Source organism: Podarcis melisellensis (assembly GCF_964234715.1).
Source record: "Podarcis melisellensis genome assembly, chromosome: 3".
Classification (NCBI taxonomy): Eukaryota; Metazoa; Chordata; class Lepidosauria; order Squamata; family Lacertidae; genus Podarcis; species Podarcis melisellensis.
This window is the reverse complement of record NC_138530.1, coordinates 47,160,292-47,448,649: the sequence shown is the minus strand read 5'-3', so window position 1 is coordinate 47,448,649 and position 288,358 is coordinate 47,160,292. Positions and strand designations below refer to the sequence as shown.

At 42.2% G+C, this 288,358-nt stretch overlaps 6 protein-coding genes and 2 long non-coding RNA genes across 17 annotated transcripts; 4 read left to right on the top strand and 4 right to left on the bottom strand.

Moving 5' to 3' along the window:
• Window positions 1–11,567: 11,567 nt before the first annotated feature.
• On the bottom strand, window positions 11,568–23,309 carry RHOU (ras homolog family member U). The gene is made up of 3 exons (XM_081905688.1): window positions 22,732–23,309; window positions 19,948–20,006; window positions 11,568–15,208 (listed from the first exon to the last, which is right to left on the bottom strand). The coding sequence occupies exons 1-3, from the start codon at window positions 23,045–23,047 to the stop codon at window positions 14,753–14,755; spliced, it is 831 nt and encodes a 276-aa protein (XP_081761814.1). The 5' UTR covers window positions 23,048–23,309; the 3' UTR covers window positions 11,568–14,752.
• A 19,003-nt stretch (window positions 23,310–42,312) lies between these two features.
• EXOC8 (exocyst complex component 8) lies at window positions 42,313–49,122 on the bottom strand. Its single transcript, XM_081906848.1, has 2 exons — window positions 47,478–49,122; window positions 42,313–45,512 (listed from the first exon to the last, which is right to left on the bottom strand). The coding sequence occupies exons 1-2, from the start codon at window positions 49,029–49,031 to the stop codon at window positions 44,904–44,906; spliced, it is 2,163 nt and encodes a 720-aa protein (XP_081762974.1). The 5' UTR covers window positions 49,032–49,122; the 3' UTR covers window positions 42,313–44,903.
• A 154-nt stretch (window positions 49,123–49,276) lies between these two features.
• On the top strand, window positions 49,277–55,947 carry SPRTN (SprT-like N-terminal domain). Its single transcript, XM_081906893.1, has 5 exons — window positions 49,277–49,664; window positions 50,643–50,742; window positions 51,700–51,828; window positions 53,414–53,672; window positions 53,920–55,947. The coding sequence occupies exons 1-5, from the start codon at window positions 49,399–49,401 to the stop codon at window positions 54,633–54,635; spliced, it is 1,470 nt and encodes a 489-aa protein (XP_081763019.1). The 5' UTR covers window positions 49,277–49,398; the 3' UTR covers window positions 54,636–55,947.
• LOC309367574 lies at window positions 49,672–50,645 on the bottom strand. Its single transcript, XR_014167232.1, has 3 exons — window positions 50,520–50,645; window positions 50,177–50,464; window positions 49,672–49,932 (listed from the first exon to the last, which is right to left on the bottom strand). It is a non-coding gene; the product is annotated as an uncharacterized lncRNA (long non-coding RNA).
• A 15,564-nt stretch (window positions 55,948–71,511) lies between the features above and the next one.
• EGLN1 (egl-9 family hypoxia inducible factor 1) lies at window positions 71,512–100,340 on the bottom strand. The gene is made up of 5 exons (XM_081906908.1): window positions 98,904–100,340; window positions 80,987–81,106; window positions 79,637–79,773; window positions 77,140–77,207; window positions 71,512–74,131 (listed from the first exon to the last, which is right to left on the bottom strand). Exons 1-5 carry the CDS (start codon window positions 99,900–99,902, stop codon window positions 74,067–74,069), a joined length of 1,389 nt encoding a protein of 462 aa, XP_081763034.1. The 5' UTR covers window positions 99,903–100,340; the 3' UTR covers window positions 71,512–74,066.
• LOC309367579 lies at window positions 84,532–88,698 on the top strand. The gene is made up of 2 exons (XR_014167238.1): window positions 84,532–86,155; window positions 86,190–88,698. It is a non-coding gene; the product is annotated as an uncharacterized lncRNA (long non-coding RNA).
• Window positions 100,341–108,079: 7,739 nt separating the features above from the next.
• Window positions 108,080–128,504, top strand: TSNAX (translin associated factor X). 4 transcript variants are annotated; one of them, XM_081906961.1, is made up of 6 exons: window positions 108,080–108,568; window positions 110,401–110,508; window positions 111,076–111,190; window positions 112,974–113,104; window positions 124,161–124,285; window positions 127,715–128,504. In XM_081906961.1, exons 1-6 carry the CDS (start codon window positions 108,553–108,555, stop codon window positions 128,090–128,092), a joined length of 873 nt encoding a protein of 290 aa, XP_081763087.1. In that variant the 5' UTR covers window positions 108,080–108,552; the 3' UTR covers window positions 128,093–128,504. The 4 variants fall into 4 exon arrangements, with proteins under 4 accessions (XP_081763087.1, XP_081763090.1, XP_081763089.1 ...); XM_081906964.1 differs by lacking the exon at window positions 108,080–108,568 and adding an exon at window positions 108,651–109,024; XM_081906963.1 differs by lacking the exon at window positions 108,080–108,568 and adding an exon at window positions 108,651–109,027.
• Window positions 128,505–133,477: 4,973 nt separating this feature from the next.
• On the top strand, window positions 133,478–283,643 carry DISC1 (DISC1 scaffold protein). Of its 7 annotated transcripts, none has more exons than XM_081906817.1 (15): window positions 133,479–133,956; window positions 134,714–134,835; window positions 139,126–139,249; window positions 159,680–160,716; window positions 161,764–161,833; window positions 175,673–175,820; window positions 178,301–178,421; window positions 181,390–181,625; window positions 186,823–186,877; window positions 190,687–190,789; window positions 197,736–197,924; window positions 241,917–241,977; window positions 255,442–255,712; window positions 273,312–273,430; window positions 282,040–283,643. In XM_081906817.1, exons 3-15 carry the CDS (start codon window positions 139,183–139,185, stop codon window positions 282,185–282,187), a joined length of 2,625 nt encoding a protein of 874 aa, XP_081762943.1. In that variant the 5' UTR covers window positions 133,479–133,956; window positions 134,714–134,835; window positions 139,126–139,182; the 3' UTR covers window positions 282,188–283,643. The 7 variants fall into 7 exon arrangements, with proteins under 7 accessions (XP_081762947.1, XP_081762943.1, XP_081762942.1 ...); XM_081906816.1 differs by having other exon boundaries at window positions 134,714–134,852; window positions 139,146–139,249; XM_081906818.1 differs by lacking the exon at window positions 133,479–133,956 and adding an exon at window positions 133,981–134,365 and having other exon boundaries at window positions 134,714–134,852; window positions 139,146–139,249.
• The last annotated feature ends 4,715 nt before the right edge of the window (window positions 283,644–288,358 follow it).

Sequence of the window (288,358 nt, the reverse complement as noted above, 5' to 3'; positions counted from 1 at the left end):
CTATCTCAATTAGAGAAAGATGTCCTGCTCCTCTCCAAGATGTCAACAATAGTTCCTTCCTGGTTAGGATTTGGTGCCTTGTTATCAGGCATGCATTGCTGGTAAAAGTACCAGGCTTCACCTCTCTGCGATCTTTCCTGACTTTTAATCCTTTTCAGCAAGAAACACACATTTTTGTTTTAATTTTTCAGTCACTCCACCTGACTGCTGCAGATTGGTACAGGAATGAGTGAGTGTGTGTTTCATTTTGAGGAAGAGGGAAAGGTAGCATGCTGGGACTATCATTATGGAGTAGTTAGGCAAAGTAAGAAATGCATGCAGACAACATGAAAGCCTGGCAATTGGGACAAAATGCCACTTCTAATTACAAATAAATTAAACATAAGCAGGCTTTGAAATTGCAAGATGAGCTGGAGAGACTGAGACCAGGGAGTCCTTCTTATGGAAGTAGTTAGGGGCTCAGATGCTCTAAAAATTCATTGGTACTCTTTAAAAGCACCAGAATCCACCAAAGAGATTTAGGCACTTGTGTAGGAATGCGAAAGCCTTGTTGTCATCTTCTGCATTTTGTGACCTTTAGTTCTCAGACACCTCATGGATCAGATGAAAGCTTCTGCCACAATAAAAATGTTAGTCTTCAAGATGCCACAGAATACTTTGTTATTTTGACTAGGATGCTAGTGTGAGAGACACCAATGTGTTGCTCACTGACATCATTGTACCCACCAGTATCTCCTATGCAGCCTATGCAAGGTCTGTCTAAAAATCCCCTCAGAAATCCGTGAGGGACTCTTTGGTCTTACTGCTCAGTTCCGGCTCTTTGTACCAGTTTGGCCTCTCCTGCATTGAACCCCCACCCTCTAAACATGCTCACATTTCTTTAGATGATAAGATTGGACACCCACCTACCCTCCCTTCTCTTCAGAGCAGAGGAGAGGTAAAAAGAGTCTCTTTGTGAATGAGCATGGCAGTGGCTGGTATTGGTGCACTTTTTTCTTTTTGCATTGATGTGGAGGGGGGTCTGATGTCAGGGAACATGTCTGCACCATTGTGTGGTCCTTTTCTTGCTCTTTTAGACACAGCAACCATTTTGAGTTATGTGACACCCTGCAACAGCCATTTTGTGTTATTTCATGGCCCGTAGGCCGCCATTTTGTCACTACTACCTACGGAAATTTCTCAGCATTCTAAACATGCCCATTGGCTCAAAAGGGTTGCTGACCCCTGCAGAGGCAGATTTAGGGGAGCATGACTGGTTTAGTCACACTGGGTGCAGAGCTTTTGTTTTAACTATGATTTAGAGTGGAGAGGTGGAAGGATCCTGAACTTTGGTGTTGCACACGGTGCCACTGAAATTCGAGACCCCAAGATCCACCACTGATCCCTGCGTTAGCGCATAATTCCCAAATTAGAGAGATGTGGTTGAGTCTGCCTGGAAGCAATGAATCTCTGCTGGAAGCCCTTATCCCTAAATCCAGATCTGAGATCTAAGTACTAATCTATTCAGTAGTAAGGGGAAGCACTGTGTACATGCTCCAAAGCACCCTCTTCTTTCATACTAATTGGCACAAAGCTGTACAAAGCACAGCAAAATGGTGTTAATGGGAGATTGGAACCACCTTATGATAAAAATCATTGGGCCTACCCACCTCCTCCTTCAGCGAGAGCCTTGAGCACATCTTTCTTCAAGAGGATCCAGCAGAATCTCTTATACTTCATGCTTGCAATGTTAGACTTATGCTAAGCAGCCCAGAAGATTCACCTAAACAGCAGTTTAAAGAAAGGAATTATATTAATCATAAGAATGTAGGATAAACAGAAACTATTTTAATCTGATTTTTTCCAACTATCTCGATCTCTTGACAACATTCTTTCACATGCCGACCAAGCACATTTAAATTAATCCATTAAACTACAGGCAGGACACAAAAAGGCTTCGAGGGAGATGTAATAACAGTTTCAGATTCTCATTACCCAGATAGTTCACATATATAGACCAAGAAACAAATAATGGTGTGATATGATAGGATTTGAGGCTTTTTCATCACTTGATGTAGCTGACACTGTTGATGATTTATTGTGCTTATGTGATTTAATAAAAAAATAAATCAGTGCTGCATATTGAAGGGTCACAAAGAAGTAACTCTGATTTTTCTTCGCTGGGTTTCTGAAAGTGGAAAGGGAGATCAGAACAGCCAGTTCCTCCCATTTCTGGAAGGCAGCCTGCGTTCTCCTTAACCTTGCATTCTGCTTTGGAGATGAGCTCCAGATAATGAAAAACGAGTTCTGTTCTGTTGCAATAAGATATTGTTTCTTTTTTCTCCCATACTACCAACCTAAACTAGCAAAACAGCAATCTCAGGTCTCATTCAGATATAATTTTTCTCAAGGGTAAAGCATGTTAACCACAGTAACGTAGCTAAATTAAATCTGGGTTCGAATGGGAAGGTGGGTCTTGCCTTCTCCCTTTCCATGCCCCACAGCCCCATCATTGTTCATAACTCCATAGAAAGGCCTGCCTCCCAGTTTGAGAAGCTTAATATAGGTTTATATATAGACTTGTTATGGGCAGCTGGTCTGAGCATAGGTTATTTGAAGAGGAGCCAACACAAAGCCCTCCCATCCTATGTACATTCATTTTGATTCACCTTTTCATAGTCTGTTTTTCAGAGAATGAGTTTGCACCTATAACATGTTGCTAGCAATAGGTTTTTAAAAAACATTTTTTTGTGTGTTCTCCAAGGCACTCAAAAATTATATGTAGCTACCATGATGGACCCATGGGAACCGCAGCTTGGAAACACCTTAATTAAGACTAACCAAAATGTCATAAAGTCATGAGCAAGCTGGAAAAGTCCGAAACTGGTTTGTGAGATTGTGAGATTTTGGTCAGTATTGCCAAACTGTGACTTGCATTTTGTTGACTGAGTGCTGATATGACAAATGTACCTCTCTTCGTATTCCCCTCTCCTTCTCATTCTGGTTTCCACATACAGGACATTGCATTTATTCTGCCCCTCTCTCAACAAAAGCCATCGACCAAGGTGGCCAATACTGTTTTGGTGTTGTACTGGGACCTGAGTCTGGATTCAGAAGAACCCAGATAGTTAACCTTTTCCAGCTACTTCTTGCCACCACCATCTTGAGCACCTTGCCTAAGATGGAAATAATAGCCAGGGAGGGGGGGACTTCAACACTTCTAGGTCCAGGAAGGTCCTCTTAAGGGCAGGGCACATCACTGCAGCTACTGAAGCTTTGTAACCCCCTTTTCTCATTTCAGCCCACATGTGACATTAAAATAGGCCCAGGTGAGCATGCCAAACATTTTTGAGAGCCTGCACCTTTGATGGACTAATCTACAGAATCTCCATGTTCATTCCCCATCTCATAGTCCTTCCTAGGGTAGGAAGCTCACAGGCTACATGGACCTTTAGTCTCATCCAGAAGGGCTGCTCTTATTTCAACAAGACACCCTCAACGATCTCACCACAATGGCATACTTTTTCCAAGTTCAGAGATTATTCACATAGCTGTTGTTTTCCATTTTGACTTTTGGCAGGCAATTAATGCTGCATCTATCTGACCTTTTGCCATGCCATCAGCACTTAAAATCGGGAACGGGGAACCTGTGGCCCTCCAGATGTTGCTGGGCTCCCAGCCCCCCTCATCGCTGACTGCTGGCTGGGGCTGATAGGAGTTGGAGTCCAACAATATTTGGAGGGTCACAGGTTCCCCCTCTCTGAGTTTGCCAGAAACTCAGGGTGGAACAGGGTGGAGCAGCTCCGTAGGCATTTAATTCTTTCACAAGAACAAGTTCTCAGTGGATCTCCATTTTGAGGTGGCAACCGAAAAGTCACAACGTGTCAAAGACAACACTACTGTGTATCAAAACTTTGACCTGTCTCTTCCTCCTCCCAAGCTAAAACTTTACAAAGCACGTGGCTTTAATATAAAATTCTCCCTCAGGAATGTCCGTTCATCCATCAGAAAATGACAAAGGCTTTGGTGTTCCTGGGAAACCTTATTTACAATGGACTTACATCAATGCATTCTTATCAGCTTCAGCTCCCACTTCACCCAATATTTCAGACACGGCAGCTGAAAAGGCCTTTTGATCACACCACCGTGCACATGGACAAAGTTACCACAGGGCAAAACACAGCCAGACCTCCATAATCCATACATAGTGCTGTCCAGATGTGCGGGTGTGTGCAACAGCAGCTTACACAACACCAAAAAAGACATCTGTTTATATCAGCTTTGTGCAACACTTGTGTTTATTCAAGCAGTGCTTACATTTTGCAAAAGGATTGTTGGCAAAATCATATTCTTAGCCTTTGGGTGAACACAGAATTTGCTGAAAGTTAATAGGCAAACAGGACTATGGGCTTCCTGTCCAGCAAGCCAGCATAACATCTCCAGGGAACAAAGCAAGGGCTGATTGCATTTCAAAGACCTGAAGGTTTCAGATTACGTGCATGGGATAAGCTGAACCGCTGGATCCTCAAAAGATGTGAGCCGTGTTCAATGTAATTCAGCAACAGGTACCTGCCGGAAATTAAAACTGCTGACTCTTCAGACATCCGCCTGTTCATATTTCCACTGGACAAGTTGCCAAGCTAAACAGCGTGCCTTTCAAAGGTCTTCACTTTCCATCATATTCATGGAGAGTGTAGGAAATAGTGATCCTCCCTGAATCAAGCTAAAAAGGTCTTGGATTTTCCCAAATGTAACTTAAGACAAAGGTATGGGATGGGGAATCTGTGGCCCTCCAGATGTTTTTGGATGCCAACTCCCATCACCCCCAGCCAGCATGGCCTATTGTCAGGGATGGATGGCCAGAGGCTGTCATTTCCTAGAACAGAACTTCCCATGGAATAGTAAAACTGTTGAAGAGGAGCAGGATGGATTCTGTCCTTGCTCAAGTTCCTAATTGTAAGAATATGGCAGTGGACCACTTACTCTTCATCCATGCTGCATGTAAATGGTCCACCATGTAGAGTCAGCCATCAATAGGGATCAGTTTAAGTGTGAGCATGGCCTCAGCAGGATGATTGTTTGGTGCCCATCAGCTTTCAAAAAAGAAAGTGGAAATGAGACAGTTTCTTTTAATAGAAAAGCTATTTTTTAAGTTACAGGAAAGAAGTTTTGAATTACACTGACTACTTCTATGGCTTGCATGTTGAGAGCAAAGACTGAAATAGATGTTGCATGTCCAAGCTGATGCATGAACAGCTTTGCCCTCTGGAATATCAAGCATTCCAGGACTCCGGAAGAGCCAGGAGACAGTGCATAGGACAAATGTTGTGTGCTCACCTATCAGCATATATATATATGAATTGTTCCTTCCCCTTGCTTTTTTGGCAGCTGGCATAAAAACAAAATGAAAGCAAAATTCTGGGTAGACATTTGTGTTCTGGCAAGTTGGCAACCCTACTTACATGTCACCATAGAAATAACAAATCAAACTGATGTAGTCCTGGTAAAAGCAGCTTTCCTTCTTTCTTACCATTCCTTTGCCAGATGAAACAAGTACTTACAGGCAAAGTCTCTGTTCATGCAAGATTTTACAAGAAAGTAAAAGTATTTGCAACACATGGAAGATGTGTACAAAAGTGAAGGCAATTTGCACAGCAGCTGTGGCCAGGACATTGAAGTGAGAAGGGAGGGACACTGAGAGGGAAGAAGAGGTGGTTTATAACAATGGCAGACGTTTAAGTAAAGCAAGAGTGGGGAGAAACTGAGAGGGAAATACTGGTTTTAAACAACAGCACAGGTTGTTATGCAAGCAGGTGGGTTGAGGCACAGGAATGGGGTGAAGATGAAAGTAGGGGCACGGAAAGGTCTTTAGACACAAGGGGATGGTGACTTCATAGTTGGACAGAGGATGAAAAGGTTGCTGAGTAGCTGCAACGTGTGGGTGGAATAAGATGCAAGAGGTGGCTTTTTGTGCAAAGAGGGGTACAGTGGTAACTCAGGTTAAGTACTTAATTCGTTCCAGAGGTCTGTACTTAACCTGAAACTGTTCTTAACCTGAAGCACCACTTTAGCATATGGGGCCTCCTGCTGCTGCCGCACCGCTGGAGCACAATTTCTGTTCTCATCCTGAAGCAAAGTTCTTAATCCGAGGTAATATTTCTGGGTTAGTGGAGTCTGTAACCTGAAGCATATGTAACTTGAAGCGTATGTAACTTGAGGTACCACTGTATACTAAAGGAGGGTGACGCATGGACTTGAGGTGAAGATGAAAACAGGGCTGAGAAACAGAAGAGAGAAGTGACTTCAGAAATCAGGATGTGAAGGTGAAAAGTGAGCTTAGTAGTTGCGTGGGGTGGAAAGGGGAAGCAAGGGCGAGGGCAGGGATGGTGCCCTCCAGATGTTTTGGACTAGAGCTCCCATCTGCCCCAGTCAGCCTGGCTGGAGCTGTTGGGAGTTGTAATTCAAAGCATCTGAGCAGCTCCAGAGTGGAGAAGGGCTGATACAGACACATATATATGCACCCACTTGAAAGGGGCCTAAACTGCAACAGCTGAATTCTTTAAAAGCAAACATTTATCAGGATCATTCCAACATGGTCCCTTGACAGAGGGAAACATGGAAAACAGTTTCTGGTTAACATCCGTACTTAACTGTTAATTCCCAGAGACAGTGGACAAAAGGATCTGGCTAGAAGGGCAGCCAAATCTAAACGAGGGGTGAACAACTCCAGCTATGCCAGTCCTATCTCATGGCCCTCTGAAGCCCTAAATTTGGGGTTCAAAAAAATCCTAAGGGAGCTCCTCATGCCATCTATTTCCCATTACTTCCTTTAGAAGCAGCCTGGCTAACTTCAAATCAGATTTTTGCTTTTTAAATATGACATCTTTGGCCAAATCAAATCAGTCCAGAACACTTTGTTCTTGTTAACTTAGATCAGTTTGCAGCCTCATGATATGGTCTTTTCCTCTTGACCATTGCCCATTATTACTTATAAGAGTGGACCAGAGGGAGTTAACTGGGTGGGCCCAGGAAGTGGTGAAAGCCTTGGTGTGGGATGGGAAGGTACTCTTAAAGAGGCGGTGGCGTGCCCTGCCCTTAAGAGGACCTTCCTGGATCCAGAAGTGTTGACGTTCTATCACATGGGTGCTATTAGTCCCTTCTTAGACAAGACGCTCAAGATGGTGGTGGCAATGTGGTTGGAAGATGTTAACCATTTGGACCCTTCCGAGTCCAGACTCAGGCCCCAGTATGACACCAAAACAGTCTTGGCCACCTTGGTCGATGACTTTTGTTGAGAGAGGGACAGAAGAAATGAAATTATATTGATTCTCCTTCACCTCTCAGTGACGTTTGATCATAGTATCCTCCTGGAGCAGCTTTGTGGATTTGGAAATTGGGGGGGGGGGGTGCTCTGCAATGGTTTCACTTCTACGTCTGTGCCATTGTGGGAGGGTAATCAATGTGAAATAATTTGCAGTGTCCTGCAGGGGTCAATCTAGCCCACCCGCCAACACTATTTAACATCTACAGTATATGAAGCTGTTGGGTGGTGTCACAAGTACGCAATGACATGCAGCTCTATCTGTGCCATATGAATCAGCAGAGGCGGGTCAGGTGCTGGACTGTTGCCTGGAGGTGCTGTGCGCCAGATGAACTTGAATCCAGACAAGATGGGAGCATTGTAAATTGCTGGCTCTCAGGTCCAAGAAGGGAGTAGATGACCTGTTATGGACAAGGTTGCTCTCTCCTGAAGAAATGAGGGGGTACTCCTCGATTCAGCCTTGTCACTTGAGGCTCAGGGAGGCTTGGAGTACCTATTTTCTGGCTTGTTCACCAATTATGGACGCCCATGAACAGAGATAGCTTGACTGCGGTGATCCATGTTCTGATAACCTCCAGACTGGACTATTGTATCAAACGGTTGTGGGTCTTCCCTTGATGGTTTGCAAGCTGCAGCCGATGCTGAAAGCAGCAGCCAGGGCAGGGGAGGACACACCACACTGGTTCTTAAAGGTCAGCACCAGCTGCCGGAGTGCTTCCAAGCACAATACAAGATGTTTGCATCGACATATAAAACTCTATCCCCTTCATGGATCACTGCCTTGCCATGGCGAAGGGGCTTGAAGAACTCAGAGAAGCTATGAACTATGCCGTGCAGGGCCACCCAAGATGGACAGGTCATAGTGGAGAGTTTTGACCAGACGTGATCCACCTGGAGCAGGAAGCGGCAAGCCACTCCAGTATCCCTGCCAAGAAAACTCCATGGACAAAGACAACAGGCATATAAAAGTTATGACGCTGGAAGACAGGAGTGCCTGGCGTGCTCTGGTCCATGGGGTCACGAAGAGTCGGACACGACTAAACGACTAAACAACAACAACTAAAATAAAGCTCTATAAACGACTTGGGCCCATCTTAAGAACTGCCTCCACCCACATAGATCTGATCAGATGTTATGCTCAGCAGGGGAGGCCTTGCTGGTGGTCCACCCCGCTGTAAAGTATGTAATATAGTAATGATAATTTATTATTGATACCCTACCCATCTGGCTGGGTTTCCCCAGCCACTCTGGGCGGCTTCCAACAAAATGTTAAAAATACAATAAAACATCAGACATAAAAAACTTCCCTAAAAAGGGCTGCCTTCAGATGTCTTCTAAAAGTCAGATGGTTGTTTATTTCCTTGACATCTGATGGGAGGGTGTTCCACAGGGTGGGCGCCACCACAGAGAAGGCCCTCTGCCGGTTCCCTGTAACCTCACTTCACGCAGTGAGGAAACTGCCAGAAGGCCCTTGGAGCTGGACCTCAGAGTCCATGCTGAACAATGGGGGTGGAGACACTCGCTCCTTCAGGTATAAGGGGTGTAAGGCAGTATACCAATAAATTAAACTCATATGTGGGGTTCCTCTTTAGTGGTCTCCACCTTGTGCAATGCCCTTCCCTCCAAAATATTCTGGTTCCATCATGACATACCGTACCTTTTTGCACTGGCCTTTAAGGGTGCAGTCACGAGTATCACTTCTTCTGCTACATCGCTACTGCATCTGCTTGCTGTTTGATATGGTCTAACTGATGGCTTACTATTGTTAAATACTACATGGCTCACTTGTTTTAAGTAGCGTGTAACCTGCATTGAGACTGCATCGTAAAGGATGGGTATACAGTAAATGTACATGACATCCACACATACATTAAATAAACAATTGGACCTTATCGGCTATGGAATAGGTGGCAGGGGACAGAGGAGGTCTATTTGAAAGCAGACAGCTTCCCAGGACCCCAATTTGGAAGGAAAATATGTCCTTCCTCTATTGCTATGTGCTGGAGTGAGCTGTGTAACAGCACAGACCTATTTTAGGTTGTTAAGAAGAGCAAGCTCAATGTGCCATTTAAGCACCAACAATGAAATTGACAGCAGCCCATGAAATGCACCCCTCAGGACATGCAAGTAGCCTCATGCTGGCTGAGGGTTATGTAAGTAGAAATCATCAGACTTCCTTTGGGGTAGCTGCATAGGGAGAGGAACGCTATCTGTAAAACAGGCAGGCCAAAGAGCCATCAGAATTTATTTTCAGAGGGGAGGGGGAATGATAACGTTCCCACAGAAAGCTTGCTTTTAAGTATAGCCCACACTTTTGAAAACAAAACGTCCTAAGGCACATCAGATTATAGGCTACAGGAGACACTTCCTACTCAAACGGGCAAATTAGGTGTTTTTGTTTGTTGTTTTTAAAGAAACATTTGAGAAGAGCCTGTAGCTTGCAGTATCTACAACAGTATTAAATCATTTAATTCATATGTACCAAGTCGTCACACTGTTTGGAAAAAGAGAGAAGTCAGAATGAGCTGCATTTTTGAAAAGCCATGATTTTTGCGGCCTTATGAAACTTGACTGCTTTATGGAGTGTATGGTTTGGTATGCGGCCTGAGCAGCTCCCATGTGTTAATAGTAGATAGGCAAAGTTTCCACTCCCTTTCCAGCAAGCATTGTACTCCCTTTGAGCTCCCGATAAAAATGTAATCTCCCATCTTTTATTCCCATTGTACAGGGGAGCAATAAAAGAGGCAGTGTGTGTGTGTGTGTGTGTGTGTGTGTGTGTGTGTGTGAGAGAGAGAGAGAGAGAGAGAGAGAGAGAGAGAGAGAGAGAGAGAGAGAGAGACTGGCCCTTACATTCAAGTCAGTATCCACATACCCACAGATAACACCAAAGCCCTGCATATAGAAAGTTCAGAAAACCAGATGTTAACTTCTCACCATTATGAGTTTATTGTTGACCATATGCAAGCAAGTTAACATACAGTTTCTGTGCAATGGAAACTTATTTTCCAAGCTATGGCACTGCAGGAGCAAACATATTTTTATTGAATCAGGCTCATTTGACTCCAGTCAAGATTTCCACTACACTTTGAAGCTTTCAGCAGATGATGTGTATTTTATGCATTGCTCCTCGCACACCAAAGATTCTGGAATGTTGGTTATGTCAAACTAAGTCAGACTCAAGAGTAGACCCAATGGAATTAAGTCCATGGATTTCAGCAAGTTCACCCTGTGATTTAGTTGGGATTTGGCCTTGATCTTACAAGTAGTTCAACTAGGTCAGGAGCAACATTGTAGCCAATTTTTATCAAGGGGTTTTGCAGAACCGAAGCCTATGCCTAATGAGGCCGTTAGGAAAAGACACAGCATGATTTTGTTGTTGTTGTTGTTTAGTCGTTTAGTCGTGTCCGACTCTTCGTGACCCCATGGACCAGAGAACGCCAGGCACCTCTGTCCTCCACTGCCTCCCGCAGTTTGGTCAAACTCATGCTGGTAACCTCGAAAACACTATCCAACCATCTCGTCCTCTGCATGATTACCGTAGCTCTTTAATGAATAAATAAAAGTTCCAGTTATTGGATTTTCTATACCCGATTCAAACTATTTGAAATGGTAAAATGGCTGTATATGCATTGAAGGATATGTACCCAAAGAACTAAAAACAAGCTCTTTTTGTAGTCATGGATCCCAAGAGAAGTTAAGGAACATCATAGAAAGTCTGATGCCTCTTATCTCCAGCAGACGTCCTGCATTCCAGAACAATGTGGAATGGGCTGCAAGATGCCACTGCAGCAAGGAGAATCACCCAGAATCGGCCTTGGATTCCAATACACATGGAGTTTCCAAGCCTTTCCCCAAGCAACCTAAATCCCACCGTATATTGTTCATGGCAGCTCCCACCCTGCAAGAAAGGCTTTTTAGTGACCACAGATCAAACTTCCTTCTACAAACTTCCCTTCCTTTCACTCATCTTACAATCCAGGCCAAACAGTTTTTCTTCTCCTTATGTACGTACACTGTTACATTTTCTCCTGGAGCTGGAGGGAGAATTTAGAATGGAGGAATGGCAGAGAGAGTAATATGTTTAAAATTATTTTTTAAAACCTTCCTGCAAAGCCACTGCCCCGATCCAATTTGGGGAGCCCTGTAGCTATAATTTACTCAGATCTGAAAAGTTAGGCTATCTGATCACGGCCCTCCTGCATCTTGTGTAGCTTGGCCCTCTGTAACATAGATCAGTTTGCTACACTAGAAAAGGAGAACAGTCCCGAAAGGTTGAAGCATCATTTAATGTTATTTAAACATGGCGTCAATGGAGGTAATCACAGATAAGCACGATAAGACACATGTAATGCAGACTTGGAAGAGTTTGTTTTTAAACACATTTTAAGAACAAGAATGAACAAAATAAGCAGTCCATCCAATTGTGAGGAGTTCCCCTGCTTACCCTTGATTTTCCCTTATTACCCTTACTCCATTTTGGTCTCTTTTCCTGGTTACTGTGACCTCCTTTTTTATGAAGAGGGGACACCAAAATGCCTAATAAGAGGAGTTGAAAGGATTCAATATTTAAATCACACTGCAAGTGAAAGGACTCCCCCCTCTTTATTTCCCTCTGAAACTCTATGCACTGCTAGTTATGCTTTTATTACTTACAGTAATAAGTACAGTAACAAAACGACAGACTTATTGTATGCATTGAAAATTAAAAAAACAAACAATGTAGTGTTCTACATTCTGATGGGCCATGCAAGTCTATGGTCCCTGGGGCTATGGGATGAATCAGACCTTGCTCTGAATATAAAAGTCAAACCAGGGGTAGGGGTGTGTGTGTGTTGAGATAGGACCTCCCACTGCAGAAATCTCTGTGGCCCTTGCCTCACCAACATTTGAGGTCCAACATCATCAGAGGCCTAAGGGAAGCATGCTGGGGGTGGGTCAGGGAAAAGCATAGCTTTGATGGATCTCAAAAGTCCCCTTCTCAGTCCCCTGAAACTAAAGGAAACGTATGTAAGCCCTGGAAGTCGTGTCTGTGCATTCTCTCCCATCAGAAACGACAGGAGAGGAATAGTTCCCATTAAAAAAATATATCTGGAAAGGCAGAAACCGTTACTTCTGCCCTCCTGCAACAAGTCCAGCAGGGCTTTGGATAACTCTGAATCTCTGCTACTATCCCCACCATCACCACCCACTGAAAAGATGGTTCTCCCAGCTGGGCAGGAGAGGGCTGAGTCAGTCGAAAGCTATTGCCAACAGTGAAACAGGAAACTTATCCCAACCAGGTTAGGAAAAATGAGAGCCACTGAAAAAAATGTAGGCAGCAACTTCACCTAAGGCTGGAAGAAAAATACTTTAGTGCCCTGTGTGCTAAACAATTGGGCAAGTAGGTGCCTGGGATTTCCGCACTGGTATTTCTCATGTACAAGATGCAGTGAATATAGAGGTTCTGCAGGAGCCCTGTGAGATCTGATGTGGATTCTGTTTGCAGGGCTTGCATGTGTAGACTGCATTCAGATATAATGGGAAACCATGGTTTATTGGTATAGGAACAGGCCCCCACCTTGAACTCATGTGCTTCCACCTGTTTGATCCTAGCTTATTCTAAGCATGGAAGCCTTGGGTTCACGTGTTCCTCCTCCCCTTTCATGTGCCAACATCTGCTTTGGCTTTTGAATTAACCACAGTTCCCGAAGCCTGGACTCACAGAGAACTGTGGTTAGTTTAAAAACTAAAGCAGATGTTGGCACATGAAAAGGGAGGACAGAGAAACATGTAAATCCAAAGTTCATTCATGTAGCAGAAAACCATTGTTCCTCATTATGCCTGAATTAGGCCAGTTTAAATCTAAGATGATAATGGAATGAATAAGAAGCCTACTTTAAAGGCGGTGGGCTGGTGGGAGGAGGAATCTTGACAATACAGAAAAGGAGACAATAACTTAAGGCTTTTGCGCTCATTTTGCGAATAACAGGTTCCTAAACAGCTCAATCTCCAGAATTCGGAACATTGCATTACTTAATTAGAAGAGGAATTTCTATAGGTAAGATATTGGAGCAAATAATATTCCACATTTTAGATCCATCACATTGTAATCTATTGCAAGGGCAGGCCATTTTGTTAAAATTTAAAATATACCTTTGAATTGTCTTGAAAGGGATTTGGGTCACCACCAAAATGTGTTGCATGTCGGCTAATGTTCATTTTGTTCACAGCAATATGGAAGACCATAAGAAATCATGGACAAAGCATGCAGCCCAGGTAGTTACCACCACTGCTAGCCCACATTTGTGATCTTTTTTTTTTTTTAAAAAAAAAATTTAAATCACTACATGAAAATTGACAGGGACAGATTTGGTATATTTTGAATCAGGACCAATTCCTATGGCCATGCATTTACCTGGAAGACTTTTCCATTGGCATCAATGGGTGGATTTCCTACTGCTTATGACTGATAGCTTGCTCTAATCCCACCTCACCTTATATTGATAGGCACTGAATTCCATCATGCAGAAAGATGGCCCTATCTAAGGTACATAAATGTGCGGTACCTGACTATGTGAAAAAGACTATAATGTAATTAGTTGAGATTATCTTGTAGAAAACATCATCACATTGACTTAGACCATCAGATACATACATTTCACAGGTATTTGGTGCATCGTTTAAGGGGAGGATTACATCCTTTATAAATTGATAAAAAACCTGTCATGGGGTCTCTAGAAATAGAAAAGCAACCCAAGGCTATTCAAAATATCATTATTATTATTTTTTATAATTTGGCAAGCATGCACATTTGCACCATGTAAAAGATCTGTAAGTCAGGGGTCTACAAATAAGATGCAGTTATGTAAGCAGCTCATTGTGTTAAGACATCCCTACACTGTGCATGAAGTAGGCATATCGTCTTAAGAAAAATATATAGGATTTACGTGCAGATTCTGCTAAATTTATCAAACTATGGATGTTTCTGGAATGCATGTTATAGTTTCTGAAGATGGCAAGACTGAAAACGGGTGCGTGGGAAGCCAAATGTCATTAAGTAGCACACATTTTCTAACATCCACCTGTCAAACTCTGTCCTCCTATAGTCTTTTCCTGGTTTCTGTGTCGCCTTGGCACCAGAGGCCTCTGTTGCGGCTCCTCCCACTTCTGCATGGAGTCAATTCCTCGGCCCAACTTCTGGTTTGACAGAAGTGTGGGGTAGTTGTCCCTTGGCAACAGGAAACTCTACTTACTCCGGGTGGGAACCTTCCACCTAATGCACATCAAGCAGCTCCCTAGGTCCTCCTCCCAGCACCACCTCCTCCTCCTCCTCCAATGACAACAGATGACTTTTAGCAGCATCTAGAGCTGTGGGATTCAGTCCGCGTGCTCTGGAATAGAGATTTTGAGCTAATATAGCTTTGACCCGCTCCCAGTATCCAACTGCTGTTTTCAAAGCCTTTGCAAAATATACTATACAAAACAGCAATACTTTTTCCACCAGGATTTGGAGAGGTTTTTCATTTTGTCTGGAGTCCGGCTTTTCGATTTCTTTGGCTGCTGCTGAGTATCCGAGTACTGAATGCCAGCAACAATGGCTGCATCAAAGACTTCTTTGAGGTTTTTCTGAGTCAAAGCGGAGCACTCGATGTAAGAGACGGCTTTTATTTCCTCGGCACAGAGCCTCGCGGCCTCCTCCGCCACGGGCTTTTCTTTGCATTTGTCCAGCTCAATGAGGACCTTGACGTCCTCCCGGAGGTCCGATTGTGTCCCAACGAGGATAATGGGTGCTTTGGGGCAGTGGCATCGGATTTCAGGAACCCACTTCTCGTTCACGTTCTGGAAAGAGGAAGGGCTCACCACGCTGAAGCACAGCAGGAAGATGTCTGTGTTGGTGTAGCACAGGGGCCGGAGCTTGTCAAATTCATCCTGGGGGAAAATGGGGAAAAGAAGCGTGAATGTTGAGAGACCGTTTACTCAGCCACAAAAAGCCCTTCAAAGCTCCATGGTTCAAGGTGAGGGAGAGAGTTGTTCCAACTCCCCAACTGCTTAAGAAATCACCCCACATACCTAGGAATTCCTGCACAAACCCTACATCCTCTCTGTTGCCTCTTCCCCTTCTTTGCAACTTCTAAATAGGGCTGCAGCTGAACTTACAGACAGTGGCGTAGCGTGGGGGGTGCAGGGGGGGCCGGTCGCACTGGGCACAACATTTGGGGATTAGGGTTAGGGGGCGCAAATTACTTGCCTTGCCCCGGGTGCTGACAACCCACACTACGCCACTGCTTACGGATCAGAGCTTTCAGGGAAATGCTGGGATATAGCTCTCCTGGGACTGCACCCACTGTATGATACTGAAAGGAATTGCATGTTTGAATGCTACCCCATTTTTAAAAATCCTCATAAACCCAGCAAATCAGGGCAAAGACTAGGCTAGCCTCCATATTCCTCTGACAAGCAAAGGAGTTTTTGACATGGGACATCGTTCCTTTTTATGACCCACCTCCTGCATTAGGAAGTGGCAAAGTCCTATAAGACTGTCCCAGATGATTCTGCTGAATGCATAGCCATACAGGAGGGATGATGAAATAAAAGCAGGCCACGCATCTGGCAAGAACTGACAGGCAAATGGGAAACTGAATTGAACCAAAGGAAAGGCTTTGCTGAAAAGACAGCTTTTACCCTTTTTCTAGTGGAATTCCTCAGAGATTACTATTGGGTTTTGTTTCATATAGCTGTTTTCATTAGTGACCCTGGAAGGGAAGTGGGAGCACGTAGATGAAACTTACAGATGGCACTAACTTAGGAGGCACTGGAAATACCAGAAGGATTGATGAGAACTCATGCAGGATGAATGGGATAGCCACCTGAACTGGTGCAACACAAAGGGAATTAAATGGAATTAACACAACACTAAGCAAAAGGAAATAAAATTGCCACCTGGAGACTTGGCAGCTGGAAAAGAGTCATGCAGAACCTGATCTCCGGATCTTGTCTAATCACAAGATGGCTATGAACTGCCAGTGTGAGAAGTTGTAAAAGGGGAAAGGCAGTTCTCAGATGCATGAAGCAATGCAGAGATCCAATCTGACATACTTGGCCACAATCCAGCAAAGAGTTAGGTAAATTTAAACTAGAAGTGACTTTGCCCCAAAACATGAGACAGTGAGATTTTCTAGGGACCAGAGTGAATAACAGCAGCACTTCTTGAACTGTGCACCTCACCAGGTGTCAGTGGGCAGTTTTGGAGCTCCAAGAGACTGGGTTTTTGTACCTCTGCTTAAGCCCATTGATAAGATTCTCACCAATGGTTAATTAGGACTAGCTCAGAGTTAACCAGCTGCAAGGAACTACTACAGGAAAGAAATGGGGAATTTCTCCTGTAAGCAGAAACTTATTTATTCTAAGATGCTGCAGACGTCCCACAGAAAGTAGCACAGTGATCTGATTTCCAACCTAACTGTTGTACCAATTTTGCAACCACAGTCTTCAAACTGATATTAGAGTAACACTTAATTCAGAGAAGTGTAAAACACTCAGGAATATTCTGGGGAAGTAAGAGTTCAAAGTTCAAAAGAGAGCGGCACAGGTATTTCTAGCTATTTGTCCTGGTCCTTTGGGCTCTGGTGTTAGGAAGGGCTTGCTGCCCCCCCTCCCCCCCCCGAATATGAGAACAGTGTAGATGGGGGGTTTTTTGTTTAGGACTCCCCTGGTCAATCTCTGCATCAGGTTATCTATTAACCCTAAATTTGTAAACAGGCCACTTCCTGCTGCCTCTACGTGGCTTGGAACATTGTCTGAGTAATCCCAGGCTTCCTTGCTGTGTGGGTACCTACTCTGAATGCAGCTTCTAATGGCAGCAGTAAGATAGGACTGCATGCAAAGTGCAGTGGTAATGTGAGTGGTAACGTGAACATACCCTGAATATTGTTTGTTTGTTTGTTTACTTGCTTCTTATTTCAATGTGTTTCTTATTTTGATTTGGTTTATCCGAATGGTTTATTGACTGAGCAGGGGAAAGCAATGGATCTGGACAACTGAGGAATTCAGATGATCAAGACACAGTTGATGAGAGATTTCACACTAAATCCAGGCAAAGCTTGATACAGGAAGGTGCGAGGGATTTAGCACCACACTGTCATATAACGTGATCCTCTGGAAGGATTCATGATTTAATATAGCCCTTCAGAGGCCTGCTGTTCTAGGTTCATATTTATTGTTGTCATCCAATTTTCATGATCTACACTTGACACACTTCTGGTGCCATGAATAAAAAAAGACCCTCACGTTCACATTTCCCAATGTGCTTTCTCCCTCCCCACTCACCTCCATGCTATGTGCCCTTTTGTAGTTCCTTCTATGCAGCAAAACTGTGATTTTGCCATGGGGTATGATTTTCTGATTTGTGGATCCTGTGTGATGATCAGAGTGTTCTGGTTCTTCGCAGTTTATAGTCTGTTGCAGGGAGAGCCTAACAAAGGAAAGACCTTCCAGATCCTGTTTCAGGTCACGGCAGTATGTGTCACTTCTGCACCACTAAAGATTTGACTAACTCTTACATGAAAATCTAATCGTAGGGAGGAAAGTTGCCACATACCACTCATGAAAATCAGTTTAGTTATGTAGCTGTGTCTTTAAGTGTAGGGTTAAAGGTAGGTAGCCGTGTTGGTCTGCCGTAGTCGAAACAAAACAAAAAAATTCCTTCCAGTAGCACCTTAGAGACCAACTAAGTTTGTTATTGGTATGAGCTTTCATGTGAAGAAGTGTGCATGCACACAAAAACTCATACCAATAACAAACTTAGTTAGTCTCTAAGGTGCTACTGGAAGGAATTTTTAAATTTTGTTTAAGTGTATGGTTTTGTGTATGTTTTTAAAAAAATTGCCAGTGGGGCTGTTCTAAATCAGGATCCTAGTGTGGGTTAGATTTTTAAAAATCCTTCATTCCCTGTCCTGATTCAGAGCCCCATAAAAAGGACTCCTGATCTGGATTGAGGCCGCATGCAGACAATGTTTGCAACACACACACACACATGGGGGGAAAACTCCACTACACTTACTGGCAGATATGCAGCTAACCAAATCTTTTGTTAGGCCCAGAGGCTTCAAGGGCTGCAGCTGGGGGAAGCAAACCAACTCCTTGCCTGCACCCAACCTTTCCTTCTTGCTGACAGCAGGACAAAAGCACAACATCACTGGCCTCCCAAAACAATACAATTTGCCTCAGTTGTGGTAGCATCTTAATTAAAATAAAGCATGCTTCCAAGGGTTTCAAATTAAGAAGAACGAAGAGCAAACACAGTCCAAGATGCACCTCCAGTGCCAATGTTTTGTTGCCAAACTGAAACATGCATCTTAACTTGCAAGGGGTCAGAGGTTCTTACTTGGGAAAATTGTGAAGGAACACAGACATGCAGTTCTTCAAAATACATCTAAAGAAATTAGTACAAGCCCCCTTCCACTTGAATACACTTCTTTTCAGGGGTACTTGCAAAAGAAGACTGAGGTTTACAGGGCAAGAGTCAGGGACACTGGGTTCATGAGCTCATTTGTTTCCCAGATTTAAGCCCCTTAGGAAACAAGGCTAGAGCCAAAGACTCCTGTCACTTAGCTTCGGAGGCAGAGTTTGAACTGAAACATGCTGTACCGCACTGAAGCTGTGGGTCGTGGTTACAAATATTTGCACAATTAGAGCTTGTCTGCATGTCCTCATAGTAATTGTCGCATTGATGTCATTGTGTTGCTTAAAACTGGAATGCGTTCCCACAAGGAGTAGAATTGAGGAGCAGATTCAGAGATTGAGATGAATTAGGAGTGTGAAAGAAAGCCCTAGATTATCAAGGCTCTTTTTCCATCTCTTATCTACAGTGAACAGGCCACGGGAACAATGGATCTAGGACAAAGATGTCACGAGCAATCATGGCTCCAAAAGGCCCTCCATAACAAGATGGAGAAGACAGCCACTAGGTGCCCACAGCTCATATGCTGCCAACTGCTGGATTACCCAGTATCAGGCAGCAGGAAACAGGAAGTCCCCGTATGCATTGTGTGTTAGAAGCGACCACTCTATGAAAATGCACTCAGACAGCTTGTAAAGAGAAAACTCCCATGCGTCACAGTGTGGAGCGCAGTATATTTTTGTCTTTTTGAGCCATCCATTGCAAATCAGGTAGTGGGCTGCTTGCAAATTCACATGTAAACATGTGCTTTTGTTTCACACGTGGGTGACTCATCGCCACCCATCTTTGCACAACAGAAGACCGCAAATCAAAGCAGGAAGTCTTTCTCCTCCCACAGTAGCCGGTCCTTCCTGTGTAGTCCTGGTACTCACATTACTCTGGCAACAAGGGAGCTGTTGCAGGGCTGCTCCTTCCCTTGCCCTCAAGGTAACTGAGAAGCCACCTGGGACAAGGCCATGCCGCAGCCCTTCCCCACACAAAGCATCAAGCCTTGGGAAGCTGGGATACTCCTGTTGTGGGGAGGACCTGTATTTGGGCTCCTGCTGCCTCCTCCCAGCCTACTCATGTCACCCAGGAAAGCAGCCGGGGAAGAAGTGACAATGCAGAGCCCACACCACTCCACCCAAAACAGTCTTTCTTCCTCCCCGTTCCTCCCTCTGCCCCAGGTTAGGCCACCCTTCCACCCAAGTAAGTAAGTAGTTTTACTGACCTGGCCAGCTGTGTCACAGAGCTGGAGCCTCACTGGCCGGCCATCAACGGATACAACAGCTGAAATGGAAGGGGAGGGAAGAGTCAGTGAAACTTTCATCCACTCATGAAGAATTAGGTCTTTCCTCGTATTTATTTGAACCGGTTGTGATTTAAGGAGCTCAAAAGCCGCCTCAGTCCCAACTCTGAGGCCTACCCAAGCCCTTCAGGACTTTAAAAATTTGGTACACTCCCAATGGGCTAAGTAGCAAAAATCACTGAATGATGCAAAAGAAAGAAGAGAGCTGTCCCCAAACACTCAGGCAGTTTTGTATCCCTATTCCCTTCAACTTGCTTGAGGATTGATTTTCTTGTCACTCCCCCCCCCCCCCAAAAAAAAAAATCCTGGCACAAAGGAGGCCCCTAACCCAACCCCTCCTTGCTTTAAAGCAGAAAAGACAATGCAAATATTGACACATCCCTTGCGAAGCTGCTGCTCTTTTTGCATCCCTTTCAGCTCTGACTAGAGGATTTATCATTCCACCCTCAGAAAAGAACTAGCTTGATAAAGAACCACGTGTAACCACAGGCCATTGTTACCATTGCTTCCCTGTATAAGCACAATATGCTATTTTTTAATTGAGGGGGTGGGCTTTGCTTGGTTTAATCCCCTCCCCCAAAACGGTTGCAGATTTATTGCTTTTGTCACTACCTTTTGCTGCACCAGTTTTCAATACTGCAGAAAAACTGTGCCCTTCCGATATTTGCTTGCTGCAAAGCAAAACCGCTTACAGTTTAATGTGAGGCAGTAACGTGCTCCAGGAAGGAGTGGCTGGCTGGACTGGGCTCACATAAAGTCTCTAAACTGTACTGCTGTGGAAGCAGCTGAGCACACCTAACTCCCTTTGAACTCTATGGAACTTACTCCCAAGTATACCTGCTGCAGAGGGCTGGGTTGCTCAGGTCTAAGCTGGTGCAAAGGACAGGGAGAGCACCTTTGGTGACATCAGGTTGTAAGAGCCTGTTCTTCAGAATGAGAATGTTTCACCACAAAGGACAAAGGCCACAATACAGCGGCAAACAACGAAGAAGACCCCAGCACTTCCACAGCAGGTCAGCAGAGTGTTTTCTGTTCGAAGGGCATTTGAATATCTGGACAGTGAACATACACAAACCACATATGACTGAAGCTCCGAACAGTAGGTGCGTGTTCATCACATGTTCTCAGACATGAAAATGCCCTTCAGACGTTGTAGAAGAGACACAGTCAGCACAGAAATGCACGGGGACACCTTTTTTCTGTAAAAATGTGAAGCAGCTCCCAGATTTGTATCTATCCCCGAAGGAGTTAAGCCAGGACTGATGACCCAGCAGCTTCCACTCAACACCCAGAAACCTTATTAAAAACTGGGAAGATTGACAGGGGCTATTTAATTACAACAATTCACATGGCAAACAGCAGAAAGCCATCTCTCCACGCTGTTCCCTGCCCCCCCCCCAATCAATGGAGATTTAAACTAATAGAAGATGGGGGAGGGGACTGGACAAGGGCTTACTTTTTCCCCTTCTGAACCTAACTAAAGGGATAAGGATTAAGAGAAAGCCAAGAGGATTTGCAAGATGATAGGAAAGTGTGACGTTTTGGGAAAATAAAGAACAGAATTATCTGTATGGGCACAGCACGCTCAGCATAGCGCCTGAGCCCGGGGTAAATCAGACCCACACAAGCCCTTGGCAGTAAAAGTATTTTGCCCTGAAAGATGAATATCCACCATATAAAGGCATGTTTATATATACACCCACCCACTACAGGTTGCCCCCATAAGAACTAGTTATAATTCAAAGGATCCTGTTTTTAGTTGTTTCTAAGTTCCTAACCCTCACGCCTGGAAATGGCATAGAAAATACTGTTATAAATGGTGGAGGCTTCAAAACTCAGAAGCAAACAAGTACATTAAGGCGTATGCATGTGTCAGCCCCATTTAACACAGTGGAACTTAACTCCAAGTAAAAATCGCTTGTACAGAGTCCGACCATTGGTCCAGCCAGCTGCGGGTCTCCAGAATTTCAAATGTGGGCCTATCTGGGCCTTAGATATTGAATCAGGGACCCTCTGCGTGAAAAGTCAATGTTGCACCGCTGAGTTACAATCACCCTTGACCTCGGTTGTTTCGAAGTCCAGGTCAAGATTTGTAAGAGCCTTTCAACCTTGCAAAAAAAGGGGGGCGTATTCCAGAGGAAGCACAGCACGTCTGCATTTTAAACGGCGCGTGTTATATACAACTAAATAGGAATAATTTGGTTTATGCAGGGCTCTTCTTCAGTTCGGGCCCTCAGTTATGATCTGGAACGGGCATGCGAAAGAAAAGAAAGGAGAGGTTTTTTTCCACGTATCTCTCGGAGCTGCTTTCTCTATTAGACGATCCTCCCGAGAAAAGAGGCTTAATCTAACCCGTTTGGTCCCCTGACCGTAAGACTGATCCTTTCCCAATATATTCAGACGTGGAGGAGGGGGGATCCTCTTTCGGCCCCTCCTTTCTACCTGCATCCACCTGGAGCTCAAAGAGCAACGCAGCTCTTCCTCGCGAACTTCCCAAGGAGGGGAGCCGCCCCTTTTTGACTCTCAAGGCTGGAAATGGACGGCGATTGAAAGAGAAGCCAGAGTCCACGAGGCGCTCCGAGGGCGAAACGCGCCTGCCCAGCCGGATCGCACGCTGGAGGGGGCGCCTCGCCGCGACCCTGCTGCCCGAAGGGAAGTGCTTCCTCGACAGCCTCCGAGGGGAACCCTCTTCCGCCGCCCCCTTACCTGAGAAATTGTCGAAGGCGGTGGGGATGTACTCCGTGGGGTAGCCGTTGGTGGTGTAGCTCACCACCAGGCTGGTCTTGCCCACCGCGCCGTCTCCCACCAGCACGCACTTGATGCTGCGGCGAGGCTCGGCTCCGCCGCCGCCGCCAGTCCCGCCGCCACCGCCCGCCCCGGCCCGACAGCGGCTCCCAAGCGCGGCCCCCAGCGCCGCTGCCCGGCTGCTGCGGACCCTCCGCGGCGGCACCGGGGGCACTTCGCAGCCGCCCGGCAGCGGCTTGCTGATGTAGCCCGTCTCTCCCTCTTGCTGCGGCGGCATCCGCCTGGCTCCCGGGCGGGAGACCCCCTCCGAGGACAGCGGAGCCACCGGGGGACGAGGGGATGCAAGCAAGGCGCGGCGGCGCGGCCGGCCGAGGGGAGCCGTCCTAGGCTGGAGCGCCCAGCCGGCGCAGCTCCGGGTCTCTGCACAGCGCTGCCGCCCGAGAGACGCGCCTCCCGGCTCCTCCGATCACTGCGCGCCGTCTCGGGGAGCCTGGCCGGGCGCTCCGCTTGCAGATGACATAATACACCAGGAGACCCGGGGAGCGAGCGAGTGAGCGAGTCGAGCAGGGCGGAGGGCAGCCGGAGGGGAGGAGCCAGGCGCAGGAGAGGCGGCCGGCAGGCGGCGCTACAGGCAGCCAGGCGGACGCGGGAGGCCAGCCGCCGCAACTTGTGGACGGCGTGGAATCCTGGCAGCGTTCGAGAGCGCTTCTCATTGGACGGCCGCTGTTCCTTTCGAACGCTGACGGCAATTCGGACGACGCCTATTGGCCGGGCATGTTTCGCATAGCTCCCCCTTGCCACTCTTCGCCCAAGGCTAACGCGCCGACCCGCCCCTCCTTTTCCTACCTGCGAGCGGAGCCCCTTCTCCTGACCTCTTTCCCGGGAGCCCCTTCCCCGATCTTCCGGTTCTCTAGAGCTCTGCTTCCTCGCGTGGCCCCCCGCTTCCCAAAGGGCAGCCGCGTTGAAGAGCGAGAAAGAGCCCGGTGGCTCCTTGAAGGCGGCCGCGTTGAGGGTGGCATTGGGTCACTGCGTGGTATTTGCAGAACGATACTCAAATGCTACATTTAACACGCTGGGAAGCCCACCGACTGGGGGTCGGGGACCTCATGGTCTACGGAGCTGAGATAGCCTCAAGGGGCGATAAAGAGAGGCTGCTGCCGGCCCAGGTGTCCTTTCTCCAACGCCGTGCGCTCACTCGTTGTGCATAAGCGAAACGGGTTTCTTCCCTGCGAGCCATTCTCTTCCCTTCTTATCCTTTCCCCACCCCCACCTCTCCAGGCTGAACTGTAAAACTGTCTAATCTTATCAAAGCTCGGCCTGTTTCACAGAGGGAAAGCAAGTTTCTTAGCCAATTTATCAGTATTAATGAGACAACTATGTGAAGCTATGTGATTCGGTGCAGCTAAAGGCACTCTTAAAACTGCTCTAGTTTTTATTCCTTCGTGTAGGCCCCCCCCCCCCAGTTCTGGTTTATGACTGAGAATGCTTCCAGGCAGGTGTTTAGTGTGGACTTGGCTCTCCGTGTTTGAAAACGGCTCCCCCCCCCCCATTGCAGCATCCAGACATCACTGACCCAGCCCAACCCTCTGCCCCACAATTTAATCCTGATATGCCTTTTCTAGGGAAAATATGATAAGTATAGAAGAAGAAGAAAAGAGCCTATTGCCAAAGACCTGTTTATGATATCTCAAAGACCCATTTGCAAACTAAGCCCCTATTTGGAAGAGTCTAAGAGTAGAAGAGGAATGGTGCCACCTATAACAATCATTTTTTCCCCAGAATATGGGAAATATTTGTTCTGGGTGGCTTCAAAGCAGAAGAAGGAAAGTAGCGTTTACTTTGCGTGTGCTGTCTGAAAGCTCAGGAGAACACAGGCATTTCAGGACCAAATGCAAACAATACGTATGATATTTAGCAGCCTCTCTCTGCTGACCCTATTATATCCCCAACCTATGCAACAACTGGTTTTTGTGTGTTTTCAGACCTGCAAATGCCCTTTGGGCATTATAAAAAATGCACCCTCAGCAAAGATGTGGAAATGGGTAACTCTTTGCTGTAAAGTAACATGTAACATCACCTTCAGTAGAGAGAGACCCTGAGGTTTGAGGGACAAGATATTTGAGCAGCACCTGAGGTTTGAGGGACAAGATATTTGAGCTGAGGTGGCTCAGCTCTACTTTAAAGTAGCTCACACCTGTACGACAGAGATGGGGAATTGCTTGCCCTCCAAATGTTGTTGGACTACAGCTCCCATTATGCCTGACCTTTGGCCATGCTGGCTGGGGCTTATGGGAGTTGGAGTCCAACAATGTTGAGAGGGCCACAGATTGTATTTGTTGTTTTGCAATCCTTTCCTGATGTCGCTGCATTCTTGCCATCTGGAGGGGCCCTTGTGCACAACAAAAGCAGGATAAAACAAGCCCAGAACAATTGTTATATAAAAAGTTAGGTTGCTTCCACATTTTCAATATTTTCTGGTGAAATTCAGTCATGTACCAGCAAATCTAGGTTGCACGATCATAGGCTGTATGCCCGCTATACCTTTTAGACACATTTGAAGCACGTTTTCTTCCCCCTTAAAGAATTCTGGGCACCGTGGTTTGTTAAGGGTTGCTGGGAATTATAATTCTGTGAGTGGTAAAATGCAGTACCCATAATTCTTTGAGGGGGGAAACGAGTTTTGAATGGGCTGTAAAGGTATATTGTGTACACAGCCATTGCAAACCCATTCCCCCCAATACAGTGGTACCTTGGGTTACATACGCTTCAGGTTACATATGCTTCAGGTTACATACACTTCAGGTTACAGACTCCACTAACCCAGAAATAGTGCTTCAGGTTAAGAACTTTGCTTCAGGATGAGAACAGAAATCGTGCTCCAGCGGCCCGGTGGCAGCGGGAGGCCCCATTAGCTAAAGTGGTGCTTCAGATTAAGAACAGTTTCAGGTTAAGTACAGACCTCTGGAACGAATTAAGTACTTAACCCAAGGTACCACTGTACTGGACATTCGGCAATAAGAAAAGTGCTCCTTTATTCTGCTCTGTGTCCCCAAGATTATTGCATTATTGCCGCCTGGTGGGCACTCTTGCACCATAGCACAACAAAACAGGACAAACACCCCCAAACACCACAACATAATGTAGTACAAAAAGTTACAGAATTTCAGCAGGACGTTACAGTACAGCACTGAATGAAGTAGTATGCCCCCCCCCTAAAAACACTTGCAGGTGCAAACAGTATTGCAATAATGAGCACAAATAATCATGAATGCACAATAAAAAGAACATCGGAAGGGTCCCACAGGCTGCAGCAAGAGCTTAGAGCTGTTGAAGTAGTGCTGTCCCTCTAGGTCTAGGTGATGATATTCCCCTCACTGGGTTCCTTGCTGCTGCAGAAGCCTTTCAGTGCTGAGAGAGATAGTGCAGCATCCTCTTTTGGGGGGCAATGTCAGTTCCTCACCAGGTCTCTGCTGCAGAAGCGCTTCCTTACAACAATAGCTGATCATTTCTGCTTGTCACGAACAACTATGCTAGGATCTTTGATGCCATTGCTGGGATATTGTACTCCTGGCATGTGCTGTCAGCAGCAAGTGACAGTCTCTCATTAATGTCATTATGATCTATTGTCATCAGAGAAAACAAATCAAAATAGAGGGACATCACTGATGTAGAAAAGGAGCTATGATCCTGGGGGTGAAGAGATTATGACAACACTTCTTTTTTGTGTGGAATAAAAAGCAATTGCAGAGGTAAAAATAATTTAATGGAATTACTGCATTCTCTCGACAAAGGACTTGTGTGCATTTTTAAAAAAGCAAGTTTAGTACTTGGATTTCAGTGCAAGCTCAGTACTTGGATTATGAAGTACAAATGTCTGACTTGTTCCTGCCTTTCCTGGATTGGGTTTTGAGAATTCACCCCTCCACTATGGCTGTGTTGAATTGTAATGTAATGTATCCTACTGAATACACTAGCCTTTTGTTGAACAGTATGATCAAGCTAGTTGTTGTGCAGAAAAGAAAAAGAAAAAAGCCCTAGTGAAACAATTTGTACTGTGATGGCAAATCAAAGAGAGTTTGTTGGTGACAAGACATTCCAGTATTGCTGAATCCTTATTGGTGAATGAGAACAGTAGCATTTACTTTGTGACAATTCTTGAATGTTTTAGCTTCCGGATGAAACATGGAGAGATAGATTTGATTCAAAGACATTGATTAGAGCTAATTATTTAGTCAATATTGCCAGCAAAATGTTTTATGAAACAGATCCAAAGGCTGATTCTTGGAAATTATATGTCTCTAATGTCAATGTTGATTTATAGCACTGCATTTTTGTCTTGTTACTTTTTACTGATTCCTCACACGTCTTACATTAACGAAGCCCTTCATTTATAGGGCAAGTAGCTATTCCTTGCTATTATTGTATCAGATCTTCTACTGTATAAAATAAAAAACCTCACTAAAATTAAAACCACACTTTCAGTCCATTTATCTGGAAAAGCAAATCATTTTCTTGAAAAAGATTATGAAATTAGCTAGTGTAATCAACTTCAAATGAAACCATGGTCATCAAATTGTAGGATTGTTGAGTTAGAAGGGACCCTGAGGATAATTTAGTCCAATCCACTGCAATACAGGATATCCAGCTGTCCTGAACCTGCAACCTTGGTGTTATCAGCACTACTCTAACCAACTAAGCTATCCAGGTATGGTGATCTGAGCTATGATTCCTGCCTTGTCTTTAGTTGGGGACCTTAAACACCACTGAAATAAAACTTATAGGTGGGTCAAGCCTTGGGCAGCGGAATCCCATGGAGGTGGTGCTTCTGGTGAGATCTCGCCACCACTTCTCACTTCTCCTGTGGTGAAGGTGGGGACACCCTCCCCTTCCTCTGCCGCTGCCCACCACCAATAGAGTAGCAAGGAGAAGAGGCCGTGGCTTCTGGGTTCCAGCAAGATTTAGAGACAACTCACAAGATCTCGCTGGAACCTGGAAGCCACAGTCACATGACCTCCAGTAAGCGGCCCCTTCTCATTTTGTCTCAGGCAGCCAAATGGGATGAGTCACCTCTGCTAACAGGTATTTTACCTAAGTCAATTATCCATTTTTTTTCTGTACTAGTGCACAATTAGCTGTTCTTCAGTCATCAGATACTACTTCAAAGGACCTTCTCGGTAGTGGCACCCACCCTGTGGAATGCCCTCCCATCAGATGTTAAGGAGATGAGTAATCATATAATATTTAGGAAATATCTGAAGGCAGCCCTGTATAGGGAAACTTTTTAAGATTTAAGGTTTTATTATGTTTTTATATATACTGGAAGCCACCCAAAGTGGCTGGGGTACCCAGTAAGATGGGTGGGGTACAAATAAATTATTATTAATCTTTGCTTTTAGAACTGCTGTTTTCATAGTTCTTTTAATATTCTCAAGAGATCTGTCCCATAATTTATTTTAAGAGATTTTACTTGTAATCCTCAAAGAACTCTAGCCCAATGGTTGCCATTAATTTGATTTTGAATTGATTTTAGAATGATTTGATTTTAGAATGCATTTCAATTACTAACTGATTGTGATTGTGATTGTAAACTGTGATACTTTTATTGTTGTTAGCCACTCTGAGCCTGGCTTCAGCTGGGGAGGGCAGGATATAAATAATTTATTATTATTATTACCTTATTATTATTCATTACTTTACATCAGTTTTTTTGTCAGCCGTTCTTTGTTCCTGGCGTTGTTTGGTATTCTTAATTAACAACTCAGACAAAACTTTCATCTAGTATATTTATAAACAAAGCGTATGATGTGTTAGAGTAGTATGTGTGGCTCTTGAATCTGGCCTGCTTCCAGATGTTCCATGGAAGCGCATTCACTGCATCTTATTTCCATATTGCCACTGGACAATTGTTGTTTAACACTGGGTGGTCTTCTGAATGATGTGGTGTGCCACCACTTCCTTCAAGGCAGATGGTACTTCCTGCTCCTCCAGTGAGACATTAATAATTCCCTGGACCCACCTTTTCAGCCCCCTATGGTTATCTCTAAGAAGCCAAGGTGGGCAAGGGTCAAGGGTTCAGGTGGTGTGATATAGAGGGTGTCAGTGTATTGAAACAAGGGGCAGACTAAGATCTGTTTGAAATGTGACAAAAGAGAAGGAATAGGAGGCTTCTCATCTGAAATCAATGCCATGTGTTAACTCTGACAAGGAGGTGTGCAAGATGGGCCACAGCAGGTGCTTATGCACTTCCTCGTTAGGTAAGATTAATTTCAGACAAGACAGGAAAATGGGAAGAACTGAAAGCACAAATCAATTGCACACCTTGTTTCCCTTCCTCCTCAACTTTCCATCTAATCCAAAATGGTCCTACGATGCCAGTGGCAGCCCAGGCAGAAGGTGGAAACGAACCTCCTTTCATCAGTAAAAAAAAAATGGTGGCAGCAGTGTTACCCATCACCTGACTGGACATGCACCTAGAATCCTTCATGATTGAAATAATTTAATTTTTTACAATTTTTTTCTGTCTCCTAATGAACCTTTGGGGCTAAAGTTGATCTGGGACTTCTGCTAAACAGAATCCACTCTTTTAAACTGATCTGTGTTATGTCTGAAATTGATCACCTGTTCTGCATCCCATATATACTGCATTCCATATATGCTGATGGAGGTCTGGTGGGTCAGTTTGCCTGGTGGTCTGAGTCCCTTCCAATCCTTGGGATCCTCTACCTAGTACCTAGTACCTCTACCTAGGTAGAGGATCCTTGGGATCCTCTACCTAGGAGGCTCCTGCAGCCAATTGGAAGCCATGGAACTCACGTCGTACGTTCAGGTTCCAAAGAATGTTTGCAAACCGGAACAATCACTTCTGGGGTTGCGGGAGCCAAAACGTTCAGCTCACAAGGCATTCGACTTCCGAGGTACGACTGTACCTTCATTAGTATAACCAAAGTTGTTCCATGCCCAGAGGGCAAACTACCTCCTCACCTGGCTGGTAGTTGGCAGGAAAATGGCCAGGGCGTTTGTGTGTGAGCTGAGCTGAAAGCAGGAGGCAGGCTGAGAAGATGAGAGACAGAGACATGCTTGGTTTGTGCTGACTAAAGCTGTGACTAATGGAGAAACAAGATCTGTTGGTGTTGAATGCTGTGAGCCCCTCCATCTTGGGCTCAGTGTGTATATATGTGTAAACAAACCTTATATCCTAAGGACAACACAGTCTCTGTTGACCTTCATTCCAGGAAAAGCAAACCCTGGGTGATCACCAGGAACCCCTGGAATCTCTCGCTGCTTGGAGATTGGGGTGGCATGTAATACAACATTCAGAGAAACTTCAAGGAGGAGGGTGAACTTTGCGATAAAGCAAGGAAATGCAGTTTAAAGGGTACATTTTATTGGGGGGAATTCATTTTGGCTCCATGTAGTGTGTGGCTGATGAACATGGCAGACCTGCTTAAACACTCATTGTAGACTGGGGGACTCAGGTCTCCAGGGAACATCAGTCAGAGCAAATAATGAGAAAAGCAGATATGCCATATCTCTTACCTATGATGTAATGCATACCAGCCTGATGAATGCCTCATATATGAATTCCAACTCAAGTTCCTGTTAAACTGTTATTCTTCTCTGTTTTTCTGGAAGAATCCTCCTCCTGTAAGAAATAGGACCACTTGTTCCCAATTGTTGCTAACTCCGCTTATAATAACTCTGGCATATAATAGTGAAAGGGGAATAAAGGTTCTAAAACTTTCCCCTCCTAATTGGATTACTAACGACTTCGCATATGGCAAAGCTCCTACAAAGAAGTCACTTACACATAGGAAGTTGCATGAAACCCATATGCACATTGTCACACAGGATGATCTTGTGTATGTGTGTGTTTGCTTTTTAAATCTACTAGAAACATAACAGATGCATACATTTCTGTATGCACAAGTCTTTGTTCATGTAAGAACATGTGGATTTTGGACTTTAAGAATGGGTGCGCAAAGTGTATTTTTCCATGGAACAGCAAATAGATCCCCACATCACTTACCAGTGTGTATCAGGGCACCAAACCACTTCACTCAAAGACATTGTAATACAATGAATAAACAGCTGAGTTAACGCTTTTGACACTTTGATTCAAAGCTACCTCTGCCATGAACATATTGAGCCCAAGGCAGTAACAGTGACTTATTACCATACAGGGCTGGTGTGAAATGAAATATTCCAATTTTATTTTTTCAAATGAAGCGTCCAAAAACATAACGGGGCGTTTATGCTAAGCAAGGACACACAACACCCTTGGCTTCTTTGAAAGGGATTTGACTCAATGCACAGGAAGTGGAGATTTTGCACATCTTATAGCTAACAAGTCTAACTTTGAAGTATAAAATATAGGGGAGGGAATGTTTTTTGTTTCTCTTTCAAAACTATATTTATTCTGCTCTAGTGGAGGGAGTGCTGTGGCAGACATAAGTTTCTCCAATTGCTGTGGTGCAAGGGCAATGCAGGGGACAGGAGAAGAGGGAAGTCTCGCAGATGATGGTCCACATTCATGGGCGTAGCCAGGATTTTTGTTAGAGGGGCAGGTAGTGGCAGAGCATATGCCTGCACTGCCCAGGGTGGGTGTGCTCCCGCGGGGGGCATGGCACAGAGGGTGCCTCCCGGGCACAGGGTAGCCACTCAGGTGCCCAGAGCGGCATGCGTGCCCTGCAGCTGGGGGCAGAGCGAGCCACCCACAGGGGCACAGTGAGCCGCCCATGGTGGAGATTCGGCGTGCCGCCTACCCGCAACCCCCAAGCCTCCTCCAAGCTGTCAAAATGAAGGGGGAAGGGAGGGGTGCCACTGGCAAAGCGGCTTAGCTCCCCCCCCTTACCCCAATCATAGCTGTCAACGTTTCCCTTTTTTTAAGGGAAATTCCCTTATTCCAAATAGGATTCCTCGCAAGAAAAGGGGAAAGTTGACAGCTATGACCCAAATGGCTTGGGGTAGGCTTGGGAGTCTCAGGCAGGCAGCGTGCCGAATGTCAACCCCTCAGTGAGGGCACCTGTGGCGGTATGCCCCCCTTCCTACGCCCCTGGGGGCAGGCCTTTTATTGAGGGGGAACAGAACCTCAGTTAGCTATGCATTTTTATTGATTTTTATTGATTATGGGGTGGCAGCTGTCCCTCCCTGCCCCCCACAGCAGCACCCATGTCCACATATGCTGGCACATCTCTGATGCTTGGACATTCTTAACCAGAATCTGAGACTTTCAACATTTACATCTACGGACATTCACCAAATTCCAGACATTCACTGTAATGCAGCACATACCTGGACCCTGACAACAGTATGAACAAATCATTAACACTAATGTAGATCCAGTCGAAGTGAAAATATTATCTCCAATGTTGTTTGAATTAAATGCGCATTAAATGTGAGCTGCACATTCGTCTTGATTAACGTTTTGTTCATCTTGCCAGGATTCTGTCCTCCACCTGAGCAGCAGTTAACACCCCTCCTCACCCGCCCCCAAAAAGTCCGTGGAAATCTTTCCAAGTCCAGAATCCATTTAATATGAAAAGAGTCATTTTTAAGTCGCACAAAAGAGCCAGTTATGAGGTAGCTGCCTATGTTCAGATGCTTCCTTCCAGGCAAGAATGGATGAAGACGTTTGCTGGGGTGACCGTCTGATCACTATAGCATCCTCCTGGAAAAGGCAGCTAAATAACTGGGAAGAAAAGGCTTAGCACAAGCTTCTGCAAACAGCAATTTAATTGCAGAAGGCATTAAGGAAAATTCAGCAGAGAACCGCAAAAAGAGCACTAATATTTTCACATAAGCTGGCTGCTTAAAGAGCACCATAAAACGGCTTCAAAAAGTCAGAATGACTGTTTATTTTATTTTACTCAGTGGTGCTATGCTTGCACGAATAACCCCTGGTTTATTGCATTCCACTGCCAGCACAGAAAATGTGGGCTATTAAAGTGGTTCAGAATACAGCTGTGATAATTACCCCACCATCTAGCCCGATTTCCTAGGAAATGGGACTCAAGGGAAACATGGAACTCCGCATAAGTATAGTAGGAAGCCTTTGTGATTTCTTGAGCTCTCCATACCCTTGGCCCAGAAAAGCATCTTGTCCCAGTTATATCCATGATCGGCATTTATTTTGTTCAGGTACATTACACTGTCAAAATTCATGACAGTTAACACAGTGAAGAGAGATGGATCCTGCTTTTTTCTGGGACACCTCCCAGATCGAGGGATGGCTTAAATAACCTGCACCAAAGAATGATTGTCCGCAGTGCTCTGTTATTGATGGAGGAAACTCTTGTGCAGATGCATGGACATACAACGGTCCCCAGATAAATAAATTTCAATTACATGCAGTGTGGGAATTTTACATTCGTGGTTACTTGGGTGCCTCCAGATGGAAGCTTCATATTGCAAACAGAGAAATATAACCAGCCGTTAGTTACTGTGTATCCCAATAGCCAAAAAGATGCTTGTGATTTTTGGAGAAGGTGATGCCTACTCTTTCTCTCTCTGTGTGTGTATGAAAATATATATCAATACTGAGGTCTTGCACAAAAGTGATTATGTGCTGTTTAATTCAGCTGGATTTGGGATGGCATAATCCAAAATAAGGAATGCCCCTCCACTGCAATAGGCCCAGCAATTAACATTATGATGAAGAGATATTGTGAAAGACCTGCATATTAAAAATTAAAAGAAAAAGGCCCAAGTGCATACTACAGTTACAGTCTCCAGGGAGCTAAACCATATGGTACCGCTATATACAGGAACTCAGGAATCTGCTTTATACTGAGTCGGAGCACTGGTCCATGAGTATTGTCTACACTGACTGCCAGTGGCTTTCTATGTTTCCATGCAGACGACATTCCTAGCTCATCTGGAGACTGCGCCTGGGACCTTCTGCAGGTAAAGCAGCTGCTCTACCACTTCATCTCAAGGAATATTCTACACCCATCCGTCAGGTGAGGCTAGATGCAGTGCTGCAGTCTCTTTCTTCTATTGTCTCTTCTCTCACCTGACACTTTCACTTGCTCCAGTACTGGCACACAAACGCTGCTGTACACTCTGTTCCCCCAAGTGTGCTCCTATGCTGGAAAGAAAGACTGTGTTGGCACTTGACCGCAGTTTATCTCTGTGCTAAACTAGGTAAACTGCAGGAATGTGAGACCAGCTGAAGATCAAAGCCTATTTAAAGAAGGAAAATTCTATGCACTCATTGATAAGGTTTTTTTGTGATGTTTGTTGCAAGCAACTATCTGCTGACGTACTTAAAATGTCGACAGTGAAACAGGAAAAGAGCACCTGCAAGGATATAACAACATTGCCCTGGCTGATTATCCTTCCCCAATTAATCACCAGGCTTAAGTTTTAATCACCCTTTCCTTCATTATTGCCTATCGCTGCTGCTCACACACTTACCGGGAGCACAGCACAAAGAATGACTGGTTCTTATTGGGCTGATATTTAATGTTGTCTGCTTGCCCAAACAGCTTCAATTTCTATTCTGCCACGCATGGAACTTACTGAAACCTAATTAAGCGTCAGAGATCAAACAGTGAGATATTTCCTGGCTATCTGCTATTAATATACTTCTCAGAGGTGATAAAATTGGCTGTAGCTGCAGCCTGCATTCCAACTTAAATCGCCAGAAATCCACTGGCCATAAGTGAATGTCCTGGACCAGGATCCACAGATATTTTAGATATTAACAGGGGAAAGCTGGTTTGATGTGGATATTCTTAAAGACACCAATCTTACTTAACAAGAAATAAATTCCAGTGAACAGAATGTGACCTGCTTTGCTTCAGAGTCAATACGTTTTAAGATCAGGCTGTAAATGGAGGTTTGGGGAACAAACTCAGTCAATCAAAAGCACATTATTTTTCAAAAAATAATAATGAATGAATGAAAGCTAGCAGCCTTATCCATGTTTCACCCATGTTCCTCTGAAAGCATTTGGTAATGTTGAAACCACATGTTGTCCAATCACAGAACATTTCAGGATTTTGGCCTCTGCCATTGGCCCTTGAGTCGTGATTTGAAGTTTGGGAGTTTAGACAGCCAATCACGCTGGGAGCAGGACCCTTGTTACCTAGTTAGGCACTTGGCAAAACAGCGTTACAGATCAAGGAGAAGTTTCAGCTAATATATAAGTACAGCTCAGAATTCTCTTTTGACATTTGTGTTGGCATTCTCAGTCAACAGAAACAACCAATACATATTTGAATCTGAAAGAGACCACATTAAAGTCCTGCTGCATTTATTTTCTTCCCACAGCAAAGTAAGATCAAACTCTTTCTTTTCTCCTTCCATTTTTAAAATTTATTTGTTTATACACACACACACACCTCACTTGATTGAAAAATCATCATCATCATCATCAAATCACCACTCTCAAAGCAGGTTGCAAAAAGAATATATTTTATTTTACATAGCAAGCATACATAAACCAAACACAGAACATATATTCAAAATCAAAACATATCAAACAGGGTCATAGTGCCCAAAAGTAATACTTTAGATTAGAGCAACTCACCAATACCTATTACTTTTCTCAATGTGGGGCCCATAGTACTGCAAGCACTCACAGACAAAAGATGACCGTGCCCCTATACGTTCACAGCCATCCAAAGACGCCACCTTGTGGCAAAGAGCAGCCATAGTGCTGTGGACTTTTGTGACTCTCACCAGAGGTTTTCGACCAGTGTGCCGTGGGGGGGGGCAGAGGGAGTGCACCACCCCCAGCAGCACGATCCCGGTGGGATGCCATCATGGCTGCTCCCTCCCCCGCACGCTGGGCACCACATGCCCTGGACATGCGTCACGCCCCCTGGGACGCGTGCCAGCCACCGCCCGCCTGCTCTCTGCCCCCGGTGCCGGAGCATGAAGCTCCGCCACTGCCTTGAATGATAGTCAGGAGTGCCGAGGGCAACACTGGCCTCTGTCCCTCTTTTCCTCCCTCCCTCCTCTGATGCCCTCTCATGTCTCTGCCTCTGGGGCTGGCCAGGGGGTGCTGGTTGCCAGGAGCTGAGGCAGACTTGGAGTAAACAAGCAAGCAAGCGAGCGAGCAGGCAGGCAAGCAGGCAAGGGAGCCCAGCCAGCCAGTCCACCAGCCCTTGCTGTTGGGAATGGACAGACAAGTCCCAAACCCCGGTGGGGCAGTGTGAGAAGGCTCTTTGGAGCAGGGAGGGGGCAGCTCAGAGACCAGGGGTGGCAGCAGTGGCTGCCCAGAAGACTCCCAAGGAGAGGGGAGAGGAGAAGAGGTTGAGGGAACACTTCACAAGGGCAGCTGTTTGAAAAAAGTGTGAGAGGCTGCCAGCTCTGCAGGCAAGGGGTGGCATAACTGGGCTCCGGAGCCCTACAGGGGTGCTGCAGAAAGAATGTACAATGGATGCTCGGGTTGCAAACGTGATCCGTGCAGGAGGCACGTTCGCAACTCGCAGCGCCACGGCTGCGCATGCACTGGTCGCAATTTGGCACTTCTGTGCATGTGCAAAGCACGATTTAGTGCTTCTGCGCATGTACAAGCACTGAAACCGAGAAGTAACCTTTTCCGGTACTTCCGGGTTTGGCGTGATGCATAACCTGAAAACACACAACCTAAAGCGTCTGTAACCCGAGGTATGACTGTAGTTGGTCAAGGGAGCCATGGATTCAAAAAGGTTGAAAACCTGTCTTCTAACCTGAAGGCAGCCCCTTCATGGATCACTGCCTTGCCGTGGCGAAGGGGCTTGAATAACTCAGAGAAGCTTTGAACTATGCCGAGCAGTGCGAAGTCAGAAGTGCCTGGCATGCTCTGGTCCATGGAGTCACGAAGAGTCGGACACAACTAAATGACTAAACAACAACAAGGGCTTGATAAATCTTGTGGTTTTTTCTGTGTGCAAATACCTGGTGGGTGGGTTGCATTTGGCTTGGAGAATGCAAAGCTGTGTTGGCTTCATTCAAATGAGCTGCTGCAAATTCTAATGCCTGATTGAAGCAAATTAAAGAATTCCTAGCGGTACCACTCAAAAACAGGAGCCAAAGTGCCTTTTTCGCTTCCTGTGGATAGCGGGTGGGCAGGGCGGCGCTGGCATATTGTTCTTGCAAGGCTGCTCCATTTCCGATGGACAATGCTGCCTCCTGCTGCACAGACTGGACTCTTGCATTTGTTACTGCCAGTCTTGCACCAATGTCTCAAGTCAGGGAGGTGATGATGATGCTGGGGAAATGGGGGACACTTTGCTGTGCAGTCTAAAATAAGGAGCCAAATTCTGTTATTTTAGGGAATGGACTAATCCTTTAAAACAGATGCCCTATAAATAGGACAGCTCATGTCTAGCCAAACCTTATATTCCCAGCTTGCATATATAATTTTATCCTTACCAGGTGGCATATTCTCATGTGATTACACACACACTGTATTTCTCTAGTTGCTTGCAGTCTTCACTTATGTTGGCTTGGGGTTTTTTCAGAAAGGAAAAAGTTACAAAGCTAATCACTTCATGTTTAAACACAAGGAAAGGTAATTTGGAACATTGTTCCAGTTGGAATGGGCTTAAGGCTAAAATCCTAAATTTCTTGGGAGTACCGGTAAGTCTGTTGAATAGCAGTGGGACAGATTTCCAAGTAAACATACAGAATTGTACTATAAGTGCATCAGACTGAAATGTATTCAATTCTATCCACCTCATGCTATTTTTCTGTTGCTGTTGCTTAACAATTACTATATTTTGCAACTTGATAGTCATCATCCTTCCACCAATGGGTTGGCAGCATCTAAATATCTTAAATAATAGTGATTAAGACTCCTCATCATATTTCCCACACTTTGTGTACACATTCATATATTGACCAAATTCTACCCACATTTTCTTATTTAAACACAATACCCATATATACATTGTCTAGTAATACAGCTCTGTTTATTATCATTTCCACCCACCCACCATGTTTAGCAATGTATAAAAGCATAACTACAGAAATGCGTGCAGATTTCACAAATGCACTACTCCTGTGCACAAGTGCTGGTGGTGGGGAATCCAGCTGTTGTTACAGCAGGAATTACAAGGTAGTCTATACCCTGTAGCCAGGAGCAGAACCCCCTAGGCGTTTAGACCTGAGAGTAAGAGTGGCCTGGAAGTTTCATGGAGGTCCAGATGCTTAAATTTACTCCCTCTGGCCTATTGCAGCTAACAAGTTTTCTTCTTTGGCAAGCTGGAAGTGCCGGCCCTATCATTAGGCAGAGCAAAACTGTTGCCTCAGATGGTAGCCACTTAGGGCTGTAGGAAACATCCATTCCCTGGTCATTTCTCTTGAGCACGCACCCCTCCAGCCCCCAATTTCAGGCCTGTGTGTGGACTTGTTGTCTTGCATTGAAGGATGCAGTTTCATTGCCATTGTTGATGCAAGATTCAGTTGTCTTTCAAACCAGCTTCTGTCTGTAGAATTGAGGGAGGTGTCTTGTCCTTCATCCAGTGGCATAGCTAGCCATGTGGGCACCCAGGGCAGTGCAAGGAGAAAGCGGTGCAGTGCGGGGCACACAAGAATCCCAGAATCCCAGTGCCCAATATTCTTCAACTGGTCAGAGAGAATAAAGGAAAGGAACCTGATAAGTGACATGATATCTATGGATCTTTTATGACTTGGGGAATATTGGGGAGGGGAAATGTGAGTGCTATTAATGCCCAGGGCTGAAGATGCTTTTCTTCCACCTCTTCAAGGTAAGATCTTCACCCCTGAGACCATTTTCTCTAACACATCCTTTGTAGAACTTCTGGCAAAAGTGCTTTTTATAGCCCACTGTGACACAGACTATTTACTACCAAGTAGGAAAAATTTAAACCATCTAGTTCATCTCATTTCTAGCAAAAGCTGATCCCTTGAGAATCAAATTATTCCTAACCAGCCCTTGGCTCCAGTAAACCTCCTTCACATCACACCTTCAAAAGCTGCAGGGAACAATGTGCTAGGGATCTTGAACATTGCCTGGTTTTACAGGCATACTAATGTTGCTTTAAATATTTTTCCTTTTAATGCTAGTATACCTTGATGGGATTTGGGTCTGAGGAGGCAACATCATTTAAAGCAGCTTCTGGGGAGCAGAATTGCTGATTTGAGATCAGCTGAATTATTATTTTCTTCATGTATTTATAGAAAGACCTTTCATTTTAAAATCATCCACACAATTAGTCCATCACAAGCTGAACCAAATTAGGGACAGATTATGAAAAAAAAAATAATTGATCATCAATATCAGAGATAGCTGAGTTTCAACGTGTATGGCTTTTGCATGGCGAACATGAAATAAGACCAATTTTGTTAGAAGGCAGGAAAAAACTGGTTAAAAAAACAGCAATATTCCTCTCCATTTATAACTCAGGGATGAAGCTCCCCGTCTTTATTCCAAAGCTGTCAGAAATATTAGAATTAATGCCCTGCAGCAAAACACTCAATAACCATCTCTCCTCAGAAAAGGCAAATACATGGCACTTTCCAATTAACTGCTCCTCTAAGCAATTATACTGATCAAATAAATGAATAAGTGACGGGCATGTAAATGGTAGACACAGCTAATTTCATTCATCTGGAGGTTATAGCACTACTTCTATAAGCACTTAATGTGTTATTTCAAGCTTCAATGAGAAACATAAATAAAATTAATATAGTCCAACAAGAAGAACTTGGGTGCACACAATATGGCCGCCCTCATTATCAAGTGAATATTGCAATAATGAAGGCTTCTGGCCTCCAGCTTGTTGAATCATGTTGGTGCTGGGGCTTTTTTTGCCCTAGTTGTGTATATGCATGTTCAGCATATTGGACATCAGCGTTCCCCAACCCACCTCACACATTATTGACTAGTGCTGCTTATGGGGAGCTTATGACTCCCTGGCTGCCACAGCTCCAATGGCTACCAGTTTGTTTGCAGAAACAATTCAAAGTGCTGGATATGACCTATAAAGCCCTACATGGGTAAGCAAACTATGGCCCGGGGGCCAGATCCGGTCCAATCACCTCCTAAATCCGGCCCGCAGACGGTCCAGGAATCAGTGTGTTTTTACATGAGTAGAATGTGTGTCTTTATTTAAAATGCATCTCTGGGTTGTTTGTGGGGCCTGCCTTGTGTTTTTACATGAGTAGAATGTGTGCTTTATTTAAAATGCTTCTCTGGGTTATTTGTGGGGCATAGGAATTTGTTCATTTCCCACCCACCCCCCACCCCCCCAAAAAATATAGTCCAGCCCCCCACAAGGTCTGAGGAACAGTGAACTGGCCCCCTGCTGAAAAAAAATGCTGACCCCAGGCTTAGATTCAAGCTATCTGAAAGATCATATTCCAGGCTTATACAAACCTGCCCAGGCTTTGAGAACTTCAGGGGAGGCCCTTCTTGTGGTTCTGCCACCTGCACAGGAATGCTTGGTAGGGATGCAAGAGAAGACATTCTTGGTGAACTCCCTCCCTATATAAGCTGGACTGGCTCCCTCCTCGCTGTGTTTCAGACTTTATTGCTCCATCAGGCTTTAGGAAACTGACTGCTTTTAATGAAAGGACTGGTGCCGGGCTGTTTTATTGTACAGTGGTACCTCCGGTTGCAAATGGGATCCGTTCCAGAGCTCCAGTCAGATCCCGAGGTGCCGCTTCTGCGCATGCATGTGGCACGGTTTAGCACTTCTGCACATGCGCACACGGCGCAACCTGGAAAAATACTTCCTGGTTTGCCGCACATGTATCCCAAAGGATACATAACCGGAGGTGAACATAAGTAGAGGTATCACTATATTTGTATTGTCTGTCTGTCTGTCTATAATTTTAATTCTATCAATGTTTAGTTCTTTTAAAATGACTTCTTCACTGTTTCTAGCTGTCCTTATTTTTATCTGTAAGCCGCTTTGACTTCTTGTCAGTGGAAAAGGCGGGTTATAAATAAAGATATACAGTGGTACCTCGGTTTACATACGCTTCAGGTTAGAGACTCCACTAACCCAGAAATAGTACCTTGGGTTAAGAACTTTGCTTCAGGATAAGAACAGAAATCGTGCTCCGGCAGCACGGCAGCAGCAGGAGGCCCGATTAGCTAAAGTGGTGCTTCAGGTTAAGAACAGTTTCAGGTTAAGAACGGCCCTCCGGAACGAATTAAGTACTTACCCCGATGTACCACTGTAATAATAATAATAATTTAAGAACATAAGGATTTGCAAGCTGAGTCACACCAAAGTCTAGACGAGCAGTCTATCTCTAATTCAGTCTTTGGACACTCACATACTATGAGAACGTCTGTGGATGCATTAAGCAAGCAGGTATTTGACAGGAGAGCTTATCTACAGCTGTTGAGTGTGTAAAGATATGAGGAAAGTAAGGGCCTGAAAGGAAGTGTATTATGCTCAGTCGCACACGGTCCTGAAGACCACAATGCCATTCTTAAGTTCATCCCCAGCATCAACTATTCAGGGGTATACTGCTTCTGATCCTGGAGGCTCTATTTAGCCATTATGTCTGATTGCAATTAGTAAACATAGCTTTACAAAAGGAATAGACTTTCATAGGATCATTAGCCTTTATGAACCAAAATTCTATTCATGACATCCCGTGTCTCTGCACAGCAAACATGCATGTGCAATATGCAGAATCCCATGCCATTTCCCCCGCTCCTAATTATAGCATGGAAGTCATAGCACAAACGGTGTTAATGTGGCATACCATTGCCTACTGGAGCAGATCAGGAACGAGGGTAATTGGTGTAACTCTGCACAATTTTTTTAATATGGGTTTTGTTTAATAACTAAGGCAAACTTGCTTTCTTACCAAATACTAAAACATACACATTCATGTGCTCAATACTCCATATCAGGGCTTACTTGACACAAGGCTGCAGAGTTCTGACCTCTGTCATCAGCAAAGGAAGACCATTGTGGCAAGAGGGAAACCAACCTGGTCCCACCTACTGGCCAAAGACAGGGCAGCTGCAGGTGACTTTCTTCCCCTCTCCCTGCCAGAAAGAACACTGTGCTCCCACTGATGAATGACTGTGGGATGCAAAAGCAAGAGGAAAGGGCACTCTGGCCCCATCCATCAGCCAGAGGAGCAAGATCCATCAATTGCTATTCAAGCAAGAACACCATGAACATTAGTTTGAACCTGGCCCCAATGCATATGAATGCTTGCAGTTGAAAACTTTGGTCTGGCCTTGAAGAACTGATCTCCCTCCTCTGCCTTTCCCCATCCTTGTGTCTCTTTTAAGTTTGTAAGCTAGATGAGGCATGTAAGCTATGGCCAGCTTCTCTTTCTGTCTCCCTTGATGAGAGGTGCTTTGAGAGACACTTAATCACCTGAAAAGTGGGATGAAAACACAGCAAACAAATAAACATAACTACTTTGTTATATATGAAGCTGCCTTGTCTTGAGACATACCATTGCTCCACCTGGACCATTACAGTCTACTATGACTGGAGTAGTTCTCCAGGGTCCCAAGCAGAGGTCTTTTTCTAGCCTTCCTACCCCAGAGTCTAATGCTCATTGTTCATACACATACAGAGGCTTAAGAAGACAAAACACAATTTGAAAGATTGTTAGGGCACACTTTTTTAATCCAGTCATTTGTGTTAATATACAAATACAGTCAGCATGTTTAGGCATTATTCTCATTCATAAATAATTTGGCCTCCATACATTCACAGGCATGATACAAACAGAATCGTAAGTTACTAAGCACCAGGACTATTTGTTATTCGTCAGAAACCCAGAATTGCTCTAGAAACATAGTTCAGTGGGCCCCTCTTCGGCAGTCTACTGAACACCCAATGAGGAGTTTCTCTGTTAATTAAATGGCAGCTTCTTCAGTCTGCTGGATGAACAGTCCTGAGGGGGATTTCCTTGTGTGTATTTAAAAAAAAAATCATACATACAATGACTGGAGATTGCAAAGCTGTTTTGTGTGTCACACACACAGAGAGAGCAAATAATTATACCGACTATCCTTTGGCATAACTGCCCATATACCATGAATGCATATTAGACAATATGTTCAAGCAGGGATGGGAAATGCGTGGCCCTCCAGATGATGCTGGACTCCCAAATCACATCAGGCCCAGCCAGAATGACCAATGGATTGTGGGAGTTGTAGTTCAACAACTTCCAGAGGGCCACATATTTCACATCCCCACACTAAGCATCTTCTACACCACTCTTATAGAGATCAAGGGAAGAGGAATTGCACTACATGAGTCACACTCAGCTGAGCCCCGTTGCCATCCAGCCACTGTCAGTGAGAGGCAAAATTAACCATTTGCAAGATGTGACTTGTCCCACAACACTATGCATTGTGCCACCCTTCTCCAACCAGATGCTCTCAAGATGTTTTGGACTAAACTCACATCTGTTCTGGCCACCACGGCCATGCTGGCTGAGGCTGATGGGAGCTACAGTCTAAAGTATCTGGAGGGCACAGAGGTGCATCATATCAAGCAACTATTTGGACCAAACATTTCTACAATGCTGGGCAAGGAAGTAATTTTTTCATATTACTTTTTTTCCTGGGGCCAACTATCTGTACTTTCACAATTATGCTTCCTTTATCAGTTTTATGGTGAAACCAGTTCTCAAGACCAGAGGGAACAGATCTCCAAAGGCCACAATTGTGAATTAAGGCCTTTAATACTTTTTAGCATACAATCCAGACGTTTTATTTTACACCTTTTTAAAGAACATTAGCTGTTTCTTCTTATAGTCCATGGAAAAATGTCCCCTAGTGTCATTAACTATGGTTCAGTGTCAATTATGCAATCCCAGTGTACAACATGGTGGGGATTTCACAATATGTTAGGCAGTATTAAATTTGCAGACATAACACCTACCTATGCTTGAAAAGAATAAAAACCTAAAACCCTCTACCTACATTATACACAATCATACTGTGTGCAGAGCTACAGATGAGCCTGCTAGGAATAGGCCTTGGTTATATTTCCTACAGGTTTTCATTGTCTACTGCACACGTGCCTCTACTCCCAAACCCTAATTTTCACTTATGGTAACTCAAAAGTTCCTTGCTATTTGTACAAGGTCACTTCTCACCCCTGTTGCACCCTTCATCACTTGATCACAAATGGGTAGTTTTTCACATCATGAATTCTCCAGGGGTTCCCTTTATCAGGCTGATTTGGCAACATGTAAAACTATTCTCTGTTTTATTTGTTTTCAAGTCATTATTCTTGTTGATTACATAAGCAGTTATCAACCTAGATTCGATGATACACCTTTCCTTCAATTAACACGTCTGGTGGCAAGCCCCCCCTCCCCACAAAATGTATAGAGGGCCATAATGAGATTGTGTGCATGTTTTTGACACAGCACTTCCCACAGCTAATTTAACAATGTAGGTTTGGGTGGTGTTTTTTTTAAGAAATCTGAATAACAGATTTGGCCCTATGGCTGCCAAGGAGCTGTGACAAAACTGCAAAAAACAATCCCCAAGTGGAACAGCAGTCCATGTAGCAACTTCACATTCAATCCAGTTCTTACCTGCCACAAATGAGACAGGATTTGACTTCGACAGCATTTGTATTTGACCGCCATCATTTACGTTTATAGATTTATCATTACAAAGAATCAGTAATGCACACAGGAACTGCTACACGTAAGACTGTGAATTCCATGCTCCTGCCAAGTTTTAATTTTCAGAGGAATTTTAAGCCACAAATTTTTGAAAAGAAGCATTTGCTGTAGTTTTTACAACCTTTTTTCAAGTTATCAAAGAGGGAATTATGCAAATTTGCTTTTTGTTTCTCAAACTGCTTCTTCTCTTTCTGAAGGTCAATATAATAGAAGAACTAGGTGTATCTCATCATTTATACTTCTGTAAAATACTTATCAGAAGCTATTCTTGATCGTACTAATTATATTTAAATAGTTCATTAGCCTTTGGACCAAAACACACTTTGACACTAGATGAGCTCCTTTATCTAAATGCCACAACCAGACCTTTGAGGAAAATATACTAGATGTGGCTCGTCTACTAAAGTACTTGCTTGAATTCTTCTCCCTTTGTCTTTGTCTCTTTTTTTTTAGGGCATAATTAGTTAAAGGGAATGTTAATGTATGTTTGAAAATGTGCACATGTATACATGACATGTTATACTAAAATAATGAGTGATTACATTTCACACTACAGAGGTAGTACTTTCAGGATTAACACGCACCGGTTTCGAAGTATTCCTCAGATCTTGCAGCTGCTTAGCTGGTTTCCCTACTCCTTCCTCAAACCTCTTCTCCACAACAGGAAGGACAATTTCATGAAGGAAAGATGCATTCTGCCTGATGAATGCTTTCTTCTCAGGGTCCTGTTCACAGCGTAAACTGTAATCAACATGCTGGATGGCCACAAGGATTATCTCCACCAGACTTTCCAGCAGAACCATATGCAGCTCTGGGAAGTACAGTTTGAGAGCTTCCTCCAAGAAGGTCATGGTCTGTTTGGTGAAAGCCACAACAGTATAGCTAAGATTTACCCAGCAGTCATCACCAGTGTACTGATCAAAATTGGTCACACCACAGCTCTTCATCTCCTCTCTAAGTTTTCCTAAAGCTTCAGGCGTCATCAAATTCATTCTTCTCCACATCTCTTCAGAGTTACGATGTTTTGTAGCCTCCATTATGATATCTTTGTAGCTCTGCAACGCCCCTTTGATGTCCTTCACTAGCAGGGTATGAATGATGAAGGTCAGATCCAAACCAATCTCACTGAGCTGCTTGCAGTGTTCCTTTGCCACCTTCAATAACAAGTTACATGATTAATTTTACTACACCTTCAAGCAGTTGCACAATAGAGACACTCTAAAAGATAACTATCATCCCATTATGAACAGCAGGAAAAACATGACATACATTCAGGGTTCGAAATGAGCAGGGCGGCAGGGGCATTTTGTACCTTAAAGATTCTCCATTTGAGAGCACCTCAAAAAGTCTGGGTGCCATTTTTTTGCACCTGACTGACACTCAAGGAATACTGAAATGTATGTGCTTTGAAGCCTCAAAGTATATGTTAAAGATAGACAATATGTTAAGGAGTTTAACAAGAAAGAGTAGAGTGTTTTAAAAACTGAAGTATGGTACCAATATTTTTATTGTAAACACCAAATTAAACATTTCATTTCTGCTGAAAATGTGATATTAACAATGTGTCGCTTATGTGAATTGTGTATTAATTCATGGTTATCAAAATATTAAATAAAAAGTGTTGCTGATCACCCCCCCCCACCCCCCCAGTGGCAACTAGACATTCTGTTTTGGTGCCCACAATCCAGGTCCCAGAAGGCATTTGGCTCCTAGCTTTTCTATCCAAGTTTCTAACACAATACACATTAGGGAGAAGAAGATATGACCCAGCATTGATCCCTACGATTCTGGCCTTCAGGAAAAGGCAGTCTGTATCCCAAGGTAGGAAACATGTTATCCAGAGGGTTGCGTTGCTTGTGAGAAACCTTGGAGGGGGGGTGTCATATGCCAGTGATGTGCATGACAAGAGACAAAAACGCCCGAGCAATGACTGTGACCCTTACTTTTGTACAGTAGGCTGCAACCCAAGAACACAAAACTTGGAGATTCTACACATCTCTCCATCCAGGGAAGCAGGAGGCATTGTCAATAATACATTTCTACCAGGCAAAAGCATTTAAGGAGGATGTGGAGTAGAGCAGGTAAGGGGTATGGCCTGCGAAAGGGATATGGCTTAAAGAGAGTCCAGAGACACCCGGAGGTCACAAGCAGCCCCTGGACCTCAGGTTCACTGCCCTTGCTGTATCACATTGGACGGAGGAGCAGGTAATGCAAGGTTATCCAGGCTGTCTCTTTCCTGGCAGGATAGGATCACCCATGACAGTCTCCTTCACCTAGATAGAGCAAAGACATGAGATCACCTTTTCCCACTAATCAGGGCAGCTCACTGGAGGAGTGGGTTGCGGAGCAATTCTGTCCAGGCAAACTTCTCCATACTTGGGTAAATGTAATTGCTCAGAACACATTTATTTATTTACTGCATCTCTGTCCCACCTCAGGAGCACAAGGTGGCATACATGGTTCCCCTCCCCCTTTAATCCCCCACAGCAGCCTGCCCACTACTGTTCCTAGTGTATTTGGGACTGCCACATGATTAGGGCAGGAAGCAGGTGTGGGCCCTTACACTTCTCGCTGTTCTTGCTGGCTGCAGGGAGGAGACACCTTGGATATCCTGCACAGACTGCCTTTTCCTGAAAGACAAGTAACAACTCCAGAAGGTCTCAATGCCCAAATATAGCAAAATATACTTTGATCAGATAGCCAAAATCTGTAAAGTCATGCCACACAACTCGCCCTTTCTTTTGTTCCTAATCTTAAAGTGGAAGGCTCCTAGAAGAGCAAGAAATGTTTGTGTTGCTCTCCTTTAGAATTAAGCAAAAAGCACTCTAACACTGTAAGACAGCTGAAAAGGGAGAGAGGCTCCAAGTGATGGGGAATGTGGAGTACAGGATAGTCAATGCAGCTACTGCAATAAATTATTTACACAGCTTCTTTACAAACAGAACACCCTGTTTCAGGACTGGGAATTGGACTAAATGACTCACTGGTTTCCTCCTTGCCCTGTATTCTATGACATTATCTGGAAAACTGAAGTAGTTATAAGAATGAATTTGTGGTCATCCAGTGCATGTGTGACTGAGCATAATACACCCACATTTGGGCTTATTTTTTCCTCATACCTTCACACACTCGGCAGCAGTGGATAAGCTCTCCTTACTGTCAAACACCTGCTTGCTAAATGCATCCACAAACATCCTCATAGCAGATCGGGCCCAGACAACGAAGGCAGAATAACATCCACTGTTGCCTGCAAAGTCTGTCTCGAACTCCCTTGCAGTCTCTAACAGGCTGGTGAAGAAGACATGGCAGAGCTTGTGAATATACAGCAGAGTGGCACCTTCAATACGCAACTGGCGGATGGCTGTGTGTACTGCAGCTTCCCTGTTCCTCAAGAAAAGTTCACATGCTTTGGTTGATTGACCCAAGCGGATGAGCTGAGAAACAGCTCGGCGGGTAGCTCTAGGCCCACCCCGTAGAGACCTATCTGGAGAAAGTTCAAACACAAGCACATCCGTGAGCTGTCGGACTCTTTCGTCCACTTTTGTTCGTAGTTCCCTGACTGGCTGAGTCACAGGCTTATCTCCCAGGTACTCATTCAGTTTATCTAGCAAATCAACTGCCCCTTCAAAGTCTCTCTGAGCGATGCAGACATCCAGATCCTCGGGCAGCTCCTGAATCCATTCTAGGGACAAATCCACCACTTCTTCTTCTGGTGTTGCCTCCTCTTCATCCTCCTCCTCAAAAGGATTGCTGGCTTCTGGAGGGGAGGGGGGAGGGGCCCGCACTGGGGCCTCCTGCTCCAGCCGCCGCTTCTCACTGAGGACCCGATTCCTCTTGGTCTCCTCCAACACTTCCAGCCACTCTTTCTTGATCTTGGCGTTCTCCGCTTGGAAGATACGGCTCTCGGGGAACATGAGCAGCTTGAACATGTCCTTCATGGGCGGGTTGTCCTTGACGTTGACCACCGCCAGCCCATCCAGCGGGTAAAGGGCATCGTACCGGTACGCGCCACGCCGGTTGGGGAGCCACGCCGCCACGAGCAGGCAGTCGTTCATGAGGAAGGCGTGTACCCTCTGGACCTGCACCATGTGGTCAGCATCATACTCCACCAGGTCCCCATTGTAGACCAAGTACTTGCCGGGACTCTCCGGCAGCAGGTCGCGGCAGCCCTCCACCTTCTCCAGGAGGGTGGTGAGGGTGCGCTGGCGGCCCTCCTCGCTGGCAGCGTTGTCTTTGGCCGAGAGGGCCAGGAAGGGGTTGGTGTGGGGGTCGGCGGCGGCCCGCCGGGCGCCCCCCAGGGCCGGGTCGTCTCGGTCGGCGGCGCTGGCCTGCTGCAGGAGGGCCTGGGTGACGGCCTCCATGATGCCCTTCTGCTCGGTGAGGATGTGGCTCAGCTGGTACATCTCGCTCTCCAGGTAGCTGATCTCGCGCGCCGTCTCGATGAACTGCCGGTAGTTCTGGTAGACGTTGCGCTTGAGACTCTGCGCCGTCTCCTCGCTCAGCGCCTGGATGCGCTGCCGGTGCTCCTGCAAGTCCCGGTCGCCGTCCGACTGCTGAGACAGCTGCTTCACGTACTCCTCCGCCGCGTAGCTGCCGGACTCCAGCTGCCGCCTCAGACGGCTCCCGCCGCCGCCGCCGCCGCCCGCAGCCCCCTCGCCCACAGACAGCGCCATGTCCGAACCCGGAGCAACGAGAGAGCGGAGCGACGGGCAGAGAGGAAGCAGGCCAGCGACAAACGCCTAGCCGGCAGAGCGCCTGCGCCGGACGCTGACGACCTCGCGAGCGCGACGGAAGAGAGAGGGCGTGGAGCGGCAGGCGCAACGGCGAACCAGACTCAGTGTGTAAGAGCTACACACGGGGAGGCACTTCCGGGCTTAATGCAGCCCTGCGCAAGCGCGTAACGAAACCAGAGTGGATGGGTATGGATGGAGGGAAAGGGAGGCGCGCCTCTGTACTCCTCCTAGGGCAAGTTGTTTGGCGCATGCGCCCGAGTTTGAAGAGTTCGCGACCGCCGGCTGGCTGGCATCCTGCCTGGGCGAGATGGACGGCGACTTCTTGCTGGCCCTCCGGCTGCAGGCGGAGTGGGAGGCAGAGGACGGGGAAGCTCAGGGGGCCAAGGCGGTGGCCGCCGCCTCCCCTGCCGCGTCGCCCGCTTCCCCGGCGCGGCCGCTCTCCGTCGTGGACAGCGCCTGGGAGCTGCTGGACCCGAGCCCCGACGTGCGAGGCCTCTTCCTGCAGTTCAACGAGACCCTCTTCTGGGGCCGCCTGGCAGCCGTGGAAGTGAAGTGGAGCCCGCGCATGACGCTGTACGGGGAAGGCGCTGCGGGACGAGGGAGAGGCGGCTCTGAATCGCCCTGAATGTTGCCCTTAAGGCTGTTACTCGCTCTGGGACCTGGGGGGGGGGGGAGGCGGGTAACAAATGCTAAAAAAATCATGATAATTATAGTGGGTTTTTGTTTGCAAAAAATGTTTAGGGGTACTCTCATTTTGACTCAAGAGACTTTGATCTAGTTTTGGTCTTGTTCCAGGTGGCATGAGCCCTGTATTCACAAGCACACAGTCAGAAAACAGCTTCTCTGTACAGTGGTACCTCGGGTTAAGTACTTAATTCCTTCCGGAGGTCCGTACTTAACCTAAAACTGTTATTAACCTGAAGCACCACTTTAGCTAATGGGGCCTCCAGTTGCTGCCGCGCCGCCGGGGCCCGATTTCTGTTCTCATCCTGAAGCAAAGTTCTTAACCTGAAGCACTATTTCTGGGTTAGCGGAGTCTGTAACCTGAAGCGTATGTAACCTGAAGCATATGTAACCTGAGGTACCACTGTATTTGTATACTGTGTGTGGCCTTGTTTACAACTTGAGGAGCATGTTGTATTCTGTCTTTTATCTGACCTTTGTGAGAGATGCAGTTCTTAACGGAGAGGGCGAGTTGTGACCCCCCAGATATTGCTGTATCCTGACAATTCTCCATGCTGAATGAAACTGAAATCCAACAATATGTGGAGGGCCACAGGTTTCCTGCAGTGCATGGTATCACAAATTAAAAAATAAATAACTTGTTATGTCTCCTAGCATACTTGCTGCAGTGTGATGACATTATGTGTAAACTAAATATGCTAACCTGAATTGTAGCAGAATTGGAGAAAGTGCCTGCTTTCTTACCTCTCAGGAGGTCTAGTCCAGCCACTAGCAGTGGGCACCTAATGTTTAATAAAAGTACCTAATGCTTAGCAAGTATTGTTTGTGTCTCAGTAAACAATTTGCCTTTTTTATTTGTATTTCTAGGTGTGCTGGAGTTTGCTGCTATGAAGGCCGTGGTGGAATGTGCTCCATCCGGCTCAGTGAACCACTTTTGAAGTTGCGACCAAGAAAGGATCTTGTAGAGGTATTCCTGTTTTGTATATAGATGTGAACCCAAACATGTGCATTTCTTGCAGCTGATATGTACATTCCCAAAGTCAAATGTATCTTGTAGTTTTGGAAAAAAACCATGTTTACCAGTGCTGTAAATAGCTATCTTATATTGCAGCTACTTCTGCAAAGACAGGAGAAGCAAGCAGCTCCTTGCTGCTTGCAGAGACTTCTCCATCCTCTCATGTCCTTTAGTGGTATTTTTTACCCATTATTTCCACTTATAATGTGAATGTCTCCTTGAAATATTGTGTTTATTTCTCACAAAATATTTCTATGTGATACCAGCATAGGGTGCAGTAATATAAATTAAAATCAACCGATACAGTTAGAAGCCTAAAAATAAAAGGAACAGATAAAATCACACCAAAAGATAAAATCACAGCAATCAATCAAAATCTAACTGTGTGGTCGACCCCCGCTCTCCCTGAGATGTCTGGTGGAATAGGTGTGTTTTCAGCTGATCCCCAAAACTGTTCTGTGTTTCAAGGGGGAGAGTATTCCATAGTTGGACTGCCAGTACAGAATAAGCCCTCTTTGCTGCATAACAGGTGCCCCTCAGATGCATACTGTAAGAACCAGAGAGGCATCAGCTGCTGATCTTAACACATTGAAGTATTGGTGTGGGAGGAAACAGCCCTTCAAATGTCTGTGTCCCAAATTATGGTTTTATGAAGCTGGGATCATGTCTGACTTATCCCAGAGAATGGAAAACTGGAAGCAAGAAGATTTTAAGGTTTATTTTTTGAGCCCGGCTTCAGCTGGGGAGGGCGGGATATAAATAAAATTATTTATTATTATTATTATTATTATTATTATTATTATTATTATTATTATTATTTCTTATCATAGCGAACTTAACAGTAAGTAATCAAATGTTTTATGTTAGGACATAGCAATTTAAGTAATCATGTAATAATTTTAATTTCAGACCCTGTTACATGAAATGATTCATGCCTTGTTATTTGTCACTAACAATGACAAAGATCGTGAATCCCATGGCCCGGAATTCTGCAAACACATGCATCGGATAAACCGCCTAACTGGAGCCAATATTACAGTAAGCATACTGTGTAACAAACACTAGTTTGTAGATTTGTAAAACTGATTTTGGAATATAAAATGAATCTTTTAAATGTTTAGATTTAAAAGATACTGCGACAAACAAGCACACTAGAGTCAGTGGTTACTTTGACATCGGTAAGTTTTGCAATGTAAAATCAAATATATCAAGCTAATCACCAGATTTCTTCTGATTTTGATAAGGTGTTAACTGCACTTTTTGGCCATAATCCAGAAAACTTGAATTAGCATAGAGAATCTCTGGTGTGTACTCTGGCTTGGTCCAGACATTGCAGCCATATCATGGTTTAGCTGTCAGGAGCATTCTCCAGGCTCTCTCCTTCTGTATCACTAATGAATGGTGATCCCTTCTCCCACTTCCTGCTTTGTTGTAACTAAAGTGCAGTGTCACAGGCGGAAGGCCACACTCCAGAGTTGCACTCTGGGAAAGGCGTTTGGAAGCTGCCCTGAACATCTTGGTTAAAGCGACTTTTATTATAAATGAGAGAATATGTTTTCTTCAGCATACAATACCCTTCCGAGACTGTGCCCTTTCTTGTGCAATAAAAATCAACACTGCTGCCCTCTTCCCCAGTTAAGTCCCTTATGGTGCTGTGGTGTTGCTTGGGTTTCCCTGTGAGGCAGTGCTCTCTTACTGCTCCCCTGGCATTGCAGGCTGCCAGAGACTCCTGCACCTTACAGCCATTCTGTCCTCCACAGCCACTCCCAAACAGTGTTAGAAACTGAGATATGAAAGCTAGGAGCTAGGACACATATTTTTTCCTCAGTAGCTCACCATTCCGTCTCTTCTCCCCCTAACTACCCCAGCTTTCTCCACGTTCCAATTCCCCTGACAAAAGTAGCCATTTTTACTTACCCTCAGGCAAACAAGCCTTATTAAATATATCAAATCCAAAACAGAAACATTTTTTAAACTGCCCCCCCTTACTAAGCCCCATGAATCATTTACCACAGCAGCCTTCCCCAGCCTGGTGCCCTCCAAATGTTCTGGACAACACTACTTAGTACGTCTGGCTGGGATTAGTGAGATATGTAGTCTGAAACATTTGGAGGGCACCAAGTTTTGGAAGGCCTCCATGGTGTGATGTGTGAGTTGGGAAAATTGTGGTTATTGTTAATCATAACTTTCAAATAAAAATAAAAAACTATGGTTTGGAATGGGTTTAAGATTCTAATTTGGAAGCAAATGTTGTTAACAATAACCATCATTCAACTGCTTCAGACATTACAGCAAACTCTGAATCTCGCAAGACAGGAAATGAGCATGTGTCTCTGTAGAACTGAACATACAAGCCCCTGAATACCTCCAGTTGCCAAACCATGGTTTGGCCTTGATATTTGAAACAGACCACAGAATTCTGGTGTTTGTAGATACTGTTTGATTTTCTTCTGTGTTTGGGGCCAGCTCCAATATCCATGTGGAACTCTTGCCTGTAGTGACTTGGGAAGCCCTGGTTGGCCTGATTCCATCAATCTTCACGGTGGGCTGTGAGTTAATCTGGTGTCACTGCAAAATGGAAATGAATGTTCTGCATTAAGAAAAACTTGTTGGTTATGTTTAGATCTATCATGAGTTTCATGATGAAGTGGATTCCTATCGCCAGCACTGGTGGCGATGCAATGGTCCATGTCAAAATAAAAAGCCGTATTTTGGCTATGTGAAGCGTGCAATGAATAGAGCACCATCTGCAAATGACTTCTGGTGGGCTGAGCACCAACAGACGTGTGGAGGTACATATACCAAGGTCAAGGAGCCAGAGAACTACACCAAGAAAGGCAAAGAGAAGGTCCCACAATCAAAATTCCTAGCTGATGGCAAAGGTACTTGAATATCATTTAGTTATTACCAGCAGAGGATGATGATGTTATTACCAGCATCATAACTGTTTTTCATCAGTTAATATTTCAGGGTGGTTTATAGCATAAACCGAAGAGTACATAACTAAAAGTGTTAAGCGGGGGGAAAGATTTTTCTGATGAATGATCGCTCCTAGAGATGTAATAGAGTGCTGCTGGTGAATGTTTTCCAAATATGTGATTGTTCTGTGTATTTCTGACGTATTTGCAGGAAACGCTAACGGAGGCAATATGCAGAACCTAATTCCTTTTAGTGGAAAAGGATATATCCTTGGAGGAAAAAGCATTCTGTCACCATCAGAGAGGACCACAAATCCAAGCAATGATAAGAACAGATTGCTGCTCAGTTCACAACATCATTCACCTTCTGGTTTGATAAGATCGAATCCTCAAAATGCAAGCATATCCTCACCATTTCCTTCTGAAGGTGATAAGAATAGCTTTGCTTCCTATGTTACACTCCCTAAAATATCAGTTGCTAACAAAAAAGCGTACACTAATGTTAATGGCTCGCCCATTAAACATGTTTCTTTTAATGGAGGAAGATCAAAGTCAAGCCCTATAAATGTTACATGGGACTTACCCTCAAAGACGACACCAGTAAAAAGCATTTCTGGACCATCTACTTCAACTCCAAAACCCCATAGTTCATCTCATAGAAATAGCAGCACACCCAGTGGTGGACCAACAAAACGGGCAAAAATGGAAGACACTGCTGCCTTTGAGAAATACTTTATACAAAAAACAGATCCAGAGTTGACCAGCCCTTCTTTGAAGAGAAAGCATGAACCAATAGCTTCAGAAAGGCCAGCTACTTCTGCCAGTGATGAGAACAGAAAAGTTTCCTGCCCTGTCTGCAGTTCTGAAGTTTTGGAAGCTAAAATCAATGAACATCTGGATTCCTGTCTCCAAGATACCTTAACATGATTCTGACATTAAGACGGTGCTTTGCTCAGGGGTTATCAATCTTGAGTGTTTCATGCGTATTTATTGTCTTCCATATTTTGGTGGGAGTGGGGAGGGGACTTATGACATCCTCTTCTATGTGAAGGAAGTTTTCTTCAGCTTGGAATAGTGCTAGCAATGCCACCAACTTTCAGCACACATTTATAGCCATGAGAGAAACAAATTCTGTTCAAAAGCAGGCATAGGCAAACTCAGCCCTCCAGATGTTTTGGGACTACAGCTCCCATCATCCCTAACCACTGGTCCTGTTAGCTAGGGATGATGGGAGTTGTAGTCCCAAAAACATCTGGAGGGCCAAGTTTGCCTATGCCTGTTCTAAAGAAAGAAACATGCATGGTTTTTAACTGACTTATTTTTAAAAGCCTATTCACTCGTTCAGAATACCTGTTTGTTTTATCTCAAAAACTACTTTCAGGCCTGTTTTGCAGATTACTGTTTTTAAGCCATTTAATATCAACGGAATACAAAATGTGTGTGAATTCATATACTTCCACCTTTGCTTACATTTGAATCGGACTTAATTTCCTGGAAGCGACACATTTTATTATAATAAATAGAGATGGTTAAAGCTGCACTCATTAGAAGTTTCCACAGAGCTTTAAAATGTTCTAGGAGGGAGGGTTAAGTCTCCAGATTGTGGCACTATCCCTAAAACTGTTTGTTGGCCCATCTCATTGTTATATATGCTGCTAATGTGTCTGAAGATTATGGGAAATGTTTTGTGAGAGAAGATGGGATAGATGAAGTAGGACAAATACCTTCATATATTTGAGGAGCCATATGTGACATAATGGTTTATATCCTCAGGCTGTCTGAAACAGATGAGATACATCTAATTCTGGAATCAGATTGAGATCTCACAAGTCTCACTTTTTAAGTGATATAGAAGAGCAGTTTGCTGTTCAAAAGCCTCCACTTCCTAGAGTTCAGTTTTGTTCTAATAATTTATACATTCAGCAGGAAAAATGGCCTGTTCTAATGTTGAAAGAGATCTGGGATGTATTATCCCTCTGCTTCATGCCATTCTGGTTATGTTCATTTCTGAGCCCCAAGTGTCAACATGATTGCTTGTTGACAATTAGGATGTTCCATTTTTACCCCCCAATGGTTGAATTTGGTCAGATATCTCTTTTCACAAGCCAGGAGGTCTCCTTTTCATCTATTAGGTACACGTGTGCCTGTAAATGAATCTTTCAATTATGTTGTATCTTGTGTTGAGCATTTGACAGCCAACTGATAAATTTTAAATAAAAATAACTTTTCAGAAACAGCACTTGAAATTCAGGGTTCTGTTCTATAAAAGTGGGCTAGAAATTCCAAAATCTGCCAATTCTAAAGGTGCTGGAAAATTCAGTGCAGGTTAACGAAATTCAGTATTGTATTATTTTCACTGTGTTTAAAGAGAATTAACACCACATTGTTATTGTGGTGATTCAGAATATATATTCAACTGGTAACAAGTATCCTGCAGATGTAGACCACACTGTTTCAGTGATTTGATGTGATGTTCTGTGATAGACTTTTTCTTAATCAGTAAAGTAACAAGAGACATCTGATCTCATCTGATCAGCATGGTCAAGCATCTGTCCATGTGCCTGCAAATACCCCGCCACTGACTGGAGCTCCTGAAACTGAGTACTAGTGGCAAGGAGGAGAAGGAGCAGCAGCTACCATCTTATTGCTGCTCAGCCAGCAGTTATTTCACCAGGCTGTTCTGTTATGCCTCTTGTCATTGCCCAAGAGACTGAGAAGTGGCCTTCAGCAATGAGGAGAAACAGCAGCAAATACATTGATGAAATGGCTCCTGGATAGGTGAGTGACAGCTGAGGAGAGGAGAAGGTCCAGCAGCTACTGCCAGTGAGCGGGTGAGGATCTGTGCTCTTGGCCCCACTTTTAAGGGATATATTGCCCGAGTGTCTTCAAGTCATCAGACCCAGACTAACCAAAAATTAGTCAAGGATTTCCCTCACTGAACTAATCAGCGCTTTACATTTGAGAAGCCTTGTACTATTATCAGGGCAATTTATTAAAAAAAAAAACAACCAGTGCAATCTCCAAGATTTGAGGGAAATACTCCAAAAGACCTCATTTAAAATTGCTATGTCCTGTTAGGGTTCCTGTGTTCCAGGTACTTAATTGTGGAGCACAGCAAAAACCTGTCCTTCTCAAGGAATGCAAGCAGTAGCAAATGCAAGTTTAATTTTTGTGCACTTTATAGTAAACTAAACATGGGTGATGGTTGCAACTAGCTGTGTGTGTTTTTTTTTACCAAAACATCTGTTAATATATATGTCAGGGTTTCTGGGAGAGAGGAGGAGATGACAGAGGAGACGGAGAGCGAGTGGGAGGAGGGGCAGAAGGATGAGGAAGAAGATGACGGAATTCTGAGGGAATCCACGAGTCTGAGCAGCGAGTCAGAGGATTCTCAAAAGGGGGTTACCTTAATCAAGCAAAAGGGAGGAGAAGGGAGAAGCGGAGAGGAGCCCAGTGGAAGACAGACGCAGCAAGAGGCGTCTCAGCCGGAACGGAGAAAAGGGGGTGGAGTCGTCAGCCTCTCGGAGGGAGCAGGATTAGGAGAGAACAGAGAAAGGGGGTTGGAGCAAGGTGTTCAGCCGGAAAGGGTGGAGAGCAGAACAAGGGGTGGTGTAGCGGTCGAAAGAAAGGTCAGCAGCAACGTACGCGCGCCAAGTTCAAACGTAGAGGCGCGCGGAAGTGGAGAGAGCTCAGGGGAGGAGCCCGGCCCTAAAGCCAGAAGGAGGGGGGAAGAGGCGGCAGAGGATTCAGCCTCAGGCGAGTCACGGAGAGAGGGAACCCAGGGGGGCAGGAAGACCCTGCGGAAAAGAAAGGAGAGGAAGAGGTGGTCTAGAGCCAGGCTATTAAGTTGGTGTGGAAGAGGGGAGGAGTCAGAGGGGACTTCAGCGGTCTAACGTGACAGACGTACGGCCACGATGCTGAACTGTACGAGAAGCAGAAATCTTCAATAAACTTTTCCTGTAAATAAACTGCAACGGAGTGAGGTCTCTTGTGAGCTGGGACCCGTCCTGGGTGGCCGTGACAGTAAGTCCCCTCTCAGAAAGCAAAAATTTTTTTTTGCGAAGCTCACGAACGGGAGCAGCCATGAGCGCTGAGGAGCAGCTGGTTGCACTGCGGGATCAGGTTACCGCTCTCACATCGGCAGTCATTGCTTCGCAGAAGAAGAATGACGACTTGGAGAAGACGTGCCAGGATTTGCAGGCAAGGTGGGAACACGCGGACAGGGCGGGGGCCCCAGGTTCCAGAGCGGAGGGCATTGCGCTTGGACGGAGGGGGGGTGCCCTGGTTCCGCATTTTAATGGCAACTTGCAAGACTATCCCAATTTCAGAGCGGACGTCGTATATGCACTGCATTTACTCCGTCACGATTTTAAAGATGAGGAGGAGAAAGTGGGGTTCATTGTTTCGCACCTGCATGGGGAGGCCAGGGCTTGGCTACGCAATCTGTGGCGCGAAGATGGACCGGCCCGTCGCAATTCAACTGCGTTCATCAAAGCGATGGATTCTTGTTTTCAATCCTCTGTGGATGTGGACATTGCGCGCCGTCAAATGCACGGGCTGAGGCAGGGGAAAGCGACTGTGCGCCAATACCACTCTAAATTTTTTGCATTGCTCACCGCCTTAGATTGGCCAAAGGACAGTAAGCCGGTCAGAGATCTTTTTTGGGAGGGATTGAGCCCCCCCATCAAGGATGAGATCGCTAGGGGGGACAGACCCCAGACCCTAGAAGACGTGGTGCACCGGGCTTTAGCTATTGGAATTCGACATGAGGGACGTCCGTGGCACGAGGAGGACGGGTCCCAAGCGCGTGCGCAAGCGAGGACTCTCCCTTTTGTGCACAGGGATTTCAGCCGTGCGCACCCCTCGCCAATGGGGAAGGACAGCGAGGAGCCAATGGAGATTGGTGGTGCTAGGGCTCAGAAGCCATCCCAGAGCCCTGTCCCTGGTGCAGCCAAAGCGAAGCCTCCTAGAGGAACCAGGAAGTGTTACATCTGTGACAGTGCGCACCATATGGCGAAAGAGTGCCCCCAGAGGCTCCAGAAGCACACTGCAGCACTGGCAACTGTAACAGCAGAGGTGCAACCAGGGGAGCAGCTTCAGGGAAACGACAGTGCCTGGCTGGAAGCAGAGCTACTGGGGCTCAGCCAGGCGGATCTGTAGACAAGCCCCCAGCATCACTGCAAAGCGTGGACCCTTTGCCTCCCAGACCGGCAGTTCTGCTCACAGCAACACTCCAGTTGCCTGATGGGAGACTCCTCGAGGTTCCAATAACGATCGATTCGGGAAGCAACGCCGACTTCGTGGGACTGCAGTTCGTTAAGCAGCACAACATGGCGCTCCTGCCTGCAACGACGCCTCTAAACGTGGTCACGGTAGACGGCAGGAAGTTGCTGGGGGGGCAAGTGGTGCAGCAAACCCCTCCCATGATGATGCAGATTGGCAACCATCGAGAACTTATTAGTTTCAATGTCACCCACTTATCGGACACACCCATCGTGTTAGGCATGAGTTGGCTGGAGAGGCACAGTCCCGCGGTTGCGTGGTACCAGCGGCAGATCACCTTTTGTTCATCGTATTGTGCTCAGCATTGCTTTCAGACCGATCAGGGAGGAGAAGCCGAGCAGCAGTTGCATCTGGGTATGGTGCAAACGGTGCCTCACAAGTACCAGGACTTCTTGGAGGTTTTCTGTGAGAAGGAAGCTGACAAGTTGCCGCCTCACAGACCTTACGACTGCGCGATTGATTTAGTGCCAGGGGCGCAACTGCCTGCTGCCAAGCTGTACTCCATGTCGGAAGACGAGATGCAAGAGCTTCGGGAGTTCATAGACCATAACCTCAAGCGAGGTTTCATCCAGGAATCTAAAGCAGCGGGTGGCAGCCCTGTGTTCTTTGTGAAGAAGAAAAACACGCCCCAAAAAAGGCTTATAGTGGATTACAGGTTCATAAACAGCTTGACTAAGCCCAAAGCTTTCCCCATGCCCAAGATTGACGACCTTTTAGCGACCGTCAGGAGGGGCAAGATTTTCACCAAGCTGGACCTACGTGGAGCTTACAATCTCATCCGCATCCGGAAAGGAGATGAGTGGAAGACCGCCATGTTCACCCCTCTGGGCACATACGAATACAGAGTCATGCCTTTCGGTCTCCAAAATGGCAGCCACGTTTTTCAAGCATTTATGCACCACGTGCTAGCAGGTCTCCTCTACAAGAAGTGTGTCTGCTTTCTCGACGATATCCTGATTTTCTCGGAATCGTCGGAGGATCACGATAAGGACGTGAGGGAGGTCCTGCAGAGGCTGAAGGACCACAGGCTGTACGCCAAGTTGGAAAAATGCCAGTTTGATGTCAGAGAGGTTGATTTCCTTGGCTACAAGTTGTCCGACGAGGGACTGGCCATGGACAGGGCTAAGGTTCAAGCGCTGTTGGACTGGAAAAGCCCTCGAAATCGGAAAGAGGTCCAGAGGTTCATCGGCTTTGCCAATTTTTACCGCAAGTTTATTAAAGGTTTTGCGAACGCGACGGCGGCTATCACTGACACCCTCAGTTCCAAGAAGAAGAAGTTCGTCTGGACCGAACAAGCGGAGCGGTCCTTCCGGACGCTTAAAGGTCTTTTCGCCTCCGAAGAGCAGCTGCTCCACGTGAATCCCGGCAGACCCATGCGGGTAGAGACCGATGCGTCAGACAGAGCGGTTGGGGCCGTTCTTTTGCAAGAGGATTCGCAAGGCAACTGGAGACCGGGTGCGTTCTACTCCCGGAAGCTCAGCAAGACGGAGCGCAATTATACCATATGGGACAGGGAGTTGTTGGCCATTCATGCAGCTTTCAAAGCGTGGCGACACTTCTTAATAGGAGCCAAGCACACGGTGCAAGTCCGCACGGATCACAAGAACTTAGAGTATTGGCGGACGGCTAAGTTACAGACCCAGCGACACATGCGCTGGGCGGAGTTCTTTGCGGATTTCGACTTCAAAATAGAATACATCCCAGGAGACTCCAATGTTATTGCAGACGCGCTGTCCCGAAAGCCGCAATACTTGGAGGAAGCAGCTCCAATCGCAGCAAAGCACATTTTCGCACCGCAGGCGTGGACGTGCGCTACCATCGCAGTCGACCTGGACGCGGTGCGACGCGCGTTGCAAAGGGATCAGTTTGCACAGTCCAAGATGGAGGAGCTACGCGGAGGGTCGCGAGACAACGATGAGTTCCAATTGCAAGATGGACTTTTGACTCGTAAGGGTGCCCTTTACGTGCCCACCGACGATCTTCGAGCCAAGGTTCTGCAACAATTGCATGACGCCCCTAGTGCAGGCCATTTCGGCAAAGAGAAGACGATGGAATTGGTGGCTAGAGACTTTTGGTGGCCCCAGATGAGAGGAGAGGTGGCGGACTACGTCGCCAGGTGTGATATCTGCCAGAGGTCCAAACCAGTGCACCAGAAGCAGGCGGGATTGCTAGAACCGCTGGAGACACCGCAGCAACCGTGGGAGAGGGTAGCGTTGGACTTTGTTACGGACCTGCCCAGCTCCAGAGGTAAGACGGCGGTGTTAGTGGTGGTGGACTTGTTCACCAAGATGGCGCATTTCATCCCTTGTGCCAAGGTGGCGACGGCAGAACAGACCGCAAAGCTCTTCATCGATCACGTCTTCAGAGTGCATGGACTTCCGCAGTCCGTCTTGTCCGACAGGGGGCGCCAGTTTGTTTCCACTTTCTGGCGAAAGCTTCTGGGCATATTGCACGTCAAAATCAACCTGACATCGGCGAGACATCCACAAACCAACGGTCAAGCGGAGAGGGTCAACGCGATCATGCAGCAGTACCTGCGGTGCTACGCCAACCAGCGACCTGCGGCGTGGGTGGACTATCTGCCGATGGCTGAATTCGCCTACAACAACACGAAACACGCATCCACCGGGGTGACGCCTTTCTTCGCGAACAATGGCCGTCATCCCAGAACCTTCCCGAGATTTGCGGCACCAGGAGGGGGGGGGCCTCAAGATGCCGACCAGTTTGCAGCGGAGTTGCAAGAGGTGCACGAGGAGCTGCGGAGACATTTGGAGCTGGCAAAACAGGCGTATAAGGTGCAGGCCGATAAGCACAGGAGGGCGGGAGAGGACATCCAGATTGGGGACTGGGTGTGGTTAGCAGCCCACGCGATGCCGGCCAGGTCATTGGCCAAGAAGAAGTTAGGACACAGGCAGCTAGGGCCATATCAAGTTGAGGCTAAGATCAATCCGGTGGCTTTTCGTCTAGCCCTTCCGGAGGGTTCCAGGGTGCACCCGGTCTTTCATAGGTCGGTGCTCACTCCCTACAAAACCCCACACAGGTTTCAAGAGTCAGGAGCACTCCCAGAGCCACGTAGGAGGGCGTCTGAGGGGGGGGAATCGCCAAGACCAGAACCTCTTAACGAGGTCACAGAGATACTGGACTCGAGATGGGGGGAGGAGGGAGTTGAATATTTTCTAGCCAGGGAAGGCACTCCGGCCTCTGCCAATAGCTGGGTGCCGGGTTACGCGTTGGACGAACCCCTGTTGAAGGAGGAGTTCCATGCACTTTTTCCGCACAAGCCCATGCCCGAGGAGTATTTTGATGATTGGCTTTTCACGCCCACTTTGTCAGACAGCACGTTCGAGGGTTTCTCCTCACCCGAGGGCCATACGCCCGAAACAAGCCCGACCAGGGATCCGAGACTGGGGGGGGAGGAGACAGGCCCTTGTTGGTGGGTGGATCAGCCAAGGGAGGCATGGAGTCAGAGATGGATGGTAGGTCCTTGGCAGGCAGCGCCAGGAGAAGCAGTGATGGAGGAAGAGACTGTGAGGTCTGTGGGTGGGGAACCCGAGTTCGAACACACATATACGGAGATGACAGAGGAGAACGTTGAGGTGGACAACTTGTATCCTGAACCGACCCAGGAAGTACCACGTTTTCCTCAACCTGCACCCGGCGAGCGGGAGGGGGGAAGGGGGGGCTTCGAGGGGGGGATGGATGTCAGGGTTTCTGGGAGAGAGGAGGAGATGACAGAGGAGACGGAGAGCGAGTGGGAGGAGGGGCAGAAGGATGAGGAAGAAGATGACGGAATTCTGAGGGAATCCACGAGTCTGAGCAGCGAGTCAGAGGATTCTCAAAAGGGGGTTACCTTAATCAAGCAAAAGGGAGGAGAAGGGAGAAGCGGAGAGGAGCCCAGTGGAAGACAGACGCAGCAAGAGGCGTCTCAGCCGGAACGGAGAAAAGGGGGTGGAGTCGTCAGCCTCTCGGAGGGAGCAGGATTAGGAGAGAACAGAGAAAGGGGGTTGGAGCAAGGTGTTCAGCCGGAAAGGGTGGAGAGCAGAACAAGGGGTGGTGTAGCGGTCGAAAGAAAGGTCAGCAGCAACGTACGCGCGCCAAGTTCAAACGTAGAGGCGCGCGGAAGTGGAGAGAGCTCAGGGGAGGAGCCCGGCCCTAAAGCCAGAAGGAGGGGGGAAGAGGCGGCAGAGGATTCAGCCTCAGGCGAGTCACGGAGAGAGGGAACCCAGGGGGGCAGGAAGACCCTGCGGAAAAGAAAGGAGAGGAAGAGGTGGTCTAGAGCCAGGCTATTAAGTTGGTGTGGAAGAGGGGAGGAGTCAGAGGGGACTTCAGCGGTCTAACGTGACAGACGTACGGCCACGATGCTGAACTGTACGAGAAGCAGAAATCTTCAATAAACTTTTCCTGTAAATAAACTGCAACGGAGTGAGGTCTCTTGTGAGCTGGGACCCGTCCTGGGTGGCCGTGACAATATAATTAAGAGCAATAGAGGAGGATTCACCTTTCATTTATCCCACATGCCAAATAGGCAACTATCTTCAAAAGTACTGTTCTGTGGCTATCCTTCGCAATACTGACTCTGCAAATCAAATTATTAAGTAGAACTTAAAGCAGGCACTTCTTGTTTAACAAGTTATGCAAGAAACTCTCAAGATTTGTAGAGCATATGAGACTTGTCACAAGATTTTAGTGAGTGCTGTGCAATTTTGTGCATTCAGACTGAGCTATAGAAATCCACAATTCTCTGATTAAAAGCACTAATCCAGTGGTTGCCAACATGGCAACCATGGATCTAAAGGCTAGCATCTCCAGTTCTAATCCTTGCAAGATCTAGGCTGCTTGCATGTTTTTTTAAAAAAAGATGGTTTGTCTAATGCAGAGGTTTCCAAACTTTTCATGTTGGTGACACGCTTTTTAGACGTGCATCATTTCACGACACAGTAATTCAGTTTTACTAGCAAACCAGAGGTTAATAAACCCCTTTCCTGCCCTGGTAGGAGCTTTGGGACCGTTCATATGGTAGACCTACACACTGCAGCCAACACACTAATGTGTTGCGACACACAGTTTGGAAAGCTCTGGTCTAATGAATGGTTAACGAGAGTTAGGAAGCATGGAACTCTGGAGGGACAATAGTTACACAGAAGTAAGAAAGTGTGAGCACAATGCCTGATACCTCCTACTAAATTGATAAACCTTATCAATAATAGGTAATACTTGGAGGCAGTGTGATGTGTTTTTTCTCTCTTTTTTAAGCCAATGACTGGCTGGAAAATTTGCTTTTACAAAAGTGGGATTGAGGAAAATACCCTGTTGTGTGTTCAGGACCATACTGTGGGGATGCGGTATCAGGAATGTCTAGTCTCCCAGAACAGGTACAGTAATGAAAGAAGTACTCAAGAAAAGGGAGAATTGTTTTATTTATTTACAATATATGCCACCTTTCTGCCTGACAGTAGGCCTCCTAACAGTCCAGTAAGCAAATTAATCATAAGAGATTAATGGTGTAGGGGTTAAGAGCGATAGACTCGTAATCTGGGGAACTGGGTTCGCGTTTCCGCTCCTCCACATGCAGCTGCTGAGTGACCTTGGGCCAGTCACACTTCTTTGAAGTCTCTCAGCCCCACTCACCTCACAGAGTGTTTGTTGTGGGGGAGGAGGGGAAAGGAGAATGTTAGCCGCTTTGAGACTCCTTCGGGTAGTGATAAATCGGGATATCAAATCCAAACTCCTCTTCTAATAAACACGTCTTTTTTTAAAAGGCACTCGCTAATGGGAAATCTCCACCCTCCAAGCCTTACATGTTGCTGTTTTAGTAGGGCTAGAGTGAAACAAGGGTACAGTATTATTTATCTAGTTTTGCTGTTATGCAGCATTGCTCAACACTTCTGACTTCCTTAAACTGCCACTAGATGGTACTCTACCCAGGGCAGAGCTTAAATTTGAAAATGAACTTTACAAAAAGAGAATTTCCCATTAGTACTGTATACAAAACTTTGAATGTGTGAACATGTGCACATGCAGAAACATGTAGGTTAGAAAATTCAAGGAAATAAAACGTTAAAAGCAAGGTATTGAGCCAGTAACTGATGCATCTAAACATGATGCGTCCACTACTCAAAAGAGGCAGTGTGGGAGTTCTTCAGACTGCCCTGTACCCATGTAGCCCATGTGACTGCATAAGATCATGTTTCCTTCCTATATATCAGGAGTGGGCTGCCTGTGAACCTGGGCCTAATTCAGACCTGAGGCAAGAGTGATCTGTCCCTTTCTTGGCATCCTGCTGGGCAAGGAGGAACAGAGATGGATAGGGGAGAAATAAAAGTGGGTGGCCGTGCTCATAACTAGCATGTGGCCCCTGACAGGGGGACCTTCAAGGAAAGGTGGCCCTTGAGAGAGGGAGGGAATTGCCTGAGCCTATGCTATAAAAAGCTCCCTTGACTCCACTGATTCCCTCTCACCTGAGAGAGCTGTCTCAACAGGCACCATATCTTGAGCTGTGTGTTTTGTTTTTAATCTGAATATGCAGATTGGTGGGAGATAAAATACAGTGTCCTTGTTTGACTCCTGTACAGCCTCCAAAAGTCAAGCTATTTGCTAGGCACTGAAACAGCAAGCTTCTCCGCCTTTGGGGGTGTTTTAGATGAACATAACATACTGCGCTTGTGTCGGGATGACTTGGCTATCTGAAATAGGTCTTATTTGTCAGGAACAGAGCTCTTTTTTTGTGCAAATGGGAGGAAAACTACTTGACAACTTTCTTAAGTAGAAAGAAACAGTATGAGAGACTCTGGATCAGGCTGAGGGCCCATCTGGTTGAACATTCTGTTCTCTCATCCAGTGTGGGTTACTACACAATATAATTCCCATTCACCATTTATATAAGAAATATTTCAAAGATCTGATAAAAATTACCAAAGCAACTACTAAATTACTAAAATGAAAATGCATAAAACCTATCCATATACTGTATATGTCTATATGTTTGTTTGTCTGTCTGTCTGTTTCTCTCTCTCTCTCTCTCTCTCTCTCTCTCTCTCTGTGTGTGTGTGTGTGTGTGTGTGTGTGTGTGTGTGTTATTGAAAGAAGGAGAGATAAAACACCATTTTGACAGAATGCAGAATTACAACTCCAGGAAATCAGAAAAAGCAGTCTTCATATATCATACAGGTATAAAGCAGCCTTCCTTAGTTTATGCAACATTTGCAAGGACAGGATTGTGAGAGTGAGGGCTGAAAAGATTGTGGAGATGATACTGATTAAAAGCATGAGACTCTTAATCTCAGGGTTGTGGGTTCGAGCCCCAGGTTGGAGAAAAGAGTTCTGCATTGCAAGGGGTTGGACTGGATGACCCTCGTGGTCCCTCCCAAAACTACATTTCTACAATACTTCAGTCACCTTGTTACCTGGGAAGCAGTCAAAACTGGTTATCCCCAGTGAAAACAAGATGAGATTATATGTACATTGTGCTAGTTGACTGGATATGACTCTCAGATAAAAAGGTGTCTATAAGAGTCTCTCTCTTAATATCCCATTCTATCTGTCAGAATGGCTACTATTAGGTTTCACCATTTCTCGCTCGTGTCTCATGTATGGAGCATCCTACATGGAGTCCTGGCCAGGAAGCTCCTTCTCATTATTCTGTTTTGCGCTTCTGATCTCTAGCCTTGACTCTGGCTTCCTGTACAGGGAGATGTCAAAAACTCTCTTATGCGTGTCAAACCAGAAGAACTTGCTGGCAATTCCATTACCCAGGAAGGTTTGGGTGGTAGTGGTGGTGTATGGGCAGAGCCTTCTCTGTGGTAACTTCCTGCCTGTGAACTGACTTCTCCTCTGAAGTGGAGGATTATTCTTTCATCAACATTTGAAGAAGCATCTCATTAACCCAAGCCTTGGGGAGGGATTGACCTTTTAACCATTCCCTTTTTTTTTTTTGGACACATCCTTTTACTGCTGTGGATGTTCAGTCTTTTATCATTGTAGCATTTTATGGTGTCTGTGTTAAGATATTATGTGACATATTTGTTGCCTTGAAAACGTACGATGAAGGGAATAAATAAAATAAAATAAATAAAATAAAAAATAAAATAGGTAACCACAACATGATTCTCTTCCATTAGGTGAGGGATAGAGGTCTGGTTTAACTATTAGCTAGACTCTCAGTTTCCATGCTCAACCACAAAACTCACTGGGTGATTTTCAAGCAGTGACTCTATTTTAGCCTTATCTTCACCATTAAGTTGTCATTATGAGGATAAAGTTGGGGAAAGAAGTATCCATCTAAGTAGGCTGCTCTGAGCCCCTTGGAAGGATGACACCATTAATGCCAAGCCAAAACTGTAAGAGAAAAATATTTGAAGAAACTTTAATACATTTGTTAATTTTGAATCATTTGAGGACTTTGAATCATTTGAGGATTTTTGGGGTGTCCCTTCCAACTCTACAATTCTGTGATACTACTTAGGCCTTTGCTCCTATTAGGCTAAGACCCCTCATACCTGTAACCTAGACAGCCCAAAAACCTGCTTTATGGAGGCAGATATGAAAGATGGTCTTCCTGGCCAGCGTTGGGTTTCTCTTCCCTTAAGATATAGGCTTGGTGGTCTGTGGTGACAGTTAACAGAACAGGGAGTCAGGTGGGCCAGCAGTGATCATGATCTGTGAGAACTCCTTTCAGTTGTTGTCACCCACCGTATTCTTTCTCTTTTTTTAATCAGCAGAAAGAAGGGAAATGAAAACGAAATTTACCCACCACAGGATATGATGAACACGACAGAAACTGAACCAGGGCAACTCATACTAAGAACATTCCAGAACCAGGCCTGGGCAAATGAGACAGTGGGCATGGCCTTTCTAGAAAATCCATTCACAAGGAAGCGTTTTTATTTTCGTAGATTCAGGCTCTCCCTGAATGCATCAGCAGGAAATGCGGAAACCAGTTTATTTTCCCCAAGGTAAGCTGATTTGCATGCCAGAATAGTAAGACTGGCATGGCGTGTTCAGATTCTATAGCAACTTTCCCTCCAATAGCTGAAAGGCAGGGAGAAACTTGGCAAGTGCTGCTTTTTCCCATCACTGAAGTGCTGTGATCTTCCACACCCGGGAAACCTCTCCCTGCCAGCCCTCAGACTTCTTGGAAGAATGCAAATGTTACATAAGCACCATAAGCACTAGGCAGGCTTCAGGTTTATGGGGGCTACTTTGGTTTTGACTAGACTCCCAAGGCCTATGAACCAGAACCAGGTCCCATCAAGTATCTGGGGAGAGAAGCAAAGATAAAACAGGAGTTCTGAGTGCAGAGTCAAGTAGCTTCTGCATTCCATGAGCCTTTCACTCAATGACTTGTGTAACAAACTCCTTGCTCAGGGCCAGCCTGCCCATCTGTGCCTTGGGGCGGCAGATCCACCTTCAAGGAACGCATTGCTGCTGCTGCGGTGGTGGTGGTGCCAGCAACAGCTGCAGCCGCTCCTTGGCTCCTCTGTAGCCACCATTTGCTGCCTCCATAGCAGCCTCTTGGTGAGTAGGAGCCTCATTGGCCTCTTCCTACCTGGTTCCCCATCTTGATCCTTATCCAACTCCCCTCTCCCCACCCCAGTTCCTGATGTAGATCTTCCCAGCAGGGTGGGAGACGCCATTTTGTGGTTTGCCTAAGGTGCCAACATGTATCGGACTGCCTCTGTTCTCACTTTCCTAAGTGTACGCAAAACTGTAGCACCTATGCAGAAGAGATTGGTGTTACATTCTGTTTAGGGAAATCTTTGGGGTTTGCAGAAGCATGATGAATCTTTTTTCTCAGGGGAGATACTCCGAAAACAGTTCGAAGAGGACTGAGCATGTCAATGGTGGCAGAATGCTGATTGATGGATTGATTGGGAAACCAGGGGAGGGGGATGGAATACAGTGGTACCTCAGGTTAAGTACTTAATTCGTTCTGGAGGTCCGTACTTAACCTGAAACTGTTCTTAACCTGAAGCACCACTTTAGCTAATGGGGCCTCCTGCTGCCGCCGCGCCGCTGGAGCCCGATTTCTTTCTTATCCTGAAGCAAAGTTCTTAACCTGAAGCACTATTTCTGGCTTAGTGGAGTGTGTAACCTGAAGCGTATGTAACCTGAAGTGTATGTAACCCGAGGTACCACTGTAGCTGGAATCCCCAACATGACATGCTGCAACGTTTTGTTGCAGTTCACACTTGCAGAAGTATAAAGCATCCACCCTGGAGTTATTACAGATCAGGGTTCCACTTGTTGCTACTGTTTACATCAGGCATGGCCAAACTGTTTTGGGACTACAATTCCCATCATCCCTGACCACTGGCCCTGTTAGCTAGGGATGATGGGAGTTGTAGTCCCAAAACATCTAGAGGACCAAGTTTGGCCATGCCTGGTTTACATAGTTTGGAGTAAGAAACCCTTGCTGGTCTGCTTTAAGTTATCCAGAAATCTATCTCCTGCCTACAATTACTGTACAGGTTGCTACATGACACTGTGCTACAAAGATCTTGGGAGACAGGGAAAGAGCCCTGTGGCATGGTGACAGCCTTTCCAAGGCTGAAACAAGATGGCCTTGAAGAGCAATATGCTTGCTAATCCCCAAGAGACCAATGGAGCTGGGAGGGGAGAGTGGTTAAGATAAAAAGGCCATGAGGAAGACCAAAGCTGTAGACACACATGGCCTAAACACAGGGCGGGGTATGTGTGCGCGCGCATGCATGTGAGGAAGCAGATAGCAGGAATAAATGGGCGAGATAGAAACAGTCATATCTTTTTAACCTTCATATGCTGCAAGGAACAGATAAGGGTATCCCGAGAACATATCTCCAAATATGGGAATTATACAATTGGGGAGCCACGATCAAGAAGGCCCTACCACAAATCACTATGGGGTGTGCTGATGTTAAGGACAGCAGTAACAGCAGGGCCTTCCCCCACAGATGTTAAGAGCATGGCCTGGCACATAAGGGCAGAGGTGCTCCTTCAAGGATCCAGGTCACAAGGGATTAGTGAGATGGGGTTATTTTGGCATTTCCCTTTCCGTGGCGCATGGCCATTTGGACAGGAAAATTCTAGAACCGGCTGACATAATAAAGGTTAACACATTGCCTGGTCCAGATCATATCTACCTGTTAGTTCTTGGAGAATTTAAATATGAAACTGCAGTGCTCTTCAGATTATGCTGTACTGAGACAGAGGCTCAAAGAACTTGTGTATTGCATTCACACAACAAGGCTTTTCTTTATATTACTGTAGCTCCTCACATTCCCCTGAAAACCCTGTTCCTGACACATAGGAGATTCTTTGAAACAGCATGCAGTGCAGCTGGGTGATGAAACCGACACTCCTCCATGAGAGAGCGTATGTGTCTTCTGCTCATTTAAAAGGCACTTGGTATCCAAGCATTTATATTACTGAAAGGAAAGCTGCTTGAAGACTCAGGATTTACTGTATTTTTCGCTCTATAAGATGCACCAGACCACAAGACGCACCTAGTTTTTGGAGGAGGAAAACAAGAAAAAAATTATTCCGAATCTCAGAAGCCAGAACAGCAAGAGGGATCGCTGCGCAGTGAAAGCAGCAATCCCTCTTGCTGTTCCGGCTTCAGGGATAGCTGCGCAGCCTGCATTCGCTCCATAAGATGCACACACATTTCCCCTTACTTTTTAGGAGGGAAAAAGTGAGTCTTATACAGCAAAAAATACGGTAATTTGCGACTTTTTTATAATGTCTTACTGATGTTTTATTATCAATAGAGATTACCAAATGATAAAAAAATAACAACATGAGTGGGAGATGCTTTAGCAAATAGATAAACATCAAGAAAAATTGTTATGAAGAGTGTTCAAATACAGTAAAGGACAAAAATAAAATAAAATTGCAGAAGAGTCAGAGAACCAGGTTTTACTTAAGGGTGGTTCATATCACCCCACGGAAAACAGCAGTGAGAAGGCACAGCAGGTAGCTGTTAAAAGCAGGTCCTCATAATATCTTCTGACAAGTAAATGTTTTCCTTTGCTTCTAATCATGGGAAGGCAACCACGCAACGTGCACAGTTTACACTGTGTGACAAAAACTCATTAGCAGAGGGAGAAGTTTCCTGCAACGTGGTACCACAGTGATTGAAGTCTTGAAACAATGCATCTGACACGCTACACTCAATCTATGGACATCCTCTAAATGCTCACCTAAACACCCAAAATTCAAGATGGTTATTTTCAGAAGGAAAAACACCTAGGTAGCCTTTCCACGTGATCAGAAAATAAAATGTTTGTATTGGTAATGCCAAGTTAGTACCAGGCTACAATTGACAGTCTTGTGTTGTCGTTGCCCCACCACCTTCTCCTTTAAAAACAATCACAGCTAGATAATTAAAAACAGGGTTTATAAATGAAACTAACAGGAGACCCTTGACTGCAGCTGCAATGTCACTGACTGCTAAAAACAGACAGACACACCCCATATCAGTTTACTAATTAGTTGCTGTGTAGGAGGCTTTAAAAATATTACATAATTACAAATAACCACCACATTGTTTCAAGAACCTTTATACATCTTTTAATTAGATTAGCTTTACAAGCAACTTGAGAGCTCTTTCAGTAATGAACACTGCTTTTCAAAAGTTACATGACTTTATAGGAAATCTGCAAATTAATTCTGAATTTCTTTGCCTGCTAGATAAAAGTCTTGTGTTTTACAGCTGGCTAATGTCATGAAATAAAAATAGCATTATGAAGCTTTATCTTTAACCAGGACTAAACACATATACAGGCCGTAAGACAGTTTAAAAATAGTCTGAAACAGGTTCCTGCTTGGTAACGCCCAAGGCTGAAGATTTAACTGACATGAACAGCTTCTAAATGAACATTAGAAGACCCAGTTTGGTGACCTTTTGTAAAATAACCAACTGAGAGATTTAAGCACATTTTAAATCTTCCCAACAAGCACAAATGTAAGATGTTGATACTTTGAATAGAGGGACAAACAAACAAAAAATGTAAAGGCTTATTATGTTGTCCATGTCTAACACATTTAACATAATACAAAAGCAGTTAAAAGTTAGAAATGGTGTTTCTTAGGCCTAAAACAGTGCATTGCACTGCAGACCAGACAGTAGAGAAAATTTGCACTCCTTGGTCAGGCTTGCAGAGGCACTTACAGTAGACATGTTTTCTTCGGATTTACCAGGATTAAGAGAAAAACCAAACTGTTAAAAGTTTTGACAGCTAATCGTTTTAAAGGGGGTGGGGGAAACAAAAAAAACCCCAAAGACTTTTGCCAGATGTTCCCTTAGTATGCTATCACAATACTGAATTTCCCACCTTTTGTCAGTTGTCACTAAACGTAATCCTTTTTTTTTCATGTTTTACATGAATAGTAAGCAATTTTTAATAAAAATTACTGAGCTTTCCATAGAAAAGGTCTCTAATACAAGTACAAACTATACAGATGCTAAAATAGGCAAAGTTGTACATACAGAAATATTTCTGTACACTTACATTGTTTTGGTTAAGTGAGGGAATCAAGGGATAAAATATGGAGCCTTTAAATGGGGAGGCTCGTGTTTGTAAGGCTGCTAGAACTCAGAAGCTTCCCTCCAGGGGGTTACTTTTGAGCACAAACCAATCCCTTCAAAAGAAAACATTTCAAAATATCTGGTTGAATTAATTTTATTCTCTATTGCTTCCTCACTTAAAAGTAATTTAGTTTTTCCTTGTCAAAAACATTTTCGTATTGATCAGAGGCCAATGTTGTTTTGGGAAGGAAAAAATCTCAGCAGTAGGAAAATATTTACATATTAAGCCTGCAGTGATGCACTTCAGTCTTAATGCATTAAATATACCCCTTGATAGTATATAAGGGGATCAAGGGACCCAACTGCAAATGAGGATACTACTGCTTTGGGGGAAAATCTCTGAAGTTTCATGACCTTACCAAAAAACGTAGCAGAAAGTAAGCTTTTGAAAACAAGTCAAGATTGAGATCTCCCATTAAAGTAGTAGAAAGGATGTTGGTACACCTAAAAGCCTAGGAAAGCCCTTATGTTCTAGGGATTTGATACTTATGGGCAGAGTCCACCTGGCACTTCATCTGCACAAGCCCCACTGGAAAAAGCAGGAGCTGCACATGAGTACTGCTGTGTTCTTGAATGATTTTCATTCACATCGAATGGCTCTCATAGATGAAGTTCCCAGCGGAACTGCAACCACAGTTCTCAACATGAAAAAGACAGTACGGATAACGTCAAGTCCACTTAGTGCTAGCCAGTCACTTAGAAAACCCAAATGACACAGATACAGAAAGCTTGCTCTCTGGATACAACATATAAAACCACAAATTTAAGGAAGTAATTGACAGCAAGATAGGCATCTGTTTCAGTTTTTTTTAAAAAAAAATAGTTTCAGAGAGAACACAAACACAATACAGCAGCAATCTTTAAAAAAAATTCAAATTAGTGTAAGATATGAAAATAAAACAATTGGGTTCTTAAATGGGAATTAAAGTGCTCCTTTTCAGACTTAAGTGTAAAGACAGAGTGATCATCAGTTACTGGCAATTCTTATTTAAATTAGGTTTTACATGGTAGGAGAACAGTGTGAACAGCAAATTTACAAAAATAGTTAAATGCCATTTTGGAGAAAAATGTTTGCTTTGCTCGATGTTGATCAGCTGTACCTGGTTATACAAAAATTATTTAAAATTCAAAACTTTTACCACATTTTTTTTAAAAAAGGGGGATGATAAATAGCATTGAACTGGACGATTGAATGGCAAAATATGAAGGATGGAAAACTTCTAGGTAGGGCACTTCATGTGTAAGCTGTTTTTTCCCCAATGCTTATCGTCACATAAGCAGTTAACAGGACTAGAGTCACAATCATGTAGTACAATGCATAAGCGATTAGAAATCCATTTGATGAAACACTGAAACCCATAATTCATTTGTTTATTCCAAATGTTGATTTGGCGTTGATTTTCCTTTATCTCATTATTCACATTCAAAAGTTAATAGACAGCGCCTAGGACTGTTGTGGGGAGGGGGAGAAGGACCAGGACGTAGCACAGGGAATTACTAGATCAAAGGCTTTATAGAAGATCTTTCCCATTTGAATCAGGAGGCTTGTTAAGTTCAGTCTCCACACCTTTTTCACCTGTAAGACAAAGGGGGAGTTATTAAAAAAACCCAGAAATACTATACCATTACAAGTTTGATATGCAAGGTGGCCAACCACACTCTTGCGCATGCGCGCGCGCGCGCGCACACACACACACAGAGGCCACACCATCTCCCTAACTCACACACTCCACATACCGGTATACACAACTACACATGTGTGCATCTCTCACTCACGCATACATACCTTCCTGCCTCTCACAAACAGACATACACATACTACACAGAGATCTCTCCCTCTCTGGCCAGGTGCACCTCTCCCTCACCCCACAGACCTCATGTATAGATTTCCTTCTCTCTCACATGCACACAAGCAACATATAGATCAGTGTTTCCCAACCTTTTTTGGGCAAAGGCACACTTGTTTCATGAAAAAAATCTCGAGGCACACCACCATTACAGCCCCGTGACGTCAGCGCGCAGCGTCACGCCGGGAGGGACGCACGAAAGTGTAAGTTTCAATTTTTTCCCCTCCCCCTTGCCTTCCTTCTGTGCCAACCGCCAAAAAGCCAAGAAAAAAGCCAAGGCTTTAGGGCAGCAGGTCGACACGGAAGAAGCTCCTACCTAAGGACAGGTGCGACGGCCGTGTCCTCTTCTGCCACACTTGGCAGCCCCGCCTCACGGTCGTGACTCCCACCCTGATTTCTCCCCGCAGGTCGAGCGGCACAGGCAGCCCAATGTGTCCAGCCCAGACACAAGCCCCGCTTCCCCACTCTAGATCCTGAATGCGACCAAGTGCTCTGGACTCCCGAGCAGGGTGGGAAAGAGGACTCGCATCTGGTAGCCTCCGGGCTCCTCGCCTGCTCGAGGGATGGCATTGCAGGCAAGCTGCCGGCCGTCGCCATCGCCGCCCCCTCATGCGAGTGGACCTGCCCGGAGTGGTGGGCCGGGGGAGGCTCGCTCTCTGTGGGGATGTGGCCCGCACGCGCGGCCCCGCTTCCTCCTGCCCAGGGCTGAGCTCCTTACCCGCGATCTCGGTCTCGCGCACGCGGATCCCACTTATTCCGAAGCTCGCGCCACTAGCCGGGGCTCTCACACCGTGCCAGGGCGAGGCGGCGCGGCCCACTGACGTCATCGCAGCTCGCCGCCGCCCTCAACTTCCCTGTTCCCTCCCCTCCCTCGGGTCGCCGTGGTTACCGAGGACTGCAAGCTGCTCGGGCGAGCGTGGGGCATTAAGTGGGAGAAGGAAAATTAAAATTAAAACTCGCCTGAAGGCCGCCTCTCCGGATATCTTTCGAATTTTTTAATTTTTCCCGCGGCACACCAGGCAACGTCTCGCGGCACACTAGTGTGCCGCGGAACACCGGTTGGGAAACACTGATATAGATCAATCACCCCCCATATATCTCTCCCTCACTCTCACAAATCATACATACAGCTCTCAATTTCATGCATATATGCACTACTGGAGCACACACACACCCCACCTCAATTCAGAGAAGCACTTCTCTGGAGCACAACAGTATACCCAAAGCAAAACTACAAGGCTCCTGGAAGTATGGCAACATCTGCCCCAATGGATGCTCAACCTTTCTGGTGCCACTCAAACTGATCTGAAGGTAAAGGTAAAGGACCCCTGACAGTAAAGTCCAGTCGCGAACGACTCTGAGGTTGCGGTGCTCATCTTGCTTTACTAGCCGAGGGAGCTGCCGTTTGTCCGCAGACAGTTTTTCCGGGTCATGTGGCCAGCATGACTAAGCAGCTTCTGGCAAAACCAGAGCAGTGCACGGAAACGCCATTTGGCTTCCTGCCAGAGCAGTACCTATTTATCTACTTGCACTTTGGCATGCTTTTGAACTGCTAGGTTGGCAGGAGCTGGGACCAAGCAATGGGAGCTCACCCCGTTGTGGGGATTTGAACCACCAACCTTCAGATCAGCAAGCCCTAGGCTCAGTGGTTTAGACCTCAGCGTCACCCGCGTCCCTCAAATTGATTTAGGAGAATGCAACACTCTATTAAGCTTGTCAAATATATACATCTTTCCTTTCTCCACATTTTTACATGACAAAAATCCAACAGATCTGTTCTTCATTTGTTCTAGATTCTAATTCAACACAATCTTAAACACAACCTCAGACGGTATCATTTGTGCATCAAATTCAAATAATAAGGGAATGTTTAAAGACAGTAATAGTGTTTGCTGCACATTCATGCATCAAATGTTTTAATAATTTTCTAGAAGCTTTCTTGGTTGGGGTGACTTAACCTTATGATTAAGAAGGACTGAAATAGTTTCTTCAGTTTGCATAATGTTTCAGTTGGGTATTTTTCCCCTATGTGGCCTTTGAAACTTGTTGCTAGCTCTGAGCCACTATGGGTGGGGCAAGAAATAAGATGAAATTAAGGCTCTTTTCATTTCAAGATACTCAAGATAGTGGTACCTCGGGTTACAGTCATTTCAGGTTACAGACTCCGCTAACCCAGAAATAGTTCCTCGGGTTAAGAACTTTGCTTCAGGGTGAGAACAGAAATCGCGCGGCGGCAGCAGGAGGCCCCATTTGCTAAAGTGGTACCTCAGGTTAAGAACAGCTTCAGGTTAAGAACAGACCTCCAGAACGAATTAAGTTCCTAACCCTAGGTACCACTGTATAGGTCTTACTGAAGTTCATTATTAACTACAGCTATAATATCACTGTACAGTAATACCTTCGCGAATGTCCGCCTTGTCTAGTGTCCATTCCAGCAAACCCGGAAGTACTGAATTGGGTTACTTCCGGGTTTGCTGCTCGTGCATGCGCAGAAGTGCTAAATTGCGCTTCGCGCATGCGCAGAACTGCAGACCACTCTGCGTGCATGCGCAGACACGGCACTTTGCCCTGCGTCCTTTTCAGCTAGTGGCCAGGGCTCTGGAACAGATCCCAGCCGCACAATGAGGTACAACTGTACTTAGAAGCTGCTGTTGTCAGTTACTTTTACAGCTACGAACACTAAAATACAGCTGATTTTAGAGAGAACACAAACATAAAAAACAGGGAAATCAGTTACCTGTTAAGTATTTTACTTTAGCACGGGCTCTTTCATCTGCATCAAAATACCACACTGTTATTGCGTACCTTTAAAAGATAAAAAGAATGAAATAGTAAACAACACATTTTATGAAATAGTAAACAACACATTTTAACACTCTCTTAGATCCCTCCAATTACATGACAGAACCGTATACCTTAGCCACCTAAACAGCAGTGTATACTGTCAACTTATTCTGCATATTTGTAACGTAATAATTTGCAGAACTTAATACAATCTGTAACTTACTACTTTGAGCTTGGCATATGCATCTGGCATATTAATTATACAGTTTGTGGTGAATGCTGAAGACACACCTCTTTACCCTGGCCTTTGACACCAGATTAGTATTTTTAGGACCCACCTTATTTCTGTGATTGTTAAGTTGCTTTAAACTGCTTTGAATTGTGTTTTTAAGTGTTGTAACCTGCCCTGGGACCTTAGGGAGAAGGGCAGGTAAATACCAGCACATAATAAATTGGTGGCACTGACAAGTAGGAAGCATCCAACTCTAATCGTCTTCAGCTTTATTGGGAAAAAATGGTGCTTCAGACTTTACCCAACTAAACAGATGTCTCCTTCCAATGAAAAGCAAATTCATTCTTAAGAAAACAACAGGGCCCCTGCTGGATCAGAGCAAAGGTTCATCCGGGCCAGAGTTCACACTGGCCAACCACAGATGCCTATGAAAGGCCCAAAAGTAGGACATGAGTGCAATAGCATTCTGATGCTTGTGATCCCCAGCAATATTCCTTGATTTTAGACAGCTTCCTGGTTTTATAACTTTCAAGGTTGCAATCCTATACAAACTTGCTTGCCAGCAAGTACTAAATTTTAATGAACTCAATGGGACTTCCAAGTAAGCATGCCTAGAATCAGACTGTAACTCAAAGCTGTTGCTTAAAAAACAAACAAACAAGAATATATACTTCTAATATATTTTATACCAGCAAACTCTCCTTAAATTTTCGCAACATATGAAGAAGTAAGGTAAAGGTAAAGGTACCCCTGCCCTTTCGGGCCAGTCTTGCCAGACTCTAGGGTTGTGCGCCCATTTCACTTAAGAGGCCGGGGGCCAGCGCTGTCCGCAGAAACTTCCGGGTCACGTGGCCAGCATGACAAGCTGCATCTGGCGAGCCAGCGCAGCACACGGAACGCCGCTTACCTTCCCGCTGGTAAGCGGTCCCTATTTATCTACTTGCACCCGGGGGTGCTTTCGAACTGCTAGGTTGGCAGGCACTGGGACCAAACGACGGGAGCGCACCCCGCCGCGGGGATTCGAACCGCCGACCATACGATCGACAAGTCCTAGGTGCTGAGGTTTAACCCACAGCGCCACCTGCGTCCCATGTTATGAAGAAGTAGGAAGTAAGAAATGAAGTCTGCAACCCTAAGAGCATAGGTCTAGCACTTGAGAGAAGCTCAGGACAGGTTAGGTCAGAAAGGACAGTCTAAGAAACTTGGGAGGTTTCACTTTATCTACCTGCTCTTTCCCTTGGAGACACATCAAACTAAGTTGCATCTCTACACTTCCAAGAACTGCCCCCTTTCACTTCAACAGAATGTTAATTACAAGGTTTATAAATTTAACATTTGTACAGTACCAAAAAAGTGAACTCCATTCACTCAGGAAACAAACATCTAATCTAATGCAGTGATAAATTTTGCAGTGTATGCACATAAAGTCTTATTTCAAGAGACATTTACAAAATTATTTATTCTACTGATACTCAGATGTACATGCACTTGTTTAAAAGCCAAATCTCCATATTTATTAATACGCAAACATCACCTTTACTCTAAGCAGCTCAAGGTGGCATACAAGGATCAGACTGGCTCAGGGTCACCAAATGAGCTTCACGGCCTAGTAAAGATTTGAAGCCTGGTTTCCCAGGTCCTAGTCCAACTTTCTAACTACTACATTGACTCTTATAAACACAGCTATTTTTATCCCTTTTTTAGTCTTCCCAAATAATAGCTCTCACACACCTGTTAACAATTCATGACTGGCCTCAATGATCAACTCCTATGCCTTCATCTGCTTTATATGACACGTAATTTTTTTTTAACCTGAGAAATAAACTGACATGTCTACTCCCCATATATAGGCCTGCAGCCTAAATGTACTGCAGTCCAAAAAAATCTCAGGGAGAAAACCCCCGACAACTTATAACAATGCATGGCACCATTGATAAGACAATGACTTTTTTCCATTTAACTAACCTGCTATAAATCATGGCAAACCTTAGCTTTTGTTGTTCCATAACTAATGGTAACATAGCATGTCATTCATCAATGCAAGTTAAAACTCTCAAAATTTGTCAAGCGTAAGTCATATATTCTGAATAACTGAGGCTCCATTTATATTAGTCACTTTCCTGGGACAGATAAATCCATTTTTTTGCAGATTTCCAATTCCTTCTCATTTCTGTTGCAAACTTACTAAAGTCTGCCGGTATATATTCATTCATCTTACCTTGTAGCAAATGCAGGCTGCACTTCATGAGGGTTGCGGCGGTCAGACCAGAAAAACAGCAATCTATCAAACTTAGGTTCAATGTCAGCAAACTGGGCTTTGCCTTCAGGAAATATTCGAAGAATACCTCCACTTACCTTAAAAGACATAAACAGTGCTTCACAATCAAAGATGCTATCAGCAATTTCAATGTACCAATAGCACCTACATATAGCTTCCTTTTAACTCAACTATTTCTAGAATAATTAATGCAGACAGTAAGATTTCCTTCTCACTATGATCCAAATAAAAATAAGTTGCACTAATGAAAGTTTTTTTTGTTTTGTTCATATGTTGGCTCTATAAAATGAACTAGCACAGACTGAAAAATCATTCAAACAATCAAAATGTCTCAGATTTTTGTAATATACATTAATGAATGTGTTTTAGTGTATATTTAGATAATCAATATTAATAAAATGGAACTTTTGCAAAACCAAAAAATACTGTTTTATGAGAAACAAAATCTCTGTGCTGATATTGTTAACTGCATACAAATTCTGAATGAGTGGTCCACAGAATGAATATAAACACCACCTTTAAAAAAATTGAATAATGTAGGAACTCCTCCACTGGGTTAAATTAAAGACCCCATCTAGTCCAGTATCCTGTTTTTACAGGAAGTAGAACCGGGGTACAACAAGCACTCTCCCTGGATTTCTGACAAGCAACTAGCTTAGTTGAGTTTTAATTGGTGCAATTACCAGCCACTAGTCTAACCAATTTCTATACTTTGCCCAACATTCTCATAGTTCCTTGAAGTTAAATATGAACAATGAGGAGTCAGCACCACAACAAATAGCTATCAAATGCCTGAAGAAGGAAATAAATTCTAGTCTTTCTCCAAAGACGACCAGGGAGATCAGTGAATATATGATCTATAATTTATTTTCACTATAGCAAATAAATATATTCCTAACAAAGTTGAAAGTGTCTCATAACCTTAGTATTAAAGAAGGCAATTCCTCACATTTACACATAAACTAGAAGAGTTGTTTCATGTTTAACATTAGCATCAAAGCTACACAGACGTTTACTGCCATAAAAGCAATAAGCGGGATCCAAAGAGCTACTTGAGGTGCATTTAAAACTTTCAGCATGCCTAGTGTGATTTTTGACAGTTTTCTAAGGAAAGTATGTTTTTATATCCTAGCTGGAGTGGAAGGGAGACCAAACACTAGGTGAGGTGCGCTGGATATGGGATCGGATGCAACTTCAAAGCATATGTTTACTAGGTGTACGAGATATTGCTTTAAAAGGCATGACACGTTATTCAAACATGTAAAAAACCCCTCTCTAAAATAGAATTACCTTGGCATCCCAGTCTTTATTAAGGTAATATATACATGTGACACATCTTCCATCTCCATTTGGATTATCAACATGGCGCACATATCCTGTTCCATTGCCTGGATAACAAGCCACCATTGCCTGTAATAAAAATAGAACAAAACTAGCATAAGAACAGACTGTTGGCTACAATAGTATGCTTCTTTCAAGCCAAACTTCAGGGAGAGGACTTTGAGGGTGCCAGGAAAGGCCTCTCTGAGAACATGCACCTGCAAGAACCACATTCACAACTCCTGCTTTATGCAATTAAACCTCATGTCATGCCTAATGATTAGCATTCCAAAGCCCTGGGAAGGGGAAGCACCAAGTAGGAAGCTCTAGAACGGGTCAGCAAGGTTTACCTCGCCTGGGCCGGTTCACTCCAGCGGAGAGCCCTCCATGGGCTCCATGAGTGTGTGATTTCCGGTGTCTGCACCTGCACAGACACGATTTCCGGCACTGCGGAAGCGAGTCCCTGCACTGCGCAGGTTTAGCACAGCGTGCGGGGACTCGCCGAGTGGGTGGCTTGGGGGCCGGTTAAACGACCCCCGTGGGCTGCTTGTGGTCCATGCACCTTAGGTTGCAGAGCCCTGCTCTAGAAAGTGGTTATAAATTAGCAACCCATTTCTCATTCATTTAAAACTGGCAGGCTGATTCCAGTACCCGTTTATTTAGAGGGGGAAGGTGCTGGAATACCTCACCCTTTGAAAATCCAGAGACCATAAAGGAAAACACGTTTTACACACTTCTGTTGTTTTTGTTTTCTGTTATGTCCCAAATACACAAAAGGGTTAAGGAGTCATTGTAGAGATAAACCTGGAGATAAGTGCACCTTCTTACCGTTTCAGAAATGGTTGACCATCATGTTTACTAGAATACAAGATCAAATGAACAGTCAACAAAGCTATTTCCTAGGGGTCAGTAAATATCTTGCTTTACAGTCATGTAGAATGCATGTAGCCCTGTTAGATTTAAGTAATTTTGCTGGAGTTAATACACTGTTGAATACAAAACACTAGCCCTTTTCTACTGTATCCCCCCCCCCAAATGTCCAATTCTTTGTGATAAGAATTAAATATCCCACTAGATTTAAAATAGGTGGGGTGAATATTTCATAATGCTTTTATTTCCACTCTTTTTTGCTAGCTATAACAAAACAAGCTGAAAAGGTTAAAGGTTAATAACAAGGAAACAGCTTGAAAGTAGATGGACAAGAATTCACTACATGCTAAAGAGGAAGTGCTGGAATGAGCAGCTGCTACAAAAAGACAATTTAAAAAAATCTAGAAGAGACAGGTGATTATAGGAGCAAGCACAGGATGTATTAAACACAAATCCAAAGGAAACTAGTACAATAGTAATTGAAGAATACACCGCAAGATGTAAACTAGAGGAGTTTGCCTGACTTTCAAAACTAGACCCATACCTTAAATAATGTTATTTAAATAAATTATTTAAATAATCAATGTCTGGGAGTAAAAACAATAGACCAAGCAATTTTAGCAGGTTAAGATGCACTACTATCGTATTTTGCTCACTGCAAATATAAATGTGATGTGAATTTAGAATATCAGAACACAAATATAAACTTATTTTAAAGATACTAACTTTAAGGCAGGAATTCTATACACATGTACTTGGAAAGAAGTCCTAGTGAAACCAAGAGGGCTTACTCCAAGTAAACCTGCAGACCACAGGAGATACTTAATAAAATTTTAGCCTTGCTTAACATCCTATTGGATATAAGTCCATAGACTCTGGCCCTGATAAAATTATCAAATCCTCAAGTTTCATTGACGGCATCATTACAAGCAAGACACATGATTGGGAATAGCAAAGGATTTTTTGCTTTTAAATTATCAACTGAATTTCCACCACCCAGCTTCATTGGATGACCTTGGTTCTAGTGTTATGAGAGAAACTTCTCTATCCACTTTCTCAACACTACAAAAATGTATCTTTTGGAGATAAGGCAAGAAGAACTGTATGGTTTTTCCAAGTGTGATCCCACCTCAGATTTCTGTAAAGGCCCCAGTAAAACTGGCAAATGTTATTTTCAGTCTTGCCTATAATGATCCTTAGAGCAGAATCTATAGGTCAGAGCTTTTCAAACTTTTCATGCTGGTGACACCCTTTTTAGACATGCATCATTTCACGACACAGTCATTCAGTTTTACTAGCAAGCCGGAGGTTAAACTACCGGTATCCCCTTTCCAGTCCCGGGAGAGGTGCAGGGAGTGTTCGCGCAACACACCTACTAACGTGTTGCGACACAGTTTGGAAAGCTCTGCAAATCCACTGCACTCTTCACCACAACCCCTATCTTTCTCAGTTAAAGCTAGCTCATATCAGGGTAAGCATGAATACCCAGCACCAGTCCAGAGGTGGAACACTGTCTGCAGTGAATTTCTCTGCCCCCGCATGCTTCTTAATGCCTGGGCTGAGTGCACCTGAGCTCCTTCGTGGTTCCTCAACCTGCAAGAGCCTGCTTACTTGTCTCTCTGATTCTCAGGACCTGAACAGTAAGTCAGCAGGCTGCTACATCCTTCTCTCCCCAACATGCTGCAAGCCTAGCCATACAGATGCACTGCTGAATAAACAAACACAATGTTATACAGACCTTTAGCTCAAAAGTGAAGAAATAGTGCTTCAATTCAAGTAAGCACAACTGAAGCTTTTAACACCCACCTAGAGAGGCTGGCTGAGAGGGAGAGGCATTCTCTACAATGGTGTCCTCTCCCTTTTCCTTCCTCCAACAGGCAGGCTGTTTATCTTTTGTAATATTGTACAATGGTTTTTGCCTTCAGGTAGGCTCCTAGTCCAATCTCTGTCCAATGCTTCCCAGGCACAGGGCCTGAACAAATCCAAAATACAGATATCATTCGAAATACTGGTTTTATTATATGAGCTCATTCTAATTCAATCTGGTTCCACTGGATACAGTATGTTTCCCCATATTCTGACCCCTCTTTTTTCTAGATCTTTTCTGCGTTAATTTGTTGATTTATTGATGATTTTTTTTTAAAATTAATATATATAAATATTTTAAAAAACTTTGTACGAAACCAAAGACTCTTCAGATGGTGTTCCTGTTTGGGGGAGGAAACTCTTCAAATATTCTTTCCTCTTTTTCGTTTTTATTTTATTATTATTCTGGTTCAGTTTGATTTCCTGCTATCAAGTTGATTATTTGAAATTTCTACAGAAGACATAAGAAGCAATCCTATAGATGCTAAGACTGCAATCTTATAAATGTTCATCTGGCAGTAAAAAACCTTGAACTCACTTCTGAGTACACATGCATAGGAAGAAGAGGAGGAGGAGTTTGGATTTGATATCCCGCCTTTCACTCCCCTTCAGGAGTCTCAAAGCGGCTAACATTCTCCTTTCCCTTCCTCCCCCACAACAAACACTCTGTGAGGTGAGTGGGGCTGAGAGACTTCAGAGAAGTGTGACTGGCCCAAGGTCACCCAGCAGCTGCATGTGGAGGAGCGGAGACGCGAACCCGGTTCCCCAGATTACGAGACTACTGCTCTTAACCACTAGGATCACACTATTACAAGCCTTATTGAACCCTGCTTCAATAAATGTGCCCGGGATAGGGCTATTAGTATACTTGATGACCCTAAAACATTCTAGATGACATAGAGTAACTAAACACAATTTAAAGCAGGTATTATAGTATCTGTCGGAAGCTGAACAGGCAAAAGGGTTTAGTGAGAAGGAAGAAGCTGGGGCAGAAAGCAGTCCTAATGTAGAGGCAGAAGGTGGGGGGCAGGAGACAGGGATGAGGCAGGCTGCTGAAGAATCCAGGGAGTTTCCCTCTCCTGCTGTGACCAGCTTCCTACACCTGGTCAACCAGAACATGCAGAGAAATGAAAAGAGCAGAGGAGAGATTAGGTGTGCGCAGACACAATCTCCAATTGCTTGGGAAAAACCCTGCAGAGGAGGGGACTTGGGCAGCTGTGGAAAAGTGGGGACCTTCAGTCTTTGCAGCTGCCTCCCTGGGGCAAGACCTACTGGGAAGAGTAGCTGAGATCACTAGGCCTCCACTGTTTTTGGTTTCTTTGAATAAGGAGTTAACTTCACTGACACCAATGCTTTTTATTGCTGACCTACACCTGACTCCGGCTCCTGATATATGCAGACCTTAAATTGTAGTACAATTTAACCATGGATTGATGAAACAAATCAGCTTCATAAACCATGGTTTGTAGCTGGCATTTCTCAACACACAATTGTTAGGATAAATCATACCTTCTTGTTTTGTCTGGACTTATCAAACAGCAGTTAATAGAAAATGGAAGTGAAAACTTCCAGTCTCCTCCTTGCAAGGGAAGAGGAGTGGGTGAGAAAGCAAGGCCAAGACATACTGTAGCTCATTCCTGCCATGATAAACCGTTATGATGCCCAAACTGGCTTCTACTGTTCACATGCTCCTAATGTGTCAAAATTAGTTTGCTTTTAAAATTTGAGAAACACATTTATAGAGCAGACTATATCTGATAACTCATGCTTTCTCCCATCTAACATTTTCAGTTGCTTATAAAATTGGGATTTTCAATTTGCACAACTGAATAAAATACTATATACAAAAGTATTCCACTTCCTTTAAAATCCACATTTTGTACCACACACCCTTTATGTCAAAATAAGCAGGTTTCCTTCCCTGTAGAGAACAGCTACAAGGCCTTTTCCTGTCAGACACTGAACAAGCATAGTAGTGGCTTAAACAATATGACATTTCACCAGCTGTGTGAGGCTAAGACAGTAAACTTACTTCATGAATTTTCTGCAAAACAGTTGCATTTTCTATTCAATATTACAAGTTAATAATTATTTTCAGTAATATTATGAATTGTAAAGCCCTTGTCATCGTTTCTGTGATTTAAATTGCGTGACTTTTTATTATTATTAACCAATTTGCAAGGAAGATTGACTCAAAGAAGAATATTGTGACATAAAAATATAAGGACTCAAGACTTAATAAAACCTGTGTTAGATGCATAAATAGTTGTCTTCATGCTTCTAGGACCCTCTCTTGCAGTTCTGATAGGAGGCATCACCCCTGGTTCACAGAAGACACCTGTTGCAGCAGAAGTGGCTTAAGGCCCTCACCAAATACAGAAATAAGCCCATTTTAAGAACTTTGTTGCCATGGCAAGGGAGTGGGAGAGAAAGCAAGACTCTTTTTATCGGCCTGCCTGGCTCAAGTGACATCTAGAGCCTGCCCTCTTGGACTCCATCAGCAGCAAGCCACTCTGTATGGGACAGCAAGAGACAAAAGTGGCCCTGGTTTTTCTTCCCTTTTTCTCCCTATTTGGGTCTCTCTTTCTGTGAACACCATAATACTGTGTTATACTTTGCTTACTTTGGGATATGTTGCATTAACAAATGCAGAAAGGGCCTATAGAAATTTAAATATGAAACCCTCTTTAAATATTTCCAGAAAAACGCCCCCCCATATGGCTTCTAATTATTGGTTAACATGCAGGATAGCACCTCTCTTGCCCCAGAGACTATATTTTTGACAGCTTTAAAAATAGGGCAAGTACTAATTAAGCTCTCCTACGAACTGTGGCATTGGAAGACAGAGAACACAATGTTCTGGATTCCATCCAACAGTGGGAATCAAAATACTCATACTTTCCTCTCCTCTCCCTTGATTCACTCCTTCAGGAAGAGGAAGTCTTATTTGTGGTCATTACAAATCAAATTAATAGCAGTGTTTTCAAATAGTAGAGCTTTTTCAGACTTTCAATATATTCTAAATTCCCTCAAAAATACTAGGAAGGGTTTAAAAACTAGACTTTAGGTATAACAAAAAAAGCCTAAGATTTGAAAAATCCGTGCTGCATTAAAAGGGGTATGAAGGATTAGCCTCTACTCTAACAAAGACAGAAGATTTCTTAAAATGAGAACATTGATTAAGAAGTGCTCTATTTTCTGCCAAAATCTGTGTCAACTGGACGTAAGTCAGTCTTTGGATGAGAGGAGATGTGCTCAGTGTTCGCCTCCATAGAGAACGTTTCGGATGATAACCAACATTTTGTGATTGGACTTCCACTTGTGCAATGAGACCTGCTCTTCCTCCCCCAGCTGTCCCCCCTCAACAGCCCAATTTTTTTCAAGAGTTTTCTGAACCTATGGAGCAGATTTTGGAAGCACCGGGGGCTGCAGGGGTGAGGTGAGAAAAAGAAGGCCCTTGCATGCATGGAAACCCTTAGCACACAGGAGTGGATGATAATCTAGGAGAGAAGAAACAGACAGAGTGAACAAGACAGTTGAAAAGCCAAAACAGTTTGGCATATAGTACAGTAAAAATCCTTTGTTAAACTGCTTCCTTATTTGGGATCATGAACAGGCACCTGTTGGTACAACACAGCTCCTTCTTCCCTCCATGACCCCTGTGCTCTGGGGAAGATTTTGGAGGTGCACAAAGGAGGGGAGAAAGAGGAGAAAATGGAAGACCCGTTGTGCAAAAAGAATTTCCTTGTGCAAGAAGGGAGACATTGTCACCCATTGTGATTACTTTGGGGGTAATTCTCGCTAACCCTCAATTACATTTCAATCCCTCTCACAAACATAAGGTTTTTTCCCCATGAGAAGCACAAAGGTGACATGGAAGAAAAATCAAGTGTCAAGGGCAAGGCAATGTATAAAGTAAAACAATTAATTAATTTGTCTCATGGAAGGGCTTTTGATCCAGCAGATACATCAACTAACAGAAGAGTGGAGGCAATTATTGCTGATTTCCTTTCCCCCTGCAGCACCTACTTCCAACCTGTTCTCCCAACTCTAGTTGGGGGTGGGGGTGGGGGCAGGGCACTGACAGTGTAAGGCAGGGGTCAGCAAACCTTTTCAGCAGGGGGCCGGTCCACCATCCCTCAGACCTTGTGGTGGGCCGGACTATATTTGGGGGGGGGGGAAATGAACCAATTCCTATGCCCCACAAATAACCCAGAGATGCATTTTAAATAAAAGCACACATTCTACTCATGTAAAAATATGCTGATTCCCCGACCATCCGCAGGCCGGATTTAGAAGGCAATTGGGCTGGATCTGGCCCTCTGGCCTTGGTTTGCCTACCCATGGTGTAAGGGAAAGAACCAGCAAAAATAGTGCCCCTCCTCTTCCTTTAGCAGATGCCTCCACTAAATCAAAAGCACTTCGAGAACTCAAGGATATGCACATATAGTTTATAAGGTCCGGAAAATTAACATCTGCTTAGTATTGTAGACCGATCTGTGCTCTGAGATTACCTATGATCTCTGCATAATAAAGCTGCTCATTTTTTACTGTAGTGAAAACTATCTTCTTTTCACACTGGCAGTTTCATGAGTAGATTTGTCCCCCCATAATGCTACTCCTGTTGGGATCCTGGTTATTTAGGGAAAAGAACCAACCATGTAGTATTTGTAAATTTTTGTTTCAATTTATACTATTCAGGGTTTGTCAACAACTGGTGAAGGGAAAAGAAAAAATATCCAATGGCAAGTCATTGATTCTAAAATTGGATTTGATGAACGGAGTGGAAGTTTTGCCCTACCTGTCTATGGAAGTCCACAGAAGCCCCTTTTCATTCAAAAAATAGGTGGCTCCTCAACTGAGCTAGGAATGCTCTAACATGGTCTGCTCTTTGTAGTTAGGGAACCCCTATAAGCTTGTGCCACAATAAATCCATCAGGCCTTTATAGTGCCATAATTTTGTCACAATTAAACTGCACAAATACCTTCTAAACTGTAACACAACTGCGGTTTGTATTCAACAAAATCAGAATATATCCACTGAAATAAGGGGATCTAAGTTAGTCACATTCATTGATTTCACTTCGTTTATTCTGAATATGGCTAACAGTGGCTACAACTCTGAATCCTTTTCAGCACTTTGACAAATATAGGATCCAGGTCCTGAATGCCCTCTGAAGTAATAATAATAATAATAATAATAATAATAATAATAATAATAATTTATTATTTGTACCCCGCCCATCTGGCTGGGTTTCCCCAGCCACTCTGGGTGGCTTCCAACAAAGATGAAAAATACACTAAAATGTCACATATTAAAAACTTCCCTGAACAGGGCTGCCTTTAGATGTCTTCTGAATGTCAGGTAGTTGTTTATCGCTTTGACATCTGATGGGAGGGCGTTCCACAGGGCGGGCGCCACTACCGAGAAGGCCTTCTGCCTGGTTCCCTGTAACTTGGCCTCTCGCAGCGAGGGAACCGCCAGAAGGCCCTTGGAGCTGGACCTCAGTGTCTGGGCAGAACGATGGGGGAGGAGACGCTCCTTCAGATATACTGGACCGAGGCCGTTTAGGGCTTTAAAGGTCAACACCAACACTTTGAATTGTGCTCGGAAACGTACTGGGAGCCAATGTAGGTCTTTCAAGACCGGTGTTATATGGTCTCGGCGGCCACTCCCAGTCACCAGTCTAGCTGCCGCATTCTGGATTAGTTGTAGTTTCTGGGTCACCTTCAAAGGTAGCCCCACGTAGAGCGCATTGCAGTAGTCCAAGTGGGAGAAAACCGGAGCATGCACCACTCTGGCGAGACAGTCTGCAGGCAGATAGGGTCTCAGCCTACGTACCAGATGGAGCTGGTAAACAGCTGCCCTGGATACAGATTTGACCTGTGCCTCCATGGACAGCTGTGAGTCCAAAATGACTCCCAGGCTGCACACCTGGTCCTTCAGGGGCACAGTTACCCCATTCAGGACCAGGGAATCCTCCACACCTGCCCGCCTCCTGTCCCCCAAAAACAGTACTTCTGTCTTGTCAGGATTCAACCTCAATCTGTTAGCCGCCATCCATCCTCCAACCGCCTCCAGACACTCACACAGGACCTTCACCGCCTGAAGGAAGGTCTTCTACTGTTTCAGTTAAATAGAGAAGTACAATGGAACCTCAGGTTAAGTACTTAATTCGTTCCGGAGGTCCGTTCTTAACCTGAAACTGTTCTTAACCTGAAGCACCACTTTAGCAAATGGGGCCTCCTGCTGCTGCCGCGCCGCTGGAGCACGATTTCCGTTCTCATCCTGAAGCAAAGTTCTTAACCCAAGGTACTATTTCTGGGTTAGCGGAGTCTGTAACCTGAAGTGTATGTAACCTGAAGCATATGTAACCTGAGGTACCACTGTATACATTTGGGGGAAGGGGAAACTCACACCTTTATTTGTTTTTTGGCTGGCTTTTTACTAACTAAATATCTGCCAAATATGGGCTATTTCAAATCAACAGTTTCTACCATATAGAAAAGAGCACTAGATTTAGATGGGCATATACTTAAAGTTTATACAAACTTCAAAGCTGTAAGTCAGCAGTCCATGTTGTATTTATGTTTTCAATACAGTTAATCTTAAATCCTGAAACACTCAGGCTAGATCCCATTTATAGACTCACTGAGAAATGTCAACAAAGGGCATGCAAAACTAATGGAAGACTGGTGGAGCAGAGTGCCCAAGCAGCAGCCTCTGTGGTTGAGCATAGTCTAAACACTGCCAACAATTGTCAAGTTTTATTCCACTATACAACACTGAATCTATACATATGGCTGGTCTCCAAGATTAAATAAGGCTTTAAGCAAGAACAAAAGATGTATATTTTAGCTGGCAGGCTAACACTATCATTTTCCTTTAAACCACATTCTCATATCCCAACTGTTTGAACTTCAGAAAACATTTCTGATTAAAGCCAGGTTAGCAGTGTACAAGCAATACCAAAGCTCCTCTATGGCTTCCTCTGCCAACATTCTTCATTCTTAAGACAGCAACATTCCTTATGTTCCATTTCTGGCTTTTATCAAATCAAGGCTATGCAATGGAGGGCAATTCCTGCATCCTTTTTAACAAAAAGAGGTTGATAATGAAGCAAATTACTGACAAATAATCACAGGAACTACTTCTTTGCTATTCTTATCATCTATGGTCTGAGAAACAAACATTAATTTTAGGCACCATTGTCATTTTCTAATGTTATATTTATTACGCATTATGTAACTTATGAAGAATTAGTGCACAATTTGGCTGTTTTCCCTTCCATATTTCCTTTTGAATCATGTGCACATTTAGATTTCAAGTCTGCAGATAGGAGATGGTACTGTTTTATTTGGTTTATATAAAGTTTTAGATGGTTTACAAATAATAATCTAACTCTTTTTATAAGAATTACTCAGCACTGTCACTCAGTTAGAGTTTCATTTCCAAGCGCGCTCGCGCGCGCTCTCTCTCTCTCTCTCTCTCTCTCAAATAAATATTACTTTCTGAATGGGAGCTCAAGTTTGAAATGGAATAAAAAACAGTGCTTATATGTCTACATTTTATCAGCAGAGTGGCATAACTTGTTCACAGAACAAGGGATGAAGAGCCGTTGTTCTACAAAGTTCAAAGCACCAATGAAGTTCAGTAATACAAAATGATGAAGTGTTCTAGAAAGCAGTGATGTGAGGTGGAATTTCTTTCAAGTGCTTTCTTTTTTCTGTAAAATAAGTTAATTAGTAACAATAACTGGATATCAATTGCAAATACAATTAGACAATCTTCACTATTTCCAGGCTGTGGAATCAATATATCATGTAATTATAAATTAATTAATTAATTTTGTATACCATCCTATACCACAGATCTCGAGGCAGTTCACAACATAAAATCACAATATAAAAAACAGAAATACATTATAAAAACAAAGATAATAATCCTCCCTTCCACAACATATTTTAAAAGGGCATCAGATGTCAATCAGCCAAAGGACTGGTTAAAGAGGAAGGTTTTCACCTGTTGCCTAAAGGCGTTTAATAAAAGTGCCAGCCTTCTTTGGGCTGTTCTATGGGCTGCTAAAATTTATTAGCATATCAATAGTTTTCATTACCATTGTTGTTTTCTTCTATTTAAAGAACTGCAAGGATGGACATGCCTGGGTATGCATCAACTCTGTGTGGGGTCTGAATAATGAGGCAAATCATAGAGATTTCAGAGTTCTCTTCCCAAGGTGAACTATGTTGTCAATAACCAAACCCCTTGGTCAGACAGCGGGCCCACAAGAATATATGTATTCCAATTAAAAATCTATGCAGTATAATATCCCCCCCACATTTCTAGTCAATTACATGTTGTATATTGATACAAGGGACGTGGGTGGCGCTGTGGGTAAAACCTCAGCGCCTAGGACTTGCCGATCGCATGGTCGGCGGTTCGAATCCCCGCAGCGGGGTGAGCTCCTGTCGTTCGGTCCCAGCGCCTGCCAACCTAGCAGTTCGAAAGCACCTCCGGGTGCAAGTAGATAAATAGGGACCGCTTACCAGCGGAGAGGTAAACGGCGTTCTGTGTGCTGCGCTGGCTCGCCAGATGCAGCTTGTCATGCTGGCCACGTGACCCGGAAGTGTCTGCGGACAGCGCTGGCTCCTGGCCTATAGAGTGAGATGAGCGCACAACCCTAGAGTCTGGCAAGACTGGCCCGTACGGGCAGGGGTACCTTTACCTTTACCTATATTGATACAAAAAATTAACATGGGTACTTTTAAAAGTTTTGTTTACTAAATGTAAGTAAAATAAGTAAAACCACCCTGAAGAAATGTGGAGTGATGCGTGTCTGAGGAGAGTGCATTCTCTGTGGCAGCCCTTAAGTTGCAGAATTATCTTCCCACAGAGGTACATCTGGCACATTTATTATACAACTTTCATTATAGGCTGAATATACATCTCTCTACTATGGCCTTTGACACCTGAGAGATATTTTTAGGACCCACCCTGCTCTTCTGATTGTAAATTGTCTTAAATGATTTACCGTAAATCTTTTGATTTTTACATTGTTGTAATCAGCCCTTCAATCTTATGGTGATGGGAAAGTAAGAAATCAAAATCAAATCAAATAGTAGTAGTAGCAGCAGCAGCAGTAGCAGCAAAATATTCTTTTTTTGTGCAACCTCAGCCACTATTTTAGATTACGTAATCCTCACCTCCACAGCCCCAGGTCCATACCTGCTGCAAACCTGCAGCAAACTAGTCAACCAATATCAATATTAGCTAACATTTTATTTAGCAAGTTATACGAAGTTTTATTAGCTCAAGCTGTTCTTATCAACTTGTGAGGTTTCTGTTTTGTTTGTTTTTCTTTACAAGGCTAAAGGACAACTTCCTTCACAACTGACCAATAGGATTTTAATTTCAATTAACAAGCTTTAGTCAAGATTCCTGCCTTGTAGGGGTGGACTTGATGACCCAAGGCTCCCTTCCAACTCTAGACTTCTAAGCAATAATAACATACTTAAAGATTTTTTAATTTTAATTTTACTTTCAGGTAAATGTTAACCAGCTAGTGGAGAAATGGAGATAATAATGCAAACAAAGCTCTAGTGCAAACTGATGCTTTCATTGCACTGAAAGTCAGCCACATTTACTAGAATACTAATTAAAGAAAACATGCAGTAATTCAAATTCAACACTGTTCAATATCTGGACCACAGTACTACCCACTGAAGTTACATGCCATGACAATTAAAAGGCTTTCCAAGCCAAAAAACCCCAAAACCTGTGGTCTAACCTCATCAGCAATGGCCTGTTACAGAACTGGGCTCAGGGTAGCCTGCTTGCAAAAAGGTCTTTTAACCTTCTTTAAAATTCCGATCTATAACCTAACAAATCAAACCAGGTACAGGAAGACATTTTTTTAATTCCTTTCAAAACCATTTAGTTTTATTGGCTTTATACCTATTTAACTAAAACAAGGAGGTGTTTCCTGCGTATATCTAAAACAGAGGTTAAAGGTAAAGGTAAAGGTACCCCTGCCCGTATGGGCCAGTCTTGACAGACTCTGGGGTTGTGCGCCCATCTCACTTAAGAGGCCAGGGGCCAGCGCTGTCCGGAGACACTTCCGGGTCACGTGGCCAGCGTGACATCGCTGCTCTGGCGAGCCAGAGCCGCACACGGAAACGCTGTTTACCTTCCCGCTGGTAAGCGGTCCCTATTTATCTACTTGCACCCAGAGGTGCTTTCGAACTGCTAGGTTGGCAGGCGCTGGGACCGAGCAGCGGGAGCGCACCCCGCCGCAGGGATTCGAACCGCCAACCTTTCGATCGGCAAGTCCTAGGCGCTGAGGCTTTAACCCACAGCGCCACCTGCGTTCCCTTTAAAACAGAGGTTAGGAAGTGACAATAAATGACAGAGTCAACACAATAAAACTGCAAGCTCACAGCAAGATGTGATAAGTGCAGGTAGCCACAGTGATCCGGAACAAATAACCCCAGAAGTAGTACAAGGGTAATATTTTGGTTTGGCCCAAGTAAAATGCCTTACACAGCGTCAGATCACTGGTCCATCTAGCTCAGTATTGTTTACACCACCTTCTCCTACCTGGTGACCTTCAGTTATTTTGGACTACAATTCCAATCAGCCCCAGCCAGCACAGTCAATGGACTGGGATGATGGGAGTTATAGTTCAAAACACCTGGAGAGCACCTCAGTTAGAGAAATCTGGCTTACACTGACTGGCTAACAGCAGCTTTTCAGGGTTAAAGGCAGAAGTCTTTCCAAGCCCTAGTTTGAGAAAATGTACCTGGGAACTTCTGCATTCAAAGCATGTGCTTTACCACTGAACTATGTATTCTCTTGCCCCATATACTAAGCAAACCCAGAATGTGTTGACTTGCCTTCTGTCAGTGCCATTTTCATCTGAACACACAGACTAGTTGCACTGGTCTATTAGACTTGAAAATCTACAACTTCCAAATATCCAAGAGGTGCAGCACACTGTTAGGAACAGGACTGGCAACTACAATTTTTGGGCTGAAAACTAAGCGCAACCAAAATGAGGAGCCTTGTATAGGATGAAGAGAAACGGTGGTAATGGCAGCTGTTCCAAGTGGAAAAGTCAACGGATGACAAGTGCCTGAAAGAGTTTTAAAATGGCTCTTACTGGTTTGTATTCCTTTATTCTTTTCAAAAGGACATCTTTATTTCAGTTCCCCAGACACAAATCAGGTATTTGCTCATTATGAATAGCCAAAAACCCTTTAAGGCAGGCACAGGCATACTCTGGCCCGCCAGATGTTTCCGACTACAATTCCCATCATCCCTAGCTAACAGGACCAGTGGTCAGGGATGATGGGAATTGTAGTCCCATACATCTGGAGGGCCAGAGTTTGCCCATGCCTGCTTTAAGGTAACATAATGCTATACAGAAATAATATTGTCAGAGGAAATATTCAAAAATGGAATTTCTGCATGATAGTGTCCTGAAAAGATGTTCACAAGTAGTTAAAATCAGTTAGAATTTTTTCTAATACAACAGTGCTTAAGTTAAAGCTATTTTAATGACCACCTATCTTTTACTAATCCTGGGGCCTGTAAATAGCCACACACCTTCAAATGAAATTTTTTACTGATACCAGTCTTCTTGGGGGGTTTTTAAATTTCATGCTTGACCTATCTGCTTGACATATTTGCTTTGATAGCAGGACTGGTCACTTCTGCGGACTTGTCTGCAAGACTGGACTAACCTAAGTCTGAATCTTTTTACATATCCACTGCCCAATATTAAACATGTTAACACAGGTCTCTCTCATTTGTGACATAAGCACACTTTTATTAAACCTGTTTAAGATACACAGTTTCATTTCCCTACACACATATTAACCTACAGTACTTTTAAGAAGTTATCTGCCTCTCTGCTCCATAATCCTAACATTATATTTAAATGCTTGGTATGCCTTTAAAGGAAGTACAGTAAAGTCTGCTTAATAAGCTGTATTTTTTTTTGGCAAACTTTTTTCCAGAGGAAGTTTTACACTGTATATGTTAAGCACCTTCTTATCTAGCACTTTGTGGATGGCTACCTCAGCAGCTCCCATGTGCTTAAGCCTGGGTGCTTGTATAGCTCAAGTCTCACAATTTAGGAGAGCGCATTAACAGTTCAATCCTATACACATCTATTCAGAATTAAGTCGCAATGAGTTTAATGGGATTTACTCCTAAGTAAGGGGGTTATGATGTTTCACACTATCTGCAACCAGTGTTTGAAACTCCCATTGTTCTAGGCAGGTAATTTCATTAACGTAAGCAGTTTCTGAATTCTGGGTGCAGTACAGCACCTAAAATTTCAGATTAAAACTGCAAAGTGGAAGGAAAGGAGGACCTTTTTATGCCTCTCCACTTTCAGCTACTCTTTGAAGACAGGAGAAGAGACCTTCTTAAGAATATTAGGGAGGTGGCAGGAGAAGAACTAGATCATGTGAAAAATGAAACAAAATTTTAGCTGCAGTTCATTCATTTTCAGCTTTGTATTCTTGTTATAAAAAGTGCGCCTAGACATTCCGTTGTTGCGCCCATAACCGAGGTTTAATATGCCATTTAACTCCTAGCTTTCGTATCTGTTTCTAACACTGTCTGCAATGTTTTGGTTTTTTTACAGCTAACAGCCTGCTAGATATTGTATCAAAATATAAATATAATGTGGTCCCTGTACAGAGATTTATACGTTAAATTAAAGGGGCAAGTCTATGGCAACTGTCAACAGAATATAGAATCAGCATTGAAACAGATTATGCAGGCCACAAAGGCACAGCTAATCGCATCAGAAGACTAAAGGTGAAACTGTATCAGAATGTTTAGAATAGAGATATTTCAGAATATTGCTTCATTAACTGAAGGGCTCCACAATTCACAACAAGAAATCTGAGATGATCCTTTGCCCCTCTACAGCCCCAAGATGTAGTAGGCATACTTGTGACATTGAATGGATTTATAGAGCCTTTCTCTCTTAATGATATTCTGATGATTTAAGAAGTTCAGCTCCCTGTAATGTCTAGGTATGTTGCTACCTTATATCAATGTTCACATTTGAAATTAGTCATGCTGAGTTTCATGCCAAACACTGTTGCACAATTAGTTTCCACTGATATTTAGTAAAGGTACAATTCTGCTAATTTTTTTGTAATTTAATTAAAGCCTAGTATATCATATTGTCTCATACTGAACATGCAGGTACAACTGTTAAATGACAGCTTTATTTGCATGTTCTTTATAACAGTGGTAGATGGGATCAGAACATCTTCCTAGATAGTTTATATTCTCAAGGTTAAGTTGTTGGGTTTTTTTTTAGTAAATATGAATTCTGATTAAAATGGTTCCCCTTAAAGGGCTTTGCTACATGCTGCTGAGAGAGCAGAACTATCAGACACATGCACTAGTTTCAGATATCAGTTCTCACCCAACCTTATCATATCGGTTACAGGTCAGAAAAAAGCAACTGTGAAGTAGTCCTAGATAGTACTGGCAGTTGTACCACCTCCAGCTAGGTTGACAGAACCACAGAAGAGAAATTTTATTTGATAATATCCAGGTACAATACTGTTCATGTGATGATGTATGATGGTGACAGCACTTATATGAGGAAACACATAGTTCTTAACAATAGCTTTATTTTGTGACTATCTTGATTTTAATTCTTATCACAATACCTAGCTTTAAAAATGAAATATTACTGTGCTACTAAAATTACATAATCCCTAAACTCCAAAATCCATAGCTGGCCAAGTGTCACAAAACTGCAGTAAGCTTTTGATTTCTCCAGAATTCACCACCAGGCAAGATGTTATACAACTCAGGGGGTGGGGTTAAGGAAAAACGTTATTTCTTGCCTAATTAAGAATTCTGGAAAATCCAAAAGCTTGCCACAATTTTGTGACATTCTGGATAGTCCTCAGAAAGGTACTTGACCAACTGTAGATTTTGGAGTTTTTTCCCTTATGGATCAACATCGCTAAGTTTGCTTTTTATGACTACTGTTGGTGCTGAGCACTAAAGTTTTGATGAGTGGAGTATCCGGGGGTGGTGTTACGTTATTATAGAGCGCTGAATTGCTCCTGGCATTTGAAACTTTGATTTGATGGCCAACATATCCTATTTTAAATGCTGATAGTATATAAATATTATCACACCTCTGCAACACATACCTTGATAAATAGGGGGAGAGGCACTGAACCTCCAGGAACATCAACAATATGCGAGGTTGGTTCATTTCAAAGCTAATTAATCAGAGACACCAAACTGAGGAGATACACACCCAGTTTTGAACATGGCACGATCAAAACTGATTCAGTAGTGTCACAAATCCAGCAATACGCCACACTACTATATCATCTTTTTATGACTTATTCTCCTGGACTACTGGACTCTGTGAAGCTTTATATTTTCAATAAAGTTTTTAGTGCTTAAAAAACACCTGACTATAATACCTCCACTTGTTGCAAGGCAGAAGCGAATTGCCTAAAAGTTAGCAGTAGAGCTGACACAGTTAGCAGTCAGGCTCTCAAGCTGACTATAAATACAGTAAGTCTTTGCTGGGACTGATGGACAGAGTGCAGTAGCTCTTTATGAATGGAAGGATCCTACACTACTTCTTCCCTGACCACACCCATTTGATTTGACTAGTAAAGCAGTGTCAAGTTACTGTGGTCCCCTTACAATCACAGCTACAAGCCAGTGTAGCACAATCACAACAGTATTAATTATATGCTTAGGGAATCAATGCAGTAATATTATATATTCTCAGCATTCCTCCCTTGTGGACCTGAAAACGTGATATGGATAGGGCTGCTCGAGTTGTAAGCAAAAACAAGTTTTGCCAGCAAATCCAGCTAAGTTTAACATTAACTATGCATTAGGATAGCAACCTTCAAGAATGTGGGAATCCTTCTCTGACTCTAGCCCTCGCCATTGTCACTCACCAACCATTTGAGAATCTTGCCTTTTAAGCTGCTCTGAAATATAATATTCCTGAAAATAAGCGTGACTAGGGAATTCAATAAAGAGGAAGGGGGAGCCACCATCGGCCAGTGAATGTCGTGAACTTGCCGCAGGTGGAAGGTTTAGAGATGGTGAGAGGGGGGAGGAGGTGGTGTCACTCACTTTCGTCCTGCCGTTGATTTTGTAGTTGCCCAGCTTGCCGTTGCAGTGGCGAATGAGATCGTCCATACTGTTCATGAGCTTCCCGATGGTCATGCAGCCGGGCTCCTTGCCTTCCACCCAGGTGATTTTGTCGCCGCGGATGTCCCGAGAGGAGTCGCTCTTCTGGCTGACCAGCTGCCCGTCCGTGAAGTGCCCGGTGTGGTGCAGGGCGCGCACCTCCTGCTCGATCTGCCCGCCCAGCTCCTTGCCGAGGAATTCGTCCACCACGCAAATGCCGTGCTTGTTCATGCAGGGCACGATGTACTCCAGCGCCAGCCGCTGCGGCACCAGGGACTTCATCTGCCCGTTGGGGCGCAAGGACTCCTCCGCGCTCAAGTTGGACTTATCCCGGTAGAGGAGCGCCGCCTTCCCGGCTCCGGGAGCCGCCGCGGCCGCTTCCTTGCCCTCCTCCCCTTCCTGCCCTCGGCTCTCTGGCGCCACTTTGGCAACGTGGTTGTTCGTTACCGCCGCCGCCGCCGCGGCCGCCTTCTTGTCTTCCGAGGTAGAGTCCGGCTGCGGCTTGGCCGGGAGCGCCGTTACCTTCTTGGCGGCGGCGGCGGCTGCCTCGTCTCCTTCTCCTCCTGCGGAGGGCTGGGGCGAGCGAGCGTGGCCGTGGTGTCGCTCGCCGCCGCCGCCGCTCCGGTGCTGAGCAACGCCCCCTCCAGCCGCCGCCGCCGCGCTGGGCTCGCTCCCCCGGCAGATGAGCTTGTGCTTCTTCCAGTCCTGGCGCTGGTGCTCTTTGCTACAGTAGAAGGAGCTGCGGCAGCGCCCGCAACGCAGCAGGTTTTCCATCTTCCCGCACAGCTCGCAGTACTGCCGGTCCCGCTCGCTGCTGGCGCTGCAGCCGCCGCCGCCGCTACCACCGACACTGTTACTGTCGCCGCCGCCGCCACCTTGTCCGGCCCCGCCGCTGTTGCCGTTGCCGCCGCCGCCGCCACTCCCACCGCTGTCATTGGCCATGTTGCCGCGTCCCCCTCCTCGGTCGCCCCTGCTTCTCCTCGAGCGGCCTTGGGAAGGAGAAGGAGGCGAGCGGCTCACTTCATCATGGCCGACCCCAGTCAGCGCTGCGGCCCCCGGCTGCCTCGCCCGCCTCCCGCTCCGCTCCTGGTGGGCGGAGGACAGTCGCCACCAAAGCCCAGCGCCGCCGCCGCCGCCCTCTTGCCCGCCGCCGCCTCCTCCTCCGAGGCTCGCTTCTGTCACCGCCTCATAGCGGCGGCGAGCCTCGGTGGCGGGGCAGGGAAGCAGCCCCTCTCCCGCCGAGACTGCCCGGCCCTTTCCTGCCCGGCCTCAGCCTGCAGCGCTGAGGGGGGGAAAGCCGCCGCCGAGTGCCGGCGCGAGCCCCTCGGCCTGCCTGCCTGCGCGCCTGCCTCCTCCTCACTCGCTCGCTCTGGCTGGAGTCGAGCGCGGAGGAGGAGGAGTTTGCGCCGCCACTCACGGCCTGCGCTCTGCACGTACGCCACTTCCAGTCAGCCCGCGCGAGAGGGGAGGGGGCCCAGAGGGCTGCCTCGCGCGCGCGCCTGCCTGCCTCCGAAGCGGGCGGGGCGGCAAAAGTGAAAGGGGGTCGCCGCTGCCGCCTCCTCAGCAGAGGTGGGCTGGGAAGGCCTTGCCACGCGCGGTTGGCGGGACTCTACCCTCTCTTCCCCTGTTTCCTGTGTGAGGAGGGCCGGGGGAGAGCGGCCACATGGCCGTGGCTCAGAAGGGGTCCTTTCGCTGTTGGGCTGAACGGGTCTACTACTTTATAGTTCTTATTCGAAGCTCGAGGTCCACCAGCCAGAGGTAGCTGAAAAACGGAGAGAGGGGAGGAATAAGAACGTTTCGTATTACTCGAGAGCAGTATAGGCTCGAGTAAACTGTTCAGCATATGCTACTCAGCAGCTGGAGGAGTGAGCTCAAAGTTCTTTCACACGCACAGTGAATCACACCTCAAGCTTTCCTGTTATTCCTGTCTAATTCAACATTCAGAAGACCTGCTCCTTGTTTCTTGTTGCCGCAAACCTTTGGGAGTCTTGCTGATCTACTGCAATGATTCTTTGGTTCTAACTCGGCTGGAGAGCTAACAAAAATGCATCCAGAACTACCTTCTGCCAAGAGAACCTGATGCCCCTTGCGTCAATGATGTCCTTTGCGTTGTCTCAAGTCTTGCATCACATGGAATTGAAAGTGGAGTTTCCTTAATTCCAGAGGTTGGGGGCACACTCCCTGGCACAGATGGGTAAACAGTGTAGTAGCCTTGGTTTTGAAAAAGATGGATCAGCTATACTAATAGAGAGTCTAATGTATCCATCAGGTGGCATGGCCACTACCCATCTACCAGTGCAAAAAAGCTGCATCCAAACCCCACTGAGAGGGGTTGAGGCTAGAGAGTGGGGAAGCAGCCCCCAGCAAGCCTGGCTACCATGTCCAAGGGGCCTGGACATATCACCAGGGAGGTGTCCAAGCATTTCAAGCGGATTCATTAGAGCTGGGAGTTGCCTTCCATCCAGAGGGTCCCTTGCCAGCTGTGGTTGGGCTCCACATGAGCTGAGGCAGTCTCGGCCCTGCTGCCACCCTGGGACTTCCCCAGGTTGCAAGTCGCTCTGACAACTCCCACAGCAACTTGCCACATCCCGCATGCCTGGTCTCATCAGACACAGAGCTGCTTGTGATGCTGGAGTGCTCACTTTGCAGGGAGGCACATGGTGTGTAACCCCTGAATGCCCACCTTCCATGGACCTGTGTCTTCCTCCACAGAGCTGCTCAGCAGAAGGCCTTATGTTACTGTGCAGCTCTATTGGGCACCTTTTCTGTTAGCATATGTGCTAGATCAACACATTTGTCATCAGGAAAAGTTGCACTGTGCCATCCCCCAATACCTGTGGCCCCTTCCCTGTCTGACATTGAGTGCCTTCGGTCCCTTTTTTGGGCAGGAAGGGAATCGAGGAGCTATGCTGCTCCTGACATCCTGCCCCAGCAATGAGGAGGAATGTAAAAGGGAGCCCACTGCCTTTTTGCCTACCCCCTGCTTTAAGCCTCCACTCCCCCCCCCCTTTGCCATATACATTTTATCTGTCCTGAATTGTCCAACATACAGCTTCATTGGCTGTCCATGAGTTCTAGTGTTATGAGAGAGGGAAAAGCATATATCCACCTTTCCGGGATGCGGGTGGCGCTGTGGGTTAAACCACAGAGCCTAGGACTTGCCAAACAGAAGGTTGGCGGTTCGAATCCCTGTGACGGGGTTAGCTCCCGTTGCTCAGTCCCTGCTCCTGCCAACCTAGCAATTCAAAAGCATGTCAGAGTGCAAGTAGATAAATAGGTACCGCTCCGGCGGGAAGGTAAACAGCATTTCCGTGCGCTGCTCTGGTCCGCCAGAAGTGGCTTAGTCATGCTGGCCACATGACCCGGAAGCTGTACGCCGGCTCCCTCAGCCAATAAAGCGAGATGAGCACCGCAACCCCAGAGTCGGCCACAACTGGACCTAATAGTCAGGGGTCCCTTTACCTTTTATCCACCTTTCTACACCATGCATAGCCTTACACACTTCTACATGTCACCTCTTACTCATCTATCCTTTAAACTAAAGAGCCCCAGATGTTGTAACCTATCCTTGTAGAGGAGACTCTTTCCATGGACTCCACTCCCCACCCTTTGTGAGTCCACCTCCTCAAAACTACTCTTCTTCCTCATCATTGCTACCCCTACTTTCTTGCCAGGTAGAGAGCTAATGAGCAAGCAAGCAGGCAGTGGCACCTATTGCTCCTCCTCCTCACCACCACTACCATCAGGGCCTGGGCCAGAGTGACAGACACAAGCAGGCTGCAATGGCTGAAGAGGAAGAGCAGGTGCAGGGGGCTCTTGTCAATGAGCCCCTGCTGGGGTGTGGGTCCTTGGCAAATGCCAAAGTATGCTGACCTTTGATGCCAGTTGTCTCCAGGAAGGGAATGAATGGAGGAAAAAGGGGAGGAGGGAAAGGTATTGAAAGTTGAGGGTTGTTAGAAGGGAGGGAACAGCTGTGTTTTTGGTGCCATGGGAAGAGGTTGCTTTTCAAAAAGGCTACATGCACCTATTTAGAAAAGTGGACAAGACCTTTATCAAAAACATTTTTAAGTGTGTATCACAGAGAATTGTACTTTTTGGCATTTGTGGTGTCAATAGGTGCCTGTGATAATCACATAGCCGCCTTATATCCTCCATCAGTACAAATATTAATGCTACTAGTGTGGGATCGGGTCATGCCAGCAACAACAGGTTGTGGTCTGAGTACAGTGGTACCTCGGTTTACGAACTTAATCTGTTCCGGAAGTCCATTCTTAAACCAAAACCATTCTTAAACCGAGGCACGCTTTCCATAATGAGGTCTCCCGCTGCCGCTGCCCTTCCATCGTTCGGATTCTGTTCTTAGACCAAGGTAAAGCTCTCAAACATGACCACCTCACTTTGCATTGTGATGTTTAATACAGTTGCCTCATATGCCATGTTGCTGGCTCACTTTGTGAAAAACAATGTTAAATAATTAATCATTAATCTAAATCTGGTTTCTATCTCTAGTTTCCTCCTAAACTATAGTGATTGTTGCCCTGATAAGGGTTTTCATTTCTGTTTCTATTGTTGAGTGAATTACTGACAATAAAGGGCTAAAAGTACTGAGCCCTGATACCTTCCCTCTCCCCAGGCCACATCCCTTAGTAGCCATGCTTTGAACCCTCATTCAGTATATTTGTCTGGCTGGAATGTGTCCTTGAACTCTGGTAATACTTCTTGTTTGCTTGGATGGAGAATACAGAGAAGTGTGTGAAGCTGCATAGAAACTCGCCTACTATACAAAGATAAAATTCACCTTTGATTTTGGTTCCACCCACTACCAGCATGAGGAAAGTTGCTGTGAGGGGAATATGGAGGTGCTAACAGAATAGGTGCTAACTCCTCAGAACTGTCTTTTGGCCTAGGTGTGAAGAAGAGCTGGATTTTGTATGCACTCGCACTTTGGTGTCATTAGCACATCTCCTGGTACCTAGTATCTTTAGAAAACATCCCAGAATTCCAGGTAGGTTTGTTGGAATGTGTGCAGAGGAGGTCTGGGGATTAGAAAATAAATCATTAAGAATAAACCTTTCAACATATTTCCACAGGATTCTGCATGTTGGACTTGCTCACTTGGAGGAACTGTGACACAGAGTCTTTCAAAACACAGCCTTGCTATGGAGAAAGTGAAAGAACAAAGAAAGGGAAAAAGTTATGTGCAATATAGTAGCTCTCCTGTCTTGTGATAACCAGATTAGATTGAGATTGGGAAAATACAGCAGATAGTGGAAATCATAAAAGTTGGAGCACAAATAGGACCTGTCTTGTGATAAGGGGACCATTGCAGCAGCATAGCCAAACCAGTTGTGACTTCCTGCTGGGTTTCCAGCAGCATTCAGGATCCCCATAAACCCCTAGAGATGTTTGCCATCTCCCCTTACCCATGGGACCCAAGTCATCTGCCTCATTTCAGTAGCCTTATTTTATTTTGTCCTGAAAGCCCTAATGATCAAAGAGGGAGGGTTTGGAAGTTCTTAAGACATGTGAATTTGATATTATTGCCTTGATAATACATAATCTATTAGTAATGCACCCTCACTCTGCTGAAAACGAATGGGCTTGGTCTTCTCACGACAGGCTAGGGAATTATTTCATTTTATTAGAGCAGGTATGCTTTCTGTATGATAATTTTATTCCTAATGGGAGATCATTTGCTGAATTATGGATGTTGCTTAAACTAAAAGTGCCACTGGAGCTTGCACTTAACTAGGGCAGGATGCAACTTCTTCCTTGTGATTGGCATGTGCTGGGATCATCACTGACTCACACACACAGGGACTTTTCCTGCTCACCACAACTTCCTCATGGCTCAGAGCAAAGCCAAAATACATACACAGCTTTGGAGCTAGCATACAGAGTTCTGGCTGAACGGAACAACCAATTACTTTGTTTTTAGCATCAGGTGTTTAGATTGCCTTTAAACATGGAAGACCCACTTAGCTATCATGGCTAATAGATAGATAGATAGATAGATAGATAGATAGATAGATAGATAGGTCTCAGGGAAGGCGAACCTTCAGGTCTGGCAACCAAATGCAGCCCTCTGGGCTTCTCTGTCTCACCCTCTGGGCTTTCTGTACACCACACCCCTCACCAGCCTCCTTTTGCATTATCCTTGAGTATTTTTTTTACCTGACTGGACTGTATCCCTGGAATGTATCCCTGGACTCTCTACACTCTGAAAAAGCTGGTTGCTTGCCTGGATAGAGGCTAGAGAGGGGTGTATAAGTGTGTGTAGAAACTAGCTTACTGTACAAACGTAAAATTCACATTTAATGCTTCATCTACCTTTATCTCTGGTCTTGCTCACCACTACTGTGTGGCCAGTGAAAGATTGACTAAGAATGGAAGGCTCCTCACCCTTGAGATATTCAGTAACACTGCTTTACAATATACCATTTATTCTGTCAGCCATAAATTCAGCTACCTGAACAATTTTTGTTTTGTAATTCCAGGAAGAACTGTCAGAGAAACCTGGTACATTCTTAGAAATAAAATTAAAGCCTTAGCTGGAATTATGCTAAAAAAACACACAAAAGTGGCTAAATGATGAAATTAACATATGATTAAAAGAAAAGCCTCAAAGAATGTACATTTATTTAAAGCCATGGAATTTATTATTGTGAGTTGGAATGTGAAATCTTGTCATTTTATTGTGTGCAGCAACTTTTTTTTATTTTCTTTTGACTACCCATGGGTTGCTTATGGACAAAATTACTGCAATCCTGTGCATACTTATTCATAAGCTCCCTTAAACCCCTAGACTTGCCAACTTCTTGATTAGCCCTTGCTCTGTACCTTTAAAAACAGCAGGATCTGATAATGCTCATAACTATGCTGTTGAAAACATCACCTGCTGATTTCTGCTGGTAAGTTGCTGCTATAGGCACAGGAGTAGACCAGGCTGTTTCCTGGCCAGTGCAACCCTACATGGGATTCACAACTTGATCTGAAACACCCTTCTCCAGTAGACAAAGTTAAGCTGCTTCTCCCCTATTGACACCTTTCCTGGGTAGGGAATCATTTCAGGTCAGAGCCAGCCAACAGAGTGTAAGAGAACAAGATGAGAAGGACAAACAGGGTGAAGAACTGTGTATTCTCTCTTTATTTTAAGAATAATTTTTTATTAACCGTCCAATCACATCAAATCAAACCAAATTACATAAATTCCAAATTGCACAGCCGAATTTTAAATTCTTGTTGGGGGTACCCATATTTCAAGTTCCGAAGGGGATCCAATGAACTTCTTGCTTCTTGCTGCTGTTTTAATGTCCACAAATCTAACCTTATGATGTTCACAGTACTATCCAGTCCTTTCTCATTGTTTTTCCACATCTCTTGTTGTTATTTTCATATATTTTTCCTTTCTCTTTGTGACCTCTGATAGTCTCCACAAGCTGGTTGGAACAGTTTGTAATCCTGCGTGGATATTATTTTTTTTATCCAGTAGCCATATCCAGACGTTTTCCATATAACATCACTTCCATACATCAAAACAGTCTTAGCGTCATTAATCTTCACCATTTCCTTGGGGCAACAAGGGAGGCTGCCTACTCCCATAACAGCCTCTTAATTACCCCATGTGGGTCGGAGAGATGGTATTGTCAGCCATCTTCCAATGCGCCCCTAGTGGCCCCCTTTTAAGAACTGTTTATTCTCTGCCTCCACCACTCATTCCTACAGCTAATAATAGTATCCCTGGTAAGAGGAGAACTTGAAAGTAGTAAGTCACAATTAGGGTAAATCTGTTAATTTTGGTATCTTCATTTCTCATTTTTCCTATTTTAAGTTCTCCACATTTCCACATCAGTTTGTGATTTTTTTTATGACAATTCATCAGCATTTTAGTGTGATTTTTTCCTGATATACAGAACAGTGTATTTAATTTTGCCTAATATAAAGCAATTACCTTAATGTTCCCAAATACAACATATTTATATGTTCACATTAGTACATGCATTTATGTACACATTACTGGTTGGAGAACTACACTGTAACATTAAGTTAAGTGCAAATTTTGAAGGGTGACTTTGTATTGGTGTATTATTTTGGAAAGTGTGGATTAGGTAGGTTTGCCTTTTGAAATGTGAACTGAATCTAATTTCTCCCCCAACTCTAGTCACAATAATAGAAACACAATGCCAGGGAGGGGGGTTCTGGTAGGAAACTCACTCAACTCCCTTAAAATATTTCAAGGAGGAGGGCCAGGAGGTATGTCAGCCTGAAGTCTGGCAGCAATGCTAGGTGAAACAGGCTAGGGTTATTCAGGTATTTTCTTAGGCAGCATGTCATAAAAGTAATAGAATCATAGAGTCGGAAGCAACTTCATGAATCATCTAATCCAACACAGAAATCCTTCCCACAGTCATCCCTGGGTGAGCTTGAACCACCAACCTTCTGGTTAACATCCAGACACGCTTTAAAAAAAGGCTGGCTAATTGTCACCTATTGCAACCTGATTCTACATATGTTTTCTTTGATGTAAGCGTTCCTATGATTTTTTACAGCCGTTATGATTAGAACATTTACTAACTTTAATAACATCCATAGGAATTAAATAAAGAATTGCTCGGACTTGAGCATGCCGTCAGTCAGTGCTCCCTCAGTAATGGTGCAGCAGCAGGCACTAGTCAACAACCTCTTCTGTCTCCCCAAAACCCCACAAGGGTATCTGTGATGCTTTGGTGTGGGTGAGCCCTGTGATGGCTTGTATGGGATTCTAAGCAGAAGGTGTCTAGGATGCAATGCGCTGGTGTAACTACATTTTCAGTTGTTCCTTCAGACATCAAGGAACGCTTCCCGTGCTGATTTGTCTACCCAGGAACCCCTGATGCGGAATTCCTGCACACCCCGGGACATTCTAAGATGCAAATGATGTTTTCATGGGGAAATGCCTGGCCTCGTTTGGCGGAGCTATATAAAGCGGGATTGGCTTCGTACATCTGATGTCGTAATCATGAAATCAACAGATTTGTTGGTCTTCAAGGTTGCCACAAGCCTCTGTAGTTTTTACGAAGAGAGGCTAAGAGGAACTCGCGTTTCTTACCTCTATGGCTCAGAGGGGCCCCGTCACCACGTTTATCACGAAAACTACATTCCCCACAATGCCTTGCTCAGCCAGAGGGCTTGAAGCGGCTGCAGAGCGCGCGGGATGTGGCTCCATATCGAATGCCTGCTTCGGAAAGTCTTTTCCCTTACCCGGAAAAATAATTAAAGATGTGGCGGCGTCTAGGCCGGCTCCCACCCTCTGCTCTGAGGCGGTGGGAGACGATGCCGAAGACGTGGCGGGCTCGGCGCTCCATGAAATTAAACTCTGCTGTCAGGAATTCGAGAAGGACGCCGAAAGAAGGCGGCGGTGGGGGGGGGGAGGAGGAAGAGGAGGCGGTGAGGAGAGAGCGGGAAGGTCTTGGCAAACTGAGGAAACGGAGCGGCGGCCGAGCGACCCGCCCTCAAGTGGGAGCTGCGGCGTCCGTTGCGGTTGCTGCGCGTGGCGCCCTCAGAATTCGAAAGGGGCGGAGCGGAGGCCTCCCGGGGCGCGAGCGCGGGCAACATGAGCGGCAGAGAAGGTGCCGGCAGCGGCGGGCTGAGGGGGAAATAGGGACGGGCCTCTCTCGTCGAGAGAGGCGGGGAGGCTCAGGCGGCTCTCGACCCGCGCCCCATAAGGTCAACTTATTTTGACCTTTCGCTCCCGTTTTCCTTATTCCTCTTCCCTTCGCCCATTTAGCCCCCAAATGCCAATGTATTATTCCATTCCTATCCCGCCTTTTCCCCCCGAGGAGCTTGGCTGCGAGGCGGTGGTCGCCCGGCGCCCGTTGAGCTTTATGGCCGAGTGGGGGCTTGGAGCGCCCGCGGCCCCAAGTAACAGGCCGACGCTCTTAGCTGCTTGTGGAGGCAGGACCTTGTTGTGTTCGGATAGTCAGTCTCTCTCTTCCTCTCTCCCCGTCTTCCAGCCTCGCCCCTTTTGGAAAGGCACCTGTGACAGCTGGTTGAGAGGCAGAAATGCAAGACCTAGCGCAGAAAAGGTGGTGAGGGAGAAGCAAAAAACCAAGTAACGAGTAGCTGTTACAAGGATGGTCTAAGAATCCTGCAAGAAAAGGTGGCCGCTTCACTGCTTCAAGCAGCATAGTTGCCCGTGCTGTTTTGTGACAGTACAAGTTCACACTTGAATGTTCTTTTGTGACCCTGTGCAACCCTCCAGGTTACTTGAGGTTATGCCTACGTTATCCTATCATATGCTAGTTGGATGAGCATTACCCATTACCTTTGGAGTGTTTACTACTTTAGGAATATATATAGGAATGCCTATATATATATATATATATATATATATATATCACTTCTAAAAAGTGCAGACATGCTAGTTGCTCATTCATTATATTTTGCTAAGCTACTGGTAGACTACATGTCAAACTGGTGGTGTGTTGAAAATGATAACAGCAGTGCAGCTGTTGCCAAAGCCAGGGTCCAGCTCTGTTTTTCTGTAGGAAAAGGAAAGGAAATTGTGCTACAGGCACTGGTCAGGGACTTAAGGAGGTATGGTAAAGGTAAACGGCCCCTGGATGGTTAAGTCCAGTCAAAGGTGACTATGGGGTTGCGGCGCTCATCTCGCTTCAGGCTGAGGAAGCTGGCGTTTGTCCACAGACAGCTTTCTGGGTCATGTGGCCAGCATGACTGAACCACTTCTCGCACAAGAGAACACTGACGGAAGCCAGAACGCACAGAAACAGTTTACCTTCCCACCACAGTTTACCTTCCCACCTATTTATCTACTTGCACTGGTGTGGTTTTGAAAACTACTGGCTGCAGTTCAGTCCTAGGCCCGATATTGGGAAATAAATCCCATTGAGTTTAGTGAGATTTAATCGCTGAGAGATATGTTTAGGGTATATTATTGAAGTAAGAGATCAGAAAATCAATATTTCAGTAAAAAGTACTAGGCACCTATTTGCTGCTATATTGATAATCAAAACAAAACCTTGTATTGTTAAGAACCATTGGCTTGTTTGAGGCACTCAGTAATTCTTGATTATGTTCATATCTAAAAAAATATCATGAGACCCATCTTTTTCAGATCAGTAGCCTGAATTTAACATTGTATGCAAACTAAAGAACTGAAGTGCAAAGTTTAGTGTTGGCAGTACACATAACAGTTGTTGTTTTTTTAAGTACAAGAATGAGCTCTCAAACTGTCTACTTAGAGCTGGGAAGAAGGTTGCATCTAGAGTTCTATTAGGCTTTGACATTACTTTGCCCCAGAAGCTAGCTCTTGTGATCAACACTTCAGGGCAAGGTTGATGGCGAGCATAACTTTTGACAAGCCAAAATTTGTGAACCTTTGTTTCTTGATATTACAATTTGATGATGTTTATCTCTCATTTCTTTTCTTTCATATTCCTAGGAACAGGTGAGTTCCGAAAAAGAAAGCATGACAATTTCCCTCATGGTCATTGGAGAGAAGAAAAAGACAGCATTAATCCTCCTTCAGCTATTACTATGTCCTTCAAAGGTAAGCCATTGCTTAAAGGCCTGTGGACTGGTTTGCACATGCAAACTGGCTGCCTTATTGCATTTCCTCTATGTACAGTATTGAGCTCTTAAGGGCTCTAGTGGAAACAGTCTGAATGTATTTTTTCAGTTGGTAGCTGTAAAAATTGCTATTGTGATTGTAGATATGGCTTCAAACTCTTCCTGTGTATTGTCTGATTCATGCTGAACACTCACTTCCACACACTTGAGAAACTGCACTGAGAAAAGAAGCAGCTGATTTGCATCCATGATTTTTTTAAAAAAAAAGTGTGTCAGAATTGATACGAGTCCAGTGAAATCAATATTGCTAAAATAGTTTGCTCTGTCAAAGACAAGAGTTAAGCTCTTAGTTATTATTGGTTCCACAGAAGGTTTCCAAGCTTAGTTTGAATACTAACGTGAATAATATTCTGTGTAACTAGCTCACATCTAAATATTTACCTATTAGAAATGTTGCTACTTTTTCTGGCTTGCTGGTGGATGCTCCTTTGTGATATTTTCAACATATGCTTGACTGACGTGCTTCTCTGCATTTTGTTCTCTTTAGCGTTCCAGGTGGAACTTGATACAAAACATGATAAATATGAGAGGCTTGTGAAACTTAGTCGTGATATAACTATTGAAAGTAAAAGAGTCATATTCTTACTGCATAGGATTACCAGGTGAGTAATTAATGTCGCTTTTTAATGTTCTTGATGCTTGCTCTGTAGGATAACTAGATACAAATGAGGAAAGGGTTGCTGTGTAAAAGTTGGAGTTGGGACATGTGTGCCTTTTTGTCCAGGAGTGTGGAAAGTGGGACCCATTAAATATGCCACTGTTAAAAATTCAGGAGTCTGTTTTCTAGTGCCTACTGTCTTGCAGTGTTGAACATCTAATATCATTGCTCTGTTTAAACATGCACTGTAACTTTCCATAAACTTGCTTTATTTTGCTAGCTCATTGTAACAAAACCAAGTGGGAAACTAATTTGTACTGCAAGTCCGGGGACAATCAAATCAAATGAAAAAGAGAGAGCCTAGGGCCTGCATTATCCCAGTATATCTTTAAAGAAAAGCTAAAGGCAGATTCCCATTGTGCTGACTGTCAGTGCTGCAGAGGCATACGTTTTATCTAGCTGCATTTGTGCAACACTGTTTGGTAATCCTTTTAAGGTCCCACCACCAAAAGAGGTTTGGCTGTTGGGAGCCTGGAGTAGGGCCTTTTCTGTGGCAGTGCCCCAATTACAGAATTCTCTCCCTAAGGGGATTAGACTGGTCCCATCCCTGAGGACATTCAGTGGACTGCAAAATATTTTTCTTCTCTCCTGTGCCTCCTTAGGGCCATTTGTGATCCTTCAAGTAAACATATCAAAGTGTACATGGTAGAAAATGGTTTATGAGAATCTGTTACATTATCTGATTACATGTTACAGCAGGCTTTGCTTAGATCAGGAGTGAGAAGCCTCCATGTTTCAGTTCCGAACAGTCCCAGCAAGGGTAGCAAGTGACCAGGAATGGTGGAAGTTGTAGTCCAGCAACATCTGGAGGGCCTCAGGTTCTCCGCATCTGGCCTTGATAAAACTTTATTTTTCTATCATCCTAGTTTATCTTGTGGCAGTGCTTCTATGAATAACAGTAGTTGTTGACAGCTTTAACAGCACTGTCTGGACTAGCTTAGCGTTGTTAGACAATGAGTTGATTATAGTGGAAGTGAGCATCAGTTATTTGGCCACATTGCTGTACTAGTAATCACAGCTGATGCAGTGGCATGGATGATAGTGTTGAGAAGTGTAGATGAATAAGAGCTTGTGTGAATATCTGATGCTTCACCATATTGGTTGATGTTTCTCACTGAGTTGTAATAACAGATCTTCTATTCCTTAAAAAAAACAAAACTCCACATCCGTCAGCTGAGTTTGCTGAAATGTCAGCTGGTTCCAGTCCACAAAAATTATGCTGCAATATACAAAGAATTTATGTTTGTAATTTGTTGCAATTATTTATGTTACAATTGAGAGCTAGGAAAAATGTACTTCTGTTTACTGCTGCAGTCGGCCAGCCTTGCTGTGCTCCCCAGTAGCCTCCCCACCCTGTGTTTTGTGCCACTTAGTCAGTCTTTGTGGCCACTGGGCATGAATAGTCTGCATTGGCTTATTCCCTCCCCTTTACGGTTTTTTATTTTTTCCATTTCTTTTGTACTTCTGCAAACCTTGGGGTACCCTGAGGTTCCTTTCCTCTTGTGTATGGATATTGCTGTTTCTGCATCATAAGGGATGTCATCTGCTGCTGAACTTCAGGAATAGGAATTTTGTGACATCTCTTGTTATTGTATTTCTGATACTGGATGGATTCATTCAGTTTTTTTCTGATGGCAGAGGATTAAGCTTAATTGAGCACATTATACCCTTTGCCTCTTTGCTGCAGATACAGTATTACCACATAATAATTCATTTTGTGTTGACAGTGCTCCTAATGGGGAGGAAATATTAATGGAATCTGAGACCAAATTAGATCTCGTGAGACAGAAGATAAAACAAGTAGCGCAAGAATTGATGGGAGAAGATATGTATCAGTTTCACAGAGCCATCTCTCCAGGTAAATATAAGAAATAAGGCACTGATTTAGTTGGGTCTGTTTTTATTTCATCACCTGACATGTGATCATTGGTCTGATTTTGTTGGGAATGGCTTATGTTAGAAGAGGAGTGGGACACCTCAGGCCCAAGGATCAGATGTGGAACTTCAGGCCTCTATAACTGGCCTTCGGAAGTCTCTCTGGACCACACCCCTTCCTAGGCTGTGCCCCTTCTCACCAGGCTGCCCCTCTCACTGGCCCTGCTTTGTGCCTGCCTCTAGTACTTTTGCTTGACTGGAATGTGATCTTGAACTATGATGATGTCTCTTGCTTGCCTGCATGGAGGGAGGTGTGTGTGCATGGAAACCTTGACCTTTGCATGGCTGGAATGTAGTCTACTGTATAAAGCTAAGATTCACATTTGTTACTCTGGCCACTTTTCTCTCAGGCCACGCCCATCTCTGGCATGTGGCTCCTAGAAGGTTTTCCACAGGGGCACACACCCCACCCCTGTATTGGAATATTTGGATTTATAAGTTCATTGCAAGACTAAGAAAAGATACACAGAATTCAAGTGGAACTTTTTCTGTGTAATTTGTAATAAGTTCAGTTGGATCAATAATGCTTTCTTTTTGTGGGTGGTTGCCAACATTGGCTGATTCAGAAGAGGAACTTGCATGTGTATAAGAGTTTTATGTGACCGTGCTTGGGGGTTCTAGTAGGAGGGATGCCTGAAGTGCAAATGAATAAAAAAGAACCCTGAACATGCACATCTTGTGTATTCAAGATTAGTTTTGTAGACTCTCGATTTATAGGTGTTCAACCAATACTAACCCAGTTGGTCACCCAAGCATCAGTAAAGTACCAATATTTTTGTTGCTTGATTGGTGAATAAAGGTGTAGTTGGTTGCCATGTTTATATTGATGACACTTAACTGTAAACCTTCACACAATTTCTTCCACTGGCTTTAGGAAGATGTTAAATACTAAATATTAATACAGTGGTACCTCGGGTTACATACGCTTCAGGTTACAGATGCTTCAGATTACAGACTCTGCTAACCCAGAAATAGTACCTTCAGGATGAGAGCAGAAATCATGCTCTGGCAGCGCGGCGGCAGTGGGAGGCCCCATTAGCTAAAGTGGTGCTTCAGGTTAAGAACGGACCTCCAGAACGAATTAAGTATTTAACCCGAGGTACCACTGTAATGGAAATCTAAGGCATCCCTCAGGATCATCTTCAGAAGGAGAAGAGTCATTTCCCACTATTACTCTCTGTGAATGTTCAGATAAAGAAGAGTATAACCATTGTAATACAATACCTGGAATCTTCACAAGGATATTTAAGTGATCCTATAGAAGTTGGTTATTTTTCTATATTGGAACCTACTGAGAGGTCAAATAGAAAACACTTCCTTGTCAAGCTCCAGATGAAGATCATCCACCCCAGGAACATATGGAAGTTTGCATTGTATATAGAGTCTTAGAGTAGCGGAGCAATAACATGTTTAATTGGCTTCCTCAAGAAATAGATGTTAGGGGACAAGAAAGTGTTAGTTCTCAAAAACACCAATGCTGAGGATTAGTTTTGCCTTGCTACTTCATATGCTTAGGGCAATCTTTCACTATTGATCAAACTGGTTAATTTTAATATTTAAGAAGATACTGAAAACCCATCTATTTATTCATGCTTCTCATTCATGGTCCCTCCTTAAGCATTGGCGTTTTTCTGTTCCCTTGGGAAGCTTCTGTAATACCCATCAATTTCTCTTTCTTCTTATCAGCCAGGATATGCAAGAATTAATAAATCATATGATTATACACATATTTTAAAACAACATGTCACATCTAAGAAACTGAGAAGGTTATCCAAGCAAATGCAACAAGACCTCCATCTTGGGCTCTGGCTTTCAAGTCAGTTTGAATGTAATATAGCTGTAAAGTTTTATCACAACTTGGTTCAGGTGGGTAATGAGTATATCTCAAAATAGAAAAACTGGGGACAGAGCAATCCATTTAACACACTCAGACCAACTGCAGGTGAATTATTGGGTCATCATAATTTTACTTACCAGCATACAACAGCACCATTCAAAAATTAAGAGATATGACTGCACTTGAAGACTTGCAGTCTAATAAATTAAGATATGAGAGAAAGTGAATTCAGATGAAAGAGAGTTACTGTGCCAGTTGTCAATAGGTATAAGAAGGGACCATGAATGAGAAGCATGAATAAAGACATGGGTTTTCAGTATCTTCTTAAATATTAAAAGAAACCAGTTGGATCAATAGTGAAAGATTGCCCCAAGCATATGAAGCAGCAAGGTAAAATGAAAGAAGCTGAGAAATAGCACCTGAAAATGTGGCTTAGCCTTAACATAATACAGTGGTACCTCGGGTTACAGACGCTTCAGGTTACAGACTCCGCTAACCCAGAAATAGTACTTCGGGTTAAGAACTTTGTTTCAGGATGAGAACAGAAATTGTGCTGCTGTGGCAGCGGGAGGCTCCATTAGCTAAAGTGGTGTCTCAGGTTAAGAACAGTTTCAGGTTAAGAACGGACCTCCAGAACGAATTAAGTTCTTAACCTGAGGTACCACTGTACTAGTAAGTTAAGAGCAAAAAGAAAGAGGATGAAGCACTAGCAAGGGCTAAGTTTGTGAAGACATTTGATCATGAAGAAGTGAATGGTAGAAATTTATGCTTATCGCCTGGCTGCCTAGCTGAGGAGAAATATTTTGCTGCTACTCTTACCAAAGTATAATTACCAAATAGGCTGCATTTGCTTTCTGTATGCAACAGCTGTTTCCCCTTCTCATTCAAAGACTTGGAACTAAATCAAGGAAGGATCTGCCAGAGAACATTAAGAAGCTATAGATAAATAATGCCAATCTCATCCCAGGTTCTCCTTCTGAGAAATTAATGATATCCTAAGGATTTATATATGCTTTGGAGATAAAATCAGTGGCAGAGTTCTGTCATTATTGTTATGTAAGATATAAATACAATAAGACAATTACAGTATCGGAATGTAAACATTCACTTTTCATGATAGCAAAATGTTTTCTCTTCATCATTTTAGTACTGCGTTCTATTCCTTACTCCAAGCATAGGCAAACTCGACCCTCCAGATGTTTTGGGACTACAGTTCTCATCATCCCTAGCTAACACGACCAGTTATCATGGATGATGGGAATTGTAGTCCCAAAACATCTGGAGGGCTGAGTTTGCCTATGCATGCCTTACTCAGTTCAAAAATCCGTATGCAAAAACATAAATTTGAATATATTGTCAAGCATGGCATTAGTGTTCTACTAAGTAAAAAAGAAACCCAATATTTATATCTAAAAAAACCCCAGTCTGTACAATTAACATTTGACTTCCTACAAATGTTGTCCATCGGCCTAAAACCAGACATGAAATATCCTATTCTTTTTCTTCCCTTATACATCTCTTTAAAATAGTTCCAGGGGGCCCAATCAGCCTTCCTGTGGAAAATGTTTAAATTATTATTTTTTTATTGAGTTACAGTAGCGGCTCCATTTAAACAAACAAACCTGCTGGGGGATGTGCATGTATTTGGTGTAATAATTGTAAATCTATAAATAGACATATGATCCTTGGGAGTATTGTTTGCCATTTGTAGTTATGAAATGCTTTTTTTGGGGTTACTCCAAGCCGTTGTTCTTTTGACTTAAAGATAAAACAATTCTGGCAGAGCACTAAAAGAAGTTTTCTGCTTTCCCTCATTAAGAATAGTGCTAATGGCACGCAGAGCATTTCCCCAAAGGATACTTGTATGAGCTCAAACGCTGAGTGTAGTACTAATAATTGAACAATAACAAAAAGGATGCCTGTTTTCTACACGTTTCTTAACAGTACAGATTGTCCCAAGGGATGACTATACAAGCAAACAGAGAGATACTGAAATAACTAGTTTAAAACAACAACAATAGAGAGCTACTCATGCATATGGTTAGGAATGATGTTCTTTTGTGATAACTTTTGAAGTCAAAGCACTTGTACTATAGAATCCGAAACATCCTTTTTTTGACAGTATGAATAATATGTATTGAAGAAGTGTTAGGAAAGCAGAAAATTGATGCTGGCTTCCAGGTGTACAATAGCAATAAATGCCTTCCTTGTTCCAATTGTACTGTGACTTCTGGGCCTCTTTTTTAAAAATATGTTTTTAATTTTGGGGTGTAGTGAATTTTGTGTTTATGTTAATGATTTTACATTTTTATTCATTTCTATAGCTTTTACTTATTTATTGTAAGACACACAGATAGCTTTGTTCGGGATGGCATGCAAATAAAAATAAAGAAAGACATTAAATTCAATGTCCTGCATTCAAACTAGATCTGTTGTAACCAAAATTTTCTTAATGTATGATAAGCTGCACAGTGGAATAGATAATGCATGAAAAAGACTCATGGCTATGACTAGGGCTATGTTAATAACTGAGAAATTGTTGGTGAGCAAAGACGAGACTCATCCATTGTAGTATGTTTACTTCCATTACTCATCCCTCCTCTCCTTGGCCCACTCTGTCAATGAGAATGGTACCTGTTTATAACGTAGTTCAGAAAGGGATGTTGTGGTGACCCCAGTGATGAAGGCCTTGCCAGTTAACTGGTTAAACTGCCTGTCTTTCACTAAGATGCTAAGCAGTCAGCAGGGCTGCAGTGATTGAGCTAAACAATTATTAAGACAAACTAGGCAAAAAAATCTAGGATAAGAGTAATGAGTCTGAAAGTGGAAATGCTCTAGAACAGAGATTGCAAACTTTTTTTTGGCTTGAGGGCTGCATTGAGGGTTGGCCCAGCCCTCCAAGGGTTGCATGCCAGTGAAGGGCATGGCTAAACTTGCCAATACACACTTGAATACACATATAAACACACACTCAGACAATCCTCTTGAACTTTTGATGATCAGCTGAGGAATGGGAGCAGAGGGGTTTCAGATTTATCAGAAGAGCAGAAAAAGTGGTTTCTTCCAAGTCCTAGAGCTGAGCTAGAAGGACAAGAAACTCCTTTCTAAAAGGAAGGGGCTCTCCTTCCTGTTTCCTGAGTGCTATAAGAGAAGAGAGCTTTGCAAGGTACGTTTAGGGCAAGAGGACTTTTGGAGAGTTGCCAGGCCACTTGAAACAAACTCTTGAGTTTGCCACCCTTGTTCTAAAAGAACATGGGGAAGAGGCGATTCCAACAGGTGTGAGTAAGAGAAGGCAAAACTAGGAGAGAGAATATATGAGAGCTGCAGAAGTGAGGTAGACTGAAGCTCCACATATGTTTGAAATAACCAGGCAAATATTTATTTGTTTCCTAGACTTCAAATTTATACTGATTTCTAGGAGCTATAGCATGCAGTGGGCAACCTGCAGTCGTGGGACAATGTGTGACCTGCAGCCTGTTTTCAAAAGCCCTCTGCAAGTAATCAGCTTAGATCTCTACCTATCTCCTAGCAGCCTCCTTTTTTGGTTGGGGAGGAAATGTGAGAAAGAGGGGCGTGAGTGATAGAGAGAGAAAGAAATTGATGACCCCACCCGCCTTGACAGATTCCTGAGGAAATGTCGCCCTCAACAGGGAAAAAATATTGCCCCTGCTGTAAAGTAATTAGAACAAAAACAAGACTGTAGATTGTATGCAGGTTTTCATAGCAGTATGCATACAGTGCAGCAGTAACCCAGAAATAACTACTAATGTAATAAGTGATACAATGTAAATTACGACAGGCTCACTGGGAAATAAAAGATCTTAAATTCATGAAGAGGGAGAATTCCTTGAAAAGGTCCATAGGATTGCTGTGTAAATTAAGACCGCTGAATAACAAAGAAACAGGATGTAGCGCAAAATTTAAATAAGCTCTTCTCCTTGCTGTTTTTGACAACAGAGATAAGATTCCAAATGTGGAAATGCAGTTTCCTAATTGGAAACTAATGTCATCATTATTATGGACTTCTACACAGATTACTTAAAAGTAATTTCCCCCTGTATCAATTAGCTTTGTTCTGGGATAGTTGTGCATTTTCCCTTGTTATGTTACAGGTGGGCTATCTTGGTAGATTCCAATTTGCTTCTCTCAAATTATTTGGGGTTTTGGTCATTCTGACATCATTGCTTTTAAAGTACTAAATAATCTTTTAATGGACTGCTATCAGATCTACTTCATTTTCCTTGGGTCAAGTAGTGAGATATTGAGCAAGCTAGCATACATGCAAGCATCTCTATAATAAATTAAACATACTTTAACAATTTAGTTGAGACCTATGCTGCTCAGGAGCATGATCTAACCAGTGTCTTTTTTGCACTGGATTTCTAGCAGCTGTGATATTTGAAACATAAAGCATTATTTTAAGTGAACACTTAATAAAACTAAAATTAATAATCTGTATATCTTTAAAGCACTAGCTTTAATCGACTTTGAAACGTGGCATTTGTTCAGGTAAGCTGTGTAATTGCAATGAGATCAAGGGAGTAAATTGCATAGGGTAAGCGGGGGAAAACAACTTTGCCAGATTTTAAACATTGGATCCTTATTCTGGGACTTGTTTGTAGGACTCTTAGGGCCTCCTTTTTGGTACATATTTCTGCTAAAGTTCTTGCCACCCTGTGAAGGTCCTAGATAAGTTAGCAGAGTCATGTGATACATACTGGGTTTCCTATACTTCCTGCTCCAACTATTTCATTGTTTGGGAAAGGGCCATAGTTCAGTAGTAGATCATTTGCTTTCCATGCAGAAGATCCCAGTTTTATTTCCCAGCATCTCTAGGTAGGGCTGGGGAAAATGCCTTGTCTAAAACCCTGGAGGGTTGCTGAAAGTCATTGTAAACATACTGAGCTAAATATACTAATGGTCTGACTAGCATAGGCAGCTTCGTATGTTGCAGTGTTCTTCCCAAAATGAACAAGTTTAATTTGTCTATTTTCAATCATAAGTGAATGCTGTATTTCATTATTGAGAAAACTGAATGCAGATTAATTTTGGAGGGAAGTCTTTGAAAAAATACACTGTCCTAATCAAGAAAAGGGAGAATATAAAATCCAGAAGACCTGGCTTCTGCATCTAAATACTTGAATAACATTAAATTACAGGAAGGTACTTTTAATTCAGACAAGTAATTAAAAACCTTCATATGAAGTTCAGCAAATTATGCTGCAAAATAGAAATATGTATTATTTTCTCATTGACTGTTCTCAAGAACTATCTTACCCAGCTTCTTGTGTGGATGCCTCAGTGCAATGGGTCGATTAATAAATAGCCTCCCCATTCTTATTTACCGTATTTTTCATTCTATAACACGCACCCGACCATAACACGCATGTAGTTTTTAGAGGAGGAAAATCCGTAGGCATGCCACCCGTAGGCATTCCCTCCATAACACGCACAGACATTTCCCCTTACTTTTAGGAGGAAAAAAGTGAGTGTTATGGTGCAAAAAATACGGTGTATTGTTTTTCTTGAAAGTTGTACTGTTGTCCCTGCTGGTTGCTCCTTGTCATCCTTATCATGGATAAGCTGTTGAAAGCATTAAGAACCCTGCACTTTTGTAATATGTATATAGAGTACAATTTAAAAAGCTATTTGAGAGAACAGAAAAGAGGTGCAGAAGACTATAAGAGTACCATCTACTTGAACCGGTGACCAGATGGATCTTGAAAGTTCTCACTTTTGAGACAGAATGTCAACATTTCTTGACTATTCTTTTAGTCTGTTTTAATATCTGAGGAAGTGCTGGCAGATGCAATCATGGATTTTTAATTGGCCTTCCCAATGTTCACTCAGGGAAAACAAACTACACAAAGGCAGCCTTATAAACTATTCTCTTACTGGCAGCAAGATCCTTAAGTAATCCTTTTCTTGGAAACGACCCAAAACTGAGAGCAGGAGGAGGAAGGTATTGTTGGATGGAATAGTGAAATGGGATGGATTTTTTTTCACCGTTGGGATTATTTGCTGAAAGTAGCGGATGTCCTTCCATTAAGTTACAATATAATATATTTAAACATCCTTTTACCTGCTTATTAAAAACACCTTATGTCAAGGTCTTAGGTCATTCTAAATGTCATTTTCAAGCTGCTTTTTGTGGAGGACTTCTAAAAGGCACGTATTTCATGTCTAGTTTATTTGATTATAATGAGGAAAACATAGTTCAGTAGTCATTAACAGCTGTTAGTATCCTGACTTTATTTTGAAGGACTCAATGAAGATACTGTATTTTTCCATATATAACACGCCCCCGTGTATAAGAAGACTCCCATTTTTGGGGACTCCAAATTAAGAAAATGGGGGGAGATGGCCCAGAGTTGTTCAGGTTTTTTGGGTGGGGGGATTGCCCAGAGCTTCATAAGGCAGTTGGAAGTTGGATTGTTTCAGACTGTGTGCTAATCCACAATTAGTTAAAAATACAGTGGTACCTTGGTTCTCAAACTTAAACCGTTCCGGAAGTCAGTTCCAAAACCAAGGCGCGCTTTCCCATAGAAAGTAATGCAAAACGGATTAATCCTTTCCAGACTTTTAAAAGCAACCCCTAAAACAGCAATTTAACATGAATTTTACTCTCTAATGAGGCTATTGATCCATAAAATGAAAGCAATAATCAATGTATTCTACTATAAATAAATAAGACAGTATTGTAGATGATAAAAATAAAAATAATTATTTTTTCTTACCTGCATTTCTTACCATTGTTTGGATGGGGGGCTTTTATCCATTTCCACAGTCACACAACCAATCAATCAGTAGCTGAAATGGGTTCCACACAGTCGCAAAAACAAATTAACCAAAAAAGCCTCAAAAATAAAAATGCAAAATAGCAAAAACAAAAGCGCCAAACTTAATCCATTCTGGAAGCCTGTTTGACTTCTGAAATGTTCAAAAACCAAGGGGCAGCTTCTGATTCGGCACCCCGAAAACAATAGCTGACAGTCGCATCGGATGTTCGGCTTCCGAAAAAGATCCAAAAACCGGAACACTTCTGGGTTTTCAGCATTTGGGAACCAAGGCATTTGAGAACCAAGGTACCTTGGTATAGCAAAAGCTTTTGATCGCCTCCTCCTTGCAGGCATGCCAGCAAGGAACTGGGGCTTGTTCTTGTAATGTTATATCCAAACAAGGCCATTCGTTTCAGAGTGTGAGATGAATAGGCACACATTTCTGAAAGGTGGGGGGTCTGCTTATTGGACTCGGGGAAGGTTGCACAAGGGCCTTGGCCACTCCGAGAGCCCTCCTATAACCTTCCCAGAAGGAGGCACAAGGTCTCTGGGAGCTTCCCAGGACCCTGCCGAGACCTTCCCAGGACCCGGTAAGTAAGGAAAAGCTGTTGGGTGCATGGGTAGGGAAAAAAATAAGTAAATGGAGACAGGCCACCAGTGGGTTTCCCTGGTTCTCCATTTATTTATTTTCCCCACACAGCTGCATAAGATTGCAATCATGTATGTAAAGTGAGCGTATGTTGTGGTCCCACTACTGAAAAATGGTCAAGACGAAACCCGTTTAGATATTACTAAAAATAGTGAGTACTTTAGCTCAGCCATATACAGCCCCTGACCCACAGTCAAACTGCCTTTTTGGTTTAATGTGTCAGCTGGAGTTTGTGAGAAAAGAGGGTGGCAACTTTGGCAATAGTAAAGAGGTGCTGAGTGTAGAAGGAGAGGGCAATGAGAAAGATGTAATCTGCAGCTGAGTGACGTATAGGGACACTGGGAGTTTGCAAGTGACAGGTTCATTCATCTTTCAGATGCCTTGCCCCAAAATGTAGCTATTTCCAAGGCATTGTTTTGAAGAGAAATTCACTGATGAGGTTTACGGCTGGTAGCTGCCCAATATTTATTGCCCTCAGTTATTCATGAGATCCTGAACTTGGGGTTGTTTCTTCTCTGCCCTGTTCTAAGTAAAAGTACAAAAGGGATGAAGGCAGTTCAAAAAATTTACCACAGCCTGTTTTTCAGTCATCTCCACTATTAAATGCCGTGGTAATACATTTTCCAAACACACCAGTATATAAAGGGTATATGTATTCTTCTACTTTCATGAAGTATAGAGTTTTCATTATGTGCTAGGTATACACCTGGCTAGTCACAGAATTCATGTCATTAACTGAGAATAAAGTTTTAAAACGATCTACATTTTGCCTTGTGAGTAGAAAGCAACAAATTCTCTTTGAGTCTTCAAGAATTTGAAGAAAAACCATGCCACGGTTACAAAGGACAGAAAATGTCATTAAATTGGCAAAGAAGCCTGCAGTAGAAGAGGTGTATAGCAGCTTTCAGAAGGAAACAGTCTAGTGGGGGTTCAGTCTGAGAACATGAAATAATCAAATTGATTAACTAGTGGAAGAAACAGACTTACTGGTGTGTTGTACAATATTTTATACATTTATCATAGTCAAAGTGTGCTAAGCAGTTGTAACAAAAACATGAATCCCCACAGTTATAAGCAGCATAATTATTTATAGACAAATACAGTTGTACCTTGGTTCTCAAACGCCTTGGTGCCTGTACGTTTTGGTTCCTGAATGCCACAAACTCAGAAATGAGTTTTCCAGTTTGCGAACGTTTTTTGGAAGCCAAATGTCCGACACGGCTTCCGCGACTTATGATTGAGTGCAAGAAGCTTCTGCAGCCAATTGGAAGATGCGCCTTGGTTTTCGAACATTTTTGGAAGTTGAACAGACTTCCAGAACGAATTATATTCGAGAACCAAGGTACGACTGTACTACAATCCAGCACACAGTTAACCACATCATAGTAATTTTAGGGCCTGATCCTACCAATTTAAACCTGGCACAAGTGACATGAATATTCCCTACTGCAACTTGTAAATTGAAGATAGGAGTTGCAGTATGCATGGTGCTATGATGAATCTTCCATTTGCTGTACAGGGACAATAATATTTCAGTGTAAGATATGGGTCCCTTTGTGCTTTTTTATTTATGAAATGTTCATCCACATTTCTGTTCTTGGCTACATACTTGACACTCTCTTTGTAGGAACCTTTAGAACATTACTGAAATAATTTTCATAATTATGGATGATTGTGAAATGTCATTTGTTTTATTTCCCCCCACTTCAACCAGGTCTTCAGGAATATGTGGAAGCTGTCTCATTCCAGTATTTTATCAAAACTCGGTCATTAGTTAGTATAGAGGAGATCAACAGGCAACTGATATTTTCAGAAGAAGATAAAGAGGAAGAAGCAAAGGTAGTAAAATACTTGTTGGCTTTCTAATGAGCTAAAACCCATTGTGTTTAACAGAAACTGTCCATTACTTGGCATTTCTATCTTATTTAGCGTATTTTAATATGTAATCTTGGAGGTCCCCCCCCCAAGCTAATGAAATTATTGGAAAATTACTGAACAACAATTAGTCCCTACAATCCTACAACATGGATGTTGACCTAGGCAGCTGTTAAGCCTTCAGATTATTGCAACTTTCGTCTTTAAAAATAGCAATTTGGTACCCCAGAGCAATTGGCTGCTGCAGGGAAGCAGGATGATGAACTAGAGGCCCATTGGTCTGCTCTAGCAAGGCTGTTCTTAAGGGAAGGTATCTTAATGTTTTCTAGCACTTTCACTTATTATCATCTTTTGGAAATGCCATGAAATAGTCTTTTAAGTTACACATTTTCAAAGGAAATTCCAGTAAATTTTGCAGGTCCCTGATATATTATACTTACATTTAAGATATATGAATTAGAACTGTTTTTGATTCATGAGGCCTTGCATTAAAAAATATAGCTTTACAGCCTGAGCAAGTAGCTGCATAATGTCTTACTTGTTTGCAGCAAGTAGCTGTATAGGTAAAGGTAAAGGTACCCCTGCCCGTACGGGCCAGTCTTGACAGACTCTGGGGTTGTGCGCCCATCTCACTTAAGAGGCCAGGGGCCAGCGCTGTCCGGAGACACTTCCGGGTCACATGGCCAGCGTGACATCGCTGCTCTGGCAAGCCAGAGCCGCACACGGAAACGCCGTTTACCTTCCCGCTGGTAAGCGGTCCCTATTTATCTACTTGCACCCGGAGGTGCTTTCGAACTGCTAGGTTGGCAGGCGCTGGGACCGAGCAGCGGGAGCGCACCCCGCCGCAGGGATTCGAACCGCCGACCTTTTTGATCGGCAAGTCCTAGGCGCTGAGGCTTTAACCCACAGCGCCACCTGCGTCCCCTTTAGTAGCTGTATACTGTCTTTGAAAAGCTGGAACTGAGTCATAGGTGAAAGATAAGCACGCCGAGTCATCTCAGACCCTGATGTTTTAACATCTTGGTTATGCTTAACTCTAACCATACATCATAATGTTTGTACAGTTTGAACTGTTGGCATGGGAAATTACATGACTCCTACAAGAACAAGTGGCGTACCCAGTTTTGCTATTACAGATGACTCATGGAGAGTATTTAGACAGAAGTCAAATGTTTTACTTTTTGTAGGTCCAGGTGTCTTCTGAAAAATAAGACTCCAGATACTTGCAGCTCGGTATAGTAACGTACAAAAGTTGATAATTTATTACTTTAGGACCACAAAAATAGCAGGAAAACCCCAATTATTTTCACATATTATACCCATCCTTCCAAATAAAATATAGTAGGGAATATTCAGAAACTGTGGTTTAAATTAGAACATTACGACTAGTGGAGATGAAGCATTGGCTATTTATAGTAAACACATAGGGCTGTATCCATAATTTACAGTACAGTGCAGTGAGCCTTTCCCACCCTATCCTGCCTACTACAACCCCCTGAAAAGCCCTTTTCTGGCAGCCAGTGGACCTTCAGTTAAGACCTGGGTTGCAGGAGGAAGGAATTAGAGATAATTGGGCAGAAACAGCTTGTAGAGTAGGATCTCTATTCATGTAAAGTGCCTCATGTAAACATGTAAATCACAGCATTTTTGAGGCCCACAGTCCCCCTAGAAAGAAGCTTTTCTAGGGTTACATATAAGCAGGCACCCCCAAACTCGGCCCTCCAGATGTTTTGGGACTAGAACTCCCATCATCCCTAGCTAACAGGACCAGTGGTCAGGGATGATGGGAATTGTAGTCCCAAAAACATCTGGTGGGCCGAATTTGGGGATGCCTGCTATAACTCTTGGATACAATCCCTTACTCACATATTAGGAAATTCCTATTATTTAAGTCTGGAACAGCTTGGCTTTGGCTTCATGAAATTTGTTTTTCCCTTGTAGACTCCCTAGATGTTTCAGGGCCTTCCTCTTTCCCTTTTACCCCTATGACAAACATAAACAGAATGAATTATGCAAAACAAATAAATGCAGGTATGCAGTTGCATAATTTATGCAAGAAGTAAATTTTGGTATTTTCTGGGCTGAGCACACACAGCAAAGCAGGCTCAGGCTCTCATTCCATCATTTCTGTTGGTGTTACAATGTTACTCACCCCAAATTATGAGCCTTGAAATAAGATGCAGTAAATTGTTGCTACTGGAAACCCTCAGTGCACTGTTTCCTGGTGTGTGAAGCTGCACCATCATTTCTTTCCTTAAACCAAGCATTCTCTTGCTTTCTTTTTGCACTTCTTCACCAACCCCTTCACCTCTGGGGTTTAATGCCACACTAAATGTTCACGGTGTTTTTTGTGAAGGCCCATCTGCATTTGGTAGTTGTCTGTGTGCTGTAGGATTTTTGACTAGAAGGGGCATATCTCTATCCCATATGTTAAGGCTGGAGACTGTTGGTTCTATTAAATACCTTTTTTCAGATATTCCTTTGAATTGCCAGGATTCCTGGAACTTGAATGGGTTTGTGTGTTTTTTTGCTTGAAACTGACGAAGTGTGGTATTCAACAAAGTTTCACTCAGATTAGTCCCACTGAAATTAATGAACACTATTAAGTTAGCCTGCTAATTTTAATTGTCTACTCTGAGTAAACTTTGCTGGATACCACCCAAGGCATTTGCATTGCACCTGCCTAAGTAACATTGGTCATCCTCTTTAATCAGCAAGTTGATCCTCTTGTACCATTTGTGCCTCAGTGAGTAGGAATCTGTAAAATACGTTTTTGTCGATTAGAGGAATTGTAGACCTTAAAGCAAACATTTGTGTGCACACTCAGTAGATCTGCATGCACTGCAAATGAAGACATTATTGTCCACAAACAAAAAATAAAAGAAAGTGGATTATCTAATTTGGATGGGAAACTACTGAGAGCTCCATGTGAGTGAATGATATAAGTATAATAGTATCACATAAGAAGAACTCAAACAACCCAAGTATCTGAATGTAGAATAGGTAGTATTGCCGGCTGCTGAGTGGGGGCACTTCTGTAACTTAACTGCTGCACGACAGGCAAAAATTTAGTAGGTGATGCTTTTCCTGGCCTGAAGATGAAGCCATGTTATTATTGAAGACACAGGACACCTGCTGGGGAAAATAGTAGAGAACCACATTATGGTTAAGCTGTTAATAATTGGGCACAACATAGGGATTAATACCTGCCTAGCTGCAAATAAATAACGGGAGACATACATTAACCATATCCATGTGTTGACTGGTTCAAAAGAAAGACCATGTTCTTTCCAGAATTATTTTTATATAACTAGTTGTTTCTCTGAATTATCTTTAACAAGTTGCAATTTCACTGGTTTCTAAATTATCCATTGTATTCTGTTTTGTTGCTAGCCGTCTTCTGATTGTCACAACAAGCAGCATAACACTTCAAGCCTGAAGGTGACTCCTGTAGATTACCTCCTGGGAGTGGCTGATCTGACTGGAGAGCTGATGCGGATGTGCATTAACAGTGTTGGCAATGGGGACATAGATACCCCATTTGAGCTGAGCCAGTTCCTGCGCCAGATCTATGATGGCTTTTCCTATATTGGTAACACTGGACCATATGAAGTTTCTAAAAAACTCTATACCTTGAAACAGAGTTTGGCCAAAGTGGAAAATGCCTGCTACACATTAAAAGTCAGGGGGTCTGAGATACCAAAACATATGTTAGCTGATGTGTTCTCCAGCAAAACTGAAATAATTGACCAAGAAGATGGGCTTTCCTAAACTACTTAGAAATTTCATGGCAAAAAAAATAATGAGAGGGGAACTGTAGAATTGTAAGAAAGTATTTCGTTACTTTTGATTTGTTTATTAGAAGTATCTTTTTCTTTTTAATTTCTTATGTTTTGGGATAGAAGAAGAACCAGAATAATTTGTATATATATAAAAAATGTTCTTAGATAGTGACTTTACAAGCCCACTAGGCTCATTGGTCAGTGTGAAATCTACTTTGTAATGCTATTTATTCTCACAAATGGCACTGTTTATAGTCTAAATTTTATTGTTATAGACACACTTCAATCCCCCTTTGTAATTGAGAGGTATTGGGGAAGGGTCATAGTGCATACACTCAATGTTGTAACATTTTTTTCTCATTTCTGTTTGAGTTTCACTTCCTGAATAGTGACGACTGAGAGGGGGAAAAAGTATTATAATCAACACGTCAAATTCCAAGGGACTTAAAAGAAATAGAGAATGTTTGAATGAGAAATGTACCTTGGAGAAACTAATTAACTAAGGTTATGCAATATTCTTGGGCCCTTACTCATCTCTTTGAACATCCTGCCTTAATGCTAGCTTTCTGTTGCTGAAAATGATTCCTGGAAAAGGTGTAATAATTTATCATGCTTGTTTGTAACAGAAGCAAGTTCTGACAGTTCTGAGTAATATTAATACATACACACTGTTAATGTAAACTTCCAATTCCAATACCTTACTGTTCAGTTGTCAATGCTGTGTTTTTAAAAATGAAGTTTTCACTAGGCTAATACTTTGCAAATTACTACTTATCTTTGCTAACTGTATTGCTGAACAATGATACAATGATGCTTCTTGACAGTTTGTCATCTAACATGCGTTGGTGCTTATGACCAGCTCATGATTCTTATTACTGCTTCACATATTACCAAATTACCAGGATCATATCTGTGCAGGAAATAGAGCAATTTCCATATATAGGTTGTAATGCTTGTTCATATGTGAGGAAGTGGCTGTTGGCAGCAGCTTGTCAGTGTATGTATGCACAACAATTTACACACACATTCCTCATCCCATTCTGATATACTATGTGTAAGACATGTACCCAGGCCTGTGTGTCATTTGTGCTCTTCATCAGAAGTATTTGACACCAATGGTAGGTGAGAACCACAACTCACTGGTTCCAAGTTCAGATGTTGTTGATCTCTCTTCTTGATTATGTACTTTGGCTTGAATCCTCACTTCCTCTCTTTGAATAGAACAGTTCCATTAATGGAACAGGGCTTTCCTGCTCCCCACTTCCCACTACAGCACCCCACATTCTCTTGAAATCCATTCCTGTGGAACCTTTGGAAATGGTGTGGGATATGCAGTTCGGAAGGAAAAGCCAGTAGAAATCACCACCCCTTGTGCAAATGGAAGAGCAACTTAGAATCCAAGCCATTGTGTTGGGGGTAAAGATGGGAAATAAAATTTATATACAAAAAAATACTTTGAAGTAGTAGTTTGCTTCTGTATGGAGCCAGTGTGGTGTAGTGGTTAAGAGCGGTGGACTCATAATCTGGGGAACCGGGTTTGCGTCTCCGCTCCTCCACATGCAGCTGCTGGGTGACCTTGGGCTAGTCACACTTCTCTGAAGTCTCAGCCTCACTCACCTCACAGAGTGTTTGTTGTGGGGGAGGAAGGGAAAGGAGAATGTTAGCCGCTTTGAGACTCCTTAGGGTAGTGATAAAGCGGGATATCAAATCCAAACTCCTCCTCCTCTTCTTCTATGGCAAATGGTCTGTTGGCATGGCATAGTTTCAGAAGTATAATATAAGAGCAAATATTTGTCATTGGTAATTATCACAGGTTTCTCCAGTCCGTAATAAGAGTTTAAAATGTAATGTATCCCCCCCCCCATTATTGAATGTTATGAGTGTTGGTGTTTCTATATTTCCCCCCACAATAAATTAATGAAAATAACCTTCTGGTAAAGAATGTTAGCCATTTACCATCCATTTTATCTTTGGCAATATGGTTAATCCTCTTGTGTGTTCACATCAAGCCTTTAATCAAGGGAATGGTTTGCTGTGACATTTGCCATATTGCAGCAGTCACTTTACTGCTGAAAAATAAAACAAAGAACACTTTCAGGTACCTGTTTTGAGTTTATAGCCTCAAGAGTTATTCTGAGCACTCATGGCTTCAGCTTAAGTTTTCAAGATCACAGGAGTTATCTTATTTGCAGTTTGCTTTTCCTGAGAAGTGTGACAACGTAGTGTTAGAGTCACAAAGAGCTTTCAGTTTGAGATGGCATTTAAAGAGAAACTTGTTTTGTTTGATCTGATAACTATTTGGATTGCTGACCACTATTGCATCTGTATTTAAAACTGACTGGAGACAACTTAGGGCCCAGTACTCTTTAAGTACTGTCTCACGGCAAATCTAAAAAAAAAAAGTAGTATAAACACTGACAACAGGGAAGCACTGGCCTGTGAGCGCTCCAGTTGGAGAACAGCCTTTACCAAAGGTGTCCTGGGCTTTGAAGACACTCGAACTCAGGATACAAGGAAGAAATGTGCTAAGAGGAAGGCACGCTTGGCAAATCCATACCGTGATCAACTCCCACCCAGAAACCAATGTCCCCACTGTGGAAGGACGTGTGGATCCAGAATTGGCCTCCACAGTCACTTACAGACTCATTGTTAAAACTGTGTTTATGGAAGACAATCTTGATTGCCAAAGAAGTATCTAAGATTTCTCCAATGAGGCAACACAGAGAAAATTTACATAGAGAAGTATAAGGATGAAATCCCCCTGTACTGCTATCCTGATCCAGTTTGGAGGGTCCTCTGGCTGTAGTCTTTTCAAACAAAAAATAAAGAGATGGGAAGTCAAGTCATGGCTCATCAGCACCTCATGATTGACCTTCCAAAGAAAGCTGCAAAAAGTTAAGTGCATTTGCATGAATACTGTGAATATTTGGGAAAGTGACATTTATCCACTAAAACAATCAATGGCAGGATGCCCATTTCTTAGCCTAAGTCTGGTGTCGGTCATATGCTTGGTATTGGGCCAAAAAGGAGGCATAGTTAAAACAGATGTTCTGCTAAGAGAGATGGTGCTCGCTTAGTTTAGGAGCTATCAGTGAAGCTGAAGTGAGTAACACATATATATTGTAGCCTTACTACCACCTACTTTAGTTTTCAACAGCTAAAGTTAGAATATATAACCAGAGTAATGTTCTTTGCATCACAGATATTGCCAACCTAGGGCTACATACATACATATATACATAAATACTAATGAGTGTACTCCTGGAAGTTATTTTCATATCTACAAATATTACATTGAAGGGGCTTATCTAGGAAGTAATGTGTTGCTAAGTTGCTTCTGGGTTTATCAGCCTTTCACGTATATAAATTTACCGGTATTTATATTTTACAAAAAATGTATCCTGTGCTGTTATATACAGTGAACATCAAGGTGCACATATATTAATATAATTAAATGGAAGATGCATAAAGAAATACAGATGTTTGGGTGGTCCTACATGCTGAAACAGAAACTGCCTTCTGCAGAGATGAACATGAGCTAGGTTTAGAGTATTACTGGTTGATGTAGTCCTACAGTGACATCTTGTGGACTGTATCCTTTGCTGCCTTAATATGCTATACTTCAGCCTGCCTGAGGATTATTATTTTTAAACAGTCACAGAAAGGAAAAGAATATAGTACATTTTAGTCATTGCTCAATTGTCACCTGCTTTACTCAGGGTGAATAAACACCCTTCATAAATAAATGGAGAGTTGTTAAGCCTGCAGCTCTGCAGGCAGAAGAGACTTGATTCAGTTCCCTTTCTCCCACCAACTTGTATGCAAATAAAGTTTAAATTTGGTTTCTCATTCCAGTTCAGCCAGTGCTGCCCAGCAGTTTGCTTCTCGTAGCAGTTCTAACTCTAGAACTGCAAACCCTGACAATGCCTCTTGTCTTGATGGAGGACAACTAGAGGTGTCTGTAGAAGCTAGCCTACTGTACAAAAGTAAATTTGTATTTGTTGCTCTCCCCCACTTTTTCCTTTGGCTGTGTTCACGCCAACATATGACCTGGAAGGTTACTCAGAAGGGAATGTGGTCCTTGGGCTGAACAATATTATCAACACTTGATGTAATGGAACAAGATCTCCAGGGATCTATGCTGGAGATCTATCAAACTGCACAATTAGTCGATGGTGAACTCTTGTCACTGTATTGGAAAGGTAAACAGCAAACTCTTCCTGTTTAAAGGGAACAACCTTGACCACAGTGGAATAAATTTTCTAAGCAGCAACATAGCTGGAACATTTTACTGGGAAGAGTTATTTGACAACAAAAGCTCTGTAATATATTGGGAAGCTACAAAATATCAGAGTAACAGAACTTTATTCCCAAAACATCAAAGACCTCTTGTCCTACCATTTTACTTCTGGCTTATGTCATGGGCCTGCTTAGTCTGATGCTAGTAACTGTGTGTAGCTTAATAGGAAGAAGCCCTAGTTTTACAAAGCGAAGTGAAAGGCCCTGGAAATGTTACTGAAAGCAGCTGTGTCTCAATTTTATGCAGAGCACAAATGACTTCTGGATCCATAGGTGTGATTTACTTCCCCCTACACTTCAGAGGATACAGGGTTTACACCCTGCTACAGGTTACTAATAATCACAGAGGCACTATAAGCAAGAAAAGAATCATCTGTGCTACACATTTCAAGCAGTATCATGCCACGGGAAACAGTCCTGCCTTCTCTCACAGAATCCTGGGAGTTGCAGTTAAAGGGGCTGAGAGTTGTTAGGAGAGACCCCCAATCCCCCTCGGAGAAGCTACAACTCTGAGAGCAGATTAACAATCAGTCCCGGGAATGGGAGGTCTATGAGGGGAATAGGTTGACTTCCCAGCCCAGGCTCAGCTAATAACTTTACAGTAATTCCCGCTTTTGAGCTCCCCCCCACTCAATTATCCCGAATGTGTGGGACGTAGAAGCTGAGGCCAGGGCCGGATTTAGGTTTGATGAGGCCCTAAGCTACTGAAGGTAATGGGGCTCTTTATATGTCCAGCTGTCCTTTGTCAACAACAAATTCTCCTGTTTTTGTGTTGAATATATGCTATACGGTAATTTATGGACCTAATAGGTATCTAAAGCCATTTGCACATCGTTGCCATGTGACCAGTCCATGCAGAATGTAGGCACCCTATATATAGAAATGAGCAAACCGGTGATATTTTAGGGAGCAGGTAGGGCCCAGCATGGGAGCCTACACAACACAAAACACTGTTGCTGTATGTAGGTTTTATTATATTTGTTTTTTATCTTATATTTTGGAAATGTACATCCAGGTTTTCTTTCCTTTAAATTTTTTTGGGGCCTCTAAGAGAGTGGGGTCTTAAGCTACAGCTTGTTTAGCGTATACGTAAATCGGCACTGGCTGAGGCATGCAAAGGGAAACAGAGCGAGATTTCGACCTTTAGGGCTTCTGTGCTTCTGAGAGCTGCGCGACAGGCAGAGGCTCAACAGGTGGAGCCACCTCTAGCAAAACGACGCAGGGCAGAGGAAAAGCTTCCCTTGCCGTCCTGCGTTGGATAAAAGGCACACAAAAGCCCGGGAAGAGCGGGGGTCCGAGCATGGCGGAGCCGAGAAGTCCCGGGAGCGCTCTCTCCCCCCCACCCGGCCGGAGCGGGCCAGGGGGCGGCCTCAGTCAGCCCTTGGCTCCCGCCTGCTCCAGCGGATGCGAGTCGCCGCCGCCGAAGGGGCGGGGAAGGGGCTGCGGCCGAGGCGGCCCACGAACGGCAGCCTCGGAAGAGGAGGATGTGGAGCGGCGGCGGCCCCTCAGGAGACCTCAGGCGTCGGACCCCTGAGAGCTCGGAGCCGAAGGCCGGTGAGGATTGGGCGCTTCTCGGGCTGAGGGGGCGGCGGGGACGCCGGAGTTCCTCCTCGCCTCAGCTCCACGCCCGGCGGCGGGCGCGGGAAGAAAAGAAGCGGGATTCTTCTCCTCAGGCGGAGCCGCTTCTCTAATGGGGGAGAGCGGGAAAGCGCCGCCTCTTCCCCCTCACCCCCCTAGAGCCTTGGGAGCGGCAGGCGGCGGGAAGCAAGGGGGAAGGCTTTGCTCCCTCGGGAGAAGTTTCAGTGCTGCTTTCCCCTCCCTGTCTCCGCTGCCCCTAGAGGCGGCACTCGGGCAGCCCGGCAGCAGCAGACTAAAGCGGGGCTGCCGGTCCGTGTTCTTCCTCGCCAGGGCTCCTGGGCCTCCAACAGTCGCCGCCTCGGTTAGAGAGGCAGAAGTTGGGAAGGTCCCTCACTTGTTGACTTCCAACGGTTAAAGGCATAGGAGCCCTGCAGAGAAAAATGGGGCGGGGGGGGGTAATCCGACGAAGGGAAGTAATTGTAAAAAACAAACACGAAGGTAAAAGTTATTGTACTGCACCCTATACCGGGGCTAGGGGCCCTGGGCTATCCAGGGCTCTTGGACTACAGCCCCCATCAGCCCCAGCCAGCAAGGCCAGTGGTCAGGGAAGGTGGGAGTCTAGCAACATCTGGAGGCCACAGTTCCCCCTTCTCTGCCATATATTGTGACAGGATGTGTTATTATGATCTGTGCTCTTCTTCTTTTGCAAAGTTTCTTTTATTTCATTTTACAGCGTGTATAAAGCAGAAGTATTAACAGCAACAGGATGGAAAACAAAACTATAAAACAGGCACCTAGAATGAGTCCAGTTGTTGCACACGGGTTAAAACAACAAAAGTCTGAGTAAAGACTGTTGTTTCCAGAATATCAAGGTGACCTGTATTTGTCGATTTAACAGGATTTGTTTATCTTGCTTAACTTTAAATAGGACCACTCAGCAGCTTCCAAGGAATGCATTAAAATTATTCGTAGAAGTCCCAAGTTAAAAACGAGGTCATTATAAGCAAAAGTTACAGATGAAAATGCATATTGACAAAGTTTTTATAAAGTTTTTGTGCAGGCATCATAAAGTGTATAGATAGGGCATTCTGCCTAGTGTCAGCTAGTAGGAAGTTTCAGAATGCAGGAGTTGGCAGTCTAAAATATCAATCCCTTACAAGTGTGGAATTTTGTGGCACTTCTAAAAGTACCAGTTCAATATTTATTCATTAATTGTGGAATGATTACAGTCCTGGTTATTTAGGGTTTATATATATATATATATATATATGGTTTTGGTGTCTTCGGGTGTCTTCCCGTGTAAAAGTTGGGGTGTCTAGGCGACGTTTCGACGAGGTCTCACTCGTCATCTTCAGGCTGGTGCTTTCGGCTTCTTGTTACTGGAACAGAGCAGGATCTCAGTGTTTGAGTTCCTATAAATACTGTTGAGGGGGTGTGGTGTATAGCCTCCAATGTTCTGGGCAGAGAGGAAGTTCCCAGGCTAGTGTGCCTTTTCTTCTTTTGTTCCTTAATTACTTGCGGGATATCTTGAGTGATTTCTTGAGTGATATCCTGAGTACCACTTAGGTGGGTCATTAGGTGTGGATTAGTTGCTAAAGTCTTTGTGTCTTGACCTCTTGAACTTTGTGAAGAGTTTTTCTGAGAAGATGGCTGTACTGCACTTAGTTGTGCTCTGGCTTGGCTTCGTGTATAGGGGCGAGCTGTGGTTTTGTGGCCTGTGTCAGCCAGATCTGTGTAGGGATTGCAGGGGGGTGCAGCATCCGGAGGTGCCACCATGGTTTGGCTACTGGATGGTGTCTGTAATTTATCTGTGGAGAGGGTCTGGGTTTGGGTCTGGTGTGGTTGATTGGTGATGGCGTTCTGTGTGCCTCTGGATCTGGTGTCAGTTTTGTGGGGAGGGCTAATTTCCAGATGTCTGGCAAGCGGGATGTGTCGTCACGCTTGTTCATGTTGTGAGGGTGTTTCTCTATCTCGATGGCTTCCATGATTATTCTCTTGTGGTGATGTTCCATGTTAAAGAGCAATTTGGAATCTGCAAAATTAATTTCGTGTCCTGTTTCTTTCATGTGTTGGAAAAGAGAGGAAGTTTTTTCTTCTTTTTTGACGGCATTCTTGTGTTCTGCGATACGTGCATTTATTCGTCTGTTTGTTTGTCTAATGTACGTGGCTGGGCAGACTTTGCAGGGTATTTCATAGACCCCTTGGTTTTCCAACTGGATTTTATCCTTGGGGTTTCTGAGGATATTGGCTATTTTTTGGTTGGTGCAAAAGGCTGTTTTGATATTGTGTTTATGGAGGATTTTGCTAATTTTATCTGTAGTGCCCTTGATATAAGGAAGGAGGGCCATGCCATTGTTTTCTTCTGTGTCTTGGTTTTTGGGGGGTGTTTCTTTTTGGATTAGCTTCGTAACCCTGTTTTGCTGGTATCCATTGGCAATTAACACATTTGAGAGATTCTGTAACTCAGTTGTCAAGTGGTCTTTGTCAGCCAGGCGTTTGGTTCTGGAGATGAGAGTCTTGGCTACGGAGTTTATTTGTGCAGGGTGGTGGTGTGATTGTGCATGTAAGTAGCGGTTGGTGTGTGTTTTTTTCCGGTAGATAGTGTGTCCTAGGGAGCCATCAGGTTTTTTGTAGATTAGGACGTCAAGGAAGGGAAGTTGGTTGTTGGCTTCTATTTCCATAGTGAATTGTATTTTGGGGTGTAGGCTGTTGAGATGTGTGAGGAAGCTATCCAGTTTTTCCTTCCCGTGTGGCCAAATTACAAAGGTGTCGTCAACATATCTGAGCCAAAGTTTGGGTTTGTGTTCTGACTTGTCTAAAGCATTGGTTTCAAAGTGTTCCATGTACAGGTTTGCGATGACCGGTGAGAGGGGTGATCCCATAGGTGCTCCTTCTATCTGTTTGTATCTTTGTCCATTGTGGATGAAGTACGTGTTGGTTAGGCAGTGGTTGGTCAGGTCCAAGATGTATTCGGGGGGATTGTATTTGTTTTGAATGGCTGTCAAGGCTTCATTAATGGGCACTTGTGTGAAGAGAGATACAACATCGAAGCTCACAAGTAGGTCATTAGGATGTAGGTTTTGCTTCTTTATTGTTTCTATGAACTGGAAGGAGTTTGGAACGTGTGAAGAGATGGATTCTGCATAGGGCTGAAGTTGCTTGGCGAGAAATTTAGCGAGATTTTGTAGAGGTGAGCCTATGGAGCTGACTATTGGTCTGAGTGGTGTTCCTTCTTTGTGTATCTTGGGGAGGCCGTAGAGTTTGGGGCATCTGGATGATTTTTCTCTGGGGATGATTCTTAGCTGGATTTCTTCACTGATAGGAGAGGCTTTTATTTTACACGGGAAGACACCCGAAGACACCAAAACCTGCATTCCTGTACCCGTGAAAATCTACGAAAGCATATATATATATATATATATATATATATATGCAGGTTTTGGTGTCCTCGGGTGTCTTCCCGTGTAAAAGTTGGGGTGTCTAGGCGACGTTTCGACGAGGTCTCACTCGTCATCTTCAGGCTGGTGCTTTCGGCTTCTTGTTACTGGAACAGAGCAGGATCTCAGTGTTTGAGTTCCTATAAATACTGTTGAGGGGGTGTGGTGTATAGCCTCCAATGTTCTGGGCAGAGAGGAAGTTCCCAGGCTAGTGTGCCTTTTCTTCTTTTGTTCCTTAATTACTTGAGGGATATCTTGAATTAAGGAGGGATATCTTAAGGAACAAAAGAAGAAAAGGCACACTAGCCTGGGAACTTCCTCTCTGCCCAGAACATTGGAGGCTATACACCACACCCCCTCAACAGTATTTATAGGAACTCAAACACTGAGATCCTGCTCTGTTCCAGTAACAAGAAGCCGAAAGCACCAGCCTGAAGATGACGAGTGAGACCTTGTCGAAACGTCGCCTAGACACCCCAACTTTTACACGGGAAGACACCCGAGGACACCAAAACCTGCATTCCTGTACCCGTGAAAATCTACGAAAGCATATATATATATATATATATATATATATATATATATATATATATATATATATCTGTTGCTGTTTCTATGGCATTTTTTGTTGTTAGTACTACCAAAAATGGTAGCAATCAGCTGAAAGTCTAAAGTTTGAAGACATTCTTCTAACTAGCCCTTATTGGACCTGTTGCCACATAAGGAATTTACAGGTCATAATGCTGGAATTTGCTCTTTTATTTATTGTAACAAATAATCATCTAGATAAGCCTTTATGAAGCAAGTGCAGCCAATTTTCAGAAGACTGAAGAAGCTAGATTGGTGGGCAAGATTTATCTGTCTGCTTTGATAACTGCTTTGATTGCAACTTCCCCAATCCCATCTCCAGCCAAGAAAACAAACTAACAAAAAATAGATAAGGATTTGTTTATTTAATGGCCCACACTTGCTCCCAAAGGTGCCCAGAGCAGTAAACACTTGTGATTTAAAAAATAATGAAAGATAAAAATATATATTTAAAAACAAAAAACAGTTAAACACAATAAAACATGTAAAACAATTTTAAAAACTGATATAGCGAAAACATGTGCCTCGACAGACATGAAACAGAACGCTTTTTAGCAGGTGTGTAAGAGAGTATAGTGATGGCACCTGCTTAATGTCAAGAGGCATGGAGTTCCAAAGCACAAGTGTTGCAACATAAATTGTACTGATGAAAGTCGTTAAATTTCTTTTTTTGACAACCAAGAGAGGTGCTGTTCCTCAGAGTACTAAAAACACAGTATGTAGAAAAGCATCTTATAACTACTGTCTGTTCCACCTTGTAAATCCAACTTCAGCTTTGCAAGGACTGAGAGTTAGAGGTGGAACAGCTTTTGGGGGGGCAGGGGGAGGAGGAAACAGTTAAACATTTCTCTCCAAAGCCACTTCACTGATCTTCAAATACAAAAAAAGTGGGAGATCTGGGTCATGGATTGTCTGTCCCTGAGGATCAAACTAAATTAATTAAGGTGGCAAACCAAGCGTGGCCAACCATGATCCAATCTCCAATATATATATATATTTGGGGGGAAAGTTAAAAGGAATCATGAGACGGATTTAGATTGGAGCTGCAGTTCTGGGGAAAGGATATTTAACCCTTCACCCCCTGCACTAGTTTCCCAATCTCAGTTGCATCCCTCTGAAGCATCCCTCTTTGCACTGCAGAAGAACATGTGCACATACTGCTCAGACACACTTTGGGATGAAGAGTGTGGCATCATTTGCAGCCAGTAATTGTGGAATCATTGTGCCTCATCATTGTGGTTTAGGTGAGCAGGTTTGTACGCTTTTGCCATATGACTTGGGGTTCAAATTGATTCTTGCTGTGTCATCCAAAGTGTAGCTCTGGAACGCAGTGGGGGGGGGAATAAATACCCACAAGAACTGACACACTTATTGCTTTGTTTGACTCTACTTTTAGCTAGAAAGATATCTGACTTAGAACCTTCAAATTGCACAATAGTAGTATGCAGAGGCCCTTGGGGCCCTGGGAGCTCAAGCACCCACAGAAATCCCTGTGAAGGGGTTGGGCACCCACAAATTTCAGAACCAGGGCCATGTATGCTGCATGGCACCCACAGCTCCGAACACCCACAGTCGCTGCATCAAGTTGGCACTCCTGTTAGTATGAATAGTGCTTTGGAAAGTTTAGAAGAGAAATTTTGTGGAAGTGATCTTCCCAGATATCTTAGAGGCCTACTCAGCTGTCCCTATCATATTTCTTGTGAGATCATTAAGCAAGGCAGAACAGCTTATGCTTGCATTTTTCATGTAGCTAGCTCTGACTCTTGATTAAAATCTAGATTGTTAGCTCACTCTATATCCTCTTGTGTCAGACTGGAAGAGGTCAGTACATTCAGATAATATGCATATCAACCAAGAAATAATATACTTTCCACCAAATTCAATGATATTTTTCTGAAAACGATTTCTGGCATATGCAGTGATTTCCAGACTCCTGTGGCAATTTTAAGATATAACAAATTTATTACAGCATAGGCTTTTGGAGACTGATACGTTCTGGTGTTCCTTAAATGCTTCTGTTGTTTCTATGAATTACAAGTTGCCCATTTTTGATAGCTGTAATACCTAGTGGACTTTTCTGAAGTTTTGTATATGTCCTTTTCACATGATAATTGGTACCTCTGTATGTTAATCCATAGATTGCTAATTGCATGGAAATGTCACTGCATGCGTTCTCTCACACATAAAAGTTGTACAATCATTTCTGTATTGAAATAGTTGCAAAGTATTTTCTCAAACAAGACAAGGGCTGCTCTTCAGCACAGAGTGAAGGTTGTTTAAGTGCATTGAAACTAGTCAGCTTTAGCCAGCTACTGTGTTTTTTGTGGTCATGTAGTACAGTGATACCCCAATGCCCACACTAAAATAATTTCCTTCCTATTTGTTCTCTTCCCAAACTTCTTCACATTAATTAGAGAAGTGCATCTTATTTCCTCTTCTGCTTTTTTGCTGGTGGATTATGGGATACTTAGACCACTTACATTTTCTATGTAAAGAGTGCCTTTAAAAATACAGCCCTCTTCCACAATCATAGAATCATAGAATTGGAAGGTGCCCCAAGGGTCATCTAGTCCAGTCCCCTGTAAAGCAGAAAGCTAAAGAATCCCTGGCAGATGGCCATTCAACCTCTGTTTAAGAAAACCCCAGCAAAGGAGAGTCTGCTACCTTCCAAGGTAGTCCTTTCCATTGTTGAACAGCTTTTACAACAACAACAACAACAACAAGGGCTGCCCTTCTCCCTCCTCGGGGAAAAGCCCCCAAGAGCCGCACACACTCTGTGCGCTCTTTAAAGGTAGTGCGGCTCTTGGGGGAGCCTTCCTCCCACTGCCCGGGAGTGGCTGCGTGCAGCTATCCCATAAGGCAGGACAGCAAGAGGGATTGCTGTGCAGCGACCCCTCTTGCTGTTCTGGCTTCTGGGATTCAGAATATTTTTTTCCTTGTTTTCCTCCTCCAAAAACTAGGTGCGTCTTATGGTCTGGTGCGTCTTATAGAGCGAAAAATATGGTAGCTGGAATGGATATTTCTTGGGAATTATTTGGAAATCTGTTCAAATGGTTTGAAAACCTTTTTACCGCATCAATTGCTTATCACATTCACATTAAAGAGGGTCCTCCATTAATCCCACCCCTAGCACATTTAGCCTGATGGCTGATGATGTGGACATTCTACTATGTGAACAAAATATTCAATAACTTGCATAGGATACTGTACACATTGCTGTGTATTTCAAACTGCATGTGCATATAACAACCTGCACTTTCCCTTTATTTCTTGTTGCACTGTATGAGGTAACTAGTTTATCTGAAGAAATTCACCATCTGTTTTAATCCTACAGAGGGCATTCTAACCTTACAATTATTCTGAGTGGATATGTGTCTGGATCATATTTTCTGTTTTAAATATCTTGCATATTTATTTGGATTTTGAGTGTAGAAGGGAGACGTGATCACATGTTATACCTATTATGGAAAAACATAATGAATTAAAAAATAATAATAGTAAAACAAAAACAGTGCAAATATTCATGAAGACTTTGATGCAGTGCAGTCGCAGCAAATCTTTACTCATATCTTCTCAAAACATCAAGAAACTAGGAGCTTTTACACATCTTCCTGTTTGTTTTTGTGTAGTCATGTGAACCATCTTTGCCAAGAGAAGAATTCTTTAAATAGTGAAGTCTTTGGAACCCATTTTAAAGCCTCCTTTGGGTGTTCCCTTTTCAGTTTTATTCATAGTCCCCCAGAGAGTCAAAAGGCTTTCAGTTCCAATATAATGCCTACACTGTTTCACTGGAATTTTTTTAAAAAAGATCTCTATCAATAGACTTCTTTGTCTCTTCAGCTGAAGAAGCCCAGGAAGTCCTTAAGTCGGACAGATACTTTATTAAGTAGCCATCACCCGATCAGATGTCTGATTCAGTAAATGACATTATGCTTTGTTTTTTTGGACACTTCCATAGCCAAATATTGCTTGGCTGAAGAATTTTATTTATATGAGCGATTAACAGTCTGATCCTCTGCATGCTTACTTAGAACTAAGTCCAACTGAATTCAGTGGGAGCTTACTTTTAAATAAATGTAGATACAATTTTATCCTTAATAAATACTTACTAACGAAGAAAAAGAAATTGCCATTGTGTGTTTACCAAACAGAAGGAAAATCTCTGAAACTTGTATGGCCAGATGTTGAGTGCACTTTGCGGAATCAAGTGAAATTTGAGTAGTTTTAATATATGGGGACAGCTTTTATAAACTTCAATATGTTTATAAACTTGCAGCCCAATCCAAGGCATAAGTATGCTCTACTGGGCTTGATGGGGGTTACTGCCATGTAAGTGGGATTTTAGGATTGCAACCTCAGTGTGTAGAGTGGTTCCAAGGGAAGATTAATAACATTGAATTGTAGGTATCCAAGTTGAACATCTTTGCTTTTGTCATAGCTTATCCAGCCAAATTCTATTAGCTTTGTCAGCTTGTTGCTGTATTTGGCTCATGCCCTCCACTGCTGTTGCAAATTTAGAGAAACCTGCCTCTGTTTTGATGACACTGCATGCAGCAATACTTCTGCTTCCCTTTTTCGTGCATGATACAGATGTAAACAAGTAACTTGCATGGAATGGAAACAAAAGTGTTGGGTTTGTTGTTCTTGAGGCTTATTGATTCCTTTTGCTCTTTAATGATTCTTGAAATTCCATACTCTTGTATAGGGATTTAATTTTTTTTACTGGTAAGTTGTTATTTTGGTGTCAAGTTGGTAAAATGTGGGCTGGATGAGGTTGTTGTTAGGAGGATTTATAGCTGGTTGGCTGGCTTAACCCAAAGAGTGCTCACTAATGGTTCCTCAGCATCCTGGAAAAAAGTGTTAAGTAGGGTGCCATGAGGTTCTGTCCTGGGCCCAGCATCTTTATAAATGTCTTAGAAGAAGGAGTTGAGGGGATGCTAATCAAATTTACAGATGACATCAAACTGGAAGGGGCAGCTAATGCTGCAGAAGACAGAATCGGGATTCAATATAATAATAATAATAATAATAATAATAATAATAATAATTTTTATTTGTATCCCGTCTTCCCCACCTGTGACCTTAATGGATTGAAGAACTGGACCCAAACTAACAAAAACATTTTTATTAGGGACTAATGTAAGGTTCTACACTTAAGTAGGAATAACCAGCTGCACTAATATAAGATGGGGGATACCTGGCTTACCAGGTACATGTGAAAGGGATCTGAGACCACAAGCTTAAAATCAGTCAACAGTGTGACGCAGCAGCAAAAAATGCTAATGCTATTATAGGCTGCATCAACAGAAGTATAGGAAAGTAATAGTACCACTATTATGCCTTGGTCAGACCACACCTGGAGTACTTCGTTCAGTTCTGGGTGCCGCATTTTATGAAGCATATTGACAAACTGGAATGTGTGCAGAGGAGGGCGACCAAGATGATCAAGGGTCTGGAAACGAAGCCTTATGAGGAACAGTTGAGGGAGTTGGGTATGGTGAGCCTAGATAAGAGGAGACTGAGGGGAGATATAATGTAACCATATTCCAAAAGCTAAAGGGCTGTCACATGGAAGATGGAGCAAGCTTGTTTTCTCCTCAAGTTAGAAGAAAATAGATCAGGAAGAGTTTTCTGGTGTAGAGTTGTTTGACAGTGGAATAGACTCCCTCAGAAGGTGGTGGATTATCCTTCCTTGGAGGATTTTAAGCAGAGGTTGGATGGCTGTCTGTCATGGATGCTTTAGTTGATATTCCAGCATTGCATTGCTGGAAGTTAGACTAGATGACCCTCGTAGTCCCTTCCAACTGTACAATTCTGTGATTCTAGATAGTGACAATGGGTGGCATGTACATGGTACTGTATATAACTTCTGCTTCAGGCAAAATGGCTTCCTTCTTGGAAAGATTGTCGGGCTGAATGCTTGTGATAAATACAGTATTTTTGCATGATAGATGCTCTTTAATCCTCAATGCCTTCATTTTTAACTAAACTTCTAGATACATCTAAAAGACCAAATCGTTTTGACATAGCGTTTGTATTCAATAGGGACGCGGGTGGCACTGTGGGTTAAACCACAGAGCCTAGGACTTGCCGATCAGAAGGTTGGTGGTTCGAATCCCCGTGACAGGGTGAGCTCCCATTGCTCGGTCCCTGCTCCTGCCAACCTAGCAGTTCGAAAGCACGTCAGAGTGCAAGTAGATAAATAGGTACTGCTCTGGCGGGAAGGTAAACGGCATTTCCGTGCGCTGCTCTGGTTTGCCAGAAGCGGCTTTGTCATGCTGGCCACATGACCTGGAAGCTGTACGCCGGCTCCCTCGGCCAATAAAGCGAGATGAGCTCCGCAACCCCAGAGTCGGTCACAACTGACCTTATGGTCAGGGTTCCCTTTACCTTTACCTTGTATTCAATATTTAGATACAAATGGCATCTTCTTGTGGCAACTGGTACTAGTCCAGAATTTTAGATATTTTTGAAGGCTGTATACTTGTTTGACTTGTTTGTTATGAAATATGTCAGTCACTTGTCGCACACAAGGTCTCCAGATGCTTACAAGATATTTTAAACATATATAAAAATACATTATACTGCAAACATGTTCACAGAAAAACACACACAGCTAATATAAAAATACACAAAAAAACCCACCCGCTCCCTACAATAGCAGCAGCGACAACACATGCTCCTGATGGTTATTGTTCAAGCTGATCAACTTAGGGCAGTGTTTCCCAACCTTTTTTGGGCAAAGGCACACTTGTTTCATGAAAAAAATCTCGAGGCACACCACCATTAGAAAATGTTTAAAAAATTAACTCTGTGCCTATATTGACTATATATAAAGTAACTCTCTTTAATAGGAATCAAATAAACACAAAAATAGTATTTTATAATTACTTTATTATGAAATAGTAAGTAAACAGAAATATGAAAAATTATAAAATACTTTATTCAGTGCGCAACCTGGGCCTGTTTACCATGCGCACAACATCATCCAACACATGAACTAGGTCTGCTGGTAAAGTCTTGGCTACGAGGGCCTCACGGTGCAAAAAACAATGCGTAACAATCACATCTGGATTTCTTTCCTTCACTCTGCTTACAAAGCCTTTGAAACCTCCCTAGATATCATCGTCATTTGCATGCTGTTTCCATAGTTAAAAACCATGCTCGAGGCGGCTTACAACATGGCAATATTTACATAATTACCACTCATAAGAAACCGTATCAAAGCACCCACAACGAAATTAAGCAATCCCCACACAAGTTATAACGAGATCTATAAAGAGTAGTTTAGTATCACAAACAGCAAGATGGACATAAACAAAATAAAATCTTGACTCTAACAACCCCACCCGGCCTAAATCTCCTGCGCGCACCGATGCCCACACAGGCATTTCCAGCAGCTCTTCCTCCTCCACCTCTTTTTGCGTTGCCAGCAAAGAAGGAATGAGGAAGAAAAGGCGCAGCGGCGAAGAAGCGCGCCTTCTCAGAATGCTGCTGCTGCCCGAGGACTACATTTCCCAGAATGCCGCAGCCGCCCAGCCGAGATGCGCCCTGATTGGACGGCGTTGCTAAGCCGCTCGGCGCCGGGGCTGAGCGTTCGGCAGAGGCGCGCGCCATAAGACGGGCGTCGCGCGCGGAGCCTGGCTCGGGTCTCCAATGCTGCGGGCGGACATGGCGAGCTGGGCGGGACTCGGGTGCGCGCTGGGCGCCTGCTGCCTCCTGGGCCTCTTCTGCGGCGCCGCGCTGCCCTTCTCGCTGCAGGGCGCGAATGAGAAAGCGCCCGCCTCCCTCCCACGGCACACCAGGCAACGTCTCGCGGCACACTAGTGTGCCGCGGAACACCGCTTGGGAAACACTGACTTAGGGAGCCATCACCATTTTTTTGTTTAAGAAATTAAGGGCAGCTGGATGGTGGAGAACCTTGAAGAATTTTGAAGGCAATGATGAAATGGTTGTACAAGATCTGGGAGCAGACAGGAAAACAGTGCAGGGATTTATAAAGGGACATTGCATAGTTATAGTGACAGTAGAGGCAAATAATTTTGGCAGCAGGGTGGTAGATAGAGGTGATAGGGCAATGGAAGGCTAGACAGAAGATTGCAGCAGTCAAGGTGAAAGATGACTAGGGTGTGCAACAGTATTTTTGCCGAGAGGACAGAGAAAGGGTTACAATATTTGTAATGTTAAAGAACATACTATCACAATAAGACATCTACAGCTGAGATGTCAGAGATGGAGCAGTTCTTGGTGAAGTGAAGATCAAGAGAATATTATCATGCTCTAGTTCTGTGAGTCCAAGGGGATTTTTAGGGTTGTACTTCCTCAAAAAGCTGGCAACCATGCTGCATGATTAGCTGCTTTTGAAGCTCCCCTTGAGTTCAGAAGAGGTTTTTTGTGTTTCTGTTTGTTCAAATGGAAATATCTAAAACTCCACTGGGATACCAGAAGCCTCTGTCACAAGTCCAAACTCTCTAGCAGGGTGCTCAGAGCACTGATAGTAACTAGAAAGGACAATGTTTTTCAGTGACTTGGAAAGTGAATGTCCATGCTGTTTGGTTGACAGGGTCAATTCATTTTTTGCACAATAATAAATAAGATAATGACCTACTGTGTCATATTAATAATGCTTGATCTGAAAGGTCAAGCAATTTTCCATTTGGTTAATTCATTTACATGGGGAAAAACACAAGCATTAACTCAGGGTCATATAGACAGTTTCGAGAGAAGTGTGTTTACTCTGTATTTAAATTCATGTTAAATTTTAAACCAGGTTACTTTTCAAGAGGTGTATGAATGTAGCTGAAACAGAAGAATAAAAATGATCTGATTAAAAAAAAACATTTGGTTTGAAAGGGTCTTGAGCAAGGGGCCTTCCAGTGGGCCCTTCCAAAGTCTAGCAGAGAACAGATAGGGATGGGCAGAAGGGATGGCATTGAAAGCAGCACAGCTGCCTCTGAGTACTTTCTCAGCCCAGCCCCTGATGGCACCACCTGAGAAAAGTGTCTCACCCCTCATGGGTTTTTTAAAAAATATATATATTTTATTAAAGATTTCTTGGTTTAAAAAAGTATCTGCAATGTCTCTTTTCTCAAGTTACATTTTCTACAGATCAGTTTCATTTGTTGAGACATTAGTGCAGGCATAGGCAAACTCGGCCCTCCAGGTGTTTTGGGTCTACAATTCCCACCATCCCTGACCACTGGTCCTGTTAGCTAGGGATGATGGGAGTTGTGGTCCGAAAACATCTGGAGGGCCGAGTTTGCCTATGCCTGCATTAGTGTTACATTAGGAAGAAAAGGGGGAAAGAGGTGGAGGGGGCCATGGTGAGTGGGGGTGGAGTCGGGTGGCAATGTTACTATTTTACTTAATGTATGTGTGGGGTTTTGTGTCAGTGTCGCTTATGCGGTTTCTCTTCACTATTCGCTTGTGTTTCTTTGGTGAGAGAGGTTGGGGTTGGCCTAGGGTGTGGTTGTTTGTTTGTGATTGGCTGTGGTGAACTATGTAAGTGAGGTGGGTGGGGCCTCACCCCTCCTGTATAGGATTTCAGCCTTAGGAATCGATGGGCTGTTAGCAACTTTAAAATATCTCATTGATTTTTCTCGTTGTTTATTTTGTGAATTTATATTCTGTCCTTCAGTATAAATTAATATTAGAATACTGGCTTTCAATAAAATCCAGCAGAAAAATAGAACTTTTAAAATTTGCTACATAACATATTGAAAGGTGATGTTATCAAGTTCTTACAATTTCCAAAAGATTACTCATTCCAAATGCAGTGCTCTTTTCTCTGCCTTCCTTCCATTCTTTAAGTACGGTATCTGAATAACATGTCCTGATTCTGCTATGTGATCTTATGTGATCCTGTGCATTACATTACATTATATTGTAGTTTTGAATATGCAGTAAATATATTGGAACAGCCACAGTGATATAATTGGGATAGCTAGAGATCAGTCACAATCCAGAATTTTATTAAATTGAATGGCCAAATTTTGGACATATCTGACTTATTGACCTGAAATGGCAGCTTCAGTGTTTGTTGTCTTATTCTCATTATAGGCAATCACTACTGAGTTGCTAGGAGAAGATTGCTTTCTATTTCAGTAAACTCAATTCTCATTCCAAGTGGACTGTGTGTCAGACACTTAATTTGCAATATATTCCCCTGGTGAAATTAAAAATTCAAATAGTTCAGCTGGAACACTCAAACTGTGCTTGCTTCTTAAATTGGCCTCTGTTGGCGTGTTGTCGTGCTGCCTTTTATCTGCCTGATGAGTCGTATACTGAAGCACTCACCAGGTGTTTTGACAGAAGCGAGTGGCGTTGAGGCCAAAGATTTGTCTTTCAGCCAATAGCTTGAGACATGAGTGACTTATTAAATAGCTCCTCAAAGGCGACAGTAATACAAGACATCACATTCTACCAGGTAATGCTGCCCGTTAAAGTATTGTTAGAACCCTATATTGAGTTTCAACAAAAACCATTTTGTATACAAGTAGCCTAACTCCAGCAAGTTTGACTTAACCTAACAAAGCTTACTTTGAAGTAAATTAGAGACCTAAATTTTCAAGCTATCTTCTGCTTAGGATTGTCAGTGAATCAGACCAAATCATTGAGCGCAGGACTGGAATCTTTTCCAGCTGTTTTTATTGGACATACACCTGTGCAGTAAATGCAGTACAAAGTGATATAAAAAAATACACATACAGGGTTGGTCTTCTTAATTTGTGGGGCATGTGTGAAGTAGAAAATTGAACTACAGTCTACAGTTTACATTCTACTCATGCAAAAACACTAGGCAGGCCCCACAAATAACCCAGTGATGCATTTTAAATAAAAGCACACATTCTACTCATGTAAAAAGATGCTGATTCCCAGACCGTCTGCAGGCCGTATTTAGAAGGTGATTGAGCCAGATCCGGCCCCCGGGCCTTAGTTTGCCTACCCATGAGCAAAGCCATAAGTCAGGTGAGAGGTCAAGGAAGAAGAAGAAAAATCTGTTATGGTACAATGGACCAGAGATTTTGGTTTGTTGTTTAGTCGTGTCCGACTCTTTGTGACCCCATGGACCAGAGCATGCCAGGCACTCCTGTATTCCACTGCCTCCCTCAGTTTGGTCAAACTCATGCTGGTAGCTTCGAGAGCACTGTCCAACCACCTCGTCCTCTGTCGTCCCCTTCTCCTTGTGCCCTCCATCTTTCCCAACATCAGGGTCTTTTCCAGGGAGTCTTCTCTTCTCATGAGGTGGCCAAAGTATTGGAGCCTCAGCTTCACGATCTGTCCTTCCAGTGACCACTCAGGGCTGATTTCCTTAAGAATGCATAGGTTTGATCTTGTAGTCCATGGGACTCTCAAGAGTCTCCTCCAGCACCAGAGATTTTGGTTACAACATCCAAATGGAATCATGGGAAAGGTTGTGGAGGGAGGACCTGAAATTCACTGTGTGCTGCGATTTGAAAGAGAATTTTATGAAAATGCTCTACAGATGGTACTTAACACCTGGAAAACTGTCCAAAATGTATAAATCTAGGTTAAACATCTGCTGGAGATGCAGGGAGGCAGAAAACACTATGCTCCATATGTAGTGGAACTGCAAAAAAACCCAGGGAATTTGGGGAAACAATATATAACGAACTTAAAAAAATGTTTAAATGTTCCTTCCCTAAGAAGCCTTAAGCCTTACGTATAATGATCAATGAAATTCCAAAAAGGGTAAGGTAACTTTTTATGTATGCAGTAGCAGCAACAAGAATTCTGATTGCTAATGTATGGAAAGGAGATTCTACTCCCTCAAAATTAGACCGGCTGAATAAAATGTTAGAATATGCAGAGCTAGCAAGATTAACAGCAAGATTCCAAGACCATACAGAACAAAAATTTAATAAAGAGTGGAATATTTACAGAGAATATCTAAAAGAACATTGTAATAATCTAAATTCTTTGTCAGGCCTGGGTTGACTTCTGCATAAAATAAGAGAATTTTACAAAATTTACACAACTGAACAACCTATGAGAGAGAACGTTAAGTGCACAGTTGTAATGTAATTCAGGAACCACAATGTGGGGATTGGAAGTCACGTCAGAATTCATGACATATCAATTCAATCTTTTAATTTTTTGTAATGAGTGTTGATTTTGGATTGCCTTTTGTTGATCGTTGCATACTGTTTTGTTTTGTACTTGTTTTGTTTTTAAAACCAATAAAGCATTTTTTCTTTTTTCTTTTTAAAAAACCTTTAGTTCTGTGTCAGTTTATGCCTTCTCTGGTACTTTCTTCCAGAAGATTAAAGGTACCCCTGCCCGCGCGGGCCAGTCGTGTCTGACTCTAGGGTTGTGCGCCCATCTCACTTAAGAGGCCAGGGGCCAGCACTGTCCGGAGACACTTCCGGGTCACGTGGCCAGCGTGACGAAGCTGCTCTGGTGAGCCAGCACCAGCGCAGCACACGGAAACGCTGTTTACCTTCCCGCTATAAAGCGGTACCTATTTATCTACTTGCACTTAGGGGTGCTTTCAAACTGCTAGGTGGGCAGGAGCTGGGACCGAAAGATGGGAGCTCACCCTGCTGCGGGGATTCAAACCGCCAACCATGCGATCGGCAAGCCCTAGGCCCTAAGGTTTTACCCACAGTGCCACCCGCGTCCCAGAAGATTAGGTGTACATTTTTGGTGCATCCCCCCTGTGGAAGCATTGGAAGCTGAACTGGATAAAAAAATCCTACAGGGTAGATCAGTGGTTCCCCCCAAAATTTCCTCAGTCTGCTTGAAAATTGCTGGGGGGTCTTGGTATGCCACTTAGTGATTTTTTTCTGCCTGTGGTAACAAATGTGCTGTGCTATTTGCTGTTAGGATTTTTAATTGCATTTTTACGGATATGTTGTGGACCACCTGAATGAAGCTTACAGATCACTGGTGGTCAATGGATCACAGTTTCGGAAGCCCATGGAGGTGGGGAGAGAGTTTGCATCTGAAATGATGCAAATCTACTCCTAGTGTTGTTTCCTACTAGAACTCTGATCAGCAAGGTAAAATGTTGTTCTTTAACCCAAACAGTTTAAGTGGCTTGCTTAAAGTTAAACCATGACTACTTGCAGCAGATGGTATCTTCTGGGAATAGGAAACTTACAAGAAGGATCTTTCCTCTAGTTAAGAGTAATGTGAATAACAGGAAGCAACTTGCCAGCTGGTGTTTCTCCTGTTTCCAAAAGTGTGCAGTGTCGCTGCTTTCTCAATATGCACTTCTCTACTGTAGTGTGCCATTTAAAGACATGTTCAAGGGGACTGAAAGCAGCAAAGGATTTTTCAGTCTTACAAGAAGCTATCATTTAATGATATATCACAACAATGGTATATATTGCTTTTAAATTTTGCACTCTGTATGTGGCAGGGACGCGGACTTATAAAAAATATTGGGGGGGCCCGGGAAAGCTCATGAATAATAAATAAGCTCATGAATATGCAAATAAAGTGACGCCGCCTCCTCGTGAGCGAATAGGGGAGAGCGTGCTGCGCCTATTAATCAGCTCCAAAGGAAATTGGGTGGAGCTTTTGCTCGGGAGGGAGGGCAGGAGGCATGCAGCCCGCCCCTCCCTGTGCATTTTGGGCTGGGGGAGGGGCGGCGATGGCGCTCTGCTGGAGGGGCGCCGGAGATTATTGGGGGGGGCGGAGCCCCCCCAAACGAATTTTTGAGGGGGCTCGGGCCCCCTCAAGCCCCATGGAGTCGGCGCCTATGGTATGTGGGTGTGTTTAAATGAACAGGTGGTATTTCAGCCTTTGTAACCTTGCTTTGTGCAGCAAGGTGATGCAGATTTGAAAAACAAACAAATATTAATCAGTTCATTTTATGACTTGACTTGGTGCAGTTCAGTGCCTCCTTGCTTCACTGGGTGGTGCCTGTTGGAGATAAGCAGTGTCCAGTGCACAGCGGAATGATGAAAAGTATGAGCCAACATGCTCTATACTACTTTATTTACAGTTCAAAGCTGGTAAGTTACAGAAAAACATCTTCCCTCTGCCGGAGCAGAGAAAGCGTCATCTCTCCTCTGAAGCACGGAGAGAATCACAAACTGAAACTGCAAAGAACAGTGAAAAACAGGAAACCAGTGTACGTCACATCCAGTCTCCCATTCCCGTGGGAAAACCTCCAACAGTACATCCTGTGGAATGTAAACATTGTCTTGTGACAAGCCCTTCGCTGCACAGAGAAGAAAGCAGAAACCAACATCCTCCCCCTTTCTGTGAACATCTCTGGGCAGCGTGTTCGTACAATATCAGTACAAACCCAACTTCTGCACATAGGTACAGTGTTGATCCCTTGAAACAATCTTGGACAATACATCAGCAGGAATTTCATTACCTGGCATATAGGACACCGTTACGAGTCCCTTCTGAATACATTCCCTAGCATGTTGCACCTTCAATTGCAAGTGCTTCGTGCTTTGCTTACAACCTTCAGAATTCAGCAAAGCCAAACATGCTTTGTTGTCCTGGTAAACCTGGATTGGACATTTGACAGGAATTTTCATGTCTTTGCACAATTGTAACAACCATTCACAATCTTTAAGTGAATAAGACAGTGCATTCAGTTCAGCTTCACAAGTACTTAAGCTAACTGTTGTTTGCTTCTTGCATGACCAATCAAATAGACCCTGATTGTACTTATAGCAAACTCCAGACGTACTTTTCCTGTCTGTAGTGTCACTTCCAAAACTTGCATCTGCAAATATCTCAAGACCACCAGACTTCTGATTGTTAAATCTCAGTCTGTAATGCATAGTGCCTTTCAAATACCGCGCTATGCGTTTCAGAGCTTTCCAATCCTTAACAGTAGGATTGTTGACTTGTCTGCTTAGCAAATTACAGCTAACAGCAATGTCTGGTCTTGAACATCTGGCAATGAAGTTTAGCTTGCCTAGCACACTTCTGTACAGTGTAGTGTCAGAAAATGCTTCTTCAGTGTCATCTACCTGATAACCTGTTATCATCGGTGTGTCCACAGGGTTAGCATCCATCAGGTTTAGTTTGCTTAACACATCAGCAATTTTCCGTGACTGGTGTACTAGAATGTTACCATCTTGATCTCTCTCTATTTCCAGAGATAGGTAGTTGTTTACCTCACCAAGATCTTTCATGTCAAAGTGCTCTTTCAGTTGAGCTAGGGCGTTATTGTACATTGTGACATCTTTCCAAAAGAATAAAAGATCATCAACATAAAACAAACAATACAGTTTCTTTTGCCCCTCCTCTTTGACAAATACACATGGATCAGATTTCCCTTGCTTAAAACCTAAAGAAAACAATACTTCAGTGAGTTTTGTGTGCCAACACCGTGCACTTTGTTTGAGACCATAAAGTGACTTTTTCAGAGCACAAACAAATCCCTGTTTTACCTGTACGCCATCAGGTGGAAGCATATAAAGTGATTCACCTAGAGATCCGTACAGAAAAGCTGTATTCACATCATGGTGACTAATGTGTAGATTTTCTTCTGCAGCTAGCTTGAGCATAAGCCTAATGCTCTCATACCTCACTGTGGGTGAGTAGGTCTCGTGATAGTCTTCACCTGGTACCTGTGCAAATCCTCTGGCTACCAATCTGGCTTTGTGTCTGACTATCTTGCCATTTTGATCAGTCTTCGCTTTGAAGACCCATTTGCTTCCAAGCAATTTCATTCCTGGAACTACTGGAACAAGTTCCCATGTTTTGTTCCTTTCCAAGGAATCAAGCTCAGCCTTCATGGCATTTAACCATGGCTCAGCTTCCTTTGAATCCAAATCCTGGATTTCTTGGAAACTTGAAGGTTCAAAAACCTTCTTGGAGCTTTTAACAGCTGTTACTGCTATCTTAGCAAACTCATCAGCAAATCTCTTTGGAGGTCTGCCTTTTGTGGCTCTCTGTGACCTACGAATTAGCCTTAGGTCTTCAACACTCTCCTCTTCCTTCTTGGGAGAAAGGCGACCTATTGTGAACAATGGTTCCTCCAATTCTTGATCAGAGCTTTCAGAGGGTCGCATAGAGGCTTTCGCACTCTTGAAATCCTCTGAATCATCCGATTCAGTTTCAGTTTCAGAATCAGAACCTTCATCAGTGGGTGTGGGTTGTTGTGGTTGCTTTTGACTATCCTCAGTCTCATCACTGTCATCAGGATAACATTGGAAAATTCCCACATTCTCCCCCCACTTGGCATTGTACTCAACACTTCTTGTGAGCTTAATTTCCTTAGAGTCAGTCATCATTATTCTGTAAGACCCTTTCTGATAACCTAGAAAGATACCATGCAATCCACGCTTGTCTAACTTGGAGTTTTGTGGTGAGTGAACCCACATGTCAGAACCAAAAATTTTCATGTGTTTGATGTATGGCTTCTTGCCAAACATCTTCTCATAGGGGGTGCAACCAATCGCTGAAGATAACCTGCGATTATAACTGTAAGTGAAACATGAGAGAGCTTCGGCCCAATAACTCTCTGGAAGATTTGCATCATGCAGCAAGGTTTTTAACCCTTGAAGCAATGTCTGATTTGCTCGTTCCGCAAGTCCATTCTGCCATGGCGAGCGAGGACTAGACAAATCGTGTTGAATTCCTTTCTCAGCCAGAAAAGCTTCAAACTGCTGAGAAGTGAATTCTCCCCCCCGGTCGGTGAAAAGAATCTTTATCTTCTTACCATGCACATTTCCCAACCAAGCACAGAATTCCTTGAACCTAGGAAAAGCCTCTGATTTCTGCTTGAGATTATACACATAAATATATCTGGAAAATGCATCAATGAGAACCATGAAGTACCTATTCCCACCCAAAGAGGGCGCTAGTGGTCCAACTAAATCAGCATGAATAATTTGGTATGGTTCTGTAGCTTGCCTACTAGACACCTTACCTTTCGCAGCCATTTTCACCTTGTTTGCTGCGCATGCCTTGCACTTCATGTGGTACCTGCAGGGTTTAATAGTCATACCTTCAACCAAGGCAGGCATTTTAGATACTGCCTCAAAATGCAAATGAGCAAATTTCCTGTGAAAATCGTGAATACATTCTGCATGCAAACTTTTGTTAGAACCTGCAATGCAACAAGTGTCATCCTGCACAACATCATCATAATACAAAAGAAACAAACGATCAACAAATTCAGCATACAATTGATAATCATTTTTCTTGGTGATGATGCATCTATTGTTCTTAAAGGAAACGTCTATTTTCCGCTCCATCAGCTGTCCAACGCTAAGCAGATTATGTTTCGCGTCCGGCACATAAAGCACGTCCTGTATCGATAAGTCCAAACTGTGAAGAACAACGGTTCCGTAGCCTTTACTGGGGATTGTGTGGTCATCCGCCTGGTGAATCGCACCTTCCTGCGGTGTAAAAGACACGAACAGTCGCTTATCGTTGCACATGTGATGCGTTGCAGCCGAATCAACAACGAAGAAAGATCTAGACGTCTTCTGGACCTCTGCAACCTCTGCAACCTTTGTAACCTTTGGAGCGTAGCGTGAGACCATTGCCTTGTGTTGCGTTGTCCTGGACACCGGACCTTTGCCTTTGCTCTGGCCTTTTCCACGCGATGAGCTTCCGTTGCGCTGCTCTGTCTTGGCCCTGGGATATTTGCATTCCCTCTTCATATGGCCTAGACGTCCACACGAGTAGCATTTCACTGCCTTCAAAGCTTTGGCGCCATCTGGTGGTTCCACTGCACTATGGGATGACATCTGTGAAGTCTCCCCCTTGTTGATGCAGCTAGCACCCCGCCGATCCGCTTCATTCAATATCACGGCAGTAACATAGTCCACTGTCAGCTGAGCAGTTGGCTGTACAGCAATCTGAGTTGCAACAGACTCCCAACCTGAACCCAAAGATTGTAGTATCATGAAGGAATACACAGCCTCTGGAAAGTTGAGTCCTCTCTGTTGCAGCTCATGTCTCAGATTCTGCATCTCCATCAGATGTATACGCACATCTCCACCTTCAGCAAGAGCCATATTATGCAGCTTGTTGAAGTAAAACATAGTGGACCCAGCTTCTGTCCTTAAGTGAGCCTCTTTCAAAGCATCCCAAATTTCTTTGGCTGAGGTCTTATCACGCAATAGACAGAGCTCTTCTGGGGATACTATCAATGTAAGAGTTCCCCTTGCCTTGGAATCCTTAGCTTTCCATTCATCTGTAATTGGAGCTGGGAGGGTTTCTGAAATTACCTTAAACAGACCCTCTTTCCGCAGAATTGCCTCTGCATACAAAACCCAGTCCGCGTAATTTTTCTTATTGAGCTTAGGAATCCCACAAGCATCCTGAAGGGCCATCATGACTCTGGCATTCGCCTTCTGCGTCATGTCTGCTGCTTTAAATCAGACTGCTTTAATCCAAAGGCAATTTCAAAACAGCCTCTGCCTTGCCTGAGCTGCTCTTCTGTTTATTTGCTTTGCTTATCTGCAGCTGCTTCAAACTGCATTCCAAAAGCAAGTTCAATAGCGAAAGTCCCCAAGTGCTTTCTCTATGTCCTAATTCTTGCTGCGTCACTGAATTCTGCAGCTGCTTTGAAACAACAGCATTTGTAAAAGTTACTTTCACTTTCCCAGCCATCCAAGCCACTACGCTTGTGCCGTGGAAAACGGCTTTAAAAGTTCAAAGTCCAGCCTTAAAGCCATTAATTAGAAGCTGGCAGGCTGCCCGGAGCAGTAGCACATACCTTCATCAATCATTTTGACGCGCAGAGCAGATACCTTGCGATCCGTGCCTCTGCCGCTGTTCCGATCCTCTTTGCTCCTTTATTCCTTTGCCAGGAGCCCGACTTCTGAAGACCAATCTCAAAACACTGCATTTTTCTGGGCCCGAAACCAAATGTTGGAGATAAGCAGTGTCCAGTGCACAGCGGAATGATGAAAAGTATGAGCCAACATGCTCTATACTACTTTATTTACAGTTCAAAGCTGGTAAGTTACAGAAAAACATCTTCCCTCTGCCGGAGCAGAGAAAGCGTCATCTCTCCTCTGAAGCACGGAGAGAATCACAAACTGAAACTGCAAAGAACAGTGAAAAACAGGAAACCAGTGTACGTCACATCCAGTCTCCCATTCCCGTGGGAAAACCTCCAACAGTACATCCTGTGGAATGTAAACATTGTCTTGTGACAAGCCCTTCGCTGCACAGAGAAGAAAGCAGAAACCAACAGTGCCATCCTTGAAGGCTTATATTTCAAGACTTTGCAAAACTGTGAAATTGATAGGTGTATTCTCTTTAAAAGCAACAAACACATATTCAAATGGGCTGTCCTTTCCTGCCATAGTTCTGCTATGAGGGAGGAGAAAGATGGGAGAAAGCATGTATTTTATTTTGTATTCTCTCACTCGCTGTTTCTTATAGTTGCATACCCTCCAACACTTCTTTGATGAAAGTAGGGGCATCCTAGTTGTTGGTTCCAGACTGGCAAGGTAAACATAAGGCTGGGTTCTGTGGTGGTAATTGCAGCAGTTAAAGGGAGGAGTTGCGGAGGGACTCAGATTTTATTGGAATGGGGGCTTCAGGGAGAAGGGGAGTGAGTTGGTGTGACAGTAGATCTGGAATTAGGGAGCATTGGGGCTGGTTGGGCATGAGTGTGTGCTAGCTTGGTGCTATCTGAGTGTACGGGTGCCAACTTGAATAAAATATTGGGGGAGCAGGTTAGCCCCACTCCACATAATTGATCCAAAGGTGTGGCACACGCACACACTATTTGAATGGCAATCAAATTTGGGTGGGGGCTGGCCACCTCAATACCCTCAATGGGGTGTGCGTACAAAGAGACCTCAGCCCCTAGGAGTTGGCTCCTATGTCTGAGTGATTCTCACTGGGGTTTGGGGTATTTGGCAGTGACTTGGGGACCAAGGCGAAGTCATTGGCCAGTTGGAAAGACCTCAAAGGGGCAAAACATCTCAGAAATATCTCAGATGGAGAAAGCTTTTTGCAAAAGGCATTGATTTGGACCCTGGAGAGATACTGCTAGTTGGAATGCACAACACTTGGGTAATTGAACCAGTGGTTCTCTCAGAACACAACAGTTTTGTTTTTCATATATTCAGAGGGTTTGGCAAAGTATTGGCCCTAAAAATGGTGGCAAGGTCTTTGATAGAAACTGGTTTATATATTCCTTATGTGTTGGAGCACAGCTATATACTTATCCGTAAAGCCATACTAGGCTCAAAATGTGTGGAAGCACTTATGTAGACCATAAAAGTTTAATGTTTGAAAATAAAAACAGGCCATGAAAACAGGTCTGAAGCTAAAGTTGAAAATTGGAATTGAATGTGAAATGCAGCTGGATTATGGCACACAGAAGAATTTCTGTGATTGTAAATGGAACAGAAGCACTCTGTGATATGGTGCCATCTATGTCCATGGTGCTTTGCAAGGAACTGATATGACAGGTCCCTATTCCAAGGAGCTTACAATCGAAAATAGGCAATAGGAAAATGGTCCAGCTGCTATTATTCTTCACATTAACAGCAGGCAGTCTGAATCTTATTGCTGAATTTTCAATGTGAGGGACAGCACAGGTGGAGAGAAAACAACTGTCATTCAGCCTTCAAAGGGCATGAACAAAAAGGGGTGGGAGGAGTGGGGGAAGAGGGTTATCCATCACAACGTCACACCAGGGCTGTGTGCCTACGCCTTTGTCAATGGAGTACAAGGAGTTAATACAGTAATGTGTGCAGGGTTAGAATAACCAGCAGACATTGCCAGACATTCCACTGATCATGGTGGGGAGAAGGGTACTCTGCAAGAGTTTATTTATATGTGCATTACTAGGCAGTTTTTGGGCCCCCAATGCAATTTGCAATACATTAAAACAATAACATAATTTAAACAATTTAAAACATTATACAATTTGGGGAAATTAAAACTCAATGCCCTAGTTAAATGCTTTTAAAAACAGGGGTTCTAGGGCATGAATGGGTCAATCAATTAGCTGTCCATGTGCCAATCACTTTGAATGGCTGACATAATGTACACTTAGACATGTGTACGTACATCTTGTCCCTGTATCTAGGGATGGAATGAAATTCAAAATCCGTGATCTCGTATGCAAGGGCTGTGCCTGTCTATTCAGATACAGATCTATACACATAATAGATAATGTGCATAATCCCAAGATTTATAAGCCAAATATGTCAGCCAAATGGTTAGAGTGAATGATAGCAGTCTCTTAAGTCTATCTTTTTATATAAAACATTTCAGATATATATTCCGCATAATAACTTTTGTTATCTCTAGATTCTAGGTTGATAGGTGTCATCTGAATAAGAGTGCTACCTAGCCAGCTTTAAACCAGTCTGGCTGGTTCTTTGCCTTCTATCCGCATTGTTCTCTCTAAAATCCAGGTTCATTGCTTAAATAGTGAGCAACTTCAAATGTGCAACTTCAAATGTGCACACATTTAAATAGATTGACAAAAGTGGTGAAATTACAAACCTGGGAAAAGTAGGAGAATGTGTTGAGAAATGTGGGCACAAACCACTTGAATGGATGGAATAATACATGGGCTATTGAAATTTGTGTTATACAGATGCCAGCCCCTTAGTTTCTACTTCTCAGCAGCATTATGTTGCTAAAAGCTAAGCCTATGTATATATTTCAGGGAAGTAATTTTCTCCAGAAGCTGTTCCCTTACAAGGCAAAATATTGTTGTGACCCTTTTGTCATTTTCTTTATTTTAGAGGTCCAGGATGGCTCACTGCCTGCGGGCTCTTTTCACAAAAAGAGGGTGGTGAAGAGGCCAGGATACATGAGAACAGAAGTGCTGCAGCAGATAGGATTTCAGCCTCTTTCTGACTGTGAACCCTTCGGCCCCAAAGGGCTTGAGCATAATGGCAGAAAACACTACAGAGAATTTAAAAATTGCTTTCTGAAGAGGCGATGCAAAAATGATACATTACATTGTAATGCTTGTGTAAACAGTCCCTCGGTTTCCCCAGATGTGGCAACTGGATCGCCTACTGCTGGAAATAAAGCAGAGAGTCTCAGACCCCTGGCTGATTTCAGAGTGCAGCAATCAGAAGATCTAATTCAACCTGTTTGTCCTGTGGTTGCCATCTATAAAAGAGATCTGTTGCCTGCAACCATCTCATCCTCAAAGCAGATTAATTTGCTTGACTCTGTGAAGGAGACTGCTTTTCCTGGTGGAACACAGGAGAAGGAAAGAATGCATGCTTTGGATCAGAAGGAAGAGAACAACAACCAGGAATCTGAAAGCAAGGACATGCCTTGTAGCTCTTTCAGTCCTCAGGATCACTTTAATTCAAGTTTTAGCTTCATACAGCTCTCGCTAAATTCAGCTTGTGAAACAAACGGCATTGGAGGCCCAGTAGATTGTAGAGAGCCTAAAGAAGCTTGGCAAACATGCAAAACAGGAAGAACAGAAAACGTTAATTTGCATGTACCTTGGGAGGGACAAGGAACTTCAGGGAAAGAACTATGGGCTTCATCCATCTCTCTGTGTAGCAAAGACCACAAGTGCCCAAGGGAGACTGCAGAAGATGATAAAGTGCAGGATTGTGAATCACACTCACTTTCACATTCAAATGCTGCATTTTCCTGTTCAACTGAGTCTTTGGAAGCAGCATCTGCTGGTTCTTCTGTGACCTCAGGCTATGAAAGTAGTAACACTGTTAGCGATCACAGCTGGGATTCCCTGATGAAGAAATATGAGCCAGTGCTACAGGACTGCTTGCTGGGCAACCAAAGTATATTAAAGGTTAGCATTTTTCCTCATTCCTGTTTTGTGTTATAGGAATTTAAAATCAAATCCACAGCTTGTTGTGCAAGACAGGAAGCAGTTGTTGCACTTATTGGTGGCATTTGTAGTGTGGATTGGAAAATATGGTTATGGTATGGAACTGTTGTGGCTAGTTCTAATCAACGTGCAAAATTCAGCCCCATCCTGCCCTGTAGTGTATCCTCCATCATATTGGTCCTTTAGTTCCTTAGTGCGCATTCTCCTCTCTTCCAAAAATTTCTACCTTACCTACTCTCTTTCTGTCAACTCCAGTCCCTTTCTGCCCAACTCCAGTTTAAAAGGGGCCTTGAAGTTGCCACCAGCAGGTAGCAGCTGGGAAAGCAGACTGGGCAGACACACAGATCACCAGGCCACAGTCTTTCCTGCTGTGGTGAGGTGTATTTCCATTTCTATCATATTATTTGCCTCTATACATATAAATATTATTCAATGTGATGTCCTCTCTTTTAGTAGTGTATTTCCTCCCCGCTCCCTTTTTTGACAATACATAAACAGCCAACCAACAGTGTCATTTGCCATTAGGTTTTCCCTGTTTATGCTCCCCATAGCTCCCTCCATGCCACTTCCATCCTCTTTCACAGAGGTCTTTCCCCTTGGGTTATTGGTTCTTAGCTCACTCCTTAGTCTTAATGGTTTTAGGCTTATTTTAAAATTAGGTAGAATTATTACTATTTGACGTCATATTTCTTGGCTGAAGCATGAAAGGAAGGAGACGGAATTCAGAGTTTGTTCTGTATTTGTGCTTTCAGATTTGCATGTGAATGGACATTATCAAACATGAAACCTGTCTCATTTGACAGCTTGTGAAATGCTCTTCTAATATCTCGATGCCTGCTCTGTCCTGCTTTTGAAATCTATAAGACATAAGTATCCTTAGAAATTTTCTAGTTAAGTGTGCCAAATTTGACACACTTGAAATGTTATGATCATACAGTATATAGATTTGAATTCAATAGAAAATAAAGATTCATAGAAATACTGTTAATTGTCTCTTAATTAATACAGATAAAATCCTTAATAAGAAAGCTTCAAAGACTTCAAGCGAAGGCGGTAGCTGAGGATGATTATGAGAGGGGTGAGTTTTTTCTTCCTATTGCTGGACTTCTATTTTGTTTTACAATATAGTTTTCTGTGATAGTTTTTTGGGATGATGAGGTCTTGGTAATCATTCCCCTCCATTTAAGGACTCAGGGTGGATTTCAATACTTTCCTATCCTCAGAAAAACCCTAATGAAGGAGGTTATAGAGAGTGAGTGACTTGCCCAAGGCCAACCAGCTAACCTTAATGATGGGTTAGAGATTTGAATCTGAGTCTTCCACATCCCCATGAGGAAAAATAAAGGGATTAATAGCAGGTGAAAACAGCAATGTTATGTATTATTGCATAGAGCAAATTGTATGTTGAATTCAAACATTTGTAACAGAGTCTTAATACTCTAGAAAAGAAAATCAGATTTGGAAGGGAGAAAACTGGAGTTGAGAAATAGCAGTGGAGATGGGGAACGTAACACTTTTCCTGCCCATCACTTTTCTGCCCCAATTTTCTGCCTCCTAAAGTGGTCTGTTGTTTTTCAAGGTTTGGGGGCTCTGTTATATGTATATATTTGCATGTGACATATAGTTAGCTGCTGAGTGTTAACTCAAAATTGATATGGGAATAGTCAACTTCTACTAAAAAGAAATGAGATAAAGTTATGGGGAGAAAGACATTATTTCTTCCCTGCTCTGTGCTTAGTCACTAAAGGAGGGCCACTCATGGTCCATGTAGTTGGAGGATAGATTACCCTCTCTCTCCACTACCCTTTTCTATGCCTAGCTGTGGGTGAAGTTGGGATTCTAATCAATGTTAACCATGGAAAAATAATGTGATCAGCATCTAAAATAAATATATGCAGAGTCCAAGGGTATGATGGTGCTGAGATGCAACCACCCTTGTCTTGCACTTCTTCCAGTGTCTTCACTTGCGCAGTCACCTGTCTGTTCTGTTCATTCACACTGTGTGCTTTGGCATGCACACATTCTTTCATTTTGCGTCAGATCATCAGAATTTCTACTTTCCCCAGAACTAGGCCCATGGCTATTTCTATTCCATCATGGGACCACCATGTTCTAAAAAGGCACCTCTTGTGTTATTTTTGAAAGGCAGATGTTTGTAATGCAGTGGTTTGCACTCAGGAGTGTCTAAAGATCCATGAAAAAATAAGGTTGATTCTATCTAATGTACATGACTCAAGGGAACTTAAGTGTAAATTCTAGAACTACCTTTGGAGCTTTGCATTACTTGCATTTTTATAAGTGACAAATATGTTATCATTCTGACATTACATATCCATAGATCATCTTGTCAAAATGCACATAAGGAGGCAAACTTAAAGCTGCAGAAATAACAATATTAGTTTTTCCTAACTTTTTACTTCTTGACCTATTTCTTTCTTTTTCCTTTCTGCTGACGCTGTTCTCAGCCAAGTTTCTGGCACTGCTTTTTATTATTTTGTGTCATATGACCAGACTTCTCAAGATCTTTTGTGAAATCCACATTGCTTCTCTCAAGGGAAAGCTTCTGATCTTGAAAGCTGAGAGCAGGAAGAAGAATTAAAATCTTGACCTTCCATTCCCTTTGCTGTCATGTCGGTTTCAGCTCTGTTTGCAGAAATTACTTTGTAGTTTGGGGAATGTAGCAAAGTCACACCTGGTGAAAAGTTAGGTTTTAAAACTCACTAAAGTATGGAAAGGCTACTTGTTACCAGTCTCCTTTGCAAGACACCTGAGCTGATTATTTATAATTCCTCATGTGATGTGAATAATAGGCTGTATGATGGGGCAGGAAGGAAGTGGATTAGGGGAACCCATATGATAAACAGAGTATATTACGGGGAACAGGATGAAATAAATCATTATGAAACAAGGTGGGGGAGACTACATTTAGAACAACCTATTTGATCACTGCAGATGGTGACAGCAGCCACGAAATTAAAAGACGCCTGCTTCTTGGGAGAAGGGCAATGACAGGCCTAGACAGTATCTTGAGAAGTAGAGACATCACCTTGCCAACAAAGGTTCGTATAGTTAAAGCTATGGTTTTCCCAGTAGTGATGTATGGAAGTGAGAGCTGGACCATCAAGAAGGCTGATCGCCGAAGAATTGATGCTTTTGAATTATGGTGCTGGAGGAGACTCTTGAGAGTCCCATGGACTGCAAGAAGATCAAACCTCTCCATACTGAAGGAAATCAACCCTGAGTGCTCACTGGAAGGACAGATTGTGAAGCTGAGGCTCCAGTACTTTGGCCACCTCATGAGAAGAGAAGACTCCCTGGAGAAGACCCTGATGTTGGGAAAGATGGAGGGCACAAGGAGAAGGGGGTGACAGAGGACGAGATGGTTGGATAGTGTTTTCGAGGTTACCAGCATGAGTTTGACCAAACTGCGGGAGGCAGTGGAGGACAGAGGTGCCTGGCGTGCTCTGGTCCATGGGGTCACGAAGAGTCGGACACGACTAAACGACTAAACAACAACAACATTTGATCCTTACTAATTATCTTTGCAAAACATCATCTTAAGACAGGGGTGGCCAACTCCCAAGAGACTGTGATCTACGGGGGGGGGGGGTTCAGGTCAAAGTTGTTGAGCTTTTTTGGGGGAGGAGGAAGGCCCATTGTTGAGCTTTATTTAGGGAGAAGCAAAGCCCCGTTTTTGGGGAGTGCAGTGCAAAAAAACCAGCTTTTTTTTTAGGGCAGCCAAAGGTGTTGAGCTTCTTTGGGGGGAGCCAGTGATCTACCACAAATGTCCAGTGATCTACTGGTAGATCATGATCTACCTGTTGGACGTGCCTGATCTAAGACATTTTTTTGTAGGGCTTCACTACACATGAAAATGTTTCTCACAATGATCCATTGTGGTCCTGTTGTATAATATCTCCCACCCTATGCTTTCTGGGCAGTCACTGAACTAGACTTGGTCTCTTCAGCCCCCTTTCCTTATATAGCTATGAATGGAACGGTGAATCTGCTGGAGGTTTTAAGACTAGCATTTTGGGCACAGGATTTCTTCCATACCATGAATTGGTTAGAGAGCATAAGTGGGTGATGAGGAACTGGAAGTATGTAATTTGTTTTATGGAGATGATGTTTCTGTGCTTTTCTCACCTTCTCATGAAAAGCTATTTTATTACTATGTCTGAAATGATTCACAGCTCAGGTTGGCCTAACCTCGTTGTAGCATGATCAGCCATGCCTGATTAAACAAGGTGTAGCTTGGAATGCTGTGGTTGGGTTGACCCTGGGGCTCCAGGAGAACCAGAATTAATTCCACGGAGAGGGCAGAGAGAGGTATGATCTCTCTGCTGGTCCATATGTAGGCTTCCTCCGACTTTGGGGAATAATTTCACCTCTGACCTTCCAAAGGGCACACCTTTCTGAGAGACCTTTCCCTAAACCAGCCTTGCCTGTTGGACTGTAGCCAAAACTAGTGGAGTGAAATATCTCTATCCCAATTTGTTATCTAGGAAAATATAGGTATTCTAGAGAAACCAGCTCCCTGTGATGAGGGGTCCACCAGTATCTGCCTGGTAGACTTGGTTGCCTAGCGACTTCCAAGTCACACCTGGTTTATGTCCTCTGTTGCATTGTGTTAGTGAAATCTTGGAGAATAATTATTGCCTGGAAATAGGTATTTATTCCCTATAATGGATATACATCTGATAATCTCTCTCTATAATATGTGGGTTGCTTTCATTGTCTCCTCTCAGTTCCCCAGATAGTCTTTGCAATATTGAATATTGGGCCCTCCTGTAGCTGGATCTCTCTCTAATCCAGATGAACACAAACATTGTTTCCCAAAGGTATCTGGTCATATATCTTAGCATAGTTTTCTTGAGTAATGAAGAGAGATGAATTAAAATTGTTTTTACCTGGCGGACATTGGGGAGAGACCCATTCATTGTTCCCACTTCATTAATAGAATTTACATTTCACAATGAAGTCACCGATTAATCATTAACATTTATTGAAGAGGCTTTCCTGGGATAATACATTTGGGAAGTAGTTAATACCATTTGCTTAGAGAATCTGCCTCTTAACAACAAAGGAGTAATACATTCTGATGAAATTGTGCTGATATTTCTAATTAGCAGGCAATAATCTCCTTGGTACTGTATGTTTTGACAAGTTTATCCCTGGGCATTAAAAGTATTGCTTCATTATTGTGGATTTTGGGTGATATTTCCCTCTGCGCAAGGTTATATTTATTCTGGGAACTATGATATCATACCTAGGGTATTTCTTCTGTAACAGAAACACACAAATTTACCTTTATCTTCTTCCTTCTCCTTTCCTTTCTTTAGGTCTCTTGGTGAGTTTTAATTGAGATTTGTGTTCTGTTCAGGAATAACCCATTTGCTATTACTAATGTATTGGTAACAAGATCCTCTGGTAATAAATGATTAATTCATTGCAGCTGATGTAATAGTAGTTCCCCAGGAAATGTACTGGTGGTAACAGCCCCATGCGGCAATATAGGCCTAATTTGATTTGTTGGCATCTGGGGACTTTTCTTTCTTTAAGGCTCTTAGCTCTGTATGTGAGTGTGATCTCCATTCTGATATTGGCGGGAGAGTGAAGAGATAAGCCCCCGCCCCACCTTCCTTTCGCAGTAAGAATCAGACATGCCACCCTTGTAGCTAGTTAAGGAAAAACAAGATGTGCAGCCACCTGTTATGTATTTATGCCCATTTCTAGTTTGGCCCAGTTGCCTGATCTGTGAAGGGTTAGCTGTGTAGACAGCATTAGGCCTTTGTGCCATATTCAGCCCATGAAGGCTTTCCCACCATTCTGTACCACCTGAACTGCTGCCATATGGTGACTCGCCCTTGGGGTAATGTTGTTTCTGCCCTGTCCAAACTCTGGAGCGGCTCACAGGATCTGGAATGACCTCTGGAAATTCATTTCACAGCCACCTTGCTGCCCCCACTTGGGTTTAGCAGAGAAATAGCGCCCCCCCACCCCAACAAACCCTTTTCTCTTTGGTGTGCAGTTCTGCTCTTACAGAAACAAGCTCCTTCACTGGGCAGAAAAACTTCCTTTGCCTAGATCTCAAGCTGTCTTGTGTGTGTGTGTGGTCTGGTTTCTAGCATAGCTTTAAAAGTGTGTGTGAACTTACTGAAGAAGTGTGCATGCACACGAAAGCTCATACCAATAACAAACCTAGTTGGTCTCTAAGGTGCTGCTGGAAGGATTTTTTTAATATTGAAGTACACACACAGTACTACTTTAAAACTAATTGTATGAAAATGGATGCAAATTCTCCCTTGCTTTGGTAGCTAATTGAGAGAATTCCAGTGAAAGTGTCAAGTTATCCACTTTTTCCAGATTTCCTCTGCAAATTCTTGTCAATTGCTAGCAGACAAACATATCTGTACTCATCACCCACTCATCAATATCTGACAATGCAAGATGCCAGAAAGGTTGTTTGGGTTTTGTTTGTTTTTTGTTTAATCTCTCCTTGGAGCACAAAGCAAAGGAGCATTCCCAGGAGGGAAAGCTAAACAATAATCCTAAACCACTTTCCTAAGTGTATCTGACACTCAGGTGCAGGGTGTGCCTGTCCTCAAGCTCCCCCCTCCCACATCTGTTGTCCTAGACCTGAGTTGCATCCAGGGAGAGGTTTCTCATTATGGGATTGCTTCTCTGTTACTGTGCTCCAGCAAGGGAAATTGAAAACAAAGAAGCAAAAATCCTGCTGCCTGCACCAGACTTTCAGATATAGGGAAAGGTCAAACTTGGTTCTTGTTTTGTTTAGAGTCAAGCAGCATATGCATTTTGTTGAATAAACAAACTCTGAATTTTTTTAATTTCTCTATTTCATCAAATTTATATAGGGCTTAAACTGTTTAAAAAACAACAACAATCCACAAAGTGGTTTACAAAAAGAAGGAAACAGAGATATCAGTAAAAACAGTTATCAACAAAAATCCAGAAAAGCTTGGTTTCAAGGGTGGGGAAGGTTTAGGAATGAAGGGGAAAGTGGCTGGGAAGAAAGATATTGTGAGGGATTACCCATCCTAATCACGGATATATATATTTTATCTTTTAAGTGCTTATTTTTCTTTTTCTAGTGGAAGACCTGATCAATGGTTGTAGCACTAATTGGGGCCCATCGTTGAGTGGGAGGACTAGGTATGGACTGTGTCAGGTCTGGGTGCTGTTTTTGTTGACATATTTAGTGTGAAATTGAGATGGTGAGACCATAGAAAGAAAAACAGTAGCTTAAAGGCAGCCCCCTGGTTTGTTTAAAATAATGAGCTGAACAGCTAATTTAGGATGTAATCCACAGCCTTGCAAGCCTCACTGAAGTGATGGATTGCATCTCTAGTAAACAATCACAAGTTAATTGGATTTTATGGAAAACGTATGTTATCAGGAACTTCAGAAGGGTGAGAATTCCTGCTTCATACTTGCTTCTTTAACCACAATCCTTTCCTAGGATTTTATTAATGTTTGGTACGCTGTGCACAATATGATTTAAACACCAATTAAATGGGATGCCTGATGCTGGTAATATGAATAATGCATTCATTTGGATTTCAGTTATTATGTATCTCACTCTCTTGCCTACCACTGACCACAGATTACCATACATGCAATATATTGTCAGTGGTTTTGTGGTGGGAAACTCCTTGCCCTTTACTGACTCGAGGAGATGTTACATTGACATGACCTCAATGAAATACTGAGTAGGAGGTGTTACATCGCCATCAAAGTTGGACTATTTTGATAGTTGGCTTGGCTGATTAGGAAACAGTAATTCTCTCTTTAAAAAATAAGTAAAACTATATATCAGAACAGCTGATTAAGGTGGAAGGTGAAACATTTTGCCACATAAATGAAAACTCAATTTTGTTAATCATAGTAACATATATAATACTGTAGTGATTAACTCCTAAAAGAGATCCAGAGTGTGGTTGTGTGAAAGTACTGTTTGATGTTTTATTTCTATCTATATTGAATAAACACAGGGCACAGTCACAACTTTCATATTGGAAAGCCTAATTGAATAGGATATTGCACATTATCCTTCTGGGTGATGCTAAGAACTCATTATTACTATTATATATGTAGAGAGAGAAGCCTGAAATCTTTTTAACAGATTTTGCTTATTTTGAGTGTAGATATGCTATCATATGCAGATGCCCTGTTGAGTGACTATTAGGGCAAATGTATTGTTCTGTTCCTTGTTTTAATTTTAAATGTAACATGTTTTTGTTTTACACATTATTTTATTTATTACACAGTTTATTTATTACCCAATTTTTAGTCTGTATGATGAAACATAATGAAATGGCTCATTTGTATTTACTTGCAATCTCCTCTTGATGGCCCTATTACCATACGTACTCTCACAGGTAGGATGGTAGGGGGAAGTCATTTTGCCTGGCATAGCACAGAGGAGAAATGTTTCTGTTGTCCAAGGATGTTGGAATGTTGTTACGGCTCATTATTCATGACAGAACTTGACAGCTCCAAGGTTAATCTTGCTGCCAAGATTTTATTTTATTTTTTAAGTAAAATATCTGTGGGAGGTAGATGGAATGGGTAGCTTTCTTTTTTTTGTACCAACTTGAATGTTTGTATAGGATGTTTGGAGGGCAGAAATGTTTTCATATTATTTTCTTTTCAGTGTGGGCCCTGGCAATATGCACATGTGAAAGGGGTTCAGTTTAGGCTCTGCACACTGGTTGTATGTTATACTGTTGCATGTTCAAGTCCCACAACATTAATTGAATGCAGTTCAGAAAATCAAATAGTTCACATACACATACCTTCACTGAATACTCCCAAAGAATATCTTTGTATCAGAGGAATGCTATTTCTTGTTGAGCGATATGGACAATCAGTTTTTAATTTATAAATAGCTGGGATTCAATCTTGCCTCACCAGCTCTAAAGGCTCCTTTGTTCTTGATCTATCTTCCATGGTTGGACATGATTGGACACCACCCTCTGTTTCCCTTCAGAGACTTTTTCCTTTGGACTCCAGTGATGCTGCTTGGGCTGCATAAACTAGTATGTGCTGCCAAAATTTCCCACTTTAGTATTTGAGTGGGAACAGTGATTTGTTAGCCACAATCTGCTTAGTATAGTGCTTCCTGGCTGAGTCTTTCACCAGACTGTGTGTGTAGGGGTATATAGGACTTTTGAGATGGTGTGTTCTAAGATAGCGCTTTTTTATTACATAGCATATTTTTCCTACCTACCTACCCACCTACAAAACAATTCCCTTGCATCAAATAAAAAAGATGAGTATAAACATAACAAATTTCTTGGGTTCTTCAAATAAGGCATAAATTATTGCTCAATACATGATAGCTGTTTAGTAGGGATAACCTGAGAAATGAGCACCATTGTAGATGAAGACCAGGGATAAGGAACCTCAGGTGGGATGGTCCTTTAAATGGGAGCTGGAGTTCAACAATATCTGGAGGACCACAGGTGTCCCATCACTGCTGTACACTCTTGTTGGATATTAGTTATACTTCTGTGGTGAAGTTCTGTTCCACAGATTACATATGAGGGATATATGAGTTTGCTAAGTATTTTGGGAAAATGTGTTTATTTAAATAAGTGTTTGCTAGCATGCACTTTAATCAATCCAGCAAAGTTTCAAAAAACCGCTGTTGAAGGAATATACAAAGCCAAAACCATATTTTGCTATGATGGGATCTTGAGCATAATGTTTAGGACTAGTTGTGATGGTAATATTTAGCAATTTAGACCATACACATGAAAAATGTTTGATCTGAATGGGTTATCCATATAACTTTCTAATGGATGATCCTATCTGCTAATGTTGTATTCCTGACAAAATATTACACATCTTTGCTTTCTTAGGTAAACATTTACAGGATTATGCTGTTAGGCAAACATCAAATTTACCTTCGTAACTGAATGCAGACATCAAGCAAATTTTCAAGAGTCAAGTTTAAGAAAAAGAATCTACTGGCTTTTGAGGAAAAGACTCTTTTGGCTATAATGCTTTACCCTTGAGAATAGTACCAGGCAACAGCAGTATCTGAAGATGATTTATTATCTTAGTTATGCTTTGGACCACATTGCTTTAGAAAGTTAATTGTTTTGGCTTGAATATGTTATTAACTCTCTTGCAGATTGCTCAAATTCTTCAGTCAGTTTTATGACTTTTGATATTTAAAACACATAGGTTAGCTAACTGCCTCAGATGGTTTAGAATGGAATTCTTACCACTTGTGCCATTGAAAATACCACACAAACAGCTTAGTTTAATAGTTGATGTTGTTTGCTATGCTTTGATTTGGAAATGGTGGGCGTTTCATCCTTACCACTTGTTTAGGCAGGTTATTGACATAGAGTGACTTATAATTTGATTTGGAATGTAATGGCACCTCCTCTCATTTTAAAAGTAGGACAAATTGATTCTGTCTTTGTGTAATTTCTTATATACATCCTAATGTAGAGATCAACAATTTGTGACTCTGAAGATATTTTTGGATTACAATTCGCATCAGCCCCAGCCAGCATGACCACAGGTTCCCCACTCCTTCTCATAAAATGGAACTGTGCTTACAGATGGAAAAGGTTGTGGCTCTTGAATTAATCTTGCTCTATTTTATAGTAACACATCATTTTGACTTAAATGGCACAAAAGAAATACCATGAGCATTGATTGCTTAAACCCCACTGAAGTGATTGTGATGCACACAACTGTGCTCTTATACAAAACCACCATTCATTTTTCTATCAACAAAGTTCTTGTTGTGTTCTTTTAAAAATAGTGTGAACAATTGCCTATATCAATGTTCAAGTTTCTGAATGTCAATAGGTGCTGAGAACATGAACTGCCTTTGAATTCACTGGAAATCTTGTATGTGCTTACAAAGTATTAAATGTTAAAGTGAAATGTATAATTAGGTATGATAGCGGCCGCCTTGGAGTACGTATCTAAATTTGAAAATGTTACCCCATGGGAAATTTTCTTTATTTGAAAAGGTATTTTCTTTAATTATGTTCTCAAGTAAATTTTGATTATGTAGCCAGAATAAGGAATAATGGCTTTCTTTAGAGGCAATACTGCTGTTTATAACTGCTCCTCTCCTACTACTAAACCTCTAGGGAAATTTTGCAAATGCAATTATATGAGATCCTAAAAATCTGAGAGTTTCTCATGAAAATTCCATTTGCTGTCCTGCCTTGCTAAATTGGAGGAAGGAAGAAAAAGAGGTTTAATCTTGCAGATGCTGGACCTGCATGCATGCTATTCCGCTGCCTAATCAAGCGAACCAATCCACAAGACTGTCAGTGAGGATAGAAAATGGCAGCTTCTAGTTTGACAGCACATTGGTATTGTCATGAATGAGAATCTCTGAACACTTAATTAACTGGCCATAATGATAAACAGATGTCAGAGGAGCAAACCTCCTGCAATAATAATTGTCTAATCGCAGCAGAGTTTGACTGATCGGGAAATTCTATACTTATAATAATAATAATAATAATTTATTATTTGTACCCCGCCCATCTGGCTGGGTTTCCCCAGCCACTCTGGGCGGCTTCCAACAGAAATGAAAAATACACTAAAATGTCACATATTAAAAACTTCCCTGAACAGGGCTGCCTTCAGTACTTGTCTCCTAGCATTTGTTTTTAGATAAAGGGTTCGTGCTTTTTTGGTATAAGCCTATGTAAAAAGGTATGAGGTTTGGAGTAGTTCTATAATTTCATCAAGCACTCTTGAGAGATCTGGAAATATGAACAGGATGCCAACCCCTGTACTTCATGTATTGATTGCACTGCAGTTCATTTTCTGCCCAATATGACTATATTTGTCTCGCTGTCCTCTGTAGTGAAATTACATATTTTACATAATTAATTATGTAAATTGTGTAATTACATTGCCATTATGCTATTCTACCCCATTCATCTCAGTGCAAAGGAAACACAACGCAAATGGGAATCAACATAATCAATTATGTAACATTTGCAGATTGAAAGGAACAACAGTTGATTGATTTCATTCTGGACATGGGATGAACAAATGAACATTGGTAATTTCCACTCTGTTTCAGTTTTTGTTGGAATTCTCTGACATCCTTATTGTAAAGTAAGTCCTTTTGAGTTCAATGGGGTTTGCTGGCAGTTAAGTGAGCACACTGTACAGATAATTGCAGCTTTAATAACCAAACGATGACTCCTACTAAAACATTATAGTTTCAGGAATGTTTTGTGAATCTTTTTGTGTTGGCAACCATGCAGCATACTTATAGGCAATTTAAGTATAAGGTTTCTCTAGACTTTTACCACTTCTTTATGTTGAAATCAACAGTGGCACATGCCATGGATTTTGCCCATGGCCAGTTCTTACTACTTTATTTGAGTGTCTGCATGTAGAAATCAAACAACAGGCTTTCAGACAAAACAGACTTGGATCCATTTCATTTGGTATTGTTTTTAGAAGAAAATACACCTCATACTTGGAATTTTATTGAGTTCAGTACATTAGTTAAAGTAACTGGAACTTAGAGTTTATAGAGGGATTGTCATAAGAGTGCATACAACCCAAACAGCTCTTTTTCTAAGTACTGAAAGCACTTCACATTTATTGGCTCTAATGGCAAATCATATATGGGATAATGGGAAACCTTTGACATCTTATAAAATGTACTTGTTGAAATTTATGTCCAGCCTATATGCAATCCATTCTGTGCAGCCTAGATTTCTGTAATTAACCCTGTGAAAAAGAAATAGGTAAGTTGACTTGGTTCTGAAGAAACATTTGGATGAGACAAAAGGTATTGGATCACTTCTTCCTCAGGTATTGGATCGTTTCCTCATGTAGATTTGTTTTCTGTAGGAGCAACTATTGGGCGGAATGACCTTTACCAGCTGAAGTTGATGATGTAGTGGAAGGGACATTTTTCCACTTGACCTTTACACAATGTGTCATCTTGTCCTGTAGCACAAAAACATGATGCAATTGACAGATTTGATGGAATGTTAACCTGACAGAAGCGTATTGTTTGGAAGGATATGTGTGTTGAAATGTGAACCCTGTAGCTATAGCATGGCAAGCTTTCCATGTACCAGTCATTCCTAGGGGACTGATGGCACAGAAATGGCTGCTAGATGTTATCACTGTTGGACATCTTATTCCATTTAGTATGTTATCACTGCCTCTCTCTGTGTGTGTCTTTCTCTTTTTAAATTGGACCTCAGTAATTGTTTCCTAGAATATGTTTGACAGTGTCTTATTCTATTCAGAGTATTAATGGGGAGAAGAGGGTGCTGCTTGGAGCAAATTACTTTGATTTTGTGGCAAATTCACAGGCTCCCAGTAGGTTTCTAGGTTCAGTTCAAGATGCTAAATGGTCTAGACTGGAATGGACCAGAGAGAGGGGAAGGGGAGTCATGCTGCAGAAAAGCAGCTTCCACGCCACTTCTCTGGACTAAGCTGAAATACAGGAGATAGGTGAACTTTAAAATCAACAAAAAATAAAGTATAGCGGCTATGGCAGTGGGTGGGAAAGGTACCCATAACCCTGTCTGTGGACTGTTTTTCTATTTATTGACAAAAGATACTGGACAAAGGGTAGGGATGGGGCATTGATTGGCAAAATGACCTTTGGGCAAAGAGTTATTGATATCTTTCCCCACCACTGATGCAGTCATTTGTAGGTGCTGAAAGCTGCATTGTAGTTTATAACCAAACTTAGAATCAGAGAATCCATGACAGATCCAACTTCCGCTTAAAAACCCCCAAGGAGGGATAGTCCCAAGGAGTCTGTTCCACGGTTGAACAGCTCCTACTGTCAGAAAGTTCTTCCTGATGTATTCCAGGGAGAATGCTTGGGAGAATGCTCACGCTTCTCTCCCATCTAATTAGGTGGTCACTTCTGTGATGGCCTTCTCAAAATTGGGAACCCCTCCAGTTTTTGAAAATCTTCCCAAAACCTGCCCCCATTTGCTTCAGTTTAGCTCTCATTTAGATGTATTTTCATTTCCCTCAAAGCACCTAGCTGAATTTTCTACTTAAGAGTGAAATAATAGTTCTGATAATGAAAACTGAGCGAAGGTGGTTGGAAATGGTGGAAGAATTGGAGGATCTTTTGTTTCTCAAAGAATAAAAAAAATTTGTTTTACGTTTGTTTGAAATGAGTATATTTAAATATACTCTGTGGAATTTAAAAGCCTCTATAAAGAAACAAAAGGATGCTAACTTTTTAAAGTGTCAATTACTAACAGAAGATAGGCAGCTTCTTTATAAAATAAGATGTTAATATTGTTTTCAAGTATGCCTTTTATCCAAGTTCTCAAAGTTTCATCAATGTTATTTCAACCCAAGACATAAGTTCTTAAGAAATAAGTTTTCGAATAGGGAATATAGAGTTGACTTACCCAAAATGAGATGGCACATAAAGATGGGGTCAAATAGTAGTTGTGGGGGCCCTGATCCATTTTGGGACACTAACAGAGGCAAAGGGTTAAATCCCCACAGTCTTTTTGCTTTAGTCCTGATTCAAATTGCCTTCCCCTCCACCTGTTTTTTGGTGGAGGAAAAAAACAAGCCTATGATTAATGTCACGTCTAATTTTGCTGTAAGAATTTGATGTCAGTACTGCAAGTTTCATAATGTGTGTTACCATTTTCAACAGTGTATGCAATAATGTCAAGGGTTGGTTCTTTACATATATATAGGTTAAGTAGCTTGGCAACCAGTGTGACTCTTTGGCTGCATTTTTAATAATGTCGCTATCATTTAAAATATTTCACATAACCAAAGCTTTCTCTCTATGATATGTCCCTTTTGTTTATCACTATACCAGACTTTCTTTCGAGCAAAATATAGCCCTGAATCAATTAATTATAATGTGTTTTCCTCCTTGTTTTCCCAGCTGATAAATTTAGAAGAAAACTTGAAGAGCTGGAGAAAGAGAAAAGTGCACTAAAATTTCAGCTTCCTTCACAACATCCTTCAATTAGCAGCTTTTTGGAGAGATTTAAAGCACAGGTTCAAGTGGCATTGTATGGGGAAGTTCCTAGGTAAGTTTGCTGGCCCTAGTGGTATAGGATAATGTTTTAAGCTTCCTTAAAAACTGCGTTGAAATTTGTGAACATAGGGTGAAGCCCAGCACTCAATTGAAATCAATGGTCCATTGTCATTTATTTATTGAGTGAGTGAGCGAGTGCATTTATATACCTCCCTTTCTGCCAAGGCACCCATGGCCGACTTAAAAGCACATGCCACTATTTGTTGACTTGCACACTTCTTACCCAAAGAAGTTCAGAGAGCTCTTGCAGTGTTAGGATGCTGAGCTGTGAACCAGGAAGCCCTTCATTTGAATATTGTCTCTGCCATAAACTAACTGGGTGGCCTTAAGATAACTAACTCTCAGACTTGGCTCCTCCATCTGCACATTTTGGGATAGTGATACTGCACTGACCTATTGTTGGTTGATAATATATGTATCTAATGATGATGACTGTTTGGGGGCACAGTCTAACAAGAAGTATTTCTCTGCAAGCCTTACTAAGGGTCTGATATATTTAAGAGTGACTTGCACAGGAGAACATCTCAATGGATTGTAGATCAGCCTTCCCCAAACTCCTGCCCTTCAGATGCTGGCTGGGGCAGACAGGAAGTGTAGCCCATAACATCTGGAGGGTCCCAGATTGGGGAAGGGTATTGCAGATTATTACTCACCATAGCAGAGGTCCTGACATTTTCTTTTCATTGCTGAGCCTTTCCCTCAATCTCCCACTTCATGGAAAGAAAACCTCAGATTTGTCTAGATTATTCTTTCCTTGTTCAAGTCTCTTATAATCAGTTCTTTATGATTGTTACTGTCTTTCCACAAGCATTTGTCAACGTTCATATTTTCAGTGGGAAAGGCGAGTGGTTTTGTCCACACTCTTAATTGATTTCCCATGTTGTTCTCTCATGCCCTCTTAGCAGGTCAGGTGTTTCCGAACTAATCAAATCCCATGTGACTTTCATAAGTGACTTCAGAAGGCATTTGACTGAACTTTGAAACTGTAACTGGGGAATGAATGATTGTTGTGTTATAAGAGAAATTAAAGAACACATAGTTGCAAAGGATGTATCACATGAATTAAAGGATTTATGTGTTCAGCCTTGCACAGGCCAGCAGAATCTTCTATTTTTATATGCTAATAAGGAAAAAGAAGCCCCTCCCCCAATAAAAATCCTACTTGCAAGCCGACCCAAGAGAATGTGCTTGGACACTTTTTAAACTGGGAACTGTGCAGTATAGTTTCTGTAAGGTAGAATCCAGCAACATGCTCACCTTAAAAATCTAATTTCCTATTGGATGATTTTCCTAACAAGAGTAGGAAAATGTTATTTTGAGGTATGCTATCTTCAAGTAGGACCAGTCATCTAAAAGTGCAATCCTATGCATATCTGCTTGGAAGTCAATCTTTGGTAAATGTGCCTAAGTAAAAGGTAAAGGTAAAGGTACCCCTGCCCGTATGGGCCAGTCATGTCCGACTCTAGGGTTGTGCGCTCATCTCACTTAAGATGCCGGGAGCCAGCACTGTCCGAAGACACTTCCGGGTCACATGGCTAGCGTGACGAAGCTGCTCTGGTGAGCCAGCACCAGTGCAGCACACGGAAATGCCGTTTACCTTCCCACTATAAAGCGGTGCCTATTTATCTACTTGCACTTAGGGGTGCTTTCGAACTGCTAGGTGGGCAGGAGCTGGGACCGAAAGACGGGAGCTCACTCCGCCGCGGAGATTTGAACTGCCGACCATGCGATCGGCAAGTCCTAGGCACTGAGGTTTTACCCACAGCCCCACCTGCGTCCCAATGTGCCCAAGAGTGCAGCCTAATTTATCATTTCAGAAGGTGTTTTTATTTTACTTTCTAAAATTCAAAGCAAATGAGAGCTTTGGGGAAATCTGGGTACTTCTTGGATGGTAGTGAAAGAATGATTCATTATTGTTTTACATTAAGCACACACATATTAAAAGGCTTGGCACTATTTTTAAAAAGCTGCATACCAGTGATTGTGGGACTTCCCATATATACACCACCTGTGGTAGTATTGTTACATTCCAGGCAGATATCAGCACAAATACTGAGGACTGGAGAGCTAATTGATAAAGAAATTTGTCACGGTGGGGATAAAAAATTGCATTTATGCATTTGCCTCTAGCCACTCATTTAAGACACTAATGGATGCATTTTAGGCAAACAACATTGTATGGTGTACACAGAGAAAAAAGACCCTTAGGGCAACATATTTTAATTAGTGATCCCACCTTATGGCCTCTGCTAAACTCTCAAGGCCCCTCAAGGCCCCACACAACATCAAACCACTAAACTGCTTTAAAATTTAAATAAATTCTCAAGCTTGGCACAACTATATTTTTAGAGAATGGATCACCGTGACCTGGAAGATAGTGTGTGTTTTTCTGAATGTTTAGGAGATGACTGCCAATTTGCTAATGCAACACATGTCAGCGTTTGTAATGGTTATTTTTGAAATTCTTAATAGAGAAGAAAAACAGCTGTTGCAGAGATGTGAACAGAAGATTTTAAATTTTCCTCACCATGGAAGACTACTAATTTCAGCCACAAAACGAGATCAGCTGCTTGAAGAAAAGGCATTGATACAGGTAAGAAGGACATAATGTCCCAGTATATGCATCAATATTTATATATAGGAAAGCAAATGGGAAGTATGGTCAAGTAGATTTATTGTTGTGCAGTAATTAGAATCTTAGTCCATTTGGCAGTCAAAAAAAAAAAAAGAATAATTTTGGCCACAGGAGTAGTGCAAACTTCTTGCAAGGTTGGAGGGTATTGAAGATTTAGTTGTTCATGAACATGTTTTTACTTTTCCGAGTATTTTAAAAATATGCTCTTTATGCTCACCTATGTAATTTACTTTCTTAAATTTAATTGGCTATTGGAAATTAGTTGAGCGGGAGGGAAATAAAACTTTCAAAGAAAATTTCATTTATTCTTTGTTTCGTTTATTCTATCAGTGTCTCATCTATGAACTTCATGATTTAGGTTCTTGAAAAAGTAACTTAGAAGTTTGACATGCAATGATTATTATAAAAATGTTGTTCTTGCCTAACTATTTCTTATATGGTTTAGAAATCTTCATTTTCTTCTTCTATTAAAATAGGAAATATTCACAATCATAACTAATAAATGTAAACTTGTAAATGTTGACTTATGATGTAGCTTTTGTTGTAATTGGTTTTCAAAAATAGGTACAAGTTCTTTGCTGAAGAAAAAAGGCTGGGTTGTTAAAAGCCAGCAGGACTACCTGTTCATGAACCAATGCAGATGTAGTGTGTAATGTTCTCTGTTTCAATGATGAGCAGGTCAGAGGAGTTGAAGAAGAAATAGTTTTATTAAAGAACTATGTACAATGGGTCTTTCTTCCCTGGCTACTTTCTCCTTCTGCCTCTAGCTGAGCCTCCTCCCTGGGCCTATCCCCTAAAGTAGTGTTATAGTCACATTATTCTAACATAGTGTATTCTTGCCCTCCACAAAGGTTAAGGGATTGGGAGTGAACCATGGAGTATAGCATCATTCTGTGGTTTGGTCATTAGGTGACATTAGACCTAACTGTATTTGAGTAGAATGAAGAGCTGCTTGTTGCTGTTCTGTTCTTGGTTGAAAGAAAAAAATAAAGTTCCTGTTCAGTTTTTTGACTGGCCTGTTCTCTAAGCCCTACATGGCACCTGGAGTTGTATGCTGCCTCCCCTGTTCTAGAATGAATTCCAGCTATCCTTCTCTAAGCATTATTAAATGGTTTAAACCAGGAATTTGGAACTTCCGGCTCACAGGCCAAACTTGACTTACTGGGGATTCAGATTTAGCCTGTGAGATGTTAGGTGTGTGACAGGTTGGGATACAACTGCCAATGCGCAATCTTAAATCTTAAAGTGATTGCACATTGGCAAGGAAATCAGACTGGATTTTCTGCACAAGCAAGTTCTCCACAGGGAACTCACTTGTGCAGCTGATGCCTGTGGAAAGCCAAAGCCTTAGCTTTTAAGCACCACAAGCCCTGCAAGCCCTGCTGGGTGTTTTGAAGTCTTGATTTTGGAACGTCAGATTGCCTAATCAATCAATCATTATGACTTCATGTGACAGATGTCATCAGCCCTGCCCATCTGTCAAATTCAGCTCACAAGGCTAGTATCTGATAAGGATCTGGTATGCAGCACCAAAATGGTTCCGCACCCTGATTTAAATAAACATTAACCACACTTAGCACTAACCAGATTTCACTGTTAACACCCAAACCCAATGGCTTCAAGTTACAAGAAAGAAGATTCAAATGAAACATCAGGAAGAACTTTCTGATGGTAAGAGCTGTTTGACAGTGGTGGATTCCAAAGGTTTTTAAGCAGAAGTTGGATGGCCATCTGTCATGGATGCCTTAGTTGAGATTCCTGCATTGCAGGCGGTTGGACTAGATGATCCTCAGGGTCCATTCCAACTCCACATTTTTATAGGATTTGAAGCTAGATTTAGAAACTGCTTTTTTACTGGATGGGAAGATTCATGTGGGAGTGGCATACAAAGCTGGGCCCAGCCTGTTGATCTTTGTGCACCTGAAATAATAACAACATTGTTAGAGTGTACTTTTTTATGTTGTGTCACATAGCTGTAATTTTGGATTTTAGTCCTGTATCCCCCCTACAAATGTTGTCAAATATTTAACAATACAGAAGTTATATAACACCATTTCCCTCTTTATTTCTTTCTCCAACTTTACCAGCTAATGGAAATTAGTACGGTTGAGTTTGGAGATGTAGTTTTGTTAACTGAAGACCATTGGGTTTTTGGTTCTATTATCAAATCAGTAATACAGAGAATGAATTGTTTGTGCTACAAACCTGATTTTATACACAAAGTAACAGGCCTGATGACCTTGAGAAACACTTGTGTGTGCTGAAGCACTACTTTTGTCTGTTTTCCTGCTGCAAAAGAAGCTGTACAGCAAATAACATATGTTTCAGGCAACACAAGTGCAAATTGAATTTATTGGACTGACTATTTCAGTTCAGAATGAAAAGCTCTTCTTCCTGTGCTTATTAGTACAACTGCAAAGCTGAATTAGCTTTCAAGGGTTGGCATATCTTCAGAAATGTGCCTTTACAAAGTGACTGACTGTTGTTGCTTTGATTCATGCTGTTAGCTTGTATTTGTTTAAACATATTGATCCTAATCCTGAGAACATAACTCACAGATAAGCTTTCTTTAAATCAGTAGGACTTACATTAATAACATTCAACTTGAGTTTCATTGGGTTCAAGAGGATAAGGTAGAACTTCAGCTCTTTTCAGACATATTGAGTCATGTGAGAGATTCTTTTCTATGGTTCTTTCCCATGTGACTGTGACATGGCTGCACATATTGTAACCATGTGGGTAAGGTTCATTGGGTGGGAAAGATGAGCCTGGTATCCATGATATTCATAAATGCATTATAGCCATGTGGAGAATTGGCTGGAGAATTGGCTCTTGCATGTGTTTGTGTGTGCTTGCACCATTTGGTATAATTCATCGCACTCCTTTTTTAAACACGAATGCACAATTCTCTCTCTACTTCATGCAGAAAGAAATTGAAATCCTTAGAGCAAGGCTGGCTGTTCTAGAAGCTAAAGATCAACAGCTAAGGAGAGAAATTCAAGACCAAGATCAGTTCATTCAGATGCAGGACTGTGAGTTGTCTACCTTGCTTAGCGGGGTATCGCTTGGAGAGCTGCAAGAAATAGGCAAAGCCTTGACTGAAACGTCAAAGGCATCACAGAATATTCCGTGCACTTTGGATTTACCAGAGTCCCTTAAAAGGTATGTATTATTGTATGATACTTTGAAATCCTGTATAAAAACTTTGATGTATTGTTTTCTTCTGATTTCTCTCTTATAGGGAGAGAATTACCTCATTGGAAAATACATGAAAATTTCTGTTTTTAGCTTTAGAGCCTGATGTTCAGGAAAGCTGCTTTGGGACATTGGAATGATTTTGGTGCTACATAATATTTTACCAGGAATTGGGTTTACTATAGCTATAACAATAGTCACATAAGCCATTCATTGATAACATACATTTGTGATGGCATGGTGAAAACTTCCCAGCCTTGAAAGGACCTACTTCTCTTGAACACCTTCCCACATGGAGCACCTTCCATGTGGTAGTTTTCCTCCCAAGAAGCTTGCATCTTATTTCTAAATGAGGATTTCATTAGTGCAGAGATGGCCAAAAGGCAATAATTTCATCCCCTGTGCTGAGTAAGAAGCAGCATTATCAATCTTTTGTGCCATTTCCATCCTTACTGGTGTCTTTCCCACGTGTCATGGGAGGAGATTATTTAAACTGTTAAATAAAGACTCAGGAAGTTTATTATAGTGCAGGTCTTTCATTTTGATACAGTGATTTGTCCTGCCCACTAGGCAGAGAGGTGGCAAAATAGGTCCCCACACCCATTTATTGACCTCTGATCTCAAAACCTTTTATCATATTGCAGCTGAAGACCCTCATTATTACAGAAGAGAGGTGACACCCCCTCCCCACATTACAAAGCAAATGTCATTCACTTCACATCATGCTGAAAGGGGTGGGTGTCTTTAACTTAGCATAATGGCTGATGGGGTGAAAATGTCTGTCCTGTCTTATTTCCATTAGTTGGTTATAGAATTCTGTAAAAAAAAGAAAGGAAAGACTTTAGGGTCAGAGAAATCAGTTGCATATTACATTGATTTTAAATAATTTTTGCTGCTATTTGTAAATTTCAGTTGGAAAATCAGTCAACAAATGCGGGAGTTAAAGTGACAGCTTTTGGATTAGTCAGTTGCTATCTTGCTTTGTTATTGACATAAGTAGATACATTGAGAAGCACATTTTTTTATTGCATGCTTTGATGAAAAAGATCAATGGAGGTCACATCTACAAAACTGAGATTAATTATCACAGAAACCACTTATCTGTATGTATCTTGCTTAGCTTTCATATTTTTTAAATTTAATCTTCTCATCTGCTTTCCTGTTGCTCATTCTTGGCTCCCTTGTATTATACTCAAGGGTAATGCCAAAATACTGATTTTGGATTAGTGAAGGGAGTGGGAATCTGGATGCCAGTTCTAAAACGGTGCCTTGAGGGCTGGATAGTGTCCAATATTTTTTTTAAAAAACTTGAACGCTCTGTTTTCATTCCCACATTCACCCCCTGTTTAGCTGTTGCTGGTTGAAATGCGTCCAGAATGCAAAACCTGTTTTATGGATGTTTTAAATAATCTGGATTAATATTGTCATGGCCATTGGCAGTAGGATTTTCTCTTTATGTTTCTGGTAACCACTCCATTCAGCTACAAGAGCCCTTAAAGGTTTGTCTGAAAGAGGTTAATTCAAAGATAATCTTAAATGCTTGGGGCCTGAAAGGCTTATTAATTTGAATATTGTTCAGCCACATAGTAATTCTGGTTGAAGACAAGGCCACCTTGTGCCAATTACACTCTCTCTCTCTCTCTCTCTCTCTCTCTCTCTCTCTCTCTCTCTTTCTCTCTCTCTTTCTCTCTCTCTGTGTGTGAGAAAGAGAGAGAGAGAGAGAGAGAGAGAGAGTGAGAGAGAGAGACAGCGCTGCTTGAGGAAATTAGCGTGAAGAGAGTACTATGATTGTTCAATATGTTCATTAAGCACTATGAAAAGTGGTGCCCTGAAGAAATATCTATTGTCAGTAGGAGGGTCTGTCACCATAGAATTTATTGTAGCATAAAATATACATAAATCTTGGTTTCATTCAGATTTGGCCACAAATCTGTAGAGAGCTATGTAAGCTGTAAGGCAGGGGTCAGCAAACCTTTTCAGCAGGGGGCCGGTCCACTGTTCCTCAGACCTTGTGGGGGGGCCAGACTATATTTTGGAGGAAAAAAAGAGCAAATTCCTATGCCCCACAAATAACCCAGAGATGCATTTTAAACAAAAGCACACATTCTACTCAGGTAAAAACACCAGGCAGGCCCCACAAATAACCCAGAGATGTGTTTGAAATAAAAGGCCACATTCTACTCATGTAAAAACATGCTCATTCCCTGACCTTCCACGGGTAGGATTTGAAAGGCAATTGGGCTGGATCCGGTCCCCTGGCCTTAATTTGCCTACCCATGCTGTAAGGTGACTCACTCATCTGTACTAGGTATTTATGTTTTGTTCATCTCATGTTTGGCTCCTCTCAAGGATCTGGGGCAAGTTGCAACACCAAATCCTGTCCCTTCATAAGAAAAGCAATAGAATAAAAATCCTGCAAAAACTACTATTACCATAGGTCATAACAAGCCACCTAAATTAGCATGAAATGTAAAATTATTCTGCTAGTAGCATAATTCCAATTACCAGCCAGATAAAATGATACTATTTTGCAGTGCTGGTGGAAAATATTCAGATCCATACACTAGCAGATATCCCTGGAAACAGAATTCAGCTATTTTTTGGATTTGCTAGCCAATGTTTAATATCCCTTTTTGTACTTTCTTTTTTATACCTGGTGTGTGGATAATATGGGTATCTAAGGATTTGCCCAAGCATTATAGAACTCAAGGGAGTCTTTAGTTTTGTGCGCCTTTACTTTCAGGTTTGTCAGTAGCCACAGGCAAAGCAACAAGAAGGAGAAAGTCTTAGAAATGTCACCTCCCTCCTGACTTTTCCATTCCAAATGGTAAATTATTTGGAATATGCATAGGGACATAAGGAGGTGTCTTAGACCAAAGACCATCTGTTGATCTAGCTAAGTATTGTTCTACATTGATGGGCAGCAGCTCTCCAAGGACAAAGAATATTTCCCAGCCCTTCCTGGAGATGCTGGGGATTCAACCTGAGACCTCCTAGATGCCAAGCAGTTGCTCTACCACTGAGCTATATGGAGTGCCAGTTGGACAGTTATTCTGTGGTCTTCCCTGTCTGGAATTCCTTACTGACAGTCGTTTCCCCCAATGGCTTGCCTTCACTTCTGTACTTGACTTTGTAGGGCTTCTGCTGCAACCTCCCCTCCTAACCTGCCTTTAGGGTTTGCTGCTGTCTTCCCTAGCTGCTGGTGAAGCACAGTAAAGTTGAGTATTCTACCTCATTTTAGCTTACTTTTACTCTTCATTCAGAGCCAAATGGCTCCTTGGTGAGCCACATCCCTTCCCCAGCTTCAGTTGTTCAGCTTTTGATTACCTTTTTTAATGCATCTATGGCTATTTTGATGCATGGCTTGCACGTGTGATTTATCCTACTCATGGAAGATGATAAATTTGTATGCTGCGGTCTGAAAAGGTCTGCATTTATGAATTCTGCATGTAAGCAAATAAACCACTGAATATACAGACCAAACCTTACAACCTTACATTAGTTTATGTATTTTTCTGCATTATTTGTGGCAGTTGTGGAATGCTCTCCCCAGGGAGGTTCGCCTGATGCCTTCATTATATATCTTTTAGGCACTAGGCAAAAATGTTCCTCTTCAACCAGGTCTTTGGCTGATTAATATTCTATAGCCTTTTAAATGTGTTTATGGGAGGGGGCTTTATTGTTTTGTTGTTTTCGTTTAAACTATTTATTTGCTGGGCCAGCGTGGTGTAGTGGTTAAGAGCAGTAGACTTGTAATCTGGTGAACTGGGTTCGCTTCTCCGCTCCTCCACATGCAGCTGCTGGGTGACCTTGGGCCAGTCACACTTCTTTAAAGTCTCTCAGCCCCACTCACCTCACAGAGCGTTTGTTCTGGGGGAGGAAGGGAAAGGAGATCGTAAGCCACTTTGAGACTCCTTAGGGTAATGATAAAACGGGATATCAAATCCAAACTCCTCCTCCTCCTCCTCCTCCTCCGCCTCTTCTTCTTCTTCACTTGAAATATTGATAGTCTCACTTTATGGGTTAACAATCACGTTATGCTATTTGGATTAAGCAGTAACTTTTCAAAAGATGTAACGATTGGTAGGGTAAAGTGAAAGCGCCTGCAGAGAATCCAGTATGAGTCTACTTCATTTTTATTGTGTTTTCACAATGCACAATTGGTCTAAGAAGCATTCTTTTTTTGGTATAATTCATGATATTAAAACAAGTTTATCCAATGGTAAATATTTTTTTTTAAAAAACAACTTTAATTGTAATGAGCAGTTGCTTGATAAAAGATGTGCAAAATTGCACATGGAGAGGTTCACAGATAAGAACTGTAATCATGCCAAGGAGTTATTGATTCCTTGATTGATTCATATTGTGCAGACTTTGCTGAAGGGCAAAGAAATCATTCCATTTCAAACTTTTAATAGAATTTTGCTATATATCTTCCACTGAGGCAAGCTTCAGCAGATAGAAGCCCCTGGAGTACAGTGTTTGCCTTCTTTCAAAGGACTTGGATTAGATCTATTTTGAAGGTCATGGCTTTCAAAATACCATTTGTGGAAAAATTTCAAAAGTCTGTGGTAGAACCAGTGTGTACTGTTGTTTTGGAGTCTCTTCAGCAAATAAAATATGATCGCCTCCTTGGGCACCCACACCTGCTCACCAACATCTTCTAGTTGTCTTTTCAGATGTGAGTGTGGATTATTGGTGTTATCCCACAGTGAGTTAGCTTTCTTTTCCTACCCCCCGCCAGTTTTATTTGGTAATGGGATGCTACAGTTTCTGATGGCCTCATGCTAGAAACAGGCCCTAAAATATAAAATTTAGTGGGCATGGTCAAGTCAATCTTAAGTACTTTTTATGTCCAGCCCAGGGTGGGGTAGGGATTAAACATATGTTCTTCATAAATTAATGTGATTTTGTGTGACCTCTTCTTTAGAGCCAAAAAGTAACATAGGAATACTTTTAGAAATAAATACATACATTTAAAAGTGCTTAGCTTTGGATGAGTTGGGCTGTAAAGAAACAAATGGGTGTTTTGGTGTAACAGACAATAGTTTCAACTATCTGAGAGAGTTGTTATGGGATAAACAAACTGGAATATTTGTTTTTGTTTCTGAGATGTTGATTATCCAATAATGGGAATCTTTTAATATTCATTTAATTTTTCTAGGCTTCAAGAAAAAGAGCAATCACTCAATATGTCCATTAAACATACAGCTGCCAGAGTAAGTGCACTTTAACTGCTATATTTGTTTCTGTAAATGTAAGGCATTAATGAGGCAATTAATTACATAAGTGTAAGGAAGCAGTCTGTGAACAGCTTTCTAAAGATCTTGTTTTTAATGTAATATTAAGTGATTATTGGAATGCTGACATTATGCTAATTTGGTCAGTGTATAAAAAGTGAAAATGTGACAGCTGGATAGTGGGTGGAATGGTGCATTAGATATTTTATTTCTTAGCTCATGCAAAGGAGAGATAATCAGTGAGCCGCCAATTGGAAAAAATTAACAGGTTTATGAAGGTTTTGAATATTATTTAAAACATCCCCCCACCAATCTCCATTTGCAAAGACTGTTGGAGTGGCTTAGAATAGGATTAATAAGAACAATAACAAACAAGACAGTCTTTACCCATCAGCTTGCAATCTAAAGGACACAACACAAAAGAAAGTGGGGATTCAGAGACAGGAGGAAAACAAGCAGGCTCAGGCATAATTTCGTAATGGTGCTTGTAATGACAGACCTGAACAGAAACAGTTCAGTGATACAGAGTTGAATGATGCTGCTCTTTCAGTAGAGTTGATAAGAGTGAGTGCTACATTCCCTTCTCTCCCTCTGATTGCTCATATCCCTGTTTTTCGCCATCATTGCAGTAGTTAATGGCCTGGTTTACATGTTACACAAAGCCAAACATGCAGGCACATGGAGAGGAGATTGCAAATTAACGTTACCAGATTTTTTTCAATGAATCCGGGGACACTTTAGATACACACATACATGTATACATACTACACATTTGGGACGTTGATGCTGCAGTGATGGCGGTGGCAGAGGGGCAGCCACCGTCTTTACCTCAACCACCACATTTCCCCTTCCTCCAGGGCTTCTATCTCCTTTCTCCATGAGTCTGGGCAGCCCCTGAGTTGTTGGTTCTTTGGCAGTGGTGGGGAAGCGGTGCACGTTAGGTCAGGCATTGAAGGCGGAGAAGGAGGGCCAAGAGTATGCAAGTAGGAGTTGGGATCAGGGCTGCTCCAATAGGCAGCATGAAGCCTCCCTTCACAGCTTAGTTGCTGGGGTCAGGGAAGGTGGAGGCAGCCCGGAAGATGCATCTTAGAGCCCCTGCACCACCATCATATGGAGACTTCTGGTGAGTCAAAATGGTGGGCGCCACAGCAGCGAGCAGCTCCTGAAGCCAGCCAGAGCCAACTGCGCTGCCGGGCTGGCTCCAGGCTGGTGAGGCTGCCACTGCCACGTTTCCCGGGGACAGTAGATGAAATCTGGGGACATTCCAGGGGTGGAATTTGTCCGGGGAAAGATTTGCAAATCCGGGGACTGTCCCCGGGAAACTGGGACGTCTGGTAAGATGCTTCACTCATCAGTCGTTCAACTACAGTGCTGAGCTAAGGCATGGATAATCTTAGTGTGTTGTTTGAAACCGGGCTTGTGATTTAACTTTCTTCAGACTAACCAAGATTTGTCCTGTGATTTACAGTTCATGGAGAACTAAACCACAAGCCAGGGTTTGGACAACATGCTAAGCCAAATCATGCTAGTAAATTTAACAAGAAGGCTCATTCCTACGATTCTAAGAGGTACAAAAGTGCTTTGATATTAGGAACTGAACTGCTGCTGCAGTCTTTAGGACAGATTGCCAAGAGGAAAGGAAGTGGTCCATCACTCTTCCACGCCCTAAGAAAATGCATTACTTTTTCATGTTAGGGTTTCTCAGAATGTTGGAGCAGCAGTTCCAGTATTTGCTCCTACCTCAGTTCACGGAGTAGGCAGGCTTCCTTGTACTGTCTGAAGCACAACATGCTCTTCTATTAGTCTTGAGAGTCTCGGACCAATACTGTGCTAAGCAACCTCTTCACAATAGCAGGGAGGATTATGATGGTAGAATTGTTTATAAATGTTTCAGAATCCATTTTGGATTCAGTGGAGGCCATTGAAAAGTTATTTGGTGTGAAAACTGTCCATAGAATATTCTGAAATCAACATTGCTGAATTAGAACTGTGCAACTGCCTCATAGATTATGCAGTTTCATCTTGGAAAAGTAATATAAACACAGTGGGTTCACTAATTTCTACGGGTACTTAAAATTGCAGGCTTACCTAAAAATCTTGAAAGCCCAGAATTAAATAGCATGTAGTGTCTCTCACTCTTCCCACGATAATAAGTAACTGATTGTTCCCTCCCCCTACTGCATGGTCATAGGAAATATGTGCTATTTATGAAGATACGTAGCATTTCAAGTGACTATTGAGCAAGACTTTGTGATAATGAACTGAGCAGTCAGCCTTAGTCACTTTGTCCCCTTCAGAATAAAGCCAGGCCTGGTGTGATGCAAAGTGGCGATGCCTCACTTGGATATGAAACTCTGACAGAGGTGCTGCCTTTGGCATCAATAACCCAGCACTGCTTCCATCTCTTTGATTTTTCTAAGTGATTGTTACAGCAAATACTGAAGATAGCATGACATTTTGAAAGAGTGAGTTAATTTTAGTATTCTAACACACACTGCTGCATCCTCCATTCCTGCCACTATTGATTAGCTTCATATAGGAGTGAGGTATTGTACGGAGCCTGGCTCTCTGGGCTTAGAACACTATAGTACTACTCGGAGTGGCTTATTTAAATGCCAAAATGGTGGCAGTTCACTGAAGGAGGGCAGTTGGCAAGGCAGAGCCACAACAGCAGTACTGAGACAGTCGGTGGAATCAGTACAGAGCTAGCTGATGCTAACTGAGCTTAAATCTTTGGCCATTTTATTCTTGTTGTTGCTTTCAAGGTTTCTTTCTTTTCATGTATAAACCAATATACATACTTAGTTAGTCCCAAGTAAGAACAAATAATATTTATTTTTGGGCGGTTGTATTTCTCTGATAGGCACTGAGCCACCTGTGTTTGGCATTGGAGGAAATGATGCTTGTTTTTAGATGGGAAGGGATTGAAGAGAGTCTCTTTTGCAAATTTAATTTATCTATTTCACCTGTTTATATACTGCTTAATCTCTGAAGTTTATAAGTAGTGTATGTAAAATTACAAAAAAAACTCAAGAGTGAATAAAATCAATTAAAATTTAATAATAAAAGCATAAAACTTCCTTATTGTCTGCTGAAATGGAAAGGTCTTTGTCAAACGTCTGACATTCAACAGGGAGGTGACTTGTAATGTATTATTTCTGCTTTGATTCTTTGAATAGTTATTTGGCGCTCTGCTAGCACCTTATACTGCATTCCTCTTCCCAACAGATATTTGTGCTAGCTGTTCACTCCAGCAAGAGAATTGGGCTCAGTTTCTAGGAACATTGGTCCAGCCTGCGTGACTCTGCCCTGTATGTCTTGTGGTGGAATGCTGTTTTAGCTGTTCCATAAGGACAGCAAGAGTAGAGAGTAGGGCCGGATTGTTAATCTGAACCAAGTATTTGTTTACTTTGATCTTCAGCCATTATGACTGTCAGCAAGATATTTACAGAAAGATCAAACATCTGCAATAATTTTCCAGCTTTGGCCTCTTGCCTGAAATATAGTCTTGCAGTATCTGCTTGTCTGCTTTGTTTGTGATCATCATTTTTCCCTATTTGGGCAACTGTTAAGAGAGTTACTATTTCTGGGGATTCTGTGGTAAAGCCCTTGAATGGCAGGATGAATGTCTTGCAGCAATATCACACATCATTTTTTATTAACCTTTGTTGTCATGCTGTGTAATGATATGTCATGTCTGTAAACCAAGTCAATTTGAAATGCCTTTTTTATTCCCTTATATTTTTACATGAATGAATTATATATCATGGCTGTCTGCCTCAATCTAGGTGTGTACCAGTCAGAAGCTGTGCAGCACTTTAAGGAGGAAAGTGAAAGATATTGAGACTCAACTACCCACTCTTCTTGAAGCCAAAATGCTTGCTGTTTCAGGTGATTTTTTTTAACCATTAACTTTTTTTTAAAAGTTTTCAAGAAGTATTCATACAGCTTGCATAGATGCAGACAGAGTTGCAAGGCATTGTAAAGAATCACTATAATAAGACCAAAACAACAACAACAACAAAACACCATCAACTATCCATAGGAAGCTCAAACTTACTCAGGAAAAGGGTGTGCACTAGGTGTTATGGCATTGTCCAGTGTTTATTTGAAATAAAGTTATGACCATAAATATTTCAGAAATTAATCATACCAAATGAATCTTTATGTTTGGTTTCCCTATGTACTCAGTTTGGCTTCATAAGTTTTCCAGCCAGTGTTATGTTCTATACCAGTGGTTCTCATTTGGTGGTCTGTGGCACCATTCACATATGGGGGGTCTGCAGTACTTACGGTAGTTAATTTGGAGCCACTATTTTAGACCTTTGTCCACCATCCTTGCAGCAAAAATGAAGTTTTGTACCACCAGTATTTGGATACCTCTGCAACCAGCAGCAAGGCTGTTAAATCCTTATGCATAACTGTCTATAGCCTCAGGGTTAATTGGCAATAAACCAATACCCAGATTCATCAAGATTAATTGTTGGACTTTGAATGGGATCTCTTCGAATTTCCTTGAATTTTCCAGGATGTATTAGCCACTGGGCAGTCCTACCACATGCAGTTAAAACTGCCACTTTATATTGCATCCCCTCTAGCAGGTAAGTCCTTACAGTATTTGTCTGATTTAGCTTTCTCAGCATTCCAGGTAATTTTTGATGAAAGGTTATTGAATCTTCCTAGTCTCTAATGTTGAATTCTTCATCATGACCTGCATGTGTAAAGAAAGCAGGAGAGAGTTCTTCTAGGTAACAGTAGTTTTGTTTCATAAACACATGAACACAAAGAGGTTTGAGAATTAAGATGCATCTGATTTAAATGACGTTCCACAATGGAATACAGGAATTGGCAGCTTCTTATTCAGATCGATAAGCAGCTAATGCTGGCAATGGAAGAGCTATTTGTCTTCAGAGTGCATGTGAATATTATTCATGAGCAAAACAATGATATGTGAATCTGAACTTCACAACATATTAAGTTGTTATGATCCCCCCCCCCATAACAGCTTTTTATGCCATGAACTTTGGATTACTGTAGTCCCTTGCCTTTTTTTCCAGTAGGGGTGAGAGAGAACAAATTATGCACAGTCGTGTTTACAATTTGCAGAGTTGACAAGCAGAAAATCTCTCCATTAGGCAACGCGCCAGCCCAATGAATGGGTATATGGTTCAAGAAGGTCTCCCATCAAAGAACACTGTTGTGATGTGTTTTCTGCATGCCAAGAGGATGCATATAGCTTATGATTTTTGCACTCGCCAGCACATATAGTGTTGTGTAATAGCACTTTGTACTTTGAAATAAAGTGAGGAGTTGTACCATCAGCTCTTGAAATATTCTTAGAAGGGCTGTACACCTATGATCTGACCACTTCAGCTCCTCACATTCTTCTCTCCTACCCTTCACCATGCTGCCCATCTGTCCTCTTTCCACAGCTGGCTTCTCTTATTGGGCAATTAATACTTTTCTTAGGCTTCCAGTGAGTTTTGTCTCTGCTCTGGAGAGATGCTCTTGCATCTCTCAGAGGGGATTAATGTTGAGTGAAATTATATGAATCCTATATAAATTACTTGGTGTGTAAGAACTTAGAACTTTTATATGGTTCACAATGCTTTTCTACTAGCGCTCTGTAGTTTCAGTCTCAATAATATTTGATGTATTGTTCAATAGCAATGGGGGGGGGGAGAAAAAGTATGGATTGGGAGCATAGTGCATGTGGTTTGAACTTAACCTTTCCCACGGTTCCTGGAAAAAAAAAAAGCCCCCTGCAAGCTGCTGTTTGCTGAGGGAATAAAGAAGATATGTAGCAAATAGTCTGGGGAAGGAGGAGTTACATTGTGACTGTGGCATGAGAGAAGGGATACAACCTCCTTCAGCGTAATAGTTCTGTAAAACAAATGTACTATTATGTCCACATTGCAAATGGGGCCTGAGACTGAGAGTCATAGGTTCATCGCTGACCCTGTTTCCCCCCTGAAATGTCAGTATCGTAGGTGGTTCAAGGACTAATTTGCATAAGCTACACATTTGCTTCCTTAAGACTACCACATGGCCTGACTTTCAGAATCTCTTCTTATATGGACTTGCAGCTTCATCAGTTTGTGGCAGTGTGGCTAATTACAGATCTAGGCTAATTAGAGATCTAATTTCTTCATGGCCACTTGGAAGTGTTTTGGGTTTTTTTTTGCAATATTGGCTGCCTATAGAGCAGTGCTGTCTAGAAGCTTGGGGCTGCAACTATCAGTCTCAGCTTGCATGACCAATGGTCAGGGATGACTTGACTCATGTATTGCAGAGGGTTGGACCTGATGACCCTTTGGGCTCCTTCCAGCTGTACAGCTCTGCGATTCTATGAGTTGTAGTTCATAACATCAGGGGACACTACACTGTCTACCCCTGAAATAGTGGATAAGGTTAACATGGCACTTTTGTGTTTATGTGGTTCTGAACTGCATTAACGATGCCTGTATCTGGGGCTCATTCCTGCACGGCTGTGTAGCTTCCATTCCATATGTTAAAAGCATCTGAATGCCTTTTATTTTCCGCACTCTTTTAGGGAATAACTTCTCATTTCTCTTTTGTATAATTTTCAGTTTAAAATATTTTACATGATTTTGTTTCATGTTGCCAATGTGTATATTTTATTGTTTATAAGTGTCTTGTGCACAGCTGTTTGGTGTGCTATAGAAGCAAAATTATTTTCATTCTCAGTCGTGGGTGGGCAGTAAGGGGTCGAGGCAGACAGCAAGCAGTTTACCATCCAGTTATTTGCCTGGGGCAGCTGCTATCTATTCTGGGCAACCTGCCAAGTGGCAAATTGCATGGCTGAACTATATGTACAGTTTATTTCAGCAGCATTATGTAGGTCTTCATCACAGAGTTTGTACCCTACCCAGTTTGTACCCCACCCTAGTATCTTGCTTCAAATGGCTCAGATTGAGTCCAGATTGATTGACAGCTAATTGAAGGTGACTTGCCTGTCCCTGGGTGGGCCTTGAAAAAGATTTTGACTCCAGGCTTGTTGCTTTAACCCCCAAATCTTCAGGCTGCCTATTTCATTTATTCATTATTTATTTTGTTTGCAATTATTTGTTTCTGCCTTTCCACTGAAATATACCCAAAACAATTCCAAAAAATAAATACATATAAAATTGCAAGAAGCAACAAAATAGCAGTTTTTCAGCATAAAGACATTTATTTCCTTCCCTTTTCCAAGAACATACAAATAAAATTGTTTTCATTTGCTACCTAAAACAGAGGAGAAAAAGGGCCAGGCAGACACCTCTGGGGAAAGTATTCCAAAGTCTGTGCACCAGTAAAGTGTTGTAATTGTTTCATCTTTTATGCATTATAAAGGATGATATAGAAAAATTGGCAGTGAAAGAAATACCTCCATATAGCTTTACACTTGGAAACACAAGCATGGACTTCTGCTAATATTCTTTTGTGTTCATTTGTTTTCATTTTAAATAGATATATTAATAGAAAATTGGTGCAGGAAGCTAGTAGTTGTTATATGTTGTGCTAAAAATGTCAAAGCAATAAAGGAAGCTGCAACGTGTGTGTGTGTTTATATACCAGTATATGTGTGTGTGTATATACAGTATAAATATATAATGCAACTGTTATTTTTAAAATATTGACCATCATTTGATCATCTTTCTCTTCTTTTTGGAAGATGCTTTCTTTCAAATTATTGGGAAAGGCTTGCTTAGCAAGATCTGACAAGTACTATCTGAGAGAGTGCAGTATGGAAATGTTGAAACAGAAAGGCATACTGAATAAATTATAACATGCAGTTTACATAAAACATAAATCTGTCATGGAAATGAAAAATTGTAGTAATTAAACAGTATTAACTAGATGTTTCCCTGATGAATATATTTCCAGCCACCAAAAAATTACCTTCGTCTATTTTTTTAAAAAAATCCAGAACACCTTTCTTATTTTGTGATTTTTAACAGTGAAACAGATTTATATTTATGTTTTTAAAAAACGAGTTCTCTTGTAGGATTTAGAAAGTGCCCATTGCAGTTACTGTGATTGAGGTCAGGAGTTCAGCACTGGCACTTTAAACGAGTGGTGTGCTGATCTCTTGATGAGTTCTTGATATTTGAAGGCCTATTCCCTCTGTCAGGGAAAAAGCTGCATAGGGCAGTTTTGCCTCGTGGGCATATATTAGAGGCAAAAATGCTTGTAAATTATTAACAGGGATACTACGTTTATTCCATCATAGCTTCAGGTTTTGATATTAACCTTCCCTCTGGGAATTAATAATGATTCAGTATATATGAAATTTTAATAGGCAAGGTAGTGCCTTCTTCTTAACTTTTTTTTTTAAAGACGAAGAATGATTAGGCTGAGACTTCTAATTACGAAGCCTTAAATTTTTGAATGGCCCCATGGCTGAATAGCTCCAGCAGTAGAGGGAAGCACACAGGTGCTAGCTCCAGACTTGCCAGACAGGGAGTTTTTTTGACCCCTCTCTTTCATCAACAAGCCCCTTTCTTCTGTCTGTTGGACTCTGCACACAGGAAGGACATAGCACAGTGCACCAGACAAGAAGACTCTAGTCTATGTACATTATTCTATATCCTCTTTCAGATCCTAACTCAAAGCAACTGCACAGCAGAGCTTGTGAGTCTTAAGAGCTTAGAACCACAAATAATGTTATTTATTTACTTATTTATTAAATTTGTATTCCAGCATGGGTGTAGCTAGGATTTTTGTTAGGGGGGGCAGGCCTTTTGTTGGGAGAGGGCAGAACCTTAGTTCGCTATGTATTTTTATTGAATTTTATTGATTCAATATTTGCCCCACCTCGGCTGCGCTAATATATATCAGCGCTTCAGCCAGTATGGTGTAGTGGTTAAGGGCGGTAGACTCGTAATCTGGTGAACCGGGTTTGGGTCTCTGCTCCTCCACATGCAGCTGCTGGGTGACCTTGGGCTAGTCAGACTTCTCTGAAGTCTCTCAGCCTCACTCACCTCACAGAGTGTTTGTTGTCGGGGAGGAGGGGAAAGGAGATTGTTAGCCGCTTTGAGACTCCTTAGGGTAGTGATAAAGTGGGGTAACAAATCCAAACTCTTTTTCTTCATCATCTAAAGATCTCAGGGCAATTCACAGCATAAAAATACAGAATAAAACCCAAAGTACATAATAAGAACAAGAAAACAAACCAATAACCTCCCTTCCCACAAATACATTTAAAAAGATCTAGACATCAGCCAAAGGCCTAGTTGAAGAGGAACATTTTTGCTTTACGCTTAAGATTTATGATGAAGGTGCAGACTAGCCTCCCTGAGGAGAGCATTCCACAAACAGGGAGCTGCTGCAGAAATGGCCTGATCTCGTCTTGCCACCCTCCAGGCCTCTTGTGGAGAGGCACACGAAAAAGGGTTTAAGATGATGATTGCAGAATCTGGGTTGGTTTATATGGGGTGAGGTGGTCCTTGAGATACTGTGGTCCCGAGCTGTTTAAGGCTTTATAGGTCAAAAACAGCATTTTGAATTGGGCCCAGAAACTAACTGGCAACCGGGCAGGTGGGCCAGGGTTGGTGTAATACACTCAAGCAATCTTGTTCTGCTCAACTACCTGTCCACCAAATTGTACACCAGCTGAAATTTCCAAACCGTCTTCAGAGGCAGCCCTCTGTATAATGAGCTGCAGTTAGAATTCCTGATCCTCTCTTCTGGTTGTGGCTCCAACACACCTACATTCAGTACAACATTGCTATCAATTAACAGCTGCAAGGCAACTTTGAATCTCTGTTCTGTCCTCTTAGGTTTTCATGTCAAATGGTCATGCTTCGACCTTTTTTAGAGTAGCACAATCTTTCCTCGTTAAAGAACGCATTTTACTCTTTAGCGTTGTTAATGTATTAGGGTTAAACGCACCCGCGAATTCATGCTTATATTCTGTAGTGTATTAATTAGTTTGTAATTAAATTCCTTTCCCCACCCCACTGTAAAAAATACCATTTAAACTGAGTTTTTGTTTTGGGTGTGAATTCCTAGGTTCTCAACTCTTTAGACATATTCTCAGGGCGGTGACCACTCAACCCATGTAAGAGATCTACTTCTCAGAAAAACATATTTAAAGTTTGCATGTGAAAAACATACACACACAGGTTCTTTGTGATATGCATAACAGCTGGCTCTGGAGAAACCAGTCTGTAACTAAAAGAAACACCATGTGGCATTTTCTATAGCAAAGGAAAAGGATAGCTACTGGAAAGGATTCCTTTGACCAGGCTAGTCTGCCATGCATCTCTAATGAAAACAGAGGGAGGCCAGCTCATTTGGGGATGGGGGTGGTAGAAGCTATGTGCATGTATTGACTCTCTCTAATTTTAAGGATTTATTTATTTGCGTATGATAACATGATGTGCAAGGGAGATTTCATTTCAGTTTTTTGAAGATATCCATATAAATAGCTAGCTGTAGCATAATGATGTGATGGATTGCTGGGTAATGATCCAGTCAGCATGCAATTATTTGTTAATCTAAAAAAAAATTACATACTGACCAGATCATTACCCTGCATTCCATCACCTTTTAAAAAAACCTAAGTAGCAGTTTGGTAACCTGAATGAAAAAATAATAATCAAATTAGGTTACCACTGTTTATATGGGCAGTATAGGTACGAGGAAATGGAAATCAGTGGACATAGGGAAAATGTGTTTGCTACAAATTTATTTCATTTTCACTGCTCAGGTTTTAGCTCCTGTATGAACGATTAACTATTAATTTATTTTAGTAAGCTCCTTGAGGGTGTCTATTATTTGTTTCTTCTCTGTCTTCCTCTGTCTCTCTAATGTCCCTCCAATGAATCCACAGGAGGTAATTTCTGTACGGCTAGAGACCTTGTAGAAGAAATTAAGTCGTTAACAGCTGAAAGAGAGCGACTGGAGGGACTTCTCAACGAGTGGTTCATGCTGAGTGCCAAAAATGTCCAAAAATTAGAGAGAATGAAAGAAGGTTACAAGAGACTGAAGGAAGAAATGGCGCAAGGGGAGTCTGCTTTTGGTAAGTGGAGCAGCTGGCCAGCTGTTGGGGTGACAGAAGCCTGGCATTTCCTGGGCTGTGTGTCATTCAGTATCCTGCCTGAACCGATGAGCAGCCATCTAATTTATATGACATAAGAATAGTTATTTTGATGGGCAATTCTGGCAGACCATTTGATATATATTAGGTTGAATGTGCTGTCAGCCTCAGAGTTTGTCATTCTTGAGGGGTATTTTTTCCCCTGGCGTTGTGTATGCTGATGATGTAGCAGGCTTTGAGTTGATTTCGTCTTGCTTATTTTTTGCATAGCCTCCTGTGGTGAAAAGCCTGCTAACTGACAGTGAGAATGTCTCTGCATTCATAGCTCCTGCATAATTTAATAGTGCTCTGCACATAGAATTGTGCATGCTTCAGTTTTAATCCATAGGAAATATAAGATCCTGCAAGCCCAGGAAGAAAGCTGCCTAGCATCACTGAGTTTTTGTTTTCTAAGCATGTTGTGTAAGGATGTAATCCATAGCATGTGTAATGTTTTGAAAGCAATAAGTCTTTATTTACCTGAAAGATTAAGGTGGATTTTGCCAGTTTAGTGACTAGAACTGTCCTGAAAAGGTAAACATGGTTGAGATTATTAATCACATTGAAACTAGGAAATATTTTTCATGTGTTGACATTGGTCAGTGGAGCTTATTTTAAACCACAGGCTTGGCTTCGACAGGACTCCCACACCAGAGCAAGTAACTGAGAGGCAAGCAATGTGGCCAAGGTGGCTGACACCTGAACCAACCAGAGATAGGCTGAGGTTGTTGTTGTTTAGTTGTTTAGTCGTGTCCAACTCTTTGTGACCCCATGGGCCAGAGCACACCAGGCACTCCTCTCTTCCACTGCCTCCTGCAGTTTGCTCAAACTCATGCTGGTAGCTTCGAGAACTGTCCAACCATCTTTTCCTCTGTCATCCCCTTCTCTTTGTGCCCTCCGTCTTTCCCAACATCAGGGTCTTTTCCAGGGAGTCTTCTCTTCTCATGAGGTGGCCAAAGTATTGGAGCCCCAGCTTCAGGATCTCTGCTTTCAGTGAATAGGCTACCTCAGCCTATTCAGCCCTGAGTGCTCACAGGAAGACCCTGATGTTGCCAGTACCAAAGAGGAAAGAGCTAGCCATTGGGCTAAACTGTACTGGAAGTTTATCATATAGTTTGTTCGTGTTCAAGCTTTTCTTTCACCAGTGGTGGTGCTGGTCTTTAATCCTTTTGCCTCCCCTCATCCAAGTTGCAACCCAGATTGGAACCCTGCTCTGGAAATCTTTGAAGATAACAACTTGCACACAAGTTGATTATAATTGCTGTGTGTAGTTTCCCCAAAGATGTGTAAAAGTTATGGCTTAGTTAGCTAAGCATTTATTGGTCTGACATCACTTTGTTTTATGTTAGGGGTGGACTATGGCCCTTCAAATTTCAGCAGTGCCCTGTGTGAGGCCAAAATTTGCCCCCCACCCTGCTTCTCCCCTCCTGTTCTGCTCAATTCACTATGTTATAGTTGTGACGCCATGCGGCAGCCCTTAGGCTCAATGCCCAGTGCGGCAGAACTGGTTGCACCATCCTAAGGGCTGCATTAATGCATGGTCAGCTCTCCGGGCGCTGAAACATAAAAGTGGGTGAAGCAAAAAAAAAAAAAGTTTAGAAGCAACTGTTTTAGGGGATCTTGGGGTGGCTGTCACAAAAACCTTTCGTCATCACAACAGCGTACTTGTGAGAGTGGTCAGCCGAGGCACCATATTCTCAAGATGATTGAGTGGCCCCAACACAACATTGCGAGGAGGCAGGGGGCAGAGCTGAGCACTCTCTGATCATTGAGATGGCCTGGTCCCCTCAAAAAACATTGCCCCCCCAAAAGTGCCTTGGCCTTTTGGAGCTGGCACCTATGGTGGCCAGTGAGTTATTAAATCTTACATATAATAAAAATGCAGGAGTGTCATTGTGCTGTTTTCATGGGTGGTTTCCCAAGGCAGGGGTCAGGACAGGTTGCCCTGAGAAAACAGCATGCTATTTAAAGTGATTGCCCTCTTGGTTACATGTGTGTGTGTATAGCCAGTCTCCTCCTCTTCTCTTCATCCTTTGGCTGTCTAGTTCTGTTTCAGACACACATACACACAGAATTTGCTAACTGACTTTCCTCTCGGCTTGTGCATGCATGTGCACAGCCAGTCTTCTCTTCTCTTCTCTTCTCTTCTCTTCTCTTCTCTTCTCTTCTCTTCTCTTCTCTTCTCTTCTCTTCTTCCTCTTATTCTCCTGCTCCATTTCATATAAATAATACATGTGCAGGCAGGCACACATAATTTCCCTTCCAGTACATGAGGTGAAATATGAATGGAAAAACAAATGTAAAGAACTGCTTTCTGTTCCCAGCACAGAAAAATAATTTTAAAAAGGTAAAGATACTGAAAAGTTGATCCATTGTTACAATAACCATCTTTCAGAATATAGCATGGAGATTAGTTTGGTTTTCAAGTGAGTGTCTGATCACTGATAGATCTATTCTTGTTGCTAGGTAGTCTCTGTAAAACTAAAGAATAATGTTCTGTAACATTTTGCTAAGGGTGCTGTCCTCAGATCTGTTCTCCTTTTTCTGAAATTTTACCCCCAGCTGAACTTCCAAACTGCTTTTTAAAACTGCCCTAAATTTAAAACAGTCTTGGGATTTGATGCTGGAATCCCCACCTGCCTCAACCCCTCCAGGAAGAAACCACACACACCAGCTCAGTTTTCCCTGTAAAGACTGTAGTGCTACATTCCCAAACTTGGGTTTGAACTCTGGGGAATTTATAAAACTGTTTTGAGGGATTCACCTTCCAAAAGGAGAAAACTTAGCAAATTTTGGATGACAGCATGCATGCTGGCTTGTATCATTGTTTGCTTGTATCAAAGTGTCACCATCCTTTGTTTAGGGTGTAACCGCATTAGAAAACACACAACAATAGGTGTTGCTTCCCCCTCCCTCTTAAGATGAACCTTACATTTCTTGTAATTCTCAAGCAGTGACTACAGAGAATATGTTCTCCTGGATAATAAAGCCCAGTGGAGCACAAATTCCTCCAAGCAAATATAAATAATTAAAATGAGTGATCCCCATTTTACTCTGTTATCTACTGCATGTCTCTCTTTAGGCTATGGTAATTTGTTTAGCTCTGATTAAATTAAGCATATGATGGGTGTAACAAATTTTGTTGAAAACAAACCTATGGTGCCTTTTAAGGATTTTTTTTTTTACATGAAGCTATTTGCAATATTGTTATATATATTAATGTTGTTGATCCCCCATTTGCTTTTTAAAACAAAAATTCTTTATAATGGGTGTATTATTATTATTATTATTATTATTATTGAAAAACATCCCTACATATTTAGCTGGAAGACCTAGTTTTGGGGAATATTTCTTGAAATATTTTCTTAATTGGCCAGTATATCATATGGGTAATATTTTACATTTATAGAAGCGTTCAGTGTGCTTCATTTACATGGTCTGTATAATACATACAGTAATCATATAGTGGGTCAGCGTTACCCCATTTGCAAGGATTATATTTGGGTTGACTGAGAGCTCGTTATTCACCTATTGTTGCCTAGTGATATTAGCCATATGCCAGGTTTACAGTTGTTAGGACCCATCCTACTCTGCTGATTGCAAATTGTTGTAACTGATTTTAAAATTATATTTTTATATTACTGTAATCTGTCCTTATGGTGAAGGTGGGTATACTTGTATATTAGGGTTGCTGTACCTCCAGGAAGGGACATGAGTGGCACTGTGGGTTAAACCACAAAGCCTAGGGCTTGCCAATCAGACGGTTGGTGGTTTGAATCCCCACGACAGGGTGAGCTCCCATTGCTCGGTCCCAGCTCCTGCCAACCTAGCAGTTTGAAAGCACGTCAAAGTGCAAGTAGATAAATAGGTACTGCTCCTGCGGGAAGCTAAACGGTGTTTCCGTGTGCTGCTCTGGTTCGCCAGAAGCGGCTTAGTCATGCTGGCCAAATGACCTGGAAGCTGTACGCCGGCTCCCTCAGCCAATAAAACGAGATGAGCGCCGCAACCCCAGAGTCAGTCACGACTGGACCTAATGGCCTGGGGTCCCTTTACCTTTACCTCCAGGAAAACCTGGACATGTTCTCTTTTGGGGGGGCCAACATGCCCATCCGGGAGGATTTTTACATTTTAAAGGCAATGTCTGGGTTTGGGGGGGTTGGTTCATTTTTTGGGGGGAACACATGCATACTTAGGAGGGTGCTGTGCCTGGGAAGCAGAAGTGCCACAGCGGAGTGAGGCCATTGCATGGAAGATCAGGTTGGAGCTGGGGTCCTGCCTTCGCTCGGGCTGACAATGGCTCAGGCTTTGACTATTCTGCACGCATGTGGCCTCACACATGCCCTCGCCTGTATGCCTCTTTTCCTAGCTTGGGCTACCAGTGGCTCAGGCTGTCCTCTTTTTTGCTTTTCTAGATATGGCAACCCTATTATTTTGTTTTATTTTATTTTATTTACAAGATTGATCCAATACCTTTCCAGAAGACCAAGAATTATATAAAACACAATCACATTAAATCAAGATCAGTGTCAAATTAACTGAAGTTTAGATGCAGTATTAGTTAATACTATTATGTTAAACATAAAATTTGTCTAATTTTTTAAAGGTTCTTAAGTTTGTGTCATGAAAATGGAAACGTTTATTAGTTTGAGCACATTCTAGTAAAGTGGTGATAGCTTGCAGCTTAACCAGTGAAGTATTGGTAGGGAATGGCAGTATGTAATAGCTTAATTATTCTTCTTGTCTGAAAGTCTTAATCAAATGTATAGGTATACATCGTAAATACTGTGGGTTCGGTTCCAAAATTTTGTAGATGGTTGAGCACTGATTATATTGGGACCAGATTAACACATTCAAATACATTGACTTTTTGCAGACTCAGGTAGTTGATAAAATCTCCACAATTCAAAGAATAAAATTTACTATGAGTGCCAAATGGATGTGATAGCATCTGTATACACCCTCTAACAAAATTATTCTAAAAGATTTGCCTGTGCGCTCTCTGCATATTTTCATACACTGATATAAGCATGAGTAGAAGGATCAAAACATGGAAGAGTGGCTAAGCTTTCGTAACTGTTAATATTTGGCAGGCTGAGAAATGTATCAGCAAATGTAATGTACTTGAGGCTGCCTATCCATTTAATCAAGGCAATTGTGCTAAGTCCAACCCAAACTGGTATCCTTTACAATTAAAAATATTGGGATAAATGTATAACTCTAGAAATGCAAATCACACCCAGTTAATGGAAACTGTAATTTAATATGCTCTTCTTTAGTTTAATCTAGTTTGTTTAGTTGTATATCCACAAATGAATATTTCAAAGATGCTATTTCAAATATGATAAGAGACCCATATAAACTGGCAGTTGTCTGACGCCCTTCTTAGTTTTCCTTATCAGGGTATGAATTTTGCCCCTGTTGATTCTGAAGCCAGAGAACTCCCCAAATAATGGAAACTTCTAATTTGTTTTAATCGAGCAAACCATTGTGGGCAAAAGAGCATCATCTGTGTCCAGTATCACCATGTGTTCATGTCCCCAAATAATGGTGGTCTCGGTGACCTGGTTTGCATGTTAACACTAAGCCAAATCATTATTTCCTTACTGTCTGCTTATGCAAGCTAAAGGTTCTGTTACCAGATCAAACACCGGGTGTAAGATAAGTCAGGCCTGCCCTGGTACCCTCTTTCCAAAAGAAAATCTGTGAGGGTTCCATTTACACAACCACTAGATGTCATATTTTTCATCATCTTCACACCAACCAATTTGGAAAGCTAAAATTCACTGAGGCACTATATAGAAAATTTCAGTGAATTGGATCAAATGCTTTCTCTCATCTGGTTATTATGCCAAAAGCAGGCCCTGGATCAGAGCCCTTTCTACCTGAAATGAACTCAACTTGATCTGATTGAATAATCAAAGGAATAGTTATTCACAAACTTGCTGCCAAAACTGTTGGCAGGATCTAACTATCAAGATTAATGAATAAAATTGGTTTGTAGCATGAAAACCAAAGATGATCTTTCACCAGTTTGAACAAAAAATAAAATATGTTCATACACAGGACGGGCTATTGAGTGCTGTTATTAGACACAGCACACCTATCTGTAGAGTGGAAAAAGTAGATTTTGAATCTCTTCTTTATTATGTAAGGAACTAGCGTGCAAGTTCAATCTTTGTATATTGATAGAAAGGCCACATTATTATCCTGGCACTCTCCAGAGTCTTTTGTGCCTGTGTGTCTTTTTTTTTGGGAATAATTATAAGCAATATTGAGGAACATGTACTGAAATAAATTAAAGGATGGGATAAATTACCATGAATATTAGCATCACAAATATACTACGAGGAATAGAGATTTAAAAAGTTTTGAATGTCAGAACTAGGCCATGAGGCCAAGCAAAGTGGGAATTAGATAATACTAAAAATTTAAACAACCACCAGATAGCAAGGGGTGACAACTGGCTCTGCTGGAGGAAGGGGTGTGCATATCACTCTCTCACACACATGATTTTTGGCTGCCATTTCTTGGCACAGGTAATGTGTTAAATGGTGTGTTGTAAATACAGTGGTTGGTTCTCAAACATAATCTGTTCTGGAAGTCAGTTCCAAAACCAAAGCGTTCCAAAACCAAGGCATGCTTTCCCATAGAAAGTAATGCAAAATGGATTAATCTGTTCCAGACTTTTAAAAACAACCCCTAAAACAGCAATTTAACATGAATTTTACTATCTGATGAGACCATTAATCCATAAAATGAAAGCAACAATCAATGTACTGTACTATAAAATAAATAAGACAGTATTGTAAATGATATATTTTTTTTTTAAAAAAAATCTTGCCTGCACAGATGATAGTCATTGTTTGGATAGAGGGCTTTTATCCATTTCCGTAGTCACACAATTAATCAGTAGCTGAACTGGGTTCCACACAGTCACAAAAACAAATTAACCGAAAAAGCCCCCAAAACAAAAAATGCAAAATAAATAGCAAAAACAAAAGTGCCAAACTTAATCCATTCCGGAAGTTCGTTTGACTTCTGAAATGTTCGAAAACCAAGGCACAGCTTCTGATTGGTGCTGGTGCCCCAGAAACAATAGCCAACAGCCGCATCGAATGTTCGGCTTCCAAAAAATGTTTGAAAACCGGAACACTTACTTCCGGGTTTTCGGCATTTGAAAACTAAGGCATTTGAGAACCAAGGTACCACTGTACATTTATCATGTATCTATTTGCCTGTATATCACATAAGAAATATTCACTGATGAATCTGTTCCTGAGAGCAAGTGCCACATTGCTGCCATAAAGTAGCTGCCAAAATATGTTTGTTTTTTAGGAAAATGGTTGTGGGTATAAGCCCTCATATATTTCACCCTGGGGCCCACTCTCCACTAAACACTATTGCAGGGCGATTCTGTATGAAACAGAAATAGCAAAATGCCCTATTTAAAAACCACCAGTGTTAAATGATAAAAGCTTCAGATAGACATACTTCGGAAATCTAATTTAGAACATCCATGCGAAAGAGACCCAAGAACACATTAGATATATTATTTAATTTGTTCTAATTGTTGGAAAAAATGTTTTTTTTTAAATGTCATTTTAACAAGTCTTTCACAGAATAATAAGCAACATTAGCAGGTTTATTTTTTTTGAAGCAAGTTTAGGTGTAGAATAGATGTTATAAAGATTGTAGAACCATGGATATGTTGAACTTGGATTGGGGAGACCTTGGTTCAAATCCCCAGTCAACTTTATAAAGGTCAATTAGCAGTCTTGAGCCTGTCACCATCTCTAAGCATGACCTACATTAGTAGAGTTCATAAAATGGATAACCCACTGACCACTGAGGTTTTAAGAGTAATTCTGCATGATATTCAGCATTTCAAGATTTTGCCATGCAAACTCAATGAGAGTCTCCTTATTTCCTATAGTTTCCAGTACCACTACAAACATTGTCTTGTAACCCAACTTTATAAACAGGGAAAGGTAAATGGTTCTGTTAAAATAATAAGGTTAATTGCAGGTGTCCAGAAGACTTCCTCCAAATTTGTGTTTCTTAAGAGGAGAGCTGCCTCTCAATATTTAAAATGGTTGCAAATAAATGTATGAGTGAGACTGACAGACAGGTCTTTCTGCTTTTCTATTGTTGATGCCTTACTTACTGTTACTTAGATAGAAGGAAGCAGAAGTCAAGGGAAGAGATTTAATCACATAATAATCAGGGCTAGAATTTTAAATGGGACGCATCATTAGCATGTTAATGAGTTTTCTCTCTTGATGCCAGCTGCCATGTATAAAAGGTTGCAGAAGTAATGTAGAGATGTGGCTTTGCAAAAATGTTTATCCTTTGATCAGTATATGCCTTGTGGGACAGAATCTGTGATTTTTAGAAAAATGTTTTACTTCCTTTTGAATAAACATGGTTTCAGCTCATGATTTAAATATTCAGGACACCACCAGCCCATGCGGCTAAGGACACATATCCCATTGGGACAAACAAGTTGGCATTTCTTCTGCACAAGCTCCATTAAGAGGAATTGGAGCTCATTAGGTGAATCCTACCGAAAAAGTGTAAGGAAGCATCTGTATCTGATGGAATTGATTTCTGCTGTTATTTCCTTTGCCCACTTTTGTCTGGATTGGCAATGAATCTCCTCCTAGCATTTTTCAGTTCACCAGTTTGAGGACCCACTGTGGGCTTGAGTGCTGATGTTGTCAAATGTATGAGTGGTACATTGTCAAGAGGTGTATTTCTACCCCATACTTCTCTTTCTTTTCAGTACACATAGTGTATTAAAATTATTTAAGATGATTTAACAGAGCAATCTATTATTACATATTCTTTTTTAAAATTGGTGTAGCATGCTGCAGAGTGGCTTTATTGTATAAATGCAGATTATACAATTCTGTGCACCAGAAGCAGTTTAGTCATTCTGGCCACATGATCCAGAAAACTGTCTGTGAACAAACACCGGTTCCCTCGGCCTGAAAGCGAGATGAGCACCACAACCCCATAGTCGCCTTTGACTGGACTTAACCGTCTAGGGGTCCTTTACCTTTTACCTTTACCTTTTATGTGAAGTACTTTATTGCCCTAATGTTTATCACTTTATTGTTGCTTACATTTACCGTATTTTTTGCTCTATAGGACCCACTTTTCCCCCTCCAAAATTTAAGGGGAAATGTGTGTGCATCCTATGGAGCGAATGCAAGCTCCTTGGCTTCAGCGATAGCAACGCGAAGCCTCTGAAGCACAGAGGGAGCTCTCCCTCCGTGCACTGGAGGCTTCACTTTGCTTTTGCTGAAGCCTGGAGAGTGAGAGGGGTCGGTGTGCACCGACCCCTCTCGCTCTCCAGGCCTCAGGGATAGCCACCTGAAGCCTGCAGAGCGCAGCGTGAGTTCCCGCTGCGCTCCACAGGCTTCAGGTTCCTTTCGCTGAAGCCAGGAGAGCAAGACTCTCCAGGCTTCAGCAGAGAGGGAGAGCTGTGCAGCGCCCCTTCAGCCAAGCGGGAGGAGAAATGGAAGGGGCTCTGTTTCTCCTGCCGCTTCGCTGAAGGGGCGCTGAGCAGAAAGGGGGGGGGTTTTTTCTTGTTCTCCCCCTCTAAAAAAAGGTGCGTCCTATGGTCTGGTGCATCCTATAGAGCGAAAAATACGGTAATTGCATTTACCTCTTTGCTTCCCATTCATCCAGTTGAGAGAGGTCACTTTTTATTTAACTACAATAGGGCAAAATGGTATCATCTGCAAACTACGCTACCTCACTGCTCACACCTAGTTTCAGATTATTAACGCACATGTTAAAAAGCACAGGTCCCAACACTGACCTTTGGGGAACTTTGCTTTCTATAGGCGACTTCCATTGGGAGAACTGTCCATTCCTGCTGTTAGCTTCCTGCTCCTTAACCCGGTACTTAACCATAGAAGGCTCTCTCCCCTCTTATTGCCTGACTTTACAACACTTTTAATGCCAAAAAAACTTGTTTAGAAACAGTGTTGGATGCCAGCTCCCATTTGTCCCAGTCAGTAATGCCCAGAGATGATGGGAGTTGTAGTCCCAAGAATAGCTGGAGGGCACATTGGCTTTCCTGTGCCATGTGATTCAGAATATTGCATTTTGTAGAGACATTTTCCTCATCCTGGCCCCACTACATATACATCTGAAGTATGACTAGGAATATATTAAGACCCTCCACCTCTTCTGCCAGCTTGACATCACATGCTTCCTGCCTTCAACATCATGCAGCAGAGACACATTAAAGTAATCATTATCCCTTAATTTCTGTATAGGATTGTCCAGACATGTAGCAGACCTAATGTTAACACTCTATCACCCTGCCCTGCCCTCCATTATCTGCTGTTAGATACTGTGAGGCCAAAACCCCTTTTCATGAGACCAGGATGATGTGCCTTCTTGTTCTAGGTGAAATTCCCATTTGTCCCTTCGTGCTTAAATGAGCTATATTTTAATTTGCTTGGACTATTGTAAAAAACCATCAAGGAAAATGGTTTTTTAGCAGCATTCTTAATAGTGATCATTTGATTAACTTATTTATCCCCCCCCCTTTTTGCACAAATTTCTTCCTTTTTTTTTTAACAGTGGTATGGTAAACTAGAAACTTAGGCATAGGATGTGATGAAGTGATCACAACCACCAGAGGGGAGGTTGGAAAAAGAAGAAGATAAAACCAAATTCCAAAAATTAACATTGCATCCTTTACTATAGTTTTGTTCAAATTAGCTCGCAGCTTGCTTTTAATTCTAATGATAGTATGTTTCTGAATCAGTATTTTTTAATTCTTGCAAGAATATAATTTACTATAATGAGAATAATAATGACCCCATACTAATACATAACTCTAGTCCCAGCTGTTGCATATATGATGCCTGGTACTGACTGTGGATTTAAAATCTCTGGAACAAATTACAAAACTAAATTATAGTTAATAGGAACATGTTTTTTAAAATTGGTAGGTGGTGGCAAGAAACAACCCCTTTAGTAATTTTAATATGCTCACATTATAAATGCCATTGGCTCTCTCCAAGATATAAACCTAAGAAAAATTCACACCTGACCCAACGAGTTCTGTGTCAAGGTTAACAGAATTGTGCACATTTTAGCCTGACAGGGAAATTGCATTTTTGCCTGAATGAAAATGTGATAGTTTTCTGGGATATGAAATTTCATCTTTACGCTGACTGGAAAGATTATGAAACATCAGCTAGAGGCATGAAAGTCAAAGCCAAAAGAAACCCATGGGATACTTCCTTATGTTATAAGTATAATACAAGATGTCCATTTTATGAAAAAAATGGTATTGGGTTTCATTCCCAATGACGGCTTCCCAGCAAGGAGCTGGGCCTTGCTTCAAGTTTGTAGAATGCCTTTCACACATGTTTCTTAAACCACAGAGGTTTTAATAATATGAAAGCTGACTAGGTTTAAATAGTTCAGGTATTTATACGTAGGTCCAAAGTTCTGCATGGTGTTTCTCAATTATTCTCAACTGGCCTGGTTTGTGCAACACTTGAGACCACATGAATGTGGAGGCTCTAAGATAGGAGCCTGAAGTCATTTTGATCCTCTCTAGTCCTTTTTACTACCATGCTGAGTTAAGTGAAGGTTTGACTTGGTGCGTTGTCTAAACTTTTCTCATTAACCATGATGCAGCCAGGACTTGTTCTAACTCTGACGTAGTACAGTGCAGCAGCAAAATGTCTGGGAAGGAGCAAAATGGTCACAATCTCCTCTCCAGGATCCTGCATGTTTGCTCATTCACCTGGTTTGGCTTAGCACAGCATGTGAACCACACCTGATACCTGAAAGTCACACAGGGAAGAGATCCAGCTGAGTGGTAGACCAGCTATGCTCTGCATGCAAAATAACTTTGGTTCAATCCCAGGGATTTCCCAGTAGGGCTGGGCAAGTCTCTTGTCTAAAACACTGGATTGCTTCTGCCAGTCCTTGAAGAAATTTCCAAGCTAGATGAACCAATTGCCTGAATCACATACTTCCACTCTAAAAGGCCTTGGGTCTCAGCTTGGGCAGCAGCAGCACCAAATCTCAACTACTAAAGCAGTAAACCTCCACCCTGTGAAATGAAATGAGTCCCCTTCTGTTCAGATTTCTTTGTTGGTGTTATGATGGCTAGAGAAGCTGCCATGCGGAAGCACCCATGGATTTCCTCTTTGTTTCCCACTACTTCCACTTTTTTTTAAACAAGGTCCTGAAGTTTCAAAAAGGTTTGCTCTCTTATTCTTTCATGCACCTTCCATTTTGACTCGCAAACTTAATTTTCATTACCGTCGTGCTTTTCCCCACTTTCTTTGTACATAATTCAGCTCTTTTCACACATTAAGATGGAAGACACATTATAGGTGAACATAACCTCTGCTGAAAAAGCATAGAAAGTTGTGTGTAGCCATGCAGAACATTCCTTCACATCTTTTCTGAGACAAGGTGCAGTGTTTCTACTTCTTGGTCCTGCCAACTTTCTCTTTTAAAGAGACTGTTGCTTTTGAATCTTCATTAATATTAACGTGACTTGAAATTTTGCATTGTTCTGTCTACCTGCAGTGCTGGCAGATTTTTCTTTTTAATGGTTGTGGGGGGACTTAAGTGTACTTAACTTTATGCGAATAGCATTCTGGGCCTGCAGTTCTTCAGCCAGTGATGTATTCCTGATCCCTTTGAAGTCAATGGAATTAAATATATGTATCTAGGTGCTGGATGGCAGCCTAAGGCCATTTGGATGCATTTTATTAGCAACTTCTTTCTCTACTCACGATACGATTCATCAGTTTATGCTCTGAAGTAGAAAACTTCACTGTGGTTTTGAAAGTTGTTTTTAAGAATTCTCCTTAAAAACCCAGAGTTCCTATTCCATTACAGTTCAGTTTATATACTTTGAAAATTATATTTTATTTTAGGCCCTTTGAGAATATTCTTTTTTCATTAAAAGTTGCTATAACCTTTTCTTGTTAAGCCTTTTCTTTCTAGGAACCTTTTGTTTGCCTTTTAGTAAAATTTTATCTTTGCTTCATTAAAACCCTTGTGGTCTCTGTTTGAAGCCGAATCACATGCTACCTGGAAAGCTCTTGGGGAGATATACAAGGCCTTTATTTTTTTGGACTGAATGGTGTAAAGCAGCCTTGTAGGAATTTTTTTAAACCTGGTGGCAGGAAGTTAGTTTCTTGGAAAGGTGGGTGAACAGGTGGGGACTGGATCTCCCTTCTCCATCACAGCCCAGGACTCAGGGTAGCTTTGGTACCCTCACACTGCCCAACATATAGGGCATCTGAAATCATGGACAGTTTAGATACAGTTGCGTCATTACTGATACTGTTGTCATTATCGCTATTGTTATGAGCATCTTTCACTTAAACACTCCTGTGTAGTATTTTTTTTAGTCAGTGTGTGTGTGTGTGTGTGTGTGTGTGAGAGAGAGAGAGAGAGAGAGAGAGAGAAACAAATCATGTACTTCCTTTTATGTTGACTTACTATTCTCTTGCATTATGTCTGCACCAAATTCAGAGGTTCATATACTGTATATGTATTGGGTTTAAGCTAATGTGCACCTGATCCCCAACATCTACATATCTACCTTTAATCTTGCCCCACAGATGTAGATTATTATGTGTCGTGGAAATAAGCAGAGTCTGCACCAGTGACTCACGCTGGTCTCATTTCAGGTTTCCCTGTGAGGCGTACACCCTGCTGAATATTGACTTATTTTTGCGGCGCTTCTGCTTCATTCCAGGAGGAATGTAAGAGATGTGTTGGAACTCTGTCCTGTGCAGAGTTTGTGTGCTGGGGTAGGTAGGCTAAGGTTACCAGTTTTTTTCCAATGAATCCAGGGACACTTTTCAACTTCAGTGGGTTTTGTATGGGGACTGATTTGTAAATCCGGGGACTGTCCCCGGGAAACAGGGACGTCTGGTAACCTTAAGGTAGGTTGAACTTGGTGTGCAGCGAGTTTCCAACACAAATAGTCAATATACTAGAGATTTTAATCTCTAAATACCATCACTTGGCTTGGAAGAGTTCCTAAAGCAGCTTCTGCTCATTCCTTGTCAGACAAGGATGTGTGTCCACAATTTCTCCTGCCTCCCCTTTCTAGCGGCTGACCACCTAACCACATTCCACTCTGGCCTTGAGAGTCAATGGGTGCTAAGGCAAAGCTTGCGTTGGGGTACAGGAAGTGGCATGAGAGAGAGAGACAAAGAGAGAGAGGCTATTCCAGAAGTGAGGCTCTGCTGGTGGGTGTTAGGATTAGGGATCATGGAGAATTTTGCAGTAAGCAAACTAATGCGATCTGTGTGGTATTCCCTTGTTTGCCAACTAATAGACAGGCAAATTACAATACCCCTGGGGGCATGCAAATGGCTACTTGATGATGGGTAATGAATAACAGTAGCAGTACTGTAAATTAAGTGAGTTATGCTCGCAATACTGTCAGGAGAATTGAAACCAATAACATTATTTTTGCAAACCACCAGATTGTGCTGCGATCATAAAAGTTTTAACAAAATGTGAACCGCAACAGGCCATGTTTGAGTTATGATAACACGATCAAAGGATGAACAGGTATATCTCCTGATATAACAATGGATTAACAATACATGAACTTGCTGGATGAGGCTGCCTAGTCCAGCGTTCTGTTCTCACAGTTGCTGACCAGATGAAAATTGCCTGCCCTGTTCCCTTAGCAGAAGCTGAATAGAACCAATACCCTGCTGATACTATTCTAAATTGTCTTGGATGCCACAACTGGGATCTACATCAAAATGATGAGTCATAATAAATAATAGCCTCATTCTTTATGTTTAATTTTGGTTTTCCTTTAGAGCATCTTCATAAAAGCACGTTGTTGGAAGGAGCTTTTATTCCGAGGAAATGTTTAGGGGAATCGTGTTAGGTTTAGTTCCATAAGAAAATACGTTTTCAGAAGAAGTCCAGTTTCCCCCTACAATTCTGCAGATAAATAATCTAGGATTACAACAAGAGTTGTAAAAAGGTAAACACATATATGAAGTTGGGAAAAATAACATGCAGCAATATGGTGCCTTTCAAAGGATAGCTTTGGCAATGTGAGATTTTACTGAGGAAAATTGGATGCAACCGTTTGCTTGTCAAAATTTACGGTACTAGCCCAGATGGGATTATTATTAATGCTGATATAATGCCACTTTGGCTAATGGAGATATCAATAGTAGCAACGTTATGTGTCTGTTTTTAGAATTTCTTTGCTTTGGCTGTGCTGCATAAGGGTTAACTTGTTATTTTACTGTATTGTTTGGAAATATGTATTTTAAAACAGCATGGGCTAGTTATGTTATTTTATTGGCCATTTCATTTAGAATAAACAGTATACATTTTAGCATGGCTTTTGCTAGAAGCTAAAAGTTGGGTTTCTGAGACTTCCCCCCTCCCCCTTTTTTGCATGCTTTAAATGAGTAGGTGGGCATATATGCACAGAGCTTTGCAGAGCTGTGGCTCATATTCTGCTATATTGCTATTGTCATGAAATGAGGAGAGCAAGCACCTATGCATGCGCTAAACTCTGTTATATACACTAAAGATCCTATATCTGCTCCAAGTTGGTGGATAGGAGTCTATGCATATTGTTTACATTTGTATATCAAGGAGCATTATGAAAATGATTGTTGAAAAAAAAGAAAATGAGGTTATCGATTATGGTGGTGATTATGACATTGATATTTAGGCAAATCAGAGCAAGTTGGGAATGTGATACTGTCCTTCAAAGCCCCTGTATGCTTGCCATTGGTGGCAAAAAATTCCCAGATACATAAACCCTCTGGAAGTACGGTAATTTCTTAACTGCAGTATGACAGTGAGCAATGCTAACAGATCGTTCACGGATCAGTTTTCAGTACAACATACTATGGAATTGTACACACATTGGATTTTTTCTTCAGGAGAACTAAAAACGTTTGAGATTAGCATTTTTAAAAGTTTAGAGTTTTGAACTGTACAGCTTTCATCTCATCATAACCTTTATAGTCCCTAGAAATACCTCCCTGACCTTGCTGGAAGGTAGTAATGAATCTGTAATTAAAGTAATAGGTTTTCAAAGTAGAAGATAACAGTGCCATTGCCACCTTTCTTCCACCAGGGGGCAGTGTTGTAACGCTATAGAAGCAACCCAAGATTATTTGCAGATTACTGGTGCACTTTTCACATAAAACTTCAAAGTGGGAGCTCATTTATTAAGTTCAAATAGCTAGCTTTGATTCCTGCAGAATGGGGGGGGGGGAGGAGACTGAGAGAAATAACAGATACATCTTCACCATTACACTCCTCTTTGATATTGGGCTGCTTCTGTCTTTTGAAGGCCCGTTTTTCAGAACAATGATCTTTTGTTTCAAATTACAGTATATTTTGGTGTTGATTCTGCCTTAATATCCACCTTGCAATAACACTGTCATCTTAGCAATAATAGATGAGAATGGGTAATGGGGGTGTTGCCTTTTAAATCTTTAATATTTTACTGGTTATTCATACGCTATCTATTTGCAGTTCTTTGTGATCAGGCTCACACAATTTCAGGGAAGGAAATGACTAGTTTAAAATCAGGTTACCCTATTGGGTGACTTTTTGGAAACGACTGCAGTGTAGAAAAATCTGAGATGGTGTTGGAAAGAAGCCTCTGCTTATTTGATTTAAAATCTTTCCTGTATTACGTTAGCGATTTGCAACTGGATACAGAGGGATACATAGCCGTGATGGTCTTCAAGTGGTGGGATTGAGAATGAGAAGTGGGTCACAGCCCAATTTAGCAGGGTGTGTGTGTGCCTATCTCAGTGGTCCTAGTACTGTGTTCTTTTTGTTGCATTTGGCCACCCTACTTAAGTATGTGTGTTTTATTTATTTATTTTGGTGGGGGCAGGATGACCCATCTTTAACCTTGTGCCACATCTCTGATTGCTATAGGCAGCACTGTATATCTATTATAGCACCCCATTTTTTTCATGAGCAACTTCGTTTATAGTTAGGCAGCAGAACTCATTTCTCACTTAAATTACTCTTGTTGAACGCTGAAGTAATTTTAAAAGAAGCTTCTCGAGCAGTTCCTTAAAATATTACATTTCTACTCTACCATGCAGTGCAAAAGAAATGGCTTTGTATCAAAAATAAACGAACCCAAGTCGTAAAATGACCATATTGCAATCACAGTACTGGTTAAGTGAGTTTATTGTGGAAACATCACTGCCCTTGGCGACGTGGATGGAGGTACAAAGTGAGTGCACTCTGGGTCCTCTAAGCAAGAATGCGTTTCCTAATGCCAATTGACGTGAGAGAGCAATAGAATAACATTTGTGCCAAAGCACCTTTGAACATCTTTGGCTTGGATCAGCTGGTGAATGGCTAATGACTACTCCTCAATGAATGGACCACTTCAGGGTTATCTGGCCGCATTATCAAAACAAACAATGTTTTGATTTTGAATCTGCTATGGATATTTATATGACGATCAAATTGCAGCACTGAGTCAGAATGGATATGATACCACTTTCAGCACTGAAGGAGGCCCCTTCTACTTGCACGCCCTGCAGCACAGAGGCCCCTTCAACTGGGGCAATTGGAGTGCAATTTATGTGGATGAGTTACTTTTTAATTCCAGCCTCCAATAATATCCAGCATCCTCTTCCTGTGCTTTTTCCCTTCCTGCCTGCTTGGGCCTGTTAAGCTCAGGAGTGCAACTTTTTACAGGAAGACCAATTCTTAGCTTGGTGGCACCCCAGGTATGGACCTTACTTGCTACCTGTCCCCATGCTCAGGCATCAGCTAAACTCTTGTTTTTTCCTGTAGGCCCCTTCAGAACAAACATGAACATGATGTTACCTGCGTAATCTGCCCAGCTTTCTGCTCTCTGTTGTAGCTGTGGATTTTTGGGGTTTAATTGTGATTTTAAGAGTGTTTTGAAGAGCTGTTTTTTTTTATTATGACTGTTAACTTCCCTCGACTTTTTTGAGATGAAGGGCAGCCAGAGGTGACTGGAAACTACTGGGCCTGATGGCGTGGCCAAGGAGGTTGCTAGAGGCAGAACCAATTTATTCTCATTTTCAAGGGAGAGGGCAAAGTTTCTGATGAGCTTGGTGGTGGAGGAGGAATTTTGAGAAAGTTGGTAGGGGGAGACTGTTGTTCTGCCTTGATTATTTGTGGATTAGGAGCATTATGTTTATCAACCATTCCTTTCCCCAATAATTATTTATATATATTATTTTTAAAACACCTGGACTCTGCCTTTTCTTTTACTCTTAAATACAATTAGCACTTTACTGGCAGTTGAGGAAAAGACCCTAGGCAGCTGTTTCCCATCAGGAAGCAACAGCTGGTAATGGCTCCTGGAAAAGTGTTACCCTTAGCACTTATCCTGTCATCTGTTGTGCTTGTGTTGCTGCTGCTCAGGCAACATGCAGAGATGGAGTTCTAGTGTTTGTGCACACATTACTATTCACTCAGTGGTGATGTGGTTTACATAGGCGCTCCAGAGAAGGGACATAGCTCATGTTTTGAATGCAAAATGACGGCAACAGCTCTGGTTAAAAGGATCTCAGGTGGCCAGGCTGGGAAAAGCTTCTGCCCGAGACCCTTAAGAGTTGCTGTCGCTCAGTTCTGGGCTAGAATTGCCAGTGATCTGCCTGAGTATATGGTCGCTTCATTTGTTCATGTGTGTAATCATTTGCTTGTGAAGAAGAAGAAGAGTTTGGATTTGATATCCCATCTTTCACTCCCTTTAAGGAGTCTCAAAGCGGCTAACATACCCCTTTCCCTTCCTCCCCCACAACAAACACTCTGTGAGGTGAGTGGGGCTGAGAGACTTCAAAGAAGTGTGACTGGCCCAAGGTCACCCAGCAGCTGCATGTGGAGGAGCGGAGACGCGAACCCGGTTCCCCAGGTTACGTGACTACCGCTCTTAACCACTACACCACACTGGCTCTTAGTGGTGTTTACAAGTTAAGCTGAACAACAACTCGGTCGTTCCAAGATTTCTGGAGAGACAGTCATGAAGACCTCACATGTATCTTGAAAGTAAATGTAATCAGCATCATATTTTATCTACTTCAAGTTGCGCTTTGCACTTCTGCAGCTTTTGTCCACATTCAGAAGACTCGAAGGCTCATTTTTCTTTTTACACTGGGCATATGCTACCCAGTGGTACCTCGGGTTAAGAACTTAATTCCTTCCGGAGGTCCGTTCTTAACCTGAAACTGTTCTTAACCTGAAGCACCACTTTAGCTAATGGGGCCTCCCGCTGCTGCTGCGCCGCCGGAGCATGATTTCTGTTCTCATCCTGAAGCAAAGTTCTTAACCCGAGGTACTATTTCTGGGTTAGCTGAGTTTGTAACCTGAAGCATATGTAACCCGAGGTACCACTGTATATGTGATATACAGGCAGTCAAGTTGTGTATCTAAAGCAGTGACCAGAGGGGGAATGACCGCTGGGAAGAGCATAGAGAGAAGAAATGCCATGGTTCATCGTCAGCAGCACAACCGTATGCCTTCATCTGTCCCAGCTTCAACAAAACATGTCCCCCCCACATTGATCTCTGCAACCACAGCTGGAGCTGCAACTGTCCAACAGATTGCCCTCACCCCCAAAGGTTTTCTCTGTTGTCTCCCAAGACAGGTGGATGCTAACTCAAAAAACTCAAACTGTGATCAGAAACTATTGATGCATTTATGTTATGTTTACTCTACAAAGCTGCTTCATAGCATTAGGACTGAACATAAAATAGAGAAGAATGAAAGCATTGAAAGGATTGCCGTCATCCAGAATGCTGCATAAATACATCTTGGAAACTTTGTCCTCTCAGTACAGGTGAAATTAATATAAAATTTATTCAAACAGTTCCAGACATTAGTATGAAAGGAAACAAATGCTCTTGGGATTAATCTAGATTCGTTTTACTTGACCTATGCTAGTTGTTTGTTTTTCTGGACTTGAGACAGCTGTACAGCAGCATGCATGTGTAGCCGAAAACCTCCACAAACTGAGTCAAGCTCTCTCCTGATCTGTGGAATGATGGCATGAAATATTTGTTGTGTGAAATATTATTTTCTGTAAGAATCAATACAGTTCTCTGGGACAACAATTTGTTTCAGCACTTATTTGGTGCAATGTATTGAATTATGCACCCATTTGTCCCCATAGTATGACTCTCCATTTTGTTTGTTAGTAATGAAAAAAGTGTCATATTAGTCATTGTTGTATGGTTATTCTTTCATATATTTCCAAATTCACCGTATCGATTTACCTGTATCAGAGCTCTGCAAATGCCAGTCATTGATCCATACATTGTTATGTATTATAGTACCTTCTTTCAAGCCAAGGTCACTCTGATTCTTATCTTATTCTTTGTCGACTTTGACTCATGAGCTATTTTTGCAGCCGATACGGAATGGAGTGCAGGAATGTGTTGTTAAAATGAATAATAAAGCGCCGCCTCCATCCCAGTTCTAAGTCTGCAATCGAAGGTTATTTTAAGGTGTTTTTAGCGGTGAGTGGCGGCGGCCTTCACATTCAAGCCTCTAGCACAGACTACAGCAATGTTTCCAAATGTTTCTCTGAAAAAGGTTTATAAACTATATGGAGAGAGAAAAAGGGAGAGAAATTTGGATTCATCACATTGAAATAACTGGGCAGTTGGATTCTAGTCCCCCTCAAAACGGAGTATTTTTTCTGTACTACATAATTGGCTTTTTGGCTTCATGTTCACAAGCTACAGTGATAGGCGCCAGGCTCAATGGCTTTTTAATAAAAAAAGAGGTTAGATGAATTCATTATAGATCGATATGCAGTGCACTTTTGATTGCCACATGCTGAGGGCAAGTAAGAATAAATGGCTATCAAACTCAAACCCGGTTTCTGAGCTTTCTGATGCAATCTGACATTTTTTTCTGGCTAAATGGACCCTTTGATCTGTTGCAGAATAGCAGTTCTTAAGATTTCATTGCTTAATAGTTCAAAATCTTTTTAAGACCAGTCTCTGGAACTAACGGGCGTATCTGTCAACCAAAGATATATAGTAATATATTATTCATAGCTAGCTTTCAAAAGATGCAGAAAAGACTTCCCTAATAGAAGAAGATTATGATTTAGGGACAACTCATCTATTACAATTGTCTGCCTATTTGAGCCCACAGAAGCAGCATGCAGATCAGACAGAGCTTGCAAGTAAAACAAGGAACGCCTTTTCCGCAATAATCAAATGCAAGTTTTGCGAACAGGTTTTGTTTGGCTTGATGGTGAGGACTAATGGATTTAAGGCAACCCATGTGTCTTCACCGAAAAGGTGGATTTTGTGGAGAGAATGTAGAGAAGGGAGGGGAGAGGCAGTGTAGACACTTTTGGGAAGCAAGTTATAGATCTAGTGGACTGCAAGGGAGAATTTGGATGGTTGGTAGAGCTGGGAAAAGTGAAGGCCATCATGAGGTAAAAAAAACTTGGGAAGTATGGACACATTCTTAAAACACCTGTCTATGCAAAGGAGTTTTCTTCTTTGTTCATCCACCAACAGTAATCACATTATGCAGAGCTGAATAGGTACTCTTTCTCTTCTAGCTGATAATCTCTGCTACTGTGTCTGGCTTCTCCCTGCACCCCTAAAAAGCAGATTTTATTGAGTTTTCTTTTACAAAGCCATTTTAGTCATTTAGGAAAGCTCAGCAAAGTTAATGGAAAAGATACAAAGACTTTTCATAGTGCCGTCATGTGTCCTTTACTGGTTGTTCCTTTCCGCTTTCAGGTGCTTAGGAGAAAGTCTATGTTGTTATTGCTTTCCTGTCAAATAAAGATGAGATTAAAGCCTTGAAACTATTTGCAGAGACCTCTGGAATTTCAAATATAATTAACTTTCTCCTCTTGAAAGAGTTCATGACATATATTTATTGCGAGAAGTTTAAGGAGTGCCCAGATTTAAGTCCTGAAAATGAAACAGTTTGAATTGAATTTAGCTTATTATTCAGAGCACCAAGGTTTAAAGTCATACACATATTAAAAATTATATCTCCGAACCTCTAGAATGATTTTGAAAAAGGCACAATATTTTAATTTGTAAGTTCTGTTAGAAAATGAATCTTGCTACATTACACTCTGTATTAATTAGGTTATAGTTGGTGTCATTGGTTCTGATGCAGTTTGCCAAATATTATTAGAAATACTAGGAAAACAGAGCTTGTAAATTCAGTAAATATACATAACTCATTCCAATGGCAGAATTCACATTTTCTCATCCCAGGAACTGGTATGTGTTCTCTTCCACACTTTTAGCTCAAGGATTCCTGGTTATTAGGATAGGAGCTGCATAATATTTGGTTGGGCCACTGATCCATCCAATCTTGTACTGTATATTCTGATTGACTTTACAGGGTGTTTGGCAGAGGCATTTCACAGCTGTACCGCTGGAGATCCTTTTAAAAACAAAAGAGAGCTGGTGGACTGATCCCGTAGGGCGAGACTTACATGTGCAAAGCAAGTTGTCCACCATTAAAGCATTGCTCATCCCTCATTATATGGTACCTTTTAAGTATTTATATGAACAGTAAGAAGAGCTTATAAAATAAAGATGAGAAGGAATTTAACAAGGTGGTTATTTAAAAAACCACTCCCAGTTTTGATAAGGTGGAATCCCTCTTGCATTTCAGACTGGTACAAGTTCACTTTTTTATGCAAGCAAGGAGTGAGACAGCAGTAACTGGAGGCACTGCTGTTTGTGGCAAATGATTACTCCAGTATACATATTCCAGATTTGGTTGCTAAAATGGTAAGCAATTAGGGTTTACAATGTGTATGCGTTTTAAATTGAGTTATTTTGTGTTTAATCTTGTTTGCAGATAGAAAAGGTGAAACAGCCTGCCACAAAAAGCTTCTGCCTAATTGACTTAGACTGTTTGTTGACACACACAAAGAATTGAATTTTGCACACAGAATTGAATATATGTAGTTAATACTCTGTGAAAGTGCGACAGTTATTCATTGGCTGTCAAACAGTTAACACTGACACAGGGAGGGTGCTGTGCCCTTTTGACACTTGAGCAATAGCCCCTTTTCTAAATTTGGAAGATGCATAAATAAATTAGAATCACCATCCAACTGAATACTGGGTTTCTTGGAAATGGGTTGGGCTAGTGGTGTTTTCTGGATGGTTTTCTCCATCTCCTTTTCTGTTTTGAGGAACAGTATTTTTAATCAGTTCCTAAAATTCAGATAGCTAGCAAATAAAAAATTAGTATGTTGTCTTCAGCATCTTTAATTATCTTGATCTTCATCTAAACTGCATATTCTGCAAGACATTTGTGATTGGATTTCCCAATTTAGTTTTCTTAAAAGTAGTAATGCACCCCCATTTCTTTGGAGACTTATTACTTAATTTTAATGATTAATGATTATTCACATTGTGTCTATATGTTTCCCCTCTGTAACTAATAGCCACTCTAGAAGAAGACTATTTGATTGGGCAATCAGTATAGGGATAAAGGGTAATCAGTATAGGGACATTTTTTTATATTCTACAAACCCAATCTAAATTGACTCCTCCCATGCCTGCTTTAAGGACAAGAAAACTATGCCAGGCGATCCAGTCATACACACACAGATAGAGATTCTATTTGGATGTGCATGAAAGTTGAAGTGGATGAAAAGCCATTGTTATGTTGTGAGAACCATTGATATAGAATGTGGGCTGCAACAAAAACTAAAACCTAGTAAAAAAAATGAGTCAAAAAAGCTAGACTACCATTTGCATCCATGCATCTCTTATTTTTGCTTTTCATGAATAAATCTGTAAGAAAAGTCTCAAATATTTCTGTGGCTGTTTTAAGTTGACGTGCTACATAGGTTTCAATGCAAATATGAATTCACACAAATGCTTGTGAAGATGACAATTCTACATATATTTGGGAGTAATAAAAATGTTGGGCTCAGCAAGCAACAGTACGTTAAATGGCCAAATGATTTGGAAGTATGACAGGCATAGTGTGGAGTATAAACTGAATATAAACTGAAGTGTATTCACAGAAACGATAATTGAACTGTTTTAGCTCATGACCCTGTTTATAAGCATGAAAGTCTATAGATAAGAATACAGAAATAATTTAATAAGGCAGACAGATGGCCTATCAGGCCAAGTATTTTGAGTATCCAGTCAGTGCTGATGTAGTAGAATTCCCATTATCCACAGTCCAGTTATCTGGAACATGTCTGCACCCCCACAAAAAGATACGATTAGAATCAGCTTGGATTGTACTGTACGGCATTCCTTTAATGGAAAGAAATTACAGCAAACAGTCTACTACAGAATTAAACTCATTTTTCTTAGAAGTCTTGATATTTCTGGATGCATAGATTAGTCTGTGTCACACTTCCATTACTGTTTGATGAGAATGCTGGAATAGAACACAAGAAACAATACATGGAGAAAATTGTGACGCAGTTTTAGGGCCTCTGGTCTGGTCATGATTCACAAGCATCTTCGCCAAAAAAGGGATGAGGATATTCCTTAATCGGGTTGACTCCTCCTACTGACCTTGACAGGCAGGATCTTTAGAGCTCTTCACCACATCTGCAGTGATTCCAGATTGTGGCTTACTTGGTTAGTGTGAAGTATGGTGGTTGATGTAAGTGGAAATTAGATTATACCTTTAAGGGTTCTTCCATAACTTGTTTGGGAGATTAGGCCCAAACAGTGAACATTACAGTTGGTAGGCATGCAGAAAACTTTCAGATAAACATGGAGATTGGTGTAATGGCAAGTGCCATATTTTGTAATGCAGTGGTGTGTGGGGGGGTTGGGCTCCAGAGTAAACTAGAAACCAGGGTCAAACCCTTCTTTGCTTCAGGCTCAGTTTGCAGTGAGCTCAATGCTATATCATATAAAGCTCCTCAACACGAGATTTCTCTGCCTCTAAACCCTCTTCTGAAACTTGTGTGAAAAAAAGTGGAAAGCCTTGCAGCTGTAGTAGCCTTAAGTCCAGGCCTGGGTGTTCCTGTTGCTGGAGGGAAGCACTCATGGAGATATACAGCTTGTTAGTCTTGAGGCTTTGTTATCCCCCTGCCCCATGCCAGAGTAAGTTTGAGGAAAGAAGGTGAGAGCTACAGCAAAGTGGAGCTCTCTGGTTTGAGCCTAAATCAAGTTTATGTGGCCCAAATCAAACTGAGCTCAAAGTTAAGTAGTGTGAATCAAGCACATTCCAAACAGACTAGGGAGCTTCCTTGTGACTAGTAATGACCATGTACTCAACCATTTTGTGATGGTCCTTCTCCAGTAGTAATTGTGTTCACAGAGGCACAGATGATCCCTCAAGCATAAGAAATCAGTAATATACCTTTTGATAGTTCCTAGGGCAAGAGGTTTTGAGGGGACTTTGCCCAGGTTCTCCAAAGGATTAACTTCCTCTTAGATTTATTACAAATCTCCCTTGGTAGGGGCATAAAAAAAGCTTGGTAGGGCATGCAGACTCACACGCAAATGTCTAGAACATCATTACCAAATATTGGTTTGTACTACTTTCCTCTTAGATTTATGAATGTTCTGTAGGTTTTAAATTTGGATTTTTTTTTTGTTTATTTCAGTCATACACTCCCCTGAGATCTAGGAAGTGCACATAATATAGCAAGTAAACAAAGTAATAGTTTACTTTGTTAGTAGTGTTTTGTTCTGGACAGAGGAAACCCAGGTTGAAATCTCTACTGAGCTGCTGTTTGGCTTGGACAAACTATTATAATTCTGCCTTGCCTATTTCACAGGACAGTTGTAAAGGTGAACTGTAGAATGCTTTGTATACTGAAGCCAAGTGTATAATATATACCTGTAAATCAAACTAACATATCATGTGTCTGATGAAGTGCACCTAGTTGATAGAAGATTAAATTTGTTAGTCTTCAAGGTTCTACAGGACTCTGTTGTTTTCATTTAGATTTGATGATGATGTTTTTTTTTGAAAAGCTTTGTTCAGTCAGCCTCTACCGCAGGACTAAGTCTGATGGATGGCGACCCTTGGAAGATGAACAGGTAATATTATATTCAGCACATTTTGCAAAGCCATTTTATATGTTGGTGACTTAGAATGAATTCTTCTCTGGTTATTCCGAATGCAACACAGCTTGAATATGAGAACACCAGGATTGAATTTCATTCCCACAAAGGTGTTATTTGTATCATAGGGGTAGCAAAAGACTTACAAACCATTAGATCTGCGATTACGGGAGATAAAAGTATAAGCAGGAAGAAAAATCATGGTGGTGGCTAAAAAATAAGAAGTGGAAAAAATATTATTCAAAGCCTTTTTGTAGAATAAAATGACTTGTTGGAATGCACACCGTATCAGCTCACCTCTGACTTTTGGTGACTTTCCAGTGAGCTGCTCTTGCCCTGTCCTTCTCTCTCATATGGATTATACTATCTCCTGTGGATGCTATGCTCAGCATTTCTCTGTCTCCACTGCAGTTCTCTTAGCATTTTTTCTTTGTTGCTCAATGATTCATCCGGTTAAGCTTATGTGCTGCACGGGCAATTTCAGCGTCCCTGTCTCCCTTCCTCCTTGGTAAAGCATGGGTTATTTTTTTTTAAAAAAAATATTCTGTTTAGAGACAGGTCTGCCTCCACAGTATCCAATTTGATGTATTTGTTATCATATACAGAATGAGAGCTATGTTTCACTATGAAGCTCATCACTTGCTGTTTGTTCATATGGCAAAGCAATTGTTCCCACTGATAGGGGAAGGGCAGTGTGCTCAGTAGGAGAGGATAGACTTTGCATGCAAAAGGTCCCAGGTTCAGTCGCTGGAGTCTCCAAATAATGTCAGGAGGGAACTCTGTCTGAAATCTTGGAGAACCGCTGCAAAAAGTACTGAGCCAGGAAGACTAATGGTCTGACTCAAAATATAGCAGCTTCCTATGTGACCTATGTGAAAGAGGTTATGCTCTCTGTTGACAGAAGTTACCATGATATGATCAAGGCTGGCCCAGCTCAGTAGGCAGGGCAAGTAAGAGATTCTAACCAGGAAAACACTTGAAGGGGAAATACAGTTCTCTCCCTCTTTGATTTTTCCCAATAGCAGCAAGTTCCCTTTTATATGGAGAAGTAGGATAGGGTTGTTACCAGGAAGAAAACACGTTTCCCTTCCTGTTCATGCAACAAGAGGCAGGATTCGGGGTAGAATTAATATTTAATATAAATTAATATGTAATAATGATTTCTGGTCATTATGTTAGCATATCTTCCCAGTCCTTTACAGACTTTCCTCCCAATTGTTGACATGTTCATATTCTGAAAGAAAATTAAAATCCCTGCAATGAAATTTCTTTTACTTTTTGCAGAAGTTTCAGCATTCTACACCCACCATGTTTAATCTTTTATGGTCACTTTTAATTTCTTCTTTTAAATTGCCTTAGTTCTTGTATATATATTTGTGATGCTATCTTCAGTCAACTAGAACAAGAAAAGAAGCAGATATTTTAATTATTCCCATTGTGGGGATTATAACTTCACATGAGCTTCAAACCACCCAGAAATTCAACAGAGAGCTATAATGTGAAACCACCCATATTTCAAAATTCCTCCTCCTGCTTATTGAAGTCTCTCCTTTCTTCAACAGAAAATGTATCTCACTTATGAGTAGAAGTGTTCTAGTGGCTTTCTTTACCCATTGGAAGAGATTATTTATGCAGACACCTACAAGAAAAATATGTATATTGCTTTTGCTATCTTTTACTGAGTGAGCCTCTTTTAAATGTAGAATCTTGATGTGATTACCCACTCCTAATTTCATTGGGATGCGTACTGGATGATTTTCCAGTGAATTGTGTCCTTTGCCTTTCTGGAGAGTTCTGAATCACTTGTCAAGAAAGCATAGGAAAGGCAAAGCCATCAGGTGACCTTGGTCCCAAAGACTTGTCCTGACACAGACAAACAAACAAACAAAAACAAACAAATAAACAAACAATGGAGGGCCATGCCTGTGCTTCTAGAAACCTCTCTTCAGCACCCTGTATTAACTGACTGCACTTTCCCGGGATGTGTCTCACTTTTCCTGTGATGGCAAAGTTAGGAGTCTGTAGCTAATGCATGGATTCAAGCTCCACAAGTTTGGTGTACTGAATGTGAAGCAAGAAACCCTAAACCCCAAAACAAAAAGTTACAAAGTCCTGTCACAGACATCACCAATCTATTCCTGTCTTTTATCTGTTGGTTGGAAGTTGTGGAAGGGGGTTGGATTTGCTGCCAGTCTGTTAGTTCTTGACTCCTGATGTGCAGCTATTATGTAATATTTCCATAACAGTGCCTTAGAATTCCTTTCTTTGTTTCGGTATTGAAGATAAGTGTAAAAGCGATGTCTCATTTCATCAGCAGTATCTGATGGAAAAAGTGGTTTTACTGTTACTGTCAATAAACAATAAATGTGTACTATAAAATGACAAAATGGCATTTTGAAAAGGAATTCAAACCTTACTCTATGCTATTATCATTATTCTGTTTTCATTTGTGTCTTCCTTCTGTAGTTTGAGCAATGTACAATGGATATTTTATTTGATTTCCCCCCTAATATTTCAAGCACCAGTTAAATTACCTGAGGATTTCTCCAATAAAGATTCAATTCCTTAAGGGCTATATAATGATGCTATGCACAGCAAAACATTATTTATTATGACACTAACTTTGAATATAGTGCTCTAAATGAGGCAGTCCTGTGCTTACATGCACATCTAGCTCCTTTTAACATGAATTTCCATTTTTATTTAATGTATGTTAATTGGCAGTGATACTAATCTGAAGTACCCAAAGTGTGCTTCTTCTCCTTCCCCATTCTTTCTGATCTGAGTGCTAAAGAACTTAATTTGAACACTGTATGAGGCAGCTGCATATTCCTGCATTGCAGGGGCTTGGACTAGATGACATTCAGAGTCTCTTCCAACTCTATGATTGTAAGTATTCAAGGGTGGCACCATATGATCATTTGAAGGTAAACTGATACGGAGAAGTTACATGGTAACTAACTTTAGTAGTTGGTAAGTGAAGGTTGCAGAAATGTTGCAGAAATGGGATGTCTCGGATGGCGATTTTTCTTAGCTTTGGTTGTTATCCATGAATAAGTACAGTCATACCTCATGTTATGTCTGCTTCATGTTATGTTCTTTCAGGTTACATCCCGTGGCGACCCGGAAGTACCGGAAAGGGTTACTTCCGGGTTTCACCGCTCGTGCATGCGCAGAAGCGCAAAATAACGTCAAATCTCAACCTGCACATGTGCAGATGCGCTGCTGTGGGTTGCACTCTTTTCATGTTGCAAACGGGCCTCCAGAACGGATCCCGTTCGCAACCAGAGGTACCACTCTATTCCAGTTCCTCTTATGTCCTTTCCGCCCTTTCCACTCTCACTTGATGATACTCAATTCCACCCCTCTCCAGCCTGCTTTATTCTGTTCATTTCAGTGATATGCTCTTCTTCCAGTGGCTCCAAAACATGCAGCTGTGATCATGGCAATTACTGCAAGAATCAATACATGGCGTGTTTATGCAATACGTACTGTTCCTCTTTGTGAACTGGCTCTGGGATTATGTAATTTTACTTCAGGTCATTGGGAATAACAGCAGTCCTTTTAACTGATGTCATAATAACATTTGTTGTGGCAAAATTATACAAATCTAGAAGAATGAGCACCTGCAGGATGCAAGGTAATCAACATAACACCAGTTTTTAAAAAGGGCACAAGGATAGGCCAGGAGTTACAGTCCCATTAGTCGAATGCCTGTCCTATGTAAATTGCAAGCACGATTAAAGCTGCAATATTTAAACAAAGAGAACAGCTTTGTCACCCTGGTGCCTTCCAGATGTTTTGGACTTCAACCATTGGCCATTCTGTCTGGACTGATGGGAGTTGTAGTTTTAAACATTTGGATGGTAGCAGGTTGGGGAAGGCTGATACAGAAGAATAAGGAAGAATTATCATGTGTACAAAAAAAAAAAATCCTGTCTCACTGCCCTCAATTGTTTAAGAGTTGTTGAAACATGGAGTTAGGGCACCATCTTCAGCAACTGGCAGAGTGTTGTTAAAAGCAGGTGCAAGCATATTTTGCTGCTTGCTTTGGAAGGCATTTGCTGCTGCTTCTGGGATCCAGGTGAATGGCAAATTACTTGTGATACTGCAAGTTGCTGCCTTATTCCATGTTAACAAGATTAGCTTGCATAACAGCATGGACAGCATGATTAGTAGAGGCACAAAAAGAATGAAGAGAATTTCTGTGTTACTTTTCCCAGCCTGACTGGAAGTGAGAAACATGGAGACCTGAAGATGAAAGGGCTTGACTCCCAGTGCCTTTAATTGGGGATTATACATCCCATCTATTATGTGTTCAATAGGACCAACTACCTGTCCATTTACACTAATTGAAGCCTCCCCTTGGAAAGCATAAAGGGAAGGTCCTCAATGTTCCTTTTGCACATCTTTCCCAAAAAGCTGGAAGAACTGAGAGAACTGCAATGGCCCCTTGATCTGAGGTGATCATTTAACACCTCTGTTTCCTCTGCGGTTTTTCTTGAGCTGCTGTTTGTATAAATTATTTGAAATGTTTGAAGTGTGGGTGCACTAATGCACATGTTTGATTCAAACTGTTTTAAAAACAGCAGCAGCAAATTATTCCGATTTAATTTTCAAATTACAGTACAGGAAAGCATGTTTAATAACAATTTTTATATTTTTGTTCTTTCGGTGTTCCTGTTAGAACAATCACAGCTGATTTAGAAAAGTCATCAAGACATTAGCCAAGGCTGATTTTGCTCCTGACTCATGTGTAAAAGCTATCAATGTAAGCTACATAAAACACATTTATGCTATTAGTTCACAGTGAAACACTTTTAGGTCTTTATTCATTAACTTGAAAGGTACAACAGAGCTTTCCTCAATTCATCCAGGTTGTCTGTCTGTCTGTCTTTCTCTCTCTGCCTGTCTTTGACTTATTTTTTTACTACTCAAATGCTAATGTAACTTGTACTTGAAAATAATTGTACCATTACTTTTCCTCTGTCATTAGAGCAAACACAGAAAATAGCTGTATACATGAGTCAGGTTAAAACCAAAGTACGTAACATGTATTACTGTAATGCTTTTCTCTCAGGAGGATTAGTGCAATTGGTTCAACATAAAAATCAAGCAGCAGGCGAAAACCTGCTTCATAAAATTCTAATAAGGGCTAGGCTACACATTACTAGGTATGCAGAGCTGCTACTGAAAACCACCAGTGGAAGTAGCCACTGATATTTCAGGGATAGGGAAGGGCAGAGTGTAAAGACAGGATGTGAAGTAAGGTGAACAACACATTATAGAGGCCCATGGGAGTGCAACACTGTTCTCAATATCATTTTAGGACACATTGGTTGCATATAATAGTGATGTCCTTTAAAAGTAATTATTGTAGGATTTCATTTTCTATGTTCTATACTGTATAATAAGGTATGGAGAAGACAGGAGAGAAAGGTAATAGTGGAGGTTGGGGGGAGGGGGAAAGAGGCAGGGGAGGAAAAGGAGGTATGAAAGAAAAAAGAAAATGTAATAGGTTATAGCAGTTCCTCCCTGAAGCTTTGGAATTTTCCCTAGTTCTATATAGACAGCTACACCTCTTAAATTTCTTGTTTTCTATGTTCATTGGAGCTTAACAATGGCTTCGTACTGAAACTTATCCTTTGCTAGAATAGAAAGGAGGGGTGTCACCTTGTTGATTCTCCTGGGACACTCAATGGTTTTCAGTGTCATTGACCATAATATGCACCTAGAGAGGCTGAGGTGGACAGCTGTGGCACCAATTTTCAAGTGGTTCTGCCTGTAGCCGGACAGTCATTTCTAGAAGATGCTATTGGGGGACCTTTGCTCAACTCCTGCAGGATTCTGTGTTATCCCCCATGCTATTTAACATCTAGATAAAACCACTGAGGGAAGTAACCTGGAAATTTAGATCATGGTGTCTTCAGCGTGTCAGTGATATCCAGCCCTATTTTTCTTTCCCTCAAACCAAGGGAAGGCAAAATTATTGCCTTGTTTTGGTATTCCAGCACTCTAACGAAGACATCAACTGGCACACAGCTAAGCTATTGATTGAGGGAAGAGTTCTGTACTCCTAACTTACAAACCCAGCTATTAAAATATATATCTCTACCTGCCCTCTTTCTATGAGACTGTGGCAGATCCATGTTTTAACATACACATCTATTGCCTGTAAGTCTAGTTTGGCTCTGAGAACACTCCATTTGAATTTTAATCACTATACAGTCTCTTCTTTTCAACTCTTTTGGCTTAGCTGCTAATTGACCTGATGTTCTAGTTTCAGATTTGTGGCTGTAACCCTTTGAACTAATTTACACACTGTGCTTTGAACAGAACATTCTAATGCAAATATAATGTCCTATTAGCAAACGATGAATGGTTACTATTGGGGTTTGTACAATGATTTGAGTTCATTATTACTGCCATTCAATATTGCAGATGAGCAGAGGAGAAAAATAATTAAGCAAAATAGCAGAGTAAGCCCCATAAGGAGCATCAAATCAACACAGATTAAATCCTAGCAGGCTTAACTTGTGTTTAATATATATGATCCTTTGGGACAGAGTGTGTGTAGATATATGTACAGACAAGTTATAGCTGCCAATTTAATTGGGTACAAATTGCTACGAAGCAAGTAATTTTTGCATAACTATTCTTCTGTAATGTTAGAAGAAAACGGTTAAAAAATGTTCCTGTGTTAAAGCTGTATGAAGTGCTTTGCAATTCTTTCTTAAATATAAGTTACCGGTACATTTCTGAATGGCTTCTTGGAGATTTAGCCATATTAACCACTGAATTAAAGCTTGTTCTGAGAACACTGGATGCAGATTTTATTTTCCAGAAACGGAAGGGCACCTTCCATTTGTGGAAGGGACTCCAGTCCAGTAGAAGCTCTTGTTGAAGGGGGCAGTTTATTTCTTTTAATTACCCCTTTCCTCTGCAGCCACCCTTGATCTCTCTCTGTTCTGGAGGGTCATGTAACCCCCTGGAGCAGCTTTTCATGGGGCATCATCAGAACGGTATGGGTATGTTTTTTCCATTTAATCATGAAGTAATGTTCTGCCAGTAATATTCAAGTCTTGCTTTTTGGAAAGTTATCAGCATTTAAACTGCTACGCTCATGCCAAGGGGTTTGTGCCAATATAGTGGAAGTTTTGGGTTTTCACCCCTTTGAACAGTGGGCCTTCATGACATATATAGCAACGTATTTTTTAAATTGCTCCAGAATTTCAAAAGCAATTCACTATTAAGCAGGTGAGAGCTGCCATTTCAGATAGCTAATTAAATGATTCTTTGGAGCTTGGCCTTGGTCTTCAAGTAAACATCTTTCATCTGTAAGCATTTCCTAATTGTGATTGGGAAATGTGTGGTAAGATAACAGCAGAATTGAAAGTCTGACTACAGTTTCCCATCGGAGTTTTGTGACTGGCTTTCATATTTCACTCACTTTACAAAGGCTAACTGGAACAAACCCAGATGGCCATCAGCAATTTTAACTAACTTCATTAAAGCAGCCAGTCAGTTGTTGGAAATGTTTATAACTCTCCATTCTTTACAAAAGTTCAAGGTACACATCTATAGTCTAAACAGACTGATTTAAAAGAAAGTCCCGTTGAAAGCAATGGAACCTTATTCTAGAGAAATTTATTGAGGGAATCTCAAGGATGCAATCCTGTGCACACATACTTGGGAGTAAGCTCCTTTGAACACCTTGGGCCTTGCTTAATAAGGATAATTTTTCATGGTGAATCGTTTGGTTCATGAGGACTTTGTGAAGATCATGGTACTTCTGTGAAACAGTTTTTAAAAGCCAATTTTCACTTGCACAGATTATTGTTCTTTAACAAAATGTGTGTATTGGTTGATAGTAATAACACCTTACAATAAATATTAAAATTACCAATGAAAACAATTTAAAACATTTAAAGATAATCAAAACAGTACAAGAGGTTAAAACACATTAACATCTACGTGTCTAGGAGTAAAATGTCAAATATTTACACACACACACACATTTTCACTCTATGAAGTGCTTTGCAATTCCTCTCTCATCCTCCTTTATACCTACAAGGACATCAAAATATATTGCAATTTCATTCAGATCTGTCCAATGGTGCCTTGCTCTTGGGATGCATGTGGATTCCCCAATATTTCTAAGCATTCAATTCAGTGAAGAATACAATATTCAGCACACAATTAAATGATCTATCTTGGGAAAATATAGTATTTTCATTCTACTAAAATAGGAAAAGGAAAAAATAGAACTGTTCAGGGATCAAAGTAACCCTCAAATCTTCTGTAGCATATTCTGAGTAAATTAAGGGGTTAATTTGTAATTAACATATGATGTATATAGATGATTTTTTTTCAGACTAAATTTGTGATTCTTCAGAAGTTATTGGTGAAGGATGGGTAATAAATCGAATGAATGAATGCCTTGTGATGTATGCTAGGCTAAATTAATATGTGTACATAAGCAGCATTTCTTGCCAATAGATTGTGGGGAGAGGGGGTGTTGCAGGTGTGTATCTGTTGTGCAAAAGAAACAGAAGAGTATTACTAATGTGTGTAGATGCTTCCTATAACAAGTGGCTTTTATCTCCTGCATTCATGGGCTGTCCTTGACAAAATGTTGAGGGCAGGGTTTCATTTTCCATTCTCAATTTCCTTTCTTTCCTAGGTTTGTTCAGCTCCTGGATATTACTGTAAGAGTGCTTCTGTGGTATATAATTGAAATAAATGATTTTCTGCTGGCCCTAAAACTGTCCATTACAATCTTGAGGGAGATTTTCCTTTTTTAAAAACATGTAATAGGATTGCTTCTTTCATTATCTCTTTAAACCAAAATACTATTAACTTCCTCTTTCTGTCAGAAAGGTTACCTAGCAGCTCAAGCATTTTATCCCTCATGATAAGGGGAAACTGTAAACCTATCTCTGGCAGTGGTGACAGAGAAGTGTGTCAAGAAGCAATGACACACATTCACTCATGGAACAATCTAGGTTGAATTTGTATACAATCAGAAGTGTAACCAGTTCTGTCTTCCATTTAAATTAATTTGCTTTGTTGTACAGGTAGATTGTGGTATCTGGGTCTCCTTTGTGAAGTACACCTCACAATCTTATTAAAAAAATTCCTTATACTATAAATTGGGTCCACTTTCAACTTTTCATATTTAAGCAACTTCAGGTTATAGGGACTACCATGTTATTTGGATATTTGGATGTTAAAGCTATATTCAGAATTCTTATGTTTAGAGTATTCTATTAAAAAAATCAGCTGCTTATTTTAGGTTTGTGGACGAGTTTGAAAAGCAGCTTTTGCTTAACTACATTTGTGAACCCTGGTCCTATAAAAACTCGTTACATATGTGTTTGGGAAGTATGCATATAATTAGCAGGTTTTAACTCTCATTATCACTTCTTTCAGAAGTGTGGCTGCATTAGAATCCTAGAAAAAACAAGGAGTTTGGGGTCATGTTGAAGAGAGTAACCCATTTATTGTGGTATATGTTTGAACTAGATGCATAAAAGGTTGTCCCCAGTTGGCATGAAATGCTATATTTAAGAAAAGAAATTTGTTTAGTGGGGCCGAAAGGCCATGAAATGCAAGGCATGCAAGTCAGTCTGTCACATTTTGAGTCAGCACCATATGAGGAAATAAGAGAGTGAGCCATCAACAGCCACAGTCACACCATCGGGAGCAGAGAAAACAGCGGAGGCTGCTTTTATATTTTTGTCAACATTTCTTACTTAACCCTGAGCAACAGATCACTTGCTGCCATAAGTGCTGATTTACACAACCATGTTTCTTTGGCTTGGGCAGGTTTTTCATTTAAATAACCACATGGCAAAATGTCAAAAGTATATGATTGTGAGAGCCCCCAACAACACAATTAGTAAAAAATAGAATTTACCACAGGGGGAAAAGCCCCCGTGAGACAAGGGATGTCTAGGACATGAAAAATATCAGCATTACAGTGTTGCAACATTAGCCATCTTATCTCAGGTAATGTTACAGCATAGAAGTCAGCTTAGATATCTTCTGACTTCTATCAAGCCACTCTCTCAATCTGTAGGATAAACTGATTATGTATATACATTAGTGCTGTGCTGCAATGTCATGCTGTTTGTTATTTGTGTGAAAACTGCCATTTTGAAGGCCCCTTTTAAAACCAACTTTTTTCATGTTTCTTAGCAGTCATTATTTCTTCAGCTGCTGCCATTTTGTTTTCATGTGAAAGGACACTGACTGCACTGTTCCATTGTAGGCTCCTTTTAAACCCATCTTGTTGTTGTGCTGGTGCGAAAAAACCCCCCTAACTTTAAAAACAACGCTTGGAAAATTGAATTTTCCTGTTAGTGTGCACTACTACCTGCCATTTTAAAAAGCCTTTGTCTGGATTTAAAACAAAAATATTACCTGCATTTTTTAAACATACTTTCCAAGTGCTTTCCAAGAGAATTACGTAGTAAGAATTGCATTTTGAAGAGCACAAAACTGTTTGCATAACTTGTCCCCCGGTTCATTTCAGGGCTAACATACATGTGGCATGGAAAGCTCTGCACTTGCATTTCCAAACTTCCAAAGGTGGGATCATTACTACTGCATTTCACATATTGCTATGTAGCCAATTATTTCTATATTCAGATGTGGTTTAAGAAATACAGGGCAATACATGTTCGTTAAATCTCACCCAGCAGAAGTCATTGCTTGTATAGGAAATTAAACTGGTGACGTTAATAGCACAAAGTGGCCCGTGACACTCTCTTTGTGCGCTTATACAGAGGTAGCAACTTTGCAAAAGCTCTTTTGCAAAATGCCACTTGAAAATTATTCATTATTGCTTGTAGTTTGCACTTTAAATCACCCGCAATTCTAGTTGGTGGGTAGATGCTGATTGCACTGCAGATTTATTTTACTGGGAGTTTAAAAAAACAGCTGGAGGAAGAGGAGGGTGAAAAAACAGCTGTGAGTGGAGGGGGGGCCCTTCTCCATCCTTTGAACCCATTGGGAAATTCAACACACCTGCTGTATCTGGAACTGAGTGTGGAAAGTGCAGCTGAATGGGACACAGCTGTGGGCCTCCACTTTGGGCTTGGAAAAAGCAAGTCTCAAGTGAGAGATTAGGGTAATGTCCACTGCTTCCAGGAACTCTTCTTGTTGGGAAGCTTTTGCAGGTGAGCTGACAGTTTGCATAGACCCTGGGTGAGAACCTGCAGACTGAGAGGGAGGGTGTGTCAGAAGGAAAAATGCATTTATATTGATTTATAGAAAAGTAACTGCATTTTTATAATATTAAGTTCTCTGTTGTTGCCTCAGTTTTCTGTACACCTAGAGGTATTTTAAAATATGTTTAGCAGTATAAAAATGGTGTAAATAACAAGCATAAAATAATAATGCTATTTTGTTTGTTGGATCCTTTTGTAATAGCTAAATGGAGTTTTTACACGTGCTATTTTGAATGCCTTTATCCAGCTCTGGTTGGTAGTTGTTGCACCGTTTTCATAGTCCTTTTATGCTTTCATTTTTTGTTCTCAGCCACCTTGGGGACATTTTAGGCTGGAAGCCAGGATATAAGCATTTGAAAGAATAAATAATTAAATAACTCATTATAGTTGAGGACCATGAACATCTGTGCTGTGGTAGATGAAGTACTGAGATTTCTGGGGGGAATGTAGAGTGCCTTTAATGACACCCACAGATAGCACCTTCCCTTAACTTTGCCCAGGTTTAGCCAATTCATGGGTCCCCTGTAGCCTTCTCAAAATGGTAGCTAAGGTGGTCATCACAAAAGTTACCGGTAATTGCTCTCCTGGACTGCCTCTCCCCATAACTTCAGTACCTGTTTGATGTTACCTCAAGGATTTCCTACCCCATCCCAATAACTAGTAGTAATGGCCTTTTCTTTACTTCTTTTTAGATATGCTCTATTTTGTGATCCATGCTATTTCTAGCCTTTAGCATGCAAACCTATCTGTTTCAGAGACTTTGCTCCTTGTTCCTCTTTTTTGAACAAGCCCAAGGGACAGTGTTTTTGTCACCATTTGTTGTTCTTGGGCAAGGACAAGTATGTGTCAGTTTCATCTGCCAGTTGACAGTGACGATCTTGCCATTATCAGTTTCTTGAAAGTGACAATATTACCCCTGTTCTATTTATTTTTTATTTATTTAACAGGAGTTGCATATTGCTTAATCATCAAAGCTTCTAAGGTGTTTACATAAAACACACATTAAAATACTGGTAAAATCTGATGTTGAAAAACAAGCTGACCTAAACATTTTAAAATATAAATAAAAGCAGATATAAATAATACAATCACATATTAAGATACATGTCGTATTTACACAAGTCACCTTCAATATCCACTTAAGAAGCTAGGATCTGAAATTCAGGGAGAGATTGGTTTGCTTCACAAAGCATTGGCATTCCTGACATGCCTTTGTAATGAATTAAGATCTTCTGGATGAATTGCTGCACAAAATTCCATGTTGTTTTATTGGATGAATAGGCGTCTTTGGGCTCCTGGGATCTCCCCAAATGCATAAACAAGAGTAGCCAGCCCAATGAACAGTATTACAAATTTCAAGAGGGAAGAAGAATTTGGCATGGGACTCTGCCACTTGACTTTCTCATTAGAATGAATTTCTGGAGGGGATATTTTACTGTGGTTTGTATTTAACAGAAAGATTGTTGTTCAGTCATTCATGTCTAATGGTATAATTCAAGATTTAAGGCAAAATGGTACTGAGGTGCCACACTTGTTCTGCAGACACAGCTGGTGCAGCAACGGGTGCCTTGAAAACACATGCAAAATAGGCTTTCAGGTATCGCATGAAAAATCTGTCATTGGTTAACTAATGAGCATTTCAAATAAATAAAAAATTGTCCAGTAGCACCTTCGAGACCAACTAAGTTTGTTCTGGGTTTAAGCTTTCATGTGCATGCACACTTCTTCAGATACCATTTCGGTTATGGTAGCTGAAGAGGCAAATCACTCTTTAAGAAGAAAAGCAGGATGTGTCTTTGTTAGTGGCAGCAATTGCAGAAGAAACATCAATGAACGATGTGTCTGAGCATGCGCTTCTCATTCACACACCTAATTACCTTGTTTTGTTTGAATTGATGCTCTCCATGATAACCATGTTGAGTGCCAGTTGCTGGGAGACCCATGTGGGAAGAGTGCTGTTGCACTCAGGTCCTGGTTTTGCACTTCCCATAGGCATCTGGTTGACCACTGTGAGAACAGGATGCTGGAGCAGATGGACCATTCACCTGATTCAAGCTACATTATGTTCTTAATGCTATTTAATACTATTATAGAACAGTTGATTACAAAAAGAGTGTCGCTAACCTGTGGCCCTCCAAATGGGTTGCAACTCCCATCATCCCAAACTATTGACCATGCTGGATGGGACTGATGGAAACCACAGTCCAATAACACCTGAAGGGCCATAGGTTGGACATCCCTGATCAGTAACATCTGTGTTGGCTTGAGCTACCTGTTTTAGGTATGCCATGGACTGAATTGCATGGAGGGAAATGGAGGGAACTTGGGAATGACTCAGGTGCGTTTTTGAACAGGAGAGCTTATCCATATCAGTTGACCCTAGAAACAAAGTACTAGCATGATCAAGACTGGAATAACCCAAGATAACATGGCAGCTACGACCAGGACATTTTTTCGACCTTTTGTGTCATTTGTCAAAGTGGCCATGGGAGTGGGGGAACTGAGGACTCGGTCAACCAAATGGAGTCTTCCCCATCCTGGTCAGAACAGACTTCTGGTTTGATCCAGCAGCTTTTGATGTTCTTCTGCTTGTGTGGGATGTCACAAGGCACATGGTGGATGCATATGAATCTGCTAATTCCATAGCATGTGGGGTAAACCACAGTGCAGATGAGTTGTATTAATCAAACTAACACTGCTTTGGTGATGACTATTCATGTGGATTCAGTACAGCTCTGATACTTACCTTGTTTGTTTTTGCTAGTATACAGGCTACCTGAATTTTGTGGTCTTTTGACATCAGACTGGGGAAAAAATAATTCTTGAAGCTTAATCAATAATTTTGTTCACAGATGATATTGAGATCTTTTGGCTAGTATGTTTTAAAGTGCATGACAGGACTTCAGTGCACAACTGAATGGAGCTGAAATCCAGCCTGGACCATTACAGCTGTGCCACACCTTTAAAGATCTGGGGGTGGGGGTGGAGAGTTTGATCATCCCAGCCAGTTCAGATTGTAAACATGAACTCGATAGATTGGCCAGCCCTATTTGTGGCTTCTTCCAGATCAAGCTAGTAGTACTTATTCATCTCATTTGAAGGATAATTTCCCTAGTGGACAAGATGATCAAGTGCCACCACCTGAAGACTGTTTGCACCCAGCAGGCTGTCTTTCTTTCCACACATCTGAAGCTGCTCTCAATATTGCAGAGTTGCTTCCAGAAAAATGAATACTATAAAAGTCACTGCTAAAGGCACATCATGCATACATTTATGCACAATGAAAGTATGCAAATTATCCGTGACCTTTTGTCTTGCAGTATTCTTCCATGGTATCCCTGGATGCTAAGGACTTTCCCTATTATGGCAACCCAAATAAATGTGATGGGAGAAATAACAAAAGCAAGTGTACATATTCCTCGCTACCCCTGCCCCAGTTTGTGATTCCATGGGAAAACCCTACTTTTTATTTCATCAAATGCTTTTGTTTTCTTCTTCCATCAATATTTATAGTATTTATATGGACAACTCCCTTCAGTAACAATAAGAGCTGAACACACAAACCCACAGAGAGAGACAAAAAGAAATTGACATTGCTTGTATTTGAAAAAAAAAAAACCTTTGACATGTTTACAGAATGCAGTCACATAGTTTCCCCTAAGCTAACTCCTTCCAGCTTTATATCATTCTTTTTTGGCTAGATTAAGGAAGTTTGCACTCTAGTACTTTCTTTTCCCTCTGCTACAGCTATTGATTTGCATTAAATTAAACCTTCAGATCAATAGCTTGACTATAGTCCAAAGGTGAGAAAAATCCAGATACTTTTCATGGCGTTTTTCTCTCCCTTCAATTTGTTGGCAGGAAAGTAGAACTATTGGGATTTTGAAGGGCCTTTAAATGAAAGTGCCCAGCTATATATACTAGAAATCAAGGGAGGAGCACATATTCCCAGTGAGCAGAGGGAATTGTATGATGTTCTTAATCCTTTTAAACTAGTTAAAATGTTTGATGGAGATGTGTGTATGTCCTAACAGTGTTTCCCAGGGAGTTTATAGCTGACCTACTTTTAACTAGTGGCGGTTGCTTATTCATTACTTTTTTTTGTCATTGAGCATTGCTGATTTATTAAGCTATATCTTCAAGGGCATTGTAAAATTGTATGTAGGGAATAGGACACAACTGTGAAAAGTGAGAATTACTGTATCAGATAATATCCAATTAAAATCTCGCTAGCACAGCAGGAGAAATTGGAACTAGGGTTTATCATTCATGTAACATAATACATTGCAGTATTAGTTGGAAACAAAGTAAGTGTGAAACAGATTCCCCACCTTCCCCTCCAATTATTAATCTCTATTGACGTTTTATGTCAGGGGGGAAGAGAGAAAACCTGAGTTGGAATGTGTCATGTTCCAAGGCCATGTAAAGATGGGAACAGGTAGAAGAGCACTAAAGTGGGAGCATCAAAGCTTCCTATTAGGAAAGAACTTATCACATGTTTAAGTGAAAGTGTTTGCAACTGTCACATCAGTAGAGGTTGGCAAATTGGTTTTTACTTTTGTTCTAGAATGCACTGTGATTCAAGGATGTGATTACATTCTTCTCTGTAGGTTCATAGCCCGGTGCTGAGCAGTGGAGGATTAGAAGAATTAAGGGAAATGCCTGCCTCAGGTGTAAAGGCAGTACATAAATTGGCTGTGGGACCAAGTCTTGGGGTTGTGCCCCTTCCACACCTTGTAGAGAATCTTGAATGTAACTAGGGTCGTTTGTGTAAATGCCATGAAAAGTGGGTGGAGGTACATCAAAAGGGAAGCCAGCTCATATTAATGTGTGAATGGGGAGGGTGTGTACATGCCCCACTCTTGGCCTGTGTGTGAATCGGTCTACAGTCCTGCTTCAGAAATTCTAATACCAGGAGCTATTTAAGGTCTAGTGGAGGGAATGTCAGAATTGTAACTTGGACAGCTAGGGTGAAATTTTGGCTCGCTCTCTTCATATGAGGAGTGGTACCGTATGTGCATTGTAGAATTGGTTTATTTCCTCTGCATATTACTTTTTAATTAAAATTGACTTTAAAAAGCACACTGATCTTCAGAGCAAGAGAGATGGAGACTGATTTTTAAATGTGAACAAATACAACTCTTCTGCCAATGTATTTTTAGTTCTTCTATCTCATAGGGGTAGTTGAATTTCTTCTTTTACTGCTAAATTTGAACTTGAGATTCCATTGAAATATCATGTGAGTCAAAGTACAAGGACAGCGCAGAAGGGAAGTTAGTACATAAGAGGCTTACCTAGTAGGATGGGGCCATTACACCAGTCTCCCAGTGGGTGGGTTGGTTACCGGGTGCGAGAAGGGAAGGGTTGAGTGGATGAGGAGGTCAGCATGGTTCACTCCTTATCACAATATTTACTTTTCTACTTTTCATCTCCCTCCCACTTCCCCCTATAACAATTCTCCCTACAGCCACGTTTATGCACACCTGCAACTAAGTTAACAAGCATCTGTTGAAGTGGCCTATAGCCCCATAATAATGTTACAACAGCTGGGTGCCTGTCCCCCTCTCTGCTGAGCAGTGGCAAGAGCCCATGGCGTCCCAGGCGTGCGTGCGCACGCACACACACACACGGTCTGTGTCCCTTTGGAGAATGGAAGACCCAGTGGAGACTGTCGTGCTTTAAGAAAAAGAGTTTATTCACCTATTTACACCTTTGGTCTGCATGTAGGGAGTCCAGATCTTATAGCATAGTCATTCCAAGAGGCAGCAGTGTATGCTGCCTGCAGCCAGCCTCTCGCAAGATGGATCTTTCCCCTTCTTCCAACTTCTTCTTCCCAGAAACCCCTTTTCCTGTCCCCTCAAACATACACCCCATCACACTGGTAACGTCTCACTTCCCAATGGCCCATCAACACCTTTTGTCATGTGAACCGGTTTGCTGTTCACCCAGCCAGGCTGGTTTGCATAAGCCAGTCCAGGAATTCCCTGTCTGGCACAGTTTTGCAGTTTGTGCTTTAATCCATATCCTGATTAATAAAAATCCTAGTATTTATTCATTCCTAGGGTTTAGGGGGACCCCCCCCCGATCTATAACAATAAATTTCTTCATCTTTAAAGTGCCACAAGACTTGTGTTATTTTTGCTGCAAAAGATGAATATGGCTACTTCTCTAGTTTATATAACAAGTTCTCAGATGCTAAGGGATGTTATGCAGATAAATAAAAACTCTGGAATGTTTTAGTTCTAATAAAGATTGTGATAGCCTGGGCTACTGAAGTAGGTTTCATCCCATTTGAAAGATAATACTCAGTAGATGGGCCATCCTAGTAGATAAGCCAAGATGTTTCTTCACTTTTAAATGTTTGAGTACTTCTTTCTGTGAACAGTACCATTCCCTTTCACTTCTGTTTCACCCATAGTGTTCAGCAGCTGGCTATTTATTTATTTATTTATGAGCTTTATTAAGTAACATAGATTTGTATAATTTTAGATTCATGGTTGTAGTCTGAAATTCAAAGGGAAGAAAGCCCAATTAAACTTTTGCTTTTCTATGATGCAAAAATGAGCAAAATTCTCTCTTCAAAATAATTGCTATAAGATACTGCCCCCCCAAATGACACAAACTTTGTTTTTGCCTTATAGAGAAGAAGTTGAAGGAAGATATTCTCAGGTACATGGAAGTGCTGGAGGAAAAACTGCAAAGGTAAAGGAGGGATGGGATCTTTAAAATATTTAGAAAATATATCATTTTTAATTTGTTACTTTATGCTGTACAATGTCTCTGATTACTATTCTGTCTACTCCCCTAGCCCCACCACTATAATTCAAATGACTGGTTTGGACTTTAGAAGGCTTTTGGGGATAACATGTCTAATTATTGTAACTTTGTTTAGTTAATGGTTTCTTTTTAAAATATGAGAAATATGAAACTTTGTTTTCAAAACATGGGTTGAAAGGTCAAAAGTCTCAAGACATTTCAGTGTAGTGTTCTAAAAAAACGTGAGGCCATTCTCAGTGGAGGGATTTATTTATATATTTCTAAAAATATTTTTATACTGCTATTCATTTAAAAAAAATCAGAGAGGTTTACAACAGTAATGCAGAAACAATCAATTAAAATCATATATTTTGGCTGGCTTATATGGAAACCACAAACCCTTTCTCTGTGAAGTAAAGATTGTGTAAAGGTAAAGGGACCCCCGACCGTTAGGTCCAGTCGTGACTGACTCTGGGGTTGCGGCGCTCATCTTGCTTTATTGGCCGAGGGAGCCGGCGTACAGCTTCTGGGTTATGTGGCCAGCATGACTAAGCTGCTTCTGATGAACCAGAGCAGCGCACGGAAACGCCGTTTACCTTCTCACCAGAGCGGTACCTATTTATCTACTTGCACTTTTTGATGTGCTTTTGAACTGCTAGGTTGGCAGGAGCAGGGACCGAGCAATGGGAGCTCACCCTGTTGCAGGTATTCAAACCGCCGACCTTCTGATTGGCAAGTCCTAGGCTCTGTGGTTTAACCCACAGCGCCACCCACATCCCATGAAAGATTGTGTACTATGCACCTAAAATGGTAGCCTTGTGAAATGAGTCTGGACTTGTGAGCTTGCCCTTCCTATCAGAAGCTTAAAGAATACTGCAAGCCAACCAACTGGTCTTGCTCTCTACTCTTCTACTTTTCCATTTTGTCTGCTTTTCCTCAGTTTTCACTGCACATTAATTTACATCAGGGAGGCTTGAGGATTGTTTTAATTATTCAGAAATGTGGACTATGTCACAGGTAGAATGGGACTTCAGGGCTGCAAGGCATTTCCCACACATAACCAGAGAAGCAAATATAGATTGCTTCAGTGTTGAGGTGAAATGAGAGGGGGGCGGGGAACTGTGTGGAAATTGTTCTGATTCATAGCATCTAGGAAGCAGAGACAGCAAGCTTCTGGAGTTAGTGAATCTCCATTTGAGACCGCACCAAAACATCCTTGTCAGCTTGAGTGACATTATGCTGGTTAAGAAAAGGAATAGGCATGGGGGAACACTTTTGGTTCACAGCACCAGTCTACATACATGTGTATTTCACTCTTCTGGCACTGATGCAGCCTGTGCCTTTAAATAATGCATTTGCCTGTCCATCTACATTGATAAGGCCTGTGGCAGGCGTGTGGGGCTGGGCATGCCATCTGATGCTGCCTGTTTTTCCTTTTAAGACAGCGTCAGGCTTGATGTGGAAGGGCTCTCCTTCCAATGTCACACTAGCAGAAGGTTGAAAGATGCCTGCTCTATTCCTTGTGAATGAGTATCCACATAACATCCGGTGGCAGAAAATCCTCCTATTGATCTTGCACATGGCATATTTCAGATAAACTTAGCCATGGCTCATTGGTTGTATCATATCATTAAGTAATTCCCTGTTTGATTATGAAGAACTTTGGAGATCATGAAGAATTCTCATCTTCTTATTCCAGATCCAAAAATAGAAAGCAAGAAAACAATGTCATTGTTATGTTAATCCTTATTCAGAGCATTTGCTTACTCCCCCCTCCTGAGCCGTTGCTGAGATTAATGTTTAATCTTCCAGCTTTGAAGAGCTCTGGTGTTTCCCTCAAGGCTTTGGTTGCCTCTTAAAAGGCTTATCGCTTGGTGTTGTGTTACTCTTATAACAGGATAATCTAAGTATTTATGATTTCTTAAAAAGTTCTTCAGATGCTGCAGTATATGGTTTCGAAGGGCCTAGACTCCGTAATGAAACATGTGTCTTTATAGGAAAGTCACCATGCAAGTCCTGACCCTCCCATCCCCCTCATCCAGCAAAGCGGTGGTCAGGGATGATGGGAGTTGTAAGCCAGCAACATTTGGAAGGCAGCAGGTTCCCTAATATTGATCTATGTTTAGTAGCATGGTGTCCTGTCATCTAAATCACACTGAGGGTCATCTAGTCCAACCTCTAGAAAAGCAGGAATCTCAACTAGATCATACGTGAGAGATGACCATTTAACCTCTTTCCTCTTCAATTTCCTCCTGGTTTGGGGAGAGAGTGGTGCAGGAGAGGGTGGGGAAGCACCTGACCCTTCACTTGCCTGACCGGCCTCTTCTGTCAAGCCATCCTATGCTCTATCCTCCAGTTCTTAAGCTTTCCCTGCATCTGACTCTTGCTTCCTGGTTGTACAGGTCCCCACAAATCACTGAGCCCCTCTCCCGAGTCAAACTCCAGTACCCGTCAGTGTCTTCCCAGTCCCTTACACCACTCCATTTTAATTGTTGCAAGACTAATTAAATGCTACCCTCAATAACATTTAGGACAGGGGGGTATAAATTCAATGATGATGATGATGATAATTAATAATAGTTGCATCCAAGCCATTCCTAACTCGAAGACAGCAACAAGAATATTACATACCACAGAGAGATCAGTATCCACTCTATATTCTGTAATAGCATTCTATTATATCTCACAGGCCACATGGTGATTCGTCCAAAATCCCTTATCACAGTTGCCTCAGGCTCCAAACTACTTTTTTATTTGTGTCAGTCACCATAAATATCACTTCTTTTTTTGAGCTGAAAAATTTAATGTGATTACGCTGTACTCCAAATCTCAAAGAAAGAAAGCAGGCAGAGGAGGGAGCGGGGCACATTTAGTCGCTTTTCTTAATTCCCAGATAGAAATCTTACAATTATTTAGGGGGATGCCATTCTTTGAAGGATGATAACTATTGACAACACACAAAGGAGCCTTACTTGTTTATTCTGTTTTAGAATTTGGAAAGTGGGAGTATAAATGAATACGGGGTTTAATACGCTCCAACGCTGTGATATACATTTGCATTGCTGCTAAAGACTGACAGTGATACAGTACCCTGGAGCTTTGAAAATGAATACCACCCCCACCCCCCTTTAACTGATTCCTCACTATTTGTCTTCATTATTTCTATTCAACTTCATCTTTGTTTAATTTAACAAGTGCAGTTGTCAGTTCATGAGCATGTGGCAACAGTGCTGAATTTTGAAACAAGATGGTGTCTGTTAGGCGTAAGGGGTGTAATTTTTTTCAAGAGAGATTACATTCAGATTTATGAAATGAGCACTCATTTCAGTTACATGGTATCTTTTACTTAATCTTGTATTTCTCTAAATGATTAAAGGGGGCATGGCTAAATGGTTGAGCAGTTGGAACTTACGAGACGTTACATTTGACAGTCCAACATCCCTTGTTAATGGTTCCTAGGTAGCGGAATCAGAAGAGACATCTGCCTTAGCCCCAAGAGAACTCTGTTAGAGTTGACAGTAGTGGGCCATTGAAATAGCCAGCATATGGTGGTTCCCTGTAATACTTGGATTCTTTAAGGAGCCACAGTTAATTTAATTAGTTTGAAATAAATCTGATTAACCCAGGAGACCCCCAGTTTGGCTACCCTCCTTTTTTGCAGGCAGTTTCTGCAACTCTTTGTCTCTTTTGAACTACATGGAACGTTACCAGCAAAGATTGCAGTTCGCCTTATTCACTAGTAAGGCCCAATTTTGTTCCCAATTTTGGTCTTACATGAATAGTTCTTTTTCATGCATTCCTGTTCTGGGGAAGAGCACCCTATTTTGGGAACTGTACCCAGGCCCCAACCAGCTTTGTCTGTTCTTGACATCTATAGAAGTGATTTTTGCAAGAGGTTGCTGTTTGGGTATGCCACTTACGTCACACATAGTACATGTGGTTAATCATCCCAGTCAGTTCAAGTAATGGAATGAGTATAAAACTCTGTCATGGCAAGCCTGGATATCATATTCCTGGCAAAACATGCTGCTGCTGGTGAACGAGACAGCAGTAGTGTGACTACTAGGGCCAGACTTCCAGGTGCAGTTCTGGGGTCCTCACCTCCAACTCCCTTTGTGTCCACCATCTTTCATTCCCCAGAGTGGCTCCAACCCAACATGGGCCCAGAAGTGCTCTGCGAACCAAAGGAGTAGACTCTTCAGATGTTGTGGGGGCTGCCACTACCTGATAAGGAGGAAGGGATTGACTGAGCAGATGGTGGAGAAGAGGCCCAATCCTTTTTCTAACGTTTCTTCAAAACCTTTTTTAGAAGACGATAAGCAAACTGGAGGCAGTACACTGACAACATGCATGAGAAAGTAAAGGGTCTGTTCCCAACAGGGAACAGTTTATTTTGTTTGGGGGGCAGGGAAAGAAAGAAAAAGGGATCCTCCCAATTCTACCATCCTGAATGTGACATGAGGCTCCCTGAGGGCATCTTGTTCTGGTTTCCTCAAACCTGGGCCCCCCAATGGCCTGCAGATATCTAGTCTTGGGTGCATCAGGAGCTGACAGAACCTTAGCGGATAGAAGTGGATAGGGCCACTTCTTTGCCAATAACCTCCATGCTTTTGGAAACTTGTACCAACAATGGGGTAGCTTCAGCCTGGCTGATGCAGTCTTTCAATATTTTTAGGTACTTAGTTTTCATTTGGGAGGTCAGGTGTGAACTTAACCTTTCATTCTGAGGCTACAGGGGGTCCCTGACCTTTGTGCAGAGTTTCAGGTATACAGGTTAATTGAAGGACAGGCTAGACTGAACTTGAGACTCTTCCAGACGTTGTCAGCTCTACAACAACCTTTTGACACTCTGCTCTTGCCTCTTAGAATGGTAGGTGGATGGGGCCACCTCTCTCCAACTCCTACAGTTACTGCCCAAACCAGAAGACTTTGCAGGGTGGAGCAAAGGACTGCAAGCCTCTTGTTTTGTTTATTAATGAATTTAGTTCTGCCAGTGTTAGAAATTCATGAATACTGCGCTGGCATCATTGATTCTTTGAAAAATAAAGAAAGAGCACGGGAAAGCATCTCAGAGCTAGAAAATCTATACAGCTTATACATTCTTGGCAATGATACAGGTTTTTTAAAATCAATATAAGAAGTTAGTTTTTTGGACTCATTGTCCTTGACAGTGCCCTTTGAAATTTATGAAGTAGCAATGCACAACACCCCAGTTTTTGTTTAACTTTGTATTATTTAAAATTGACCCAAGGTTAGCTTTATTCAGGCTACTGAGTTGAGCTTTGTTCTCTTTTATCTTTGGTTTTTGATCTCCTAAGAAATACTGATTACTTAGACATAGTGCTTTGGGAAGTGAATTTTATTCTCATTTGTGAAATGCTAGTACAGTGGTACCGCGGTTTAAGAACAGTCCTGTTTACAAACAATTTGTTTTACGAACTCTGCAAAACTGGAAGTAGTGTCCCAGTTTGAGAACTTGACCTCGGTCTAAGAACAGAATCTGAATGGTTGAAGGGCACTGGTGGTGGGAGGCCTCATTAGGAAAAGCGTGCCTTAGTTTAAGAATGGGTTCGGTTTGAGAACGGACTTCCAGAACGGATTAAGTTCGTAAACCGAGGCACCTCACATTTCCCCTTCTTGCATGAGAGATACCAAATTCGTAACACATAGTACTGGGTGAAAGGGCACATTTTTAGGGAATGCACAGTATTCAGGAATACACAGGATGCATGAGTGAGGCATGCTGCTGCTGCAAAATGCTGGAAAATTTGCACAAAGTTGAAGGGCCAACTGTATCCAGCTGCACCCAGTCAGAATTGTAGGGTGCCTAGGCTTGGTTCCAAGCTAAGGGCTGTTAGAACTGTTTCAGCTATCACTGCATTAACTTTAGCAAATAATATGACTGCTGGGCAGATAGCTTCTGGACTCCAGGCGTAGCTGGGCTTTGCAGAATATGAAAAGCCAGGGCGCATCAACGCAGCACACTGCAACACTATGCATTGATGGTATTCTGCACACCTTCATCCCAGGAATTAAATGATACATATTTGAACTTTTTGAGCTTGTCAGAGGAACTACAGCCATACCTTGGTTCTCGAATGCCGTGGTACTCATATGTTTTGGCTCCCAAATGCTGAAAACCCAGAAGTAAGTGTTCCGGTTTTCGAACATTCTTTGGAAGCCGAATGTCCAACGCAGCTTCCGCTTGAGTGCAGGAAGCTCCTGCAGCCAATTGGAAACTGCGCTTTGGTTTTTGAACATTTTCAGAAGTCGAATAGACTTCCAGAATGGATTACGTTTGAGAACCAAGGTATGACTGTATAGCTAAACAAAGCTGTGTTAATGATCTCGTGCCAACTTTATGTTGGAAAAAATCCCATCTCTTACAACCCTGTTGCAAAATTATTTACAGTATAGTGTTTTGTGGAGTGGGGAAAAAATCCCACACATCAGAAGTAGGAAATTGAATCTGGCAGGCCAGAGCCTTACCTCCCTTACTCTTCACGTGTCAATTTAGAGAAGTGGGCGGGGCTCCCTGACATTATTATAATATCAGGTGATAACTTCAGAGGGGTTTGCTCTAACTGTTGATTGGTGGTTACACCAAGTCCCTTTGAAGATGTACTTTGGATTCAAACCATGCCTACATTTTTCCTCTGCAAACCAGCAAGTTTTCTGGAAACAAAAAAGGTCCACTTGCAGGTATGGTTTGAATGCAAACTACGCCTGCAAAGGGACTTCAAAGGGACTTACTGTAATCTCCAGTCAGCTAATTGGTGGATGCAGAAAGCCTCTTTGAAGGCACACCAACGGAAACTCCCCAGTGCAGCCAATCCTAGTGTGGTTCACTTTCAGCTGATTGGTGCCATCAGTGATTCAAAGAACAACTGGGAGCTCACTTTAAACTCCCATCAGTGTCTTTGTGACTGTGTCCTGATGTCAGGTGTGAGGCACATGGGTGTGGTGTGGGGGGAAACAGTCCCAAGGGCTAAATTGGGACCCATGCCCTGCCTAGTTAGGCCCACAGGTTAGAGATCGTCTCACCTGTGCTTTATGCTAATGGAAAACTCTTTCTTAGAGTGATTATTCTTATGTGGCCAAAACTGTACGGTCCACATACAAGAGGGAGAAATCAGCAGATGTGAGAGAGTTCCAAAGTTTCAGAAGTACAACAATGCTTAGCAGCCACAGAACAATAACTATCTGTGAGGGAGCAGAAAATGGGGTGGGAGAGTTGCATGGAATATCCTGGAAAAGGGCATGATGCACTGGGTGGCCAGAACTCTGGACAGGAACATTCCATTCTGCAACATTTTGTTGCAGGTCTTACTTGTACTTCTTTTACTAGATATGGGAGCATTAGAATAGCTCTCTGTGCAACAAATTCTGTATATTATAGACCAGATAATATCCCTTTAAAAAGATACAGTGTTTAAAATAAACCAATTAGAAAGTAAGCTCTTACAAGGCTCCTTGCTGCTTTCCTTGTCAATTAGTTAATTTCTTTCCTTTGACAAGTCAGCTCTGCAAGCTTATCTTCATCACCTTAGAAAGAAATCAAAGGAAAAACAATCAGCTACAGCAGTCTGTCATTTTGTGTTTCCCATGGAGATAATTTAACTATAACACAGTGACATTGAACATTGATAGGAAAATGACAGGCCATGATTAAAGTTTTGTCCTAGATGAAATGAATGTCTGGCAGATGAAAAGAATACATAAAACCCCAACCTAATTCCCATCCCTGACTCTTGCTCAAATGCTTTTTTATGACTGTTATTGCCTAGTATTATGTGGTATGTTGTTTTTAATAACCATAATCAAACATCCATTATTGGTTTTCAGCAATAGAAAAATTGTTCTTTCCCCTATATTTTCTCAAACGGCCTTACAGAGTATAAAGAGTGGTTACATAATTTGTACTCTCACATAAAATACAAGGATTTTGCTCTGCCCTCAAGCAAGATATTGATGTCAGGGTGTGTGTCCCCCTTCTTTTAAGGGAAAGAGAAAGGAATAATTTTGCCATGCTATTTTTAGAGTTCAGTGTAAATTTCAGCAATTAGGCATTGTATTCTGTGGGTGCAGATGTAATTGTTTATTCTAGGCTGTGAAACTGAAGATACTAATTGTTGATATATAAGATTTAGTAAAGGAAGAAGGCATGGTCAGACAACCAATATACATTTTCAAAGCAATATACGTAAACAATTTCTTTTACAATAAAACCTTGTTTTCAAATAGCTTTGTTGAATCCGTGTACGGATTCTGCTACTTACATGAATGTGAGAGCAACAGATTTTGTTGACATGTTGAAATGGCTCATACTGATCCTAAGTGTGTTGCTCCCATCTGCGCAAAGTGTTTCTCCACTAGTGGTTCCATTCACTTTAATGGAAGTGGCAGCTCTGGTCAAGCTTCCTTTTGTTGTTCCCTCCACTGAAGTGTATATGGAGTGAGTGGAGAACCTCCACATAAGCCATGGAGGCACAGAAAGGGATTGCAATATGATGACTGAATGAAACAACTGTTCTGATGCATCAGCCAAGCACCCCTTGGTACAAAAGATTTCCTTCTTGTTCTAGAAGAAGAAGAAATGATGTGTACATTTGAGAATGCCTGCTTGTGAACTGGTTCTAAAGTAGTGTTATTCTGCAGTAGTGTTATTCAAGCTAGGGAACTATTGATTAAACCACTACAGTGGTACCTCGGGTTACATATGCTTCAGGTTACAGACTCCGCTAACCCAGAAATAATACCTCGGGTTAAAAATTTTGCTTCAGGATAAGAACAGAAATTGTGCTCTGGCGGCGCAGCGGCAGCGGGAGGCCCCATTAGCTAAAGTGGTGCTTCAGGTTAAGAACAGTTTCAGGTTAAGTACAGACCTCCAAAACGAATTAAGTACTTAACCCGAGGTACCACTGTATTGGCAAATCGGCTGGGTCAATCTGAAGCCTACGATATCAAATATCTTCTGGACGACAAGTCCAATGATACCACATTGGCCGTGGCAAAGTTTCTTTCAGTAATCATACGAATCAAAGATTAACATACCCATGACTAAACAAATAACGCTTCGGTCTTCCTTCCCTGGGAGGTTGTCTGTATGAATCTGTGTTTAATTCTGAATCCATGTTATGGGTCGTTGGACCGCAATAAAGATTATTATTAATATAACAAAAGTAGTCAAAAAATAATAAATAAATCACATCAAAAAGTACACAACCATAACTGAACGATTTTCACACATATCATAAGATCTAAAAACAATGATATAAAATAGCAGCCCCCAACTCCCCCAAACAGTACCCCAAACAATACTCCAACCCAAGAGTCTGTTCAGCAGCCTCAGCTTTTGTAGCTGGAGTCAGTCAAGGCCCAGGCAAGGTGGAATAGTCCAGCAATGCTAAGAGCAGCTCTTCCAGGACTCACAGCCATTTGACTTCTATGATAGAAAAAAGCATAAGCATGCATAGGGCTGGATACTTATCTACTTGTATGATATTAATGACTGTAGACATTTGGGATACGGAACATGGAAATCAATTATGCAATAGAGAAATGAAAGCTAAATTTTTAAAAAGTTAGATTATGTAAAAGCAAGGTCCATAAAATTTCCTCTTTGAAAGATTTCTAAGTGTCAGAAGATGGCTACTGTAACTTGAACATGCTAGTGTTAAATTCTGAAAGAAAGTAGGAATAATAATAATAATAATAATAATAATAATAATAATAATAATAATAATAATAATAAAAAATTTATTATTTGTACCCCGCCCATCTGGCTGCGTTTCCGCAGCCACTATGGGCGGCTTCCATAGAAACCAAAAATACACTAAAATATCACACATTACAAACTTCCCTGAACAGGGCTGCCTTAAGATGTCTTCTGAATATCAGGTAGTTGTTCATCGCTTTGACATCTGATGGGAGGGCGTTCCACAGGGCGGGCGCCACTACCGAGAATGCCTGGTTCCCTGTAGCTTTGCTTCTTGCAATGAGGGAACCGCCAGAAGGCCCTCAGCGCTGGACCTCAGCGTCCGGGCAGAACGATGGGGGTGGAGACGCTCCTTCAGGTATACTGGGCCAAGGCTGTTTAGGGTTTTAAAGGTCAACACCAGCACTTTGAATTGTGCTCGGAAATGTACTGGGAGTCAATGTAAGTCTTTCAAGACCGGTGTTATGTGGTCTCGGCGGCCGCCCCCAGTCACCAGTCTAGCTGCCGCATTCTGGATTAGTTGTAGTTTCCGAGTCACCTTCAAAGGTAGCCCCACGTAGAGCGCATTGCAGTAGTCCAAGCGGGAGATAACTAGAGCATGCACCACTGGCGAGACAGTCTGCGGGCAGGTAGGGTCTCAGCCTGCGTACCAGGTGGAGTTGGTAGACAGCTGCCCTGGATACAGAATTGACCTGCGCCTCTATGGACAGCTGTGAGTCCAAAATGACTCCCAGGCTGCACACTTCAGGGGCACAGTTACTCTATTCAGGACCAGGGAGTGCTCCACACCAGCCCGCCCCCTGTCCCCCCAAAACAGTACTTCTGTCTTGTCAGGATTCAACTTCAATCCATTAGCCGCCATCCATCCTCCAGGCACTCATACAGGACCTTCACCGCCTTCACTGGTTCTGATTTGAAAGAGAGGTAGAGCTGGGTATCATCTGCATATTGATAGACACCCAGTCCAAACCCCCTGATGATCTCTCCCAGCGGTTTCATATAGATGGTAAAAAGCATGGGGGAGAGGACGGAACCCTGAGGCACCCCACAAGTGAGAGCCCAGGGGTCTGAACACTCACCCCCCCCACTTTCTGAACACGGCCCAGGAGGAAGGAGCGAAACCACTGTATAACAGTGCCCCCAGCTCTGAGCCCCTCTAGATGGTCCAGAAGGATGTTATGGTCGATCGTATCAAAGGCCGCTGAGAGATCCAGCAGAACTAGGAAACAACTCTCACCTTTGTCCCTAGCTCGCCGGAGATCATCAACCAGCCCGACCAAGGCAGTTTCAGTTAAATGTTGAACTTACTTTAAGTTCCAGTTATTACACTTTTAGTGTAATCTCTGGCCTTTACTGACCCACAGACCAAGACAGATTATAGTAACCATAAAACTAACACACAGCTAAAGAGTTGCATTTTGTTTACCAGTTACATACAATTTTATCAACTAATTTGTCCCAGAAATGCTGAGGCATACCTTCGAAAATCAATATTTAATTGTACAGCCGTTATGAAATACATTTATAACAATAGTATTGTGCAGGGTTTTTTGACTCCCAAAATTAATCTCATTACACTAAAGAATATGCTGGGTTAATCTGTTTCCCCCCACTGCTGCATACTTTCATACCACATATACATATACATTTATATCACAAAGCTTTTTACAAGATGATAAAAGAATCCAATTAAAAGTTCTGACAAGTAAACCATTTTTAAGACGAATACATGCTGTATAATTTAGATCTAATCATCAAAGCCAATTATGAAGCACAATAAAATGTGTTTTGATGCACTGCTTTTCATTTTAATATAACTTCAATTTTTAAAATTTGAAATATTTAAACTATGGAATATTGTAGGACAAATAGATGCTCTGGGAAGAATTTTGCTAAAAATAATAAATCATATAATGGAAGAAACCTGTACAATAGATTAGACAGTACTAACATCATGCATAAAACAGGATTTTCTGTGCATATCTTGCATCCCTATTTACCGCATGTATGCACCTCTCACACACCTGCTCTTGTGAATTAACTTTCATCAACCAGTGTGATCAGTGTGTCAAATAATAGTGAGCAAAGTTTGATGCAAATAACATTTCACTATTGGAAAAGTTGAATCCGCTTTTAGTTATTAGCCGATCGGTCAAAATAACTAAGTAACTATGCTCCATTTTACAAGGGAAGTTTATACAAAAACCTTCACATAGAAGCCTAGAAAGCTTCCTTAAATTGAATCAGACCATGGGTCTATCTAGCTCAGTGTTATTTTTCCTGACTGGCTGTAGCCTTCCAGGATTTCAGAAAGGGGTCCGAGTTAAATATTTAAGTATTGATCAGCTACAATATAGACAACTAATAAAGGACTCTGCTCAATAATGTCCTTATTTCTGTGATCCCACTGGGATTAAGTCAGCGATTTGGAGATCTCACGCTGCATACCAACTTTAAATGAAGGGCCTTACAGACTCACAGTAGCGATGCAGTGGTTCTTTTTCTAAACCATAGTTACTCAACACTGGCAAACCCAAAATAGTATCATCTGAATTCTTCTTGGGGACATATGTTTATTTATATCTGCTTCATATCAGAAAAAGAATTGTACTGAAGAATTGAGAATTACTAAGCCCTATAATCAGCATATCCCAAAAGAAAATAAAGCTTAAACAAAGGGTTGGATTGAAACATAATTGTGTTCCTTGGTTTTAAAGCACTTTGCGTTCGTCACAGGTTCAATGTGAGGAAATTAAATTATGCTATAAATGGCAAGTTTGGGCTGCAATCTCATGTACTTCTGAGCTTTCCTAATTCCTGAGTCTGCTGTCCAATGACTCCATTTTAGACTACTGTTGAGAGCCAGTGTGGTGTAGTGGTTAAGAGCAGTAGTCTTGTAATCTGGGGAACCGGGTTCGCGTCTCCACTCCTCCACATGCAGCTGCTGGGTGACCTTGGGCTAGTCACACTTCTTTGAAGTCTCTCAGCCCCACTCACCTCACAGAGTGTTTGTTGTGGGGGAGGAAGGGAAAGGAGAATATTAGCCGCTTTGAGACTCCTTAAAGGGAGTGAAAGGCGGGATATCAAATCCAAACTCTTCTTCTTCTTCTTCTTCTTCTTCCATGGAGCCATGAGCCAGAAATCTATGGTACTTTCACAGACACAACTGTGCACAGAACTGCCTAATCCTGCAGATACAGTGTGTACAGAGGGACTCCAGTGTGCACATAGAGCTCTATACAAGCAGGGACTGGCTCATGCTTTGCATACATACCCCAAGACTGAAGTGATAGCCCCTGATTTGGTGTATCACTGAACCACCTCCATTGAGTGGGCAGGAAGAAATTGAATTGGGCCATTTTAGACTACTGTGCAGCTTGATTGGCTACTGTGAATGAATGAGACACAGAATTCTCAAGACAGCTATAGATTCTGGAGGACAAGCCAGAACCTCCACAACCTAACAAGCAGCAGAGAACATCATCCTATTGCAGGGTCCCCCTTGACATCTATCAGTTACTATTTTGAAGAAGAAGAAAAAAGAAATTTGCCAAACTGTTTTTTGAGAACTATTATTTTATTTTATCTTGGTAAAAATACAAAACAAAACAAGAGATTCCCAAAGCATTACATAAGAGATGAACTCTTGTCTCCGAACAAAGTTCTTATTTTCTTTCTGGCTTTTATTTCAGCTGTGGGAGCCAGCTTCTTGAAAGAGTGTGGGAAGTTGACTTAGAGGCCTGTCAACTGTTGATCCGAGGGTTTCAACTGAAAGAAGGTGGTTGTTGTGTTTCCGAGGGCGAAGAGAGCCAAACAGATGAAGTGGAGGATACTGCCGATGCCTCTTTGAGCACCAACCGGGAACAATCAAAACACTTTGCAGTTCAAGATTCCAAGTGGAGTACTCTCCAGCACCCTGTTATCCAAAGCAAACACCAGAGTACACACTGGGAACTGAAAGAGGTATCATGTTGGTTTTTTGCTCTGTTTGCTTTTCAGTTTGTTTTCCACCGATGTCATTCTTTTCATTTTGACAGGAGTTTCACTTGGGCTTAAATGTTAGCAGCTCTGGTAAAGAGAAATGTATGCTTAGAGTCTGATGATGAAGCCCAAAGGGACTGTGTCGCACATTACCAGTCTCCTGCATAGAAGATCACAGTGCATGGGACAATTCTACTAACCAGTAACCAGTTCCATGTGTTGAGATTTACCAAAGATAGGAAACAGCTTCAGTGTAGGAGTTAAGAAGTGGTCCTTAGGGCCCCAAACTACACATGACAATGATATTTTTTCCTTGAATGAATGTAGAAATAGCCAGCAGAGTCCCCCACACCACCCCCAAGCTGGGATCCTGGGGTGGGAAATATGGAGGCTTGAGCTCTTTGCCTCCACTGCAGCCCTGATCATGTAATTTGAGCCAGGGTTGCTGGTTCTTTATCATGAGAACTACTTCAATCTCATTTGGCAAGGCACACCATCTGAGGCCTAAACATTAGTCCTCAGTCATGCAGGCTGCGGCGGCTGGTGGGGGGGAATCGGACCTGTGTTCTGTGATGGGAGAGAATCGTGAAAGGCAGAACTAAACTGTCTAAAACCAGTGCACAAAACAGAGCTCAGAAAGTCCTTCATCCAGCAAGCCTTCTGTGACACTGCAACCCCCAAATAACTAAAGGCAGAAAACATTGTCAGTGTGAGAGACAGCACAAAATAAGCAATGGTGGCTACAGCAAGAGCATCAAGGACCATGAGGTTCTCATTGCCTGTAGTCCCTAACCTTCAAAAAAGCAGGTGAGGGAAGAAAGCTAATATACCTGATTCCAGTGCCAAGCACAGAAGATTGTAACCACTTTCTTACTGCTGAATAGAAGAATTCTCACGAAGTACATCCTTCACATTAATCTTTCCACTCCATGAAATGGAAGTCCCAAAGCAGTCCCATCATCCCTGGCTGTGGGGGACATGCTTTCTTTGCATTTGGTCATACACCACTTAATATTTCTTTGCAGCCACACTCTCCTTTCAAAGATGGATTCTGTGGAGCTGCAGCATTTCATTTTATGGTGTCTCATGAAGCTAGAGGCCATATATAACCTGTATTCTACATTTGTGTGCCCTGATAGTATGAGTCCTCTAAGAAGTACCACTTCTTTCAGTCTATAGTCTGAATCTATATTATGCTTCATCTCCTGGTAAGGTGGACCTCAACTTACTTTTTCTGCCCATCAACAGTTCCTTGAATGACACTAAAAGCTCAGGGAGGTCTGAAACATGTTCCAGGTACTAGTTTAATACTGTTTTGTTCCACAGTCCTTTGTGATTTGTTAGTATCAAAGAGAGAGGGAACGATAACCCAGGACAGTTGAAATTGCCTATTTATCTGTGGAAGTAGGGAGCCTGATTTCAGCATTCTAGATTCTGCCTGCCTTTGCAGTAGCTGTTAGCTCCACGGGCAAAAAACATGCACCCATGTATGCTGCATTATCACTAATGGCATTCTGAGAGGCAAGTATTTAGAATCAGATTTACAAATCACTGTGGAAGTGATGATCACAATCTTATCTATCTGATTTGATTCTGTGAGGATTCTGTAGAGTCTTCATATATTGATAAGAATGAGTAGGAGCGAAAAGGAAACTTCCTCTGTTTTGAGCCTATAGAGTTTATTAGGCTGATATCCAATGATCCCCTCTAAATGCACATCGGCACTTTAGCTTTCTCTTTTCCCCTTCCAGCCTTCTGTGCTCCAGCAGTAGCATGCAAAAATCTGTTAAGGAAGATATTGGGAACTGATTAACATTACATCAAATGATAGAAGTTAGCTGTTCTTTAATTTACTACTTTAATTATACTTCCAATGACTACTTAATATCCTTTCAATTTCCAGATGTTTACTTCATTACCTGGACCAAACATTGTAAACTGGAACCTATTTTCAGGGAAGACAGTTTTAATTGAGGTTTTCTCATGTAAAATTAGTTTTCCATTCAGCTTTGATTAAAATTTAATCTTCCTTTCTCGGAGAAGATTGATCACAAAAAGAAACATATTCTACTTTATATATAATTTGATAATGGACCTAATATATTGTACAAGCCCAATGCCTATTGTTCCTAGTTCTTTTAGGATATTGGCTGTTACATTTATATTAATTTATTCTCTTTATATGCGACCTAGAATATACTTTATGCCTACTTGGAAAGCTTGTAACTTTCTATTGTGGGTGCTCAACTAATGGGTGATATCCAACATTAGTCATACTCAGAGTAGATATTTTAAGATGAATGCCTATACCTAAATCCTTGGATTTCAATGGGTCCACTGTGAGCATGGCTTAGTTGGCTATCACCCAGTTGCTTTAACTTTCTATGGGAATGTATAAATTTATTGTGTAGCATTTGTCCCATATCAGTCTATTTACTTGCACAGAACATAATCCTTTTAGTTTCACTTGTATTGAATGTTCAATATTACTCATATTTCTATTCCATTTTCCTCTAGCTTATCTAAAACATAATTACATTATACGTAATGCAGCCTGTAAAAAAGAAATACACAGAGAATGAAAAACAAAAAGCAACCAGCAATAAACCCCACAAACTGCCCATTGGTGGTGGTGATGGCAGTAGCAACAATTACATGCCTCCATCGCCAGCTCTCCTGTACAAAATCAAATACTTAGCTACTCTCTTGTGCTACTAGGAATAATAATGAACTTACTTTCCAACTCTATGTAGTAGTATCATCTTAACGCCTCCACACTTTGTGAGAATAATTTTAAGGTAGGCCTGTGGAACAACCCGATTCTACATGCACATTAATCCAATACTAGGACTATTCCTTTTATTTTCTCCTTATATGTCCTTTACTGATTTCATAATTATACAATCAAAATGCCTTTATGGCAGTATATTTATATATTATTTATTTGTCTGTGGCATTGTTGTTCCCACAATGATTTCCTTGCTTTGATTATGGTTTTGACCATTAAATTCTTGCTTCTTGCTAATGTACAAAAACACACTACACACTATCATATTTGTTATGAAGATAAATAAATAAAATCCCTTTTAAAATAAACACCAGCAACCACCGTCCCACCTTTTCTAGACTGCATGCATTTTGAAAGGAAAACCCACAGTTTATACCCGAGGGAACCTGCCATAACTAATTCAGTATTATATTTTGTACTAAGGAATCTGTTTCTGAGTACAAAATGTCTCGTATAGATGACATTTAGTTGCTGTTAACATTTTCCTGAGTCCATGATTAATATCCTAAATATATTCAGTATAATTAACTATCCCTGTTGTAAAAACCCTTGATATTCTGCTTGGTTCTTTTCAGTGCAGTGCTATAAGCAGATGTTTCCAGGAATCTGCACAAGAACTTTGTGATTTCGTGGCCATAAAATATTCATGTTTTGTCTAAATATTTTACAGCCTGGTGAGAAATGTTTTGACTCCTTACCATCCTCACCCTGCCTCTAGCAATGCAGTAATGCAGTACAAGAAATACCCGAGAAATGAGGAGGAATGTGCCCATTGTGATAGTCATAAAGGGCATGTGCAACAGATTATAAGGAAATGAATGCATAAACCACGACAATGTAAAGTTAACCTCCTGCTGTTATTTTGCACGTAAATATTTTTAAAAGGCACTTTCCATAGAACCTGCAGTGGAACAGAGGCAATCTTTAGAACACATCTGTCCCTGGATAGAAAACCTAGAGAAAAGGCAGAGAAGGAATATTAGGTATATCATTCACACATAATGCTAAGCCAAACCAGGGATGCAGTCACAACCGCTTTGCTATTTCCAGGTCCTTCTACCTCAGCATGACATGGCAGCTAAGCCAAACTTAGCATGTCATCCAAATGTGAGGCTGTGCTCACCCTCTCTTCTCCTAAACCATGACCTGTAGCCAAGGTTTGTTGTTGAAGAGTGTTATGCAGTGGCTGCCCCATTGCCCTACTGTTGCCACTTTGCTTGAGTCTGGTGGGATAAAATGGACAAAACTGGAGAAATGTGTGCCAATTGGTATGACGTCGTGATTTGCCTCAGACATTCCTCTTCCCAGTTTAACTCCAGCCCTGTGTTATGGCAAAAACCTTGAGCTGGATGTACAACTTACTGAGCATCCAACTCCAAATATTAGTGTGTTTTAGCACTAAGAGGAAGAAGTCTTGTAGCCCCTCCATTTTCTTTTGTTGCAAGTGTATTTTGCGACACCAGTAATGGAATCAATCTGAAGCATCCACACACCATTCCACTTTATTAGTTGTTCTGTGATGCTTCTCTAGTGTCACAACATTTCTTCCATCAGGAAAGGCACTCTCCCACTATTCAATAACAATAGCAAACCACCCCCCGCCACATTTGTGTTATGAAAGGTCACAGGATCTTAGCAGGAAACTATGGGACATGTACTTATTGCAAATGAAGCAGTCTGGCCACCCTGATACCATTGTGAGCACAAATCATAATGAATGATAAATAAGAAGGATGACCCTTACTCCTCTGGTGCTTCCCCTGTGCTGTAAAACATGAAGTGTGGGGGGGGGGGTTTGCTGATCCAGACGCTTAGCTAAACTTTACCTCTCCATGCTGCTTGAAAGTACTTCCAAGTTCTAAGGAAATGGAGTATGTGAAATTGTCCCAATAGTTTTGCTGCTTGCATAACTTAGAAGTTAAGACAGGAGCATTAACTTGCAATTACATTGTTTTTGTTGCCTGTGTGAATTTGTAAGAGCCTCAGCTCTCCCCTTAAACCAAACATATTTCTTTGTGTATAGGATATTCTTACATTTATAGATATTCTATGAGATTTTACTTTCAGTTTGTCAATATTTTCATAGCACTCTGTTACTATGTGGGGTTTTCCCATTGTAAATTTTGGATTTCACAATGCGGCATGTTACTGCATAGTGTTGGCTTATAGTCTTGCGCCACCTTTATTCCAATATCTCTGTGTCTTAACCTACTTGGAAAACTGCTTCTTAATTGTAATCTACTCCTTATAATTTAAGCAATTTACACAACAGCAGTCCATCTGGTGCCAAAAAGTCTGTCCACAGTATGTGAGTGACGTTTCCACCTGCTTAGTGGAGTTTTTTTGGGTTTTTTGCTGCCCTGTCAGACTGTCTTTTTAATTTTCATGTTACTGTACTAAAAAAAAAGTTCACATTTCTTACAGTCTAACTTATTAAAATGATTCTAACAACTGAATGAAGTAAGCCACATGCCACAGAAGAATCAGCACTTCCATAGCTGGCTTTTTTAGGACAGAATGGTGGAAATGCATTTTCAGTTCCTGAAACATGGGCTCAAGCCGGCCTGGCGTCTCTTAAAGGCTTTGACATGACTGCCATTCCTTCTTCAAAGAAAACTGCATTGCATATTGCAGTGCTTAGTGGCTATTAGCTAGTTGTAGTGCTTTTGTCAGCAGACTGTGGCACATTCCTGTAGATTAAAATAGCCCTTAGTCCAGGGACTTGATACACAGGGTATAAAGGGCAAAGCATTTAAAAAATCCCTGCACTTTTATTTTTACTTTAATTAAATTTCATATTTATAGAACACCAAATAATTGGTGCTACATTTATTGCTTGCTTAAATGTCAACATTGAGCATTAGTGAAGGTCAGTATCTAAATATGATTTCAATACCCGTAATCCTGTATTGTAGAGGGATTTGGTAAGAAGGCACTTGACTTTCATTGCAGTACACCGAGAACCACTGGAAAACTAGACTGCTCTCAAAGTTACATCACAGATAGACTGCTCTCAAAGTTAAATCACAGATAGACTGCTATTATTACCACTTTTTCTCACTACACTGAGAGCCTGCTGGATGTCAGGCACCACCATCACAACTGTACCTTTTTGACTTTATCATTGGGATGCATTTAATTTCTCTTTTCTTGATTTACTTCTGCCATGTGTGCTAAAAATAAACACAGGAAAGGAAAAGGGGATTGGAAACTTTCAGTACTTTAAGCTGTCTGGAATATAACCATTTCTGTTACTTATAAGCTGGTGTTTTGCACTGGTCTAGGTTTCTTTTTTCTAATTTAGTCTAGTTGAAATGCCTAGGAATCGTATTCTAAATTCTGGGCCTCATATTTGTAAAAGCAGGGTCCCCTGCTTTCACGAGCAGCAGTATATCTCCGCATGATGGAAGGCATCAGTAGGATTAACCCTTAAACAAACTTGTGGTTCATGGAGGTCTTTTGGCCCATTTCCATTGCATTCCCATCTTCTCAGTGTTATGAGGTTCATGAAACACTGCTAGAAATGCAGGAAAGTTTTCTTTCAGGACATCCCCAGACAAGCATTAGGAAACCAACCAAACAGACAAAATGCAGCCTGTTGTGTCCCTGCATTCATTTGGAATAGCTCTGCTGTCTTATATAGCCCAAATTCCATTTTAGGAAATGGCAAAGGCTGTAACCCAGTCTATCAGAATTGGAATGAGGGTTTGTGTGTTGTCTGTCTCTCTGTCTCCCCTTCTGAAATTCCATTTCACATGTTAAATCAGTTTTCACAGCTTAAGTGCATGACATTATTCCGACCTTGTCTAGCTCAAATTGGCCCAGGAATCTGGAGGTGGAAGCATTACTCTGTTAAGAAAGTGGAGTTCCCTGATTGGCTTTTCACAAACCCTGCCTATAATGGGATGGATGGATTTTGCTTGTCCAATACTGAAAGCCATAGGTTCTTAAAAAGAGGAGTGTTTGGGAATCTTACTCTTCTGTTCTTACATTTGTTGGTCAACATTTGGCTAGGTTGGAGAGCTGAGAAGCCTTGTATTCAAAGACGTCTAGGGGATTCTGGTGACATCCCTTAATCGTACTCCAAGCAAACTCATTGAAATCAGTGCACCTCCTTGTGAGCATGACTGATGTTGGATATCATCTTTTGAAACAGCTTTTAACAAATAATTTTTAGAACCCATATGTAAATCTTAAGTCCTCCTTAGTACTATTTTCAAACCAGGAAAATGAAGTAAGGTGTCTGCCTAAATAATACAATATTTTGCTATTTTTTCCCTATTTTGACTGCTCCTATAATAAACCACTCCTTTTTCAGAAGAGTTATTTCTAAACAGGTTATCAGTTATTCAACCTTAATTTATGAAGGGGCCTGCCCAAGGTATCCTAGTTTTTAAAAGGGCCTGATTGGGGATTTTGTATCTAGGAGTGCCTTTTTCCTTGATAGAACAAACTAGCAGCAGGTGTTGAAAGATAGTCCTTGCTACCATATTTAAAATATTCTGTGCCTTGAAATTGGGGGACAGGGTGGTGGCAGTAGTGGCTCTGTGCAGATGCACCTGGGAATTTAAATATAATTTTACAGAGGTAGAAAAGAGGGTTAAAAATCCTGGAAAAAAATCCCATGTGATATGATGGGTTGAGGATATTACTATAGTGCCAAGGTGGATGGGTCCCTCCCAACTATACAATTCTATGAAGTAAGATAGTCCAACTGCCCACCCCCAGAACTGATGCCTGTCCACCTATCCCTGCTTGTTTTGTACTCTTTACCTCATCTCCTCAGCTGCGTCTCTTTCGACTTCCCTAGAGCCAGTGCAGGATTGTGACATTAACTTTACTTAAGGGGATAAATTGCTAACTACATCACTGCTGCCAAACCGTGACGTTGATCCTCGTTGGCCTGGTTCTCAATCTCTTTTCTCTGGGCCATACTTTTAGAAGAAAAATTTGCTCACACCACACTCAATTTTTAATTGATACATTGGAAAACAGAAAGAAACAACTCCCAGTAGAGCTTGATTTTGAAAAGATATATTCTGCAAATAAAAATATATATTATTTTGATACTATACTATACTACACTGAAATGTTTAAAGGTTTCTTTGATTGCCCTTGAATCTTCCTGCCACACCTGGCATTCTCTTCTGCCACCCCCTTTGAGAACTGCTGTCCTGGGGGATTAGCAGGATTCACAGAGGCATCACCACAGTTATTGAGCCAAACCGGCAGCAACAGCTTTGAACACCTAAACTAGTTACTTCTTTGAAGGTACCCTTCTTGCCCACCACCATCACTTCCATCTTGGTGCCAGTCTTGCTGCCGGAAGTGACATCTAGAAACTTCAGATGGGAATCAGATTTTAATATGATTTTTTTCTTCGAGTGCCTTCTTTGTCCCAGTGACAGTAATACTGGATGAATGGTGCAAGTTGGTATTTCTTAATTGGTTTTGTTGTGTCCCCATTTTGGTTATGTGTGTGATACCCCTTTGGAACAGGGTGACATACATTGCTTTCAACAAGATGTTTTCATAAACAAAGAAATTATATTTTACAGACTTCAGCCATAGCTCTCTCTTATTCCTGCATTGTCCCATTGACGTTGAGATTAATTTGGAGTAAGTGGTTTGAAAAGATTAGTTTAGACCTCAAATAGGTCTGAAAGAAGGAAGTAGACAGAAAAATAAGTGAGGCATATTCTGTTGTATGCATTGGATTGTTAGATGATAAACATAAGAATCATACAGATTTGCAATGGCATTTTTTTGCATATTGAGATTCACCAGATGTAGGATGATTAAGGTTGATCTGGAGATCAGTGTGTGTGTGTGTGTGTGTGTGTGTGTGTGTGTGTGTACGTGTGTGTGTGTGTGTGCGCGCGCGCGCAATATTTTACTTCCACAGTAGCATGCATTTCTCATGCTAGATTAAAATATCCACCCTATCTGCAGCAGTTGTTGAAATTAGTGGTGTTTGCCAGTATGTCTCTTTATTGGTTTTGCTAAATTGCTTTTATTTTTGTACATTTGAATGTGCCATAAAGCCACCTTGAGTCATGGAGGGGCAGGTGAAAACAAAAAATAAATTTTGTGTACAGGTTGCTTAAATCCCCTTGACTTCAGTGTGAATGAACATGGACCTTGTTGCCTAAATTCACAAATGCTAAAAAACCCCATACCGAGTTAGTAGTTTGCCCATCAGGATAATATTAATTTCACTGATTCTTGGGAGACACAGGAGTGTCAATATGAAATAACTCTTTCATTGAGCAATACAAATTTTAGCTGACTGGCAGAATATAAATCCACAACTTCCCCATTACCCAGTCTGATCGCCTACCCATGTGAACAGTGGCTCATTCACGTACAACATGGAGAAATATAATAGGACAGAAACACTTTTAAGGTAAGGATTTTTCAATTGTGTCAGAAAGTGAATAGAAGAGAAACAGTGTACCTTGCTTCCGTGATGACATAAACGTGCTCATGAAGCCTGCTGAAGCTCAAGGGAGTTGTCGCCACAGTCCCATAAGCAGCAAGATAATAGAAACACCTGTTATTGGAAAAGAATGATAACAACAGTTTGTGGATGGTGTCCAGCTATCTGCCACTGGCAGTTGCCAAGGGAGCAGGGTGGCGTAAGGTAACAGGGGAGGTAACATATGGTCTCCGAGACAAAAAAAAATCAAACCTGCCCAGCAAAACTGGTACCCATCTGTGGTGCTCACAGAAAACAGCAGGACAGCTCAGGAGCCTAAAGGGACCTATCATGTCACTATACCACAAAACAAATCAGACTGTCAAACAGCGGTACACGCAGCGCTGAACTAAGAGTCACAAGGATGTTTCAGCAGAGTCAAAGAGAAGGTCACCACTGATATTATGAACTTGTAGAAACGTCCTCCTCTATCTAAAGCCCTTTTCATAACAAAGCAGAACTTCTGAAGGTTAAATCTGAACCACAATATAGGTTGATGAATTCTTATGCTGCTAGTCCACTTACTGTATTACTGTATTGTTACTGGCCACAGATAAAGACAGGATCTGAATGGAAATTTCTTGAATGAACCACTAAAAAAATTCTCCTATTCACAAAATTGTCCTGCTCATTATATATGGTATATGGACAGAATAGCTGAATAAATTGGTGACATCAACAAACTTTTTGAAGATCCAAATACACAACGTCATGACAGACATGCTTTTGTGCTTTGGTTAACATTTTTACTTTGGGCATAGATATATCAGTGAAATAAACGGGGGAGTTTGCAAAGTTTTCTGTACGGAAAACTGTGCTTCTTTGATAAATCAAGCTGTAACATTCCTTAAAGCAGAACATGATGAAGTCTGGAAAGGGGAAAAGGTGGAAATGCTTCCAGTTAAAACTTATTTGAGCCTCGTATTTAAAGCAGAAGTTCCTTAAACCTCAGTTGTGATTCATCCAAGAAAGAAATGTGTGGCATAACAGTCCACACATAAACTTGTTCCCTTGCCCTTCCCTGCCTGAACCCTTGTTCCTTCTTCCCGCCACTCTTACCAGGAAACCAAGTATTTTGGAAACTTGACAAATTTTTAGTACTTTGGAGCAGGGTGTTTGATTACCTGCATCTAGTTTGAGCACAAAAAGGTGCAGAAGAAAGAATTCAAGGAATTAAAAATAGGGGTAGGCCATTGCAACCGAGAAGCTGCCTTGAATAGGCATGCAAGCTGTGTGAGTGTCCCAATATTTATTATTCTGACGGCAGAATTACAAATAGTCATTTTAGGAAAATACAGGAGATCATTGAGATTGTTTCTCATCAGAGGCAGCATATGCTGCATGTGAAAAAGAAAAAAAATGGGAATGCCCACTTCACAGTGGGAAGCAGAGAGCATCTTGCTGTTGTCACCAGCAAAAATCTCCCAGTGGTTGCCTGCAGTTTGTAGTAGAAAGGAGAATACTTTGTCAAACCCAGACCACTGGAAGCTAGACTTCCCATAAAATCAAATTCTCAGCTTTCTCATGGCAAGCCAGACTCCCCCCCTAGCAAGCCGCTTCCAGCTTCCCCAAAATGCTGTCAGCACAGAAATATTTTTTTAATGAACTGAACAAGATTGGAACTGCTTCCAGAGCGACAGATAGTTGCTTGCAGCAGTGGGCCAACCTGCCAGCTCCAGCATTGCAGTCTGGTTAATGCATTGAGCTTGGAGGCAAGGGGCCATTCTCTTGTTTCTTACCAGATACACACTCCATGCTTCTCAGTGGCCGCCAAGCAGCATTCCAACCAGGAAGCGTTTAAAATAGTTTCTGTGTCACTGGCAGTGTTTTGCCTGCTTCCATATATGTGTCAGATAAAAATATTAGCAGTGACATTAATAGGCAAGGAAGATGCTGAGAGGCATTTCTCTCCATTTTTTAAAAGTTAAAATGAGCCACTATCCTTTTGCCACTATCCTTTTACTATCACTTTTTTTTTATTTAGAGAAAATTGTGAGATTCTGAAATCATGTGAAACAACCACCTTTTTATTAGAGGTGTTACCCGGTTAATTGTATGACTTTTGATTACATCTGTGGAAATTACTAAAGCCAGCTGTTGCTGATCCCTTCCAGATGTTCTGGGCTACAACACCCATCAGCACCAGCCAGCGGCAATGGCTGTAAACAGTCATTCTGGATGGGGGAAAAAACATTGTCTGGGTTGGGGTTTTAAATGATGCATGTGTGTTTCATAGAAAGCACCATCTCCTATGTAAGAAAGATGGGGCACTTGCCTTTTCTAGCACCTCCCACCTGCAGTTTATGTAACAGTTCTATTTAAAAATAACATTTTTTTAAAAAATCTGCTATTCCTATACCATGGCAATTTCTTGGTTATGAACAGCCTGCTGGATCAGGCCCATGGCCCATCTAGTCCAGTCTTCTGTTCTCACAGTGGCCAACCTGGTGCCTGTGGGAAACCTGCAAGCAGGATCTAAGCGCAACAGTACACTGTGGTTTGCAACAACTGGTATTCTGAAGCTTACTGCCTCCACCTGTAGAGGCACAGCATAGTCATCATGGCTAGCAGCCACTGATAGCATTATCCTTCAGAAATTTGTCTAATGCTATTCTAAAGCCACCTGAGTCGATGACGGTAGCCATCATTGCTTCCTGTGGGAGCAAGTTCTGTAGTTTAACTAAGTGCAGGGAACAAGACCATCAACCCAGTAAGTTTAAAACCTACAGCAAACCAGCAATACAAGATGTCATCATCATCTAAAAAGGAACTAAAAATTGACTTTTAAGGTGAAAAGGGGGAAACAGAACAAACCAAGCAAGAGCAGGAATCTTGCACAATTCCTTGTTCTGCACTAATCCTGATCAGAAAACAACAGCATGTAACCCTCAAAACTCAAAAGAGAGACAAAACGAACGGTGCTACTTTTATATCACAGGGTTCCACTAGTGTACTCAGATTCATATTTTTCCTCAGTCAATTCTGTGTGCAGTAGATTAGGCTGAGAGGTATTGACTTGCCCTAGACCATCCAGAAAATGTAATGGCATAGGGATTTGAATGTAGGTTTTCCTCAGCAGAGAACTCTAGTTTCTAGGTTTCAGCATGGCTCTTCCAGAACCTAGCTCCTGTGCTTGTGTGCAGTGAAATTCAGTTCTACTGAATGACATTCTGGAACCTACCAGGCCTGCAGATTCTTACAATTCATGTCAGGATCTCAAATCCGATAACAGAAATTAATCAAAATTGTAATTATTTGGCAGGAAGTGTCCTTAAGATGCTTCACAATGTTTGGCTGGCTGTAGAAAGGAGTCTTTTCCCTACCTCTGAATGCCAACAATAGTAGAAGAAAGCTTGATTCCATAGATTTGCTCATCAAGACATTAATATGCATTTTCCCTTCTAAAGGCGTGACCATATAGGGTGGCTATCATCCATGGAGGAGGTTTATTTGGGGTTTTTTTTTATGCCAACCAAATGGTACCTGTGTACATTTTGTACTCTGACCTTATCTGTGAGCTTGCCAGATTAGGAAAATGCAGACAGTGTATGACTGCCACAGTTGATATAAATGCATGGCACTGATTTGCTAAACCCTGCACCATTTTGGTTTTTCTTATCAGGTATTGGTTCCATTTGGATAAATAGCCACAGGCACAAGCCTTAGATCAGAAGTCAGCAACCTTTTTCAGCCGTGGGCCAGTCCACTGTCCCTCAGACCACGTCGTGGGCTGGAATATATTTGGGGGAGGGGGAATGAACAACTTCCTATGCCCCACAAATAACCCAGAGATGCATTTAAAATAAAAGCACACATTCTGCTCATGTAAAAACACGCTGATTCCCAGACCATCCGCAGGCTGGATTGAAAAGGTGATTGGGCCGCATCCGGCCCCCGGGCCTTAGGTTGCCTACCCCTGCCTTAGATGCAGCTATAAAAAAATTCTCAGGAGATTCTCAGCCCTTTGCACTTCCTTAGACTGATAACCAACTGATAACCAACAGCTGCCACCCACATTACAAAGATTTGCATCTTGGGCCATTTTCACAAGTAGCAAAATGCAACATTAGAACAGCCCCATGGTTCTGATACTCACACTGCTTAGTAAAAAGCAGAAAGCCAGTAGGATACAGGAGGAGCAGGAAAAGCACAGGAAAAGCCAAGGTAGCAGAACCACAGTACTTGAATTAATATTTTAGAGTGGTAGATATCCTTATATTAGTCTCATGTTTAGGGACTATTCTCAAAGAATGATATTTTTTGTTTTGTTTTGGTGGGCATGCATTTTGCCTCCGCTTTATTGCTGAGGATGGCAGAGGATTTAAAAATCACTTAATTTCCACACCACCTGTTTTCAAATCAGCCTTGTGAAGTCTCTTGCATGGTCACAGCAGGAATCTGACCTATAGCCTAATATATTAATGGCAGGGCACTTTAATCAAATTCAGCTAAGCTACTCAATAAACCAACACTTTGAAGTCACAACTTTTTTCATCTTCTTATAGAAAACACCCCCCCTTACGTGTTTTGAATTTCCCCAGCGTTACCCTGTTGTAGCAAAAACAACAGAGTCCACATTGCACTTTAAAGACTCACACATTTATTGTAGCATCAGCTCGTAATTTGAACTGTGATTGTTCTACTTGGACGAAGTTTGCCGAGTGGTTATTATTATTTATTTCATGAGATTTATGCAGACCAACCTCAAACCAGTTTACAGAAAGATAAGACAATAAAACCAAGCAAAATTTACAGCCATTTAAAACAATAATACAGATTAAAATTACCACAACTTTCCAAGCATCTGGGTAGGCTTATCTAAACATGAATGTTGCCAAAAACAACCTGCTTAATCTCAATAGGCAGGTTAGTTTTAGGGAATATGTTTTTCATCACTTTCATTCATGAATTTGGATGTGCATTTATGAGTTTATGTGCTATAACTGGAAGTTTCCCCAACCAAAATCAGTTACTTAGTTCAAAGAGAGCCAGTGTGATGTAGTGGTTCAGTGTTGGACTAGGACCTGGGAAACCAGCATTGAAATCCCTGCTTAGCCATGAAACTTTGTGGGTGACCTTGGGACAGTCAGTCTCTCAGCTTAACCTACCTCACAGGGTTGTTGTGAGGATAAAATAGTGAGGAGGAAGAATCACGTGTGCCGCCTTGAGCTCCTTGGAGGAATGATGGCATATAAATGCAATAAATAAGTAATAAGTTTGGATACAGCCTGTCATAAATATGTGACCATTTGGATAATCACTCTCCTTATTTCATACTGTGGAGCAAAACTCACTCCCAGTTAAGAAGAAGACCCCATCCAAATCTTTAACTTCAAAAAAGAAAAACAAGAATAGTGAGCATCTAGAATAAAATTGTTTTCTTCAGATAGATGCGCCAGTTAGTAATCAGGACTTTAAGGAATCTTCAGTGCAAGAAAATAAATGATTTCGTGACTGATCTCCCTGCAAGCCTGCCAAATAGTAAATAAAAGTGGTTTTTTTTTAATGTTGCTGCCCTGTCTTCTTGTATGCGGGTCACTAAGGTATTTTCTAATAGCTTTCCAATCTTGTAAATTGCTCAGGTGTTTTTTCTCTCCCTAAGATATGCAGGATCCTGCTGGGTATTGAATAACAATCTAACAGCTTGATGGATGACTTGTTCTTCATCCATACAGCCACAAGGACATTTATAGCCAATATATGGCATCGCTTAGTATGGCTGCCTGTGGTTTTAAAAGCTTATGGCATATTGATTCCTGGTGTAAACTTATTATTTTCCGTAAAGTTTTGCAACAAAGCATCTGGACAAATGGGATTATTGTAAAGTTGTACAGAATCCATTTGTGGGAATTAGACTGCTGAATATCTTGCTTGTGTCTATTGATACTTTCAGCAGAATATGAAGATGCCTATCTCTTCCTTCTATCATCTATCTATCTATCTATCTATCTATCTATCTATCTACTATCTATCTATCATCTATCTATCTATCTATCTATCTATCATTTATTTATTTATTTATAATGAAGAATGTTTAATTTATAGACTTCTTAATGCCTAGGCCACTTCTAAGTGGCTTACAAAGCATTAAAACTAATTGCACAACATTGTTAAACTATGAAATAAGTAAAATACACAATAAGTAAAATACACAACAAAACAATCCCATTCAAATATAAAGCACCATGATTAAAATGTGTAGCAAAACAATCCAATTAAAACAGCATAGCAATTGAAATGAGAGACTCAGGTGAAGAGAATGTCTATGTAAACAGGCACTCTTCAAAAGCCATTGGAATGCCAATACAAATTGGGACCACTCACCTTCCAGAAATTCAATGATTTTCACCCCACAATCAACCTAACAATGAATCAATCTATGCAAGAAATACATTTTTTGGACACTACTATAAAAATACAGGATGGGCGCATAGACACCACCTTACACCGTAAATCAACTGACCGACAAACATATCTACATGCCTCTAGCTACCATCCCAAACATACCAAACAGTCCATTGTATATAGCCAGGCACTACGTTACAGCTGTATCTGTTCCAATTCTACAGACTCTCACCTAAGAGATCTACAGCAAACCTTTTTAGAACTAAAATACCCAGCAGATGAAGTTAGACAACAGATCAACAGAGCCAGACTGATACCCAGAGAGAACTTGCTGCAAGACAGACCCAAAAAAGAAAATAACAGAACACCTCTAGTCATCACATACAACTCCCAAGTTAAAACAGTACAACGCATCATCAGAGATCTACAACCTCTCCTGGACAATGACAGTTCTCTTTCTCAAGCTCTGGGAGGAAGACCTTTCATTGCCTACAGACAGCCACCCAATCTTAAACAACTCCTAACCCACAATAATATTACAACCAGACTTAACACGGACACTGGTACCAGAGCCTGCAATAAACCCAGATGCCAACTTTGCTGCCACATACACCCGGACAACACCATTACTGGCCCCAACAACATCACACATACCATCTCGGGACTATTTAATTGCTCATTGTCTAACATTGTGTATGCCATCAAATGCCAACAGTGTCCTTCAGCTCTCTATATTGGACAAACAGGCCAAACCTTATGCCAAAGAATAAACGGACATAAATCTGACATCAGGAATCACAAGACAGAGAAACCAGTAGGAGAACACTTCAATCTCCCAGGACATTCTATACAAGATCTCAAAGTAGCTGTTCTACTACAAAGGAATTTCAGAAATAGACTGGAAAGAGAAGCTGCTGAATTGCAACTTATTACCAAACTTAAAACCATGGAGAGACCTGGTCTGAACAAAGACATTGGATTCTTATCTCATTATACATGACAAAGCCATTTTTCACCTTCTCACCCCTTGCTTTTTCCTGTAAGACCTATTGCAGTCGTTAAGAGTCATCAACAGGCTCATCACAGCTATCTGCCAATCACCCATTCCCACCACCCTTCTGAGTAATACCCCTCCCCACCTTCTCACTATATAGAAGGGTCTGGAAACTTCTGTTTCAGTGTATCGGAAGAAGTGTGCATGCACACGAAAGCTCATACCAAGAACTGACTTAGTTGGTCTTTAAGGTGCTACTGGAAGGAATTTTTTTTGTTTTGACTATGGCAGACCAACACGGCTACCTATCTGTAACTGATAATCATCAGGTTGTGATAAGACTAACCAGGTTTCATTTGTTGCAGTACAGCCCTAAAGTCCACATCCTGCACATCACAGTACAGTGGTACCTCGGGTTACATAGGCTTCAGGTTACATACGCTTCAGGTTACAGACTCCGCTAACCCAGAAATAGTACTTCGGGTTAAGAACTTTGCTTCAGGATGAGAACAGAAATCGTGCTCCAGCGGCGCGGCAGCAGCAGGAGGCCCCATTAGCTAAAGTGGTGCTTCAGGTTAAGAACAGTTTCAGGTTAAGAACAGACCTCCAGAATGAATTAAGTTCTTAACCCGAGGTACCACTGTAGTCTGAATTGGTACCCTGATGGATACATGTTGCTTCCCATCCCACCCATGCTGATTCTTAACTGTGCATTATCAGTAGTCAAGCTGTTTACTTAAAAAATTAACAGTAACAGAAATTAAAGAGAAGGATTACTTTTGTCCTTAGAATAGGCCCCACACTCCCTACTTTATACATGGCTATGGCAGACATGAATTTAAAGTGAAAGGTCAGTTGCTGAGCTTGTTCCAGCATAACAAAATATTGTACCCTGAATTTATATGATCTTCAAGGATGCTAATGTGCAGCCAAAAACACAAACACTTTCTTGTAATATTTTTTCCCCTTCTTGTAGGAATTTCATATACTTACAGCAGAACTTGACGACAAATGTGAAAAAATAAGTGAGAAGCTGATGCACCTGGAAGATCAACTTCAAACAGCGTTCTGCGGCTGTGATGAAGACCTTGTTCATATCCTTTTTTTGATAGTCTGCCTTTGATGCTCCAGCTAAAGAATTAGCTTTTATCAGCACAGTCCTGAAATTAGCATTGTGTGAATCCTACTTTAGAGAACTAGGTTATAATAGAACTTTGTTCCCTGGAAACCTGAACTAAGAAATAATAATCAGTAATTCAACCATGATGACTTGGACTGACGGGTGATTTATTGGGAACCTTGTGGGATATCCACCAATCTCCTTCCACTCTGGACTAAGGGAGGATGAGTTCCAGGTCAAGCTATGAGCCTAGATAATGCAGCTTGAAGACAAACAGGTGCCACAGGTTTGTCCACTGAAAGTGCATCTATGAAAGTCTTTTTGAGGAAATGAGATTAGCTCATGCAGAGCAATGAATCCCAGCAAATCTTGCTCCATATCAATGTCTTCTGTCAGCTCTAAGTTCCATCCACTATACCAGAGACATGGGAACCTGTGGCCTTTCAGGTGGTGTTGGACTACCATTTGCATCACCTGTACTTGTAGCCAGGTAGTACGTCCCAGAGCCTAGAGAGGAAATCCATAAGGAGCAAAATTTGGAAAGTTCTTTGGAACTGGATTCTTCAGAGCCGCAGCTGCAGCTGTTAGACTTTCAGTCAATCCTTGGACAGAGTGTAGCATCTGCAGGGAGAGGTCCCTTAATTCACACCAGGGAGGGGCTACAAAGATAGCCAATTCCCATTCACTGGTCCTCAAGGGTCAGTAAAAGTAAAGGAACCCCTGACCGTTAGGTCCAGTCGTGGCCAACTCTGGGGTTGTGGCGCTCATCTCGCTTTATTGGCCGAGGGAGCCGGTGTACAGCTTCTGGGTCATGTGGCCAGCATGACTAAGCCACTTCTGGTGAACCAGAGCAGCGCACGGAAACACCGTGTACCGTCCCGCCGGAGCGGTACCTATTTCTTTACTTGCACTTTGATCGGCTTTCGAACTGCTAGGTTGGCAGGAGCAGGGACCGAGCAACGGGAGCTCACCCCGTCACAGGGATTTGAACCGCTGGCCTTCTTATCAGCAAGTCCTAGGCTCTGTGGTTTAACCCACAGCATCACCCAGGGAGGAGGGTGCACATGTTAGGTGCCTGCTTTATCAGAATAGGGTCTCGTATTGGCCTTCCTTTGTTGTGGGAAGTTAAAGCCTGGCTAGGTAGGATGTAGATGCTTCATGCCTCCCTCAGGGTTCATTCTGTGGGGAGAGGCCAGCTGCTTTGCCACCTGGCTTCTTGGCTCATCTCAAGGACCGCTCCTCTGCTCTTCTCTCACCAGCCTCACAAAGGGAGGAAAGCTCTACACTTGAGGACTTTGAAGCTCCACAGCCACCCCTGCTCTTGACACAGTTTGGTGCACCTTATGTTGTGTATAAAGATATACTAGTATTCTCTTCCTATCTGTCGTGCATTTGGGGGTAATAGTGGGGCAAGTGCCGGCTGCACCAAGCTTCCCATATCCCCCCCCCACATTTTTTTTTAAAATGTGTATCTTTCCAAGAATCCGTTTCAGTGTTAAATTGCCAACTGCATATTAGGGAACAGTCCAGTGCAGATGCGCCCTCAGAGAATAGTGACAGGACCATTTATCTAGTACTTGCTGAAACTGAGAGGAGTCTTGTCATTGGCTTGATCTAAAATTAGGTCAGACTGAACAGATGTTTTGAGACTTTCCCCCTGTACGTACCATGGAAAGTGCATCTGAGCCTCTTCAGTGCAATTTGTGCCAATGGTTAATAGAAAGAAAAAGCAGAATTGAAACATAATGTACATTCTTGGTGGTGTAAAGTTTAATTTCAATTTGGAGTGATTTAAGAAAGAAAAAGCAGAATTGAAACATAATGTACATTCTTGGTGGTGTAAAGTTTAATTTCAGTTTGGAGTGATTTAAGTACTGATATAAGCACCCTCAAACTATTGTTTCATATACTCCAATCTCCAAGCAGCAAGAGTCTCCAGGGTGTCTCCCGGGATTTGGCTTTCATGGAATGAAGGTCAGTGGAGACTGTGGTATATTTAGGACATATGGGTCTAAACACACACACACACACACACACACACACACACACAGCATAGATGGAGGCACTCACAGCATTAACACCTCCAGCAGATCTTGCCTCCTCATCACGTTTCCAGGAAAACCCCAAACTCAGCTTTGGGTCCAGCTCAGACTGAGACATATCTCTGTCTCTAACTTCCAGCATCAGCCAAACTCACACATGCCCCCCTTGGCCTATTATTCTCCATTCTAGAATGATGTGGCATCCAGTCAGGTGAGGGAGGTGGAGGAAATGCCTATGCCCCATCCTAGAGAACATCATCATTTAATTGTCACTATGGCAGCCGAGCTCACTCTATTAGATGCTGTTGGCCAGCTAAGGCCATCACCTTACAAAAAGACTTGCCTGACCGATTCAACAAGTTTCCTCATGGAGTTTAACCTCACAAGAATATGATCATAGGTTTTGAAGGGACTCACAGTCATCATCCAGACAGATCCTTCCTCCAAACCTATGGCATATATTAAAACACTCTGTCTTGTAATGTTTGTAATACCCAGTTTTTTTTCCCCCCTAGAAAAATAGGTGCTGGTACATTAAAAAAAAAAAGCTGTTCTGGTACTGCATACCCTTGAGTACCTCCTGGGGAGAAAAGTACTGGAATACCACCACAGAAGACTTCTGGGGGGACATAATTGTTTGCCACATATTCAGCTGAACATATGGAAGAGCAATGCTGCTGCTGTTGCGACTAACCTCCATGAGTTCAGCCAGGCAAGTACACAGTGCCAGATTACCAAATAGGCACAGTAGGCACTGGCCTATGGGCCCCAGGCCTTTTAGGGGCCCTGTGACAACAGATCAAAATAATATTGATTTGATCTTGAAAGAAAATTACAAGCAACCTTTTTTACTTCAATGCGAGGTGGGTGTCACCTGTCCCCCCCCAGATTTCGACTGCCTCTACAGGATTTAATTTGGCACTGCATGTACAGATATTTTACATTTTTGGGTCTTTTGATGGCCCACTGCTTTTAGGAACATGGAAACATAGGAAGCTGCCTTATAGTGAGTCAGACCATTGGTCCATTTAGCTCAGTATTTTTGACACTGACCAGCAGTGGCTGCCCAGGGTTTCAAGCAGGGATCTTTTCAAGCCCTACCTGGAGCTGCCCAGGATTGAACTTGGGACCTTCTAGATGCAAAGCAGATGCTCTACCACTTTGTGATGGTTCCTGATCACATGGTAAGAACCATACATGCCTACAGTTGTGCATGTCCATATTCCGTGAATGGAGTTGGCACCTGTGATCCCAGTCTTCCCTCCACTTGCTCCAACAAATGTGTGAAAAACCCAGCGATCTCCACTTACAAAATTAATCTGCTAAACCAATTTTAGTCAATTATCATCTACAGCCAAAACAGGAGATGCATATCTTGGAAACAAACATATTTTCCCCTTAAAATATCCAGTGAGTACTTACCATGGCACATTGCCCTGCAGTTTTAACTGTGTATAGTACAAATAACCCTAGCAAGATGGGCATTTGGTTGTCTTCCAGATGAAATCCCTTGAATGAGGAAACATAAATTGTTTAAAAGGCTGCTTATGCCAACTGGCATCTGGTTTAAGCTTGCTGAATCTGTCATGTCTACATAAATGGATAGGCACAAAGTTAAAGATCACTTCTGCCTTTTTCTTCCACAATTCTTCCGCATGATGTCCACAAATGCATATGCTGCTTAAACTGGATGCAGACAGAAATATGGGGTTGAATAAACAAAGCAAGAGCAGGAGGCAGAAAAAGTATAATCAGGAAACTGAGCAGGAAAAGATAGCCTTTTTTGTTGCTAATTCGGCTTTGTATTCAAAGCCAGTTTGAAAGGTTCATGACTGCAATATTCAAAAAAATAAAGAACCTGCAAACAACCCTACCAAAGGTCTGCTTGCCACTTCTCTGTGCCTCTATCCTTTTCTCTCTCCAGTAATGTCTTGTTTTACCCAACATGGGATGCAACAACATTGTGCTGTGCATTTACCCACCCCCTGCTTCCAAACGGTTGGTTGTAAAACCACATGCTACCCTGGAGAGAAAGAAAGACACAGGGAGCAGCAGTAACTCTGTCTCTCTTGTAGTGTCTAGTGGATCCTAAAATACCGTGGTAAAAACTCCAGCCAGATCCAACAGAATTAAATCCCAGTTTACACAACTGTTTTGAGCCCATGCTGCACAGTTTATTTATTACACTGATACATCCTGCTCTTCCTTTGAGAAACTCAGAGCAGCTTATGCTAGGCCCCCAGGCATTCTCCGATTTAGGCACCATAATAACATAATGGCATCATCTTCCCTCAGTCTATTCCTTGGCCAAATGGATTGGATTTGCTACAGTAGGAGCAGCAAAAACCCCATTCAAACAGATGCCGGAAAAGACAGGAGGCGACTTGTGTAGGGCAGTCAGGATGGCTGATGACAAAGCTTCCTCATGCCTATTTGTATTATGCAAAGGTTTCCAAGTGGTTTGCATGTTTATTTATTAGATTTTGTACCTGCCCTTCACCATAAGTTCCCAGGACGGGTCATAACAACAATAGAATATGTCGTTATAAAAACGAGTAAAGCAATGTCAATTGTAAAAGAAGTTAAAACGTTCCAAATGGGACCGAAGGGTATTGTCATGTTATGTCCTTTCCTAACACAAGAGGAGGGGACTTGGAGTTCAGCGGATCAATTTCCATGAGCAGGAGTTTCCTGTTTCAGAATGCAACCTGGCCTTGGAAGTTGATCTGCAGAGTTCTGAGAGTGCCATCTGCCAGTATTAAACTGATCACTTGCACAAGCAGTTACATGTGTAAAATGAACAGCAAAAATCATGCCTGAAATGGCTCTTAGCAATAGTTCTAGTGTCACCTAAACTAATTCCCAGATATTTTAATTTCTAAATTGCCCATTAAACCTTTAACCAAGGGCTAAATGGGTGCCTAGGTGCATGATCTTCCAAAAACCTGCAATGATAGGTACAAGTACTTTGGGCTGAAAATTGCAGCTGGTAAGCTTCTAATGAAAAGAGAGAAAGAGAGAGAGAGAGAAGGCTGCTTCTGGGAGATCTAACTTCCTGGTGCTGTCAAGAAGGCGGTTCTGCCAATATTTAAACACACATTGTGGCTTTGATTAATAATTAAACTTCTATTAGAAGAAATAAATCCCAGATGCCATTGTTTTTCATTATACATTTTTATGGCACAGAATACTGGAACCAACCAGCCTGCTAGTAGGGCATAAATAGCACACACAACACAAATGAAGTCAGAAACCAGCACTAATGCTTAGCACTGAATATTTACACAGACCCACAAGGGATTTTTATTTAATATTGTAACTTCTCAAAGCAAATATTAAGCAGGAGGTTTTGCATTTGACGGATGAATGGGAGCACAAGCAGGCAAATTCAAGCTCACTCCTATATCCACTTCCCTGTGAGTATTGAACTCTAAGGGACTTGCATCTAAGTAGACAGGTATAAGATTGGTCTGTAAAAGTAAAACTTGTGTGTATCTCTGCTTCTGATGGATTTGTTGAACAAGAAATACCATAGTGAAGCAAACCCACAAAAGAGCCAATGGCTGTTAATCAGTGGCAAGCAAATGAAAACAATCTGAATTGTTAATTGGAAGAACCAAAGGCAAGAGGTGACACATTGCTGGTGTCTGAGGACTTGATGAGAGGTGTTACTTTACTAACAGGAAAGACTTAGCATTCCCAGTAAAATTAAATGGATTTTTATATTGCAATTTCACAGTCATTTGGGGTCTTAATTAGCAGTTATGGCTTGACAGACAATTTGAGGGCATGTAATAGTTTGAGATATAATGCTATTTTTGCTGCAGGAAAGTGGGTTGGCTATTTGAATTCTGTCTGCATAAAATACACTTTTTCACACCCTGCAAAAATAAGTTTGTGTTAATGGTTTTAATAGCCAGTTTGAAATGCCAGTGGAGACATAAGCAAACCAGCCAGACATCTCATGGTACAAACCTCCCTTACTCTCCCAGGGATTTCTTCCACACTAACTGGCCTCAAGAGTCAGGAGGTACTAACTGATGACCCCTGACTCTGGTGCCAGTTTTTGCAGGGTGTGAAAAGGAGTATTTCATAAAACAGTTCATTTGTTACTGTGGCTGATATTTCTTGCACTTGATTATATGTAACACTCTGGCCCGGATGAGACAGTTTATCTATAATTTTTTTCTTTAGTGACAGTGTGAATCATGAGACTTATATACAGTGGGAGGGGTGTTTCTCTCTTCTGAAACATGAACTACACTCTGAGTGTTTTCTTTCATGTTCGATGCAGTTAAATCAAATAGAGGGGATATGAAGGTTTTATGGTCATATTTGCAGCGGCTGGGCTAGATGGCCTTTGGGCATCCCTTCCAACTCCACAATTTTATGATTCTATGGTTTTATGATTTTTTTGTGGGGGGAGGATGTAATCCTGCTGTGTATTTTGCTCTAAGGAGTTTAGTTTGGTCAGAACCAAGTATAAATTTCCAGAGTTAATGCAAAATACATTACTTCTGGGAAATGAACCTCCATAGAGGACTATGAAAATTTGTGATCCCGGCTTTTTAGACTCGTCTACCCACGTACTGTCTGAAACCAAAGCAGCACATTGGTTGTCAGATGTGAAATATATTGGCGTTGTTTTCGGCTCTCCCACTCCACTATAACTAAACTTAAGGAGGTAACCCCATGTTCACAGCTGCTGCCCCCAGGTGCAAGTTGTGTCGCAGCCGAGGAGGGTGGGTGGCAGCACTGGCCCCCACTCGCCTGCTCTCCTCCCCTGGGTCAGGCCTGGCCTGGGGGGCGGAGCTGCGCCAGGCACAAGCACTGCAGCCAAGGTGCAACTCCTGACACAGAGCCAGGCTCCAATGAAGGAACCTGTTGTGGGGGTGCCTGTTTACACCCCATCTCAAAATTGCATCTGGGGCCATGGCACCCCCCCCCCACACTATGCCTGTATCTCTGAGGTGTAATGAAGGAAGGGTGGGCAGGTGGAAAAGAGCACTGGCAACTTTTAACAGTGGTCCACCGTTATATGAGGGGTCTGTTTACTTATCCTTGGTACTTGGTTTTAGCACAAAAGGTATTTGTTCAGCATCTTCTCTGGGTCTTGCCTTTAGACTGAAAAAGACGGTGTAAAAATGTGAGCAGAAATTGATCTTATCCTTTTACCCTAACATTAGTTCCCCATAAAGTAAAAAAGAAGAAGAGAGAGTCAAACATCACAGTGAATGTATGTAAATTACAGAAAAAGATGAAATCTTGAGGAAGCTTTGAAAGAATCAGAAGCTGCCAAAAGGCTTTTCAAATTGGTATGTGTGACAGTCTGGCATTGAAGGTATTTGCATAACTTTCCCATGATCCCCTTTAGTTACTCCCCTCACCCCCAAAGAAAAACGATTTTTTAATTATCCACTTCATGACCTAAGGATGTATTTTCATCTTGACATTGTTCTTGGGTATGGCAGCATTTCCTAATAGATCATGAGCCCCCAAAAACATAAAAAGCGAGGAAGCACATCAGTGTCAGCTTGTACTTTGCCCTCTCCCTGTGTAGGGAGTTTTTAAACATTTGGCTCTGAACCAAGACACTTTAATGTTCTGTGAAGTGTGGTTTCATAATATATTATCATTATCTTCCATGTTTGAAATGTAAAATAGCTCTTACTTGATTGTTCCCTTGCTGAACTAATTAGGTTAGTTTTTAGGTCCTGTTTCCATTGTGTTCCAGAATGAAAGGCTGTGGCATTAATATGAGTCATTTTGTGCATTTTGTATAAGACTGACCCAGCTGCAGAGTTGGGGCTGTAGAGGAAGTAATTCCAGGCCTGGCTTTACGGGTAAGGCTGCAAGGCTCAGCTCCCTTAAGCTCTGTTGAGAGTAGTTTACTTTCAAGTAAAGTCATCTAGGACCAGAGCGGAAACTTGTGTTCTGCTTTTTATTCCTCGGTCATGGGGTGGTTTTTCACTTTATGGAGGATGCTGTGTATGAGAGAGGAAGGGAGAGGGAGAGGATGTATTTCAGACTCTGATGGATGTGAGGGCAGTATGAATGTGAACTCGGGGAGGGAATCGGTTCTCATGTTAGTGAGAATTGCCATCAATGACCTGAAGGTTTGGCACAGAGACAAAAAAAGGGCTCTCTATGTTCATTTATATTCCTCTCAAGCTGAGATCTAAGATTATTCCCTCTGAATAGTGACTGTGGTATTCTCTTTGTGTAACACATGGGGATTTACAACAGCCACTCACACTTACATATGTGCGTGCGCACACAAATTGCTGCTCACTTCATACCCCTCAAGCAAAAAATGCTGTTTGTTGCCCACAGGCCCAAAAAGACAGGATGAGGAGGGGGCATAAGCAAGTGTGAAATATGTATTAATATTTAATCCAAGCAATTTGGATGAACTTGACGCTGCAATTAGCTAGCAATGCCCATCTGTCGTGCACAGCACAACAACAACTTATTAAATAACTCAGAGAGAGGAAAGGAGCTGCCAATTACCTTTCAATTTATTCCTTAATAAAGCATATACAGTCTCTACAGAGAGAGATCCAGATGGTGAAGGAAACTCTCCAGGCCATGTTGGTGCAGCTCCAGCCCGCTAAGAAGGCAGAGGAAGATGCTGCTGTCGACTTCCTTGGTGGCAGCTGGTGTCCGGGAAAGGAAGGCTTAGAGGAATAATGAGCAGGAAGACTCGGCGGAGCGGGCAGGGGGAGAGAGCTTCATTCAAAAGGGTTGCTTTCAAGAGCTGAATACTGTCTTAGGAGGCCTCAAGGATTCTTCCCATCTCTGCGTAACTAATAACAACTAAATCAATTATTGGATATGGGGAGGGGGAGACCCTGAAAGACTTGCCTAACAAGTATTGTAACTTGCATGTTCACTGGGTCAGATCTGGAAACAGTTTTTGAAGCCCTGTGTCCCATGCACTCTTTGATGTGACAGTTCCAAACTGATGTGTCTGAACAGATGCACCAAGGGCGAGACTTATGCAACAAAGCTGTAGCAATCTGCTTGTGCACTCCTTTCTAGTTTTGCCCATACCTGACAATGTAATGTGGAGATCTGCGCATTCAGAAGTCACAAGTGCCTAGAGCAGCGGCTATTGCAAGTGGCTAGCCTTAATTGCATTGCCAGTGATACAACATGTTGCTGTTCAGTGATCACCTTTTTGTTCAGAGGTGGGGAAGCTGCTGCTAGCCGTAGTTGGACTCTGATTCCCATCAGCCCTAGGCAGCATGGCCAGTGATCCCGGATGGCGTGAGTGAGGTTCAACAACATCTGGAGGACTGCAGGTTCCTGCCCCACCCCCAGTTTAGGGACAGGGTTGCATTGGAGGTGTGGTGTGCACTCCAGTATGTGAAAGCAGGAATACCAAACCCAGCAAATGAAGAATGTCAGATACCCTAAACTCCTCAAAACGATGTACACGAAGAGGGATGGCTTTTGCCACACATGCATCCAGTTTGGTGTCTGGGACACTTGCACAACCATTCAACCAGGGACCATTTATGACCATAGTAGTTTAAAGGAGAGTGATGGGTATTATTACATTTTCTAAGCAATACAACACTGCAGCTGCTGGGATGCAGTGCAAATGTGATTGCACATGAATGGATTTGCTATGTAGCAGGATATTAATGTTTCTACCACGCAAGAGCCACATCCACACCATGCATTTCAAGTGATATTCTACCACATTTTTATCCTTCCAGGGAGCTCCTAGAATTGTAGCTCTGTGGGGAGAACAACTCTCAGCACCCTTAGCAAACCACAGTTCCCAGGAATATTTTGACTCTCAAAAGTGGCATAATAATGCTTTAAATGTATAAATGGCCCTTACAGCATTATCTGGAACAGCCCTGAAGAATTGGTGTACTTCGTTCCATGCAATTTGTAAAACATCCCCCCTCTCCCAAATTACATTGTTGGGGGGGGCACTAAGTTGGAGTTTAAACTAATAGCAAAATTTTGCTAAATGAAATGAGGGCTGCATATACCCATTGGCATTCCATATAATAGTGATAATTGAAATCAAAGGATGTCATAATAGCTTTTCCAACTATATTCATTTAGTGTTACAAAGTGAGAAGAAATTCTTGTTAATTCTAAAGAGGAAAATTATTTAAAGCAATAACCAATGGTTTCTTGTTTTTTTAAAAAGCAAACTGATGGTGCTTAGTGTAATTAAAATCTAGATAGATGCTTCCTGTTTTTATATAAAGACTTAAAAAAATTCTTCTGAAAGTTTCTGCAAATTGTATGTTGAACTGGGTGTATTTCTAACCATATATATCAATTCAGAATTGTCAGAGCTGCCCCTCGGTCCCAGCTCACAGAGGACCAACGCCAGGCTGTGTTTATGTACAAAGGTCTTTATTGAAGTTCAGTTTCCATTTCAAAGCCGCAGCGCGCAGCTCTACGTCCTAAACCCTAGACCGGCGAAGTCCCGTCTGAGTCTCCTCCCCTCTAACACCAGTTTAATATCCTAGCCCTGCTCCACCTTTTCCGCTGCTCTCTCCTTCTCTGGGTCCTTCTGCCCGTTGGTGCATTCCCCTTTCTAGACTCCTCAGACGCTGAGTCGCTTAGCTCCTCCCCCTGCCTCCGGCGAGCTTTGGGACCCGGCTCCCAACCCTCCTCCTCTGAGGTCCCGCGCTCCTGTACATTTGAACTTGCTTCTCGCGCCAAACCAGTGACCTTCCTCCTAACCGTCACACTACTCCTGTCACTGCTTCCCTCTTCCGGAATACTGGCCGGATCTGACCTCCCCTCCGTTGTCCGACTCTCCGATGGAGGCATGGTCAGCCCTGCCTCGTCTTCTCCCCCTGGTGGGGAATCCACTGGCCCTGATACTTGGGACTTTCCCCCCTCACTATGCTCTGGTGGGGAAGCTGGTCCTGATTTCCAACTGCTGCTCTGGGAGTCCCTGCTCCCCCCTTGCTCCTGGGGCGTTCCCCTTGGGAACCCTCTACCCCTGGCCACTGGCGCCCCCTTCTGCGAATCTTCCGATTCGCTGGAGAGACTCATGGAATCCCTTGGGCCACTGTCATATTCTCCTACACTCCCCTCGGATTCTTCCCCTTCGCTCTCCATCTCCTCTCTTCCCTGTGCCTCTCCTCCTGAGCCTCTGACAAGAATGTACTTACCTGCAAATTCTGGTTTATTTTAGAATAAAGGGAAAGTGGGATCAAAGTGGTATTAAAAACAGAACCATAGGAACAATGAGCAGGAAGTGTCCAAAATGCTGTCTAGCTCTTTAAAGACAGATTCCCTTTCTTGAAGGGTAAGGAAGGATTTGCCATGGGCAAGCAAGCCTTGGTCATCTCCTGTGTCATTGTCAATCACTCTACAGGGTGGCACCTGCAAAGACAGTTCTGAAATTTCAGTGTCAGCATGTAGATAAGATTTCAGCATGTGGCAGCATGGCTTCTCTGGTTCCAGCCTCAGGGAACCATATTACACCAACACCACAAAACTTCAGCAGTTGTCTGTTGCTGGCAAAGTTCAAGCTTCTGTTTTTCCTTCCTCCTATATAGACAGAGTTTGGGATATTTCAGGGAGCACTTTCTCTCCTATGTGACTTCCAGAGAGCTGAAATCTACAAATGGCAATTTACTTTGGGTATCAATGCTACTGCAACAATATTGACTTGCAGCATGTTCCTTTGGTCTGTGTGTGAATGGTTTCATTAGGTCAACTCATTTGCCTGGGCAAGTTGAGTGGACAGCTTCTCCCCATAATGGAAGGACATTGTTTGTCTTCATGTATGTCATAATGTAGTCTCATTTGCTTGGCTGCACTATGTGATCTCTGATTGGCTGTGGTCATATGTTAAAGAGCCCTTCAGATGAGAGAGAGAGAGAGAGAGAGAGAGAGAGAGAGAGAGAGCGCGCGCGCGCAACAGTTCAGGTAAGCAATGGGTGCACATAGGTGTGAAAAAAGTGCAAAAGCATGAAAGGTGAGGTGGTGTTTTTTTAAGGATCTATCCACACAACCATCCCACTCAAGGTAACTTGAAGATCACCAAAAATCATCACAATGCTAGTTTCAGCTCCTAGATTCTAAATTATTTCTTAAATAAACATCTTACAGATATTTGGCTATCATGCTTATATGCATTGGTGTATTGTGCCCTAGAGGACAGAAAATTGGGCTTTATATTTTAAAATAATTATATATTTTTAACGTATACCTCTGCTGTAAGGCAGGATAGTTCACTCACAAGCCCCTCTTAGATCACAGTAACCTGTACAATCCAGGCACAACCCTGGAACATCAGGGGGATACTGTCCTGCCCCCAAGCTGAGGTGGGAGGCTAGTTGGCCCAACCGCAACCCGGCCCCACCCAGAAGTGGAGCCGATTTCCACTGAATGGAGATTGTATAAAACCAGTGCTAGGTGGATCATCCTCCTGAGCCTTGGAGTTCTTTTCCACAATCAGATCTTTTAGATGTGCTTTCAGTGGTGGGTGTAGTTTGAAAAATGGACTGTTAGTTGGAAACATTCCTACATGTATATGTCACGCCTAATGAGATCACAATTAATCTCTGGATTTTAATGCATGTGGAAAACTTCCAAAAATTGAAAGAGTTTTAAAATCTGCTCAGCCAGTCTTTAAATCATTAGCTGAAACACATTATTTATAGTGGTAATGTATAATTTATTTTAAATCGCTACTCCTTTGCATTGTGTTATTTTATTTTATTCATTGTGGGGGAATCACTTATATTTATGGCACAGTCTTTTACTAGCTTCACAAATATGAGACACATGTTCCTGCAGCATTAACTGCTGTGCTGCAAGTCACAGAGGTGACAAAGGTTTGTTGCTGTCACCTCTCTTTATCCGTAGCTTAAATCTGGCACTGAATTTTCTACCTCAAAAGCATCGATTGGGAATTGATGCCAGGAAGCTGTGTTGTCGGAGAGTTACTTTTCTACCCAGGGATGTCAAATCATAAGGGTAAAGCTCAAGTGGTTTATGTAGTCATCTGTTCCTCTGGGTGGAATTAAAGCCCTGTAAGGCAAACGTGACTGGCTTTTATCTCTGCCAAATATATGTTACGGCCGAAAATCTTGGCTTGGAGCCTCATATGGGCTCTGTCTCTAGCCGTCTATCCTCTTTACTTCTCACTCCTAAGCTTCTAGCAAGTATTTCTTCTAAAGCCTCTTTATGCTGCTGCTTTCTTCCCTTTCTCTTTCATTACTCTCCACATTTCAGTTCCCTTATCCTGCTTCCATTGGGTTGGATCCAGACTTACAGCACAACCCTATCCTTTTCTACTCAGAAGTAGGTCCCATTGAATTCAACAGGGTTTACTCCTAGTTAAGTTGGTTTAGGATTACAACCTTAGCTATGATTACAGCAGATTTAACCTTGCTCCACAATATATTCTGAGCATGAGGCATCCAGATACAAAACCAGCTGGTTCTGACACAACTGATCCTGATAACTGTATGGACTGTAGTTTGTGTAGCAATCCACAAGAAAATGAAGACTCTATTAGTAAGATGTCTTTGGTAACATTCAACAACACCACCCTAAAGTGGAAGCAGTGATGAACATCTGCTGAGTAAATTCTGCTTAAACTAGGATGCAGTTGCCCAGGCATTCAGCATCCTTATCCTCAGAGCACTGTTAGCACACTGACAGACAACCTTTCCACTTTATATTCCACTTTCCCCATTAGTGTGGACTAAATCTTGCTTTAATATGTTGTAACACTGAGCCACATTCACAAAGGTAGATTGCAGCATGCTAAGAGGGTCTTGCATTGCACAGGCTGGATTGTCCTGTTTTATTTTTTAAAACCCACTCTTGAGTTCATTATTTATGATTACAACCCAAACCCAAACTAGGGTACAACCAGTTCCTACACACACATACTCAGAAGAGAGTTATTCTGAGTTCAACAGAATTTACTTTCGATAGGATTGCAATCCTAATCTTTCTTTTTCTGCCTGTGCATTGGGTAAAGTCCAATCCACAGAAAAGCACTCTCTCTCTCTCTCTCTCTCTCTCTGTGTGTGTGTGTGTGTGAAGCTGAATGGTGAAAGATTCAGGACAGACAAAACGAAGCATTTCTTCACACAGCATGGAGTCGAACTTTGGAATTTGCTATCACAAGATGTGATGGCCACCAACTTGGACGGCTTTAAAGAGGATGAGACAAAATTAATGGAGGAAAAGGCCTTCAGTGATGGCTGTTTACTATCTTCAGTATCAGAGATGGCATGCCCCTGAATATCAATGGCTGGGGATCACAGGTGGAAGAATAGTAGTGTGCCATGTCTTGCTAGAATAGAGAGCCTTCAGTCTGATCCATCAGGGCTCTTTTGGGGTCAAGAGTGAGTGAATGTCAGCTTACTACCTTGAAGGCCAAGTACCAAACTAAACGTGATGCAGGAGGTGCATGAATGAATCTCCTGGTACTTGGCCTTCAAGGTAGTGAAACATAGCCACAGGAGCCACAGCCTTAGTCCAAATTGTTCCTCTGGTGCTGCTGTTAGTCATGAAAGGAAAACATACACAATATGAGTGTGTAATGAGAGTACAGGGCCAGGCCTCTACAGCTACGATTAGAGAGAATAATAGAATTGTAGTGTTGGAAGGGACCCTGAGGGACATCTAGTCCAACCCTTGCAGTTGGACTAGACCTCAACTGAACTTGGACTGGACCTCAACTGAAGCATCCATGACACCCAACCTCTGCTTAAAAACCTCCTATAAAGGAGAGTCCACCACCTCCCAAGGCAGTCTGTTCCACTACCGAACACCTTTTAGCATCAGAAAGTTCTTTCTGATGTTTAGTTGGAATCTCCTTTCTTGTAACTTGAATCCATTGATTCGAGC

Bases quoted from the DNA above. Each gene is read 5' to 3' on its own strand.
- DISC1 (XM_081906815.1), top strand. From the start codon at position 133,887: ATGTGGAGCGGCGGCGGCCCCTCAGGAGACCTCAGGCGTCGGACCCCT. The intron at 178,422-181,389 runs GTAAGAAGGACA...TACTTCATGCAG, and splicing joins AAGAAAAGGCATTGATACAG to AAAGAAATTGAAATCCTTAG. The intron at 186,878-190,686 runs GTAAGTGCACTT...GCCTCAATCTAG, and splicing joins TTAAACATACAGCTGCCAGA to GTGTGTACCAGTCAGAAGCT.
- EGLN1 (XM_081906908.1), bottom strand. From the start codon at position 99,902: ATGGCCAATGACAGCGGTGGGAGTGGCGGCGGCGGCGGCAACGGCAAC. The intron at 77,208-79,636 runs GTAAGATGAATG...TATCTTTTAAAG, and splicing joins CAGCCTGCATTTGCTACAAG to GTACGCAATAACAGTGTGGT. The intron at 74,132-77,139 runs GTAACTGATTTC...TTTGTCTTACAG, and splicing joins TAAAGTAAAATACTTAACAG to GTGAAAAAGGTGTGGAGACT.
- EXOC8 (XM_081906848.1), bottom strand. From the start codon at position 49,031: ATGGCGCTGTCTGTGGGCGAGGGGGCTGCGGGCGGCGGCGGCGGCGGC. The intron at 45,513-47,477 runs GTATGAGGAAAA...TTGTTATTGAAG, and splicing joins CTGCTGCCGAGTGTGTGAAG to GTGGCAAAGGAACACTGCAA.
- RHOU (XM_081905688.1), bottom strand. From the start codon at position 23,047: ATGCCGCCGCAGCAAGAGGGAGAGACGGGCTACATCAGCAAGCCGCTG. The intron at 20,007-22,731 runs GTAAGGGGGCGG...CTTCCATTTCAG, and splicing joins CGCCTTCGACAATTTCTCAG to CTGTTGTATCCGTTGATGGC. The intron at 15,209-19,947 runs GTCAGTAAAACT...ATTTTCCCCCAG, and splicing joins TCTGTGACACAGCTGGCCAG to GATGAATTTGACAAGCTCCG.
- TSNAX (XM_081906961.1), top strand. The intron at 110,509-111,075 runs GTAAGCCATTGC...TGTTCTCTTTAG, and splicing joins TATTACTATGTCCTTCAAAG to CGTTCCAGGTGGAACTTGAT. The intron at 111,191-112,973 runs GTGAGTAATTAA...TTGTGTTGACAG, and splicing joins TTACTGCATAGGATTACCAG to TGCTCCTAATGGGGAGGAAA.
- SPRTN (XM_081906893.1), top strand. From the start codon at position 49,399: ATGGACGGCGACTTCTTGCTGGCCCTCCGGCTGCAGGCGGAGTGGGAG. The intron at 50,743-51,699 runs GTATTCCTGTTT...TTTTAATTTCAG, and splicing joins CAAGAAAGGATCTTGTAGAG to ACCCTGTTACATGAAATGAT. The intron at 51,829-53,413 runs GTAAGCATACTG...GGTTATGTTTAG, and splicing joins TAACTGGAGCCAATATTACA to ATCTATCATGAGTTTCATGA.